The 288,358-nt window shown below is 34.0% G+C and overlaps 9 protein-coding genes, 2 long non-coding RNA genes and 7 pseudogenes across 14 annotated transcripts; 8 read left to right on the forward strand and 10 right to left on the reverse strand.

The window, feature by feature from the left end:
• The first annotated feature begins 14,174 nt into the window (after positions 1-14,174).
• On the forward strand, positions 14,175-16,634 carry LOC120165271 (annotated as a pseudogene).
• A 2,614-nt stretch (positions 16,635-19,248) lies between these two features.
• Positions 19,249-20,052, reverse strand: LOC120165138 (thylakoid lumenal 19 kDa protein, chloroplastic). Its single transcript, XM_039174721.1, has one exon. The coding sequence runs from the start codon at positions 20,013-20,015 to the stop codon at positions 19,311-19,313; it is 705 nt and encodes a 234-aa protein (XP_039030652.1). The 5' UTR covers positions 20,016-20,052; the 3' UTR covers positions 19,249-19,310.
• A 1,294-nt stretch (positions 20,053-21,346) lies between these two features.
• LOC120165226 (chaperone protein dnaJ GFA2, mitochondrial) lies at positions 21,347-30,193 on the reverse strand. The gene is made up of 18 exons (XM_039174787.1): positions 29,955-30,193; positions 29,770-29,833; positions 29,594-29,668; positions 29,410-29,495; positions 29,179-29,262; positions 29,044-29,082; positions 28,694-28,783; positions 27,524-27,577; positions 27,345-27,432; positions 26,995-27,059; positions 26,803-26,877; positions 25,449-25,521; positions 24,868-24,959; positions 22,719-22,790; positions 22,374-22,430; positions 22,211-22,259; positions 21,728-21,794; positions 21,347-21,622 (listed from the first exon to the last, which is right to left on the reverse strand). The coding sequence occupies exons 1-18, from the start codon at positions 30,042-30,044 to the stop codon at positions 21,529-21,531; spliced, it is 1,314 nt and encodes a 437-aa protein (XP_039030718.1). The 5' UTR covers positions 30,045-30,193; the 3' UTR covers positions 21,347-21,528.
• Positions 30,194-35,038: 4,845 nt separating this feature from the next.
• On the forward strand, positions 35,039-38,674 carry LOC120165225 (annotated as a pseudogene).
• Positions 38,675-38,941: 267 nt separating this feature from the next.
• Positions 38,942-42,179, reverse strand: LOC120165227 (annotated as a pseudogene).
• An 11,450-nt stretch (positions 42,180-53,629) lies between these two features.
• LOC120165454 ((R,S)-reticuline 7-O-methyltransferase-like) lies at positions 53,630-54,183 on the forward strand. The gene is made up of 2 exons (XM_039174968.1): positions 53,630-53,893; positions 53,998-54,183. Exons 1-2 carry the CDS (start codon positions 53,630-53,632, stop codon positions 54,181-54,183), a joined length of 450 nt encoding a protein of 149 aa, XP_039030899.1.
• Positions 54,184-59,020: 4,837 nt separating this feature from the next.
• LOC120165455 ((R,S)-reticuline 7-O-methyltransferase-like) lies at positions 59,021-60,052 on the forward strand. Its single transcript, XM_039174969.1, has 3 exons — positions 59,021-59,263; positions 59,358-59,669; positions 59,750-60,052. The coding sequence occupies exons 1-3, from the start codon at positions 59,021-59,023 to the stop codon at positions 60,050-60,052; spliced, it is 858 nt and encodes a 285-aa protein (XP_039030900.1).
• Positions 60,053-75,407: 15,355 nt separating this feature from the next.
• Positions 75,408-79,670, forward strand: LOC120165497 (pre-mRNA splicing factor SR-like 1). Of its 4 annotated transcripts, none has more exons than XR_005519818.1 (6): positions 75,408-75,512; positions 75,938-76,241; positions 76,582-76,662; positions 77,407-77,478; positions 78,333-78,468; positions 78,680-78,822. XR_005519818.1 is itself a non-coding variant. In XM_039175002.1 (6 exons), exons 2-5 carry the CDS (start codon positions 75,954-75,956, stop codon positions 78,384-78,386), a joined length of 495 nt encoding a protein of 164 aa, XP_039030933.1. In that variant the 5' UTR covers positions 75,408-75,512; positions 75,938-75,953; the 3' UTR covers positions 78,387-78,416; positions 78,680-78,818. The 4 variants fall into 4 exon arrangements, 3 of the variants coding, with proteins under 3 accessions (XP_039030933.1, XP_039030932.1, XP_039030931.1); XM_039175002.1 differs by having other exon boundaries at positions 78,333-78,416; positions 78,680-78,818; XM_039175001.1 differs by lacking the exon at positions 78,333-78,468 and adding an exon at positions 79,585-79,637 and having other exon boundaries at positions 75,434-75,512; positions 78,680-79,554.
• A 5,301-nt stretch (positions 79,671-84,971) lies between these two features.
• On the reverse strand, positions 84,972-154,321 carry LOC120165456 (annotated as a pseudogene).
• A 4,968-nt stretch (positions 154,322-159,289) lies between these two features.
• Positions 159,290-159,682, forward strand: LOC120165457. Its single transcript, XM_039174970.1, has one exon. The coding sequence runs from the start codon at positions 159,290-159,292 to the stop codon at positions 159,680-159,682; it is 393 nt and encodes a 130-aa protein (XP_039030901.1).
• A 3,920-nt stretch (positions 159,683-163,602) lies between these two features.
• LOC120165278 lies at positions 163,603-166,058 on the reverse strand. The gene is made up of 3 exons (XR_005519793.1): positions 166,021-166,058; positions 164,426-164,515; positions 163,603-163,642 (listed from the first exon to the last, which is right to left on the reverse strand). It is a non-coding gene; the product is annotated as an uncharacterized LOC120165278 (long non-coding RNA).
• Positions 166,059-169,780: 3,722 nt separating this feature from the next.
• LOC120165359 (glucan endo-1,3-beta-glucosidase 2-like) lies at positions 169,781-171,410 on the reverse strand. The gene is made up of 3 exons (XM_039174900.1): positions 170,119-171,410; positions 170,005-170,032; positions 169,781-169,936 (listed from the first exon to the last, which is right to left on the reverse strand). The coding sequence occupies exons 1-3, from the start codon at positions 171,398-171,400 to the stop codon at positions 169,825-169,827; spliced, it is 1,422 nt and encodes a 473-aa protein (XP_039030831.1). The 5' UTR covers positions 171,401-171,410; the 3' UTR covers positions 169,781-169,824.
• Positions 171,411-195,515: 24,105 nt separating this feature from the next.
• Positions 195,516-196,962, reverse strand: LOC120165178 (annotated as a pseudogene).
• A 3,882-nt stretch (positions 196,963-200,844) lies between these two features.
• LOC120165381 lies at positions 200,845-215,166 on the forward strand. Its single transcript, XR_005519815.1, has 3 exons — positions 200,845-200,857; positions 203,677-203,680; positions 214,179-215,166. It is a non-coding gene; the product is annotated as an uncharacterized LOC120165381 (long non-coding RNA).
• Positions 215,167-216,214: 1,048 nt separating this feature from the next.
• Positions 216,215-218,761, reverse strand: LOC120165489 (annotated as a pseudogene).
• A 2,077-nt stretch (positions 218,762-220,838) lies between these two features.
• On the reverse strand, positions 220,839-221,474 carry LOC120165283 (basic leucine zipper 43-like). The gene has a single exon (XM_039174832.1). The coding sequence runs from the start codon at positions 221,419-221,421 to the stop codon at positions 220,906-220,908; it is 516 nt and encodes a 171-aa protein (XP_039030763.1). The 5' UTR covers positions 221,422-221,474; the 3' UTR covers positions 220,839-220,905.
• A 49,782-nt stretch (positions 221,475-271,256) lies between these two features.
• On the forward strand, positions 271,257-278,403 carry LOC120165160 (solute carrier family 25 member 44-like). The gene is made up of 7 exons (XM_039174741.1): positions 271,257-271,341; positions 271,407-271,496; positions 272,276-272,657; positions 276,899-277,095; positions 277,398-277,539; positions 277,891-278,044; positions 278,157-278,403. Exons 2-7 carry the CDS (start codon positions 271,438-271,440, stop codon positions 278,180-278,182), a joined length of 960 nt encoding a protein of 319 aa, XP_039030672.1. The 5' UTR covers positions 271,257-271,341; positions 271,407-271,437; the 3' UTR covers positions 278,183-278,403.
• Positions 278,404-285,557: 7,154 nt separating this feature from the next.
• On the reverse strand, positions 285,558-287,013 carry LOC120165187 (annotated as a pseudogene).
• Between the last annotated feature and the right edge of the window lie 1,345 nt (positions 287,014-288,358).

Here is a 288,358-nt window from a genome sequence, read left to right on the forward strand (position 1 = left end):
AAAAAATCTTCATCAAACGTTTTCAAAATTTGAAAATAAAATGAAGAGAAACATTTTCAAACAAGACAATCTCTTTGAAGTAGATCTTGGTAGTCAATACATATCTCTCAGACATAGCTCATCTTAGAATCATGCTGGAGCAAGAACTGATGAATGTTGGGGCACTTTTAAAGGCTCGTATCATCCAGAAATAATAAATGTTAGGGCATTTTGAAGACCATATCAGCAAGAAATAATAAATGTTGGGACATTTTTGAAGGCTCGTATCATCTAGAAATAATAAATGTTGGGGATTTTTGAAGGCCCTATCAGCAAGAACTAATAAATGTTGGGACATTTTTTGAAGGCTTATATCATCCACGAATACAATATCATCGAATTGAGCAGACATTTATTTTCAATGAGACATAAAGGTGTAAAAATGAAAATAGTAAAACAGGGATAGTAGAGCTTACTATATATAATGTTAGCAAGCCAAAGCGTCCCACTCATATTCCCATTGAGTTTTGTTCTTCGGTGTCCTTGAAACATCATAGAAAAGCTCTGAACACCATGCAATGACTTCCCTGGTTGAAAAATCTAGGCAAAAGCACATGAAATGAATGAGTTGTCGAATATTTTACGAACCAATAACTATGGTTGAACCATGTTGCGATCATGTGGTGTTTTCAATAATTCTAATTTTACTCGGGATGAAGGTTGTCTTCTACAACCCCAAGGTTAAAAGTGATGAATGGTGAAGATTTTTTCCATGGAATGGGATATGGAATTTTAACAGCAATAAACTAGTGCCAAATAAGATTGAACGATGGGTTGTTGTTTAAATGTCTCGACGCGATGTGATACAAACAATCTTGATCAAGATTTGATTATAAGTGGAGAATGAAAAGAATTAGGATAGACTCTCCCTTTGATGTGTTTCAAGAGTCAAATCAGAATAGACGCTGTTAACCTGTTGATATAGTGTATAAAATATTTGAGGACATCCATCTAAACTTTCTGAGCTCTACAGTTTCTTTTATGTTTTACCTGGTAAGAAAAATTATGATCTTATAGTTTGGTATACACAAGTGTATGGCATACCTTACAAATTTCTTCCAAAAATCAATACAAAGCTTGGATGACTAAGTTCGAGGTTAGCAATTGAGCAACACCTTCAATTCTAATTGTTTCTAAGGTTCTAACCATTATCCTTGGCATGGATGTGTCTCATGGCTCTCGTAGATAGTATGATATTTCATTAATTATTGCGATGGTTAGCTCCATGCAGTGAACTTTGATTTCCCAATAAAGGGTAATAACATACACATTCTCCAAAGTTTGAAATGGTGGATCCTCTTTTCAAATATGAAAGCTCTATTAGATTTCTACACAAGTTTAAGCAGAGAAAGCCAATCTTATCATAGGCAAAATTTGATGGGGTAAGATGAAATTTACATAAGTTAAGAATTGCAATAGTGCAAGTTGGTGCAAACAAAAAGTGAAGACAACTTAATCAAAGGGGAAAGAAGATCACTCTTACAGTTATTCTTACCACAGATCAAGAAACATGCATTTATACATGGATGTGTCATTGCATCATACAAGACAACTTAATCAGAAAGGGAAAGAAGATCACTCTTACAGTTATTCTTACCACAGATCAAGAAAACATGCATTTATACATGGATTGTGTCATTGCATCATACATCATTCCATACATACATATAATTCTTACATATTTTTCAAGAAAAAAAAAGAGAAAGAAAAGTTAGAATTCGAGCCTCAAATGAAGGGAACTGCATTAAGAGTGAAAAAACTCAAGAATTGAGGAGTAATATACACAAAAATCATTATTTTTGAAGTAGGGAATGTTACCCCAGCTAATGTTTTTAGAAACTAAGTCTGATTTTCAGAGGTTTCTTGACATGGTATTTTTTTTAGCTTTCAAAGAAACTAAGTATGTTTTTCAAAGGTTTCTAGACATGGTAGATTTTTTTGAAAAAATAAGCTTGATTTGCAAAAGTTACCAAATTTGGTAAGTCCTTCAGGACATCGGTAAGTCTTTCGAGCATGATGCTTAAATCCTTCGGGCCAACCATAAAACCTTCGAACAGGATGTTTTCACGTGTTTTTTTAAAAAAAATGAGAAAAGTTTCTCATTTAAATCTGAAAATTGAAATTTTCCAAAAAAAAATGAGAAAACAATTTCCAAAGTTTCTCATTTAAGTCTCTCCTAAAAAATGAAATTTTTGAAAAAGTAACCAATTCAGATTTTCATGTTTGGTGGTGGCAAGACAACCTCCAACAAGAGAAATCACTTTCCAAAGATTATCCTTCCAATACTTTCAGGTATGATGTTTTTGAATTCTTAAACACATACTAACAAGGGTTAATGTTTAGTTTTCAGATTTGATATGCTTGAAGACAAAAGAAGCAAATCAAACTCGATTCAATATTCCCTAAGTAACAGTGAAAAAAATCAACGTCCCCAAATCTGATTTTCCCTTAGGATAAAGTGAAATAGATCTATCTCTTTCAGTTTTCATATTCCCTAAGTAACAGCAGAACAAGTCTACCTCGATTCAATCTTCCCTGAGTAAAAAGGGAATGAATCAATATCTCTATATCTGATTTTCCCTCAGGAAGAAGCGGAATAGATCCCTCTCTTTCCAGATTTGATATTCTCTGAGTAAAAGTGGAAAAAGTCTACCTCGATTCAATTTTCCCTAGAGAACAGTGGAATGAATCAAAGTCCTCAGATCTGACTTTCCCTCAAGAAGAAGCGGAATATATCTCTCTTTCAAGATTTGATATTCATTGAGTGAAAGTGGAACAAATCTACCTTGATTCAATCTTCCCTAAAGAATAGTGGATGATTCAACGTTTCTCGATCTGATATACCCTGAAGAAATAGTAGAGTAGATCTCTTATCAGATTTCAAGGCACAGATTCAGTCGATGAAAACTCATTGTATCTTCATCTTTGCCCTATCATTGTTAACACATTAATGGGCAAAGAGGGGCAACTGTTGACACCCATTTTCATTCGGACCGTTATTATTATTATTATTATTATATTTTTATTTTATTTCTTACAAGCCAAAATTACATGCCCAACCAGGCCCATAACTACAACCCAGTCGACCCAATTACAACTAAAGGCCCAACAGTTCAATCCAAGCCACCTAATCTAACCCGGTACAGCTGACCCGAAGCCCAATATCTGACCTGGTTTGGTCACCCACTGCCATACCCTACCACTGCTGCTGTAACCTCGTACCACATTCAAACTGTTACAACTCACCATACCCTGTTGCCCCGTTCACTATGCCCAAGCCATGCCTTGCGCCATGCTCCTTACCAAATCAACAGATTACATACAAAGAATAGAAAAAAAATATATAATGGGTTATAAAAAGAACCCTAAAAAACATATTATAAGGGGAGAACTCCCGATTCGAATCAAACAATGTAAAAGGTCCCCTTTTCGGTTTTTGAAAGAAAAAATGAATAAAAAAAAGTTCAAGCAATATTTTTATTTTTTCTCTCTATTTTGTAACACAAGCAGTGGCTTCCCTTCCTTATTTTCTTTTCTTTCCTACGAAACTAAACAAAACCAAGAATAAATGAGGAAAATGAGAGGGGTTTTACCTTTTGACCGGAATCTCGTCAGTGACTGAGGTCTCCTTTCATAGATCTGAATGGTCAGAATGAGTGCAAGGGCGAGGAGACCAACATACTCTGGAATCGAGGTGATCCAATGACAGAGAAGGTAGATCAGAGCCCGAGAATAATTACTGTTTGGTCCCTATATTTTTATGCTTATTTTGCATTTTGGTCATGTGTAGTGACTGCTTAATTTTTTATAATACTTATGGACTGATATAGTGATATTCTTTTTTGGTTTATTTTTTCCAGGTCCCTCTACTTTACGCGCATTTTTCCATTTCATTCACTGGTTTTCTATTTATTTTATTTCTTTAATTTTGTGCTATAATTTGTTCTTGTTTTAATTTAATCATTTTTATTATTCTAGTTTATTCGAAATTAGTCACTGATGTTTACATTATTTTCATTTTGGCCATTGTTTGGGTTCTATTTATTTATTATGATTTGGATATGATATATTCAATTTATGCATTTTATGCATTTAGTCACCGATTGTGTAATACCCAAACATCGAGTCAGTAATTGAAATATAATGATTTAAAAGTTAATGGTTATATTTTGATAAATTTAAAAGTTCAATGACTAATTTTGGAAAATGTTGTTTAGGACATATTATTAAGGATTGAAGGATTGAGGGCAAAGTGGTCTTTGTCACTGATTTACATTATTTTCATTTTGGCCATTGTTTGGGTTCTATTTATTATTTTATTATGATTTGGATATGATATATTCAATTTATGCATTTTATGCATTTTAGTCACCGATTGTGTAATACCCCAAACATCGAGTCAGTAATTGAAATATAATGATTTAAAAGTTAATGGTTATATTTTGATAAATTTAAAAGTTCAATGACTAATTTTGGAAAATGTTGTTTAGGACATATTATTAAGGATTGAAGGATTGAAGGGCAAAGTGGTCTTTTAACAAGGACTGAATTTAAAATTCATTTCTTAAGGATATATATATATATATATATCACATGTGACAAAAAGAAACGAAGAAAGCAAAGAAATATCTGGATGTTTTTTTTCTCTTCTCCTCTTTCCCGTAAACTTCGTTGTCAATGTGAGTTTCTTGAAAGTTGGTATTCCTTTCATTTTGAGTTGGGTTTTGGTTCATGATTGGTATAGAAGATTAAGGAAACTTATAGATGATGACAAAACTAAGTAATTAAGGAATTATTGATAAATTAGTAAAATGGGTTTTTTAAGGGATTTTATGAGATTGAGTAGTATTTGGATTTCTAATGATATATTTGACTTGTCAAAGGTCTAATTAAGGTGTTTGAAGTGTTAGAAATGATTTAAAACATGTTTGGAAAACTGGTACGATTTTGGTTTCAAGAGTTCTATGGAAGAATTTAGATGATAAATGAGTGTTAATGGATATAAGTTAGTGGGAATAAGTGTAAATGAGTTTGAAAACAGGAATAGAGTTAAGGGTAAGAGATTTAAAAGAAGCTAGGGTAAAATTCGAAGTGAAATAAGTGAAATAAATGAAATTTGGGTAAGGGTATCGGTACTGGAAGAATAGTACTGATACTATAAGGTTAAAATTGAAGGAAATATTATGAATACAATGAATAGTATCCATATTGATTGAAGTAGTATCGATACCAAGGGGAAGGTATCGATACTGTAATTAAAAAGGGAATTCCAGAATGCTAAAATGGTATCGGTACTATAGAAGAAAAGTATCAGTATTGTAAGCAGAGTATCGATACTATTTAGTCAGAAATATTAATTAAGTGTTTCATTTCTCTTAAATAAAATTTAATGGGTTAGATGTTAATTGAGTTTCGGTTTCAATATGGGTCATGCTATGTGTAGATTTGATTGAAAGCAAATATGGAACGAAAGGACGTACCAAGATAAAGTGAAAGAGAGAATGACGTGTTTAAGGCTTGAGTGAGGCAAAGGTGAGTATTATTTACTTATTCTAAATATAATTTGAGGATGGCTTGCGAGGTGCCAACCTCAAATGTTATTAAACTACATGATTGGTATTATTTATGGTTTTAGTTAAATCACATTTTAAAAGAAATGTTTAAATTGTATTGTTATGAGTATAGATATATTCTATGTGAAATATTATAAATATGTGAATACGTATATATGAAATAATATGCTTATATGATCCATATAAATAAATGATAAGTTCATATAGGCTAGTTGAAATGCAATGAGTATATGGTCTCTAGATTTAAATCTAATATTATGTGAAATACTATGTAAATGTTTTCTATGTAAAAAGGTTATGTGAATATGTGCTAAGTGAATATGTTCTATGGATCATAATTGATAAGTGAAAAAATGTTATAAGAACTGCTATGAGTAAATCATGTATGTGGATAAAAGATACTTGAATAATAAATGTGAAAGTATTCTATGTGGATAAAAGACATTTGGAATAAAGTATTGAAAATGAATCATAAAATTAAAGCCCAAAGTATATTTTATGAGAATTAGGGGTATAGTTGGCATGCCAAGAGTCGAGGGTTCTATGTGGTCCTTCGGGACAAATCTATGTGGTCCTTCGGGACAAATCTGTGGCAGTTCGGTGCAAATTATATGAGCAGTGGTGACTGAATTAATGCACAACATCAATGTACTCACATACCTTGTTTTCTCAGCGATATACGTTGGGCTAATAAAACAAACTTGATATAATATGAACGATGAGTAAAAATATTAAAATGTTAATGAAGGTTCTAATGGTTTGATATGAAGTGTTTCAAGGAAATGTATAAGCAAGTGTCAAATGCATATAAATTAATTAATGAGATAGTTCATATATTATAAGTTATGAAGAGTACGATGTTTTAGTAGTTAATAATTCTTTTGGAAATATTAGAATAACTATTTTATTATTTTATTATACTCAGTAATGCCTCACTAAGTCATAGACTTAGCATGTGATTATTTTCACACGTAAGTGTAAAGAGCTTCTAGAGATAAGCTGAGTAAACAAGGGCAGGATAGCATAACTTAGAAGATTACCATATCAGAGAGATTTTGAGTTGTATGTGTTTTATTATTTGAAATGTTGTCGGCATGTACTAAAATTCTTTAAAATGTAGATGCTCGGATATGATATTACATTTACGATTTTCTTTGTCAAATATAAGTAAAAAGTCAAATGTAGCTCCATTTTTTTAAGGGTCAAAGTGATTGAAAAGTCAATGTGACACCTCAGAGTCGTATCCGAGTCGGGTACAGGTTGGGGATGTTACATATTGATTATGATTTGACTATTGTTTTTTTATTTCATCTAAGTCCTTTTATGTAGGGGTGTTCATTCGGTTAAAACGGTGGCCGACCGAACCGAACTACCCTTAACCAAATTAACCGAACTTTTTTTTTCTTTAACCGTTAACCGAACCGAACTTTTTTTCAAACATATTAACCGAACCGAATTAATTTCGGTTAATTTTCGAATTAACCGAATTTTTTTTAAAATTTTCTAATTTATATAAAAATTAAATGTTTTTAATTCAAAAAAAGTTTATAATTAATTTAATAATATATAATTATAAAATAAAAATTTCAGATAAATTTTTTAATTAATTAATATTGATTTAGATTTAAAGTTATTGGATCTTAAATTATAATTGAGTTTTAAATTGTTTGGGCTTAGCCCAAATATTATATATAATATATTTAATATTTTTAATTAAAAAAACAGTTTACAATTAATTTAAATAATATATAATTATAAAATAAAAAATTTATATAATTTTTTTAATTAATTAATATTGATTTAGGTTTAAAAGTTATTTGATCTTAAATTATTAATTGGGTTTTAAATGGTTTGGGCTGAGCCCATATGTTATATATAATATATTTAAAATTTAAAATTTAAAATTTAATTTCGGTTAATTAACCGAATTCGAACCGAATTAACCGTTAACCGAATTCTAAAAATTTTCTTAACCGTTAACCGACCGAACTAATTCGGTAACCGAACCGAATTAACCAAACTAATTCGGTTCGGTCGGTTAACCGAATTAGTTCGGTTATTTGAACACCCCTACTTTTATGCTTGTTATCTTATCTTTATGATTATTTTAATTCGAGTGCCTTACTTTAATAATATCCATTTTGGTCCTGAATGAATGAAGTTGGTTTATTTATGATTGTAGTGCCTAGCTTGTAAAATTTGCAATGGTTGCCTTGATTTCTTGTTGGTTTTATAGTTTAATCCCTAAAATCATCATTTATTATTTGATTCATCATTTACATATTTGTTAATTTCCTGCTAGTTGTAATATTTTCAAATATTATTTTACATGAGGAATTTATATAAACACGCCTCAATTGAAAAGGAGTACGTTTTCAAGAATTATTCGAACAAAATAATACCTTTTATATTCTACTGAACTTGTTTTTTTTATATTTAATATATGTATTTCATCTCAAAGCTAAGGCAATATTATTTTGTACGGAGAATCCCTGGAAATTCTCCTTAACTGACAAGGAATGTATTTTCGAGAATTTTCGTGCAAAATAATACTCCTTATATTTTTCCGAAGAGGATCATAATTTAAATGTATATTTGAATTTGCAAATTTCAATATTTAGATGATGTATAATCGCTTAGGTACCAATTTTAGGCGCTATGGGGTGTTAATCTTTCCCCACGCGTAATCGACTCTCGAACCTTTTTTCAAGACAAATTTCTGGTTAAACACATATCATTTTTTATCTCTTAAAATTATTTTTCTTACAAATATTTTAAAATATATTCTTAGGTATTCGACATACCTAACCCAAAGGTCGATGGCGGCTCCAATTTTGTTTATTTATGCTTTTATTTTAAAACCCAACCTTTTCCAAGATTAAGTTGGATCACTCCCCGAAATAGCCCCAAAAAGCTTAAAGACCGTTCCGACAATTATTTTTTTCAATATATTTTTTAACACTATTTTACAATATATTTGGAAAGTTTGTCTCTTAATCTTTGTTATATTTTAATCCAAATTTTAATTGATAATTAAATTAAATTTTAGTATAATTCTATTTATTGAATATTAATTGGTGATTAAGTTTATTTAGTTATTAATTCTTATGAAATAAGGATTCTCGATAACAAAATATTTGACTCTATAAATAGAAAGTAAATCTTACCCTTTAAAATTAATAAGAGAGAAATATTTTAGATAGATATAATTCTTTTTGTGATTTATGCAACTGTTGGGTTTATATTATAAAGATAAATTTTGTAAGGATATCACAAAAGGGTAATTTGCGATGGATTTTGAAATAGATGTCGAATTTTAGGATAATGAGATCATATGTTTGTATCGTTTGTAATCTCTATGTTTATAGTGTATTATTGTTCATCTCTCACTTGAAGGTAGACAATGTTGAATCATGCTAAATCTCGTATATTGTAATGTCTTATTTTATATTGATATTGATCACAATTGATCTGGAATGATGACAAAAACTATTTCGACCAAGAAGTTTCAAAGAATGTTATCAAGGCATCAGTTTACTTATTATTCCTCTCAATTAAGTCGGGAATGGGATATTTATTAGGTGCATCCCTCCTTATTTGGGGATTAGAGAGATGTATCACATGTTTGGTGGATGTATCAACCCACATTCATGTATGACATTAATTGAAGTTGTATTTTCTAGATACACTCATGTACGATAGATTTGTTTAGAAGCCATTTATGATAATTATTTGATACCTCGTTGTTCTACTATTAATAAGTGACTTTGAGAAGACTTGGATAGAGAGAGAAAGAACATTAGAGAGACAGAAGTGCAAGATAGAGTTGAATTAGAGTATTCTTTCGAGTGAGAGATAAAATAAGTGTGAGCCAACACTGTCGTGGAAAATTTTTCGCGGCAGCCATATTTGTCTTGGCATCTATTGTGCCATTCCATTAAGAGAATTTGTAAATCACCCATATGACATGAAATATTTTTGTAAACTTATTTAATAGTAAAAAGGTAAGTTTGCATTAGACTAACATCCTACGATTTTTCTCGATTTGAATTTTCTACGTCATCAAAATATCTTTTCTTTATTTTTTAATGCCAAGTTGAGATTTTTTTCAAGATTAAGTACTAATTTGGTCATTCTTTCCAAGTCCAGATACCAATTTAAGAGAAAAAAATGTCGAGTTCATGTAGCAATTGTATAATAAGCCTCCAATTAACTATGTTTTTATTTATGTTTTAACATTAAAGGAGAAATTACTAAAACCAACAAACATAAAGGTAAAAGATTTTTTTTATAATCATTAAGTCAATAATTCATGATAATTTTCAATAAAAAATAAGTCAAATTTTTAATTAGAAAATAATATGCAAAATCTAAATTTTAATTTTTAAAAGGGTAGAAAATCCAATATATTTAAATCACTCATAAATTGAAAGAAAATAACGTTTGATGCAGCATTATGCCTTGGCAGGACTGACTTCATTTAATTTTGGATAGCTAAAGTTGCTGCGCCTTTCCATCCTGAGCATGGTTTTTAGAAAACCGGATGATTTCATAATTGTTTAAAAAATTAAATAAAAATATCAAAAAAAATTAATAAAAAATAAAAAAAATTTAGGTTAAACCGGTTCAAGGTCCGGTCCAATTCGAGCGGTTCAAAGCCTATTCGAACGGTTCCTTACGGTTCACTAGAACCGGTTCAACCGGGATAGAATGGATCAGACCAGACAACAGTTCCCGATTGAACCGACTGATCCGGTCTGGTTTTCAAAATATATTGAGGTCGTTTTCTACCACGATTTTTCCTAGTGCTAATGCCTGAAATTTCTGCTAAGTTCAGTGTCCCCAATGCTTGCGACATTTTGGAGTTTATCGGACTATACTACGATATAATATTTTATGTTAAGGGTTAATCAAGAACTACGTAGAATTTTGGAGTTTACGGTATGTATTAAGGTGGGAATTTATAAAATTTCAGGAGGATGAAAATAAATTAACAAAAATATATATAGAAAAAAATTAAAATATATAATAATCTTATATGATAATTTTTAAATTTTTAAAAAAAAAAATAATTTATACAATTATAGAGTAAAAACATGTTATCAATAAAAAATAATTAAAATATATAACAATAATATTTATTATATATTTATTTGTCAGAGCTAAATCTATTATTTAACAATAATATTTATTTGTTATGTCAGCATATAATAAACACTAACTGTCAGTATGTCAACCTTCATACATGAATAGAGAAAGGATATGGAACCCTAATTCGTTCAATCTTTATTATTCATCATCTTTTTTAACCAATGGCGGATCTAAAAATTTAAGAATGAAGATTCAAAATTTAAATTTTCTTTTCTTAAAAATAATGAATATGCAAAAATTGTAATTTTTTTCTTTTTTTCCTTTAACACATTAAGCTAAATTAAACTATTTTTTCAAAATAATGGAGATGCACTTGTCCCCTATAAAACTAACAATTTTAAATTTTTATTCAAATTAAAAGGGATGGGCTTTAGTTTTGTTATTGCTTGAAGGTTGAGCTGTGGTAATGAAACCCATACCATGATCCAAAGATAAGCAGCACATCGCTTCATGGATCCAGGAGAGGAAGTAGCATCCAATAAATTAATATTTTATTTTTATTGAATATAATAAAAAGTAAATAAATAATGACGTCAAATATGGATGTAAACAGTGTGTTCCAATGATTGTCTCAATTGTGTAATCGAGGCCAGGTTCTGAAGTGTCGCCTTCACAGGTATTATTATCTGCTTTAGAAGGTGGCACCAGTCACCATACTTTTATGCCAAACCTACATTATCTTTCTTGTCAAATCTATGGATCAATCATCTAAATCAGAATTATAATCCTTTCTTTCCATAAATTACTACAGTAAGAGAAACCTTTGTCACTTTTGTAATTCATACTCCCTCCCACCCATAAAAAACTATCCATTATTAAAAAAAATTAAATTTTTTAAATTTTGATCATAATTATTTTAAATATTTTAAATAATTAAATTTTATAATATAATTTAAAAATTATTTAGAATGAAGGTTTTTAAAATACATTTTATCAATAATTTTAAAAAATAATTAATCAAATTGAAAAAAATAAAAAAAATCAATAATAGATATATTTTATGAGACATAAAGAGTATTTATTAATGGATCCATTAATAAATAAATGAGCATCATATCAAAATTAACTCTCAACGTTTATGAAAATGATTATTTTGATATTTTTTTAAGTATTTAGGTCATATATTTCATTTTAGAATAAAATGAAAACGTTAGTTAACAAATTGTTAATACCAAAATGACTATTTGATAAAATATTAGAGATTTTTCCCTAAAATGAAACATTAATCGTAAACATTACTCTGAAAATAGAGAACAAAATGATAATTTTGATCAATACAATACGTCATAAAAATATCATCTTTTCTATTAATATTTAAATTTTTTTTTATCGAAATAAGTATAAAGTTATTTTTTTGGTCAAAATAGGTATTTAAAAATATTTTTTTGTCAAAATGTGTACCTAATTATTAAATTCATTTTCATTTAGTTTTAAAAAAGTTGACATGATATTAATTAAAGAATATTTATATATTTAGATGAAAAAATTCAATACTTTCAATAATATATTAAGATAAAAAAAATATTGTAAATAATTAAATGAGAAGATGATATACTTTTAATTACTTATTTGTTATATAAGCCTTTCATAAATTAGTGTTACCACATTAGAGAATCTTTGTCAACTTTTGTAATTGATATTTATAACCTCATGTAGTGGCTTCATTAATAATTAAAAGAATTATTACAATTATTATAGTAACACATGTAATTTTAGTTTAGTCTTAATTTAATTAATACAATTATTTAAAGTAAATATGTGTTTAGTACATAAATTATTATTTTGTTTATTTTGATACTATTTTTAAATTTACCTAATGTTTAGTTTAGATTTATTTTGGTGTCCCGTCGATAAAAAATTAATAGTATATTAACGTGACATCATAAGGTAATGTCACGTCATCATTAAAAAAATACTATGTCAGCAGTTCTGTTAATCTTAACGACAAAATACTAAATTGAATCTTAAACTAATGTTCAGTATAATTTTAAAAATAATAAAATTTAAACATTAAAATAAACAAATATAATAATTTAAATATTAAACGTATAATTTACTTTATTATAATATATATAAGGACATAGATTGTTCAACATGAGATATATTCATTTAAACATATCATCTACAAATACATAGGTTAAATCATCATGAAACATTCTACTAGTTAACTGATTGTTTGACTTATTCAGTTAATAAAATATGTACCAAATATATTAGGATGACTCATGGATGGGGTGAGAGGGACGGATAAAAATAATTTTTCTGAAAATTTAAAATTACAATATATTTTATTTTTTATTAAAATTTATTTTCACCTTCAAAAATTTATAAATTTATTCTTTTTTTAAAAATTTTAAAATTCACTAACGTAACATAAAATATGACCCATATGTGATACAACCACACATGTTGAAAAGGAATCCAAAATAGTATTTCTGAATAGAGAAAGAGGAGGGTGTAACAATAAGCTCCACCGCTTTATTCCTTCTCTATTAATTCTATTTCCATGACTGCCTCTCATTTTTTTTAAAGTCATAGGAGGCATCGAGATGGAACTTGATTGTCTAAATCTCTGACTTATGTCTCCACTCCACCTTTTACTTTATTTCCCTCTCTGCAAGTCATAGCATAGCGAATGGTGTAATTTATTTTCTTCACTCTCACCTCTTCTTTTTTATAATCAGATAAAATATACAAATGATCTTTTAATTATAAGGTATTATTGTTGGATTAGACTATTAAAAGTTATAAAATGATTATTCGACTATAAAATATTATTTTGTTAAGTTCTCTGGATATTAAAGTTATAAAATGGTCACTCGATTGCTCGTATGTTCCAAATCATCATTTTCCGCTAAAAATTAAACGGACGTTTGAGTGGACATTAACATGCTGACTGTGATATGATAAAATTATATTTTAATTATGTTTATTGACACCGTCGTTAATTTAAGATCTAGTTCATCGATACAATGTTCTAGATATTGGTTAGACGACATAATGTAAACGGAAAATCGATCCACAAAATTCAACTCAAAATAAGATCATAATTATCATATATTAGTCAACAATAACATTCAGTTCAGACGACTGTCATTTATAACAAAAAATGACAGAGTTTAAAACATGAATAGTTGTGGTTATTTTATAATTTTTAATAGTTTGGGACTCAACAAAAGAACGCCCAATAATTAGGAGACCATTTGTACTTTTAATAGTTAATAGACTCAACAAATAACATTATATAATTAAGGGACTACTTGTGTACTTTACCCTTTAATTTTACCGTTCACTTTTGTTGGTATTTCCCACCTAGCTAATTACTCTTCCCACGCAATCATTCACATATAAAGGTATGAATGTATATATCCATCTTATCTATGTGGTGTGTATATATATATATGCATGATTGTGTGTTTCATCATTCCAGTTTGCCAAAGTACAATAAATCGCCTCCCCCACTTAATTGCTTTTCTCTTGCAATATTCTTTCAGCCATGACAGATCCTTGCTCCAATCTCTTCACCAGAGGAGACTTCAACTTCGTACCTCTAAATCCCCACTACAGTACTTGTTTCAGTACAACAAATCATCCATTATCGAAGCTCAGAGCTCACCTCCTCGCAAACAAGCTCTTCCTCTCATCAATTATCTGAGCAGTGAGACTGAACCTTCAAGCAGTTCCATGGAAGGTGATAAGCGCCTGTTGTATTCCAACGCTGCTGCTGGTGCTGCCGATGATGAAACTGAAAATGTAACCCTAAACATAGGGCTGCCTAGCCCTATCTCCGATCTGAGAGTTGGGGTTTCCCCCGCTACTCATGTGATGGACAGATTAGGAGGGGATGGCAGTGCAGTTTGCAAGGGAAAGTACTGGATTCCTACCTTACTCAGATTCTCGTTGGTCCTACACAGTTCTCATGTCATGTCTGCTGCAAGACCTTTAACAGATACAACAATCTGCAGGTATGCCCTCATTGCATGAGACATGATCCGCCAAAATTGCTTTATTTCCTCTTTTCTCGCATCGTACTTTCATTTCCATTCATTACCCTTTTCTTCACATCTCATCTTAATTATGTTTGATTATGTACTTGGTTTCAAGTCGCTGGGTTTGAGTCATTAAGGTACTGAAAATGTTGTTGTTGCTTCTTCAGACTTTGAAGAGTGTGCTTAAAGCTAAACCCCAAACCCAGATAATTGCAAATATAGGTTCATATGCTAGAGTGATGAGTGTTTTCATCAGGGTATTTTTCTTTTTGTTCAAGTTTTAGATTGTTCATCAGGTTTTTAACTCGTCTGGGTTCAGATTTCAGGTGGTCTTTACTCTTTACTTTGAATATCTCTTGCCTGCAAAAACAAGCACCCTAGATTTGCATCCCCAACAGACAAAAATGTGTTAGTCTGGCACACCAGAATTGAAATTTGAGACTTAAATAACTTGCTGAACCTTCAAAGATAACCAACAAACATTATCCCTCTCTCTGATCTTCATCCAATTGTTATTTTGCTGTTTATTTCCTTCTTCACTCTTTGGTATCTGATTTGATGCATGTAAACACATTCCCTAGGTCTTGATTGGTCTTGTTTTTTCGATTATTTAAGTTAATAAACGAACATATCGAATAATCCGTAACTTATTCTTCTAACGTTATATCCATTCACACCTCTAATCCTATATCCATTGTGCATTATGTTATATATGTACTTTTTGCTAGTTAACTTAAGGTTACCGACTTCCTTGTCTCGATTGATATATCTGAATACAATTCATGGATAATAATTGTTGGGGTTGCTGCTGCGGTGTCGCAGTTACATATGTTGTGAACGTTATGTAGCGGTGTTCTGGCTTGTGCAGATGCATATGTGGGGGCATGGATCACACTATAGAAAGGGGCCAGATTCCCTAAGAGGAACCAGCCAACGGCTATGCTAAGGCTCCCATGTTACTGCTGTGCACTGGGGTGTAAGCACAACATCGACCACCCGAGAGCAAGGCCGCTCAAACAGGGTGTGAAGCCCTTCGCCTGCCGGAAATGCGACAAGGCGTTCGCGGTGAAAGGGGACTGGAGAACACACGAGAGAACTGTGGGAAGATTGGTATTGCATCTGTGGGTCGGACTTCAAGCACAAGAGGTCTTTGAAAGACCATATCAATGTCTTTGGCCCCGGCCATGTTCCGGTTGGCATCGATTCTTTGGATGAAGATGATGAACCAGTGTCCGAATTTGAGCTTGAATGTGATAGTCCTCATTATCAGCCTTCAAGTGCTCCAACCAGCAGTTGCCACGCCACCACCGTCTCATCGCCGGATCTAGAAGATCTGGGTGCATTTAATGCACCCAGCTAAATCACCAGACACTATACCAACCCTAGAGTGAGTCACCACCATAGCTCCGGTGACTCACCAGGGTTTTCCCTTTTAACCGGTCTATAGAGTGATTCGAAGAACCCTATAAAAGGATCGAACTTGCAAAAGAAGAAAAGGGGGAAAGCAACGAAAAGACGAACACACAACAACCAACCAATGAAAAAAAATCTGAAAAAAAAAAGAGAAAAGTCTGAGAGAATCTTACCCTCGTCGGACCTTTCAAGCGTTGTCGGAGAAGTCGAAACATCGAAGGTAAACGATTAGATTTACTTCGATTGGTTAGTTTTTAGGATAAATGGTTCTCGGTTTCAGATTTAAAGTAAATAAAGGATTGATTTGGTGGCTGTCGGTGCCAACATATGGCGGCCGGCTGGTGGCCGAATTTCCTTCGATATGGGAGTTAGAGAGAAGTCAGAGCTCTCTCAAAAAGGAGAAAATGAGAGGGTGTAAGCCCTTTGGAGCCGGATTTGTAAACTTTATGATTTAGTCACTAAAATTAATTTATAACCACCTTAATTTGGATCTCGAATTTTGTTTTATTTATATTTTATTTACTTTCCTTATTTATATTTTGGGTAAAATATCATATTTAGTCCCTTTTATTTAATATTTATTTTTTAAACCCGAATAGTAATAAAGGATAAATTAGAATGCTAGTACCTAGCTTTTGTGATGTTCGAATTATGGCCATTAATGTTGATGTTTTGCAATTTAATCCCTGAACTTAATATTTTTAATTTTTATTATTATTATTTATTTACAATTTTATTGCCTAAAATATGATTCATTTACAATAGTTACCTTGAACTTTGTAGTTTTATAATTTAATCATTAATTTATTATTTTAATTTCACATATTTGTTAATTTTTAATTATAATATTTTTAAATGTTATTTTATTCGAGAAATTTATAAAAATGCGCCTTAACTAACAAGGAGTGTATTTCTAAGGATTATTCGTATAAAATAATATCATATTTTCATTTTATCATAATTTAAATATTACTTGAATTTGCCAATTTTTAATAATTAAAGATGATGTAATCGTAAGTACCAATTTTGGGCGTTGTGGGGTGTTAATCCTTCTTCACACGTAACCGAATCCCGAACTCTTTCAAAGCAAATCTCTGGTCAATCGTAGATCAATTTTTTATCTTTTAAAATTAAATTATTTTTCTTAAAATTATTTTAAAAGATACTTTGGGTTTTTGACTTACCTAACCCAAAAGTCGATTGGCGACTTCAAGTTTGTATTTATTTAAAATCCGACATGTGTTCTAATATTTAAGTCGGACCGATTCTCGATAAAACCCTAAAAAGCCCGACGGGGGCCATTTCAACAAGTAGTAGGAGATTCATCCTTTTAATTTGGACGAAAAGTCACAATTGATAGTTGTATGAATTGAAGAAGATGATGAACAATAAAGTGGTTAAACCAGCGAGAATAAAGATCTTGAGAGAGAGAAAATCATTTTTTCATTCTCAAATGATTGCTTATATTCTAACCTTTAATGATGGTGTCAAGGTTAGAGTCATTAAGACTATAGTAAGTTAACAACACAAATAAATTTAGCTGTCATATAATAGATTTGGTTTTGACAGATCAGATGAGTATGTCAGTAATCATATCAATAGACTATTAATTGTTCAAACGACGTATAATTTTAGAAGCTTCGAAAAACTATGAAAGCCTCGCTGACAGGGAAAGAATGACAGTGAGAGTGTTACTTTGAGGAGATCCTCCTAGAGATACAATAATATCGTTAGATATTAAGTTAAATTAATATTGACATTCAATTTGGATTAAAGTATAATTTTATTAGTCGAAGATTATATTTAGTCACTAAATTTATTTAATAAATAAATATTTATTACATAAATTATTTTTAAAAAATACTAATCTTTAATGAACAAGTAATAAGTGGATAAATAGATAGTGTTTTTAATGTTAGGTACGAGAGAGAGAATTTATATATGGGTGAGAAGAAATACAATTTTGTTTTGAAGTATTCTTTTATGGATGATATAACATTATTTATACAAAAATTATAAATTTGTATGGTTTTGTTTTCAAGTAATAATATTTGTTTTTGGTTTGTAAAAGTGTCACGTTGTTGTAATAAAATTGCGGTGTATCTAATTTAAACATAGTATTAAATTGGGTAAACTACACGTTTAATATCTAAATTATTATTTTTATTCCATTTTAGTACCTAAACTTTATTTCTTTTTTAAAATCATACCTAATATTTAGTTTATGTTTCAATTTGGTACCTCACCATTAAAAAATTAACAAAACTGTTAACGTGGTATTTTTATATTTTTAATGATGACGTGATATTAACTTGTGGTGACATATCAACGTCAATATTAAGTTTTTAACGGCGGAGTATCAAATTGAAACCTAAATTAAATATCAAATATAGTTTTGAAAAAAATAAAATTTAGGTACTAAAACGCAATAAAAGTGATAGTTTAAATACCAAATGTATAATTACCCTATTAAATTATGATCGTAACGTAATAAATCTAACGGTAATATCGTAATACTTTTTAAGATTATCCATACATATCAATAATTCAAAATATAGTTATTTAAAAAAAATAGATCATACCGTCCACAACATCATTAACCAAGACATTATCCATAACCATGATTTAGTATTAAAAGCCTACATTCTTAGACAACAATTAATATTAAATTACGATTGTGGTTGCCGTCGCGATTGTGGTTGCAATATTGTTATTGTGGCTATTACAAACGCTACAACATGATTTATTTTTAAAGTAATTATTTTTATGTTATAAATACAATTTGATGTTACAGTAATTTTGAAAAAAAACATTATAATTTATACTTTATTACATAGTATAAAATAGCGGTTGCGGATGCTGCAGACGTTACGTAACGTGTTGCAGTTGTCGCGGGAGTGATTTCTTCCTCAAAAATCACAATACTTCTAAAATATTTTATCACCTTCAAAACAATTACGATACGACCGTTACACTACTTTACGACCACAATTTAATACCATGCTTATTACGACCGCAATTCAATGATACGCAAACAAGATTATGAAAGTAGAACTGCTCACTTGCAATATTACAACAACCATGACGAACAACGCCAATGCCTCATACAAACAGAAGGGGAGAGAGAGAGGGAGAGAGAGAGAATTCAAGACGATCCAACAGTCTTGAAAGACTCATGAATGTGCCTTAAAGTCTCCTCGTCGCGTTTCCACTCCGGCGCCGGAGCGTTAACGAAATGAGCATAAAGCTTGTTCTTTGCACAAGTCACCGATATCAAACTATGCTTACCGATTCCATCGATCTCGTACACATAATAAAGCTGTCCATTCTCGTCCTTCTTCTCCTCCGAAACTAAGCTGTCGGCTCCGGCGATCAAATCCTGCAACTCCACGTCTGATAAAGCCAAGTTGTTCAAGATCACGTCTTTTGGAGCCATCTGTCTGAATCCTGCCAAGAATGTTAAGTACTCCTTCTCTTGTTTCTTCTTCGGATTGTAGAACTCGCTGTCTGTCCCATTGGTGCCCTTTTCCACTTTCGAAACTAAACGCTCTTTCCATCCCTCGGGGACGTCGTACACGTACTCGGCGGAGGCTTTCTTGTCGGAGTTTCCACCGTATCCTCCGTAGTTGGCTGCACTGGCGGCGGTGCCGTAGTAGATGCTGTATGTTGAGGAGGCGATAGAGGAGGGAGGGGAGGTTAGGATCAATGTGGAGGTGGCTAAAGCGGTGGTTAGAGCGGTGGCTAGCGGTTTGGGGAAGAAGAGTAGCCGTGGTTTCAGATGTGGGGTTTTAGAATTGGCGGTGGAGGAAGAGAGTACGGATGGAGGAGGAGGGGAAGATAGGGTCGCCATGGGAATTGGAGATATGAGTGGCTCCCTTATAGCTTATACAACATTTTATCTATCTCCCGAGATTTTCCTTATCCGAACTTTTTTTTAATTGGGATAAAGAAATATTTAATCCCTGAATTTGGTGAAATTTTCAATTTGGTCTCTGATTTTCTTTTGTCTACATTAACCTATAAACTTCACAACTTTTTAGAAGCATATCCCTTTTGTCCACATCAGTATACGTACTTGGAAACTTTTCCTTCACTAAATTTTTCCTCCGTCGATGGAACACCTACAATTCATTAACGACTTCTGCTCGATGCATGAACTACGTTGTCGGAAGTATAGCCGACAGCATCATCGTCGTCAGAATAATTCGGAGGTTGTTGCTCCTCATCATCGAACTAGGAAAGATTGTTCATGTTAATATTTTTTTCTGAACAATCCTTTCACCACTCGGACACCAAATAACTTGATATTGTCTTCGTCGCATGCATGGAAGTTGGTGAAGAACCGAATTTCTGACGGTGACGCATGAGCGAACCAACATGATCCAAATCACTTGAACAGGATTTTCCCCCTCTCAAGTTTTATTGTGACGACACCCGAAGTTGTTCTAAAGTGTGATCGAAAAAACAACCACAACTGCAATTTAAATTTCAATTTAAATTAAAATACTTTTAAAAAAAATAAATGAATGGTTATTTCATATAAACACCGAAAGATAATTATATCATTATACCTGCTTTTCATTTACTCTAATGACGTTAATTTATGTAATAAAGTTTTCAAAAACGAATTGATGATTATATAAAATTAAGAACCTTTATACGTGATCACACGCATTTGTTTATTTTTATTTTTAAAGGAAAAATAAACTTTTTAAACCAACTTTATTAATTTAATTATTCTAAATACTTAAACTTTAATTTAATTTCGATCCAACTGTTTATCTTTATTCTCTCATATTTCTTTAAATCATGAATTTTTGACCTAGAAAACTTCCTTTTCTTCCCCTACAACCCCCTTTCCCTTTCCAAGTAAAACTAAAATCATATTTAAAATTTGTCCAAAAAAAAATACATTTTTAACTCTCAAACTTTCAGCTTAGTTTTTATTTTGAATTGATTCAAACATAACGAAATAATAACAATTTTAAACTAACGTCAAATATTTTTATCATTTTCTATTTTCATAGAATTTTTTTTTTACCTAATATGTCATAATACAGCATGGATAGTAACAACTACATTGTCCCAAAAGGCCTAGATTGATGCTATTATTAAAATTCCAGTATACCACTCAATCTGCAACAATACGGCAGTGGCATCGTGTAGGCTACTACTATGTCGTACCAAAATAAAGATCATATACAATTATCACCCATTCGTCTCCAGCTGATGCTTCAATCTCATCTGTGGGTGAAACAAAAAATCCTAAATAAAATCCATTTTTTCCTTCTAAAATCAAAACAACGCCAGTTATTACTCATAATATTCAATTTCATCTTTGTCAGGTGATACCACTCTCCTCTTCAGCCAGATGCACCGGCAGCACGATTAACATCTTCACCTTGCTCTTCTCTAGCAAACTCTTCGATTAATTCGCGCTGTCTTGGGGTCAGATTCCTGTTCGTAAATCAAATTTGCTTTCAACTCCGAATATGATCGAGTACATCAAAAACATGGATCAGATGATGAAACAACTTGAGATATATTGGCATAAACACCTACTTTGGGATGCTAACATTGAAGTGCACATATTGATCCCCAAATGAGTAAGAGTTCCTTGTCTTAATTCCTGTTATCAAACATGCACAAATTGTATCAAAGAGGATGCACATTAAAATCAAAGACACCCAGAGTGCAAAAACTATATATATTTATATAAAACAGGTAGGTGGGTCCTCTTGAAACAAACAAGTTAGAAGATCAATGACATTTTCCTTTCTTTTATATCAACCTATATTATGGGGAAACTATTCGATACTCAGGCCGTGTAAAATTTGGACACCACGAGCATGACAAATTAGAATGTCATCTGACATATTTGAATGACCCTAAACCTTAAATCCAAATAGGACAAATGACATCAATACAACCCCACTTGTGGAACATCTATGAGAAAATAATCCTAATATTATATATGTGTGTGTGTGTCTGTGTGTGTATATAGAGAGAACTATCTATTATCTTATTCCCAGATCTTTTTCCCACCTTTATTCTTAAGAACAACCTTCTGGCCCGGTTGAGTGCCAGGGCGGACCTGCAAATTGGAAGCAACATAGATTCAGCAAAATAAGCATTCACTATAAATTCAAGAAATAATTAAAGGTCATTTTCTATGCGTTTAACCAATCATTCACAAGATCCAACAAACCTTAAGCACAACATCACCGGTAAGAGTTGGGACCTGGATGGTTCCTCCCAAGATTGCCTGCAAAAAGAAAAAGGGAAAAAATCCAAATTAATTCAGCTAAATCAGATAGGACCACCCTCACAAGGAGGACATAAACAAAAGGCATACTCAAGCAAACAGCAGGATATGATCCTAGATTTGTTAAACCATTTGTCATTGCACTGTATGAACATCTAAATCAGAGAAACAATCCATGGAAGACAGACAATTACGTAAACAGTGCTATCAAATATAGGCATTGCTCAAGACCTTAACATCTGAACCACTTCATAGCTTGTTTGAAAAATATTAAAATACCAGTTCTACCTGAACAATACTCAAAACAGCATCTACATGAATATTGGCACCTTCTCTACGAAAAACTGGGTCTTGCCGGACCTGCAAATATAAACATGATCAATGGAGGCAATGATCTTCAAGAAATGAAGAATAAAGACACTAAGCCGTTGCCAACTGCAAAATGGTAAAAGACCAAAAACAGACTCCCAACCAAAAAAACGGTAAGGTATATTTCGCTCTCAAGGGTGAAGAGTTGGACTTGAAATTTTGAAAGAATTCTGCAGACTAGGGTAATGAAGAATGGGGCAAAAGTGCATTGATCTGATCGGCTTAACTTCCCAAGTAGAAATAATGAACAACAGAAATAAAGACCAATAATTTAAACTAATATTTTTTTTTTTTTTGATAGGAATAGGATGCCTCATTAAAAACCTCCCTCTTAGTAGTCCTCAACCGTAAGGCAAGAACTAGCTAGCGGAAGGAGGAAAGAGTACATTAGTTTATTGAAGATAAAGCGATTACATAAAACTTAAAAACACTCCTTCAAAATACATAAGACATAAAAACGCTCCTGTAACATCTTCCCTCTAAGACATACGCACAACCGGAAACAATGAGTACAATCACCCAATCCCTTCCTTTGCTAGCGTGTCAGCCTCACAATTACAACACCTAGGAATCCACCTGACAATAACCTGAATTGCAGTAACATTAGACACAATTTCCTTAACAAAATTTGACAGAAAAACAGGAACTGAAACTTGATCTTTGATCCAATCCACTGCTTGCTTAGAATCACTTTCGATAATGAGCCTACCCTTCGAAACCCATTCTGAAGACACAAAAATGTCAATGCCTTTTTTTATAGCCTTCAGTTCTACCAGAATTGGAGTAGCAGGACCAACACTCTCTGAAAATGAAAAAAGTGTAACCCGATTCCAATCCCTGAGAATACCCCCTATTCCAGCCAACATCCCAACAGTAGTAACAGCCCCATCCACATTCATTTTAAAAAAATCCACAGGAGGAGGACTCCAGCATTAGTCAATACTGTGCAAATCCTTAGAAGTAGTACAATTGTCAGCCAAAAGAGGGATCACCAATTAAAGAATCAACCTGAACTGAGATTAGGGGATACTTTGATAAAAACCATTTTGCTAATCTGATACGAACAGTGAAAAACAATGAGATTCTGTCCAACTTTCCTTTTTCAAAGATGATCTCGTTCCTTATCTTCCAAATTGACCAAAATACTACCCCTGGAATAAACTTCCATATAGTAGAATTTGGCATCAAATCCGCCCACGAACTGAGCAGTTTGGGAGGATCAGGCGGTAGAGCTAACCGAATACCCCAGAACCCTATAAGCTTAGTCCACAGTTCCCATGAAACATGACAAAACAGAAAAAGATGATGAACTGATTCATTCCAATGATTACATAAAGGGCAAAGAATGTTCTCCCCTATATGAACCCCCTTTCTCAACAATTCCACTCTCACAGCAACCTTTTGATGGGATAATTGCCATAGGAAAGTCTCCACTCTAGGAGGAACTAAACAGTAAACCCAACCATACACATTTATTCCACTGAAAAGTATCAACTTGAGAAGAAGAAATAGCTTTCCTACATGCTTTCCTAATATTTTCTATCACAACTATATGAAACGACTTGTGAATGTACCACACATCTTTTACAACCTCCAAATCTTTGAGTACTAACCCCTATTACCACCAATTCCACAACATATCAGCTGCTTCACCACTGTTTCCAGAATTAAAGCATAGCCAGATTCTATCAATGGCATGAACTAAGGGATACCATATGTTGTGTCACATTGGGTTATCATTCTTTTAAGTCTACATTAAAGCCTAATTCTAAATTCGTTGTCCCCACCACTGCTTTCTTTATCAGCACACCATTCATTTTACAAGTATAACTCTGATCACCAATACTACCGTCTTTGCCAGCTTCATTCACCATTTCTGAAATAAGCTAAGGAAAGCACACACCCAAATAAACCAAATATATTCTATACTTCTATTCCATTTCTTAAACAAGCATGTACAGAGATAACGAATATATTGTTTTTAGAAGGATCAAATATTTACAGTTATTTCCTTTCCATGAAAGCTAAGCAAACTGTCAAAATATCAGACAAAACCTAAACTGGTTACCTTTATGGTTACATAAAGATCCCCGGGATGAGTTCTATCAGGATCAGCTCCACCACTTCCATAAATCTTCAATGTTTCATTGTTATCAACTCCTGAAAACAGGACATAACCTTGAGTCAATCATATGATAAAAACAAAACTTGAGAAGATCATGCATTTCAATAATTGATGTGAAAAAGGATCATAGTGACAGTGTGACACCACTTTATTGTTTTTTAGTTCTGAAATTGAAAATGAAAACGTGATGGTCCAATGCACTGTCATAGTCAACAAGCATGAAAAAGATGAAAAAAAGTTATCAGTAACAGCACTCTCTGGTTCCCATAACAAAGGAGAAAAGAAACTTTTTTTAAAACCATCGAAGGCAGCATGTATAAGTTCATAATTTGCTTAACCTACTCATTAGATGCAGTTTCAATGCCTTAAGTTCAGGTCCGCAGAGGAGTTTTTGGCTTTTAAAAACACACACATATCCACATTGCATGGGACTCAACAGAAACCTCCATGAATCGTATAATGGACATGGCAAGTTAAACCATTAACAAAGCAACCACCAATAGACATTTAACTTTGTAAAGTACCTGGCATTATGTCTAACTTGACTGTTTTTGGTCCTTTCACTAATCTAGCTCCATTGCATGACTTGCAAAGCTTCTGTAACCAGCAGTAAGTAAAGTGATCTCAAATGGCAATTTCAAAACAAAAAATCAAACTGGAATAAAGTAAAAATAAAACAAGTTTTTCATGATAAAAGCATGAAATAATAAACAACATTAATTGCTCAGAGGCATTTTATCCAGAAAAAAGAAAAGAACAAGAAATCATAGTAAAATCGGTTTTTCATGCAGATGCTAAAAGATTCCTATTGGCTTGGAATGACTTGAAGACCAACTCTCTTATCTGGCCATTTATTCCTGGAGCTGTTCTATGGACAATTTGGAAGACCAGGAATTTTATTGTGTTTGAAGGAGGGAAGCTTGACCGAACAGAGATTTTCTTTCTAGCTAGGTGCAGGCTTGCTTCATGGTTTCTAGCTAAGGAAACTCAAGTTACTATTTCCAAGGATGATATTATTGCTGACCCGTCCATAGTGGATTCCTACTCATCCCATTCTTATCGGGTTTCAACCGTGTTTCCTTGGTCCCCTCCTCCAAAAGGTTTTGTTAAACTTAATGTGGATGCGGCTACCTCGAGTGATTGGAAGAGGAGTGGCTTAGGTGGTATTTTGAAAGACATGTCTAGTGCGATTCTTGGCTCCTTCAAAGAGCCGGCTGGTCCGGGGCCCCCAACTTTAATGGAATTGAAGGCTATCCTAAAGGGTTTAGATTTTTTTGAATCTATTCGTCATAGGGTTAAAGATAGATTGATTATTGAGAGTGATAGTCAGGTGGCAGTTGGCTGGATTAAGGATGTGGTCTCTTGTCCTGTTGTTTATGTTCAAATAGTTAAAGACATTATTCAAAAGCTTAGTGTTTTTGAAGGTTTTATTAGTTGGGTTAGTAGGACAGCCAATATAGAGGCGGATGTCCTAGCTAAGGAGGGTATTGGTTGAATTATGCTCTGTTAAGGGCTGTTTCTTTTTGGTTTTATATCTCTTGAGGGAGATGGTTTGTATTACTTTGTTTATATTTGAGTTTATTGAATCCTAGGGCACTCCTTTCCTCCTTGTGTGGATTAAGGAACTATTTTAAAGTTCCGTTAACCACCAAGGGGGTTTATTGAGGCCTTTTATTCCTATCAAAAAAATAGTAAAATCTAAATTCATGAGAAAATTAATTACTTCCATTAGCCATGAAGAAAACAATTGCATTGAAAAAAAAACTCAAATAAAAACAGCATAAAGCAACAAAAGCAATTATACCGATACAAAAGCAAACTGATCACAATCAAAACTCGAAGAAACTATAAGTGAGAGAACTTGGATGTATATCATACCGATACAAACTGACCAGTTCCACTACAATGAGGACAAGTAGAACGAATACTCATAAAGCCCCTGTTGATAGATAGCTGAGACAACAGCAAAACCATAAGTTAAAAAGGAGATTAATTAATTCCCTCACATTTGAAATTAGGAGTATCTCAATAATTCTGAGGGCTTGCATGATTCTATTCCAGTAAACTAACCATGCCTGAGCCTCCACAGTGCCGGCATCTTTCAGGTTTCACGCCAGGAGGAACACCTTCTCCACCTGAAAAATGGAGAAAATAACTTGAGACCAAATAAGTTTATCCACATAGGTTTATATATTTGGTTCTTTTATCATTAACTTTTCAAAGTTATTGTTTGCTTCTGCATCCAAGACACTTTTTTCCTTCTAAAAGCAGAAAATAAAAATAAAGATACCAACCATATACAGTCTAGTGAAATAAAAAGGATACAAAGAAACAGTTATGAGAGATTAGAATATTTTGCAAGACAAAAGAGATTACACGAGGGGGGGAAAATATTGTTTCAGAGGCAAGATAAGGCATACCACAAGCTTGACAAAGCACTGGAGCTTGAAATGTCACTGTTTTGGTACATCCTTGAACAGCTTCCATAAATGATAGTTCAATAGCAACCTAAGGTATGGTAAACCGCACATGACAACTCAGAATAACAAAACAGAGTAATAACATAATTATCAACAATGAAATTCGAATTCATGAAAACCTTGATATCTTCACCACCCATTTGATTTCTGAATATATCATGAGCGTTGAATATCTGGTCAAGCATATAAGAATATCGTGTTACTAATTGAAAACAATAAACATGAAAAGCACTATGAAACCTACATATAAGCATGTTCACCCCTCCAGCAACAATATTCTCATGCAAGGAACACAAAACATGCCAACAACAAGAGTGTTGACCACCAGACAAATACAAATACAAGTAACCAAGCATAAAAAATCAACTAAGTACCAGGCACTGACATCTCCAGTATCAATAATATTGTGAGAAAAGTATCACCCTAGGGGTGAGCAAAACTCAACTCAACTTGAAAAACCGATTTTTTCAATTCGGCTCGATTTGAAAAAATTCCGACCCGAATTGACTCAACTCATAATTTTATAAACTCGACCCTACTCGAAAAAATTTCAAATTCGAGTTGAGTTATAAAATAGAACTTGAATAACTCAAAATTTTTAATAATGAGTGGATTGGTATTCAAGTTTGAGTCGAGTCCCTCAACTATCTATGATATATCAAATATGAAAAAATAAGGAATATATAGGTACTGTATATGGTTAGAAATCATTTAAATTGGAATCAAATAGTATAATAATATTATAAATATTTACAATTAAATTTAAACATAAACTTGACTCGAGTCAAAATTTTTTTAAATAAAGTTTGATTTATAAAATATGACTCATCAACTCAAAGACTCGACTTGACTCAATCGAACGCTCACCACTAATCACACCTATGTCTATTTCTCTACTGACCTTGACAGTATCAGATCATCCAATAGCAATGCAGTTCACGAGTCTTTTCATTAGGAAATAATAATAGTACCAAACTTGAACCTCCACCAAACTAAAAAGAAGAAGCTATTTGACTGTTTCACTCTCGTCCTTAAGGGCTCTTGAATTTACATAAAACATTTTTCATCTCTTCTACAACATGGGGCATCACATATCTTAATATCCCACAGTTCAGGAATAAGCTCAAAACTTGCTCTTCCTATAACTGAGCACTATTCCATAAAAGAGCAAGTGAAATTGAATATTATCAATTATAAAACACGAAAAGAAGCTTTAAGTTCACTAATTAGAAAGTACATCCTTGACTAAATGTAACCAAAACCGACCAATAATGTTAAAAGAGACTTACATCATGAAAGTTGGTGAATTTGAATGGATTAAAATCTTCTTCGCTAAAGCCACTATTATTTTGCTGCTGTTCAAATGCGTCATGGCCAACCTATAAAATTTTGCACATAACTAAGCTAAGGTCAGCAGAGCAAAAGAGTACCAAAAAAAGTATTTTTACATAAACCTTCCGGGAAACATTTGAGAAGCTATAAATTCAACAAGGTACATATCAATTGAGCAGGAAAATGACATTTGTCATCTTGCCTTCTCTGCTTAACGTATTGACTAAAACAGTACGGGTATTGAAAACATTTTCCATTTGATAAAAAAATGTTTTATGAGAACAACAAATAAAAAAATTTACCACACCTGATCATACTCAGCACGCTTGTTATCATCTTTTAAAACCTACAATAGAACAAATAAAATTGATTGCTTTCAGGCTTCAGTCCCAAGAGAAATTAACCATGAAAAAGACAAAAATCCCAGGCGAGAAAAACTTACCTCATAGGCCTTGGAAACTTCTTGAAATTTTTTCTCAGCTTCAGGATCATCTTTATTTACATCCGGATGGAGCTTTTTCGCAAGCTATAGAATAGCAAGAAAATGTTGAATCAAGGATAACAAATAATAGAATTCTGAAAAAACACCCAGAGTGCAAACGAACATAAAGACATTCAAATCCACTCTCGCTGACAGAAAGACGATTAGATAGAATATAGAAGAACAATTTACCCCAAAATATGCTTTCTTTATTTCAGATGAAGTAGCATTCTTGTTTACACCAAGTACATCATAATAATCTCTAGCGGAGAGAGGAGCTGAACCCAGAAGATAAATATCAGATATAGAAGAGAGTAAAATAATGCATCCTCGATATATTTATATACGTGGGAAAAAAAGGGAACTTGTAAAGTACCAGTGCCATGAATTGACCGTCTTGCACCCAAGTTCAGATTAAGAACTCCAAAAACCAAGCAGTTTCTAGTTTTAGCTGACATTGACAAGGCATGTAATTCATTACTAGGGGAAAAAGGGGAAATTTACCAAAAACCGAAAGAATCGAAACTGTAAAAGGGTGAGACAGTAAATAACCCAATTGAGGAGTGTGATTTCCAATTGGATTTCCAAGTCCGGCAGTGAAGCTCCTCAAACCCCTCTGTATTTACAATTGAAGAAAGATATTATTAATGGAAAATCCAAACTTTGATTATCGGATCATAAAATAAAAATAGAAGGAACTAAAACAGATAAAAAATTATTAGAATAAAAAAACGTACAGAATTTGGGTGGTGGCAAAGGGTAGAGGAAAGGGAGTGAGAGCGGCGAAGGAAGCAGTGGATAAGCCTAACCCCATTAGACCCAACCATTTGAGACGTATTTCACTCAAATTCCCCTCGTTTTTAGGGCTCTTACCTATATTTGAAATCTCAACCGAGGCGAAACAAGAATTAATTTTAATTTTAGGGAAAAGGGAATGAAAGAGTTGAAACTTTGGTTAAACCCTAACAAACCCTGAATTGGTTTTTGGTAACTAACTGGGAACACCGGAATGTTCTAGGCTTTTGGTGCAGTAGGGCTGTTAATAAGGATCTTATAATCTTGAGAGAAGAACAGAGAACCACTCACCCAGATCCATTATACAGAGAAAACAGCAAGTCTCTTTGTTGGACTGTCCTTTGGGTTTGGGCCTTGAGCTATCAACAGTAAGCTTTATGCGTAAATGACAGCCATGAAAGAAGCGTAAATGGTTCTAGTTCACCAGCTAATACAAAATATCTTTATTTTGCTATAGAATAGGGAAATTCTCTTGTTATACATAAATAGTGGTACTCAATTAATTGAGTAGTTCATGAGTTGTTTTAATTTGTTTTAATTAAAACTTGACTAATGCTCGACCTTAACTAATTGAGTTGAATAATGTTTAACTTAACTCGATAAGTTCACGAACAGTTCGTTAACTTTTTTTAAAAATTTTTAGTAGTTTTCTTCAAAAAGTATTTCACTAAAAACTCTGATTAATAATTAATATTTTACTAATAGATTACTAATTAATAATTAATAGTGATTTTTTAATAAATAACAAGAAAGATAGTAAATTATTAATTAGATTTTATATATTATTAAAAAAATAAGATTTCTTTTTTTTGGTGAATTTAACAAGTAATGAATCTAGTCGAGTTGAGCAACAAGTTTTTTAATGAGCACTAATCGATATCACTTAACGAGTAACAAAATGAGTCGAACAATATTTTTTTAGGGAACACGAATCAAACCAATAGTATAACCCATAGTAAGTTACAAAGTTTTGGGCGTCGTAGAATAATTTAATCTCCAATACTCGTGATTAATTTTTGAATTCAATTTTTACTTCATTTTAAATGTATATTTTTTAATTATCATTTTAAGCATGTTTCCGTGTAATTATAAATAACGATTTTATAGATATTAATATTAATCTAAAATAATATATAACGAATATATTTTTTAAAGATATGTTTTTCGTGAAGAAATGTCCAACTTAAAAAAAAGTTCTGACAATTGTTATACAATATTTGTGAAAATGTAGATTTAATTATATTTAAAAGTATAGTATCTTTTTATTTAAAAATTTAAACAATATGCACGAATCAATCGGTCTTGATGGTAAAAAGATTATTATTATTTCTTAAAATTTCGGATTCAAAATACTATGTATACCCGATATGTGAGTGTGCATTGTACTTACCCGAGTTAATGAACAACTAATATAAAAAATTCAGATTTCAGGATAAGCGTATCTCGGATTAATAAAAATATTAAACAATTTAGATAAACCATAGAAGTTGTATGAAGAAAAATAAAAGGTTGATGACAGACCATGCACTGCCACATTATTTTTTTTTGAAGTGATGCACTGCCACATTAGTTTGAAGAGATAGAGGGGTATATATGACCACACACTCCCGACATACGTGGCCGAGGAAAGGTCTTTGTTATCCCCACGTGGCAGGGATTCGACAAGCAGCGTGAAGTCTCATGTTCAAGGTTTCTTATGATTCTAACACCTCAATTCCTCTTTCATTCATAAATTAATAAATACTTTTAAAAAATAATTAACAGATGCACACTTATAATTAATTATATACATCACTAATAAACTAATGATAACTTTATTTAAAGCGCTATTTATAATCACAAACAATAATTACATGGTTATAATAAATAATCCACACTATAGGTATAATTAAAATGATAATTAAAATATACTTAAATTTTAAATATAAAAATTTAAATTCGAATTCAAAATCTATTTAAAAATAAATATATTTTTTTTATAAATTATATAAATATTTATCATACCTCTTCTGGATCTCTTCCATAAAGGACCAGGACCTTCTCCACATGCTAGACAAGGTTGCACCATTGTTGTTTTCTTCGGAGCTCATCGAAGCCTATGGAGATATTCCTCCATCGGTCGAAGCCTTTAGAATTCTTAGAAGCCTTTGGAATTCCATATCCTTCGATTGGTTGAAATCTCTTGACTTAACCATTGACAGGTCCACGTGATATGTCAAAGTCAAATATATTATATGATAACCATATTTATTCAATATTTCAACCTACAGATAATTATAATGATTTTAAACTTGACATTAATAGTAAGGGTTGATATATAAACTACTATGCAAAACTGAAGAGAGGGACACACTCTCTCTTTCTCTCTCTAAATGGCTCTCTATAAGCTTACTTCTTTATTCATCTCATCTTCATCCCATCAACCACTGACTATGACTCTCTGCCCTAAATCAAAAGGGTTAAATCACCTACGACCGTCATAATCTCAATTTTCTCATCAACAATTAGTGTGGTGAGCATAGACAACCTCCCGACCAAAAAAATAGTCAAAATGAACCCTAACCAATCTTACCTCTCATCTCCTTCCCAAATATCCTATGTAATTCCTCATATTATTCTCTGATGAAAAGTTTGCTATAGTTGCTCTCAAGCTCATAGCATATATGTTTTTTGTTGAGAAAGATAGACTCGACGATGTAAGTTTTTTGATCGATCATTTGACATAAGGCCACGCAGAAAGCAAGTATTTTTTATAAAGAGAAATTTGATTTTATTCTTTTAGTTTTCTAGTGTAAGTTGTTTAGTAAAGAAGTCTGCTCAAATGTTGAGTGCATAAGACTCATCTAGATCAAATTTATTGGTTAGTCATCTATCTTTACTGTAGATTAGATGAGATGAGATTATTTACACTCTTAGATGAGTCTACCAATACTTTAGTCGAGATGAGACGTAGAGTACAACTTAACGACTTCTCGCACAAGTACTAGGTAAAACTTTTTTATATATATATTAGAATTGACCTCTAATGCATGCAAACATCAAAGTTCTATTTCATCCGCTTGCGTTCCAGAAATCTCCAAAGGTATGTCCTCGACCACCCCACCAAGAATATTTTCTTGTTGTCTTTCTATGAGTATCTATATCCTCCATCTATGTAGTCATAACGTTAAGATATCTCTGATCACTCTGTTTTATTTTTTCACGAGCGCCAAGATGCCTCCTCTCTAGCCAAGAGCATTTAGATGCCTCTACAACACTCTAACTGGAAGGATTTCTTCGTTATCTCTTTATTATCCGTCTGAAGAGTTGAGATGCCTTTGTTACGGATAAGTAACATCGAGATACCTCCGCCTACTTTATAGAAGTGTCAAGTTACCTCCGCCCATCTTGTAGTCTCTCTACAAGGGTGAAGAGTTGGCTCCACCTCAACCTTACAACTTATAGAATCTACTTAGGGGTCGAGTTGCCTCCACTCAAACAGTAGGAGTTCATTCATCGTTTTTTAAAGAGCGTCGAGATGTATTTGCCCTGGCAAGCGAAAGTCCTTTATGGTTCTTACCGATGTGAAGATGCATTAGTACAACATGCAGTATTCATTCGGGAGCGTGGAGATGCCTCTGCTCATCATACAGTGTGTCTGGAGCTAAGTTACTTCCTTTACTAGTCGAAAGCTTCAAGATGTCTTTGTTCCCCTCCAACTGAAATTAATCTTCCACTATCTCTCTAACACCAACCAAAAGAGTCAAGATGCCTCAATTCTATCAATATAAGTCTCTTCATTACTACCTAGAAAACGTTGAGATGACTTCACCTTGAAAGTGTTGATATGTCCTTGCACATTACGTAGTAGTTCATTAGAATATAGAGTTACCTCACACTCTTGCTGCCATAACTTAAAAGAATCATCTAAGAAGTGTTGAGATGTTTCATTTTCAGCAATATGAGTCTCCCTATTGCTATCATGAGTGTCAAGGGGAAATCAGAAATTCTTCATTACTTTTACCAAGGCGTAGATATATCTGCCCGTTCATTAGGCTTCTCCAAGGGTGTAGAGTTGTATCATCTTTAGCCAAGAGAATGAAGATGCCTCCATTCCACCCTAACTAAAGGGACTATATTGTAATCTTGTTGGGAACTAACTAAAGAGAGACAAGATGTCTCTACTACAACTATAAGTATTTATCCTTAGCCCCTACAGAGAGTTGATAAACTGTTGTTTTCTCTATTTTCTCATTAGAGTATTGAGAATCCTCCATTGTATATATATTGGCGCGGAAATAAATCTGTCAATTTGTTCCAACAACAAATGCCTTCCTATGTAAAGTCTTGGTTCAAATCACTTTATGACATTCCTTCGACCAAGGGGGGCAAGTTTTATACCTTATTTGAATTTCCCCTACAAAAGGATCTTCTTTTTTTTAAGCCACACCTCCGTTGTTATTCATCCAGAGCTCCACATCCTCCGGAGCCTCTAGAGTTCCATATTCTCCAAATGACTATAATGTCATTGGTAAACTCATATGATATATCAGAGTAAAATCTACTAACTGACAGTCATATCTATTTAACATGTCAATTCCACTATTCGTATTCTTCTTCATCTCACTAATCACCAGCTGCAGCTCTCCATCGAGGTCAAAAGACCACCTACATCCGTCACAATTCCAATTTTCTCATTAACAATATTATTATTCGAATCTAAATAAAATATATGAGTATTATCATATAAATCTAAAAAATCTAAATTTAAAATTTAAAATTTAAAATTATATATCAAATTCAAATCAACTAAAACATTATCAATTTAATTTTGCAACTTCAAGTTAAATTAAGATACTCAAATCCATAATCTGTATATCCTTATTCGGATAATAAATATTTTAATAAATTTATCTATATTAATTTAAAATTGATAATAAATAATAATTTTATACCCGAATCGTGCAATGATGAAAATAGTAGAAACAATCATTCATAGATATAAATCCGAATTGCCATAACTTGAAATTATTTGAGAGTGATTTGTTTATATTATTTTTAGGAATTAGGCAACGCGCAAATACAAAAGGTCGCAAAATCAGATCTTTAAGCAAAAGAAAAACCTCATCTTCTGCTATCTTTGTTCAATTCTAGATCATCTGTTTTCATCAATCAAGTTCCTGGTGGAGTACCTTTACCTCTGATTACCCTAATTAACTGTGCCTGATCTAACCAGGCACATTCTCCATCTTCTTCCTCCTTTGTTTGAACTAAAATCGATCCGGTAATACTTGTTTCATCTTTACACATTACTTGATTTACATATATAGCTGCAAAGTCTCTGTTTTTGCTACCTACGAAATAATGGCATTGATTGAAGATATCTGGGTTTTGGGTCTGGATGAAGATTGAGATCTTGATTGCAATTTGGTTGCTTTGTGCTGCCCCAATATTTAAGTGTATTTGGATCTGCTATTGTTGTATTGATGTTCTGTTTGCATCATTAATCATCGGTTTCTTAGATTAGTTATAATCGTAGCTATCATTTCCAAAATTTTAATTTTCTGCTCTGGTTTTAGATACCTCTCATTAGCATCCTTTTTTTATTTCCATCAACTGTTTTTTTTTTTACTCTTTCCCTTAATGCTTTTGATCATTTCGTGCAGCATCTATTTTCTGCATTCATTCTACTAACTATGTGGAAGTTCAAGCCATTTATGCAAAAAGAACCTGCAGGGCTTGAGGGCAGAACCCTTGACGTTGCCAATCTTAAACTTCATGTTCGCAATGCGATTGCCGAGGGTGGCTTCTCGTGTGTCTACTTAGCTAAGGATGCTCTACATGCTTCAAAGCAGTATGCCTTGAAGCACATCATATGCAACGATCATGAGTCAATGGAGTTGGTCGTCAAGGAGATCTCTGTCATGAAATCACTTAAAGGACACCCAAATGTGGTCACACTTTATGCCCACGCCATCTTGGATATGGGAAGGACCAAGGAAGCCCTTCTTGTCATGGATATTGTGAAAAATCTCTTGTTAATGTCTTAGAGGCCAGAGGAGCGGCCTATTTTGAGGAGAAACAGATTCTTACCATTTTCTTGGATATCTGCAATGCTGTCTTTGCAATGCATTGCCAGTCCCCACCGGTTGCTCACAGGTAATTCGGTCCTAAAGCTCCACAAGGTTTTAGGTTGCTCCCTTTTCTGCGAATAAGAGAAATGAAAATATGTTGAAATGAGAAAAAAATTTCATGATCCCAATTTTATAAGGCCCGAAGTATGTTTTACTTCCTTCCCGGCATTTTGATTTTTGCAGGGACTTGAAAGCTGAGAACATTCTACTGGGTTCTGATGGATTGTGGAAGTTGTGTGATTTTGGAAGCACATCAACCAATCACAAGCGTTTTGAGAGGCCTGAAGAATGGGTATAGAAGAAGACAATATCAGGAAGCACACCACACCTGCCTATAGAGCCCCCGAGGTTGAATGAATGACTATATTTATTTATTTTTAACTTGTATTTTATATGGTGGTTAAAATGTTTGATATATATCTTCATTCTTTTATTGGCATAGATGTGGGATCTGTTCAGGAGAGAACTTATAAATGAAAAGGTGGATATATGGGTAAGTCAACTATACTTTTTATCATGTGAAATCTAGAGACAGATTAGATTAGATATGCCCGGTACAAACTGCAGCTGCTCTGTCATGTTACAGGCCCTTGGGTGTCTTCTCTTTCGAATTTGCTACTTCAAGAATGCATTTGATGGTGAATCAAAGTTACAAATCTTAAACGTGAACTATCGGATTCCAGATTTACCGAAGTACAACTCTTCAATTACTAACCTAATTAAAGACATGCTTCAAGCATCACCTGCTGACAGACCTGACATCACACAGGCAAGCACTTTGCTTGGTTGGTCATTCATCCTTGAATTTAGGTTAGTTTTAGATAATCTATGTCTAAGTTTATCATTGGCAGAGATCTAACATTCTGTTAACTGATCTTGGGATTTTCTCCCCATGATTTCAGGTCTGGTTTCGTGTGAATGAGCAGTTGCCTGCTGCTCAACAGAAGTCTTTACCTGATCAGCCACCTGAAATGCCATCCACTGAAGGTGAAGATTTATACCAATAATTGACAGTTCAGTTCTCCAATTGAAGGTTTAATACTTGAATTGAATTAACCGCATCTTTTTTGGCAGATGCCGGTTTTGTTGGATGAGTTATAGGAGATTATAGATAGGAAAAAAAATTGAATATTGAAGGCTGATAAATTAGTTTTCATTGAATTTTGATAGCTGCTTTGTGCCAATTTCGCAGATGTTCCAAGGTCTACAAATAGGTCACCTCAGATGCCTTCTAGAAGCCCTCCACCCCCACCTCATGGGGAACCAGCTAAGAATACACAACAGCCTGGCTCAAGGCCAAGTGGTGGACAGCTTGGTGCTTTCTGGTCTACTCAGCATGCAAAGGATTCAGTTATTGCCGAAGAGAAGCTCAGACCCAAATATGATGAAGAGCCAACCGGCTATACCTCGGTAAAATATAACAGGAGTCCTATTAGTGGGGAAACTGTACAAACTCATTCTACCTCAAGAAATACGCCTGATAAATTGCACAAGCCTGAAGCTGGCCCTTCTAAAGATATTGAAATTAATTTTTTCGAAGACAAGAATACCACCAATGCTTTTCAAGATGAGGCGTTTAACACGTTTGTTGCTGAATTTGATAGCGATAAGATCAGTTCTGGAATTAGTAATAAAAAAACCGGAACAGAAAAGCATTGGAGGCTGAAATAGGGAAGCTTAAAGAACAGTTAACACAAACCCACTTCGAGAAGGCTGAGATGACCTCCAAATTTGAAAAGTTATCCGCAATTTGTCGATCTCAGAGGCAGGAAATACAGGAGCTCAAGCAAGCTCTAGCTGCTAGAACTCCATCTCCTAATAAAAGTACTTCAAGATATCATAACTCACCTGGAAGTCTGGTACACTTTTCTTCATTTTGTTTCCTATATGTATTATATAACTTTTTTCCATCAAATCTCTACTTGTTAGTTGTGCTCTTGATTGGACCTAATTGTTTCATAGCAGGGAGATAAAGCTGAAGGAACATTCCAGCAAGAAAATGTTACTAATTGGACTACTGCTAGCCCCGAAGCAAAGCCATGGCAGGCATTTTCAGAGGATGCCAAACCACAGCAGCAGCAGCCTCATTCAAGAACAATGTACAATCAGTCAGAACCAGAAACGGGCACTCGAACAAGCATGCTGCTCAAGCAACTTCTGGTTTGGAAACATGGGTTTGATACAGATAACTTTACAGCTGCCCCGGCTGCCGGTTCCCAGAGATTGAAAGCACCTGTAAGTGAGGGAAGTAGTTCCCAACGTTCAGGTGAATCAAAATAAAGGAGAATTATACAGTTTCCCAACCTGCAGGTTGGGCTGGTTTCTGATTTACTTGCTACGTGAAGTTAAATATATGAGTGAATTATCTGTCCTCACGGTCACATTGACAAATTTAATACCCGTGGTTGGGAAAATATGGAGGAAAGAAGAGAGATCGAACAATTACGTGATTTCCCAGGCTTATTTCCAGCTATTGTTTGCTTGTATGTGTGTAGGACATTTGCACATTTCTCTGGGATAAGCAGCAAATACGAAAATGTATACCTTTATTTTGTTCTTTTTTTACTGCAGGCTTGATGTTTGATTGTCCAGTGATTAGTGTTTTCTTTCTGATGATAACATGCAGTGATCTAGCAGAATCAGGATGTAACTTCTTGATGAATATTATTAGATCCGTTTGCGAACTTCGATTCAAATAGAAATATTTGGCAACTTTACATCTGATGGTCTATTATTGTCATAATTTTATAAAAAAAAATACAAATGAAATCTGAACCCCAAATGAAAAGGGTTATAAAGAATGAAGTTGAGAAAGAAAAAAATTACAATCACACTACCCACCAATCTAGTATACTCCTGCTTGATGAATGACGAATCAAATCACAAACAAATACGCTGTTCTGATAAAGGACAAATGGCCTACTTTTTTATAATACATTGCGATTGCTGAACCAAAAGATGAATTTAGAACCAACCCTCTGAACCATGATTTGTAGGTTACTGTCAAATCAATGTAAATCAACACCAATCGGAGAGACTCATGTAAGACTAGATTAGAGTACAATGGTATTTAAGAAGTAATGCATCCTAGTAGGACTAGGAATGCAGAAAAAGCACATGTTTGAGATTTTAATATGATTACAAGGTAATATCCATGTCCGATTTAAAATATGCGTAAACTCATGTAACTCATGTACACTTACAGACAAAACTGTAAGAACTCTAGTCGCCTAGGGAGAACAACAATCTAAATGATGAGTGGTGAGATGAGATGGACGCAGGCTGTACCTCGAGTCAAGATAAGATGACAAGTCCTACATACACTGCTGCACCGAGAAATATGAATGATATCATTCCCCTGCAAGCAGCATTCAAAAAAGAATGTGAGCTGCAAGATGGAAGTAATCATGAAAACAGTTGATGCTCCAAAGTGTCACTTTCTCACCATATAAATCCCCATCCAACTCCATTACAGGGGCAAGGACAGATTTCTGCGAACTTCTCCGCATCGCTGGAGTTGACTCTTCGAGATATTAGATCATCACAGATATCTGTGACATTAATATCAAGTCGCTTCAACTTAGATTCCTAACTCTGATAACAACCAATTGGCATAGCTAAACAAATGAGCGAAAGAAAGAGGTCAGAGGTAGCATAACCACTGAGACATACCAATAGACTGAAAACAGACTGTTCATAACACCTGCAATTTCCAAAACAAGGAATAAGCAACATTTCTTTCAAAGGAAGAGACAAGAGAATGAAATTATTCTTTGGGAACGACGAGAGAGGCTATACTGATGAAGAGAATGACATAGCGGAGAATCCGAACTGTTGTCCTTTCTTGCAAAAGCCAAATTACAGCAATGAAAATAATAAACCCCGAGGAATCCAGTTCATTAATAACAAAATTGTTAGCACTTCAAACTCAACTCATGGTTATATAAGTACAAGTCATCACAAAGTTATGAGGGTACTCACCGATACAAAGTCCCCGAAGTGTCCACTGTTCGATAATCATACACATCACAGATAAAAAGTTTGAAAGTGGTCTTTGAAGAGTATAAAGTATAGAAGGAAACGAAGAATGCAGCATCTGTATATGAATGCCAATTTTTATCAGGAAATAATATCTATTTGACATCTTACATTTTGAGCATAAAAGAGCACAACAACTAGAGCGACGAGAAAACAACCGGCAGCTATTCTAGCAGCGAGGAGATCTGTGGATGCAAGAATTAAAGCCATCCCCCAAAATGATGAGCCGAGATCTGCAAGCAAAAGCAATTGTATATCATAATGCCAGTAAAAGCAATTTGGATGAGTTGAAAGATCAGGTAGATCGAAAAGGATAAAATAATAGTTTGAAATCAATGGTAAACTAATTATAATAGGGAAAAGGTAAAGAAAGCCTGATTCTTCAATGTTTGTACATAAAAGCTTTTAAATCATGAAAATATGCAAGCCTATCACTCCAGATGTGGGTTGTGCTCAGTGAAACATCAGGATATATCAAACACAGGCAGCCAACGACCACACACTTACACTCCGATTAGACATGTCTTGATGCACCTGTATACAGATTACGCACAATAATAAACGAGGAAGAACCATATCTTGTCCTAATAAGACTAAATGGATCTTTCCATAAACGCATAAAACGAAAATGGTTTCGCAACATACTTCTAGAATTTATGTCATGAAACACACCATGAAAACAAGGACGTGTTTTGAGATGAAAACACTTACATCCAGCAGGTAAAATAATCCAATATATATAGCCTCGTGTGTGTTACTCACCTTCATCTGCGTGAACCTTAATCCCTTCTACCTACATCATAAGTAAAAGGACTCTTGATCATTGAGTGGACCGTAATCCAAAGACTAAACATCAGAAAGATGAGTTAACATTAACTCAGACCATCTTAAAAACAAGAACAATTTGCAAGTCCTTTCAAATCAATTTTGGTAGGGCACCAATTACAATTAACATAATACAAAGCATACTTCATAGCTACAAGATACATAAATCCGAGTTCATTAATCAATAGAACTAAAACAAAACTTTCATTCATTTCATAAAGTTTTACTCTTATATGACATGTGATAAAAGGCAAGAGGTTCTTACATGACCACAGGTAAGTTTGCAGGCAACAGCATGACTTGCTTCATGCAAGAATACCGTAATGAGCTTAAACGGCCTCAAGAGAGGTCCTCCATAGCTACAATAATCAGGGGAAAACTACTTCAAATCATAAATTTAAGGCAAACCAGTTCAAATATAAAGAATATCATTTTTTACATGAAACTCAACTGCAATGAATCCTCCATAACTGAAAGAACTCATATTTCCTCCAATGTGCAAACCAAGAAACTATTTAAACTTTTAATCTACTTCAAATCACCATCAATATTTTCAAGAAACTATGCAAACTAACAATCATGGCATAGTCAACTTTACCACAAAATCAAATCCTCTTTCTGACTAGAGTTATCATCATTCAAACAAACATAACTATGGAGCTCCCCCCCCCCAAAACCAGCCCTTATTTTCTAATCGTTTTTATATCGTTTTCTTTGAACAATCAAAAGCAGAGAAGAGTGGAAGATGATATTCGTTGTAAACAAGAAAAAGAAAGAGAAACTTACAAGAAGAATGACAACCATGTGACACCAACTGTGACCAGAAACGTGGTTTGGCTATGATTACAGCAACTTTGTAGCTCCCAGTTCTCCATTTATTCTGCCTTTACTTCAAAATCTAAGAACAACCCTTTTCTTAACTGGTGTCTCTTGTTTGGGGTTTGAGAAAGTGGGAGATGAAAAAAAATGAGACAGAAAGAGAAAAGAAAGAAGGAAAAGGTATGGTATTTCTTTGTTGCGTATAGTTTGAATTTGATTAAAATGTCAAAAGGGAAAAAACCAAACAAATTGCAATTGCGCGTTGGTTACAGAATTTTATTTTGTTTCGTGTTGTGCTTTTCTTCTCCGATGACTTGGCTGCCTTGAGCAGGTGAAGGCTTGGCCATCATCGGTCAAAGGTTTGTCCGACAGGCAAGAAATACGGGTAATGGAGAAGTGAAAAAGTTGAATTTGTTAGGAATTAATATAAAAATAAGTGATTAAATTATATTTTAAAAAATATTCGAGTGTTTAAAGAATTTTTTATTATCTAAAGTTTTTATTAAAATATTTTTAAGTGTTTGGATCATAATTATTGTTAGGGTGACATTATCACGTTTGATAATTTTAAAAATCTATTTAAAAAATTAAAAAAAATTATTATTAGAAAAAAATCAAACAGCTCGTGCCCCCCTTCTTTTTCCCCTTCCCTCTTCCATAGTCGTCAATCGACCGGCCATGACGTCACGCCACCCTCGTCAGCACCGATATCGACCCCCGACCAACATTCATTAGCCTTTTGTCATAAACTGGCATCGTTTCCATGAAGAAGTGTTTAAATGTTCGTCGGATTTTAAGTCATCGTTGATGTTTTTTCGTCGATTTCGGATGATCCTGACGTCCATAAGTCACACTGCCACCACTACCTTCGAACCACCGTGCAATTTCGATAAAAACCCAAGTGTTCTTCGATGATGGTGGCTGAAGATAACCGACGATAATTGGTAATAAGAGTTAAAATGAAATATTTTAGTTTTTAGAGTTTTTTTTTATAATTTCTTAAAATTTTGGTTTTTTAATAAATAATTAACCTTTTTAAATTTTTTAAATAATATTTGTATTATTAAAAAATAGCGACATGCAATTAAAAATGTAACTGATAAAATGCAGAGCACCTACTTTTAGTAAAACTTCTTTAGCACCAAATTATATTTTACGATAAAATTTAAACACTTATTTTTGTAAATCATTTATTATATTAATCCATGTATTATGTTTTTTTAATAGTCTATGATTATTACAATATAATATTTGTACACAAGTTTTTTATTTATTGACGACGCACACACAACGTTCATGCTCGAGTCCAAAATTTATAGGTAAAACATTATATTTTATCACTGAAATCACTTGATGAGTTCAATCTATATCATGTTAAGTTGTGAATTTACTTCATTCCTACCGCATAATTCCTTCATGATCTTATTTCAATAATATAATGTACTTAACATTATTTTTCATGTCATTTATAATATCTTTCACTAATTAATATTGTAATAAATTAATCAAATTATTAAATTAATAATTCGAATTTAATTTGATTTGACTTAAAATATTCGTTGTTCAATCCTTTTAGTGACGAAATAAAATTGGAAGCAAAAACAGAGATTTATGGCTGATGAAAAACCCTCGAGCTAATACAGTATATAAAATAAAGTGGTATATATGAATACATTAAAATTAATTAATTAATTAAATTGAACAATATTAATGAAATGAGAGGTATTAAAAGTTTCTTTTAATGTTTTTATCAATGGAAAACAATTTTTTTATATAAAATTCAAATTATACAAGTATAATGAAAATAAATTGGCATATAAATATTATTTTTGACATAAAATATTTAATTAAATTATAAGTGTTATTTAATAAAAAAATTATAATACATAGTATAAATAATTTTGAAAAAAAATGTACAGTTGCATCATATCTTATCAATCTTATCTTAAAAATAAATTATCATATTAAATATATATTACTTTTAGACATAAAAAAATAATTAATTAAATTACAAGTTCATATTTAATAAAATAATTATAGTATAAAAGTAAATAATTTTAAAAAATTATAACAATTATCATATTTTATTAATCATGTCAATCTTATCAATCTTCTTGATCTTATTATTCATTGAACTTATACATTGAATTTTTTGTCACCTCGCGTTAACTATCTACCAAGTTATGACGTGTATAAATTAAAATTATTTTTTAACCATTAAATTCCATATAAAAAATTACATTAAATTATTTTTTAAGTTTTCTCTTTCCCCTCTTCTTTCTCCTCTTCTTAGGGGTATTCATCGGTTAAGACGGTGGCCGACCAAACCGAATTACCGAATTAACCGAACTTTTTTTCTTTAAAAACTTAACAAAAACCGAACTTTTTTTTTGAAAATAATATCCAACGAATAAATTTTGTTAATTCGGTTCATTTTCGAATTAACCGAATTTTTTATAATTTTTCTATTTAAATAAAAATTGAATATTTTTAATTAAAAAACAATTTACAATTAATTTAATAGTATATAATTACCTTCCAGCTTGAATCCTCAATGCTTATCATTTTCTCTACTTTTAACGCTCATTACTATATCTAACCACAACCTTACTAAATCTAACAAAATCCCAATTTTATCCCATTACTAAATCAAACCATCGTCCCATCAACATCTAACAGAACCTTAATTTAACAGAGAGTGGAGATGGACGAGGCCTGAAGGTTGATAAAGTCGTTGCTGTTGAGGTTGGAGAGTGGGGGGATAAGTGTGGCTGAGATGGATTTTTTGAGGTTATAAAGGGAGATATAAGGATAAAAGAGATGTGTGTTGGATTAAAATAGAGAAAGAAGAAAGTTTTGGCATTGGTGATGGATTTAAGTGAGGTTGAAGAGAGCAATGTTAAAGGAGAAAAATGTTGAATTTTACAGAGAGAATGGGCAAAATTGAGACGTTTTTTCCCCTTAATATTAAATAATATATATATAATATTAATTGGTTAAAAAAAAAAGCCATGTCCATCGTAGAGTTAGGAAAAAAATAATAGAGTGGCCAAAAAATCCAATTGAAAAAATTGAAAGTATATGAGTGAAATAGGAAAAAGAGTAAAGTTTAATTACCAAACATATATTTCCCAAATTATAATACAAAAGCATAAATAATTTTGAAAAATGTAACAGTTGCATCATATTTATCAATTTTATCAGTCTTGTCAGCCTTATCTTAAAAATAATTATCATATTATAGTATTATTTTTAGACATAAACATAATTGATTAAATTACAGGCGATAACACCGAAAAATCACCCCTTTAGAATTTTAATTACCTGGTCAGACATCATTTCATCTTTATTTACCGATCTAACACCTTTGCAGGAAGGCACGCCCCATGCATCACGCCTTACGTTGATCTGACGTCACGTGAGGTAAGACGGGGCCTATGAACCGCGCCTTATCCTGACATGTCGACATGCTGGCTAAGGCGTAGTGCATGGAGTGCGCCTTATGCCACGTAGGGGATAGCGCAGTGCATGGCCGCGCTTTCCACAATTATGACATGCACCAGAATGGCGCGGTGCATGGGTTGTGCCTTGCATAATTTGCATCCGCACTTCTCGGGTTAAAGCATCTCCTCTCCGCTATAAATACCCCTCTCCCCGTAAACTCTCTCACAACTCCCTCTCACCGAGAAACTACTACAATAATCTCTCAACCAGTAAAAACCCGACAATCCTTTTACCTTTGATTCAAAGTTCGTTCGATCTTTCGTTATAAGGTAATTTTTTATAATATTTTTTTATAATTATATATGATTATTTGAAAAAAAATATTGTATTAATTGTTTTTAATTAATTTTTATGGCTTTAAAATTGGAAAGCGGGAGCATACGTCGAAATATTTTTGTCGATACGGTAATAATATAAAATTATATTATTTAAATTATTTACATTTATGTGTAAAATTATTTACGTCTATGTGTAAAAAATTTATTGTGTTATATTTTTAATTCATATATTATTATTTAATTAGGTTTGTTTCAGGTTTTTTTTTTGCATATATAATATTGCCGCACTTTCAAACTCTAAGAATGATGCAATTTCAGCTGTTGTTTTATTATGATGGAGAAATTCGAAAAGATGAACCGTCGTTGTTTTCGTATCAATCATTATGTTAAAATATCCTTCAAAAGAAACTTAACTCTTAAGGAGCTGATAACGAAGATTTCAAGGAAGGTTCATGTTGGAAATACTAAAGAATGTTGTCGCTGCAGTACAGATTTCCAACATCATTGTTAGTACAGATTTCCAACATCATTGTTACCATTAACTTATACAACGTTCGAACTATCGAACAATGATGATGTTGAAATGATGTTGATTCTCAAAGTAATTATTCAGACGCCAATACGGAGATGTATGCAAAGTTTGTTGAAGTGCGTGCTGTTCGGGGTCTGTCATTAAGCTCTCACTATGGGAAGTGACAGCCCAACACAATAATGTGTAATGATTTTAATGCCATAATAGGAAATCTGCATGTGCGTCCCATCAACTTCAAGGGGAGACATTCATCAGAACTCCTTACGACTGTACCGATGTGTGTCCACAAACAATCTGTATGGCAACATCGCACCAGTTTAAGGGGAAGGCATTCATCTGCAAATTTCTTTGACCTTAATATGGAGATGCCCTCGACACAAGAATATGTGCAGTTTCCATTTTACACGATGACTTCAAGCTCCAGGGGGAGGCATTCGACTGCGAGTTTTTTTCGTTCTCAATGTCGATATGCCTTCTAGTTCAAGGGGAAGGCATACAAGTAGTAGGTTCTTCGACCTAAATGTGGAGAGCATGGAGGAACCATCATCTCCACCAGAATAACCGCTTCGTGAGCCAGGTGCGGATGGTGCTGAGACTGAACTATTCATTCTCCCATAATCACCGCAATTTAACTCCGATGATGATGATGATGTAGATGAAGTTCCCTCAAATGTGGCACAAGCTAACCCTCCAGCACACATGTATGAAACTAATTATGGTGCAATGCACGGGCCAGAATTTGCGGATATGCCTAATCTCGGTGACTATGGATTTTACTCATCAATAAATAATGGTGAGTTATCTTTAGGCATGGAGTTTTCAAGAAAAGAAGAAGCGATGATGGCTATAAAAAATTACAATATCCGTAATTCTGTTCAATCTAGAGTCGACCTCTCCACGATAGAAAAATATGTATGACACTGTACCCGACATCAAAACGGATGCAATTAGATGGTTCGCGTATTGAAGAGGAGAGGAAAACAATATATGAGAAATAACAGTATACAACGGTCCTCACACATGTTGTGCTGGAGGGATCAACCAAGATCATCCTATCTTGGACTCTGAAGTGATCTGCGAAGCCATCATGCCCATGGTAAAAACAAGCTCACATATAGCTATTGATGTGTTGATTTTAGCTATACAATCGCATTATGGGTATTCCGTCTCATACAGAAAAGCATGGAAGGCAAAACAGAATGCCATTAAAAAACTTCACGGCAAATGGGATGCATCTTACAACAAACTTCCAAGTTGGTTTAGGCTGGTGCGGAGGTTGAATCCTGAGACAATTGTGGACTTCAAAACCTCCCATGGATACCATAATGATTGAGTTCTTCGCGATCGATGCTAATTCTACCGGGTTTTTAGACTTACCTACAATGCATTAATGTTTTCAAATACTGCAAGTCTGTGGTCCAGATTGATGAGACTTTTGTATGGAAAATACAAGCAAGTTTTACTATTGGTAGTTGCCCAAGATGGTAATCGCAACATTCTTCCAGTTGCTTTTTCTCTTGTTGAAGATACAAATTCTTGGGTCTTTTTCCTCCGAAACTTACATTCACATGTTATCACGAGGGAAAAAAATCTGTTTCATTTCAAATCGCGGGGCTGGGATCAAAGCAACAATGGAGTCTTTGGGTCCATTGTGGCAGCCACCCTTTATCCAACATAGGTATTGTATCCGACACATTGCTGTGAACTACCATGGAAGGTTTAAGAAGAATGATGAGCTCCAATTACTTGTGCGCATGGGTAAGCGAACACCCTTTTTTTTGATCATTTTCATTTTTTAAAGAAACAAAGTTAGTAATTTCTACATTTTATGATCAGGTTACAAACTACTACCTCAAACATTTAAATCCATGCTTTAAGATTTACGGGCAAAGAACGAGGAATGATACGATTACATCAACCTCATCGATAAAGAAATGTGGACAAACGCATATGATGGTGGATATCGATATCGACAATGACGACCAACTTGGCTGAGGCAATCCATTCGACCTTAAAGGGTGCACGTCACTTATCTGTAGCGGCTTTGGTAAAAATTATATATTTTCGTTTAGGGGCACTTTTTGCGAAGCTCGAGGGACAAGCTCAAACCTGGATGCAAGGCGGTCATTTCTATCACCCTAGATTAGTTGCAGATATACAAAAAAAAATTGTTGCATCAAATGGAATATCTGTAACAAGCTTCTCTAGAACACATGAATTGTTTTGTGTCACAGAGTTGTCGCGACCTCTTCAAGGGATTGAAGTTGTGTTGTTAAGAGTAAATCTACGGGACAGATGGTGCGACTGCGGGTTTTTTCAAGCTCTGAAGTATCTATGCTCTCATGTGATAGCAACTTGCTCGCATACTCGTCAAGACTATAATCGTTTTGTGGATCCCGTATACCTACTTTCAGAAGTGTTTAAGGTATTCAAATTTGAGTTCCATCCATAGGTAATGGAAAATACCCTAATAAGGTTCAGAATTAGGTCCTGATTGTACCAGACCCAACTTTATTGAGGGACCGTGGTCGTCCAAAATCCACTCGAATTTATTGTGATATGGATATTCGAGAAAAATCTAGGCATAACAAAAAATGTGGGCATTGTAGAAACTCAGGACACACTAGAAGAACATGTCCACTTCTATTGTCATCAAGTAACCATTGATGAGGATTAAGAAAACGATACAAGAAAACGAGATTCGACGTTGACGTTATATGTGATTATAATAAAAGAGATAATAAGTGACAAACTTAAGAAAATTATCAAACACAATTATTAAATTTTATCAAACTAATAGCAATTTGGTATTTGAATATAATTTTAAATATAACAAACTTACAATAAGTATTAAATGGTAAAAAATAAAAAAATTACAATAACTGTTATTAAATGGTAATAAACAAAATTAACAAACAGTTCAACAAAATTAACAAAATAAATTAAGTGTTAAATGATAAATAAAAAAATTACAATAAAAAAGTCCAATAAACAACTAAATACAAATATAATAAAATATCAAAATCTATCGATGTCTGCGGTGTGAATGTGTTCCGCAGGGCGATGACTATCTATCTCGAGGAGGATTTCTTCGTATAACTGGTTCTGACTCCTCAATGTCATCATCATCACCATCATCGTCGTCGTCGTCATCGTCGTCAAGAGCAGATACATTTTGTTGATGAGGAACTGATGACGATGTAGCACCTCCATAGAATAAGGACCCTCGAGGTGTATAACTAACTATCCCCCCACTCATAGAAAACTGGGAAAACTCAAAACACACAGACATCGATGAGTGTGAAAACTGTACAGAAGGTGTATGTGCGGCAATCATCGGTGATGAGGCTGCACCTGCCAAATAACCAACAATATGAACCCCAAGTTAGATCTACAAACATAGACCCATAATATCCTTCTGGAGGGGTCATATAACTCTATGACGATGGCGGCGGCGACATCTGGTTAGGAAAAGGCGCTGACGACATCAGATATGGTTGCGGGGTGTAGGTCGCTACAGACGGTGGTTTCTATGAAAGTTTCAGTGGTGCAGCTGACGACGAATCGGAAGTACCTGCTCTCTTTCTACGAGTCGGGGGACAATGGGGTTTTGAAGGTGCACGTCTCTGTCGACGTCGATGAATGCTCCATCCTCGTGCATCCTCAGAAAGCAGAAATGGTTTCTCGTTACTATTGAACCACTCATAATAATCATCTGTAACCGTCAAGTGGTCAACATAAATGGGCACTCTATGGGGAAGGCGCCGATGTCGATCCTCCCACATCATGACCCACTCATAATGCTTCACCAACCAATTTATATCTGTCTTGCCAAGTCAATATGAATTATGAAACTGGTCCATATTGCGAGGTGCTTCTGGAATTAGTTGTACAAAACCAAATTGTAGGAGCATGCGATCAGTGGGGTGCCACTCGACAATCGTATAACAGATCAAAGGAACCACCGCCATCCAAACATCTGATGGGCCCCTCAACTCAGGTAGGATGCACATCCTCATATCATCATTAGAATATGAAACCCATTCAAACTAAAAGAAATATATATAATTCTTATCAAAATAATAATCTAATTATATAACTATAATACAAAATCAATTTTTAAACATTAAAATGCATACCCCTGTGCCAGCTTCTGATTGATTAGTAGCCTAATTATTTATAATTCATCAGGTAGATCCCGATGAATTTTCTTGTCAATAGAGCACCTATTCAAGGAAAAAATTATTATACACTAGATAAAATGATTAATATACAAAATCAGTTTAGTAATTACCTTAATAGTAGCGGAAATACGAACGGGTTCTTCACAACAAGACAGAAAAAGGGTAAGTGATACCATGCCCAAGACTGCACCAAAAGGAGACATCCGCCGATAGCATTTTTCCTGTAGTCAGTCGCTCGACACATCTCCCTATACATGAATGTCAAAACTGCCGAGCCCCAACTCAGTAATCCAGCCAATTTGCATCTATTAGCTGCATTATGCATGCCCGTGCATACATTTTAACTTGATCCTCTGAGGCGTCCTCACTCAAATTCCGAAAATTTGCATATAACCAATTTAATGGTATCCGACCACCGTTAAAATTTTGCGGGACACCTCCTAGATAATCCTGGCACAAACTAGTCTAGTTACCATGAACCATCCCTAAAATCACATCTCCATCCACAGGAAGCCCCAAGTGCATAGAAACATCCTCAAGTGTAATCGTGCACTCTCCGCACGGAAGATGAAATGTATGGGTCTCCGACCTCCACCGCTCCAGTAATATAGAAATCAAGTTTGGTTCTATCTTACAATGGCCTTCATATCTAGCTATGTGACCGAATTCAGCCTCGACTAAATACGACCAGACACAGGTAGGTATCGCTAACTTAAGATTCATAATAAAATGATCTAATAAACGCTCGCTCTCCTAAAATATTAATAATTACAAAATTAATTTATAAACTAATAATCATGCATTAAATAAATAATTATTACTAATAATTTAAATTAAATTAAAATGCAAAAATGTTACCGTATCAGCAAAATGTCGAGATATATGATTTCCATTTAAACGAAGTAGATCGCCTTCCATTTTATAACTGCAAAAAAAATATTTAAATAAAATATTAAAAAATTTGAATAGTTAAATAAAATACTAACAAAAATTAAATATAATAAAATATACCTTAAAGAACTATGAGAGAATATAAAAGTATTTGAGAGAGCTTGAGAGGATATGGTGTGATGAAAGTGATTGAGAATGGAGGTATTTATAGGGAGGGAATGAGGGTGTGAACTGGAGGGTGGTTGGGAAATTAAAGCAAAGGCGCGGCCCATGCACCGCGCTATACCCCTACATGGCATAAGGCGCGGCCCATGTACCGCGCCTTAGCCAGCGTGTCTCCATGTCAGCATAAGGCGCGGTTCATGGGACGCGCCTTACCTCACGTGACGCCAGGTCAGCGTAAGGCGCGGTGCATAGGGCGCGCCTTCCTACAAAGGGTGCTAGATCGGTAAATAAAGATAAAATGGTGTCTGACAGGTAATTAAAGTTCTAAAGGGGGATTTTTCGGTGTTACCGCCTAAATTACAAGTGTTATATTTAATAAAATAATTATAATATAAAAGTATAAATAATTTTAAAAAATTAGAACAATTATATCATATCTTATCATTCTTGTTAGTCTTATCAATCTTATCAGTCTTATTAATTTTATCAATCATATATTAAAAATAAATTATCATATTAAATATTTTATTATTTTTAGACATAAAAACAATTAATTAAATTATAAGTGTTATATTTAATAAAAGAATTATAATTCAAAATAACAAACAATTATAAAGAAAGAGGGAGAATGGACCATTATATGATAATAAATATTACGATAAACAACTTGAATGATCTTTTAATTATGTGGTTGGTGTCGATATGACTAATATTTTTAATTTTTTGTCAATATAACTACTTAACTATTTAATTAATTTCAATATAGTTACATGTTGTTAATTGATTTTAATATAGTCACATATTATACATAAAAAATAAAAAAATTCTAATAAATAAATAATTTTTTTATAATTATTTTTAAATGATTAAAAAATTCTAATAATTAAATTAAATTATTTTTATACAATTATTTTTAAATGATTCAGAAATTTTAATAAATAAATTAAATTATTATTTTTTATTGTTTGCATTTATTTTTAAATTATAAATGAATAACAAACATAGTAGAAAAGAAAAATTACTATATAATTTAAACTCATTTAAAAATAATTATAAAAATGAAAAATAATTTAACTTAAAAATATAAAAAGTTTTAACTCATTTTTATTTTTAAACCTTCTATTAACTAATAATATATTTATTAAAATATTATTTAGGTGATCATTCAAATAGTTTTTCTTATAATTTATTTATTGCAATATTATTATTTTTTATGTATAAATTAAAACAATATATGTAAAATGTTTGACAAACTAGTAACAAACATTGAGTTTGCCTCCGTGGTTGAGGCGTGTCCACCCTTAACTTGACATCTTAGGATAAATTCACCTAGGTAACAATATTTTGTTTATGCTTGTTTTTCATTTAAACATGTGGATACACGTGTCACTATTAAAATATGTCACTATAATCGATTGGCACATGGCACATAATGATTGGAGGGTTAATTTTTGAATTAAATTAAAACTAAGACTAAATTGATAGAATATGTAAGCAGTGGGAACCAATTGTATAATTATACCAATTTTATTAACTGTCACGTTATCACTTCCGTTAAATATTAATGACACGTGACTATATTGAAACCAATTAAATAGTTAAGTGGTCATATTGATAAAATTTTGAAATGGTGATCATATCTACACCAACCTCTTAGTGTTGTTGCCTTAAGCACAAATCTGGTTTATCATGCACAGTCCAAACATGTTGATATGGATGTTCATTTTGTACGTGAAAAAGTAGCAACTAAGCATATTCAAGTTAATTATATTCCTGCAACTCATCAAGTGGCAGATGGTCTTACAAAACCATTAACAAAAGGAGCATTTGAGTTGTTTCGAGAGAAGCTGTGTGTTCTACGTTTTTAGTGTAAAAGGAAGAAGACAACGAAGTGGGGGAGAATATTGGAATATGCATTATTAACGTGTGCATGCATTGTTAACGTGGGCATTGAGTGAGCTTTATTGATGCGTGTGTGAGTTGTTATGGTTGTTATGAATAGTGATGTATGGAGTCAGTTATGAATGTTGTTAGATGTTACAAGTAGTTGAGAGATTGAGTGAGCTTGAAGTCATGACTCTTATATAAGCTAGTTGTGTTGTAGTTACAAAATATGCATAATAAACAAATGTTATTCATTTCTTCTTAATCAACTTTTTAACAACGCATAACAGAAGACGGAGCATATGGATTTTCAAGAGCCAATGGTTCAAATGTGTGAGTTCCAATAAAAAAATTCCTGAATACCAAAGGGTTTTTAGCGAAGCAATGGCATGCAACTCTAGGATAGTCATGAGAGTGGTTCTTAAGTATTACAAAGGCGAGTTCAATAATATCGAAACAATCGTTGATGTCGGAGGAGGATGGGGAGCTGTCGTGGTGGAGATCGTCGAGGCACATCTTCATATTAAGGGTTTTAACTTTGATCTTCCAAACATTATGGCTGGTGCACCCGAGTACCCTGATGTCACACATGTTGGAGGTGACATATTTGACACTATTCCCATGAACCCTGATGCAATATTTCTCAAGGTATTATATATATATATTTGATACACTGATAATATATAAATCAAACTTTTCATATTGAATTGATTTTGTGGATATTGCACAATCGGAACGACGAGAAATGTAAGGAGATCCTGAAGAATTGCAGGAAAGCTTCAGAGGAGAGAAATGGACAATTGATAATAGTGGACGTAGTTCTTCGTCCAGAAAGTGAAAACCTTTTCGATGTTGAAGCACAAAGGTACGACTTGAAGATGATGGTTTTTTTCCGAGTGGGAAGGAAAGAAGTGAAGACGAATGAGAGAAGCTATTAAAACGAGGAGGTTTCTCCAATTACACCTTCATCAAAATCCCTTTTTTATCCATTGTCGAAGCCTTCCTTATGAATAAGAACACTACTAGAATTACTTAATTGATGCAAACTAATTATGCATATTGATCACATATTTCCATGTTAACATCACAACTCTTTATGTTCACAAATCGTTCGATGAACTGTTCATAAACTATTCGTATAACGAACATAAACAGAAGTGTAAATGAGCATAGCATTTGATTAACTGTTCGTATAACATTCATTTATTAAGATAAATAAATGAGTTTGATCAAAAAAAATTTGTTCACTTAATAAATGAATAAACACAAACAGAGATTTGTTCAGTTCATTTATGTTAACGAACAAACTTTTTTATTGTATCGTTTATCGACTCGTTTATAAGCTCGCTTATTGGCTTATTTATTGACTCGTTTATAAGCTCGTTTACTCAATTATCCTATTCCTTTTATTTTTTTACATTTTAAATATTTGCAAATGTAGGGACTAAATTGAAGATAAGGTGAACTTTGATGTTCACATTGTGAAGCCTAAGAAAATTAAGGACTAGTGATTTAGTTTCACCATTTTTCATTGATTTGCAAATAAAATGGTAAAAAGAGAGTGTTGGTTGCCGAATATTAAACAAATATGTTCATGAACGTTAAATAAACATGTTCATGAATGTTAGACGAACATGTTCAAAAACATTAAATGAACGTGTTCGTAAACACTAAACGAACGAACACGAAAATAGTACTAAAATTTAACCGAATATAAATTGTACATGAACAACTTTAAAAATAAACAAACGAACACAAACACATATTTGTTCGTTCAAGTCTGGTTAATTTACACCCCCTGCACCTGGATGAAAGTTAGCATATACTATATTCTCTAAACAATTCATGAGTTGTGAGAGTCTTATATATATTTTAGTATAAAATTTGAATTTGAATTCAAAGTTTAATTTTTACACTTATAAATTTTTTTGTTTAAATATGTACCTGATTTTTCTAAAATATTCGAATTGGTACTTATATTTTCTGTCAAAATCGATACCTAAACTCAACTTCTTGCACACATTTTGGAATCTGAACTTGACTTCAATATCAAAATATGGACAAAATTCAAGTTCATATCCTAAAATGTGTGATAGAAATCGAGTTCAAGCATCAATTTAGACAAAAAAAAAAGTATAAATATCAATTTGAGCTATTAGAAAAGCTATTTTAGGATATGAAATTGAATTTTGTCCATATTTTGATATTGAAGTAAAGTTCATATCCTAAAGTGTATTCAATTTAGAAAAAAAAAAGAAAGGTATAAATATCGATTTGAGCTATTAGGAAAGTTATTTTAGGATATGAAATTGAATTTTGTCCATATGTTGATATTGAAGTCAAGTTCATATCCTAAAATGTATTAACCTAACAAAGAAAGGGTTCTACATGTGCACCTATTGCACACCAAGCTCATAGGTTCAATGTTATCTATTAATAAAAAGAGTAAACTAGATCATTCGTTTATAGACTTTAGGGCTTTGGTCATTTAATTATACAAAGTTTAATCATTACAGTCGGATGCATAGTATATTTTGGTGTTGGCATCTAAGTAAAAAATATTTTTATTTTATTTTATGTTGACGTGTATTATTTTCTTTTTTCACCTTATCATCTTCTTCATCAAAATTTACATTCTTTTCACCTATTTTCACTCACAGCTGAAAACTGCCATTCTTTGACATAATTGATGGTCACATTAAATACCGATGAACACGTCTCATCATCTTTTTCCACTCTATTAATTTAGTTTTTTTAATAAAAAAAATCTCTTTAAAACTCGCAAAATTATACATAAAAAATTCATCATTTTGGAGGGTTCATGGCTTTTTCAAATCAGTGAGAAGTTTGGGATGTTCGTTTAAAACTCTAAACAGTGGAAAATATTAGTCCAAAAAGACAAATAACGTACATAAAGACTAGCCCCGTCAAACAAATATTGAAGGAGATTGGAGCATTAGAAGTATGCATAGAAGGACACGTTCTCCCCTCAAAGGATTATTTCAAGTACCTAGGGTCTATGATACATAAGGATGGGGGTGTAGATGATGACGTTACACACCGTATAAAGGAGGGATGGCTAAAGTGGAGAGCTACTACTGGAGTTTTGTGTGACTAGAAGGTGCCTCAAAAACTTAAGGGAAAATTTTATAGAATGCAATAAGACCAGCGCTGCTGTATGAATCAGAATGTTGGGCAATCAAGAAGGATCACGTAAGGAGGCTGGAGGCCGCAGAAATGAGAATGCTTCGATGGCCATGTGGTAGGACTCTGTGGGACATGACACCAAACTCTGCTATTAAGATGTCCTTGGGGGTGGTGCCTGTATCCGAAAAATTGAGGGAGGGAAGACTACGGTGGTTTGGGCATGTCCTTAGGCGACAACCGTCAGATGCAGTTAGGAGGGTAGAGTCGATTACAGTCGACGGTTCCAGAAGGAGATGACAACCAAGGCGGAAGTGGGAAGACTGCTTGAGATCTGATTTGAAGGATTTAGCCCTTACCGAGGACATGACCTCTGATAGGAAAGTATGGAGACTTAAGACCAGGGTAGCCGATTAGTGCGGGTCACATCCATAGAGTGTAACATTTCTGTCTTCTTTTAATGCATTTGTTGTAATTTCTATGACTTCTACTTTTTATACGTTTCTGTCATTGGAATTAATGAAGGCTTAGAGCTAGGGTAGTGGATTAGTGTTGACTTAGTTTAGGTTTTAACCCATTTGACTTTATTCCTTCTCGTAGCTTGCTATCGTTGACTTCTGTGTATCATTCTCTTCATGTTTCCTCTTTTTAATTTTAGTCGGGTCTTACGTTTTTGTCTATATGCAGAGATTATTATGCAGTGATTTATTAACAGTGATTACTTCCCATTACAGAAGCGCATATGAAGACTGTATATGAAGACTGTTCAAATATGTATTTATTTATTTATTTATACATGCATTGCATTTTATCTTTATTTTTAATTTTCTGACTGTCGGAGGTCTTCCACGGAAGCTGCTCTCAACCATGCGTTGGGGGAAGCCTACTACCCTACCTCCCCCTTATCCCATTGCATATGGGAATAGGGTTTTGTTGTTGTTGTAGTATTATTTTAATTTTTTTATAGAAGCTATTAATTTTATTAAAATAGAAGATATTCAAATTAAAATAAATGTTTACAACCACAACCATAACCTAAACATATAATAAAGATATTTTCCTAAACACAAGAAAACTAGCCACTTAAGATCACATAAGGACCATACAAGAAAAATGTTAAAAACCTAACTAAATAAACTCGAACAAAAGATAAATACAATCATATCTTACCGCATCGACAAACAAACACAAATAAGAATCGAGCGACGTGAAAATACTATCCACGAATGCAAATCGCGTATCCAAATCCAATCCGAAGGTCTAAAGCAGGGAAGATCAACATGATAACAAATAAGCGCCGTCTTGATAAGTCGTGACGATGTCAAATTAAACCCTAAAAAAGATAAACAAAAACAATGATCAAATGATTTAAAACGTGTCGTAAAGGCAGAGAATAACGTGTCATAAAGACAAAAAAATACATGCCATAAAGGAAGAATTATTAAAAAAAAACAAAGATACACTATGATAAAGTGAAGGAAAAACAATGAATACCGACAATCGACAACTAGCACTAAAATTTGTGTTGTCGTCGATCACAAAGATAGAAAAAAAAGAGACTAACCACAACCAAGGAAAAATAGAAAAATAATACAAACCCTATTTTATAAAATTTTAACAGTATTATTTTAATTTTAAAATATGAAAATCAGCATGAAAAGATTTTTTTAATGTTTTGATATCTTGCACAAATAGTTATAGATGAAGGCCGAATTGGACACATGTCACTAAATAATTACATGATATAATTAGAACGAATATACAGGCAACAATATATATTGAAACAGTTATGAACCATTTTGAATGAAATTTCTTGTCTTTCTCCTCTATTCCCTTCTTCATTCCTAATTTTCTTCAATTTCAACAATTCACAGTAAAACTGCATCTAATTTTCGTGGTATGTTTCTCGATCATTATTTTGTGTTGCATAGGAAGAGAGCTTGGAATTTTAAAGTGAGATGAGACAAAGAAATGGAGAATAAAGAAAATTTTTGTTTTTTGTTTTTGTTTTTTTTGGTTGTATGCCACATGTATACTATCAGTGATTTAAATAGCGGTCTACGAGCATAATAGCACCCGTGATATAACGGTAGCAGTTCATCCGATACCGCTATTGTATGATCGCGACACCCATAATCACCTCAATAAAGCTCGTTATGTCCGTAATCACTATGAACGCAACACAGTCAAAAACATGATCGCAACTGCTATTTAAATCCCTATATACTACTTCTCTCCCAAATTTAATTCTTTTAAACGTTTGTAACTGTAGTAATCCTGCAGCAAGTAGCTATAACAGGATCATAACTAATGTCTAAAGAAAAACAAGAACATGCATTAATAAACATAACAAAAATTTAACAGATACAATTTCTTTATATGCATTAATAAACCTAACAAAAATAATCCCTAAATTTAAGTTTAATTTTAATATTTATAATGAAGAAATTGATCTGGAAAATAAAATTTACGTGTATAAATGACATGGAAAAATGATTGACCTGGATTTTTTTAATTGGCTAGGATCATTGATAATGTGGTAAAAAGGGTTTACGAAACAATTTATCCTATATAATGAGGTGAAAATGATCTCATCGACAGGCAGGCAGTTCCAATTTACAAATTTAAATCATGGCAGGTGATGGAGAAGAGGCTACCCTGCAAGGGCAAGCTAAAATACTTCAAATCATGGATAACTTCGTCGAAAGCATGGCTCTCAAATGTGTCGTGGAGCTCGGCGTCGCCGACACACTGAACTCCCACCCGATGACTTTGCCCCAGATTGCTGCTCGCATTCCCTTCCCGAACCTCGACATGTACCGTCTTTCACGTGTAATGAGGTTTCTTTCCAGCCGGAATGTTTTCAATGCAACCGTTGATAAAGAAAGTGGGGAGACGATGTACGGCCTCACCGACTCGTCGAAATGGCTTCTTACCGACAACAAGTCGGAAAGTCTGGTGCTTGCAGTGCTTCTCGCAACGCATCCATGAATACAAAAGGGTTTTTGAGGAAGCAATGGCCTGTAACTCAAGGATAGTCATGAAAGCGGTTCTTAAGTATTACCAAGGTGGGTTCGATAATATCGAAACAATCGTTGATGTCGGAGGAGGATGGGGAGCTGCTGTGGCGGAGATCGTCGAGGCACATCCTCATATTAAGGGTTTTAACTTTGATCTTCCGAACGTTGTGGCTGGTGCACCCAAGTACCCCAATGTCATACATGTCGGAGGTGACATGTTTGACACTATTCCCATTAACCCTGATGCAATATTTCTCAAGGTATGTATATGTATAGTAGCGGATTTATATTTGATACACTGATAATATATAAACCGAATTTTCACATCGAATTGATTTAGTGGATATTACACAACTGGAGCGACGAAAAAAGCGAAGAAATCCTAAAGAATTGCAGGAAAGCTGTAGAGGAGAGAAAGGGGAAATTGATAATAGTGGACGGAGTTCTTCGTCCGAAAAGCGAAAACCTTTTAGATGTGGAAGCACAGAGGTATGATTTGAAGATGATGGTTATTTCTCCAAGTGGGAAGGAAAGAAGTGAAGATGAATGGGAGAAGCTACTGAAACGAGGAGGTTTCTCCCGTTACACCGTCATCAAAATCCCTTCTTTTCTATCCATAATCGAAGCTTTCCCTTCTGAATAAGAGCAATATATATATATCGGAAATAACAACTCTGGGAATGGAGTGATAGACCCAGAATTCTTCAGTCTCCTAATTCTCTGCTTGTCTCTCTCATCCATTATCAATGGAAATCCCAGGTACTGATGGTTGTAATAAAGCACCTCATGATTTGTACATGTACTGTATCTGCAAATAGACAGTAAGTTAAAATTATTCACGGCCAAAAATTGGCTCAAACGTCATAAAACTCAACATCGATGTGAACCAATCACAAGGATGGACGAATCAATAGGTCCAAATGCATCATAATGCTAACTCAATGTCGAGCGAAACAACTCCCGTGAGACGGAATGAATCCAGAGGTCTAAATTCACACCAAAGAGAACCAGTCACGTAAGATGGATGTACTCGAAGATCCAAAGGCGCCGTAGTATTAAATCACACCAGACGAAACAATCATTATTGGTGAGCGAATCCAAAGGTCCAAGACACTATATATATAACCCCCCCACAAAAGTTTCCAATTATTTGCTTAATAATAATTTTCCTTTTCTTTCAATATTGAAACGGAGTGGCTTGGCAGTATTGCACAGCAGCAGGTGCATGGCAGTAGGTGCATGGCAGGCAGCAGGTGGTGCAGCAGCCGAGTTTCAATATTATAAAATTTACAAGCTTTTTCATTGTCACGTCGTTTTATCACTGGTCGCATTAATGTGCTCTTCTCCTTGTGTTTTTCGGACCCTCTTGTTGCTTTTAGATGCTGTCGTTTTGTAACGATTGAGGTAGAAAGGATAAAGGAAATAGACGAAGTAGATTGAGAAGAAAATACTCATATATTTCTCATTAAAGGAAAAACAATACATCAGTATATATATATATATATATATATATATATATATATATATATATATATATATATATATATATATATATATATATATATTATATGCATAATACTAATAGAGAAAATAACCTCAGTGACAAAAAACACCTTATAATATACGATTTTAACCAAATTTTTTTAGATTTGCCAAAATGACCAACTAAATCGCAATGCGATTGATAATTCGCAACGCGATCTCCGGTATCGCAAATCAGTTTCCAGATTCGCAACGCGATTTTGACTATCGCATTGCGATTTTCCAAATTCGCGTTGCGATTTTCTTAATTCGTAATGCGAATACGTAAATTGCAACGCGAATTTGGAAAATCGCAATGCGATTACGTAAATCGCAATGCGAATACGTAAATCGCAATGCGAATATGTAAATCGCAACGCGAATCTGACTATCGCAATGCGATTTACATAGCGCCATTCATATCCAACGCGTATTTTTTTTTCAAATTCCAAACACGAATATATTAATATATCGAAACACTGAACCGTCCACAGTATATCCCGTAATCGCAACTCATAACCTAAAACCCTAAATCACAACTCAGTCTCATCTCCATCTCTCACTCTCTAAGGCGACATCCGTCCTCATCTCCGACGAAATCAGTCCCCATCTCCGACGATATCAGTCTCCATCTCCGGCGAAATCATTCACGGTCAGAAATGGAAAATCAACCAAATCAACCACCGATGGTTAGTTTTTTTAATTATTTTTATTTTGAAATTTTTACATTATTATTAGGTTTTTCATATTGAAATTGATGATAAGTTTACTGGTGTTTTCAATAATAGATTAACCATTTCACTTAGATTGCTTATTATATTCATTCGATTACTGCCAATACTGCTAAATTGTTTAGTCTTTAACCCTGTGAAGTTAGTATTTGTCTTTGTTTTGTCTTTTGGTTGAAGTAATGCAATCCATTCAAGTTTCTTTCAATTTCAGTATTTGAAACCGATAATGACTATCGCAATGCGATTCTGTCGTTGCGATTTTCATTTCGCATTGCGATTCTTGCGTTGCGATAGTTTGCGTTGGGATAGTCATTTTCGTGTTGCGATTTTCATTTTCGTGTTGCGATATAAAGTTTCAGAAACTATTCTTCTTCTGCAAATTGAAACTTTAATGAATTGCATTACTTCAACCAAAAAACAAAAACAAATACTAAATTCACAGTGTTGCAAATTTAAGTTTGAAGAATAAACTACTACTCTTTATGTTTATTGTTCTTGTTATATCTTCACAGTGTAGTTTTTGGTATATCTAAATTGGTATGTTTATTGTTTTTGCAGAACTTTTATTCGGCTCAATTGACCTTAAGAAATAAAGTAAGCCTGGCCAAAATAATTGCGTCGAAGCTTTCACCTGCACGAAGAAAAATATTTGAGGATACTTGCTTCGGGCCATGGTTGAAAGTACAACATCCGGGTGGAGATGCTATGTTGACCCATCTGTTTCTTCAAACCATGACTAGCGATCTACTAGAGACTATACAACGTCGTGATGAAGAGATATGGTTTGGTTTTCCACCGGCGTATACGTGTTTTGGGCGGGAGGAGTTTTGCTTAATCACCGGTCTACGTTTCGGACACGATGATGTAGATCGGTATACTAGACATATTACCCACCTATCATGGTTTTCCCGGGTTTTTCCTGAGCTGTCAACGGAGAAGTCGAATTTACACGTGGAAGACTTGACGAGATTATTGAATAAGAAAGATGGTTTTACTCGGATGGATGCCGTCGATGTTGTCCGAGTATGCCTTCTAATACTTTTGCAAGCCGGCTTTTTAGGCAGAGAGGCCCGACAACCTATTCCTAATGATCTAATTAAATTGGTAGAGGACCTAAATGCATGGAACCTGTTTCCGTGGGGTTCGTATCTATGGAGAGCTACATGGAATAAGTTGTCGTCTGCCTTTGATGATCGGAAAAGTTTGCGTGGCGATGGTTCCAAATACACTTTGTCAGGCTTTATTTGGGCCTTTAAGGTAATAATTTTTATATAATGTTTTCAAAATTATAATTAATTCTTTAACAATTACTAATGTTTGTTATTATATTGTTTGTAGATTTGGATATTTGAGGCCTTTCCCGCCATGCAGACATATGCATTAAAAACTTCTAATGATATTCCTAGGGCTATTTCCTGGAAGAGGAAACGGTCCTTGCAGCAATGGGAAGATTTACTACCGTATACTACAATAAATAATGTAAGTTAACACAAATACTACCATATGTTTATAAACAAGTTATTACTAGTACACGTTTAACTTTGTTTGAGCTTTTATATTGTTAGGAGGCCAACACTTCATTACAGAGGCTGACACCCACGGAAGCTGAGCTTGCCACTGATTGGTGGCAAGCTAGTAAGTTTTTTTTTTGATGGCACGGATGATGAGCAGCCACCACTTCGAGAGCCATCACCTCACCCAGAGCCATCACCTGATCGACCCGAATATACACCTCCACAACGAGAGTCATCACCTATTCTGTCACATCATCGAGCCTCTTCTCCACCATCACCTCATGATAGGCGACCGACAAAGATTCCATGACATTTATCTCCATGTTCTCCACCTCCACGTCCACGGGATGAGTTAGGGGAGTTACGTAATGAGGTCAATGCCTTACGTGAGGAGGTCGGTACTTTACGCGATGACAATGGTGCATGGCGTGTTGAGGTGTCTACTTTACGTGGTGAGGTAGCAGCTCTATGTGGGATTGTAGCATCATTGCAGAACGAGGTTCATACTCTACGCAACGAGGTAAGTTTAATATTTTTCATATTTAACTTGATGATAAATTTACTCGTAATTTCACTAGATTGCTTAGTAAATTCATTCGGTTGCTGCCAATACTGTTTAACTATTTATTCTTTAACCCTGTGAAGTTAGTATTTGTTTTTGGTTATCTTTTGGTTGAAGTAATGCAATCCATTCAAGTTTCAATTTGCAGAAGAAGAATAGTTTACTATCGCAATGCGAAAATGACTATCACAACGCGAAAATGACTATCGCAACGAGAGAATCGCAATGCGAAATGAAAATTGCAACGCGAAAATGACTATCGCAATGCGAAAATGACTATCGCAATGCGAATTTGACTATCGCAACGAAAGAATCGCAATGCGAAATGAAAATCGCATTGCGATTCTCTCATTGCGATAGTCAAATTCGCATTGCGATAGTCATTTTCGCGTTGCGATTTTAAGTTTCAGATTCTATTCTTCTTATGCAAATTGAAACTTGAATGAATTGCATTACTTTAACCAAAAGACAAATACTAACTTCACAGTGTTGAAAATTTAAGTTTCAAGAATAAACTACTACTCTTTATGTTGTCATTGAACCTGCACTAAACCTATATGTTGTCGTTTTAAATGTTTATATAAGTGTTTACTTCTGGAATGTTATCTGATGCATTTTGTGAACAATGATATAATAATGACTTGGGTGAATACCGTGCAAGTTTGAAATATATTTGTCTTTGTTTTCACAGTTTAATATCATGTCTGTTTATTTACTGATTTATGTATTAATTTATTTTTAGCGGCCCGCTAAGGTGGATGCTCTACGTCGGGTTTTTCTTGCAAGACGGAGTTCACGCATCAGACGGCGTGCACGTGCATTACGTCTCCGTTCACCCCAATAGTGCGAAGAATCCATAAGAAAAAGCCCGACTCACCTATCATCGTTCAAGAGGCCTCCCCTATCGTTCAAGAGGCCCCTATCATCCCTCAAGAGTCCCCTCCCACCGTTCAAGAGGCCACTTTCATTGTTGAAGAGGTCCCTCCCAACATTCTTGAGCCCAATTCACACGGCGTAATATATCGAATTATTGAGAAACCCCTCATGTGCCGGACATGATGGATGACTGTTGGCTTTCGTATAAGTTACCGGCCAGTACTATTCCGGCAGATGAAGTGGAGAGGAAATAACTACCGGAAACAATTCTGGATAATACCCTTTGGGCTAAGACCGCAGTTGATTTTTATCTACATAAGCGGAGCCAAGGGTGTTATGCTGACATATACAAACTCAACGATGATATGCATTTGTTGATTGAACGGTCTTGGTGGGGTGTATTATTAGGGGTTGAAGACAACGGCTATTTCGATGGGGGGGTAAGTCTTATATTTCTTCTTATATTTCAGTTTGATTAATTTTTTTTAAATTTATGTAATTCACTAATATATGTCTTTTTTGTAAAACAACATATTGATGCATGGGTGACACGTCTTCTGATTGTAAGGAAATTGAAGAAAAATATAAAAAAACGCGATATACAATTATGCCGACGTCTTTTCACGTAGTTCACTTGAAGAATCAACGACAGGAATCATATGTGTTGGCTAATAGACAAGCTAAACTTTATCCTGCATGGTGGGAGGTCGATAAGGTTAATATATTTGTTTAAATATTTTAAAGGTGTTCATAAATAAGTGCGCAATTTGAATTATTACATTTCGATGCAAGTGTTTATCCCTGTTTTGGACCGTACTCATTGGCTTCTCATCGAGCTTCAGCTCCCATCCCTAGAGACAATAGTATATGACAGCATGATAAATTACATATCATTGTCTGATTTGAGAGATATTATTAAGGGATGGAGCTCTCATTTGGCTAAATTCTTGGATGCAATTAATTATTGGACTAATTTTGGAAACAAGAAGCCAAAGAAGTTCAATGTTACAGTTATCAGAGATGAGACCGCGCCACAACAAACGAAGGAAGCCAGAGGGGATTGTGGTCCTCTCGTATGCATGTGCTTGGAGCATTTGATGACAGGAAGTACACAGTTTCTACCTCCCACCGATAGAGATAGAGGTGCAGTAGGCTTGTGGTTTCGGTATTTTATGGCTAGAGCGATATATGCGAGACGCTGCCTACCTGCATCCGCGTTATGAAAGTGTCTATAAACAATTTGTAAGTCAAATGCAAGTGTTGTTAAACATATATACTCTTTTTGGTTTGAAAAATGTTTGGTTAAGTAGCTAGAATTCAATAATTTGTTGTTTGTAGGTTTTAGATGTGTAGAAAGTGTTGTTGATTCAATGTTTGGTTTCTGCAGGTTAATCCTGAAGTGAGCTGCGTGAAATGGATGTATGGGTGCAAAAGTTGATTCAATAATTGATGAGGAAATAATTATTATTATTATTTTTTGATTGTTTAATTGATTTGTAAAAGATGATTTGCAAATGTTGATTTGTTTAATTGATGTGTATTGAAATGTAATAGTTGATTTGTTGATTTCAATCTGCATTATGTTGAATGCAAAACAGACTATCGCAATGCGGAAATGACTATCGCAACGAGAGAATCCCAATGCGAAATGAAAATCGCAACGAGAGAATCGCAATGCGAAAATGAAAATCGCAACGCGAAACTAAATTCGCGTTGCGATTTTCATTTTCGCATTGCGATTCACTCGTTGCGATTTTCATTTCGCATTGCGATTCTCTCGTTGCGATAGTCATTTCCGCGTTGCGATAGTCAATTCCGCGTTGCGATAGTCATTTCTGTGTTGTGATAGTCATATTCGCGTTGCGATTTCCGCGTTGCGATAGTCAAATGAATGTCTAATAAGTGATAACAACTGAACATATCATAGCAATGTTCAAACTCAAGTTACTAATACATGCCTAACTGAAAATGTTAAAAGTTCATACATAATATACACATAATACAACGTTTGCATTTAAAAATCACCTAAATTAACAGCCCCAAAAGGTGAAGCCGGTTGTGATTGGGATTTTGATGAGGATCCATATTTTGGTAGAGGAAAAGATGATTGTGATGGCACTGGTGATCCACATGTCAACCTTGTATGACCACTTTCCTTGCACCGACTACATGTCGATCTCTTCTTCTCTTCACCCTTAGACGGTATACGATCGTGAATTTTTGGTCGACCAGGTAGCCTTCTGTCCATGGCTGGTGGCAAAACTATTTGTAAGTCATCTAGTATGTCCCACTCAGAAGGATGTGGAATAGGGTAGACAATCTCGACAGAAGTATGTCGATATACTTCTGTAGTGTAGCAATCCATAACGTATGTGCTTGAATCATCTTGGTTTAGATTAAGAGCAACTTTTATAACATGGCCACACGGATAACCAGATGTTTTCCATTTCATACAACTACACGTCTTTACATTTAGATCGACAAGCCCATTTAAGTTATTATCCAATACTTCAAACAAAGTGTTTGAACATGGTTCAACTCTCTATGACGTTGACTTCACAACACGTTTCGTTATCTTTTTTCAGTCCATGGTGTAACACGATGTTCCAATGTTACTATAAATTTAAATAAATAATACTTAGTAAAATATATGATAAGTTACGAATTTAAAGAAATAATACCTGCATGGTTTCTTTTCTTGTAGTACCACTGTTGAATAGAGGCTCGAAAAAACTCCATTAACATAGTAATGGGTAATTTATGGGAATGACGACTTAGAGCGTTGATTGATTCTGCACTATTAGACGTCATGAAACCATATCTTGCTCCAAGTTGATGTACTCTTGACCATCTTTCAAACCCGACATCTTCTAGTGTTTGAGCACACTGAGGCAAAACACGTCTTAAACAGTTTATATGCTTATTAAAATCCACTTCCCGATAAGCTTTTACAGCCTTCCAGTATGTCCATTTGTGATTTTTTATACCAGCAGACCTTGATTTTAGATTTCTATACAAATAAACACCATAAAGTCCATTAAAAGCATCTGGGAAACACCTTCTAACAGCGTTGTCAATTGAGTTTGCCCTATCGGATATGATTGTCAGATTGCTAATAGGACCTATACAATCCCTAAGATGCCCCATAAACCATGTCCATGAATCAGAGGTTTCAGATTTGCCAACCCCGTAAGCTATTGGCAGTATCACATTGTTAGCATCCATGGCTACTGCTAATAAGTTTACTCCATGGTATCGACCTTTCAAATGTGCTCCATCAACTATAATAACTGGGCGCATTCAAGTAATAAACGAACGAATCTACAAAATTATATACACAAGAAATATAATCATTTAAATGTGAAATGCATGTAACTAACAAAAATGAGTCAACAAAATTATATTGATTTACTAACCGCAACACCAATGGCGATAAACAGCAACTCAAAGCGTCCATCTCTATCTGTTTTGATATGAGTTACCGACCCAGGATTTTTCAGCTTTAAATTGTGACAATAAGCCGGCAGTTGGGCAAACGATGCTTCTGGCGACCCCCTCAACAATTCCAAGGCATAGCATTTGGCTCTCCAAGCTTGAGAATATGAGATACTAATCTTGAACCGAGCATTCATGTCAGTCATAATTTCATGTCCCCGATATACCCTGCCATTCAAAAACATTAACTCAGCCAGAAAACCACCAAACACCTTTTTGTTTGCCTGTCTATGGTGAGGAAAAACTTGGGTTCTTGAACATGTATGTTTATCAATAAAAGTCCTAACTTGAAACATTTCACAATCTTTTATCCTCTTTGTAATCATACGCCACGTACAATTTTTGTCAATCATACACCTTGTTTTGAAACGATCTTTGCTTGATTTGTTAACTTTTAGTTGATAGACATCTTCCACACATTTCGTGTACAAAGCTACTTCAAGTCTTCCTTTGTATCAAAACAATCATCTTTCTTGATACGAACAATTTTTGTATAATAATCAACTGCTATCTTTACCAACTCTTCTTCCAGTATCTGAAGTAATTCTGGCATATTCCAGTTATACTCCCGTGACATTTTCTTCGGGGACTTTTCTTTGGGGATTTCTTCTTCTTCTTTTTCTTCTTCAGGGTTATATGAGTTACAGAATAGATGTTCAACATGTTCATTTATAGTCGTAACTTCCTCCTCATTATCATCAATAACATCTTCCTCGGCAATGGATATTTCATCATCAAAATTCGGGTATTGACCAATATCAAAATCATTACACGCAGGGTCTGTTTCTTCTTTTGAAAAATCATCAAAATCCGAGTATTGACCAAGATCAAAGTCCGGGTATTGACCAAGATCAAATTTTGAATACTGACTAGTACTCACAATTTTTTCTGTTGGCTCATCATCGTCTAACCGGTCAATACGAAAACCGGAATTTGGTGCTGAAAATTGATTGGGATTTGGATTAGGGAAATGTTGTGGGTTTTGAGATTGTGTTTGGTATTGGAAATGTTGTGAAACAATATTTGCTTGGTGATGAAATTGTGGTAGAACCATTAAATTTTGAGCACCATAAACTGGGTTGAAAAACTTAGTTGATTACTACCCGCTACTGACCCAACTTCACTACTTCTAGGTTCAACAACATACAATGTAACATCATCACTTGAAACACTAATATAAGCAATGAATCGTTCAACATCTTCATTGTGGGTTAACAAATAAACTTTACCATTTCTCTAATAAGATAGCCTAAATCCACTTAGGGGCTCTAAATTCAATTTATTTGCAATACGTAACATTAGAGTTTCATAAGTTAACTTTTTTAATGACAGTTTTAGTTGAAGATTCATGGGTAAAGGCATATATTGTAAAACACCATGAACATTCTCCCAAGACCCTCCAAAACACAAATATATCCAAATATGATCAACATTAGATGATTTCATTATTGTAAATTAATTTACTAAACAAACGAGCTGCGAAACTAAAACCTGTTGCCGGATGGGGAAGGATGTCGTTGGATATAGGAACGGATGTCACCGGAGAGAGTGATAGATGGAGATGGAATGAGTTGCGATTTAGGGATTTAGGTTATGAGTTGTTGCTGCTGCGTAGTTATATACCCAAACATTTGTGTTGTGAAACTAAAACCTGTTGCGAATTCAGAAATCGAGTTGCGAATTTGAAATTCAGTATTGCGATAGTCAGAATCTCGTTGCGATAGTCAGATTCGCGTTGCGATTTACATATTCACATTGCGATTTACGTATTCGTATTACGATTTACGTATTCGCATTGCGATTTATGTATTCGCATTGCAATTTTCCAAATTCGCATTGCGATTTACGTATTCGCATTGCGAATTAGGAAAATCGCAACGCGAATTTGGAAAATCACAATGCGATAGTCAGAATCGCATTGCGAATCTGGAAACTGATTTACGATACCGGAGATCGCGTTGCGAATTATCGATCGCATTGCGATTTAGTTGGTCATTTTGGCAAATCCAAAAAAAGTTGGTTAAAATCGTATATTATAAGGCATTTTTGGTCACTGAGGTTATTTTCTCATACTAATATTGTTATATTGACAGCTGGATAAAAAACTCAGTTGTTAAAGATAACTAAACCTTCACTACCAACAGTTGGATTCTTTAGGTAAGTTTCTAGCCCACTATTTCATGTCATCTGATCCCCCGTTTCACTAACTCCTTACTGTGATAGATCCAGGAATATTTTTCAGGGTGTGTATATGTATATTAATAATATAAATTTTTCGTATGGATAGCATAAACAAAATTTCAGGGTACACCCTTAGTAAAATAAACTACTAATATAAATAAATTCGGATTTCAGTGCCTGAACAAAACCTGCATCTGCCACTGTCCACTTATGTCTTCTTGGTCAATGTGATTTCCACTCTAACCCGTCTCCATAACGTCTTACATTTGGACTATACTTCTGCATCCGATCCACACCCAAAATCATGGCATTGCCTCTGTAACAACCCAATTTAGGGGCTAAATTTTAGAAATTATAAAGTTGTGATTTTAATTGGTATTTTGGAAGAAAATTAAGGATTAAATTGTAAAATCGTAAAGTTGACAGACCATTTTAAGAAGTGCAGAAAGTTCAGTGGCTAAACTCATAGTTTAACAATTTTTCTTTATGAGAGAATTATAAACTCTCTCTCCCGTGTTGCAGATTGTATTTTTCCAGTTTTCCTCTTCCCCTCAACCCCTCTTTGAACTCCGATCTACTCACCGTCTATCGTTCGATCGACGAACCGAAACCACCATCGTGTTCATTATCAACCGATGAACAAAACCCCTCAAACCTTTCGTTATGAATCGTCATCGTTCGCCGTTAATTTTAGTTGGAAGTATCGTCGGTTTTAACTCGATTTCAGTTGGTTTTTCGTCGATTCACGACGATCCGACCATCCGTTTTCGACACCTCCCGCACCATCGTGTTCCTTGTGCTTTTTCGAGTCTGTCGGTGTCCTCATTATCTCCGTCGGCGGTGACACGTGAGGAGGTGAAGCGGTCAAAGTTTCAGATTTGTTGAAATCGAGCTCACCACTATTCAAAATTGTGAACCGAGCTTTGTAAGTGAGTCAAAATCACTTAAAATAATATTTAGGAATTTTTCTATATCGTATCACTGTTCACGCGCCACCCCCCTGAGAGTGGGCATCGTCTCGCCGTAGGGTGTTAATTTTGTAATTAAATTCTGTTTGGGTTCTATTTGTGTAAAAACGCGGGTGTTAGTTTTGTAAATATTTGTAGAAGGTGACTAATTTTGTAATTAATTTCGGTTAGGGTGATATTCGTATAAAACGGTCGATTGTTGACCGTTGACATGCGTTGACCGTTGACCGGCGTTGACCACTGTTAACCAGAACTTTGACCGGCGTTGACCGGGCGTTAAACAAACTTTGACCGAGTATACCAATCCTGACGTTTTTCAACGTTCTGAATCCGATTCGATCCGTTTTTTCAAATTAAGCTTCGTTTTTATGAAATTTCTGTTGATATATATCTGAGGAATTATTGGAAGATGATTTCAAGATCGAGGGCGTTCGAATAGAATTTAATGGTCGATCAGTATTGCACAGAAATTGAGGTAATACATTAATACCTCTTTATGCTCTATAGAACATGTTAGTATTGGTAAATGCATTAATAAAAATGTTTGGTCTCATATGTGTAATTAATGAAGTTATACACTCGATACGAATGCGGTAGAAAGTAGGTAACTGAATATGGCTCAGATGACTATTATAAGAAATTGGAGGACAGTTGGAATTAAATTACAAGTTCTGGAATTAAGTGATAAAGGAATCAGCCATGGATATGTAGATTATAATTTATCTCATTAAAGGTACTTAGATGATAAATTATGAGAATATTTCGATTAGGAAAAATTATGAAATTGCCCTTATGTTAAAAAAATGACAAGAATTGTCTCTGGAAGTTGGTTAATAACTCTGAAAAGACATATTGATCTGATAAAAGTAATGATGTTCATAAGAAATGCTAGTTTTGCTTAGGAAATGCGGATAACCGATTTTTAAACTTAAGAGGGTTTGTGCAAGATACTAGAAGTCTGTTAAGGAATCATTTCAAGATCAGAGAATGTTCGGGAAAGCAATTAATCATAGGATCTCTAAATTATAGTTATTTTTGTAAAGAGTTGCCGAAACTATTTGATTAAGAAATTACGAAAATACCCTTGAAAGGTAAAAATAGTCCGAGTTGACCCGAAATGAGAAAATACTTTGAGGATTTGTACTTAACTCAATAAATTACGGATTTAATTGTTAAGATATTGTCATTGAATAGAAAATTCCTGATAACCTGTTGGTAACTTCCAAGAAGATAATTGACCTAAAAATCTCCGAGCTAAGCATAAATTATTGAGGGTGCTCTTTTTCAGAATTGTTCGAAAAAACTGGAAAAGATACGTTTAAATTAAATAATAAGTTCAGGAGGAAAGAAATGATTGAAATACATTGGATCAGTAAAATGACCAAAATACCCTTGTAATGGAAATAACTGAAGAATATCACCAAGCCCAAGAATAAATGGATATCCTCAAGCTTTGAAATGAATGAAAACATGTTGAGCACCAAAATGCCCTTATGGACTAGATTAAGTGGATGTCTTGGATTAATTAAGGAATCCAAATAAGTATAGGTGTTGGACTACCTTTAAAAGTTATGGAACACAACTTAAGTGAGTCAATCAACCTTAATGATATGTCAACACCTAAACGACATAGATATTACTTGAATGCGTGTTCGTTTTCTCAAGTATGGCTTGATGATAATTTTGGAAGTATTCAGCTCAGCTAAACTCTAGATTGCATTCGATATTAAGAAGTGTATATTCATTAGACAAATCAACTACGACTACCAAATTGAATTGAACAGAAGTATAATATGTATTTGAAATTCAGAAATGTCTGAATTAATATGGAAAACCCCGAAGTAACTGTAAAAGACTTGACTGCTAAATGAACTAAGTAACCTCAAGGACTGATGATTAAGTAAGAGATTGGAATAAGTTTGGAAACTCGGATGAACTTACGTGATGAATCATCCCTATGGATTATGAACCATAAATCAAGTACGTCAACATTTCCTGATATAGTTGAAACATGGAAATGAAATAAAGACCATTAGAATATTTGTTCGTCTCCTTAAGATCTGTTCAGTGATGACTCAGAAGATGATATATGGATAAGAATATTTGGTATTAAAGAGTCAATACCCTGGAAGGTTAATGAATTGACAAGTTGACAAGTATTAGTTCTGGGAGTTATTCATCTGAAGTTGTTTGATAATCCAATCAATCGACATAGATTGTAAAGGTTCTGAATCTTAGTTCTTCATTATCAGCTCAAGTCACATTCTGAATAACTGATGATTCCATCAGTTATTGAACTCTTCCAATAGTGATTTTAAATTCAGACATTTTTATCAGTATACTGAAAATCCGTGTATCTCTGCCTGTTAAGATTATCCTGTACCTCTGAATAATATCTGTAAACTCTGGTGTATTCCCTAATCACATGAATATTTTATCTGATTTCTGATTTGAATTCTGTTATGATACCTGACATGGATTCTGATATGATACTTGATCTGAACTATATTTTGATTTTTGATATATCCGTTTACGGATGGAACATGTTTATTGGGGGTATAGTTGGAGGAAGAATACTTGCAGGTTCCTCGGCTTTGTACTGAGAGCCTTATTGTTCGTGACAGGGTTGAATACTTGCAGGTTCCTCGGCTTTGTGTTGAGAGCCTTACTATTCGTGACGGGGTTGAATACTTGCAGGTTCATTGGCTTTGTGCTCAGGGCCTTACTGTTTGTGACGGGGTTGGATGGTTATGGAGAACTTACACATTTTGTTCGTGATGGATGGGGAAATTACTATGATTTTTTAATTTTAAAAAAAATATGTTTTAAAAAGATCTGTATCTTTTCACTGGTTTTGAGGTAACACATTAGATAGCCTATTCTGATCTCCTGAACTCAGTCATCCGAAATATTTCTCTGAACTAAAAGCTCATTGTCCGTTACCACCTGAAATATCAGTAGGATTTCCACTCATCATAGAAATGTGTAGATATATGAACCGATAAGGAAATACATGTTTTTCTGTATCTGCACGTTCTTCAGCATCATTTGGTAGTTCTGTATTATTGAGCTTTCCGAAGCTCACTCTATTACTCACCATTGCAGGTTAAAAGGATTGAACCAGTGCATCTATTGACATCAGTAAAGGAATTCTTTCGGTGTTGCTTGCAGAGTATGATACATGTGATTAGGGGGCATGTAATTGTATTTTGTTTTAAATATGAGTCTGAAAATCTGTTTTATTTATGCATAATGATAAATGACTTTATAAGTTATATGTTTTAATAAAAGTTTTAAATTTTCCGCTATTTTTATGGTGGGTCGCTCTGGTGGCCCTAATGTGACACTCCAGATCAGATCGGGTTACCCGCATCGGTCTGAGGGCATTACAACCTCACATTTGGAGAACCCTAAAGTCATGTTCAAAGTTATCCTTGCATCACCAACCTCATTTGATTGCTCCTGGTTATACTCGATAGTCTTTCACTATTATCCAAGTGATAACTAAGGGATTGGTCTGCACCACCTTGATCCCTTCCTTAGCCCATCTAGGTGTAATAAAATTGTGGGTACTTGCACTGTCGACCAAGATATACTCGGTGGTTTTCCTTGAATTGAGCCCTGAATTCTGACGGTGCTATAACATGCCTTCTCCGTTAATGCATTGATGAACAATGAATTCGTGCCAAGTGACTTATATTTTTCTACATAATATAATCATCGAACTTGAAAAGTTGATCAACAATGAATTCGTGTTAAGTGACTTTATTTTTGTGCATAATATAATCATCGAACTTGAAAAGATAATTATCATGTCATTACGCCGTTAATGATTTAATGTTCATGTGATGAAAAATCAACTTGAAAAGTTTAATGATAAGATTAGCATTTTTTTTATTGTTGAGTGACCAAAACAAGATATTGCTTAAAGTTTAATGACTAAAAATATTTTATCTTTTACCCCTTCAAATTAATTAGGAAAATTTAGCAAATGATAATAGAGATTATTATATTGATGTTTTAATGTTTATTTTAAATTCAAAATCTGAAAATCAGCATGAAAATAAATTTCTAATGTTTTAAAATTATTTTAATTTAAATGGGCCGGCGTGAAGTTTGAATACATTGGCTATACCCGTGGGTCATGGTTTGGTTTAACTATACAGATATCATCTCTTCGAATTAGGGTTACTGCTTCCATTCAATTGCTTTGATATCTTCCCCAATTCATGATCACTCTCAAGAATTTTTAGTGGTACGTTTCTCATTCCTTCACCTTTCTCTCGATCATATTCTCTTGAATCTATCTACTGCCTCTCTTTACTTTCCTTATTGAATTTCGATTGTTTCGATTCCCTTTTTGTTAACTTAAAATATCTTTTTTAAAGGATTCGCTTTTTCGATTATACTTGCTATCATTTTGAGGTTTAATGAACGATTAATATGCGTAAATACCAATTAATTTTACCATCTCGCTTAATTTTAGTAGATATGGTTGTCGCATCTGGAATAATTGCGTGGTTCCTTTTCATATAATATTAGAAATCATGATGGGCTTTCTGGTTCTTAATCTGATTTTCCTTTTGTGTGCATTCTTTCTTAAAATCTGATGATGTTAATTTTGGACGGAATAGGGTTATGATTTAAGACAGTTTGTGTGGGTTATTCTTGTGTTGACAGTGTGGGGAGTTTCGCTATGGAGATACAGACATGTGGTAAGCCGATTGATTCGTTGTTGGAGAAAGTGCTTTGTATGAATATACTATCCTCTGATTATTTCAAAGAGCTTTACCGTTTAAAGACTTATCATGAAGTCATTGATGAAATTTACAATCAAGTTGATCATGTTGAGCCATGGATGACTGGGAACTGTCGTGGTCCTTCTACTGCATTCTGCCTTCTTTACAAGTTTTTCACCATGAAACTTACTGTCAAGCAAATGCATGGGATACTGAAGCACTCTGATTCTCCTTACATTAGAGCAGTAAGTTGAATCTTTCATGTTTATCTTCTCAAGTTTTTTTCAACCATGTAGAAATCCTTTGTTCTCAGGAAGGATAGATTGCTTTTTCACCGTTATTTTGCATTTCTTCATGTTTTTTGATCGTTGATGTGTAATGTGGCTGAACCTTCCTATTAAACCAGATTCCTTGCTATCTGGTTTCTTGAAATTATTCATGTTATTTTTTTACTTCTTGTTACAGTTTTATTCTTCTCATTTTCCAGTTCTTCTGCAGTTTTAATTTGTATACATCAGTCTATGGTTGAGGTTATGCTTTTAGCACTTAACCATATTAGTCAATGCCTTAAAATTATGGTTGCAGATTGGATTCCTCTACTTGAGGTATGCTGGTGATCCAAAGACTTTATGGACTTGGTTTGAACCATACATTAAAGATGAAGAGGTACTAGATGTTTTGACTGCTAAATTGTTGTGGTACCTTGAATTTGTAGTGTGGTATAATCTTTATGAATACTATATCATTTACTTTTATGGTATGCATTGTATAAATTTTAATTTCTGTACAGGTTAGAAAATCTCTATTTCCCACAATTTTCCCCCAAATACGGCATTAGTATTTTTCTTAATCATCAAATCTTTCTATTAGTATTGGTTGATATTTGATGTTAAGTTACTCTATAAAAGACCTTAGGTCCATTTTGCTCTAGTCTTGCAGATTGTAGTATGCTGAACTATTTTCCTTTATTCATTGGTTTGAGTGCCATCATGTCTTGTAATTTGTTTAATGAGCAGTTTTATGTTAAAGTAAATATTTATCTCATGGCTATCTATTTCCTTGACATTCACGCATTTACTGCAGCAACTGAGAATAGGTTGACTAGTTAATGCAGCTAAGCTCAATGGATAGATTAAACCAAGCCATCTCTAGTTTGTCATCATTTCCTATATCGTAACTCATAAATTCTATACTCTTTATTTTGCAGACACTTGTCTAGAAATATATCTTTCTTCCTTTGCCCCCACCCAATTTTAGCATGAAAACCTTGTTTCAATAAATTGAAGGTTAAAAAGACCATATATAATTTTTTTTACAAATGATTATTCAATTTTGACCCCCCTTTATTTTAACATATGGAACTTTGTTTATGTTATGAGTGCAAGTTGAAATCGTCATATCTTATTTCAGGAATTCTCCCCTGGGTCTAGTGGACGAACGACCACCATGGGGGTATACTTGCGTGATTTGCTTCTTGGACAGGTTAGAGCAAATATTCAATATGCTTTGTTATACAGATAATGTTTTCCCTGCTTTTCACATGTCAACTTGAACCATCTTTTATTGAGAAATGGTCAACCTTTTAATTTTGACTTATTTAAATTTTGTAAGCATATCATTCAAAAAGGAATTTTTTTATGGCTTGTTAAAATATGCGTCTAATTTATGGTAACTTCTCTCCTGGTAAGGACTGGTGCTACACTTTATATTTGTGATCCCCCGTAATAAATCAACCAGATATTTCATTTAATGTTATTCTTCTATCTGCAGGTCTTAAAAATAATAAAAATGTTTTCTTCCCTCTTTCTCAATTCTAAACCTTTTGAAATATACCTGCTTAAGATGATATGCATATCTGAGGAATTCCTTATATATTGTGGATGAGTATGTGCAAGTTTGTCTGGACAGTTTGTTAGTGGCACAAATGGAATGTTATTTATGAGAGTTTGTCAACTTATTAGCTATTGCAGACAGTACAAAGTAGCATTCCATGTTAAATCTACCAAAATTTACGCAAAAAACCATTTGAAGTCTATCTAACATTATAGAAGAAATTTGGGATGATATTTGAAGAAATTCTTCGAAAAGCAGTAGCGCAGAACATGATTAGTCTAATTAGTATTTTCCTGATTGATCCTGTAATGAAGACGTAAATGCAAGATAACCTTTATGCTATTTGCATTCATGATTGGCAAAGAATTTCTGGACAACCAGATTTTTGCTCTTGCTGCTATTGTATGTTCAAAGAAGGTAGTATTTCTCAGTCTGTCCCTCACTGTAACCTTTTATCTGTTGTTTTTTCTTTTTTATTTTCAATGCATTTCATTGGTTTGCAGCGACAGCGCAGGCCGAATGCATGCTTCTTTGACTCTTTCTGGGTTGGAACTTGAAGCACAGCCTAGAACTTCCTTCTGTATAGGGTCTGATACTTAACAGAAAGTCATCATTTAGATCGTTACTAAGTGTACTACTGTAAGCTCGGTATTCTTAGAGTTTGTTTTCCTTGGTTGAGTTGAATGCCAGGTTATTTGTCTGTCTTTTGGTCATTTGTCTTGGATTTTATGTCAAAGATAAACAAGATTTGTAGACTGTTTCTGGACTTCGTTTGGGCTTGTGTGTTTTCTTTTCGTTTTGTTTGTTTTCATAGAGGGAAAAAAAGTTGACCGTGATTTTCTTGTTGCAGTACTACTTTGATACTCTTTTCCCTCGAATCCCTGTTCCTGTGTTGCGTCAGGTTGTATCCAATCTTGAGAAGATGAAGCTGCCTACTAAGACTTCTGGTTCAACAGGGGATAATAGTCGCCATGGATCTGATGACACTGCTCGCCGCCCGCCTTCTGTAAAAGCTGCACTTTCTGTCTCTTTTGGTCAGCGTGCCCCCCATCGGGCAACAACCAGGGACTCTTCTCCTGTGCGTCGCACTCTACCACCACCACCACCTTATGACAGATCCAATGGTGATGATGTAAGAAGATCTCCCAGCCACCGTCACAGCCAAAGCCGTGATAGGGAATATTCTGACAAGGATAGGGAAAGGGAAAGAGAGAGGGGCAGGGAACAAGACCGGGATTGGGATCGTGACCGTGATAGGCAACGAGATAGAAGCAGGGACCGATATCGTGACCGTGATCGTAATAGGGACAGGGACAGGGATAGGGAACAAAGGCATGATTATGATCGAAGGTCAAGGTACATGGATAAACGGGACACTGATGACAGTAGGCGTTACAGGAGCAGAAGCCGAGACATCGATGACGGTAGACGTTACAGGAGCAGAAGCCGAAGTCCCAGCATGAGCGGAAACAGGAGCAGAAGCCAGAGTGAGCAAGGCGGCAACAGTCATTATGATCCACCACAAAAGGAGGGAAGCAAGGCATCCAGTAATTTGGCGAAGCTGAGGGATCTTTACGGTGATACAAGTGATACAAAGGGAGATGGCGGTGGCTATGGAAGGGCAGCAAACAGGGACAGCAGTGGAGAAGAGGTGATTAGACTAGGTGGTTCTTCTTGGAGATAGTGCATTGGCATGTATGTATGTTATTCCATTCATGCAGAGCACCAAACCAATTCAGGCAAGAAAAAGAAAAAGAAAAACACTGGGTGAACATTTTGTTTCTGAACATTGTGCTATGCCCTGGCTAGGATGGATGGATAGATGCAATCATGGTCTCGCCATTATATGACGACTGGCATAACATGTATACTATTGTTTCAGTAATTTGTTAAATTTGAAGCTCAGATAATTCAAACATTAAACTGCAAATTATCTATTCTTGCTTATTTAAATTGAGAACATTCTCTCCTCCTTGGTTTTCAAAAGCGTGCCTAAGACGCCATCTGCAGGTGGGTGTCGGAAAAATCACCAACGTAGGTAGAGGCGCAGCGCAGAATGGCGGGTACAAGTGTATTCTGTTTTAGGGTTATTTCTTTCTATTTGCTTTGCTTTCCTGCACTCTTTATTGAAGCTCAATTGCTGTGCGTTAGCGCATTGCACATAGACAGCGTATAATTATTTTCTTTATTAAAGTCAATAAATGCTAGGTTGACTTTTCCCAAAAAAAAAATATTTAATACATGGTCCCTTATTATGCAGTACAACTGTAGCATATAGTATTCATGTTTTCCCCATCTGTCATTCTTTTGAAATAATTTTATTTTTGTTTATATTATTGATTTTTTTTTATATTTATAGAGTTTTATTTATTTATTTTAAATTTCGATTTGTTCAAAAATGAATGTGGGGTCAGCTTCCACAGGATGTCAAACTCTTTAGATTCAGCAAGAAAATATAAAAAATAAGAACTTACAAATAAGAACAAAATATGTTTTTGAGTACATAATATGTTGTATAATTGATTTACAGATGTCTTAAAATAAAAATGTATCTTGCCTATAAAAGGTGTACATTTTCGTTCAGTGCCTTAGACTCCAAATTTTTTTTCAGTTCATTCATAGGAAAAAAAATCACTTGCATGACCATAGATTCCACAATTATAATATATTGTTAGAAGAGATTCATATTCAACGATCTGAGCATAATTGTTAATTGTTAATTTAGAGACCAGAGGCTTCTTAAGATTGATAGTAATTGTCATATGGGCAAAACGTCCTTGCCGGCCATGATCGATTTAGTAATCTATTTTAACAACGAATTCAGTTCTCACTCCAATTGCTTCGATCATATTATGTTTACACCAAGTGATAGATAGTCCCGAAAGTTGAACTCAAGCCGTAATTCGACTAGGGTGTATCTAGGAAGGGCTAAAATCAGTTGACGATGACTTAACTGTGAGATAATGACCAAAGATTGTCTACGGACCTTGAGAACATCACTATGAGCAGAGAATTTAACCAGGAATTGATCGTTCTCAATATTAACAAGTTTCAAAAGGATGCGAGGGCTTCCAAATACTCATAACAGGGCTATAGAGAGTGTTGTATCCAATTCTTCTTCCAAGAACTTTCACAACCAGAGTTAAATTCATACTCTCAAGAGCCTGCGCTTGGATGCGATCTGGAAAATCGATAAAAGAGACTCCATCGATCTTACCAACGATCACATTATCTTTCATTTATTCTATATCATCATCATCATCATCATCCAATGGAAAGATTTCTTCATGTGGTGTTCTTCCGTAGGAACATCAACAACCTTATCTTTGTAAGATACTAGGATTTTATTTGACTTAAGATCTAACCTGTTTTTTTTTTATGTAAAATTTTACCCTTGATTCGATTCTTACTTTGCTTAAGAAATCTAGTGTCTCATCCTATTAGACTAACTGATTATAAGTATAACCTCTCACTATTTAGTCAATGTGTACATTATGTTTCATAGACTTAATTATGTTATAATTTCATTTTTCATATAAGATTTCATTTCTATCTTTTATTTTTTTAAAAATTGTACGCATATTTTGTTTGTATTAATTATATATATACTTTATAATACAATAAAATTATATGAAATAAATTATATAAGCTAATAAACAAATAACATCTAGTTAATATAATTTTTATTAGATATGTATTATTATCATATTTTTGTTATAATATAACACAATTACTTACATGTTAAATTGTAATATACAATATAGCATTACATAATAAAATAATACACATTAGAATATTGTAATGTATAAAATACTTATAATTAATTATATTACACGTATTTTTCTTTTTCTTTTCTTACATTGCAAGTTTTTCTTTTCTTTTTTTTTTTAAATTTCCAATAAATTTACCTCTATAACACGTTTTCACTTATCTTTATAGCACGTCTCGATTGATCAATATAACACTTCTTTATTGTCCTAATGATTTTTCCTGGATTTGGATATACAATTTATATTCGAAGATGGTTTCTTTATAATGTCCAATTCCAATTTACAATTATCAATAGCCTCTCAATAATTTAATCTCTGTTTTCAATAGTTTTCATCGTACTCTAGTATTTTCACCATGTACGAAATCATATTATTGGGAAAATAACCGAGTAACGAGTAATTTCCCTATGACCAGATTAGTGAGAATGCGAAATAAAAGCGGAAAATGATATCCGAAATTGATAACGGAGTTCAACCAATTATGCCTACGTCTTCGGACTGCTGCAGATCTTTTACTAAAGAGAAAATTTACACGTGTTTACAAAAACACTTGAGAGAGAGCTAGAATGATTTGGGGATGATTTTGAAGCTAAATGTGTAAGGGTATTTATAGTTGAAGCTTAGGGACTAATCTTTGAAAAAACCCTAAAGTGCAATGACTAAAGTGCAATTTACCCATTTCCATTTTCAACACAAAATCTGTCAACTTTAAAATTGTGCATCGAATTGTGCACCATTCGGTGCCAAACTTTGAACATGCACCGAAGGTGCAACTTTATTTGACTAACAATCTCCCACTTGAAGACTGATTTTAATATGTCTTCACACCTCGATCAATGCAACAATATTTTTGCTCTTGTTACTCTAGCATGCCAACTGAAGCTGAACACAACTTCAGTTTGTCCGTAGTCACCGCCCTGTAAACCCACTTGTTATTGGGTTGTTTCTCCATAGTTGCCTTGTCCCTCAACGTCTTGGCTCCCTTCGACTCTTGTCACTAGTCATTGAAGGATTGTTCCTCACTTGAACATCCTCGGCATGCCCCTTCTTCGACCCTTCTCTTAAGATGGTCTCTGAAGCCATGTTCTCTACACGAACATGCTCGGCAAACTCCTTGGACACGGACAACTCGATCTTTGGCTCATCTATCACCTTTGATGACTCGGCTCCCCTCGGGTAATTTGGCAACACTTCGGCATCTTAAGTCTGCGCCCCCTCGTTTGCTCGACTCTTACCCTCGGCTTAACATCTTTGACACTTGAACTTGTGTCAATACTGCATACATCTTCTCCAGACTCACCATCTGGTTTATCATTGAGTGGATTTTCTCTGCCACTCGAGGAACAATACTCCTCATCATTTGACTTGCCTTAATCATGGATTCGCTTGCCACTACCCTTGTCTTTCGGCTTTGTTTTGGAAGTCTTGTTTTTCTTGACTCCAAATTCTTTGATGGACTCAATGGTTGTCAAGGCTTTGGACAACTCCTTGACTTCCCTTCGCTCCAACACTTTCTTTGCCCACGACTTTAATCCGAACATGAAGGTGAAGAACCCATCTTCTTCAGTCAAACTTGGGACTTTGAGCATGAGTCTTCTAAATCGGCTCACATACTCCTTAAGTGTCTCTTTATGCCTGAGACGCCTCAACTTGGACCACGCCTCCATCCTGACATACTGTGAGCGGACTTGCTCACTTTGCACCCTCGGCTTGACGACTTATCTCTTGCTATCGCACCGGGTCCCTTCTTGTGCTTGACTGCTTTGACACCCGCAGTCGCGTCATGTCTCAATCTTGGATTGACTACTTGAGAACTTGTAGTCGCACCATGTCTTGTTCCTTGCTTGGCCGCATTGATCCCCTCAATCGTACCAAGTCTTTTCCCTGACTTGGTAGCTTTAACACTTGCAACAACGTCAATTCCCGCTACTTCTCCTTCTCCCATCCTCTTCATGATGGTTGTGAGACGACGCTTCTCGGGACATCTTCTAATCAAATGAGGACCATCACAGAAGTAGCACTTCAATTTTTCCTTGTTCCCCTTCTTCTTCACACTGGACTTAGCCTTGCCATTTTTTCCCGATGGCTTTCATTGGCTACGAACAGTCGATGGCTCACATTGGCCATTCGAAGAGCTTTCTCCACCATCTCCATGCTGCACCTTTTCCTGGTCTCCACCACTGTTGCCACTATCTCTGGGCATGGGCCTGGACGACACATCGCTACTTGGTTTGTCACTTGCAAGCTCAGTCAGCTTTCGGGTTACAGCTATGCCTCTTAAAGTCTCTGGGCATCACTTTGCTCTCTCCCGAGCATCGCCCCTGGTCTAAGTCCTTCCAATAAGATCTTGAGCGCATCTCATTCACTCATTGCTCCCTTGCATATGAGCAGCTCCCTCTTGAGCTCATCAACTTCGTTTCTCAAAGCATCGCTCCCACTCGAATCTGACTTCTTTGGATCGTTTCTGACAATTCTTGCGAACCACCGTGTATTAAAACACCTCCGTCAACAAATTCGTATCACCGACCAAATTTTACTATTCACGAAATTTACTATTCACAAAATTTACTATTTATGTAAATAGTAACCTCACAAAAAATTGACAAAATTCACAACCAAAAGCTCTAATACCAGTTGTTGGGAAAATAACCTAGTAACGAGTAATTTCCCTATAACCAGATTAATGAGAATGCGAAATAAAAGTTGAAAAATGATACCCGAAATTGATAACGGAGTTCAACCAATTATGCCTACGTCTCCGTACTGCTGTAGATCTTTTACTAAAAAGAAAATTTATACGTGTTTACAAAAACACTTAAGAGAGAGCTAGAATGATTTAGGGATGATTTTGAAGCTAAATAGGTAAGGGTATTTATAGTTGAAGCTTAGGGACTAATCTTTAAAAATACCCTAAAGTGCAATGACGAAAGTACAATTTACCCATTTCCATTTTCAACACAAAATCTGTCAACTTTGAAATTGTGCACCATTCGATGCCAAACTTTGAACATGCACCGAATGGTGCAGCCTTATTTGACTAACAAATTACATGTATCATTTATGATTAATGGTATATATTACGTAATAAAATATTCTATTATAGATTTTACAATTTAACCTTATACGTTATGTTATACTATGAACCTTATTATATATAATACACGAGTAATAAAAATTTATGTTACATTTATTTTATTTAAAATAATAATTTCTATAGTTAATAATATTGTATAATATATTTATTACATATAATTTTTTTTATTGGAAAGCATGTATATATTAATTGCATGGTAAAATGTCTGCAGGAGAAAACATGTATATTATTATCATACTAATTAAAGTGTTAAATCTCTGCCAACTCAACTGCAACTGAAGACAACTAAAGGTTTGTTCTCTTTATTTCCTGCAATCATTTACCTATGTCTATCACATTTTATAATTATATAAATTGATGAATAAATAATTGCTTTAGGCCTCCCGGAATGATTCTCAATGACTTGCGTTCTTCAAACTTATACCTCACAAGTTGGCAGCCACCAATCGAGTGTAGGTAGAAGCCGATGCCACCACCGGTTCTCTCGAGTCTTGCGCAAATTTCGGGTTCCATTGCTTCTTGAAGCATATAAGTATGGTCGCGCGATCCGGTTTACAAGTTGCGACAATCTAAGGTCTTGATCATCCTTCTTTTCCAGATTGCAGTATCCGGGTCGAATCTCAACTCCCATGTAGGTCAGTAGTGCAAATCCTGCTTCAACGTTAGAACTCGAGGCTTCCCGGTCAAATGGACTGTCCTCGCACGAACAAACTCCCCCATGTTCTAGTTCCTGTTCACATAGATAGGGCATTTATTTATTATCCAACTAATCCAAACCCAACAACTAAGAATAAAGAACAGAAAAGAGAGTAAAAAAGAATCCAATTAATCATATCGTCGGGGTTGATTCACCGTCTCAGTTTAAACCCTGCACGATTTGATATAGTTTTCTCGTTCGGTTGCACACAATAAATTGAATAATGTGTTAAAGAAACATTATGCATACAAATTCATAACCAAACTCAATCAAGCCATTGATCTAAAAGCAAGTCATAATTAAACCATGTTCAAAGTCTTAACTCCGAAATGGCAATATTTAGGTGAGAATAAAGAGGTAAAATAAAAATAGCATAACTTGGATGAAATATGCTTCCTATCAAGGTACAAGAACACTCGTATGCCCCCACCATATAAGAGCTTTCCCCATCTCACACATGACAACAAAAAATTCGGGTTTTAAGTTCGACCTTAGAAACTCGATCAGAGTTTATGGAACGAGAGACTGCATACTGTTTAGTTTCAGTTGAAAACTGAAGAGGCCTCCACAAATTACCACCAAAGAGAGATTGAACTTCCGAAAATGCAGCGTAAAATTAAATAAAAATGATAACACAATCCACAAAGAAGGAAAAGAGAAGTAATTAGTGTTACCTTTGTTACATTAACAAAAGCATCTAAATCAGGAGTTGATTTTCCATTAACTTCAACAATCCATTGTAGAGCATATAAGCCATATCTATGAACAGACTGCCGTGACACCACCTGAGAAAAGAACGAATTGTCACAAGAAATACACAAAAGCTAGACTATGTTAAAAGATATCGTCGTCCTTAAAAATATTAAAGGATATATCTGCAGTAAAAAAGCCAGTTATTCACAATAGATGTGTGTTTTTGTGTGTGGGTGTTTAATCTGCCTATACCGAAAAGCAATATTTTACGATATAAAACAAAAGAATTTTACTGGATTTGTAATGTAATGCTTAGAAGATTAGCTCAAATAATACATGGACTGGAGTATTATAAAAGCCCAATACTAGAGAGAATAGGGTCCCTTAATCCTAAATAACTCCAGTGAGGAGATTTATTAAAATAATTCAATGACAATGGAATTACAAGCAAAGTAGGTAAACTAGAAGCTAATTTATCCAACGTAAAAACAAAAATGGAAAGATAAATTTATTAATAATTTTGAATTCTTTCAACGTGCCTTTATGTACTATATTTACTATAGCATAGGGTCCAATTCCATGTGTATTATTTTTTTTATTCTTTTCTAATGCGAATAGCATAGAATGATCTTTGAAATTTGGTTGATACTGGTGCCTATTTACTTATTATCTCATTATCTTAGAACTTTAGAAAAGTGAGATAAATACATACTAATTATTTGTCCAATGCATATACAATAAACTTCAAAGAGCTTCTGAAAATAGTCAAGGAGAGGTTCAACAAATTCCAGAAGCTATTTGGTTGTCACTCCCACAAAATTAGCAGTTATAATACATTCCAGATCCTAACGCCATGAATCCATGAAAACCATAGTTCATAAAAAGCTTCAAAACATTCAAATTCAATTAACCTGATATCTTAAGTTTAAATTCAGGTGCCAATTGCAGCCTTGAACAATCAAACTAGCAAGCATTTATCTACCTTCAGATATGTTCATAAATTAGTTGATGAGGAATTCAAATAGTTGAGTATCAGGGTTATAATGTATTGTTGTGGCTAGAAATGGTTCCACAGCTTTACTACCTCCTACTATGTTCGCATCATTACTTTCGAACTAAAATGAATATGAAAACTTTTCTACTAAGAGGAAAAAAGACCCTTACCGTGCCACATAAACACCATGCCCTTCCTCAGGAAGATATCCACGAGCACGCACAGCTGGATGAGAGTCCTGAACAATACACCCACACCCATTAATAACTCGTGTTGTGCCATTCCCGTCCCTAACATCTGTACCTACAAGAAGATCAATTTCATGTCCCTGGCAAACAAGACAATAAGAAAGGAAATCAGGCAAAATTATCTCCATTTACAAAAGAGAAAATAACCTCAGTGATCGAAAATGCCTTATAATATACGATTTTAACCAATTTTTTTTAGATTTGCGAAAATGACCAACAAATTCGCAACGCGAACTCAATTTCGCAACCCAGTTTCCAAATTCGCAACGCGAATATGTAAATCGCATTGCGATTTTCTAAATTCACAACGCGAATCTGTAAATCGCAACGCGAATTTGTAAATCGCAACACATAAGTCAAATTCGCAATACGGAAGTCAAATTCGCAACACTGAAGACAAATTCGCAACACTGAAGTCAAATTCGCAACACGAATCTGTAAATCGCAACACTGAAGTCAAATTCGCAACACTGAATTTCAAATTCGCAACATAAAAGTCAAATTCGCAACGCGAATAGTCAAATTCGCAACGCGAAAGTCAAATTCACAAAGCGTGTTTGTTTCCGTAACGCGAATTTTATTTTATTTTCGAATTTGAAACACAATATTAATTTCGCAACACAAATGTAAACAGTATTATCGCAAATCATAACCTAAAACCCTAAATCACAACTCAATCTCATCTCCATCTCTTACTCTCTACGGCGACATTCGTCCCCATTTCGACGAAATCCGTCTATCTCATCTCTCAGAGCAACCCTCACAACCATTCACGGTCATAAATGGAAAATCAACCACCAAGGGTTAGTTTTTTTAATCTCTTATTTTTATTTTGAAATTTTTGTATTATTATTAGATTTTTCTTATATTGATGATAAATTTACTGGTAATTTCAATATATATAGATTAACCATTTCACTGAGATTGCTTAGTAAATTCATTCGGTTGCTGCCAATACTGCTAAACTGTTTAGTCTTTAACCCTGTGAAGTTAGTATTTGTCTTTGTTTTTTGGTTGAAGTAATTCAATTTGTAGAATAAGAGTAGTTTCTGAAACTTAAATTCGCAACGCGAACGCGATTTTAGTTTCGCGTTGCGATTTTCTCGTTGTGGTTTTAAGTTTCAGAAACTACTCTTATTATGCAAATTGAAACTTGAATGAATTGCATTACTTCAACAAAAAAACAAAGACAAATACTAACTTCACAGTGTTGCTAATTTAAGTTTCAAGAATAAACTACTACTCTTTATGTTGTCCTTGAACCTGCAGTAAACCTATATGTTGTCCTTTTATGTTTATATAAGTGCTTACTTCTGGAATGTTATCTGATGCATTTTGTGAACTATGATGGAATAATGACTTGGGTGAATACCGTGCTAGTTTGAAACATATTTGGCTTTGTTTTCACTGTTTAATATCATGTTGTTTATAGTGTATAATTTGTAGTTTTTGGTATATCTAACTTTGTATGTTTATTGTTTTTGCAGAAAATTTTTTCGGCTCAATTGACCTTAAGGAATAAATTAAGCCTAGCCACTAAAATTGCGTCGACGCTTACACCTCTACAAAGAAAATTGTTTGAGGATACTTGCTTCGGGCCATGGCTGATGTCGTAACCGGTTTTCACCCGGGCACGAAATATTTACTTGGCGGGAAAAGTGATGTGAATAAATGGTTTTTAAAATAATTTGGGAGTCGCCATCGGTCTTTTGGGTTAGGTAGGTCGAATACCTAAAAATTATCTTTTAAAAGAGTTTTAAGAAAACATCAGTTAAAAGATGAACTGATCTGTGTTTTAACCAAAAATTCGTTCTTTTTAATAATAAAAAGGGATTCGTGGTCGGTTACGTTTAGGGAAGGATTAGCACCCCTACAACGCCCAAAATTGGTACTTTTTAATTATAAATTGTCTCTATTATTAGAAATTTAAAAATTCAAAAATATATTTAATTTATAATCCTATTATTTTAAAATTATAATTATGAGAAAAAAATAATTTATATAAAATATTTATCTAGTTAGAAATATCAGAAAAGAACTTCTAGGTGCCTTAAGACAGTTCTTTTCTTCGATATTAATAAATATTAATATAATAATTTAAATAAAATTAAATTATAAATTTTTTATAATATTTAATTTTAAAATACCAGAATAGGACATCCAGTTGTATTAAGACTGCCCTTTTCTTCGATATTGAAAAATAAATAAATAAATATTAAAATAATTTAAAAAATAAATATAAATTATTATTTATTATATATATTTATATGAATATATAAAATAATATTTAAATATATAAACAAGTAAAATTAAAACAATAAAAATACAATTAGAACTATATATTTAAAAGCAGTAAAATAAATGAAAATATTTAAAATTAGTGATTAAATTATAGTAAAATTAAAATTAAATACCTAATTCATAATTAATCAAAATTATAGGGATTAAACATGCTATTTTCTTATTTATTAATTTAGTGACTAAAATAAAATTATATAAAATTCAGATATTAGATTAAAACAAATTAAAACATACTATTCAGATTAAAATATTAATTATTAAAATTAACGGACTAAATCTGTTATTTACCCTAAATATATTATTTTAATACAAAGGACTAAAATAAATAAAATTAAAATTAAAGAACCGAATTAAAAGGATTATAAATTGATTTAGTGACTAAAATGGAATGTTACAAAATTAAGATGGCTGCGGAAAGGGTTTAGCCAAAAGGAAATTACGGATATACCCTTTCCCCTAAACGACATCGTTTGGGAAGGGGTATATATCCCTCAACCGGCTGGCCCGAAGGGCCAGCATCTTCATTTCTTTAATTTCTCTTCTCTCTCTAACTGAGAGAGAAAAGAATTCTCTCGCCTCTCTCTAGCTTCCCTCATCGGAGGGAAGCCGGTCACCGGGCGGCAGCCGTCTGCCGCTGTGATTCTCACCGCCGGCCACCGCATCCGGTGGCCGGAAAAATTTATTTTTACACCACTATGTAGATCGGACCGTCCTAATGACGGTTCCGGTGCTCTTTTCTCCTAAATAGCTCCCGATCGGAGCAAATCTAAGAAAATACCTTCGGTTTTCGAAGGTTGTTGGTGACGTTTGGAGGCCAGTGGTGACTCCGATCACGGCGTTGTCTTCCCCGGTAAGTTCTCTTCGTTTTCTCCTTGCTTTTTTTTTGTTTGTGGTTGCTGGTTTGCTTGCTTTTTCTTGTTTCTTTTTTTTCTTTTTTCTGTTTGTTGTCTCCTTTACTTTTGCAGGTTGGGTGATGGCTTTATAGCCATCACCGGTGTGGCCATCGGATCGGGTAAAAGAGTACCATTCGGTGAGTCATCGAACCCATAGTGGCGACTCACCCTAGGGCCATAACGTGGACGGCTGGCGTTGGAACTTCTGGAGCCTTCGGTTGGGGCGTGGCAGCGGCTGGAGCGACGTGGAGCGGCGGCAACTAGTGTAGTCCCTAGGGTATCATAACCCTAGGGTTTCATCTGGCGCATCTGTGGACCGTTGAATCTCATCAGATCCAACGGTGGATGGTTGAGGCGGCTAGGGTTAGATCAAACCCTAATCTGTTAGGTTTAGTGGGCCATTTGTAATTGGGCCAGATAATATGGGCTGTTTGTAATTATTATTATTTTTTAATAATAATATATAATAATATAATAATAATTATAATAATAAAATGGGTAAAAAATTTAGTATCTTCAGCTGCCCCTCTTTGCTCATTCTTGTATTAACAAGAATAGGGCAAAGACGAAAAGATAAATTTTTTTTATCCATTTGGCTTCACTTGATTATGATGGAGATGTTGAATAAATTCTTCTCTTTCTTCAGATGAGTTCTTCTCATTATGAACTTTTCGCTGGGGATGATGTTGACATATTTCCTTCTGTGATAGAGTCATTCAAAAGGTTGAATAAGCTCTTCTCATTATGAACTTCTTCTTTCTCCTTCAGATGAGTTCTTCTCATTATGAACTTTCTTTGGAAAAACTGATCCATCAAGTGATGGATTTGAGCAAAAAGTTGAACAAATTCTTCTCATTATGAATTTCTTCTTCCTTCTTCAGATGATGAGTTCTTCTCATTATGAACTCTACCTGGCAATGTTAATCCATCAAATATGAATTTAAACAAAAGGTTGAACAAATTCTTCTCATTATGAACTTCTTTTTCCTTCTTCAGATGAGTTCTTCTCATTATGAACTTCTCTTGAAAAACTGATCCATCAAATGATGAATTCAATCAAAAAGTTGAACAAGTTCTTCTCATTATGAACTTCTTCTTCCTTCTTCAGATGAGTTCTTCTCATTATGAACTCGAACTGGTAACGCTGATCCATTGAATGATGAATTCAATCAAAAATTTGAACAACTTCTTCTCATTATGAACTTCTTCTTCCTTCTTCAGATGAGTTCTTCTCAATATGAACTCGAACTGGTAACGCTGATCTATTGAATGATGAATTCAATCAAAAAGTTGAACAAGTTCTTCTCATTATGAACTTCTTCTTCCTTCTTCAGATGAGTTCTTCTCAATATGAACTCGAACTGGTAACGCTGATCCATTGAATCATGAATTCAAGCAAAAAGTTGAGTAAGTTCTTCTCATTATGAACTTCTTCTTCCTTCTTCAGATGAGTTCTTCTCATTATGAACTCGAACTGGAAATGTTGATCCACCGAGTGATGAATTTAAGCAAAAAGTTAAACAAGTTCTTCTCATTATGAACTTCTTCTTCCTTCTTCAGATGAGTTCTTCTCATTATGAACTCGAACTGGAAATGTTGATCCACCGAGTGATGAATTTAAGCAAAAAGTTGAACAAGTTCTTCTCATTATGAACTTCTTCTTCCTTCTTCAGATGATGAGTTCTTCTCATTATGAACTCAAATTGGAAATGTTGATCCACCGAGTGATGAATTTAAGCAAAAAGTTGAACAAGTTCTTCTCATTATGAACTTCTTCAGATGATGAGCTGATCCATCAAATGATGGATTTGAATCTTTGCTAAAATCTTTGAAATTCCTGTCAAATTTCAACATGGATGAGAATGAATGAAAATGCACCTATTTTTGCAAATGCCTAAATATGATGCATGATTATTAAGTTATTTGATTTCAGATAGGTGAACTGAGTATTTCTTCAGTTGTAGAAACCCAATAAATCTTTCTTCTTCAAATCAGAGAATCTATCATCTTTGACAAATGTAGATGTAGATATAATGTCACAAAACCTCTTGAGAATAAAACTCAATAGTATAGGCTCTTGAAAAGCTTGCATTCATGCAACATGTTGATTCTGATAACAACTCATCTGATTATGAAGTGATCTTTCAAGATGATTTCACAGATATCGATAGTTCTTTTAATACCGAGAAAATCATGAATTCTAATTCTGATGAGGAGAGTAAACTGTTATACTTGAAAAGAAATGGGATTCTCAGATGCTATGTCTTCAATAGTCATAGAGATATAATCCTGATTTATCAATTGCAAAGTTGACAAATTTTATATGTGCTGCTCAAATGGCTAAGGCTGCTGACGCATTTCTTCCGGTAAAAGGTAGGAAGCCATTATGCAATGATCCCAATTACAAGAAATGGCGAAACTTGGGCTATGATTTTTGGGAAAGAAATAAGCAGAAGAAGCTTGAAAAGAAGCTTCTTAATGAAGACGATCATGCAATTCATCTTTTAATTCCAATAATTGGTTTTGTGGTTTCTACCAAACTAGATCAGATAACTCAAAGAACACTTCCAGAAGATGCTATTGGGTCTTCTTATTTCTACTATGAGCACATTCATCTTTCAAATCCAATGATTGGTTTTTGAGGTTCATACCAAACCAGATCAGATAACTCAAAGAACACTTCCAGAAGATGCTATGAGCACATTCATCTTCCAAATTCAATGATTGGTTTTTTGAGGTTCATACCAAACCAGATCAGATAACTCAAAGAACACTTCCAGAAGATGCTATGATCACATTCATCTTACAAATTCAATGATTGGTTTTTTGGGGTTCATACCAAACCAGATCAGATAACTCAAAGAACACTTCCAGAAGATGCTATGAGCACATTCATCTTCCAAATTCAATGATTGGTTTTTAGAGTTCATATCAAACCAAATCAGATAACTCAAAGAACACTTCCAGAAGATGCTATGAGCACATTCATCTTCCAAATTCAATGATTGGTTTTTAGGGTTCATATCAAACCAGATCAGATAACTCAAAAAAACACTTCTAGAAGATGCTATGAGCACATTCATCTTCTAAATTCAATGATTGTTTTTAGGGTTCAAACCAGATCAGATAACTCAAAAAAACACTTCTAGAAGATGCTATTAGGTCTACGACACTTGTTCTACTTGAATCTGATGAGGTGGAAATACTTCTAGGTTTCCCTAAAAACCATATACAAGGATCTGTATAGAAACATGTTCCATGGTGGTATCAATGTCCTGTCTCTTTTCTTTGGGATCAATGATGCAGAGGTTGCCTTTTACTGTCTTGGCATACTTTTGAAAACAATGTGCAAGAACTGAATGATGATCGGTTGGGGCAATTGATGAGTAGTTTTAATGGACTCAACCTTGTTGTCGGTGGCATCCATTGTAACAACCTTACTGGAAGAAATAAACATCATTCATGGGCTTAAAGATTTTTATTGGTGCATTTACTTGCAATGATTGCTACAACAAACTGTCTCTTCTACTGCTCCAATATACCCCATTCTTTTTGAATCATGGAACAGTTTAGTTGACAGTAAAACTTGTCATCTTCAACTTTTGGAATACTGTAACCTATGCTACCCTATATAACCAGAGTGCAAATAATGACTTGTTCATGGCTTTATGATGATGATGATTTTCTTACTTTGTATTCCATGCCTTTAAAAGTATTAACATAAAGTGATATTCAGAAATCTTTAACTTATTTCAAAATTATGTTAATTCATAGAAGAATAAATTGAATTTTCGAAAATAAATTGAATCTCAAATAAATTGAACTTGAAATTTATTAATAAATAGATAGAATTGTATTCAAAGTTATGGCAAGTATAAGATTGATAAAAATTCAAATGACTCAACAAATTATTAGCATAAGTATTTCTAAATTAATCAAATTGACACAATTTAGAGTAATGATGTAAGCTTTTGTCTGAAAGATCTCAAACGTTGTCAAAATGCTTGTAGATGTGAAGTTTCTCCCAAACTGTCAAAATCTTAAGAGGTTCAATTGCCAGATGCCTAATATCAATATGCATTTGAGCCGCCCATTCAGGTTTTCAACTCAATCCTTCATTTGGTTACAAGATGCCCTTTGCGGGTTTTCATCTTGACCCCTTTTTTCTTTTTTCTCTTTTTTTTTCTTTCTTTTTTCTTTTTTTCTCTTCAAGCATAATATTTCTTGACAGAATCCAAGTTTATTGGATTTCTCAGAATTTTTCCATCCATTTCTGCCAAGATCAATGCTCCTCCGGAAAAGGCTTTTTCACAACGTATGACCCTTCCCAATTAGGCATCCATTTCCCACGGAAATCTTTATGTATAGGCAAGATCTTTTTTAGTACTAGATCACTCTCTTGGAATTCTCTTGGATGTACTTTTTTGTCATGAGACTTCATCATCCGTTTCTGATACATCTGTCCATGGCAAATAGCTTTCAATCTTTTCTCCTCAATAAGGTTCAATTGATCAAATCTAGCTTGGATCCATTCAGATTCATCCAATTTTATTTCTCTCAAAATTCGAAGCGATGGAATCTCAACTTCAATTGGTAAGACTGCTTCCATCCCATAGACTAAAGAAAAAGGCGTTGCCCCAGTAGATGTTCGAACAGTAGTTCGGTATGCATATGAGCAAAAGGTAACTTCTCGTGCCAATCTTTGTAAGTTTCAGTGGTCTTTGTAATAATTCTTTTGATGTTCTTATTTGCTGCTTCAACTGCCCCAATCATCTTTGGACGATATGCCACTGAGTTTGCATGTTTGATCTTAAACTGTGCACAAAGTTCGGTCATCATTTTGTTGTTCAGGTTCAGAGCATTATCTGTAATGATCCTTTCTGGTAGGCCATACCGGAAAACTATCTCTTTCTTTATGAATTTGCAGACTGTGGACCTCTTAATATTGACATATGAAGCAGCTTCAACCCATTTGGTAAAATAATCAATTGCCACAAGGATGAAGCAATGTCCATTCGATGCTTTTGGTGTGATTGCACCAATGACATCTATTCCCCACATAGAAAATGGCCAGGGTGCTGTCATTACATGTAGAAGAGATGGGGGTACATGAATCTTGTCTGTATATATCTGGCATTTATGACATTTCCTTGCATAATCAATGCAATCTGTGTGCATGGTAGCCCAATAGTATCCATATCTCATTATTTTTCTGGCCATGGAAAGACCATTTGCATGTGTTCCACATATTCCACTATGTACTTCCTCAATGATGCTTCTGGCTTCGCTGGTATTTAAACATCTCAATAGCATTTGATCATTTCTTCTTCTATACATAATCTCGCCATCAAGAAAATATCCAGCAGCCATTCTTTTCAAGGTTCTTTTATCAATTTCAGATGCATTTTGTGGATAACTTTGATTTTTGATATATTGCAGGATATCATAATACCATGGTTTACCATCTACCTCTTCTTCCACACTATAACAATGTGCAGGAATTTCATATACTTGCATTTTGATTGGAATCATATCAACTTTCTTAGTTGCCTGAAACATAGCAGCTAATGTAGCCAAAGCATCTGCCATTTGATTTTCTTCTCGAGGGAGATAATTGAAGGTGACTTTCTCAAATTCTTTCACTAATTTGAGGGTAAAATTTCGGTATTCCAACAATTTGGGATCTTTTGTTTCCCATTCTCCTCGCAATTGATACACCACTAACGATGAATCTCCATATATCTTGAGACATTTGATTTTCCTTTCTATAGCTGCTTTCAATCCCATGACACAAGCTTCGTATTCCGCCATGTTATTGGTGCAAAAGAACTCCAGTCTACTTGTAAAGGGATAATAAATATTTTCTGGAGAAATTAACACTACCCCGATTCCTCGTCCCAAGGCATTGGATGCTCCGTCAAAGTAAAGCTTCCAAGATGCAGATGCATCATTTGTTCTGACTTCTTCATTCATGGATATGCACAACAAATCTTCATCGGGAAAATTGAAACTCAAAGGCTGATAATCATTTGATACACGACTGGCCAGAAAATCAGCTATGACACTTCCTTTTATCGCTTTTTGGTTGACATATACAATATCAAACTCAGATAATAACATTTGCCATCTAGCCATTCTGCCTGTCAAAGCTGGTGATTCCATTAAGAATTTCAAAGGATCAAGTTTGGATATCAACCAAGTAGTATGATATAACATATATTGTCTGAGTCTTCGAGTGGCCCACACCAAAGCACAACATAATTTTTGTATTGGTGGATATCGAATTTCACAATCAGTAAATTTCTTGCTCAGATAATAAATAGCTTTTTCTTTTCTTCCAGATTCATCATGCTGTCCCAGTACACATCCCATCGAATTTTCAAAGACTGTCAAGTAGAGAATTAACGGTCTATCAGGCATTGGTGATATTAAAATTGGGGCATTGGATAAATATTTCTTAATAATATCCAAAGTTTCTTGACATTCATCATTCCAGACTTCAGGATTGTTCTTTCGAAGTAATTTGAATACTGGATCACATTTTTCAGTTAATTGAGAGATGAACCGAGATATATAATTTAATCTTCCCAAAAAGCCTCGAACTTCTTTTTTATTATTAGGTGGTGGAAGATCTTGAATTGCATTTACTTTATCTGGATCAATCTCGATTCCTTTTTTGCTGACCACAAATCCCAAAAGTTTTCCAGAGGTTACCCCAAAAGTGCATTTAGCGGGGTTGAGCTTTAATTGATACTTCCTCAATCTCTGGAAAAGCTTTCTCATATTTTGAATATGTTCTTCTTTAGTTCGGGATTTGGCAATCATGTCATCTACATATACTTCAATCTCTTTGTGCATCATGTCATGAAACAAAGTTACTATGGCTCTTTGATACGTTGCCCCTGCATTTTTCAATCCAAATGGCATCACTTTATAGCAGAATGTGCCCCACATGGTTACAAATGTTGTTTTTTCCATGTCTTCAGGATTCATTTTTATCTGATTATATCCTGAAAAGCCATCCATAAATGAAAACCATGCGTGTCCTGCAGTATTGTCCACTAAGGTGTCTATGTGGGGTAATGGAAAGCTATCTTTCGGACTAGCTTTGTTGAGATCTCTGTAATCCACACACATTCAAACTTTCCCATTTTTTCTTTGGTACGGGAACAATGTTGGCTACCCATTCTGGGTATTTGGATGCCTGTAGGAAACCTGCATTGATTTGTTTCATCACTTCCTCTTTGATCTGCAACAACATTTCTGGCCTTATTCGCCTGAGTTTTTGTTGGACCGGTTTATATTCTGGATTGATTGGAAGCTTGTGCATTACTATATCTGTACTCAAACCAGGCATATCTTGATAAGATCAGGCGAAGATATCTTTGAATTCTTGAAGAAGATTTATCAATTCTTGTTTTATCTGGATTGTCAGAGTAGTACCAATTTTTACCTCTTTCATTTCTTCATCTGTTCCCAGATTCACAGTCTCAATCTCTTCTTTGTGAGGTAGAATTTGTTTATCTTCTTTTTCTACCAGTCTTAATAATTCAGTAGGAACATCACATTCTAGTTCATCCTCACACCCATTGATTTCTTCCAGACATATGGGCTGCTCTAAATTTATCTCTTGATTAAATTTAGGAATAAACATGCTATTAACATGGTGACACCTGCAAATTTAAGTCGAACATATTTCTGAAAGAATATAGTAAATTTATGAAATAAATAAATGTAAAAATGTAAGAAAATGTAAAGAATGATTGCCATCTGAAAATTTTACAGAAAATTTCTTATATTTAATATTAGGTTAACATAATATCCTTTACAAGATAACAAAAAGTTTTCATACTTTTGAGCTAAACATAAAGATTAGTTCTGAATATTACTCTGTGTTAATATTAAAAACTATAGGAAGGTCTTCAGTGGTCCAATTGTTGAGTGTTTCTCCAGGAAAACATGGGCGAATCCTATCCAAGTATTTGCCAGTCTTGTTGTCATTCATGATCATGTTGATAAATAATCCATTCATAGCTTCTTCAACTATGCTTTGATCTTTCGTCAACTTTTCTTCTTTAAAGGCTTCAACAAGCTGTTGTTCTACATTAATTGTTCCCCCTGATCTGAATGTGGTCTTCAATTGTGGGAAAACATGTGTTTCCAAAAGATTTCTTCTCCTTTCAACCTTGCCTTTCTGTCTTCACATCTTCTTTTCATCTCTTTGTTCTTTTGCTGAAAATTGGGCTTAAATCCAAGCCCAAAACGATCTTTCTTCATCTTTATACTTACAGGAACTGAAATCACTTGAAGATTCTTTCCTAAACCTTTCCCAGCTTTAGCTCTAATGCCTAAAGTTTGTCGTACCGTCATCTTGGTACAATCAGATAATCTAGGATATGGAATTTTGCTTCCTTCTGCAATAAAAGTTGCATTGACAAATTCAAGAGCTCGGAAAGAGCATTCAAGAGCATCATCATTGGTTTCAATATATGGAACATCACTTGTTATGGACGCAATGATTTCTTCTTCAGCTCCTACGCATATTAGTTGTCTATCAACAACAAATTTCAATTTCTAATGTAATGAAGAAGGAACGACTCCTGCTGAATGAATCCATGGCCTCCCTAATAAACAATTATATATAGGGTGGATGTCCATCACCACAAAGTCAATATTGTACACGACTGGTCCGATTAACAACGGTATTTCCATTTTCCCAAGCACATCTTTTTGAGTACCATCAAAAGCTCGTATTACATTCTGATAACTCTTCATGTGTGATTTATCCACAGGAATTCTTTGAAGTGTGACTAGAGGCATCAAGTTGAGAGCGGATCCATTGTCAATCAATAATCCTGGCAAAACATGACCATGACAATGTGTCGTGATATTCAAAGCTTTTACTGACCCCATTCCGCCTTCAGGTATTTCATCATCCGTGAATGTTATGTAATTGTCAGCGGCTATATGTCCCACAATTCTGTCAAGTTTATTGAGGGATATGTCTTCAGGGATAAAGGTTTGATTAAGCATTCTCATCAAAGCATTTCTATGTGCTTCTGAATTCATCAATAGATCAAGAATAGAAATTCTCGCTTGTTGTTTGTGTAGTTGTTCAACCACACTATACTCACTATGTTTCAGGAATTTCAAAAATTCTTGCGCTTGTTTTTCTGTTACAGGCTCATTGAATGCTGGAGGGGATTCATCATCAAATACCTTTTGGGGTATTACCATGGTTTTTCCTTTTGTTTTCACTTGTTCCGAGGCATTGGATGTTTCGGGAGAGTAACATCTCCCACTTCTTGTAAAGAATCCGACTTCACTCACTGCTTCAGATGTCGAACCCAGACTCTGTATTTTCTCTTCTGTTTTTTCTAGAGAAACAGATCCTCCTACCATTGAAACATTGGTAGTATAATTCCAAGGTACTCTGCGGGTATCTTTGTATGGAAATGGTAGAGGAGTGGTGATAACTACTTTCGACTTTATTGGTACATGAATTACTGTAGATGATTTCACATTAATGATCACATGATCATTTGTTATTTGACTAGGTTTAGAATCTTTTGATGAGCAAACATCATCTTCTTTTTTCCCTGGCTCTTCTTCAAAGAATTCTATCTCTCTACTATTCATCAATTTTTGCACCAAATCCCTAAACATAGGACATAATTGAATTTCATGCCCCTTCTCTTGATGATATTCACAATAATTCTTGCCTTCATTATGCTTTGGCCTAAATTGTTGTGGAATTATACCGGCTAAAGTGAGTTGTTGAAATACCCAAACAAAAAGAGATTTAATTTCAGAAATGTCAGTTTTTGCTTTCTTTCTGTTCTCTTCCTGAATTGCATTCACATTTTTATCTCCATGATTTGGCAATGGATGATTTGATGTAGATGGTGAATTGAATTCCAACTTTCCAGTGTTGATCAAATTTTAACCACCCTTTTGAATGCCAAACAGTTTTCAATAGAATGACCCGTAATTCCTTCATGGTAAACACAGTGTGCCTTTACATCATACCATGGAGGAAATGGTGGTTGCATGGGAACCAAAGGATAGGGCCGTATGACATCTGCTTTTAACAGCGAATCATAGATCTCAGCATATGGTACTGGTAAAGGTGTAAAAGACAACATTTCATTTTCCTTTCGAGATCCTCTGGACTCTGCTCGATTAGTGTTTGTTTCTTCTTTCTTAACCCTTGGCTGGGTTATTGTAACACTTTTCGATGAATCCTTGTTGTAAGAGTGTGCATTGTTGACTTCATTCTCTTTTTTCCTATACATAGGTCTTTTGGAACTAGACCCCTCATTTGATTCAATTTTGCCACTTTTCAAGACATTTTCAATGAGTTCTCCAGAAATGACCAAATCTGCAAAATTTCTGGTTGCATTCCCCATTAGATGATTTAAATAAGGAGCTTTCAATGTATGGAAATATTATGTGGCCTTTTTTCTGACAAAGGTGGTTGAACTTGGGCTGCTGTGTCACGCCATCTCTGAGCATACTGTCTGAACGTTTTGTTATTCTTTTTCTCCAAATTTTGGAGAGTCCATCTATCAGGGATCATGTCTGTTACGTGGCGGTACTGCTCTAGGAATGCTTTATCCAGATCTTTCCAAGATCTAATGTTGGCTTTGGTCAATTGAGTATACCATTTTAAGGCTGGTCCTGTCAAACTATCTTGAAAGCAGTGAATTAACAATTTCTCGTCTTTCACATATCCTGCCATTCTGCGACAAAACATAGTAATGTGGGATGAAGGGCATGTGGTACCGTTATATCTATCAAATTCGGGAGCTTTGAACTTGATGGGGAGGATTAGGTCTGGAACCAAACTCAACTCACTAGCGTCAAACCCATAGAATGATTCAGTTATTTCCACGGATTTCATTCATTCTTCTAAGCTCTTGATCTGTCTGGTCAATTCTTCATTTACTTTTTCTTTCTTATTCAGTTCATTCAAATCTGGGATTAGATGCTCAGCATTAAAATCCCCTATTTTCACATCTGATATAAGTGGATTTTTGCTTGAAGATGCAGGATCCACTTGTCGATTTTCATGTGGTTTGGCCTCTTGAAATGCTGATGTGCGGGCATTGATTTGTATAGGTATAGTACCGGAGTGATAAATTGGTTCTGGTGGAAAACCTAAAGGATACATAGGTTCTTGGTCGAAAGATATAGGATTTTCATGCATTTTCCAATGATAGCATGCCTTTTAAACATGTCTTCTATTTTCTGCATCATGCTGTCTTGTGAGTTTGCAATACTGGCTTCAATTTTCTCTACCTTCATTCTCATTTCTGCTTGTTCTTTATTATGCTGTTCCTCAATACGTTGTATTTTATCTTCCATAATTCTCTTAGTAGCTTGTCTAGTACCGTAGTGATGTTGTATTTATCTTTTGGCCAGAATAACTGCGATTGAAAAATCTTTTGATATTATTTTTTCCAAATTTTAATTAATGCATTTTATCTTAATAATAAAGAATTATACATAAAGAAAATCATGAAATGAATAATGAATGTATGCCAAATGTAAGTATGCAAAAAGGTATTGATCCCAAAAAGTTTAACTGTCATAGAACAACTTTCATCGGCATACAAAAGTTTCTTTATAATAGTTCATAACTACAGATAAGGCGTAGCTTTCTTATTAAGCTCTATAATTTCTTTCATTAACCATGACACCTTCTTTCCGAACTTAGAAACTGGATCAACGTGATGCTCAATTATTTTAGCTTCAACAGCTAGTTCCCCAACATATCTAGCAACTTCACTCATTTGTACCATGGCCTCGAATACCATATTACTTCTTTCTTCACTTCTTTCTACATAGAAATCAGTTGACTTTTGCCATTGTTCATTAGTTCCTTCAAGAGTTTGTTCTAACTCAGTGATTCTGACTTGGCAATTGTACAGAGTTTTTTCAAGATCTCTAATACGACTTCGCAGTGAAGCACTTTCCTCATTACTTTCTTTGAGATCATTAGGTCCCAGACGAACCTTTTTTGAAATAATGACTCTTCAAGTTGCAAAATGTAAGCATTAAACTCTGCATTTTTGTTTCTAGACTGATCCAGATCTTCTTCAAGTTTTGTTCGTGCTTCTTGCGTTCTTTGATTAAGCTTCTGGATTTGAACATTCTTGTTTCTGCATCTTTGCATCCAATTGCTAGCCACTTCTTGCTCTACCTCAAGTTTGGTGTTGAAATTATTTCTTTCCAGCTCCCATTTTTCTTTTTCAACATTGAACTCTACAATCCTTTGGCCTCTGACTTCAAGTTCGGCAATCAACTGGTTCATTTCAGATTCAAATCCCTTGAACATGATAGTTTTCTCATCTTCAAATTTATCAAAGATGTCATTATTCATCTTTTCTAAATCTTTGGCTCGATCCCTTTCTCTTTGCATTTCATTCATGATCTCACCGTGTTCAGCTTTGTGTTTCATAATTCGCTCTCTTCTGTCAACCTCAAAATCTTCCATTTTTTGCTTTCCTTTCTCAAGGCTTTTGAGTAGACGGCTATTCTTTCCTTTCAGATCTTCAACTCGACTTTTCTCGATGTTCAATTCTCTGGTCATTTGTACTGTTGATTGGCTTGGTCCTGATGCTTTCCGGGATTTATATAACTCCTGGTAATTTTTCTTTAATGCTCTAAATTCACCATCAACTTTTTCTTTGTTTTCTCTCAACATTGCACATTGTGATGAATGAAAGTCAATGTCAACACCCAACATAGCTTTATCTCATCTCATTTGCTCTAATTCTTTCGACCAGCCTTCTCTTTCTGCTTCAAACTCAGCTCTCAGGATTTCAATCTCTGATGGAACCACCTTAATGCGATCTTCCATAGAGATATCCTCATTTTGATCTGGTAGAGGAATATTTTCATTTTTCCTGACAGATCTCCATTCCTCATAATCAGGAGTTAGCATTTCTTTTTCTTCTTTAGCTCGGATACAAAAAGTTGTTTTCCAAGCTGTAAAGGCTTCCATGATATTTCTTTTATAATTTTTGCTGTGGAATGCGAACTCAGATAAATGTAATCCAGCAGTGACAGGTACAAATTAACGACCTTCATACTGTCTTATGACCAGAAGTGGTGCATATCCAATTCCTCCCCACAATCCGAGCAGTATTATCCAGTTTTAATCACCACATTTGTAAAAGAATTCCCTTTGGATTTGCCACGGGGCTCGCCAAACAATGTCATTGCTTTGTAGATTTCGAAAGCATTAATCCACATATCTTTCTTAATTTCTTTCGGCCATTCTTGCTCCAGAAATTCTTTTAATGGTGAGTAATCCGTATTAAAGCGTCGGTATGAAACCTTTTCTGTCCTCCAGAAATGGCTACGGATCCAAACATATAACAATTGGGTACACCCTGAGAATCGTCCACCTCCTAGCTTTCTACAAGCATTTAACGATCTGAAAGTCTCTGCTAGAATTGTAGAAGCATGATTAATCTTTTTTGGTAGCTGCTCAAACAAATCTACTACTGCAGCTTCAATATATCCCAATACTTTTGGGAAGATGACCATACCATACATACCCAGAGCAAATAGATCGAATCTTACTTTAGTGTCTGGATGAATCTGAATAAGTTCTTTAATGTTGGTCCAAGCAATGCCTTCGCTTTCGCCTTTTTGTTTTGTACGGGATGCCACCTATTCTTCTCGTACTCCGGCAATCTTTGCTAATTTAACTCGAAAGGGTTGAGTTTTAATTGACTTTGAATAAATTCGATTTTCCAAAGCCCCTTCTATATGTAGCAAAGTTGTGTACTCTTCAATAGTAGGGACCAAGTCCTCCTTATTGAGAGTAAAGCAATTGTACCCTGGATTCAAGAATTAAATTAGGGCTTGAAGTAAGTCATCATCAACTTCGACATAGAGCAAATATGGGATGTCTCCGTAAGTCTGATAAAACTGCAACTTTTTGTTTGAGTCCCAACTTTCCCAAATACTTCGCAAATCTTGCTATCATTTCTTTTTAGCAAACTGGAGCATAACTGGCCAATCAGATACATAGTCATCTTGCAGACTGTCTCCTCCTTGTCTTTGTAAGTCCTCAGCCCACTGTCTTACTTCTGAGTTTAGAACTATTTGATTTAAACACTTTTTATCCATGAATAAAGGCTTTCCAATGAGACAATTAACACGAGGATCAATGCCTTTTATCCTGTATGATGCTATGCAAACAGAAGAAATAAAGAACACACAAAAAGAGATGAATTAGTTTACATAATAAAGGAAAATAATTTAATAATAATATCTACCTAAATATCTTTATTTAAACATGCTTTTTCATAATTTAAATAATTTAAATTTACATGTAATTTAATCAGTAAGAAAAAATAAATAAATTAAAAGGAAAGTTAGAATCATTTCTCCTGTGTGTACACCTATTTGGACAAAATTTTGGCATGGCTTCAGATCGGAAGAGTTTCTAGGATTTTATATGCAAGGTTTCAGATCTAAGAATAAAGGTACCCGAACTGTTCTTGTTGATGCCCCCTTGGGCTATCAAACCCTCAATCCTAGTCCATTACAGATTTTAAACGGATCGAGTTCAATTCGAGGGGACACATTTCTCTATGCTTGACACGGAGAATAAATTCTCACAAAGACATAAAGCATATGAACCCCGAAAGTTACTTGCTAGGTCTGACACAGAGAATAAATTCTCACGAAGACGTCGCTTTCACTCCCACTTAACAGGGACAAACTCAATTATAGAGCTTTATGTTATGCAATGCAAGTGTTGTGTGTGAGGAGAAATGTTCAAACCTCTGACAGAAAAATAAATAATGAAATAAAATACTTGCAAATAAAATGAAATTACTAAGAAAATATAAATACTATAAAATAATAATATATAAAAAATTTGAAAAGAAAGAATTATAAAAAATATATGAATTTTAATTTATAATTAATAGAGACAATTTATAATTGATTTTAAAAGTTTGACCAGATCCCCAGCGGAGTCGCCAAGCTGTCGTAAACGGTTTTCGCCCGGGCACGAAATATTTACTTGGCGGGAAAAGTGATGTGAATAAATGGTTTTTAAAATAATTTGGGAGTCGCCATCGGCCTTTTGGGTTAGGTAGGTCGAATACCTAAAAATTATCTTTTAAAAGAGTTTTAAGAAAACATCAATTAAAAGATGACTGATCTGCGTTTTAACCAAAAATTCGTTCTCTTTAATAATAAAAAGGGATTCGTGGTCGGTTACGTTTAGGGAAGGATTAGCACCCCTACACGCACAAAATTGGTACTTTTTAATTATAAATTGTCTCTATTATTAGAATTTAAAAATTCAAAATATATTTAATTTATAATCCTATTATTTTAAAATTATAATTATGAGAAAAAATAATTTATATAAAATATTTATCTAGTTAAATATCAGAAAGGACTTCTAGGTGCCTTAAGACAGTTCTTTTCTTCGATATTAATAATATTAATATAATAATTTAAATAAATTAAATTATAATTTTTTATAATATTAATTTTAAAATACCAGAATAGGACATCCAGTTGTATTAAGACTGCCCTTTTCTTCGATATTGAAAAATAAATAAATAATATTAAAATAATTAAAAAAATATAAATTATTATTATATTAATTTATATGACTATAAAATAATTTAATATATAAACAGTAAAATTAAAACAATAAAAATACAATTAGAACTATATATTTAAAAGCAGTAAAATAATGAAAATATTTAAAATTAGTGACTAAATTATAGTAAAATAAAATTAAATACCTAATTCATAATCAAAATTATAGGGATTAAACATGCTATTTCTATTTATTAATTTAGTGACTAAAATAAAATTATATAAAATTCGGATATTAGATTAAAACAAATTAAACACTATTCAGATTAAAATAATTATTAAAATTAACGACTAAATCTGTTATTTACCCTAAATATATTTTAATACAAAGGACTAAAATAAATAAAATAAAATTAAAGAACCGAATTAAAAGGATTATAAATTGATTTAGTGACTAAAATGGAATGTTACAAAATTAAGATGGCTGCGGAAAAGGTTTAGCCAAAAGGAAATTACGGATATACCCCTCCCCTAAACGACATCGTTTGGGAAAGGGTATATATCCCTCAACCGGCTGGCCCGAAGGGCCAGCATCTTCATTTCTTTCATTTATCTACACCACTATGTAGATCGGACCGTCCTAATGACGGTTCCGGTGCTCTTTTCTCCTAAATAGCTCCCGATCGGAGAAAATCTAAGAAAATACCTTCGGTTTTCGAAGGTGTTGTGACGTTTGGAGGCCAGTGGTGACTCCGATCACGGCGTTGTCTTCCCCGGTAAGTTCTCTTCGTTTTCTCCTTGCTTTTTTTTTTGTTTGTGGTTGCTGGTTTGCTTGCTTTTTCTTGTTTCTTTTTTTTCTTGTTTCTGTTCGTTGTCTCCTTTTCTTTTGCAGGTTGGGTGATGGCTTTATAGCCATCACCGGTGTGGCCATCGGACAGGGTAAAGAGTACCTTCGATGATTTCGAACCCATAGCGGCGACTCACCTAGGGCATAACGTGGACGGCTGGATTTTGGAACTTCTGGAGCCTTCGGTTGGGGCGTGGCAGCGGCTGGAGCGACGTGGAGCGGCGGGCAACTAGTAGTCCCTAGGGTATCATAACCCTAGGGTTTCATCTGGCGCATTTGTGGACCGTTGGATCTCATCAGATCCAATGGTGGATGGTTGAGGCGGCTAGGGTTAGATCAAACCCTAATCTGTTAGGGTTTAGTTGGGCCATTTGTAATTGGGCCAGATAATATGGGCCTGTTTGTAATTATTATTATTTTTTAATAATAAAATATATAATAATTAATAATAATTATAATAATAATAAATAAAAAAATTTAGTATCTTCAGCTGAAAGTACAACATTCGAGAGGAGATGTTATGTTGACACATTTGTTTCTTCAGACCATGACTAACGATCTACCCGAGAAGATACAACGTGGTGATGAAGAGATATGGTTTCATTTTCCTCCGGCGTATACTTGTTTGGGCGGAGGAGTTTGCTTAATCACTGGTCCACGCTTCGGACACGAAGAAGTAACCCGGTACACTAGTCATATCTCCCGCCCATCATGGTTATCTCGGGTTTTTCCTGATCTGGCAAAGTCGAAGCCGAGTTTACACGTCGACGACTTGAAGAGATTAATTGTTAAAGATGGTTTTACTTGGATGGATGACCTGATGTTGTCCGAGTATGCCATTTATTACTTTGCATGCCGACTGTAGACATCAATTTTTTATTTTATTTTAAAATTTATTATTATTATATTATTATTATTATTTTAATATATATTTATTAATATTACAAAACCCAAATCGAGGCCCAATTACAAACTTGGTAGCCCAGATCCAGAAGACCGTAACAAACCTAAACCCAATTTAGGTTTGTATCATCCAGCCGCCTCTTCAACTACCACGCGGCGCCTCCTCTGCTGCCAACACCACTGCCGACGCTCCACCAGTGCCACGCCTCCGATGAAAACTCCAGAAGACTCAGAGCAGCCGCACACGTTGAAGTCTAGAGTGAGTCACCACTATAGTTTGGTGACTCACTAAACTTTGCCCTATTATCCGGTCCGAAGAAGACTCTGTGGTGGCTATAAAAGCCACCACCGAACCTGCAAAAAAAGGAGGAGAGGAAGGACCGAGAGTATTTCTGTAGATCTAGGTAACTACAAGGCTTTTTAGAGAAAAAGGACACCGAATTCGTCTTTAGGAGATTCAGATCTTTATTTTGGGAATTTTGAAATTTTCGGCCACCGGCAGCGGTGGCCGATGGTGATTGCCGACGCCGTAGCACGCTGCCGGGCGGTGGCCTCTCTCTCAGTTTTAGAGAGAGGCGAGAGAATTCTGGTTCTCTCTCAGTATTGAGAGAGAAGGGAGAAAAGAGAAGAGAGCTGGCCCTTCGGGCCAGCCATTTGGGGAATTTATACCCCTTCCCGAACGACGTCGTTTTGGGAAGGGGTATATGCGTAATTTACATGTATGGCTAAACCCTTTCCGTAGCCATCCGAGTTTGTAATCATTCATTTTAGTCACTAAAACTAACTTCTGAATGTTCTAATTCATCTTCGAATTTTTTTTATTTTTAATCCTTACCAGTATTAAATATATTTAGGATAAATATCATATTTAGTCCCTACTGATTTTAATATTTCTATTTTATCACTAATTAAATAAATAAAGGTTAATTACACTACTAGTATTTATATTTTATGATAATTCTAATCATGTCTCTTAAATATTTATATTTTATAATTGATCATTAAATTTTATATAATCTTAATTTTAACCATAAGTTTTATTATTTTTAAATTTTTAAGTTCATATATTTATAAATATGATCCATTAGTTTTAATATTATTACTTTTAATTTTTTAATTTTAATTATTGTTATTTTATTTTATTATTACGTTGATATGTGTTTAAATTATTATCTTCATGATAATTTTATTATTATTATTAATAATTTAATATATTTTATTTATTTATTCTATTGTGTTTATTCAATAAAATCCTATTTATAAATTTAATTTTATAAATTACTTTTAAGAAAAATAACATATTTGATATGTATTTATTATTTAATATCTAAGAAAAGAGCTGTCTTAAAATACCTAGAAGTCCTTTTCTGATATTCTTAAATAAATAAATGTCCTACTTTTATAAATTGTATATATTAATCTATTTTTTAGATAAATGTTTTAATTTATTTATTTTTTAATATCAAAGAAAGGAACTGTCTTAAAACACCTAGAAGCTCTTTTGATATTTCTAAATAAATAAATCTTATTTATATAAATTAATAAATTTACTTAAATTATAGTAATAAATTTAAATTAAATATATTTTTATTTTAATTTTTAATAATAGAGACAATTTATAATTAAAAAGTACCAATTTTGGGCGTTGTAGGGGTGCTAATCCTTCCCTAAACGTAACCGACCACGAATCCCTTTTTATTATTAAAAAGAACGAATTTTTGGTTAAAACGCAGATCAGTTTATCTTTTAATTGATGTTTTCTTTAAAACTCTTTTAAAAGATATTTTTTAGGTATTCGACCTACCTGACCCAAAAGGCCGATGGCGACTCCCAAATTATTTTCAAAACCATTTATTCACATCACTTTTCCCGTCAAGTAAATATTTCGTGCCCGGACGAAAACCGGTTACGACAGCTTGGCGACTCCGCTGGGGAACTGGTCAAACTTTAAAATTAATTATAAATTGTCTCTATTAATTAAAAATTAAAAGTTCATATATTTAATTTTTAATTCTTTCTTTTCAAAATTTTTATATTTACTTATTATTTTCATAATATTTATATGTTTCATTTTAAGTAAATTTTTAACAAGAAACAAATATCGGCATTTTAAATTGTCTCTATTAATTAAAAATTAAATGTTCATATATTTAATTTTTAATTCTTTCTTTTCAAATTTTTTATATTTACTTATTATTTTCATAATATTTATATGTTGAGCAACTTTTAACATCTGTATCAGTTTACTTATTATTTTCATAATATTTATATGTTGAGCAAACTTTTAACATCTGTATCAGCAAATGTTGGGGCATTTTAAAGGTTCCTTCAGACAGATCCATGTGGGCATTTTTAAGGCTCAAATTAACAAGAAACAAATATCGGGGCATGCTGAAAGCCCATTTCAATCAGAATTAGGACTGTTGATGCATTTTTGAACGATCGTATCAGCAATTGTTGGGGCATGCTGAAGGCCCACATCATCATGTGTCAAGATCATTGACTCGAACAAATATTTCCAATGAGATACAAAGATATGAAGAATGAAATGGTGAAACAATAACAGTCAATCTGACTACACATAATTGCTTCGTTCATCAGCAGTTGCATTAGGGTCCTGTTGTTAAACAAATATTTATCAGCAAGTATGGTTTCAATACACATCGCATGAATCAAATACACAATCGCATGAATAAGATGGTTCCCTTTGTAGACCATTCGATCCAAGGATCAGTTTCCTCGAGACCTCGAAATCTGAATTTGGCCTTTTGTGTGTCGGTGATGATTGGAAATATTTCTTTGAGATTCCTAGCAGTTAGTTTCAACCCATAATGTTGAGATTATGAAGCTGTTTTCACATCAGTTTTTTTGCTTACTTGATGACATTGAAAAGGGAGACTCGACTCTCCCTTATATACTGTTATTCCCGTTGTTATGGGATCATCATTGCTAGCCAGGGTGAACTGAGTTTCATCTATTTTGGTTTTATCATGGGTGTTTCATCCCCAGCGGTAAGAATTCCATGAACCTCTTTCTGTACATGGCCCCTATAGCTAATATGTTTTCTAATTCTTACAACGCTCATTACAGAAGAAAACGTGATCAGTATTATATTTGCCTTTGCCCGATATGAAAACGTGATCAGTTGGTATCTCCTATTCAATTCGACACTAGTACATTTTGTGAAATTGACCAACTTTTTGGTCATACTAATATCACACTTGAATCTCCACTGAGTTTTGCTCTCAAATGGTCTTATGACATCATTCAAAAGCTTTGAACACTAGGCAAAGAGCTTCAATGATTAAGAATCTTGGCAGAAGCCACAGAAAAGGATGATGTGTTGTCAACGCTTTATGAACGTCTGAGCAAAAACCACAAAGAAAGGATGAATGTGTTGTCAAATGTTTTACAAACATCTGAGCAGAAGCCACAGAAAGGATGAATGTGTTGTCAAGTGTTTTACATCTCGACAGAAACCACAGGAAAAGATGAATGTATTGTCAAATGTTTTATGAACAGTGATTATGGTGCTGAACTGTTGTGATCATATGGTTCCATTTTTGATCCAAGATGAAGTCTGTCTTCTTCAACCCCAAGATTAGAAGTTGAGATATGATGAGATTTCTTTCCACAGAAGAAGAGCTGAAATTTTAACAACAAGAAACTATTGGAGCCAACTAAGATCAAACAATAGGTTGTTGTTAAACATCTTACATGATATGGTTGAGTTGCTTTGTTCGAGATCCAATAGATGTGGAGACATGAAAGGAATTGGAATAAATCCTCCTTGTGATATGTTTCAAGAGTCAAATCAACAGACTCTACTCTCTTAATTATCCCTGATGAGTCAGGCATATTACATCTACACTCTTCAAAGATGATAGATTCTCTTTTTAAAGATGACGATTCTCTTTCAAAGATGAAAACTTTATGGGATTTCTACACAAGTCCAATTTTGAATTCAAAAAGATGCATAAACATTCATGCATCATATTTAGACATTTGCAAAATAGGAGCTTTTCATTCATTTTATCCATGTTGAATATTTGACAGGAATTTCAAATTTTAGCAAAGATTCAAATCCATCATCTGATGGATCAGCTTCCAGAAAAAGTTCATAATTAGAAGAACTCATCTGAAGAAGGAAGAAATTCATAATGAGAAGAATTTGTTCAACCTTTTGCTCAAATCCATCATCTGATGGATCAGCTTTTTTCCAGAAAAAGTTCATAATGAGAAGAACTCATCTGAAGAAGGAAGAAGACATCATTCATAATGAGAAGAATTTGTTCAACATTTTGCTCAAATCCATCATCTGATGGATCAGTTTTTCCAGAAAGGTTCATAATGAGAAGAACTCATCTGAAGAAGGAAGAAGAAATTCACTGATGATCAGTTTTTCCAGAAAGGTTCATAATGAGAAGAACTCATCTGAAGAAGGAAGAAGAAATTCATTCATCTGATGGATCAGTTTTTCCAGAAAAAGTTCATAATGAGAAGAATCATCTGAAGAAGGGAAGAAGAAATTCATAATGAGAAGAATTTGTTCAACCTTTTGCTCAATCCATCATCTGATGATCAACTTTTCCAGAAAAAGTTCATAATGAGAAGAACTCATCTAAAGAAGGAAGAAGAAATTCATAATGAGAAGAATTTGTTCAACCTTTTGCTCAAATCCATCATCTGATGGATCAGCTTTTCCAGAAAAAGTTCATAATGAGAAGAACTCATCTGAAGAAGGAAGAAGAAATTCATAATGAGAAGAATTTGTTCAACCTTTTGCTCAAATCCATCATCTGATGGATCAGCTTTTCCAGAAAAAGTTCTAATGAGAAGAACTCATCTGAAGAAGGAAGAGAAATTTAAATGAGAAGAATTTGTTCAAACCTTTTGCTCAAATTCATCATTGATGGATCAGCTTTTCCAGAAAAAGTTCATAATGAGAAGAAACTCATCTGAAGGAGAAGAAAAGTTCATAATGAGAAGAGCTTATTCAACCTTTCGCATAATTCTATCACAGAAGCAGATAGATTAGCATCAGCTTTTCCAGAGAAAGTTCATAATGAGAAGAACTCATCTGAAGAAGAAGAAGTTCACAATGAGAAGAGCTTGTTCAACCTTTTGCATAATTCTATTACAGAAAGAGATAGATTAGCATCAACCTTTCCAGAGAAAGTTCATAATGAGAAGAACTCATCTGAAGGGGAAAGAAAAAGTTCATGAAAAGAACTTATTCAACCTTTTGAATGACTCTATCACAGAAGGAAATAGGTCAACATCATTCCCAGCGGAAAAGTTCATAATGAGAAGAGCTAATCCCAAAGAAGAATTATTTCAACATTCCCATCATAATCAAGGGAAGCCAAATGAAAAAAATTATTGTCTTTTTCGTCTTTGCTCTATTCTTGTTAACACAAGGATGAGAAAAGAGGGGCAGCTGTAGACATCAATTTTTTTTATTTTATTTAAAAATTATTATTATTATTATAATTATTATTATTAATATATATTATTTATTATATTACAAAACCCAAATCGAGGCCCAATTACAACTTGGTAGCCCAGATCCAGAAGCCCTAAATAAACCCTAAACCCATTTAGGGTTTGTATCATCCAGCCGCCTCTTCAACTACCACGCGGCGCCTCCTCTACTGCCAACACCTGCCGACGCTCCACCAGTGCCACGCCTCCGATGAAGACTCCAGAAGACTCAGAGCAGCCGAAGTCTAGAGTGAGTCACCACTATAGTTTGGTGACTCACTAACTTTGCCCTATATCCGGTCCGAAGAAGACTCTGTGGTGGCTATAAAAGCCACCACCGAACCTGCAAAAAAGGAGGAGAGGAAGGACCGGAGATAACAAACAACAGCAAGCCAAACAAAACCCATAGCAACAAATCAAAAAGCAAATAGAGAATAGAGTGAGAAACTTACCACCGAGGAAGCTACGCCATAGTCAGAACCTTCGAACGCCGCAAAAGAAATTGAAATACCGAGAGTATTTCTGTAGATCTAGGTAACTACAAGGCTTTTTAGAGAAAAAGGACACCAGATTCGTCTTTAGGACATTCGGATCTTTATTTTGGGAAATTTTGAAATTTTTCGGCCACCGACAGCGGTGGCCGGTGGTGATTGCCGACGCCGTAGCACGGCTGCCGGGCGGTGGCCTCTCTCTCAGTTTTAGAGAGAGGCGAGAGAATTCTGGTTCTCTCTCAGTATTGAGAGAGAAGGGAGAAAAGAGAATGAGAGAGCTGGCCCTTCGGGCCAGCCATTTGGGGAATTTATACCCCTTCCCGAACGACATCGTTTTGGGAAGGGGTATATGCGTAATTTACATGTATGGCTAAACCCTTTCCGTAGCCATCCGAGTTTTGTAATAATTCATTTTAGTCACTAAAACTAACTTCTGAATGTTCTAATTCAGTCTTCGAATTTTATTTTATTATGTTTTAATCCTTACCAGTATTAAATAATATATTTAGGATAAATATCATATTTAGTCCCTATTAATTTTAATATTTCTATTTTAATCACTGATTAAATAAATAAAGGTTAATTACACTACTAGTATTTATATTTTATGATAATTCTAATCATGTCTCTTAAATATTTATATTTATAATTGATCATTAAATTTTATATAATCTTAATTTTAACCATAAGTTTTATTATTTTTAAATTTTTAAGTTCATATTTATAAATAATCCATTAGTTTTTAATATTATTACTTTTAATTTTTTAATTTTAATTATTGTTATTTTATTTATTATTACGTTTGATATATGTTTAAATTATTATCTTCATGATAATTTTATTATTATTATTAAGTTATATAAATATATTTATATAATATTTATTTATTTATTCTATTTGTTTATTCAATAAAAATCCTATTTATAAATTTAATTTTATAAATTACTTTTAAGAAAAATAAACATATTTTGATATGTATTATTATTTAATATCTAAGAAAAGAGCTGTCTTAAAATACCTAGAAGTCATTTTCTGATATTCTTAAATAAATAAATGTCCTACTTTTATAAATTGTATATATTAATCTATTTTTTAGATAAATGTTTTAATATTTATTTATTTTTTAATATCAAAGGAAGGAACTGTCTTAAAACACCTAGAAGCTCTTTTCTGATATTTCTAAATAAATAAATATCTTATTTATATAAATTAATAAATTTACTTAAAATTATAGTAATAAATTTAAATTAAATATATTTTGAATTTTTAATTTTTAATAATAGAGACAATTTATAATTAAAAAGTACCAATTTTGGGCGTTGTAGGGGTGTTAATCATTCTCTAAACCTAACCGACCACGAATCCCTTTTTATTATTAAAAAGAACGAATTTTTGGTTAAAGCGCAGATCAATTTATCTTTTAATTGATGTTTTCTTAAAAACTCTTTAAAAGATATTTTTTAGGTATTCGACCTACCTGACCCAAAAGGCCGATGGCGACTCCCAAATTATTTCAAAACCATTTATTCACATCACTTTTCCCGTCAAGTAAATATTTCGTGCCCGGACGAAAACCGGTTACGACAGCTTGGCGACTCCGCTGGGGAACTGGTCAAACTTTAAAATTAATTATAAATTGTCTATTAATTAAAAATTAAAAGTTCATATATTTAATTTTAATTCTTTCTTTTCAAAATTTTATATTTACTTATTATTTTCATAATATTTATATGTTTCATTTTACTTGTAAGTATTTTATTTCGTTATTTATTTTTCTGTCAAAGGTTTGAACATTTCTCCTCACACACAACACTTGCATTGCATAACATAAAGCTCTATAATTGAGTTTGTCCCTTTTAAGTGGGAGTGAAAGCGACGTCTTCGTGAGAATTTATTCTCCGTGTCAGACCTAGCAAGTAACTTTCGGGGTTCATATGCTCTATGTCTTCGTGAGAATTTATTCTCCGTGTTAGTCATAGAGAAATGTATCCCCTCGAATTGAACTCGGTCCGTTTAAGTCTGTAATGGACTAGGATTGAGGGTTTGATAGCCCAAGGGGGCATCAACAAGGACAGTTCGAGTACCTTTACTCCTAGAACTGAAAACCTGCATATAATAAATCATAGAAACTCTCTCGATCTGAAACCATGCCGAAATTTTGTCAGTAGGTATACACAAAGGAGAAATAAGCTCTAGCTTTTAATTTATTTTATTTCCTTTTCCTGAATAAATGCATGAGAACTAGAAATCGTGCGGTTAAGTTAAATTTTCCAAACAAATCATGGAACTAGAAAACATGAGGTTAAGATTTATACAGTGATAAATAGATTTTTTTAGTTGGTACTAACTATTCTATTTTTTTTCATGCATATTACATTGCTCTAATATGTTCATATTGATTTCTTTTGTTTGCATTACATGATCATGGCATAACCAAAAGGTGTTGGCTTGAAAGACTGTTCATCATATTGGAAAGAAATCGTAAATGGACAAAAAGTTTTATGATCAAACAAAATATGATACGACCAAGGAAAGACATCCTGAAGAAACTACGAGGATCGAGGGAAGTTCTGCACACAGAGAACCGGTTATATTAATACCAAAAGTAATCCATAAAGATTCTGCCAGATTGATAAAAGCAGTCTATGGTAGAGTATCAGTCGGGACATTCAGAGTAGTGGAGATTTTTATGAAGCTCAAGCATGTTATTTGAAGGACTTGAACGACCAAAACAAGAAATTGAGCACAGAAATGAAAACCATGCATGAAGATTTTCAGAAGATCAGTCAAACCTTTCAAAATGTTGGCCTAGGAAGTACCCAGAAGAATGGATAACAGGGGTCACCAAGCTGAAAAAGAACTGCAACATATATGAAGATCTTGTTCAAGAACTTCTTGGACAGAAAAGATCTCTTACAAGGGAAAATGAGCAACTCTGAGAACTGACAGAAAATGAAAGAAAATGTCATGGAAAAGGTTGCAGTCCAGACAAGCAATATGTCCCTTAAGTTGATAGACTAATTTGGCTTTGGAGAAGTTAGGAATGAAATATATCCCTACATGTAAAGTTTTGTTTGATGTACCGAAACTTTTGCGTTCAATGAAATCTGTTCTAAGATGATCACTCTTGAGTAACACCTTTTCATACATGCATTTGTATTTTGCATTTGTACATTTTTACGTTTGTATTTACATTTACATTTTAAATTTACATCATGCATTAAAACATATTTAATTAAATAATAATGTTTATTTATTTTCAATATCAAAGAAAAGGGCAGTCTTAATATAACTGGATGTCCTATTCTGGTATTTTAAATAATTTACATTTACATTTTTACATTTGCATATTTACATTTGTCATCTTTGTATTTGTATTGCACAATTTGTATTCTTGTTATTACATTCACATATTTACATTTGCATTTGGCATCTTTTCATTTTTTATGTCATAATACATTAAAACATTCATTCATTAAAATAAAGATTTCAAACGAAGTGATCTTGGTTTTTCCTTGAAGCAAGAACGCTCAGTACGACACAAGAAAAATGTCTAAAGAAACTGAAGATAGGCTAGCCAAATTTGAGATAAAACAGAAAGAAATACAAGAGAAATTGAGGAGCAAGTTGGCACAAATCGAAGCTAATTCTCAGATCGATCTACTGAACAATATGAAAGAAATGATTGATAAACATTTGACTGCTAGAAAGAGTCTTGTTGAAAACTCCACAAATCCTCTGGGTATTACACCTGTTCATATTCCTGAGTTCACCTTTGTACCCCAGGAAATTCAATCACCGATTTACTTTGCTGTTAAGAACTCACCATATCAAGCTGGAGCATCATTCCCCACTGATTGTCCTACTACTTCTGAGTTGAAGCCTGATGAATTTTGTAATAAGGTCCTTAACCTAAACAAATCGGTTGAGAAGGAAAAATTCACTCAACGACTGGAAAATATAGAATATGTGATAAAATCTATAGAGACAGTTGAGTCATTTTATGGGTTTGATGCCAAAGAACTAAGTTTGGTCCCTGGCCTGGTTATTCCACCAAAGTTCAAGGTTCCAGATTTTGAGAAGTATAATGGGACCACATGCCATTCATATCATATCACTATGTATTGTCGTCGTATGACTGGCTATATAGAGAATGAAAAGTTGTTGATCCACTGTTTCCAAGACAGCTTATCTGGGTCTGCATCCAGATGGTATAATCAGCTAAAACGTACTCAAATACGTTCTTGGAGGGATTTAGCTCAAGCTTTTTTGGGTCAATACAAGCACATGACTGATAAGGCCCCTGATCGAACAATGTTGCAAAGCATGAATATGAAGTGCAATGAAAGCTTTCGACAATATTCACAACGATGGAAAGACGTTGTTTCTCAAGTACATCCACCATTGACTGAAAAAGAGTTCACTACTTTGTTCATCAGCACATTAAAATTTCCTTATGTTAATCACATGATAGGGGTTGTCCCTAATAATTTCTCTGACATCATCATAAGTGGAGAAATCATCGAAATGGCTATCAAGAATGGCAAGATAAGAGGCTCTGACAATACTAAAGTCAAGAAAGAAGCTGGGGTTAATACAATGAGGTCTTATTCAGTTAAACATGGTGCTAAACCTTATAGAGTGATCAAGAAGAAAAAGAATGTGCAGGGATTTCAATTTCCTCCCTTCCACTGTTCGAGTGAAAAATTACATCCAAAAATGCTCTCAGCCAGATCAATTACTCCACAACTTGATCAATCACAATGGCCTCCAAATGAGAATTGGACCTATAAGGAAGTTCCTTGGATAAATCAGACTAGAATTCCAAATTGTTCAGCTAAGGTTCCTGGTAACCTTAAGGGAAATTTCCAAGACCCTTTAGAGCAAGCAATTCAAAAATGCAAGATAAAGAAGGGGTTAAGGTTCAATGTTCAGAAACCATTGTTGCAACAAAAACTAATATAACCAAATCCTACGAAGAATATCAGGCACAAGAAAATGGGAAAAGAAATCAAAAGGCTCACATGGATGTAATTCGAGATTGGCCTATAGGTCTAAGAAAGAATGAGGTAGATATAACCCAGAAGACACCTCAGATACCTATATCAGATTTTCCGAAAACCAGTAAGGCAAGGGGAAACTTAAGGAGTCTGGTTAATACTACCCCAGTTATAGCTGAAATGAGCATTCAGAACCCCCTCAATAACATGAGAGCATTCATTCGTTCAGAACGATCAAAGAAAGTGATAGCCTCGCGAGCAAGAAAAACTCTAAAGGTGTTTCAAGAATCTATCTCAGACCTGTACCCTCATTTTGTTAAAGCTCAATACATTACACCAAGATTGGTGAAGGTGTCACCAAGGCCTTATGCTCATTGCTATGATCAAAATAGCTTCTGTAATTTTCACTTGGGAGTATCTGGACATTCAACAGGGAATTGTTGGTCACTGTTAAAGGAAATAGAGACGCTCGTCGATAAGGGAGTCTTGACACAAGAAATGATCAAGAAATGGGGAGAAAATAAGGATAAAAATCTTGGGCCAAGTACATACCCAACAATAGAGGAGTGATGAGTCATGATAAATAAATAAGTGGAAGTGTTATCTACCACTATAGTACTTTTCTATTTTCAGCATCTTGTTTGAACTTGTTTTTTGTTTCTTTCTCCGCCTTTTGTGCAAAAAATAAATTGTGTTGCTTTTATGGTTATGAGCAAAGAATTAAGTTTTAATCTTGAGATTATTGAGTATCAAGTAGATTAAATATTCTTTTAAATTTGCAAGAGTTATAGATCTATTGGCAAGTGATAAAATTATATCTTCCATATCCCATCCAACACCAATTACTCGACCTTTACCAAAACCAAATCCTGACACTACATTTATCTGAGACTCTGAAGAAATGTCTCTACCTGTTTTTGAGACACAAACTCTAGATGTTTACCTTCTCGGGTAGAGTCGATTGATTGATGATACTACCTTCCACCATATACATGACTTTATAAGTCACACATTTGTCCTTCCAAATACAAAACCATCATAAACCAAAAGACCTCAAAAGAACCAAACTTTCAACTATTCGTGAATTTTACTGCAAGAAGAGACGAGATGAGGCATCATGGACCAACTCATTGATGATAATTTCGAGTGATTAGGGCATACTCAAAGAAGAAGGGGAAAGTGATTGATTGAAATAAATATCATGCATTAATTACATTTTTCATGTGAATAAAGTTAATCTTGAATATTCATCCCCCTGTGGATACCTCTTTTTACAAAGGTTTCTGTGTATGAGATGATGAACGGCATTGTTTCATTTATCCTTTAATATATATATATATATATCCTTTGTTGTCCCCATTTGAGCCTGAATAATTTTTCTTCTAATTCAACCCTAACCAAGGATCACCCTCTACATTGGGGGGCAAGGTAAATGATATTGGCTCACAAGAATAAAGATTGTCAATACAGTTTTATTACGAAGACAAGTTTCCATGAAGTCATGAAAGTTTTGAACTACAAAGTATGTCAAATATAGAGTGCTTGAAGATCAATCCAATCAAGAATAATGGAAAACCTCCAAAATGCAAAAGGAAAAGGAGGTGCTCAAAGCAATTGAAGTATTATACTCATCCAGCAAAGAAAGAAGAAAAAAAAAGGAAAAAAAAAGAAAAAGGAAAATTGAATCAAGATGGGTGATTTATTGAGCCTCAAGTTACAAGGTTGATCAAGTACAAACAAGAAGAGCAAGAAATGCTGGAGATATGAGAAAATGGAAATGAATCCAAAATTTGGCAGTCTAGAGGGATCCAGTTGATGGAAAATTCCCCAGCAAGGCAGATCCAAGTCAAACAAAACAAGATTGATGGCATCAGAATAAATTGATCCTTGGTTTGATGACCCTTAAACACTTATTTGGGCCTTTTTATCCCTTTTTTCATAACCATAAGCCATGGCCTACGTTACGTACCTGAAAAGTCCATTTTAATCGTACATGGATTTCTAAGTAAAAGAGAATATCTTCAGAATTCATTCCGCCTCTCAAGATTGATTTTTATTTGCAAAAATTGGTTTTTAAAATCTTTAATGCATGATATGAAAAATGATAAAAAGAGGGTTCAAGATATAAATTTTAAAAAAAAACATCTTTGAAACCAAATGAGGATTCGAGTTGAAAACCTGAAAAGGCGGCTCGAATATTGAATGGTGCAACAACGACATAAGAGACGATCTTAAGCTCTTAATGAAGCACCACACATCTCAAAAACGTTCCTGAGATTCTGGAATCAAGAAGTATCTCTACAAGATGAGCATAACAACCATTTCTTCAAGTTAGTGGAAGCCCGAAGCGACATACTGAACCAACTTGAAAGAACCTACTTTACCAGAATCCACCTACACCTTAAATCAGTCAATAGTTTAGACACTTGCCATAGGACTATGATTTTTGAATGATTTAAAAGTGTAGTTGATTTATTTGATATTCATTAAACTCATTGTTTATAATTTGATTATATTGTGAACCTGAAAGGGGTAATACTTTGCAAAATTCTTTCATTCTTCAATAAAGAAAGGAGAAAAAACATTTTCAAACCCGACAGTCTCAAATGAAGAAGGTCCTTGAAGCAAGTTGTTGCCTAATCTACCTCTATTGTAGAAAAAGTGATGCCAGAATGATGAAACACTTCACATTTTTGAAGGCAAGTGGTCCAAAAAGCCAGAAAGTCTGGAGAATTGAACTTTTGACACTCTCCTATGACATTATTAGCAACTCATTAAGAAAGATTATCGTTTATCTCATGATGAGGGCGATAAGCATCACCAGACAAATTATTTTCCCCAACCATCAATTTATGTTCTCTAGAAGATTACATTATAGAACCATGAACAAGTCACTACCTGCACTCTGGTTATACCGTGATGCTGGCTCAAGTCTTGATACATCATTGATACTTCTTCTATGCCGATCACTTTCTTTGTCAAGATGATACCCATTATGTCCTTCAGAAGATTGCTGAATTTGAATTTGAGGACTTATGGCACAGAATAAGAGATTGGAACAAATTCTACATTTGTATGCCGTACAGGATTCCAAAAGTTGAGATAACCAGTTTTACCATCAACTAAACCTTTCCATGGTTAGGGAAGAGTGGGATATGACAGTGTGTATTTTGGACCAGCAGAAGAGACAGTCACTGTGGTAGTCATTGCAAGAAAATGCACCAGCAAAAATCTTCTATTTCATCCTGATGATGTTTATTTCTTCCAGTAAGGTTGTTACACTGGATGTCATCGACAACAAGGTCGAAATCGACAAATCTACTCATCAATTGCTCCAACCGATCATCATTCAGTTCTTGTACATCTGTTTTCAAAGGTATGCCAAGACAATAGAAGGCAATCTCTGCATCACTGATTCCAGAGAAAAGAGACAGGACATTGATACCACCATGGAACATGTCTCTATACAGATCCTCGTGTATGGTTTTTAGGGAAACCAAGAAGAATTTTCACCTCATCAGATTCAAGTGGAACAATTTTATTCCTTCCAACCCATACCAGATTCCATTTTCAGCAATCATCAAGAACATAATTTTGGACACTCGAAGGTGGCTCATTGTCATAAGCTTCAAGAGCCTTACAGATCCTTTTTGTCAATTTGGCACTTCCTGTACATGTTTATAAACAGTTCAACTTTGTTCTTGGATCCCAGGAAGGCCATCATTTCTTTGTCAATGGAAAAATATCATGTATAGTGCGTGGAGAAAACAAGATAAGAGGAAATATGTTCTCAATTGGCAGAATTATGAATATAACCCTTTTCAGTGTAGTAGCATGAAAATGCTTCGAATCTACAAATTTTGGCTCTACATCGAATAAGTACTATGATATTCCAGTCCAAACATTAACTGGAGCAAGTGCCATGTGCTCATAGTAGAAATAAGAAGACCCAATAGTATCTTCTGGAAGTGTTCTTTGAGTTATCTGATCTGATTTGGTATGAACCCCAAAACCAATCATTGGATTTGAAAGATGAATTTGCTCATAGTAGAAATAAGGAGACCCAATAGCATCTTCTGGAAGTGTTCTTTGAGTTATCTGATCTGGTTCGATAGGAACCCTAGAACCAATCATTGGAATTAAAAGATGAACTGCATGATCGTCTTCATTAAGAAGCTTCTTTTCAAGCTTTCTCTGCTTCTTTCTTTTCCAAAATCATAGCCCAAGTTTCGTCTTTGCTTGTAATTGGGGTCATTGTATAATGAATTCCTACCGAAGAAGTACGTCAGCAGCCTTAGCCATTTGATCAGCACATATAAAATCTATCAACTCTGCAATTGATGAATCTGGACCACATCTCTCCATGGCTATTAAAGCCTCAGCTTCTGAGAATCCCATTTTTGTCAAGTATAACAGTTTATTCTCCTCATCAGAATCAGAATTTAGGATTTCCTCGATATCAGAAGAACTATCAATATCTGTGAAATCATCCTGAAAGATCGCTTCATAATCAGATGAGTTATTATCAGAATCAACATGTTGCATGAGTGTGGATTTTTCAAGAGCCTGTACCACTGTATATGTAGTCTTGCTATTGCATCAGATTACTGTTTGCATAAATTGGTTTATCTCCCACAGAAAAGTATATTTCAGAGATGACCTTCACTGAAAGATGATAAGCCACTATGTCAACCTGGAATGAATGATTGAATACTTCTTAAGTTTATGACAACATAAAGAGAATTTCTCCAAGTTACTTGACAACATTACTGTTCAGTAACACCAGAATGAGAGTATTCAAGATAAACAGAAATGGGGCATGAATAAAGCCACAAGTACAACAGTGTATTGTCAAAATTGGACCTCGTAGGGATCATTACATTTCAGTCAAATAAACATTGAGAGTGAATCAGACAGATCTAGAGGGATATCTTGAGGGCCCATTTTTAATCAGAACTAGAATATTGGGGCAGTTTGAAGGCTCACAACAATATGAATATTTGGGCATTCTTAGAGGCTCATCTCAACAAGAAGTAATGTTGAGCAAACTTTTAACATCTGTATCAGCAAATGTTGGGGCATTTTAAAGGTTCCTTCAGACAGATCCATGTGGGCATTTTTAAGGCTCAAATTAACAAGAAACAAATATCGGGGTATGCTGAAAGCCCATTTCAATCAGAATTAGGACTGTTGATGCATTTTTGAACGATCGTATCAGCAATTGTTGGGGCATACTGAAGGCCCACATCATCATGTGTCAAGATCATTGACTCGAACAAATATTTCCAATGAGATACAAAGATATGAAGAATGAAAATGGTGAAACAATAACAGTCAATCTGACTACACATAATTGCTTCGTTCATCAGGCAGTTGCATTAGGGTCCTGTTGTTAAACAAATATTTATTCAGCAAGTATGGTTTTAAATACACAATTGCATGAATAAAGATGGTCCCTTTGTAGACCATTCGATCCAAGGATCAGTTCCTCGAGACCTCGAAATCTGAATTTGGCCTTTTGTGTGTCGGTGATGATTGGGAATATTTCTTTGAGATTCCTAGCAGTTAGTTTCAACCATAATGTTGAGATTATGAAGCTGTTTTTCACATCAGTTTTTTTGCTTACTTGATGACATTGAAAAGGGAGACTCGACTCTCCCTTATATTACTGTTATTCCCGTTGTTATTGGGATCATCATTGCTAGCCAGGGTGAACTGAGTTTTCATCTATTTTGGTTTTATCATGGGTGTTTCATCCCCAGCGGTAAGAATTCCATGAACCTCTTCCTGTACATGGCCCCTATAGCTGATATGTTTCTAATTCTTACAACGCTCATTACAGAAGAAAACGTGATCAGTATTATATTTGCCTTTGCCCGATATGAAAACGTGATCAGTTGGTATCTCCTATTCAATTCGACACTAGTACATTTTGTGAAATTGACCAACTTTTTGGTCATACTAATATCACACTTGAATCTCCACTGAGTTTTTCTCTCAAATGGTCTTATGACATCATTCAAAAGCTTTGAACACTAGGCAAAGAGCTTCAATGATTAAGAAATCTTGGCAGAAGCCATAGAAAAGGATGAATGTGTTGTCAAACGCTTTATGAACGTCTGAGCAAAAACCACAAGAAAGGATGAATGTGTTGTCAAATGTTTTACAAACATCTGAGCAGAAGCCACAGAAAAGGATGAATGTGTTGTCAAGTGTTTTACATCTCGAAAGAAACCACAGGAAAAGATGAATGTATTGTCAAATGTTTTATGAACCAGTGATTATGGTGCTGAACCAATGTTGTGATCATATGGTTTCCCTTTTTGATCCAAGATGAAGTCTGTCTTCTTCAACCCCAAGTTTAGAAGTTGAGATATGATGAAGATTTCTTTCCACAGAAGGAGAGCTGAAATTTTAACAACAAGAAACTATTGGAGCCAACTAAGATCAAACAATAGGTTGTTGTTAAACATCTTTACATGATATGGTTTGAGTTGCTTTGTTCGAGATCCAATTAGATGTGGAGACATGAAAGGAATTGGAATAAATCCTCCTTGTGATATGTTTCAAGAGTCAAATCAGAACAGACTCTACTCTCTTAATTAATCCCTGCTGAGTCAGGCATATCTACATCTACACTCTTCAAAGATGATATATTCTCTTTTTAAAGATGACATATTCTCTTTTCAAAGATGAAAACTTTATGGGATTTCTACACAAGTCCAAACAAATAAAGTTGGTTTTATCCAAGACAAAATGGGGCATTAAGGTCATAATTCTGACTACGACAAGAGTTCCACAAATAAAACAATTCTTCTGAGACTTTCATGAAGCAAAGAATACATAAAGATACAAGTTGATCAGATAGTTCTTCAGAAATGCAAGCTTGATAGCATAAGTTGCTACACTGATATCCAGAGGTGACCCTGGCAATAAATGATGAAGTGGAGGAAAACCGAGTTCACCATTTTGAAGTCAAATGAAGATTGCATCAACATTCATGCATCATATTTAGACATTTGCAAAATAGGAGCATTTTCATTCATTTTATCCATGTTGAATATTTGACAGGAATTTCAAAATTTTAGCAAAGATTCAAATCCATCATCTGATGGATCAGCTTTTCCAGAAAAAGTTCATAATTAGAAGAACTCATCTGAAGAAGGAAGAAGAAATTCATAATGAGAAGAATTTGTTCAACCTTTTGCTCAAATCCATCATCTGATGGATCAGCTTTTCCAAAAAAAGTTCATAATGAGAAGAACTCATATGAAGAAGGAAGAAGAAATTCATAATGAGAAGAATTTGTTCAACCTTTTGCTCAAATCCATCATCTGATGGATCAGCTTTTCCAGAAAAAGTTCATAATGAGAAGAACTCATCTGAAGAAGGAAGAAGAAATTCATAATGAGAAGAATTTGTTCAACCTTTTGCTCAATCCATCATCTGATGGATCAACTTTTCCAGAAAAAGTTCATAATGAGAAGAACTCATCTGAAGAATGAAGAAGAAATTCATAATGAGAAGAATTTGTTCAACCTTTTGCTCAAATCCATCATCTGATGGATCAGCTTTTCCAGAAAAAGTTCATAATGAGAAGAACTCATCTAAAGAAGGAAGAAGAAATTCATAATGAGAAGAATTTGTTCAACCTTTTGCTCAAATCCATCATCTGATGGATCAGCTTTTCCAGAAAAAGTTCATAATGAGAAGAACTCATCTGAAGAAGGAAGAAGAAATTCATAATGAGAAGAATTTGTTCAACCTTTTGCTCAAATACATCATCTGATGGATCAGCTTTTCCAGAAAAAGTTCATAATGAGAAGAACTCATCTGAAGAAGGAAGAAGAAATTCATAATGAGAAGAATTTGTTCAACCTTTTGCTCAAATCCATCATCTGATGGATCAGCTTTTCCAGAAAAAGTTCATAATGAGAAGAACTCATCTGAAGGAGAAGAAAAAGTTCACAATGAGAAGAGCTTATTCAACCTTTCGCATAATTCTATCACAGAAGCAGATAGATTAGCATCAGCTTTTCCAGAGAAAGTTCATAATGAGAAGAACTCATCTGAAGAAGAAGAAGTTCACAATGAGAAGAGCTTGTTCAACCTTTTGCATAATTCTATTACAGAAAGAGATAGATTAGCATCAACCTTTCCAGAGAAAGTTCATAATGAGAAGAACTCATCTGAAGGGGAAAGAAAAAGTTCATAATGAAAAGAACTTATTCAACCTTTTGAATGACTCTATCACAGAAGGAAATAGGTCAACATCATCCCCAGCGGAAAAGTTCATAATGAGAAGAGCTAATCCCAAAGAAGAATTATTTCAACATTCCCATCATAATCAAGGGAAGCCAATGAAAAAAGTATTGTCTTTTTCGTCTTTGCTCTATTCTTGTTAACACAAGGATGAGCAAAGAGGGGCAGCTGTAGACATCAATTTTTTTTATTTTATTTTAAAATTTATTATTATTATTATTATTATTATTATTATTATTATTAATATATATTATTTATTAATATTACAAAACCCAAATCGAGGCCCAATTACAAACTTAGTAGCCCAGATCCAGAAGCCCATAATAAACCCTAAACCTAATTTAGGGTTTATATCATCCAACCGCCTCTTCAACTACCACGCGACGCCTCCTCTGCTGCCAACACCACTGCCGATGCTCCACCAGTGCCACGCCTCCGATGAAGACTCCAGAAGACTCAGAGCAGCCGCACACGTTGAAGTCTAGAGTGAGTCACCACTATAGTTTGGTGACTCACTAAACTTTGCCCTATTATCCGGTCCGAAGAAGACTCTGTGGTGGCTATAAAAGCCACCACCGAACCTGCAAAAAAAGGAGGAGAGGAAGGACCGGAGATAACAAACAACAACAAGCCAAACAAAACCCATAGCAACAAATCAAAAAGCAAAGAGAGAATAGAGTGAGAAAACTTACCACCGAGGAAGCTACGCCATAGTCAGAACCTTCGCACGCCGCAAAAGAAATTGAAATACCGAGAGTATTTCTGTAGATCTAGGTAACTACAAGGCTTTTTAGAGAAAAAGGACACCAGATTCGTCTTTAGGACATTCAGATCTTTATTTTGGGAAATTTTGAAATTTTCCGGCCACCGGCAGCAGTGGCCGGTGGTGATTGCCGACGCCGTAGCACGGCTGCCGGGCGGTGGCCTCTCTCTCAGTTTTAGAGAGAGGCGAGAGAATTCTGGTTCTCTCTCAGTATTGAGAGAGAAGGGAGAAAAGAGAATGAGAGAGCTGGCCCTTCGGGCCAGCCATTTGGGGAATTTATACCCCTTCCCGAACGACGTCGTTTTGGGAAGGGGTATATGCGTAATTTACATGTATGGCTAAACCCTTTCCGTAGCCATCCGAGTTTTGTAATAATTCATTTTAGTCACTAAAACTAACTTCTGAATGTTCTAATTCAGTCTTCGAATTTTATTTTATTATGTTTTAATCCTTACCAGTATTAAATAATATATTTAGGATAAATATCATATTTAGTCCCTATTAATTTTAATATTTCTATTTTAATCACTGATTAAATAAATAATGGTTAATTACACTACTAGTATTTATATTTTATGATAATTCTAATCATGTCTCTTAAATATTTATATTTTATAATTTGATCATTAAATTTTATATAATCTTAATTTTAACCATAAGTTTTATTATTTTTAAATTTTTAAGTTCATATATTTATAAATATGATCCATTAGTTTTTAATATTATTACTTTTAATTTTTTTAATTTTAATTATTGTTATTTTATTTTATTATTACGTTTGATATATGTTTAAATTATTATCTTCATGATAATTTTATTATTATTATTAGTTATAAATATATTTATATAATTTTTTTTTATTCTATTTGTTTATTCAATAAAAATCATATTTATAAATTTAATTTTATAAATTACTTTTAAGAAAAATAAACATATTTTGATATGTATTTATTATTTAATATCTAAGAAAAGAGCTGTCTTAAAATACATAGAAGTCCTTTTCTGATATTCTTAAATAAATAAATGTCCTACTTTTATAAATTGTATATATTAATCTATTTTTTAGATAATTGTTTTAATATTTATTTATTTTTTAATATCAAAGGAAGGAACTGTCTTAAAACACCTAGAAGCTCTTTTCTGATATTTCTAAATAAATAAATATCTTATTTATATAAATTAATAAATTTACTTAAAATTATAGTAATAAATTTAAATTAAATATATTTTTGAATTTTTAATTTTTAATAATAGAGACAATTTATAATAAAAAAGTACCAATTTTGGGCGTTGTAGGGGTGCTAATCCTTCCCTAAACGTAACCGACCACGAATCCCTTTTTATTATTAAAAAGAACGAATTTTTGGTTAAAACGCAGATCAGTTTATCTTTTAATTGATGTTTTCTTAAAAACTCTTTTAAAAGATATTTTTTAGGTATTCGACCTACCTGACCCAAAAGGCCGATGGCGACTCCCAAATTATTTTCAAGACCATTTATTCACATCACTTTTCCCGTCAAGTAAATATTTCGTGCCCGGACGAAAACCGGTTACGACACCGACTTTTTAGGCAAAGAGGGCATACAACCTATTTCTGAGGACCTAATATTATTGGTAGAGGACCTAAATGCATGGAACCTGTTTCCGTGGGGTTCATATATATAAAAAGCTACCTGGAAGAAGTTGTCGTCTGCCTTTGAGGATCGAAAAAGTTTGCGGGGCAATGGTTCTAAATATACTTTGGCAGGCTTTATTTGGGCCTTTAAGGTTAGAATTTCTATATAATGTATACAAATTTATAATTAATTATTTAACAATTACTGATGTTTGTGTATTATATTGTTTGTAGATTTGGATATTTGAGGTTTTTCCCAGCATGCGGACATATGCAATAAAAAATTCAAATGATATTCCTAGGGCTATTACCTGGAAGAGGATTCACATGTTGGATTGGGAAGAGTTACTACCATATACGATGATGAATGATGTAAATTAACACACAAATACTACCATATAGTTAAACAAGTTATTACTAGTACACGTTTAACTTTGTTTGAGCTTTTATATTGTTAGGAGGCCAACTATCCATTACAGAGGCTGACACCCACAGATGCCTGAGCTTGCCACTGATTGGTGGCAAGCTAGTAAGCGGTTTTTTGATGGGATGGATGATGAGCACCCCCTACTTCGAGAGCCATTACCTGATCGGGCCGATTCTATAGCCCGACACCCGGAGCCATCACCTGATCGAGCCTCTTCTCCACCTCCACCATCACCTATTCCATCACATCATCGAGCATCTTCTCCACCATCACCTCATGATAGGCGACCGACAAAGAGGCTACGACATTTATCTCCCTGTTCTCCACCTCCACGGGATGAGTTAGTGGAGTTACGTGATGAGGTCGGTGCTTTGCGTCATGAGGTCGGTACTTTACGTGAAGACAATGGTGCATGGCATGATGAGGTACGGTCTTTACGTGGTGAGGTGGATGTTTTACGCGATGACAATGGTGTGCTACGTGATGAGGTAGCCGCTCTACGTGAGATTGTTTCATCGTTGGAAAATGAGGTTCATACTCTACGTAATGAGATAAATTTGTTTAATACTACACTAAAAATGTAAATAACATTTTTTCGGTATTATTTATTTATTTATTTACTGATTTATGTATTAATTTATTTTCAGTGGCCCAATAAGGTAGATGCTTTACGTCGGTTTTTATTGCACGACGGGGTTCATGCATCAGACGTCGTGCACGTGCCATTACGTCTCCTTTCACCCCACTAGTGCCAAGACTCCGTAAGAAGAAGCCCGATTCACCTGTCATCGTTCAAGAGGTGCCTCCTATCATTCAAGAGGCTCCTCTCATCGTTCAATAGGCCCCTCCCACCATTCAAGAGGCCCCTGTCATCGTTCAATGGGTCTCTCCCACCGTTCAAGAGCCCGATTCACAATACGTCATTTGTCGACATATTGATAAACCCCCTCCCGTGCCCGATATGATGGATGTGTGTTGGCTTTCGTATGAGTTACCGGCCAGTACCATTCCTCAGGAGGAGAGGGAAACACTACCGAACACAATTACGGATAATACCCTTTGGGCTAAGACCGCAGTTGATTTTTATCTACATGAGCGGAGCCAGGGGTGTTATTTTGACATATGCAAACTCGACGATGTTATACATTTGTTTCTTGATCAATCTTGGTGGGGTATTTTATTAGGGGTTGAAGATAATGGCTATTTCGAAGGGGGGTAAGTCTTATATTCTTCTTATATTGCATTTTGATTAAATTTTTTTAAATTTATTAATAAATTCACTAATATATGTATTTTTTTAATAAAACAACATATTGATGCATGGGTGTCACGTCTTCTAGTAATAATGAAATTGAAGAAAATAAATACTCGATGGAATATTATGCCGACGTCTTTTCACGTAGCCCACTTGAAGGATCCGAGAGATTCTTCATATACGTTGGGTAATGGAAAAGCTAAACTTTATCCTGCGTGGTGGGAGGTCGATAAGGTTAGTATTTATTTTTTGAATATTTTAAAGGTGTTCATAATTTTTATTTGATGTGCGCAATTATTTATGATTGCAGGTGTTTATCCCTGTTTTGGAACGTCGTCATTAGCTTCTCGTCGAGCTTCAGCTCCCATCCCCGAAGACAATGGTATATGACAGCATGTTGAATTACATACCATTGTCTGATTTGAGAGATATTATTACAAAGGGATGGAGCGCTCATTTGGCTAAATACTTGGCCACAACAAACGCAGGGAGCCAGAGGGGATTGTGGTCCTCTCGTATGCATGTGCTTGGAACGTTTGATGACAGGAAGTAAACAGTTTCTACCTCCCACAGATAGAGATAAAGGTGCAATAGGCTTGTGGTTTAGGCATTTTATGGCTAGATCGATATATGCGAGATGTTGCCTACCTCGAGACGCTGCCTACCTGCATTCGCGTGCTGAAAGTGTGCATAAACAATTGGTAAGTTTGAGCAAGTGTTGTTAACATATATACTCTTTAATTGGTTTGAAAATATTTGGTTAAGTACCTATAATTCAGTAATTTGCTGCTTGTTGGTTTTAGATGTGTAGAAAGTGTTGTTTGAGCAAATGTTTGGTTTCTACAGGTTAATCATGAAGTGAGTTGCTTGAAATTGATGTATTTGTGCATAAACAACAGTCTGAGGTACACTTTTTTGCTTGTTTAATTGAATTTTATATTGAAAGTTGATTTGTTTAATTGATGGGGAAATAAAAATTATTTTCTGCTTGTTTAATTGATTTGTAAAAGTTGATTTGTTTAATTTGATGTATAAATAAGAATTATTTTTTTGCTTGTTTAATTGATTTGTAAAAGTTGATTTGTTGTTTTAAATTCAATCTGGATTATGTTGAAGGTAAAAAAGACCTGTTGAAGGTACAAATTCGCAACACGAAAGTCAAATTCGCATTACGATTTTATCGTTGCGATAGTCAAATTCGCAACGCGAAATAAGCATTGTGATAGTCAAATTCGCAATGCGAAAGTCAAATTCACGTTGCGAATTTCGGTTTGCGATTTCGCGTTGCGAATTTGACTTTCGCGTTGCGAATTCAAGGAAAACACCTTCAAAAAGATAACAGACAACGATCTAATAAGTGATAACAACTGAACATATCATAGCAATGTTCAAACTCAAGTTACTAATGAATGTCTAACTGAAAATGTATGTACTCACACATAAAATACACATAATACAACGTTTGCATTTAAAAATCACCTAAGTTAATAAGTCCCAAAAGGTGAAGCCGGTTGTGATTGGGATTTTGATTTTGATTGCGATTTTGATTTACTTTTGCTTGGCACCATATGTGCTTTGGATTTTGTTGAGGATCCCTATTTTGGTAGAGAAAAAGATGATTGTGATGGCACTGGTGATCTACAGGTCAACATTGTATGACCATTTTCCTTGCACCGACTACATGTCGATATCCTCTTCTCTTCACCCTTAGACGGTATACGATCGTGATTTTTTGGTCGGCCAGGTAGCCTGCTGTCCATGACTGGTGGCAAAACTGTTTATAAGTCATCTGGTATGTCCCACTCAGAAGGATGTGGAATAGGGTAGACAATCTCGGCATAAGTCTGTCGATATACTTCTGTAGTGTAGCAATCCATAGCGTATGGGCTTGAATCATCTTGGTTTAGATGAAGAGCAACTTTTATAACATGGCCACACGGATAACCAGATGTTTTCCATTTCTTACAACTACACGTCTTTGCATTTAGATCGACAAGCCCATTTAAGTTATTATCCAATACTTCAAACAAAGTGTTTGAACATGGTTCAACTCTCCATGACGTTGACTTCACAACACGTTTCGTTATCTTTTTTTCAGTCCATGGTGTAACACGATGTTTCAATGTTCCTGTAAATTAAAATAAATAATACTTAGTAAAATATATTAAATATGATAAGTTCTGAATTTAAAGAAATAATACATGCATGGTTTCTTTTCTTGTAGTACCACTGTTGAATAGAGTCTCAAAAAAACTCCATTAACATAGTAATGGGTAATTTCTGGGAATGAAGACTTAGAGCGTTGATTGATTCTGCACTATTAGACGTCATGAAACTATATCTTGCTCCAAGTTGATGTACTCTTGACCATATTTCAAACCCAATATCTTCTAGTGTTTGAGCACATTGAGGCAAAACATGTGTTAAACAATTTATATGCTTATTAAAATCCACTTCCCGATAAGCTTTTACAGCCTTCCAGTATGTCCATTTGTGATTTTTATACCAGTAGATCTTGATTTTAGATTTCTGTACAAATAAACACCACAAAGTCCATGAAAAACATATGGGAAACACCTTCTAACAGCATTGTCAATTGAGTTTGCCCTATCGGATATGACTGTCAGATTGCTAATAGGACCTATGTAATCCCTAAGATGCCCCATAAACCATGTCCATGAATCAGAGGTTTCAGATTTGCCAACCCCGTAAGCTATTGGCAGTATCACATTGTTAGCATCCATGGCTACTGCTAATAAGTTTACTCCATGGTATCGACCTTTCAAATGTGCTCCGTCAACTATAATAACTGGGCGCATGCAAGTAATAAACGAACGAATCTACAAAATCATATACACAAGAAATATAATCATTTAAATGTGAAATGCATGCAACTAACAAAAATGAGTCAACAAAATTATAATGATTTACTAACCGCAGCACCAATGGTGATAAACAGCAACTCAAAGCGTCCATCTCTATCTGTTTTGATATGAGTTACAGACCCATGATTTTTAGCTTTAAATTGTGACAATAAGCCGACAGTTGGGCAAACGACGCTTTGGCGACCCCCTCAACAATTCCAAGGCATAACATTGGCTCTCCAAGCTTGAGAATATGAGATACTAATCTTGAACCGAGAATTCATGTTAGTCATAATTTCATGTCCCCGATATACCCTTCCATTCAAAAACATTAACTCAGCCAGAAAATCATTCAACACCTTTTTGTTTGCCTGTCTATGGTGAGGAAAAACTTGGGTTCTTGAACATGTATGTTTATCAATAAAAGTCCTAACTTGAAACATTTCGCAATCTTTTATCCTCTTTGCAATCATACGCCACACGTACAGTTTTTGTCAATCATACACTTTGTTTCGAAACGATCTTTGCTTGATTTGTTAACTTTTAGTTGATAGCCATCTTCCACACATTTTGTATACAAAGCTATCTTCAAGTCTTCCTTTTGTATCAAAACAATCATCTTTCTTGATATGAATAACTTTTGTGTAACAATCAACTGCTATCTTTACCAACTCTTCTTCCGGTATCTGAAATAATTCTGGCATATTCCAATTATACTCCCGTGGTATTTTCTTTTTTTTCTTTTCTTTGGGGACTTCTTCTTCTTCTTCTTCTTCTTTAGGGTTATATGAATTACAGAATGGATGTTCAACGTGTTCATTCACAGTCGTAACTTCCTCCTCATTATCATCAACAACATCTTCTTCGGCAGCGACTGTTTCATCATCAAAATTTGGGTATTGACCAATATCAAAATCATTACACGCATGGTCTGTTTCTTCTTTTGAAACATCATCAAAATCCTAGTATTGACCAAGATCAAAGTCCGGGTATTGACCAATATCAAATTTCGAATACTGACTAGTACTCACAATTTTTTCTGTTGGCTCATAATCGTCTAACTGGTCAATACGAAAACCGGAATTTGGTGCTGAAAGTTGATTGGTATTTGGATTAGGAAAAGGTTGTGGGTTTTGAGATTGTGTTTGATATTGTGTTTGGTATTAGAAATGTGGTGAAACAAAATTTTCTTGGTGATGAAATTGTGGTGGAACCATTAAATTTTGAGGTTGATAACAACGTTGTATATTGTGAGCACCATAAACTGGGGTTGAAGAACTTAGTTAATTACTACCCGCTACTGACCCAACTTCACTACTTCTAGGTTCAACAACATACAATGTAACATCATCTTCTTGCGAAACACTAATGTAAGCAATGAATCGTTCAACATCTTCATTGTCGATTAACAAATAAATTTTATCTTTTCTCTGATAAGATAGCCTAAATCCACTTAGAGGCTCTAAATTCAATGTCTTTTCAACACGTAACATTAGAGTTTCATGAGTTAACTTTTTTAATGACAGTTTTAGTTGAAGATTCATGGGTAAAGGCACATATTGTAAAACACTATGAACATTCTCCCATGACCCTCCAAAACACAAATCTATCCAAACATGATCAACATTAGATGATTTCATTCTACAAATTGTAAATTAATTTACTAAACAAACGAGCTATAAACTACATATCATCATTAACTTAGAGAAAAACATACTTTATTAAGTTGATAGTTGATAATTTGGGAGAGAAATTATTGAAAAATTATATAGAAATAAAATTATGTAAAAAACAATTAGAGATGGGGAAGGATGTCGTTGGATATAGGAACGGATGTCGCCGGAGAGAGTGATAGATGGAGATGGAATGAGTTGCGATTTAGGGATTTAGGTTATGAGTTGCTGCTGCTGCGTAGTTATATACCCAAAACATTTATGTTGCGAAACTAAAACCTGTTGCGAAATTAAATTCGTGTTGCGAATTCGAAAATCGAGTTGCGAATTTGAAATTCAGTTGCGAATTTGAAATTCAGTGTTACAAATTTGACTATCGCGTTGCAAATTTGACTTCTGTGTTGCGATTTACAGATTCGCGTTTCGAATTTGTCTTCAGTGTTGCGAATTTGACTATCGCGTTGCGAATTTGACTTCTGTGTTACGAATTTGACTTCTGTGTTGCGATTTACAAATTCGCGTTGCGATTTACATATTCGTGTTGCGAATTTAGAAACTGGGTTACGAAATTGGAGTTCGTTGCAAATTTGAGATCTCATTACGAATTTGTTGGTCATTTTCGTAAATCCAAAAAAAATTAGTTAAAATCATATATTATAAGACATTTTCGGTCACTAAGATTATTTTCTCTTTACAAAATTGTATTAATAAAACTTCAGTAAAAAAACAGAATACATTGGAGAGAGTCCTAGAGCTTATGAAAATTCTTTAGTCAAACTAATAAAGTAATAATTACAATGTGGAAAAAGAAACAGATTATCTTGCCGCCTGTACCTATTTGCTTACCTGACGAAAAATGGTCATGTTAAGGTTCCCATCATTGTTCCCATTGTCCAATGCTTGACAAGCATTTTCTATGTCTCGAAAACAAGTAACAGGCTCTTTATTTACTGCTAAAACCATGTCACCTTATTCCAATAAAGTTTCAGCTTTCGATCCCGCCAAACGACCTTTAACACGTAATACTTGCCGTCGAACTGGGATCTTTCTTAGCAAGAGCCTAAAAAGATAAAATAATGATGTGACCATGTGGAAGGGATACACGTACACAAAGAAAAATGCAAAGAGGCTACTCTCCCTAGCATGATCTGAAGTATTGCCAGAATCTTTTTTCAAAAACAAATTTTGATATTCAAATTTGAAAGAAAAGAAACAAGAAGAATACTAACCCAAAGCTTCTGGCCTTTGAAAGCAGCGTAGTATAAAATTCAACCTCTAAAATCCTAACAAGTGGCATCGGCCTTTTGACGCCATTTATGAGAAGAGGCAGTCCATTCGCACCAGCTATGATCTTGTCAAGAACTTGGCTCATTGCATAAACTGGGATACCCCTCACAAATTGATGATCTTCTGATGTATTACAATCAAATTTCAGCTGAAATCATCGATGGCAAGCATCAGAATATTTGGGCATAATGCAGTTGGTTCAAAATCAATAGAAGAAAACCTTTTTTTCTCCTTTTATATTTTTCAGTCCAAGTGGAAAGTGGAAACCCCTTCCATGCTCATCTGTTAGCAGGCCTGAAAATGTACTACCAAAATCTGCAAAAAGAGAGAATTATTTTGTATATTGAAATCAGCACTAGGGTAGAATTAGATTACTCCTAAAGTAATGACAAGAAAACATACCAGTATCAAGCTCAATTACTTCCATATTTGTTGCTTTGTACCGTGGACATGGATTGGTCACAATTGATTTCCTAGATGTTGCTAGTAAGCTTCTACATAAACCCACATGATAGACTGAATCTCCTCGACATAATGCAGGCTCTGTCTCAAATAGAACACAATATAGAATGTAACCAAATTAGAAGTGTATTTTACTTTGTATTAAAGTTGTATTTTATGATTAGGTTTATTTATTTGGTAGATAAGATAGATATCTATTAAGATAAGAGTTAGATAAGAAGTAACCGAGTAGAACTCCTCTGTAAACAATAATCTAATAGGACTCTAATGTTGTAAACACGGCTTATTTTAATCAGGCTGTTTGTTTACTTATTTTAGGATGAACAGAAAAGAGAAAAACTCTTTTTTTTCTCACAACTTACAGTAAATGCTTGGCAAAATTAGTTTTGCAGTGTTTAATCAACAAAATTACAAGAATCACAAAGGAATTCAATATTAACTTTTCACTCCCAGCTCCTTTTCCATTGCAGAAAAACAACAGACTTCCTTCTAAGTATTACCAAAATCGGTTTCTAACAATGTTAATAAAAAACAGACCGGTGATCAAACTGGTCCAACATCCTGTTACCGGTTCTCAACCAGTTAAACCAGCAGTTCAATCAAAATGTATATTTCGTTTTTTATGCTTTGAGCCTTTATTATTAAATTCTTTGCCCATGTCCAATATTAGCTGTTTAGCCCAAAATTGAAATTAAACCCACACTTATAGGGCATTTTTTCTTTGTTTCTTACCTTGCCATATCAATCTTCATGCTTTCAGCTTTCACGTAATCACAGTTTCAATCTTTCACAATCTCACTCTTCATGAACAAAAAAATCTCACTCGTCTTCACTCTTCAGACTTCACTAAAAAATTTACTCATCTTCAGACTTGTAAAAGTTGAAAGGATGAGGATTTGGATTTACAACTCATCACTCTTCCCATCCATCATTGTGCCCCATCCAAGCATTTCTTCTTTAGGGAACTTTAACTATGTCCGTATCTCATTTTTTTTTTTATATTTGATTCTTGCAGAATCCACATAAGAACCGAGGGTCCTTTTTAGTGAAATGTTTTAGGCGGATATATGGGATTTTTAATGATTTTTTCCAGAATTTACAATATAACTGTTTTTTCACAGTTTTTTCCGGTTCTGGATATAGGTTTTTTTACTTGTTTGAAACAGTTCCATCAACTCTGGTTCGATGAACAGCTGGACCATCCAATTCACCATCGAAACAGCCGGTCTGGTCCAGTTCAACAACATTGGCTTCTAAGAACATAAAACTATGATATTTTTATTCTTTTCTCATCAATTTTCTAACCATATTTTCAAGGACAGAAAGAAGCATACAATATATTTGCAACAAGAAGATAAAACCCAGTTGCATAGGACAAATACGTCAAATAATTGAAAATGTAGAACCTACCAGGAAGTAGTTCTGCAGCACGGTCCACAGAAGCACCAACAGGCCCTAGAGCCAAGGGGTCATATGCAACTAGAGCATAGTTGTGAACAGGGTGAAGAAAAACAACCTGCAGTTAAAAAAAAAAAAAGAAATTCAATAAAATATGCTACAGTTTTCTAATATGTTCAATTTAAATAGCACACCTCTCCAGGAATTTCAATTGGATAAGCAGCAAAGGACAGCATCACATTCGACAAAGAAATTGCAACCGTATTCTTGTCAACAGCAACCAAGCCTATATTACGAGAATGATGAATAATGACAGCAGTCCCAAAAAAATGCTGTGAATGGACACCATCAAGCATGCCTGAAGGTGGCACATGAACCTGCAACCATGAAAGTCGACTTAGGTTGTTCTAATAAAAAGGGGGAGGAGAAACAATAACAGACCATAACAATCTAAACAACAATCATAACAGCAGTAAGAATTCATACAATATAATGATCAAAGAAGAACGATTAATGACTTAAAGAGAATGGTAACATCATCATTTACCATTACAGTTATGTTGTGACCAAAAAACATTAAAAAAAGGAAAAGGTCAAACTGTGTAGTTCACAAGAAATGAACTATGTCAATCGAAAGATATTTGTTACCTCAAACATTACAAGAGTAGGCTCTATTACTCTTTCAGCAATTGAAGCATTAGCTGCTGCAGCTGTTGGGCCTGGACAATCACTTAACAGAGGATTTTCCATGGAAGTTTTATTCTCCAGCTTAAGTTCACCAGTTTCATTTACCAAACCATCAGCAACAGCTCCATCAGATGACATATCCTCTTCTAGTCTTTTCTTTGAACCAATACCAGCTTCATTCTCAGAATGCAATTCTGCAGAAGCATGCTCATAACAGGTTTCCATACTAGAAACACCATCAATCAACTCATGGCGGTTAATTTGATGTCTGTGTTCCAGATGACTGGCTTCACCATTAAGACCAGATGATGGCATCATGGACTCTGGTTGAAAGGTGGGCTTTACTGTCCATAGTCCAGAGCTGTCATCACGAGTGTATATCTGTGGAGGTGCATACCATTCATGGCGATCAACTGAGACCAAGACAGACTGTATCCATCAATAAAATCACAAGATTCAATAAATAGCACAGATAATCTCGACAATTATAAATCATAAGTCCCACCATGTACTTCAAAAGATGGGACAAAAATCAATTTCATAATAAACAACTGCAACTACTATCCTCACTGCATATTTGGTTCAATTTACCTAATATATAACCATTCAAACCAACCAGAAACACTTGTAAAGTGTCACATTATTTGGATCAGTATGATTAAAACTGAATTGATGTTTCACCAGATCCCATGACCCTGATCAAGACTCAACCATGATCTGTGTAAAATTCTAAATGAAAATGGATGTTAAAGCAGATTGGTTTTAGGTCATAGAAATTTAGAATCCCACAGTGAAGTCGAGACATACACCCCAGTGCAACTGGGGGCTACGACACACCAATTTATTAGTGTCTTCAAACCGTCCTCATGAAGTACCTTAACAAAAAAAAAGGGCCCACCTCAACTAAGTTCCATAGTTTTCTTGAAATGCCTTAATTCTTTTTTTCTTATGCATAGTCTTTAAAATTGACAGAAGAAGACAATGCATACGTGCTATCAAGAATAGGAAAAAGCGGTGTTGCCTATTTGTAAATACTTGTAGATGAAGGATAAATACAGCTAGAATTTTGATGGTGGCTTTTAGTAAAACTAAAAAAGTTAAGACAAGGAATGGTGTCAAGTTATCAAAGCATATATAAATTTAAGTTCACTGGGAATAAAAATAGTGACAGTTATTCTGTTCGATAAACATTTATGAATCTTTTTATAATTACCCCCTGCATCGCTAGGGAGAACCTTTTTGTGCTTGGTGTTCAAGCAATAGAGCATCTTGCATCCTTTGATTAAGGGAGGATATAACATCACTCAAGAGCCTAAACGTCATGCTCCAAATGTTTGAAGAACCAGTCTAATCTTTTCTCCAGGCTCCTTCCAAAGGATGCCAACTATTTTAAGAATCCTCAGGCAAATAACTGAAAATCATCATATATTGAAGGTTTCCTTCTAAACTGAACATCCCAAATCCAGCCCATAGAGCTATATTCACCAAATTCAAATAATTTGCCATTCTTGTTTGTGGAAATAGAAAACAATCTAGGGAAAATGACCAAAAGAGGATAATCCATAGCCCAAATATCTTGCCAGAACCGAATAAATTTACCATCACCAACTTGAAAACTACACATGCTTCTAAACTTAAAGCCAATAAAATCTTCTTTGAAATGATTATTCACCACTGATCTCCAAATCCAAGAAACTTTAGGTAGAATCTTACTGTCAAACAGTAACAAGGATGAATCCAGTTTATATTTAGAATAAATAAATTCCCTCCAAACAGACTCCCTGTCATTGGCAAACCTCCAAGACCATTTCCCTAAAATCGATCTATTCATCAAGTTGAGATTCAGAACACCTAAACCCCCTCATTCTTTGATTTGTACACATTAGGCCAACTAACCCAGTGAATCTTGTTTTGATATCTCCTCGCCAGCAAATTTCTTGATGATGGCATGTCGAGGTACAAAAGCTCTAAATAGCATATACCTGCAACATACGAAAATTTAGCTGTCAACAAACCACTCAAAGCCCACAACAATAAAGAAGCAACCTCATGATTTGAAAAAGATTAGAGTACATCTAATTGTTGTATATAAGACTTCAATATTCTCACTTTGGCCAAAAAAGATAATAATAAATGATTTTAGTAGAGAAATGTTTTGTCTTGCTGAAAGCAACATATATATGTCATCTTTCAACCCCCAAAATTGATGATGCAATCTCATGATGTGATGCCAAGGGAAGGAGAAAGTGTTTCTTAAATGATATTATGATAATAATAGAAGTTCATGTTATATTTTGGATTGAAATTAAGTTTGGCAAGTTGGAAATTTCATCTTGGTTGGTGGCCAACTTATTGAAAAATTCATCTTGGTTGGTGGCCAACTTATTGGAAATTTTTTTGGTAGGTGGCCAACTTATTTTTCATGTTAGATCCCTAAAATATTAGGTTATTTATTAGGTTATTTATAAGTTTAGTCCTTAAAACTCAACTATAAATAGGCCTAAGTATTTCATTAGAAATCATCCTAAAAACAAGTTCTCTATTCCTCTTGTTTTCTTCATTTTCTCACTTTGGGAATTCTAAAAAATTCCATTTGTTGTAATATTTCTTGATAGTGAAGTTATCATCCGGTGTGGTGCCCGAGGAGTAGACGATATTCTCGTCGAACCTCGTAAATTTGGTGTATTCTCTCCTTTATTGTTTTTTATTCGATTTTTCCATTGTGTTTCAATATTCAATAGTTTGATGGGTTTATCCACTGTGCAACCTTTAGTGTTTTGATCTTCACATTTTAGGTCAATTTTGAAACTACGTTCGTGTGGGAAATAACCCAGTTTCCGTAATAATTGGTAACAGAGCTTCGGTTGAGGTTATCCTGGTGGTTCCGTTGCTGAAAAGATATAGTTCATGTTATTGAATATTGTTCATTAGAATTTAAATGCCAAAATACGGATCAGTTGAGACATCAAGCTCTTCATCTGGACCGGTGAGGAGGGTGATGTCAAATGCAAATTTCTCGGTGGAGTTATTCCATGGATCCAGTCATTTTGGCATGTGGCAAGGCGATGTGCTAGACGCTTTATTCCAACAAGGTCTAGACATAGCCATTGAGAAGAAAAGCCCGAATATATGGAGGAGAAAGAATGAGAAACAATTAATCGTTTGGCGTATAATACGATTCGATCTTATCTTTTCAGGGAATAGAAGTATGGCTACAAGAACGAGACTTCTGCAAGTAAGATATGGAAAGCATTGGAGGAAAAATTCCTAAAGAAAAGCTCTCAGAATCGTCTCTACATGAAGAAAATATTGTTCAGATTTGATTATCAACTAGGCACCAGTATGAATGAACACATCACTACGTTCAATGAGCTAGTGGTAGACTTATTGGGCATAGATGAAACCTTCGATGATGAAGATTTGGCCTTGATGTTGTTGTCATCTCTTCCAGATGAATTTGAGCACCTTGAGACAACGTTACTTCATGGTAAGGATAATGTTACCCTTAAAGATATAACTGCTGTTTTGTATAGTTATGAGCTTAAAAGAAAACCAAGAAGGAGAGCAAGTACGAAGCAGCGGAGGCCATAGTGGCAAGAGGTCACTCGAAAAGTCAAAAGCCAAAGTAGAGAGAGAGATCAAAGTCGAAGTCCAGACTGAGAAAAGATGAATGTTCCTTTTGTCATGAGAAATGCCATTGGAAGAAAGATTGTCCGAAGTTGAAGAAGAAAGGAAAAACTGCTCCAGATGCATGTGTTGTAGAGCATGATGCAAATGACTCTGACATATCATTGGTTGCTTCATCAACAATATTCCATTCAGATGAGTGGATATTAGATTCGGTTTATACCTATCATATGTCCCCTAATCGGGAGTGATTCTTCGATTTAGTAGAACTAAATGAAAGAGTTATTATATGGGCAATGACAATGCCTGTAAAACTGTTAGGATAGGTTTAATTCAATTGAAGAATCAAGATGGATCAACCAGAGTTTTGACTGATGTCCTATACGTGCCTAGTTTGAAGAAAAATCTCATCTTGTTGGGAGCCTTGGAATCCAAAGGCTCAGTAATCACTATGAGAGATGGAGTTTTAAAAGCCACATCTGGCGCACTTGTGATGATGAAGGGCATTAGGAAAAATAATTTATATTACTACCAAAGTAGTATAATTATTGGAGCAGTTGCAGCAACTTTCAGAGGTGATGATTTGGACGCAACCCAGTTGTGGCATATGCGGTTGGGACATGTTAGAGAGAAATCCTTGCAAATTCTGGCAAATAAAGGATTGTTGAAAGGTGCGAAGGCTTGCAAATTGAACTTTTGCGAGCATTGTGTTATGAGAAAGCAGAAGAGAGTGAAGTTAGGCACCACTATACATAATACAAAAGATATTATGGATTATATTCACTCAGATGTATGGGGTCCTTCAAAGACATCGTCTTTGGGATGAAGCCATTATTTTTTAACTTTTGTAGATGACTTTTCCAGAAGAGTTTGGGTGTATCCGATGAAGTCTAAAGATGAAGTGCTTCGAATTTTCCTGAAATAGAAAAATATGATCGAGAACCATATTGATAGAAAGATCAAACGTCTTAATAAGGACAATGGAGGGGAATATAAAAGTGGCCAATTCTTTGATGTTTATCATGAGTATGGTATTGTTCGACACTTCACTGTTAGAAATACACCACAACAGAATGGGGTGGCAGAGCGTATAAATTGAACACTATTGGAGAAAGTTCGATGTATGATGTCTAATGCTGGGTTAGGCAAGGAATTTTGGGCTGAGGCTGTGACATATGTTGGCCATCTCATCAATCGTCTGCAGTCATCAACGATAGGAGGAAAAACACCATTGGAGGTATGGTCTGGAAAACCTGCTACTGATTATGATTCCTTACTTGTATTTGGATCCACTACTTATTATCATGTGAAGGAATCCAAGCTTGATCCGAGAGCAAAGAATGCTCTCTTTATGAGAATCATCCATGGAGTGAAGGGATTCTGCCTTTGGTGTTTAAACACCAAGAAGATAATTTGTAGCAGAGATGTTACCTTTGATGAATTTGCCCTAGTAAAGAATGTAACAAATGAAGCTGTCCAGACAAGTAGTACTCCGCAGCAAGTGGAGCATACTCCAAAACATGTGGAGTTTCAGCAGATGATGATTCCAGAAGTTGATGCAACTGATTCTTCGACTCCAATAGAAGAATCAAAAGATGAAGAGGTTCAAACCCAAGAACCATTGGAGACACCAGAACCACTTGCAGTTACAAGGCCAAGGAGAGAAATTCATAGACCTGCTTGATTTGTTGATATGGTGGCCTATGCTCTTCTAGTTGTTGATGATGATATCCCTATCACTTACCAAGAAATAATACAAAGCTTGGAAAGTGATAAGTGGAAAAGTGCCATGGATGAATAAATGTAATCTCTCCAAAAGAACAACACTTGGAAACTGGCACAATTATCGAAAGGTAAAAGAGCAATTGGATGCAAGTGGGTATTTGCAAAGAAAGATGGATCTCATAGCAAGAAAGATATTCGCTACAAGGCACAGTTGGTAGCTAAAGGCTACGCTCAAAATGAGGGAATCGACTACAATGAAGTATTTTCCCATGTTGTGAAGCATTCCTCCGTTAGAATATTGTTGGCCTTGGTAGCATAGTTGAATTTGTTGCTAGTTCAACTTGATATAAAGACGGCTTTCTTGCACTGTGATTTAGAAGAATAGATCTATATGACTCAACCAGAAGGATACAAAGATGGTGGTTGTGAGAAATGAGTTTGTAAGCTGAACAAATCGATATATGGATTGAAGCAATCTCCGAGGCAGTGGTACAAGCGATTTGATAGATTTATGAGGAGGAAAAAGTACACTAGAAGCAAATATGATCATTGTGTGTATTTGCAAAATATCAAAGATGGATCTTTCATTTATCTTCTCTTGTACGTTGACGATATGGTGATCGCTTCGAAGAGTCAAAAGGAGATATACAAATTAAAGGCTCAGTTGAATCAAGAGTTTGAGATGAAAGATCTAGGTGAGGCCAAGAAGATTCTTGGTATGGAGATAAGCAGAGATAGACAGAAAGAGAAGCTTTGTTTAACACAGAAACAATATTGAGAAAGATATTACAATGTTTTGGCGTAAATGAAAATACCAAACATGTAAGTATCCCACTGGCTTCTCATTTGAAACTTAGTTCTTAATTATCTCCTAAAACTAACGAAGAACGAGAGTATATGGCAAAAGTTCCATATGCTAGTGCAGTTGGGAGCTTGATGTATGCAATGGTGTGTACGCGTCTTGATATTTCACAAGCAGTTGGAGTTGTGAGCAGGTACATGCATGATCGTGGAGAAGGACATTGGCAAGCTGTGAAATGGATTCTACGGTATCTCCAACAAACCGTGGATGTTGGTTTAGTTTTTGAACAAGATGAAGCACTTGGTCAGTGTGTGGTTAGATATGTTGATTCTGACTATGCTGGTGATTTGGATAAGCGTCAATCAACTACTGGTATTTGTTTACTCTTGTTAAAGCCCCAGTAAGTTGGAAGTCTACTTTGCAATCTACGGTGGCTTGTTCTACTACAGAGGCAGAATACATGGCAGTTTCAGAAGCTGTAAAGGAAGCAATTTGGCTTAACGGGTTGATGGAAGACTTGGGAGTTGTACAAAGTCACATTAGTCTCTATTGTGACAACAAGCACTATTCACTTAGCGAAAAATCAATTATACCATTCAAGGACTAAGCATATCGACATGAGGTATCACTTTGTGTATGAGTTCTTTGAATAAGGAAAGATTATACTTCATAAAATAGCGACATCAGAAAATCCTGCAGATATGATGACCAAGGTGGTAACAATAATCAAGTTCAATCATTGTTTGAACTTGATTAACATCCTTAAAGTTTGAGCACCTTCGGGTGTATGAAACTTGTGAGTGCAATTAGAGGCACTACATTAAAAGAGCTTCATGAAATATAGGGAGTTGAAGAAGTTGAGTAGGCTTGGTAATTTCAAGCCAAGGTGGATATTTGTTATATTTTGGCTTGAAATTAAGTTTGGCAAATTGGAAATTTCATCTTGGTTGGTGGCCAACTTATTAAAAAATTCATCTTGGTTGGTGTCCAACTTATTGGAAAATTCTTTGGTAGGTGGTCAACTTATTTTTCATTTTGATCCCTAAAATATTAGGTTATTTATAAGTTTAGTCCTTAAAACTCAACTATAAATAAACCTAAGTATTTCATTAGAAATCATCCCAAAAACAAGTTCTCTCTTCCTCTTGTTTTCTTCATTCTCTCACTTTGGGAATTCTAAAGAATTCCATTTGTTGTAATATTTGTTGATAGTGAAGTTATCATCCGGTGTGGTGCCCGATGAGTAGACGATATTCTCGTCGAACCTCATAAATTTGGTGTGTTATCTCCTTTATTGTTTTTTATTCGGTTTTCCATTGTGTTTCAATATTCAATAGTTTGATAGGTTTATCCATTGTGGAACCTTTGGTGTTTTGATCTTGACATTTTAGGTCAATTTTGAAACTACGTTCGTGTGGAAAATAACCCAGTTTCCACAACAAATCAAAACTTATTTCATATATTATGGAAAAAAATCAAGTTTTTACTTATTTGATAAAGTAGTAGTAAAAAGTGTTTATAAAGAATGCATTCAATAAAAAAAGTTATTTTTAATACCAATGGGTTGCCCATGAAAGTAGGCACCGTAATATATTGTCCACTATTTGTGAGTACTAATTATGGATGCAGAATTATGTGCAAGTATACACAATCGAACAAGTAATACAGTGAAGAGTGAGTATCGTCTCCACAGGGATTTGAGGAAATTGATAAGTTCTATCAAAGTGCTTTACTATGTCACCTAAGTAAAGTTGTTATTTGCAAATGAAAATGCTGTGGCAAAATGAATGGACGTTGTGGAAATTGTGTGATGGTAATATGGTAGCAAATTGAGATGTTATGGCAAATTTAATTGTGTCGAGTGCAAACAAATGAAAATGTAACGACAAAATAAATTGTAAATACTGGATTTGATTCTAAGGACTTTAGACTCCTCACACGACAAACTACTATAGGAATGAGTGATAGGAGTTACTTAGGAAAATTTAAGTCTACTTCTCAGAATGGTCTTACTTCTATACCTTATCTGCCCGAAAGTGTTTACTAAGGGTGCTCTATGCTATCTCTAGTTAAGGTACTCGACAGGTTGAAGATGCCTTGGTAAAATCGGTTGGTGTTAGCTACTGCAGGGATCATATTGGTCCAGATAACGGGATATGTCTCGGCAATACCTTTTTGCGGTAGCATTAATATCTAACCTATCGCTCATGCACAACTCCTTTTAGTCGAATAAAATCCTAGCCTTATCTCTAAGGTAGATTAGGCCTAGTTACTACCTAGAACCCCTTGCTTATGCAGTTCCTCCATAGTTTCTCTCGAACACTAAGGATGTGCTACCTAGGCATTCTCTCGAACACTAAGTAATCTCCTAAGGAACGACTACTTTCGTAGCTCCTACAACCTTAAGGCAGTAAGCTTCATAAAATAAACAGAATATAAGATAGAAAAATAACCATTCATTAAAGCAAAACATAAATATCCAAAATAAACTCCCACCAAATAGGATTAGTTCATGGTGGGGTTCAAAATAAGCAAGCACAAAGCAAGTTAATCCGTTCCTTACAACCCAAATAATAAATAATGAAAGCAAAGAGCAAAGGGAAGGAGGAAAAGCCTTCGACGTGCACTGGCAAAGCTTCCCTCGGCCACCACGAATTGTCCCAGTGATCTAACTCCTCTCGGACACCTAGTTCGCCACTCCCTCTAGCTTGTGAATGGAGGAATGCCACAGTAAAAATGATTGATGGAAAAAATATATATATTTTTCTCCGAATTTTTAGGCTCTTGGCGGTTGTGTAAAAGTCTCAAAGTCCCTCCAAAAAAGTCTGGCTTCATCTCCTATTTATAGGGGAGAATAAACCTAGGGTTTGTGTTAAAATTACCCTAGTACCCTAAAGTTCATTCCTTTTATATGAGAGTTGGTGTAGAGATGATAATTGGCCCCTCCTTTTATAGCTGATTACAGAAATCACGTATAGTACATGACAACTGGCTCTTACTAAAAATATCTTCTTTGACTTTTTTCTGCCCAGAAATGTCGTCCGAGATGTCGTGGCAATCTCATTTTACTCAGTAGTCTCATCATGTCATGGCAATTTCCTTTTGCTTATCCTTGCTCCCAAATCCTGCACATCATCAAACAAAATACCTTCCCCATAAAGCAACACTGATTACAAAATAAAATGTCGCGACAAACAAAATTTCACCACATGCAACTATATGCTCCTAAATGCATCTATATGATCCTATATGAGCTCTTAGACAGTCAATAACTTAAGTGAAAAGGTCCCAAATATGACATTTTTACGGAGTTATGACACCCCAAACTTAAGCTATTGCTTGTCCTCAAGCAATGGATAGTATTAAGCAAAATAAAAATACAATGGCAAGTTCAGAAATAGAATAGTGGGATAGAATTTCAGCCCTCAGAACATTTGGCTTCAACATGCTAGACTAGTTTGAGAAATCAAGTATTTTCCCCTAAGGTAAGATTCTTTGTGTGGGTGTGTACGTGTTTGTATCCAGTCCATGCTTAACAAACCTAAAAATTTTCTACGCAAGCTTTCTTGTTTTGCCACGATATTTACAAGTTTACTCCCATATTGTTTTCTTTTCCTTTTTCCTTTTTTTCTTTTTAACACTGCTACAAGGGGAGTCAACCCATTACACCTATCATCCCACACTCTAGGTGAAAGGGAGCATACCTTTCACCCCCAAGCTAGTCAGGTAGAGTCATCCTGTGACTACTTTCATTCACTCATATATCATAGTTTCCATTTATTTATTTATAGTTTCTAGGAAATGTCATAGCATAGTGGAGTGTCCTTCTACAGATATGTCGTATCATTTATTCACAACTTTATTTTTTTACAAAGTGGGGTTTTCATCGTTTATGCCAAGACATGCAAGAATTCTCTTATAAAAAATTTCTAAGTTCCTTAAGCATGAAAAACATACAATCGTGTATTCAAGGGTTTCAAAGAAGCAAGTCCTAGAGTTGGTTCTATCATCCTCAACAGTCATGTACATTCAATCCTAGCCATCAATAGTTTACCATCATCGGGCATCCTTAATTTATTCCAGAAAACCAATTCAACCAATTACTAATGTCATGGCATATTCATTCTACTAATATTATCATGCAATGATTTAAGAACCCTACCTCCCCCAAACTTGAGAGAAGCATTATCCTCAATGCTTAAAAACTAAGGAAAATTAAACTACATGTTATGACATGCAATGCAATGCAAGGTACCTTGACTTCATGCTTGTGGTGGTATGGCGGAGGTGCAACATGTGCGCTTTCAAAATTGTGTGGGGCTGGACTGTTCAGAATCTGATGCTGGTACGATTGAAAGTTAGATGGATCCTAACATTGCAAAGAAAAATAAAATAGCCAATTAAAAGGAAACTGAATAAAAATAATAACAAAATAAACATTTATTTATGCACATGAGTAAATCCAAAATGTAACAACATCCTCAAGATGCTTAGCAGATTTCGACATTGCGCAAGAAGAATGCATATTTGTCACGCATAGGCGAAGCTCCTTGATAAGCCTTTAGACGTTGTCCATTGACTTTAAAGATGGACCCATCGTTCATGTTCTTGATATCCATAGTGCCATGAGGGTAAACATGGTGGACTTCGAATAGTCTTGACCATCGTGACTTCAATTTACCAGGAAAGAGCTTGAGCCTCGAGTTAAACAAGAGCACCTGCTGGCCAATATGAAAATGTCGTGCCAAAAGCATTCTGTCATACCACTTCTTGGTTTTTTCTTTGTAGAGCTTGGCATTTTCATATGCTTGCGCTCGAAACTCTTCCATCTCATTCAGGTCGAGCAACATTTTCTCCCCAACTAGTTGCGCGTTAAAGTTCAGCTTCTTGATTGCCCAGTATGCCTTATGTTCTAGCTTAACTGGGAGGTGGCAGGCTTTTCCAAATACCATCTTGAAGGGCGAATTCCCAAATATGTCTTAAATGTCGTCCGGTATGCCCAGAGTTCTTCATCCAGTTTTGGGGACTAATCTTTTCTTTAGGGTTCATCACCTTCTCGAGGATCTGCTTGATTTCACGGTTAGATACTTCCGCTTGCCCATTAGTTTGTGGGTGATATGCTGTGGCAATTTTATGTCACCATACTTTTGTAATGCCTTGGAAATTACCTTGTTATCAAAGTGGGTGCCCTCGTCACTGATGATGGCTCTTGGTACTCCAAATCGAGTAAAAATGTTCTTGTGAAGGAACTTGAGCATCGTCTTAGAGTCATTTCTCGGTGTGACAATCGCTTCAACCCACTTAGATACGTAATCCACCGTGAGTAAGATGTATAAGTCTCCAAAAGAAGAGGGGAATGGTCCCATAAAATCAATGCCCCAAACATCGAAGAGCTCTATCTCTAAAATATTTTATAGTGGCATTTTGTGTCGTCTGAAAATGTTCTCAGTGTGCTGGCATCTGTCGCATACTTCGCAAAATTTGTGGGCATTTTTAAATAGGGATGACCAGTAGAAGCCTGATTGAAGGACCTTGCAGCAGTCCTCGCACCTCCAAATGCCCTCCATAGGGTGCTGTGTGGCAATGGCGTAAGGTATCTTGTTGCTCCTCTTCGGGGACACACTGTCAAATCATTTGATCGGCACATTATTTAAACAAGTACGCCTCATCCCAAAAATAGAACTTGGCATCATGCATAAACTTCTTCTTGCCCTGGCTATTCAATTCATAAGGAAAACACCACTAACAAGAAAATTAACAAGGTCAGCGTACCACGAAATTGCCGTGGCATATACAATTTTCTCATCAGGGAATTCTTCCTTAATATCAAAAATGTCAAGGCATTTTGAAATATTTTCTATTCTAGATAAATGGTCTGCAACCTGGTTTTCAGTACCTTTCCTATCGATTACCTCTAAGTCGAACTCCTACAGCAGTAATATACACCTAATAAGTCTAGGCTTGGCATCTTTCTTGTTCACTAAGTATTTTATAGCTGAGTGATCGGTGTGAACTATGACTTTGGTGCCTATCAAGTATGACCTAAACTTGTCAAATTCAAATACCACGGCAAGTAATTCTTTCTCAGTAGTAGTATAGTTTAATTGTGCCTCATTCAATATACAACAAGCATAGTAAATGACATGGAAAATTTTACCTCCTAGTTACCCAAGCACAACTCCCACAGAAAAATCACTTGCATCACACATCAACTCAAATGGTGATGTCCAATCTGGGGAACCACGATCGATGTAGAGATAAGTTTTTGCTTCAGCTCTTTGAATGCGCCATGGCATTTCTGATCGAACACGAACGACTGGTTCTATTGCAGAAGGGTGCACAAGGGCTTGTATATTGTGGAGAAGTCCTTGATAATCTCCGATAAAATCTAGTATGTCCAAGAAACTCCGAATGCCCTTGACAGAATTTAGTGCGGGTAACTTCTCGATCGCCTCAATCTTTGCTTTGTCCACCTCAATGCCCTTTTGAAGAAATTTTATAGCCAAGAACAATACCCTTGGTCACCATGAAGTGACATTTTTCCTAGTTCAGCACGAGATCAGCCTCCTCACATCGCTTCAGTACCTTTGCCAAATTGCCGAGGCATTTTTGTAAATCATATCCAGAAACAGAAAAATCATCCATAAAATTTTTAGAAAGTCTTCAACCATGTCTGAAAATATGGCTTGCATGCAGCGCTGAAAGGTTGCTGGGGCATTACAGAGTCCAAAAGGCATTCTTTTAAAAGCATACGTGCCATAGGGACACGTGAATGTTGTCTCCTCTTGGTCTTCCAGTGCGATTGCAATCTGATTATACCCCGAGTATCCGTCCAAGAAACAATAAAATGCCTTGCTAGCAAGTCGATCCAGCATTTGATCGATGAACGACAAAGGGAAGTGATCCTTCTTGGTGGCCTTGTTGAGCTTGCGGTAGTCCATGCAAATGCGCCACTCGGTGATAGTGCGTGTAGGTGGCAACTCGTTGTCTTTGCTTGCCACCACGGTTGTGCCTCCCTTCTTTGGCACACATTAGATGGGACTCACCCAAGAACTATCTGAAATGGGGTAAATCACTCCAGTGTCAAGCCATTTGAGAATCTCTTTCATAGCGACTTGCTTCATGATTGGATTTAATCTTCGCTGCGGCTCTATGGATTTGCCATGGCATTCTCCAGTATGATTTTATGCATGCAGATTGTTGGACTTATTCCCTTCAAATCTGCCATTGTCCATCATAACGCTTTCTTATACTGTGACAAAACACTTAACAAACTAGATTCTTGGTTAGGGTAGAGCATATTTAAGATGATGTGGCAAATTCTTAAGTTATAGGGTAGGAGCATGCTGTAATGAGGGCTTGGGAGGAACAAACTCTTCAAAATTCAAAGGTTCAAAACGCGTACCTGGGCTAGCTTTGAGGAAGCTAGCCTGCTATTCCTCGGACGAAAAATCATTAGGCTCTTCGGCCTTTAAGTCTTCCAGTAACCTCTCATCAGTCTCTAGCTGAGTGAAATTGTCATGGCAAAATTGATCTGCTTCTTTTGTAATTACAGATCCACTTCTAAAATACACTGGCATTCTTCAAATTATCCATGTATTTGAGGGATCGGAAGACATTCACAGTGACATGTTGATCGGCCACTCTCATTGTCAGCTCGCCCCTCTCGCAGTCGATGAGAATACGACCGGTAGATAGGAAGGGTCTCCCCAATATGATGGGTGCTGTGGCATCGATCTCATAGTCTAGAATCAGAAAATCGACAGGAAAAATGAACTTGTTAACCCGCATGATGACACCTTCAATTTGCCCTTCAGGACACACATGTGAACGATCGGCTAATTGCAAGATGACAGAAGTGGGTCTCGCATTTCCTATCCCAAGCTTTACAAAGATTGACTTAGGCATGAAGTTCACGCTTGAGCCAAGGTCACATAATGCCTTCCCAACAAATTTGTCTCCTATCGAACATGCGATGATAAAACTGCCTGGATCATGTCTCTTCGGTGGCAGCTTGCTTAAGGATGAGTAAAATTCTTTTGCCATGCAATTGTCTCGTACTACTCAGCCTTTCTTTTCTTGGTCACAATATCCTTGAGGAACTTAGCATATGTAGGCATTTGTTCCATGTCCTCCAAAAAGGAACATTGATTTGAAGTTGACTCAGAATGTCAACGAACTTCTTGAATTGAATATCCTCGTTATGCTTCTCCAGTCTCTGTGGAAAAAGAGGTGGGGGTCTAACTTCTTGTACTGACGGGGTGGGAACAGAATTTGCCTTGGCATTTTTGTTTACCCCCTCAGTTTCTTTACTCAAAGAACCCTTGTCCTTATCATCTTCCACTGGTGCTTCTTCCGGCACTTCCTGCTCAGGTTGCACGGTCTCAGGGGGTGAATTATCCTTTGATGTTCCCCTAAACTTGTCTTCAACATTAATTTGGGTACCACTCCGTAAAGTTAGTACATTGCAGTGTTCTTTTCCATGAGGTTTTGTGACTTTAGTGTCACTCAGCAGATGTCCTGGTCGTCGTTCTTGTAATGCCGCAACAATCTGACCAACCTGACTCTCCAACGCCCTCAGAGATGAACTGTGGCTCTGAAGCAGGGCTCTTTGGTTTTTGATGGAGGTTGCATGGTCTTGCAACATTGTTTTCGTTGTTACTATGAACTCTTGCATTGTGGCCTCCAAAGAACTGGTGTTACATGAAGATGACCCTCAATTGTTGGAATTATGCCATGGTATATTCGATTGAAATCCCTGGGAGTCATTGAAATTCTACTACGAGCTGGTTGATGAGCATTGATGGTTCCTTGATTTCCCTAAGAAAAGTTCAGATGTTGACGCCATCCAGGATTATATGTGTTAGAATAGGGGTTGTTGTTGCCTCGATTGAAGTTGCCTACAAAGTTGATAGATTCCTGATTGGTCGAGCAGTCACTCTCATTGTGATTGTCGTGGCATAATAAACATGATGAATGGGTTGTCTTCACTTCTCTCACCTCGCTTGGTCTTTGCAAATTCTTCAACATGTTGGTGATAGCAGCGAGTTGGGCGGACACCGTATCCTTAGACTCTAGCTCGAAAGTTCCATGTGATTTTAGCACAAGTCCAAGCCTTGTAGATGGAAATTGATAATCGTTGTTGACAATTCTGTTCAGAATGTCAAATGCCTCTTCTGGTGATTTGTTAAGTAATGTCCCATTTGTCGAGGCATCGAGCATCATCCTTGTGGTGCATTAACTCCATTATAGAACATCACCACTTGGATCCAATCTTTAAAACCATGATTTGAACATTTGAGAAGCAATCCCTTATATCGATCCCAGCATTCATACATAGACTCGTCATCAACTTGACGAAAGGAAGCAATGTCGTTCCTCAGTTGGGTGTTCATATTCGGAGCATTACTGCAACAAAGTTTTTTTGCACAGATCAATCCACGACTCCATTGAACCCGCTGGAATGCCACTTAACCAAGCTCTTTCTCGGTCACGCAGAGAATATGTAAATAGCTTTAACTTCAAGACATCTTCGTACACTCCTTGTTGGCGAAAAGAATAGCACACCTCCAAGAAGTTACGAATATGTTGTCTGGCATCTTCATTTGGCATGCCCCCGAATTTCCCTATGAAATTCAGCATATTGAGCATGACAGGTTTGAGCTCGAAGTGGGTTGCCTGAATTTATGGTGACACTATTCCAGGATTTAAGTCATCTAAGATCGGGTTTAAGTGATCACGAATGGCACGAGGTCGGGCTGCATTCCCAGCAATTGGAATTGCCCCGGAATTCAGATCGTCCTCATGGTCAATGCCTTGATTTCCGATTTGATACATATTTGCACGTTGAGCACGCCTTCTTTGCCTAAAAAGCCTCTCGATCTCAGGTTCAACTGGTTCTAATGGCTCGTTCGATTGTCCTTTGGTCATACACCGTAAAAAACCTAAAAGAGATAAGGAAAATAAAAATAAAACTATAAAAAAATAAAAATAAACAAGTAAAATAAAAATGCTTTGACAAAACAAATTAACTTCTAGTTGTCAATCCCTGGCAACGACGCCAAAAACTTTTCAGTTGTTTGTGAGTACTAATTATGGATGCGGAATTATGTGAAAGTATACACAATTGAACAAGTAATACAGTGATGAGTGAGTATCGTCTCCACAGGGATTGGAGGATATTGATAAGTTTGATCAAAGTGCTTTACTATGTCACCTAAGTTAGTGATGTTATTTACAAATAAAAATGTTGTGGCAAAATGAATGGATATTGTGAAATTTTCTGATGTAATATGGTAGCAAATTGAGATGTTATGACAAATTTAATTGTGCCGAGTGCAAACAAATGAAAATGTAACGGCAAAATAAATTGTAAATATTGGATTTGATTCTAAGGACTTTAGACTCCTCACACGACAAGCTACTATGGGAATAAGTGATAGGAGTTACTTAGGAAACTTTAAATCTACTTCTCATAATGGTCTTACTTCTATGCCTTATATGCCCGACAGAGTTTACTAAGGGTGCCCTATGTTATCTCTAGTTAAGGGACTCGGCAGGTTGAAGATTCCTCGGCAAAACTAGTTGGCGTTAGCTACTGCAGGGATCCTATTGGTCCAGATAACAGGATATGTCTCGGCAATACCTTTTTGCGGCAACATTAACATCTAACCTATCGCTTATTCACAACTCCTTTTAGTCGAATGAAATCCTAGTTTTATCTCTAAGGTGGATTAGGCATAGTTACTACCTAGAACCCCTTGTTTATGCGGTTCCTCCCTAGCTTCTCTCGAACACTAAGGATGTGCTACCTAGGCATTCTCTCGAACACTAAGTAATCTCCTAAGGAACGGTTACTCTCGTAGCTCCTACAACCTTAAGGCACTAAGCTTCATAAACAAAACATAATATAACATAGGAAAATAACCATTCATTAAAGCAAAACTTAAATATCCAAAATAAACTCCCACCAAATAGGATTAGTTCATGGTGGGGTTCGAAATAAGCAAGCACAAAGCAAGTTAATTCGTTCCTTACAACCCAAATAATAAATAACGAAAGCAAAGAGCAAAGGGAATGAGGAAAAACCTTCGACGTGCACTGTCGGAGCTTCCCTCGGCCACCACAAACTGTCCCAGCGATCTAGCTCCTATCGGACGCCTAGTTCGCCACTCCCTCTAGCTTGTCAACGGAGGAATGCCACGGCAAAAACGATTGACGGAAAAAAGAGAGATCTTTTTCTCTGAATTTTTAGGCTCTTGGCGGCTGTGTAAAAGTTTCAAAGTCTCTCCAAAAAAGTCTGGCTTCATTTCCTATTTATAGGAGAGTTGGTGTAAAGATGGTAATTGGCCCCTCCTTTATAGCTTATTACAAAAATCACGTACAGTCAATGACAGCTGACTCTTACTAAAAATATATTCTTTGACTTTTTTCTGCCCAGAAATGCCGTCCGAGATGTCGCGGCAATCGCATTTTGCTCAGTAGTCTCATCATGTCATGACAATTTCCTTTTTCTTATCCTTGCTCCCAAATCCTGCACATCATCAAACAAAATACCTTCCCCATAAAGCAACACTGATTACAAAATAAAATTCCGTGACAAACAAAATTTCACCACATGCAACTATATGCTCCTAAATGCATCTATATGATCCTATATGAGCTCTTTGACAGTCAATAACTTAAGTGAAAATGTCCCAAATATGCCCTTTTTACGGAGTTATCATATATGCATGCACAAAGTATTCCCCCCAACCCCACCAGATGCATTTTCCGTACTTAGGTATGACAATATTCATAAATATAAGACAAGGACAGAGACATTATGGTGCACACTGCAATCTTGGTGCAGAACCCTTTCCTAAATAAGAAAAGACCATGTAAGAGCTATACTTTAAAGAGAATGAGAGCAATGGAGAACACAATAATCTTCTCTAATACCCATTCTTTGAGTTAGAAAATAGCAACAACCACAGTTGGAATATGCATAAAAAACAAACAGAATGAACATTCAGATTCTGTAAATGATATCCAGTTCATCATTTACTAGAGATATTTAATAGTGAGTCAGAAACATACACAATCGCTTTCTACATTTTTGAGCATTAATTTGAAAAAGAAAACATGTAACTGGTGATCCTAAATTTTATTATTTACAAGAACTACTTCAGGTTGGATTTGTTACAACCAAATTAGCCAATTACAAAGATAAAAGTAACTTGATCATCAAAATTTACATACACATTCAGACTACTACTAAAAACTATTCCCAAGATTAGGCTAATTAGCAATGGTACATGGGTCGTACTACCATAATCAAAGTCATAATTAACCCAAACTACGTAACATGCAATCTAATTTAAACTAAATGCCTCGAATAATGGTGAGCTAGACATAAATGAGAGAGAGAAGTTTCACCACTAATTGCATACTCAATGGCGTGCCACCTCTTTCAATCTGCAACTCTATCTTGTGCTCAACACTGTCATCAAGTAAAGTTTCCAACTTCAAAAATTGACTAATTACCTGCAATACATTTTCAATAACATATTGAAGCTAATAACATGTTGAGAAAATTCTATTAGAAAAATGAAAGCTGCTACAGCCAGTTTACTCAAAGAAATAAAAAAAGTGATCATAGTAAAAAACCCTTATTGAACAAGTACTATAAAGGGTTTTGTTGGAACCCATAAATAAAAAATCCACCTTAAAATCATTGAAAGCACCAAAGCGCAACACAGATCACCTATTAAAACTAGGTAGGAAGTCTTCTAGAGTTTCATATAAATCATACACATAAACACTAAGTTCCCTTAAGAGAGAGGAAGGAAGTCAATTAGGAATATACGTCATCACACAAAAATAGGTATATGATCAAAATCCATTCATGACTATTCTTGAAGAAGTTCATACATAAATTAATACAAAATATTAATATACATATTGAAATTTAGCCAAACCAGACACAAAGCCGGTCTTCCTCTAAATGCTTAATCATGTTAATATTTAATAACATTCATTGAAAATTGTAACTGTTAGTGGGTTTGAGTGAGTCTTTAGAAATTAGTTATTTAATTGGTAGTGGAGTTAGTGGCTTAGTTGTGATGATAGAGTCGTGGGTGGTTAATACGTTATGATGTAAAGCCTATTTATAGGCTTCTTTTCTTTTATCAATATGAAGAAATATTGAACTTTCCTACACTACACGTTTCAAGTTTTTCCACTTTGTAGCAGTTCTTTTCTTGACTTTTCTCTACTTTATTTCCATCAGTGGTATCAGAGCCAGGTTAAAAGCAAGAGAGAGAGTTTCCAAATAGCATTGATGGCTTCAGACTCAAATTTTGTGCAGACTGCGATCCCACGTTTTGATGGTCACTCTGATCATTGGAGTATGCTAATGGAGAATTTTCTACGGTCCAAAGAGTATTTGCCGATTGTTGAATCTGGAATTCAAGCAACAACACCTAATGCAGTCTTGACAGATACTCAGAAAACAGAGTTGGAAGGGAGAAAACTCAAGGATTTGAAGGCAAAAAACTACCTCTTCCAGGAAATTGATCGTCCCATCTTGGAAATAATTCTTAGCAAAGAAACTTCCAAAGATATTTGGGATTCCATGAAGAAAAAATATGAAGGCTCTGCTAAAATGAAGCGTGCACAGCTTCAAACTTTGAGAAGAGATTTTGAGACTCTACAAATGAAGGATGGAGAATCTGTCACCAGCTACTGTGCCAGGACTATGGAGATTAGCAACAAAATGCGCTTTCATGGTGAGAAGATGGAAGATGTCACCATTGTTGAAAAGATATTGCGTTCTCTGACACCAAAGTTTGATTATGTCGTATGTTCGATTGAAGAATCGAAAGACATAGATACATTTTCTCTTGATGAATTGCAGAGCTCCTTACTGGTCCATGAACAGAAGATGAACCGAAGTTCAATTTCAGAGGAGCAAGCTTTGAAGGCTTCTACCTTTACCTCATTTCTCAAACTCAAGAGGAAGGGGTAAAGGTAGAGGTCGAGGAGGCAGAAACAATAATGAACGTGGGAACCAACAACAAAGTCATCATCAGGAGAGTAAATTTCAAAGAAGAGGCAGAGGACGTGGAGGCCACCACTCGATAACTTATTGATCAAAGTCAGCAGACAAGTCCAATGTTGAATGTTTCAGATGCCATAGGTATGGCCATTATAAATCAGAATGCCAAAGTGATTTGAATAAACAAAGTGGAGATCAAACTAATTTTGCAAAAATGAAGAAGATGTGTCTCTTTTGATGGTGTGTCACGTGAAAGAAGAAACTCAACAACAAATGTGGTTTTTAGACACTGGCTGCAGCAATCACATGTGTGGAGAGAAGATTCATTTTCTGACTTGGATGAATCTTTTCGTAGCTCTGTTAAGTTTGGTGACAACTCCAGAATTTCTGTTATGGGAAAGGAAAAGTAACAATTCAAACCAAAGGAAATTTCACTCACACTATCGCTAATGTTTATTTTGTGCCAGATCTAAAGACCAACTTGCTTAGTGTGGGTCAGTTACAAGAAAAAGGATACGAGATTGCTATCAAAGATAGAGTATGTCAAATTCAAGACACAAAGTTGGAGTTAATTGCTGAAGTTAACATGACGGCGAATCGTTTGTTCCCACTATATCTCCACAATACAACTCATACGTGCTTCTCAACAAAATTAAAAGATGAGGCGTGGCTATGGCACTTTTGCTATGGGCATCTAAATTTTGGCGGATTGAAAACACTACAACAAAAGAACATGGTGACAGGGCTTCCTCAAATTACAGTATCCTTTCAAGTTTGTGAAGAATTTGTTGTTAGCAAACAACACCGTAATCAATTCCCACAAGGAAAATCTTGGAGAGCGAAGAAAGCATTGGAGCTTGTTCATTCCGACATTTGTGGGCCAATAACACCACATTCTAATGGAGGTAAAAGATATATAATTACTTTCATTGATGATTATAGTCGTAAGATATGGGTTTATTTATTTATTTTTTCATTGGTGCGAAGCCTTTTGACAAAAGTGGCATTCCAAAAAGTTTCTGGCCTGAAGCAGTGAATTGGAGCATTCATATATTGAACAAAAGTCCTGTATTTGTTGTTCAAAATATGACACCAAAGGAAGCATGGAGCGGATGGAAACCTGCTGTAGATCATTTTCGGATTTTTGGGTGTATTGCCTATGCCCATATTCCAGATGAGAAGAGGAAGAAACTAGATAATAAGGGAGAAAAATGCATTTTTCTTGGTGTTAGTGATAAGTCAAAAGCTTATAAACTATACAATCCTAGCACCATGAAAATTGTCATTAGCCGTGATGTGGTATTTGATGAAGAAGTCACTTGGTCATGGAATCAAAATGGTGTTAAAGAAAGTATTCCAGCAGATTTTGATGATGAAGAGAAAGGGTAGCAACCTATGGAGGATGGGCAAGAAGTGAAAGTCACTCAAAATATTCCAATAGCTGAACAAAGCCCACTTGCAGCTGAATCACAAAGGTCTCAACGTGTTCGAAGAAGACCAGCATGGATGCATGATTATGAGGTAGCTGGAATTGATCAATCTGAAGACCCACTCACCCACTTTGCCTTGTTTTCAGATTGTGATCCTACTAGTTTTGAAGTGGCTGTCACAGAACCAAAATGGAGAAAGGTTATGGATGCTGAAATTGCAGCCATTGAAATAAATGATACATGGGAGCTATGTGATCTTCCAAATGGGCAGAAGACTATTGGCGTAAAGTGGGTATACAAGACAAAGCTGAAGGAGAATGGTGAGATTGACAAGCACAAGGCACGCTTGGTAGCTAAGGGTTACATGCAGGAGTTTGGTATTGATTATAAAGAAGTTTTTGCTCCGGTTGCAAGGCATGATACAATCAGGTTGGTGATTGCTATGGCAGCTCAAAACTCATGGCCTATCTTTCAGTTGGACGTGAAATCAGCCTTCCTCCATGGAGATTTGAAAGAAGAGGTATTTATCGATCAACCTCCTGGTTATGAAAAAATTGGCAATGAACATAAAGTGTATAAGTTAAAGAAAGCTCTATATGGATTAAAACAAGCTCCACGGGCTTGGTATAATCGTATAAAAACTTATTTTTTGAAGGAAGGATTTCAAAAATGTCCTCATGAATATACACTTTTTATAAAAATTGAAGATGGAGGGAAGATGTTCATTGTTTGCTTATATGTGGATGATCTAATCTATACTGGAAGTAATACAGTCATGTTTGAAAGCTTTAAGAAATCCATGATGGCTGAATTTGAAATGTCTGATCTTGGCATGATGCATTACTTTCTTGGCATAGAAGTGTTGCAATCCTCTGCTGGCATTTTTATTTCTCAAAAGAAGTATGTGGGAGAAATCTTGGACAAGTTTCAGATGAAGGATTGTAATCCTGTGAATACACCATCTGAGTTTGGTTTGAAGCTAAACAAGGATGAGGGAGGAAACAAGGTTAACAGTACACTTTACAAACAGATTGTGGGGAGCTTAATGTATTTGACAACAAGGCCTGATATAATGCATGCTGTAAGTGTCATTAGTAGATACATGGAGTGTCCAATAGAGATTCATCTTTTGGCTGCAAAAAGAATTCTTAGGTACTTGCAAGGTACTAAGGAGTTTGGGCTATTCTTTAAAAAGGGAGAAAAGTCAGATTTCTTTGGCTTTACAGATAGTGATTATACAGGAGATACTGATGATCGAAAAAGCACATCTGGGTATGTTTTCATGTTGGGAACAGGAGCTGTTTCATGGTCATCAAAGAAGCAGCCAATCGTCACATTGTCAACCACTGAAGCTGAATTTGTTGCAGCAACAGCTTGTGCTTGTCAAGCTATTTGGATAAAGAAGATTCTTGAAGAACTGCATTTCAAAGAAGATGGGCCTACTCTTATTTACTGTGATAACAGTTAAGCAATAAAGCTCTCAAAGAATCATGTTCTACATGGTCGAAGCAAGCATATAGATGTGAAGTATCATTTCTTAAGGGATCTCACGAATGATGGAGTTATTAATTTGGTTTACTGCAGAAGTGAAGATCAGATTACTGATATTCTAACAAAACCTCTTAAATTTCCAGCATTTCAAAAGCTCAGGGAGCTACTTGGAGTTTGTTCACGTGCTGCTCTAAAGGAGGATTTTGCAGACGATTAATTCTTCCTTGTTAAACTGATATCTGCAGATTTCAGTTTAAGGGAGGGAGTTAATATTTAATAACATTCATTGAAAGTTGTAACTATTAGTGGGTTTGAGTGAGTCTTTAGAAATTAGTTATTTAATTGGTAGTGGACTTAGTGACTTAGTTGTGATGATAGAGTCGTGGGTGGTTAATATGTTATGATGTAAAGCCTATTTATAGGCTTCTTTTCTTTTATCAATATGAAGAAATATTGAACTTTCCTACACTACACGTTTCAAGTTTTTCCATTTTGTAGCAGTTCTTTTCTTGACTTTTCTCTACTTTATTTCCATCAAATCATATAGGATCATGGAGAAAAAAGAGAAAATCCAAACATTCCAAAATATAAAATAAAACATGCTTCTTCAATGAATGAGTGCATAACAAACCTCCCCATTCACCCCGACAAGCACATCACCCGGCTCCAAGTGATTATGAGCCGGACCACTCGGCACCTACAGGTAGGCTCAGATTCAGAAGATATTAAAACTAAAAGAAAACAGAGCAAATTTAAAGAAGATTTTGACTGACGAAAACTGAAGTTTGCTCACCACAGAGTCAACAACAAGCATTCCAGTTTCACCTTGTGCAGACGCATGGCGTGCAATCTAAATTAAGAAAACGGAAATTAAATGAGGATACACTTCTAATATAAGCCATGGGAAAGCTAGCAAAAAAGTGGACAACAAAGAACTAGAAACCTGCTCTGTATCACTTCGGAGACCAAGCTGGCAGATTTCGTCAAACCCCTTATGGACAAATGTAGTCTATATAAAATAAATCTTGCATTAAATTTGTATTAAAGTGTGTTCTCAAATAATGACAGAAATGCCAAAAAGCAAAAACACAAAGAAAACTATCAGCAACTGTGGCTGTTGGTAAACTATGATGTGTGTGACAGTGATGACTGGAATTAGCAATGTTTTTAGAGCTTGAATGGTCACAGCTCCATCCAAAAATTTTGCTAAGCCTGCGATAAAGGAAGATCAGAAGTTGAGATTAGGATTTATGAATGGTAAGCTATATATAGTTGGCTTTGTGATTTTGTAGGAACTTAGGCATTATAGAATTTGCCGATATATTGACTCTTGCAATTGAATATTCGATCCACTACTTCCTCACTTTTTTCCTGTTATCTTAACTTTTATCCCCTCTAACCCTCAACTCTATGTTTTCTCCATGTTTCTTTGCATCTCCTCCATATTGTCTCTTTCACTCTAGGACAAGAGAGCATTTACTGTTCTATCTGTATGTTAATATTATTGGCATTTCATGTTTGTTAATGAGAGGTAGGTGCAAGAATACCAAGTCCATTTAAAAAAATGCAAAACATCAAGATCCAGAGGAGTCATAACATATCAACTCTATAAGAAATAAACAAATCAACAGATGATGGTTCTGATTTTCAGTTTCATATGATCAATTGAACATAGAGAAATGAATAACAAACTTTCGAATCATCAAACGCAACAATGAACCTTACATATTCAAGGAAGAAAGGGAATAAAGAACAGAAGTGAAGCTCAACAGGTATAAAATAAACAACAAACCTGAAGCGTACCACGAGGAATAGAAATTGCTTCCCACTTACTCATGTACGAATCTCCTCCTTTCTGGAGAAACTTTAACGCCCTTACAACCTGAAAAGCAATTAACAAATTTTTCAATATCTGATTTTTCATTGAAAGTAGTGACTATAAGAATTAAAATTCTTTGTGTTCGGAGACCGATTGAAAAGGCTATTAGTCCAAATAAAACTCTAGAGTATGAGTTTCACACAGCAATATTCAGAAGCACGTATGATACATCAGCAGACTTCGAAAATACATCAGAAAAAGGAAAATGAGCTAGCTCTGACCCCATATTACAAGCAGAGAAACATGGCATGAACAAATAACCTACGAAAAAATCTTGAGCAGCTCAATATGGTTTATAAGGCTACAGAGGTACTGATCTAGTCAACATTGACTTGCTGGGGTAACTTCGAGAATGCTATTCTTGCAATCAAGAAATCTTCTCTATTTTAAAAACATTTATCTGAAAAAAAGAGATAAAAATGATGCACCGAATGCAGAGAGTAAATATATCTATCTAAGTAATATGTTTTGTATTTCAACGCACAGAGCATAACCAGACAAGGACAAACTTTTATGAGCTCCAGATTTGCTGATGCAAATCTCAAGTGAATGCAATTCAATAATACTTACGAGGCATACAACAAAAAATAATAATATATTAATAATACAAATTCTATTAATTTTTTTTATAAGAATAGGGCCTCATTAAAAACCCCCCTTCATAACCATCAAGCTCCTAAAAACTCAATGGCCATTGGAAGGAGGAAAAGAGTTCCCAAAATTTTATTGCTAAACATAAAGATACAACCAGGTACAGATCGTAAAAAATACACAAGAACCTTAATTAAACATCTCCAACAGACATCCACCTAACACAACCAAAGCACCTGACCTTACACTAGCCTATGCCTGTTTTAGTTAAACTATCAGCTTCCTCATTAATACAAATTTTATTAATGATTAGACCTTTCCAAGGGTAACAACAGAAATGGTTTCTGTTACTATCTTGTGATCTTGTATTTCGTGTTAATGATTCAGCTCGTCGGAGGGAGACTGAAACCTCTCAGCTCATCAAAGGGAGACCAAAACTTTTAGGACAAGTTAAAAGAGAGAGAAAGATCTTTTAGGGTTTTTTATAAAAATTCTGACATGTTTTATTCAATTCTCAATTTACCTCTTATATAGAGAGGATACATAGTTCAATTGAAATAAGTACTAAGAAAGTAATTAAAAACAAAGACTTCAACTAAGGAAAGACTTCTAATAGCATAAGATATTCATAAATAATATCTTTAATACTTCCATAATAAAATAATAAATATTTTCCTAAAAATAACTAACCTAACATAACATTACTATTAATTAACCAACCGTAACAGTTTCAAGTGTATAGGTCCAGATCTTTTAGTCACTCCCTAAGGTAGCCAATTCTAAGAAATCATAGAAAGTATGCATTACATGAGCCATGGTGTTTAAATCTTTTAATTGAGTTCATTCCAAAAAAAATTGGATAATACCAGAAGCAGGGCACAAAAGGTCAAGCAGTTAAAATACTACTCAGTACTCACTCGTTCTAGAGGAAGGAAAAAGGCAGATGCACTTGATGTGTAACATCCTCAATACCGGGTTAGTGACCAAATTGTAAAACTTCATAATTAGTGACTAAATTAGATAAATTGAACAGTTCAGGGATTTATATTGTAAACTTGGTGTAGGAATAAATGGAAAAGAAGGAATAATGGAAGGGTAAAAGGGTCATTTGATCAAGAAATAAATTAAAATTTGGTTTATGGTAAGAATATATACATGTGGGATATGTCGAAGAGGAAAAGAAAAGATCCAAAGTTATCTTCATCTTCTTCTTTCTTTCAACCGTGAACCCAAGTTGTTAAGGTGAGTTTTCTTGTTAGCTAATTATTCCTTGAATTTAAGTTTGGGTTATGATCCTTAGGTGATACTTAAGCTTAAGGAAAACTTAAGTTAACTTTAAATATGAAGGAGTTAGGAGAGATTAAAGATAATGAATTTTTAAATGAAATTTTGGAAAAAAGGTAATAAGTAGAATTAGAAACTAAATTTGACTTGTCAATGGTTGAATTAAGAGATATGAAGTGATAAAATTGAAATTAGAATATGTTGAGAATTTGGTTTGATTATTGATTTCCATATGGAAGATGAGATTTTGAGGTTAAGGATGTATTGAATGAATAGAAATTGGTTTAAGTATGTGTATTGAGTTAAAGGTATGAAAGGATTAAAACATGAAGTGTTTGAGCTAGTAAGAGTGAATTTTCGGGTATAAAAGTGAAATATGGGCTTTGGGTATCGGTACTTCTTCATCCAGTACTGATACTTCAAGAGTAAAATAGGAATTGCATTCATGGGGTATCGATACTTGGAAGGTAGTATCGATACCAAGGGTACCGATACCATAAGGACAGTATCGGTACCATACTTGAAACAAAAACATCGAAATGCAAATTGGGTACTGATACCCGGATTGGTATCGATACCATAACTAGGGAAGTATCGATACCCTGTGTGGGGTACCGATACTACTTTAAAAGAAAAATAGAATTAACTTTTTCGTTTAGCTTAAGAAATTAAGGGTTAAATCATGATAATTAGAATGTTGATATGTATATGTATGATTGTCTCGTTTAGCTTAAGAAATTAAGGGTTAAATCATGATAATTAGAATGTTGATATGTATATGTATGATTGTGTTGATATCGAGCACAAGCAAGTTCCGGAACGACCATTGAGTTAGAATTTGATCCAAAGAAAGGAAATCATAGAGGTGGATTTGGAAATTAATTGATATCGAGATGAGTGCATACTATAGATATAGTTTAAAGGAATAAGACTCGTGATAAGTATATTCCTATGTTAGTATTTATTGTACAATAGTTATGAACATCCATACATGATAATCATTAGGAACATATGCATAAGATATATATATATATATATGGTTGTATGATTTAATAAATGATATATGTACATGTGATATGTGATAGAAGAAAAGACCTATGTGATTACAAGAGAAATGACATAAGTACATTATTATATGATGTATAACATTATTGCCCATGTTATATGATGTGAGAGCTATAAGTATAGTTGGCATGTCAAAAATCGAGGGTTTCATAGGTCCTTCGGGACATATTCACATGTCCTTCGGGACATATTCACAGGTCCTTCGTAACAAGCCTAGTAATAGTTGGAAAAAATACCATGCAAAGTTCATAGCCTAATGAAAGGCAATACTCAATCTCAATTCATTACATATTCATTTGCTGTTAGAAATACTGATCGGATCAAAGCACATCTTAACCATTCAGTTTTCTAAAAAAATTCAAATTCATCAATAGCTTATATGCACAATCTTCAACCACCACAGTTTGTATAAACAACAGCATTAGGAGAACCACATAACCAACAAGAAAATACCTTTTTCTGATGACGATCTTGGTAGCTTATATATTCTAGAGGAACCCGAGCACCTCTAGAAAGCTTAAGATAGAACAGAGATTAGATCTTCAAGTTTTGATATCTCCTCGCCAGCAAATTTCTATATGATGGCATGCCGAGGAACAGAAGCTCTAAATAGCATATACCTGCAACATACGGAAATTTAGCTGTCAACAAACCACTCAAAGTCCACAGCAATAAAGAAGCAACCTCATGATTTGAAACAGATAGTACATCTAATTGTTGTATACAGAACCTCAATATTCGCACTTTGGCCAAAAAAGATAACAATCAATGATTTTAGTAGAGAAATGTTTTGTCTTGTTGAAAGCAACATTATGTACATGTCATCTTTCAACCTCCGAGATTGATGATGCAATCTCAGGATGCGATGCCAAGGGAAGGAGAAAGTGTTTCTTAAATGATATTATGATAATAGGTGGTTTAAAACTTATTTCATAAATTATGGCCAAAAATCAAGCTTTTACTTATTTGAAAAATTAGTAGTAAAAAGAGTTTATAAAGAATGCATTCAACAAAAAAAGTGATTTTTATTACCAATGGGTTGCCCATGAAAGTAGGCACCGAAATTATGCATGCACGAAGTATTCTCTCCCCCCCCCCAACCCCACCAGATGCATTTTCTAGCATATGGACAACAGTATACGCACGACGAATTTGTCATAACCGACAATGGCCATGAATGACAGAGGCTTTACGAGCTCAGAGCACGGAAGATACTGTACCATGGACTAGGGCCATTAGGCTGCATTCCTTCTCAGATAGTGAAATCGAAAACGGGGCAATGCTTGAAGAAAGTGAATGAATGGGTGATGGAGTTCAATCCCAAGGTGCTAAAGCTAAAGCCTACACTAAATAAACGCGTCCCGAATGCACAGATGATGTTCACTGATACATAACCGGCCGTTCTGGATTTGATCAACAACCCCAACAGAGGCGGGGCTGGGACATGTACAACTTGAGTGGACCGAACAGGGCTCCGAAACAGTAAGGGCCCAAAAAAAAATAGATTTATTATAATAAAAATCTCATTTTTTTTTTGTTTAACTCCACTTTACGAGAAATGAGCTCATTTTCATGATCTCCATATCCTACACTATTAGGATTTGAATTAGTAATATCACAAATTATTTTATATATACTGCATTCAAGCTTTGCAATTTTTACTAAAGGTCTCTTTTTAAGAATTTACACAGGACCTCCAACGTCCTAGCTCCGGCCCTAAACCCCAAGGCCTATGGTACATATGGATTGTCATGATTTCTCCTTTTGCCTTCTCCATCGCCGTTTTTGATAAGTTAAGAGTATACAAATTGCGATTTTCGTTCCGGTTTTAAGGTTGCGAACATGTCATGTTGCAATGTCGGTACAAGCATTGACGGTTTATGCTTGCTGAACTCCAAGTTGTGCAAGGAAAGCAAGGATTATGTATTTTGGGATGCTTTCCATCCATCAGACGCTGCAAATAAAGTGCTGTCTCAGAAGCTTTTCGACTCCTTATCAGCTTCTGCAATGGCTCCTTCCCTTCCAACAGAGCCACACTAACTAGTTCCGCGAACAATGTTCAGACGAGGCTGCACCATTCCGGAACCAGAACGAAAACATGTTGCACAAAGAATGTACTGTTTTATGAAAAATGTTATGGTAAATTGAAACGTTCAATGAGTGCAACATTCAATTTTTGATCAAATGTAACCGGGACAATCAGCATACTTCGAATTCGGAATAACCCGAATCTGGTTTCTCCGTTTTACTTTGTACACAATTGAATAAGCCACCAACACTACCATCTAAAACTCAGGGGGGAAAACTCTCCAACTCTACTCCCAAAAAACACAGAAGAATATTGCACTCCATAGCATGACTTTGATTAACACTTAAATGCCAGTGAAACCTCCCCTGCCGTAAAAACTCGGACCGGATGAATCGGAAGTAACGGAATTCATCGATGGCGCCGTAATGTTTACCATGGTACCATTCCTGCCAAGGATTTAAGTTGTCAACATAGTTAAATTTATGCAACAAATAAAAACTCTTAAGCAAAGGCAAACTGTTACCTTCCCGGAAAAGTACAAGAACCATGACCTGCAACAAGCAAAGGTTATGTTACTTTTTCTTCCAATGAAAAACTGGTGCATTGACAAAGTAAGCACAAGCTTTCAATTTATTACTTGGATCTGTTGTTGTAATATCTGCAACACCGTTGAAGTCGCACACATCGGAAGTCTTCCCCATTTGGTGATAGTACGTGATGAATGCATATGTTGCATGTGCGATCACGTTATCCGGCTCATAACATGGTTTTCCTTGTAACAACGGCGAGCAATCCACCTTTCCAGGTCCACAAGCCCAATCTAGCGCAGCCTGCAACAGCTTCTGATCAGCACCATCCTTTGCAGTACAATAAGTCTGGTTAGTAGTATCATTTGCTAGCAGCGATCCGGACCCCGTCAAGTGTAATATACAAATAGGGTCACCATTCGCCTCGAACAATCCCCAATTCTTCTCTGAAATTGGCCCTGGTTTCATGTCCTCATTGTAGAGCTCATAGATGTAAGTACTAACAGCAATCCCAGGGTGCGCAGGAGTTCCAGTTTTATTCATCACGTGGCGGATCAAGTTGCTGTTGTAAGTGTTGGCATTCTCCATCGTTGCATCTGGCTCATTCGAATCATCTTTCGATGGCCAGCCGTTTTCAATCACTATAACAGGAATGTTAGCGAAGTTCAGAAAATCCATGGCAAAGTATGTGGCAACAACCATTGCATCAAAGACATTGGTATAGTGGACAAGCGTGTTTGAATCAACAGCTTCCTTGTTCGAAGTAAGAGGCTTGAAAAGCGCATAGTCTAGCGGAATCGCACCATTTGATTGCATATAGTCATAGTAAGGATACATGTTAAGCATGAGAAATGAGCCTGTAGACTGCAAGAAATCGAGCATAGGGACCAAAACCGGATTCCACGAGCGGTTGAAGAAGGCTTGCGAAGGCAGGAATGAATCGAGGATTACGGTGGACAAAAGGGGCGATGAAACTTTGATTTTCTTATCTAAATTCGATGCAACAAGGGCCGAGTGAACAAACTTAATGGCGTTAACCAGGACAGGCCCTGCGTTCGGGAGAGTAGTCAAAACTTCAGAACCAATACAAACTGCTGTAATATCGGTTGCAGGATAATGTGCTACAATGTTCCGGGTGACCCAATTAGCCGCCGTCGAATTCGATTGGCCGTTGCCGAGTAGTTGCTCGTTGGGGATAGAGACCATAACCCGAATGCCGGTGTTGGCAAGAGCAACAAGCATGCCTTGGTCGGCATTGTAGAGCCTAACATGTCGGATTTGCTGCGCTTTAAGAAGAGCAACTACTTGTGTTGGGTGTGGCATGTCTGATAGGTCTGTTCCTATATTCACACCAATGTATGGATCTGCAACAACATCAAAACATCTCCACATTCAAAATTTCAACACATTAATTCTCGTATATTTTTTTATACTATTGTTGTTGTTTCTTTCGCCACTCGTCGTCTCTAATATGATGTCGTCTTTCTTCTACTATTGTTATTCCGTTCTTTTATTGGGTTCCTCAATCACAATGAGCTTTCCTCCGATGCTTCCTTTGCCAAATCATGCATCCTCAACCACTGCGAATTTTGTCATCGCTCTTTCCGTTCGCCGACCAACTTTCTTCTTCCTTGACAATTGGTTATTCGTTAGCCATCTATCTTCCGCTTCGTTGATTTCATATGATGTTACGTCAACAATTGCTTCCTTTGCGATTGATTCAACGTCGATTTTCTTCCATTCGTTATGGATTTTTATCTGGTTGAAGTTTTGTTCCAGATATGATCGAAGGCTTGTTCCATTTTCATTGGCCACTGTCTACTAATTGTTGCTTTATCATCGATATTTTTTTGCTCTTCTCTTGTGATTGCATGTTGCGATTCAATAGATACTGGTGGCTCAGTTCATACTAGCGCTTTTGGTCCTTCTTTGTTTGGAACTGGTTCTTGGAATATTAGAGTACAATGCTTCTTTGGTTAATGGTGAAATCTGAGTTTCTGTTATTGATGGTAGCCTGAGGTCCTGAGCCTAGCAATTGTTGAATTAAGCACTCGGTTATTATTGGTCATTTGTAAGGTTTCCAATTAGTTGTTTGATTCTATATTGATCTTGTTGAGAATTTATTTTAGAGAAGAGGATTTATGATCTGGTGGTGTTTGGTGCAAGGTTGCATTCAAATGGTTGAATATTTTGTTGTGATAAAAAAAATCCTAATTGGTGTTTGTGGGCTAGTTATTAAGATGCTTGATTCTTGGTGAGTATGATTACTATTCTCGGTTAGTAGGGCAAGGTTTGGATGCTGATTTTAAGCATTAATCCTCTATTGGGGCATTTTGAAAGTCTTGAGTTGCTGATCCAAGTTCTTTCACACTGGTCACTGTTGAATCATTGGTTTCAGTGATTGCTGCTAGTTATTGATTTGGGTTTTTCATTTCTTGATTTGCATTTCTTGTTTGTTTGCTCAAATACTCTTTGTTTTAGTTTCTTCATGGTCTATTGCTTCTATCACAAGGTAACATGAGACTTGAAAGCTTCACAGCTAAGTGTTCATGATAGAAAATCTCTGGGGAGGGTTAAGAGTTTAACAGCCTTGCCTTCTTTAACCAGACAAAATAGGGTTTTTTTTTTGGCCCAAGAGAGGCTTCATATTGCACCCAGGAGCTTGTAGTTTAACCACCTTGCTTTCACTAAAAAGAAAGTCCGAATAAGTGAGAAGAAGAACAATTTTTATTCATGAAAAAGTTTCAAATGAAAGAAAGAGAAAGAAAAGAAAGGTGAATAAAATAGAACGAAATGAAACATAGCACTTTCGATTCTCGATGAATCACCTAAGTAAAAGGAAGAGATATTTTAAGGAAATTTAGATGAAAGAGTGAAGAAAGAAAGACAGAATGGTGAATGAAGAGAAAGTCTATTTCTTTATCAAGAACCATCTTTTTTCATTTCTTGGTTGAGAACCAGCAACTCATTGCAACACTTTTTCTGTATCTCTTTTTCAAGAATCAACTACAAAGAAGATCAAGAACTTGAAGAAGCAGGGTGAATGTTAGAGTATAAGATTGAGTCAATTGTAATTAGTTAATTAGTTAGATTTGTTATTAGTTGGTTATGGATTTGGGTTATATAAACCCAATAGTTGTAAGTAGGCTTTAACTCATCTATTGCAATTTCCTTTTTCTTCTTTCAATATTCATCTTAACAAATCCCTAGTAAGCACTCAACTGCTCATCACTTATCACACACTCCAGTCACCGACTGTTCTTTATATTTGGCCACCATGGTTGTTTTTTCACATGGTATCATTCGCCAAAGACCCTGACGCCGTTGCTTCCGTCACAATTATCGTCTCCACCACTTTCTTCATCTACGATTATTGTTATTTCTTTTGCCACTCGTCGTCTCTAATATGATGTTGTATTTCTTCTACTATTGTTGTTCTGTTCTTTTTTAGGTTCCTCAGTCACAACGAGGTTTCCTCCGACGCATCCTCAACCATCGCAAATTTTATCATCGCTCTTTCCGTTCGGCGTCCAACTTCCTTCTTCCTTAACAATTGGTTATTCGTTACCATCTATCTTCTGCTTTGTTGGTTTCATATGTTGTTACGTTAACAATTGTTTTCTTTGCGATTGATTCAACGTCGATTTTCTTTTATTCGTTATGGATTTTGATCTGGTTGAAGTTTTGTTCCAGATATGATCGAAGGCTTATTCCATTTTCATTGGCCACTGTCTATTATCGGTTGCTTCATCATCGGTATTTTTTTCTCTTCTCTTGTGATTGCATATTACGATTCAATGGATACTGGTGGCTCAGTTCATACTAGTGCTAAAAGTTTAACAATGGTGGTGTTGTTGATCTATATTAGATTAGGTTACGTTTGAACAATAGCTTCAACTTTTGGGTCCTTCTTTGTTTGGATCTAGTTCCTAGAATATTAGAGTACAATGCTTATTTTGTAATGGTGAATGCTGAGTTTCTATTATTGTTGGTAGCATGCGGTCTTGCGCCTAGCAATTATTGCATTAAGCACTCGGTTATTATTGGTCATTTGTAAGGTTTCCAATTAGTTGTTTTATTCTATATTGATCTTGTTGAGAATTTATTTTAGAGAAGAGGATTCATGATCTGGTGGTGTTTGGTGCAAGGTTTCATTCAAATGGTTTACTTTTTTGTTGTGATAAAAAATCCTAATTGGTGTTTGTGGGCTGGTTATTGAGATGCTTGATTCTTGGTGAGTATGATTACTATTTTCGGTTAGTAGGGAAAGGTTTGGATGCTAATTTTGAGCTTTAATCCTCCATTGGGGCATTTTGAAAATCTTGAGTTGCTAATCCAAGTTCTTTCACACTGGTCACTGTTGAATCATTGGTTTCAGTGATTGATATTGGTTATTGATTTAGGATTTTTCATTTCTTGGTTTGCATTACTTGTTTGTTTGCTCAAATACTCTTTGTTTTAGTTTCTTCATGGTCTACTGCTTCTATCACAAGGAAACATGAGACTTGAAAGCTTCACAGTCAAGTGTTCATGATAGAAAATCTCTGGGGAGGGTTAAGAGTTTAACAGTCTTGCCTTCCTTAACCAGACAAAATACGGTGTTTTCTTGCCCAAGAGAGGCTTCAGATTGTGATTGCTTGTGAAAGTATATGCTTTTCTGGGGAGCCATTTTATGTGATGGTAAAGTTTCATCAACTCCTAGATAAGCATCTTTCAAATGTGATGGTAAAGTCTTAAGCTCCAATTTTGGTGCATGTTGTGAAGATGACTCTTGAGATTTAACTTCATCATAATCTAAAGGTTCGAATTTTATACCTGACCTCTGAAGAAATCTCAATTGTTCATTTGCCTTTCCTTCGCATCTTGCCTTGGTATTGCTTTCAGGGTGTTCAGTGTGCAGATTTTCGTTGTCGTGGCCATGATTATCATAACCATCTTCTGAAAATATTTCGTCACGGTCAATTTTTTCTGCTTCATGTATTTCGGTTGTAGGTTCATGGTACAAATTGTTGTACTCATCGAGCCTTAGGGATTCACCTCGTCCCTGGATTGCCTTTTCTTTAATCTTATTAATGCATTAACATCCCTCTGGATTGTCTGCGTATTTCATAAAGTTGAATACATTGATCATTACACTTTGCTCGCCAATTCTCATGGTGAATTCTCTCTTTTCACAGTCTATTAGGATTTTGCCTGTGGCTAAGAATGGGCGTCCCAGAATGATTGGTGCATTTTCATCAGCTTCGCAATCCAAAATGAGAAAATCCACTGGAAATATGAATTTATCTACTTTTACTATGTCGTCTTCAATTCTGCCATCGGGTCGCAAATAAGACCGATCAGCCAACTATAGAATGACCGAGGTGGGATGGGCGTGATACCCGTCTAGTTTCATGAATATCGATTTTGGTATCAAGTTTACACTTGATCCCAAGTCAATGAGAGCTTGTCCGATGAAATCATTACCAATGGAACATGGTATTACAAAGCTGCCAGGGTCTTTTTGCTTTGGTGGGAGTTTGTTCACTGCCGAGCAGATTTCTGTTGCCGTGGAGACACGTTCTACCTTCCTTTTCTTTGTAATAATTTCCTTCAGATACTTGGCATAGGAAGGCATTTGTTCAATGGCTTTGAGTAGGGGCACATTGATACACAACTGGTCCAAAACATCAATGAATTTCTTGAACTGGATGTCATCATCATGTTTCTTCAACCGTTGAGGGAACGGTGGTGGAGGTCTCACATCAACTACTGATTGTGCAGGGAAATCGCTGGCCTTGACCATGAATTTCTTTTTATCCGATTGATACTTTTCTGAGCCTTCACTTCTTTCATTCTCTTCATGCGCTTTCTCTTGTTCAACATTCTCAGATTCCTCATTCGGTTGTGTTACGCCTTGGCGAGAATTGTTCAGCTGTTCTCCCTCAAACTTGTTATCTTGATCAACTTGTTTTCCACTCCTTAGCGTAAGTACATTGCATTGCTCCTTCCCATGATGCTTAGTGACTTCAGTATCACTAGGGAGATTTCCATGTGGGCCAGAATGTAATGCCATGGCAATATGTCCCACTTGATTCTCCAATGCTCTGAGAGATGAACTATGGCTTTACAATAGTGTTGTCTGGCTTTGTAACAAATTTCCTTGATTTTTTATTATTGCAGAATGTTCGTGCATCAAGGTTTTTGTAGACGCCATGAAATCTTTTGTCGAGGCCATGAATTCTTGCAATGATAATTCCAAGGAGTTAGTATTGGAATGAGTGTTAGAGGAAGAAGTTATACCTTTGTTGTTCTGCCAGTGCTGCTGATGCTGATTCTGAATATGCTGATGGTCAGAATTATTTTGCTGTGGCCTATAATTTGTGGCTTAATTGTTACTGTTCCCTTGATTATTTCACGAAATATTTGGGTGTTGTCTCCAACCAAGGTTGTATGTGCTCGAATAGGGATTATTGTTATTCCGATTGTAGTTACCCACAAAATTAGTTAACTCATGGTTTTCAAGACATTCAATCTCATGATGGTTGCCTTTACATAATAGGCACGCATTATTGGTCGCCTTGACATAATAGGCACGCATTATTGGTCGCCTTGACTTCTCTTACCTCATTAGGACTTTGAAAATTTTTCAACATATTGGTTATGGCAGAAAGTTGGGCTGCTACCGAATCTTTGCTTTCTAATTCATATACTCCAGAGGTTCTTTTGTCGGTTCCCAATCTTGCGCTTGGAAATTGATAGTCATTATTCGTTATTCTGTCGATGATGTCAAAAGCTTCCTTGGGTGATTTGTCTAGTAGGGTGCCATTTGCTGAAGCATCTAACATCATTCGAGTTGATGCGTTGACTCCATTGTAAAACATCACCACTTGCGTCCAATCATGAAATCCATGATTAACACATTTGTGAATTAAACTTTTATACCTATCCTAACATTCGTACATTGATTCATCATCACCTTGGCAAAAACTCGCAATATCGTTCCGAAGATGTGTGTTCATATTGAGCGGATTATATCGGAGTAGAAAACTCTTGCATAAATCTACCCATAACTCTATTGATCCGGAAGGAACTCTACTGAGCCAAACTCTTGCTTTATCACGTAAGGAGTAAGGAAAAAACTTCAGTTTGAGCACATCTTCATGTACTCCTTGTTGTCTAAATGAATCACATATTTCAAGGAAAACACGCACATGCTGTCTAGCGTCTTTATTGGGTGTACCACCAAATTGGTCGATTAAGCATCAGCTGTTTAAGTTCAAAATGAGTGGCTTGTATCTCAGGTGCCACTATGCCAGGATTGAGGTAATCAAGAATTGGGTTCAAATGATCTCGTATCGCTCTTGGTCTTGCAACTTGATCTCCTAAATCTTCCATGTCATTTTGCATTTGATTCAATTGTCCTCTGGTTCTTTAGGCATGCAACCTTTGTCTGAACGATTGCTCAACTTCGGGGTCAAATGGTTCCAAAGACTTACTAGCAGATCTTAAGGTCATGCAATAATAAAAACCTATAAAAGAAAATAATAAACTATGTTAGACTAAATAATTATAAAGTGACACAAAGAACTTGTTATGGCTAGAAATTTCGTCAGTTGCCAATCCCCCGCAGCCAAAAACTTGATCACTTGTGAAAGTATATGCTAAGGAAAGCTAATCTGTGCAAGTATACACAATCGATGCAAGTAATATAGTAGTGAGTGAGTATCGTCTCCACAGGGATTGGATTAGAAATATCTTTTCACCACAACTAGAACTAATGCCACAATTTAATCCTACTAAGTATTAAAGCTAAGAACTAATATTAAGGAGCTAAGAATAATGATTCAATGAATTCAGACAAATGTGGTTGAGACAAAGAAAATATGCAGATTGATAAAACAAAACAAAACAAGTATTGGATTAAATATGATGCAAACAACCTCATATATTCAGACGTGTCACATAGCACTGATGCTAAACCATTATCTCAGCAACAATTATTTTAAGCCCATAATGAATTATTATGACTCACTAAACTGCCCGACATGATTACTAGGTATTCTTAGATGGTTATTATGGCAATACCTCTCAACATTAACTATAGACGTTGTCTTAACCTACTCTAGCCTTTATTTATTTTAGTCGTTTGAAACTCACTCCTTATCTCTAAGGTAGACAAGTTAGAACTTCACTATCTCGGATTCATTCCTTTGCTCACGTTGATCTCTCTTAATTCTCTCGAATTCAAGAATCACTCTCTAGACAAAAGGCTATCTCTCGATGCTCTTTCAGTGTCCAGACATGTTTTACCGAAACCCCAGGCGATCTTTCGATGCTCTTACAGTGTTAAGACAAAATATTTAAACTATGAGCAAAACAGTCATAAGCAAAATAATTCATCATTCATAAACATAAAATATTGTTCAGGCAAAACAAAGTTTAACACCAAGTAAAGAATTCATGGTGTTATCAAATATCATCCAATATTAGATCGTTTAATACAACCCCAAATAAAATAAGATTTTAAGAACAAAGGAAGAACGACTCCCAAAACCAGGGCTCTGTCGCGACAATCCTGATCAGCACCACGCCTGTCTTGGTGATCACCCTCTCTCGAGGCCTAATCACCGCTCTGCTATTGTCTGGCTATGGAGGACACCAAGGAAGACTAGGAGGTAGACGGAGGGAAAACACTACAGTTGCTTGCTCATGCCTAAGGTAAAGCTCTTCTTTCTTCTTCCTTCCTTGCCTCCCTTTTTTTTGCGGCTACGGCTGGTAATTATAAGGAGAATCTCCTAGGGCTTTGCATGCTTTTGGAGTTTCCTTAATTAGCCGTTATTAATTTCCCAAACTTAAAAAAGGAAAGGCGGCTAGCAGCTGTCAGGATATTCAAGGCTTGCTTGCACGTGAAGTGGGTCATCTAGCTGGCATGTGGCATAGGCGGTTTTACCATATTTACTTCAGACTTCTTCAGATAAATCTTACCTCGACGAGACAAATCTACTCCTCACGTTCTCATCTGCTCCATTGGCCTTTGCAACTTTTCATTGTCACGACTGAAATGTTTTTCCTCTATAGAATTCCTGCACAAACACAACTCAAACAACCCCTTCTCCTCAGCAGCATCAGTTAAGCCAAATAAATCTTGCCTAGGCAAAACTTATCCACCACAACCTATATGTAACTAAATGCAACTAAAAATGCAGTGCATACTTTGTTTATACGAGCAATAACTTAAATGAAAAGACTAGAATTTAAGTCTTTTTACGGAGTTATCACACCCCCAAACTTAAGTTATTGCTTGTCCTCAAGCAATGGATAATAGCTAGAAGAAAATCAAAATTGTCATGGCAAAGCAGTATCAAGAACATCATCAGGTTTGAGATTTCAGCCCTCAGCAAAAATATGTGGCCTCAACATGTTCGACAGTCATGTTAGTCAAGTCCCTTCCCTAGTCAGGATCCTTTACTATTGTGTGTACGTGATTGTAACCAGTCTATGCATAGAGGTAATTAAAAAACTTAAATTAATCACTTCTAGGTTGTCAAGGTAACAAATTATTCATCAGGCTTAGTTTATACTCCTAGTCATTTATCAACTTTTATTCTCTTTATTCACATTTTTTTATAGGGGAGTCAGCTCATCACAACTACCGTTCCACACTCTAGGTAAAATGGAGCATACCTTCTACCCCCAAGCTAGTCGGGCAAAGTCATCTTGTGAATACTTTCATTCACTCATATGCCTTGGCTACTCTTAATTTCTTTTGGAGTTTTTAATATTCATGCCTTTGCACAGAGAAGTGTCCCTTTGTATTTTTCGAGTTTTCAAGTTTTAAACACTATAGAGTTTTTACCTTACCCTTAGAATATTTTTGAAGTCTCGGCAATTAGAAAGTTCTTTCCTAATTTTTTTTTACAGATTACATAGAGCTAAGACAACCTACAATCGTGTTTATAAGTTTCACTAGGGTTGGTTCCCTAATTCATTCTTAACAATAATCCTAACCTGCTTATGCCATGACAACCAAAATTTTCAACCAATTAACATCAATTATTATTTAACAAAGTATGACAGAATGGACAACACTTCCCCCAAACTTAAGGGATGCATTGTTCTCAATGCATGAAAACTACATTAAATGCTAGAATATGCAAATGCAAAAATAAAACTTACTACATGTTTGACTATAAAAACTATAAAAACTTACTGTGGTGGTGTGGCTTGACTGGACACCCTCGTGCGACGTTGTTTGGGAGGTGAAGAGCTATTGGATCCCGAGTCTACTACTTCTTGATGGCCTAAGCTCAGGCTGGAGTGGACAGTTCGGTCGCGGGAGTCGGTTGTGCTGGAACTGGTGGTGGACTAGGAGCTGCTATTGGGGCTGGTGGTGTTGATCAAACTGGGGATGGAATAAGATCCTGCTCAGGCTACTTTGGTGCTGGCGTAAAATCTTCATCAGTGAAGAAGTGGGGCGGAGTATCACTGTTGCTTTCGGTGGTGGAGAATGATGAGGAACTGAGGAACTTCCGTGGCTTTCTTCTAGTACGAGTGAGACATGGGTTGCCAATTATGGCACATCGGTGGGCATCTTTGGTGGAACGTCTGAAGGGACAAAAAATGTCAAGGCATGGAATGTGCTACCGCCCGCATTGTAGTTGAGGATGACACTGGGGAAGGTTGGCAGTCTGATCATTGTGGTTGGGAACAACTCCTTGATGAAGGCGTTGAGTTGCATGCCCCTTGCCTTAGCGTATTCAAAGTAAATTTTCATATGGTCCTCCAAGCGCCCCATCTTTTCATACGTGTCACGCGTGTGAGTGACCACAGCAGTCATTCTAGCCGCGTCAACCGATTTTGCTCCTCGCTCCAAACCCTTCTTTGGGTCATCATCATTGAAACTCATCAACTCGAGGAACTTTTTCTTTGTAATACCCTCCTTAGGTTTGATGAAGTCTTCGAATGGTTCCTCAGGAACCTTTTTCTTTCTGCACAGTGCGGTTATAAGGTTTGAGAATAGTAGGTTACCACTGTTCTTCTTGGCACAGTCATGGATCTGCTCAAAAATGATTTTACCCACATCGATCGTCCTACCGTATATGATCAAGTGCAACAACATCAACTGCTTGAAGAGGACAGTGGTGTTGTGGGACGTTGGTATCAACTTGCCCTTAAGAAAATGGTTCCATAATTTCACGTGTGGTTTGAGGGCTCGACGATCTTCTCGCTTTCTTGTGGGGGCATTCCCTTCGAACTTAGCCCACCCAAAACATAAGTCCTGTAGAACTCCACTGTACATTTCTTGATCTGCCTCGGCTACAAATCTCTTGTGTTGGTCATCCACTTTCCCCAACTTAAAGTATTTGTTAAGTGCAGAAGGGGAAAAGCGAATGAGTTTTCCTTGAACATATACCGTGTGGTTGAAGGTGTTCGCGAGGTGGGCATATAACTCCCTCACCATTGTTGGTGTTACGGCGTTAGGATTACGAGCAAACTTCTCCCAGATATGCTTCTTTATGACGTATATCACCTCAGGGCCAAACTGCTCTTCTCCCTCGGCTGGAAAAATGAATCCATCTTCCAAATAGACTTAGCATTCCTGAATGGTTTTGAAGCGTGCCTCTGCTTCGACTATCTGGAAATGTTTGAAACTCTGTTTGGGGGCTGGGGTCGGTCTCGATCTCACCATTTTTCTTGGCTGATTTTAGTGGTGGCGATGGTGAGTTATTTTGAGAGAAAGAAAATAAATTTTCTGGTTTGTAAAGAAAGAAAGAAACACGATGAAGAAGAAGAAGATTGGGTAGTTTTTCTTAGAAAGTGATGGGTGGTTTCGGGGCATTTTGGTATTTATACGGTGGGGAAAAGATTTCTCATTAAATGATAAATATTTGATAAGACATAAAGGGGAAGAAAATGATTTCTTTCCCTCTTTATTATGCCGCCAAATCACATACCCTAGGGCTTCTTTTCTTTTCTTCATGCATGCTTCAACTCCCCATGCTGCCACGTGTTCCTTGCTCGCCTACAATATAAAAAGAAGAAAATAATAAAATAAAAACGATTAAAGCATAAAATAACTTAACTTATTTATATACAGAATTCAGATTTTTGTTGCATAGGCAACTAATATTTGCTCAATTAAGAAAAGCAAATTCTTGGGCATCATGTGCCAACGATGCCGGTTTGTCGCGCATGACTGGGGCTCCTTTGTACTCCTTGAGTCTATGTCCGTTCACTTTGAAGATGGAACCATCGTTTTGGTTTTGAATTTCAATTACTCCATTGTCATGGAATTGGTGTACGATGAATGGTCATGGCCATCACGATTTTAGCTTGCCTGGGAATAACTTAAGGCATGAATTGTAGAGCAGTACTTGTTGTCCAGAATAAAATTGCCTCGGCAATATTTTTCTGTCATGCCATCGTTTTGTTTTCTGCTTGTAAAGGCGAGTATTCTCGTATGCATGTACTCTAAATTCATCCATCTCGTTTAGTTCCAATAGTCTTCTTTCTCCAGCAAGCTGAGCATCCATGTTTATCTTTTTGATGACCCAATAAGCTTTGTGTTCGAGTTCAACCGATAGATGACATTCCTTTCCATAGACTAGCTTGAACGGGGACATTCCCAGCGGTGTCTTGAATACTGTGCGATAAGCCCATAGTGCTTCATTTAGCTTCGGTGACCAATCTTTTCGACTTGGGTTGATCATTTTTTCGAGGATCTGCTTGATTTATCGGTTAAATACTTCGACTTGTCCATTTGTCTGAGGGTGATATGCCATAGCAATTCCATGTCGTACTCCATATATTTTCAGTGCATTGGAAATCAATTTATTATCAAAATGTATTCTAAAGAAACAAATTCAATTTTTTAAAATATTTGTTGGGATGAATTCTTAGAGATGAATTCTTTGGGATGCAATATAATCAATTGGGATTAGTTCTTTGGGCTGCAATATGGACTGAATGACATATATCCATAATGTTTTAGAATAAATTTGGACAATTGATTTGTGTAGGTTCGGTCCAATAGATTTTTGGACCTAACATAAACATATGTGACGCTTGCATTGTTCCAAACACATTAAGATGACGTTATTAATGACATCTAAACTAACTCAACATGCTGCCTACTTCCGATAATGATTGTGTATAGACACATTAAGTGATTTATTTATTTATTTTCAATAAGAGTGAGCAAAATTTAATTTATTTTTAAAAAAAATTGTTCCCGTTTGAATTTTATATATTCAATTCAATTTTTATTTTTTCAAAAAATAAAATCTAGATAATAAAATATAACTTGTTATCCTTAACTAAAAATTTTTTAACCCGATAATCAAATACCTACTCCTAATTCTTCTTATCCTTAATTATTCTCACATCTTAACTCTATTTTTTTAATCAAATTTGGATCGCATGCTCTTCTATCACTCCGATATATATATATATATATATATATATATATATATATATATCTTTAAATTTATATTTGTAATAAAATAATAAATATTTAAGATTTGAACCATGAATTTCAATACGTCAACACAAAATTTTGACAATAATTATATAAATTAATAAATAAAGGTTTATTTAGTTGGTATAGTAGGACGAAATACTAGATCATTTAAGTAAGATTAATGATTTAAACCCTAACATTTACGAATACATCAAACTAGATTGGGAGAGTCGTCCCCATAATGGATCTATATAAAACTTGATTTGTATTAGTCGATTAATAGATCGAATATCAGTAATTAATTAAAAGAATAATAATTAAAAATAAAAAGATATTAACTAATTGACTTGTCAAAAAAAAAACAGAAAAGAAGCATTTGTTTAAAAAAACATGACACTTGGTTGTTTTCTTAGAAAGCACAAAATTGAATATAGAAAAAGGGCAACATAGTCGCATACAACTAAGCTTGGTCTTAAAATCCATTTTAAAAATTGAAATCAATAAAGTATTGTTAAAAAATTCAAAAAAACTCGAAGGAAAAAACAGTAATAAATAATGTATAAAATGGTGCAAAAAAGAATGATTGATACAGGTAGACCTGCCGGCAAAATAAAATTGATCATACCCAAGACTAAAAGGAAAATGGAGAGGCCAAAGTGTACTCAAAATCATGAATGTGTCATACTCACTCATTCAAGAACAATGTAGATGCTTTTAGTGCATGGCAAAAGATAAGGTTTTTGATTAAAAAGTGATTGGTATACAAGTTTATTTAAATATATGGTGGGTTTCATAAGAATTGAGTGATTTCGGTGATAAAAAAAATTATTTTTATTCTTTGAGGTTTCGGGTTCGAGCACTAGGAATGTTAGGGATACAAGTGTTCAATATCAAATAGTAGAGTTTAATTATCTTTAAACAAATATTGTCTTGTACTTACTCCAAAATAATATATATATATATATATATATATTGCAAAATGTAAACTCATAAGGACATATTTAGAATCAAATATAGAGACTGAGTCAGAATGTTTTATTTTAAAAATTAAAGATTTTATTAAGCATTTAAACTTAAAAGTCAGAGGGTAACACTTAAAGTAAGTACGATTTAAATTAGTAAGGATCAAAATTGTCATTGAAAGGAAGGAAAACGGGCTGCAATTATGATGCATGTAGATAAGTTCTTACAAGTATGTATATTTGAATATCATTTGACATATTTAGATAATCCTAAACTCTTAATCTTGAACTCTAGTATTTCATCCTAAAGCTTAAATATATACCTGAAATCCTAAATCTTAAATATAAAGATAACATTTATATAATTCCATTTATAAAATATATATATTCGTTACCAATATATGAGATAATAATTCCAAGAAAGCAATAGTTAATACTATTGATGTAGTTTTTTCTTTCTAATTTGTAGTATAATCAATATATATATATATATTAATCTAGGGTACTTAGAAGTGATATTATATGTTCTAAAAAACTTTTAATTTTTTAACAATGAACTCTCAAATACCTTGTAGTCATTGGTGCTCAAACCCGAGATCTCTAGGAATAACAACAGTTCCTTTAACTACTGAAGTCGTTTGGTTCGAGCTACTGAATACATATATAAGTTTGGAACTTTCTTAATAAATTAATAATTCATGCACACCCTGCAGATGTAGTTGCTCAAATCCAGTGCCTCTAAAAAGAATAACACTCTCTTTTACCACGTACACCACTTTATGAATTTATATATTAGGGTTAGGATTCACTTACATAATGTAAAACTCTCTTAATTTTACGCAGATTAATGACTATTGGATGAGTGAAAGTAGATGACTGATATTAACTCATTATTTTTTTCTAGTGAATATCTTCTAATTTCTTACTGTTAATCACGATCATCTATTTTCACTCATCTAACAGTCCTAAATTTATGTAAAACTAAAAGTGTTTTATATTGTGTAACATGTTCTTATTCTATATATATATAAAATAAAGAGTTGGTTAACATTTTTCATATATCATTCTAGGGAAAGGGAAGTGATGATAAAAAAGAGGTGAAAAGGTTTCTACCTAAACACTAATTGCATGCCCCTTTTGTGGGGCTCTTTATGACCTGAAAAAAAAATGTTGATACCCTCATATGAATTCCATGATGTGTTGGCAAGCATAAGTTTGAGGAAAAAAGACATGTGTTCATTAATCATATGTTACCTGTTTGCTTATTCCTCTCCATACAAAATCTTAAACCATGTTCACATTTATCCATATAACTTTAATTCCAAGCGTGGACCAAATTTTGTACAACACACACTTATACATTAATACTGTGAGAACAAAAGGATTTGTTTAATGGCAAGCATAAGTTTGAAGGAGACAGCCAATTCAAATGTAATTTGTTTTCATCACAAGAAAGAAAGAAAATGAATGATATATGGTGCATATGATTTTATATATTATTAGTGAACTATATGTTAATTTTTTTAAACATGGTTGATTAATGGGAGTATGATTACATCTTAATTCTTTATGTTATGTTAAGTAGTATAAATTTTAATTATATAGTTATATAAGTTTAAATTTTAAAAATAATATTAATTATAAAATTGAATAATGTAATTACGCGTGTAAGTGTAATTGAAGGTTGTCAAATCACATCTAATTTAACAAGACCCGTAAATTATGATAGTTGACCAAACACATCACAACTGTATAATTACACCCTTATTCAATTATAGGATAATTTTATAAATGCACACTATCAACCAATAAAATGATAAAACAAGATTTAGTATTAAGGTTTCTGATTTTAGAATAGAGGTTTAAGGTTTCGGATTTAAGGTATGTATGTATGTATGTGACGCCCCCACACCATCAATGATTTTAAAGCAAAATAATTTTCGTAACAAAAGTTTAAATGTATAACAATTAGAGTTCTTAGAAAATAGTGATACTTGTAGTCAGGACAAACACATGATTTTATACTAGAATATGTAAACTTTTAAAGTACATGAAAATTTAAAATTTTCAAAAACACGATCGCACCCCCAACATCTTCTTGATCTATCCCTGATTGTACTAGTATGTTAATCTTTCTCTAAATATGCCAAAAATGACAATCTTTTAGTGAGTATGTAATGCTATCATCACTTGTTAAAAACCATGACCCAACAAAAACAAAAGCATTGGGATGGAAAACGATGACATGAGGAGATAACATGGCTAATTTTAAAAATTCAGACACTAGAAATCATTATAATTAAAACGAAAGGGATGGCATAAAATATGATGGGTTTTGAAGTTAGAATGAACCAATAAGCATCATTCATTGGATCATTGATTCAATCTGTCCACAATTATGGACAGCAGATACCTCAAAAAAGCAAGTGGGGAGGCATGAATAGGGTATAAGACAAGGGGTGGGGGGGGGGGGTTCCCAAAATCCACTAGGAAGGGCAACGTTGATCGAGCATGCGTGTGGGACGACCGACCTTTGATTCAGGGACCGCCCCAGTAAACCTGTGGAACAACAAGAGGAAGAAGCCAATTCATAGAGAGAAAGCATAATGGAATGCCCTACAAAAGGTTGATGGTCCTCAACAGATATACCCTTCATCTGCAGGAGCATTGGAAAGGATAAACAAAAGCTGGAAAACAAAAATGGCTGACAAATCATCAATATTTTCTTTTGAAATATTTAAGTGTAATAAATAAATATAGAATATAATGATAAAACACACTGAACTTTCAATGACAGGAACTTACTGAGTGATTGAGCGATAAAGAAAAATATCATTTTTCTCTAAAGAACTCGAATTCAAGTAATTGTATTTTCAGGGTGTATGTATTTTGACAACAAACTAATAAAATTCGAAATAAATATCACCTTGTAATTACCACATACTATTAAAAGTTACTTTTGATGATAAAATTTAGCTTCTAATTTCGGGAGCAAACATTATTAATAATGATAGACACGAACTCATTATAGACAGAGAAAATATTAAAAAATGTAATCTTTCAATTTATTTCAAAATTAATTATTGTTTGTTTAATTATATACCTTTCTTAACTCTTCTAATCTAATAAAAAAATGGGCTTCAATGGTTAAAGGAAATATTATTCTTTCTTAAGATCCTAAGTTCTAGTAGCTATATTTGTTAGATATATATGTGTTGTTAATAATTAAGAAAAATTATGAATATATGTTACTTTAAAATCACTATTTAGAAAATAAAAAAAAATCCTGACGACAAATAACATATATTGTTAAGCATGATGTCATGCAAAGGTTAGCCATTATGGCAGAAGAACTAAAGACATAATGACAAAATGCTTATTTAAATATTAAAATTTCTTTTATATATATATATAATAAGGTTAATGGATAAAACGTGTTCTTTGAATATAAAATTTTCAATATATAAAAAAATTAGGATAAAGTAAATCAGTAGTCACTTAACTACTTTCAAAATAATATATTTGATCATTTAATTTATAAAAATTAAAAAAATAATTAAAAATTTGAATTGTTATAAAATAAATATTAAATTTTATCAAATTATTATAAAATGATCATTAAATTTATTAAAATTTTATAATTATTATAATGCTACAGTAATCATTTGTAACAATTCAACAAATTTTATTATCACTTTATAATTTTATAATTATGATGTTACACTTAAATCTTAATTTATGTTAATACAATAATAAAAAAGAGTTAATTAAATTAAATCAAATTATATTTATAAGATGCAAAATATTAAAAATAAAAATAAGTAGAATGTATGTCGAAATGAATCATTGTGACGTGAGTTGGTAACACTATTTTAGTAACAAGAAAGGTATGATTTCCTACGATCACATCTACTGAAATCACTCCAAAATGTTATTGACTTTATATTCAATCTATTGGTGTGATGCTGACATCTGTCGGGCGTCGTGTCCGTTGCTCCACGCGTTTTTCGACGAGTGGAGAATTTTACAATCCGCATTATGACCTTTGCTTTTTCCATTTAAGTTATTAAAGTCAACTCCACCAAATCACTGTCGCACTCAGACAGTTGTGGTTGGTTGATCCACACGCCTCCATTACGCGCCTCCATCATTGTGAAGGTTTTCTTTCAATTATTTTTGTTATTTTTATAAGCATTTTTTTGGCTAAATTATTAAAATAAAATAAAAATAATAATTTCTTAGAACTGCATTCATTTTTATCACATAAAACGAAGGCGCAATTACGTAATAATATTTTAAGTAAATGTTATTCTTCAAAGAAGAACATTTACTTAAGTGATAAGTCTAAGAAGATGTCAGCGTTGGAAAAATAACCTAGATGACCTATCATGTAAGTAAATATGATATCTTGAAGGAGAGGCTTTTAAAATGCTCTATCACATAAGCATGTCTTCATCCTATGTGACGGAAATGAGTGTCATTTTGAGATTAAAAGATTTTTAGTTATATTTCGATTAGAAAAATTAAAAAGGTATTATTTTATTAATTTTATCTTTTATTTTTTAATTTTTTTGGTAAATAATGAAATTTATTTTTGTACTTTATTGTTCTTATTTATTTTTTTTAGAAAGTTAAAAAGAAAAGTTATGAGATAAAATTATTATAAATAGATCTTTTCAAAAAAAATTATAGAAAATAATAAATAAACACTAATTTATACGCGGTTATGTAAAATATATTATCAAGTAATCAAAGGTTATTTATTTAGTGACTTTTTTCAATCTTTTTTCCTCACTTACATTCTAATGGTTCTAATTTTTTTTAATAATTAAATTATTATTTCTCGTATATAACGGTTTTAAAAATTTAAAATTAGAAGCTTACACTAAAATTTCCATTTTTTTTGAAGAGTTTAATTTAAATAATTTTAAGAAGCTAAATGAGAACACTTAAAAATTTAAAAGGGGATCTAATAAAAATATTTTAAAAAATTAATAATAAGAATTTTGAGGGGTCTAAATTATTTTTAATTAGCTACTATTAATTGGTGTCTTTTTTGTTTATTAATAGTATTCCAAAATAATTAAATAATGGAAAAGTCATTTTAATAATCCGAAAATTAAGATAAGTCATTTTCAAGAAGGTTTTTTTGGATAATGCAACTATTGATTGAACTAATTAACTTTGCACACATATGCCGGTGTTAAGTTGTTGAGCCATTGACCAAATCAAATGAAAAAGAAATAAATGAAACATCAAAATGACAAATTCTCCGCGTGCTTTGACTCTTGTAGTATCAATGTTGGAAACATTGATATTGGAGTGCTCATTAGAACGCCACTTGTCGCATTGTAATAGCGGTATCTGAAATCTTTAAATTTTCTTAAAACATTAATGTGATTCTCGAATTATTTATACACTTAAACTCAAGAAAAAAATCTATATGACCCTTAAACTCCAAAAAAACATGACGTATTTGAGGTCTTGGTAATCATTTTGATATGCATGTTTATGTTTTTTTAGTAGATAAAAGCAATTGGTTTTGTTAAAAGTAGGAAATGTCTATAATTATAATGAAGATTTACAATTATAAGCATAAACTAAACACATAATATGACATTTTCTTATAATCGTTAACACAAGAAACTAGTCACTTAAGATCACACAAGGATCATATAAGGAAAACGTTAAAAAATCTAACCAAATAAACTCAAACGAAAGGTATATATGAATATATATCTTATCATATCGAAAAATGATCCATAAAAGAAGATCAAATTATTGAAAAACCATCGACAAATCGTTAATCAGAGTTGAGTGGCATGAGAAAACTATTGACGAATGCAAATCGCGTATCCAAATTCAATCTAAGAGTCCAAAATAGGGAAGAACACTATGATAACAAAAAAACTTCATCTTGATCATTCAGAGGATGTCAAATTCAACATTGATAAAAAAGATAAACGAGTCAAACAACCTAAAACGTACCATAACGATAGAGTTATTAAAAACTAAAAAATAAAAAATAATCAAATATGTGATATAAAAAAATAAAAGGAAAATAAGAAACACCATGGCGAAAACCAACAGTCAGGTTGTTGTTGCTGTCTATCAACCAAAAATGAAGAAAAGTTACGACTATTAGAGTTTTAGAGAGAAAATTTTATTTTTTTCTTCAAGAAATCACTAATTTTATTCAAAATAGAAAATATCTTAAATTACAATTAAGATTTACAATCATAATTGTAAATTAAGCATATAATTGGCACAATTTCCTATAATCATTGAAACAAAACTAACAACTTAAGTCACATAAAGATCATACAAAGAAAGATTAAAATCTAACCAAGAAAACTCCAACAAATATATATATATAAACAAATTTGATCGCACCGGCAAACTAATCACAAAAAGGGATCAAGCTACTGAAAGACCATCGACAAACTGTAAATCATAGTTGAGCGACGTGAAACGCTATCTACGAACGCATACCAGGTATCCAAATCCAATCCGAGTGTCCAAAGCAGGGAAGATAAACATAAGCGCCATCTTGATTAGTTGTGGCGATGTCTAATCAACTCTTAGAAAAATAAATGAAAACAACGACCAAACAACCGAAAACGTGCCAAAAGACATAAGAAAACGTGTCATAAAGGCATAGGAAAACATGCCATACAGGCAGAGGAAAACGTGCTATACAAGAAGACTTGTTGAAATTAAAAAATAAGAGAAAATAAAAGGACAATAAAGAATACCGACGGTTAGCAATCAACATTAAAGTTAGTGTTATCGTCGTTTAACAAAAAAGAAGAAAAAAAAGAGATGAATGGCTTACCACTGAGGAAAATTAATAGACGGTAGAAAAGATTATTATATGCATGTTTATGTTACATTAAGATCACGTTTGCTATGTTTATGATATGCTAAAGTATGTTAGCTTTATGGTTTGATTCAAAGGTTATAAATCATGATAGTGTGATAGAGTTTGATATGTTCATAGGAAAGTAAATTGAGAAAGACATGAAATGACATGCAATATACATTGATGGTATGTGACAAAGTAGAACATTATGATGTGATAAAGGTATATAAAATAAACATGATGTAGTTAAGCTTGTAAAGTGATAAAAGATGTCAATGGTGTAATATTGAAAGCTTGGTAACTTGTGAACTTGGATATCTATAGCTTATTACATGGTACTGATATATGGAATTAATAGACATTTCCTCTTATTTGAACCTCATTTTGCTATAGATACCCTCATAGGAGTATTGATACCATCGTAACAATACCAAGTGTCGGATCTAGAAATATTTTTTAGGGTGGGAACATATGTATTAATAAAATAATTTTTTTCATATGAAACGAGCACAAATAAAATTTCACGGTGAGCACCATCACTAAAATGGACAACTAACATAAAGAAATTTGTATGATGTAATTTTTAACAGCAGGGTATTAATATGAAATAAAAAGTAAATGTTAAGTATACTTTTGAAACAAATGAAAGTTTAGGTACTAGAATGAAACAAATCGGATAGTTTAGGTACTATCTATGTAGTTTACCCTTAAAAAATTAATTGATATGAAATTATCAAAATATCCTCATTTGTTATATGTATTTTAAAATTAATTATATTTTTCACCATACGTTAAAATATATATTTTAAATCCTCAATCTTTTTTTCAATAATGTCAAACATTTTTTTTTATTAATCTGAGGTAAGTACAATGTAATATATGTTAAAACATAACTCTTAACATTTCGATATTGAACGCTTATGCTCCTAACATCTATGATGCTCGAACCTGGGTCCTCAAGCACTTAGGGGGCGTTTGGATGGGGGAATGTGGGATTCCCCCGGGAATGGAATCCATATTCTCCCGTTGGTTTGGCTGGGAATGTCATTCCCGGTAATGTTTTATTATCAATAGTAGATTTTTTGGAGTATATTACTGAGAATGTCATTACCTCCATTCCTTTAGGTATTGTAACATTACCGGTGTTTCGGACTAAAATGCCCTTAAAAAATTTATTCAAAAATATCATTATTTTTTCATTGAATAATAAAAATTCTACGAAGGTTAAATTACAAATTTATCCTTAAACTATTTTAGATTAACAAAAAAAAATCTAATTAAAATTTTATATGAAGTTCAAAGGTTAAAATAAATTTTTACTCTTTCATTAAACTTTTTTATATTTTTAATTTTGTAAAAAAAATTATATAAATTTTATGAATTTAAATTTTTTAAAGAAAATATATAAATATTTTTCAACTTGTAATATTATACAAATATATAATAAGGACAATTTGGTCAAATATACATTCTAATAATCTTTTATTCCTTTAACCAAACACGGTAATCTTACATTCTTGCTAAACCAACCAAACAAAAAATACAATATTCCTAGTAATCTTATTCCTTGGTAATCTTTTATTCTCACTGGTAATCTTACATTCCGTGAACCAAACGCACTCTTAAATCTATCAAAGGATGCTTTTTTGTAATATTTTTATACAAGTTTTTAAATAGTTTTCTAAAAAAAATTTGGAAGTAACCCAACAACTATGAATAATTATGCTTGAGTACAAGATATTATTGTGAGATTCGATTCTATCACCTTTAATTGAGGTTATTTTTCTTATTAAATAGAAAGGTATTATATTTTTAACATAAATATCGAGATTTGAATATACATAAGATGAAATAATATGAATATTATTTGATTATTCGATCACTTAATCACACACATTTCATCAAAATTCGATCAACATCTTACTAGGAAGTTGAAATCCAGAGGTCAATTCTCCCAAATTACCAACAAAATAATATATATTATTAAATAATTTTATAGAACTAAACTTAGCTAATTCAATTATTCAACTCTAACAGCTGACCAAACCCTTTTTTTTTGTTCCAACCTAATTTTTAAATAGATGATCAACCATCTAGCTTTATTTACTTATATACATGCATTGCCTATTTATAAAAATGTCTTAAATACCTTTTAACACGAGTCTAAGTGATAAAATAAAATATTATTCTTCTTAAAAGATCTAGATTTGAGTAAATATGTCTACAAGGGGATGTCTAAGGTACGATGACCTTAATATACGACTAAAGAAAGACGTTACCAGAAATGTTAATATTTTTTAATATTTTCAGTAAAGAGCTACCTCAAACATTATTTTTTTCTACCGGAAATGTTAATATTGGGCGCTACCTAAAATGTTTAACATTTCCGGTAAAACGCTACCTAAAACATTATTTTTTTCTACCGGAAATATTAATATTGGGCGCTACCTAAAATGTTATTTTTTCTACCTGAAATTAGGTAGCAAAATTAACATTTTCGGTAAAATAATAATAATAATGTTTTAGGTATGGTTTTATCATAAATGTTATAAAAACATTAACATTTTCGGTTAGGTCTTTCCTTAGCTGTATATTAAGGCTAACGTACAACAGAACTATCCGTCTATAAGGTGTGTACATATTATCAATAAATTAAGAAAATTTTAAATAAATATTATGTGTCTCAGACTATTAAAAAATCGTGAACTCTTTCATTCTTTCATGTGTACTCATCTTTTTGAACATCGAAACGATTCAAACTCTGTAAACCTTTTAACACTTATAGATAAAAATAAAAATTAAATCAATTATTTAAGGAACCACAATACATAAATTTCTCTCAGTTTTTTTTTTAAGATTCGCAATGATTATTTTTGTTTAATAAATAAAAATTATAATGATTTTAAGTTCACCAAGCGCCAAACTATGAATGCTGCAGTTTCTGTGATTGTTAGCATCTTCCAGCTTGTTTAGGAGACTTGGAAGTTGCAATTTCTCACGTCAACCATTTTGTTTTGTTTTAAATTAATATTTGATTTTTGAGTAAAGTATATAAATGGTTTCCGACTATATGAAATTATTTTGTTGAGTTTTGTGACTATTAAAAATTACAAAATGATCTCCGACTATAGAACTACATTGTTGAGTTCTTAACTATTAAAAATTATAAAATGGTCACTCAACTATTCATATGTTCCAAACTGTTCCTTTACAGTTAAAAATTGACAACCGTCTGAGTTGAGCGTTAACATACTGACTGAGATATCATAAAATCATATTTTAATGATGTCTACTAGCACCGTCGTTGCTTTCAAGCATTGGCTTGATGACAAAATGTTTCAAGCACTGGCTCGACGACATCATGTAAATTAAGAGTCGATCCACAAAATACAACTTAAACGATTTTGAGATTAGATTTATCATATCACAGTCAACAGGTTAACATACAGCTCAAACGACCGTTAATTTTTTAACAGAAAAGGACGTGTTTGGAATATATGAATAGTGAAGTGATTATTTTGTAACTTTTAATAGCCGGGGACTCAACATAACATCACTCTATAGCGGAGACCATTTCGTAACTTTTAATAGTCATGAGACTCAACAAAACAACACCATTTAGTTAGAGTATATTTTTATACTTTACGCCTTGATTTTTTTTGGTAAAATAAATTAATATTTTGATTAATGGCCTTCTATTTGACCAATTTTTATAGTTAATTGTTATACACTCAATCCTACAAGTTTCCTTTAAATAAGCTTGAAAACTTGTAGGTGAGTTATAAATTATTTGTATATTTTCAGTCATCAACTCCTACCTTTAATAATAATAAAAAAAATATCCTTCAGAGTATCATAAGAGTTTAGATTTTATCCATGGTATATGGTATTTTTTATTGGACCGAACTAATCTTGATTATTATTTAATAACATAAATAAATTTATTTAAATGTAATTATAAAATGTTAATTGACCAAAACCATAATAATATTCAATTATCCATGGTATATACTTTAAAAAATTTACTAATTATTGATCAATTTAACATCTAGTTATTTGACCGATTATTCAAATTAAATTTCGATTCTATTGATTCAATTAAAATAGAATGATAAACACCTCTAATCATAATAACATAAAATATACATAAACTGTTATATAAATTATGACATTAACCTTATTTAAGTATATTGAAAATTTAAATCTTATCCCCTATTCATATTATAAAAAGAAATCAAATTAGACTTACAACACATTGAATTCTTTTCTTCAATTCATCATTTACAAAAAGGAAAAATAAAAGATTTTCTTTCTGGGGAAAATGGACTAGAAAAAGAAGAGCAAGTAAAAACCTGTAATGAAGTTTTCCCACTTATTCTCGACAAACTTATTTTCTTTTCTCTAATACCATAACATCCGATTGTGAAACTACAAACAAAACCCAGATTTTGAAAGAAATGAAAATCATATAAATGTCCAAGAATACTCTTGTCCATCCAAAGCCATTCGAGAAGATAATGAACCATCACCAACAGCTACCTTTGTTCTGTCGCTTAGCAAATCCCCCCCAGTCACTGAAATCATCATTCCACAAGCCGAAGTTCTCGTCATTATCATTACTAGTGTTGCAGTCAGTCGGCCAATCGAAATCAGGGAACTGCAATTCTTCAAGTAACTTGGAAGAATCACAGGAAGAAGACGTCGATGATGGTGCAGAAGAACAAGTAACAGGGACCAAAATCTCATGTGGTTCGATCAACGGAACCTCGTCGGTACAAAAACCATCAATATCGTCCATCGTCATCATCGTCGCCCGGTAGTCGAGTAAAGCGCTTGTCAAGCTCTTTTCTTCCTCCTTTGCTTCAGTTATTGTGGATTGTAAAGATGTTTCAGGCAGCTCATTGGGACTTTTGTCCATCTTTTGTTCCTGCTCCTGCTGGGATTGTTGTTGAAGTGGCTTGTGTGTGAGAGGGTCGATGCCCATTTTCATTAGTTTCTTCTTTATGTGTGTATTCCAATGGTTCTTTATCTCATTATCAGTTCTTCCAGGAAGATGAGAAGCAATCTTAGACCATCTGCAAAAAAATAAAATAAAAAATAAATATAGTGAAAATGTTTGGGGTTTGAATAGTAAAATAATTAGGTAAACATGGATGAAAAATGAACCTGTTGCCAAGTTGAGCATGGAGATCAATGACCATTTGCTCTTCATATTCTGATAAGAGTCCTCTTTTCAGGTCTGGCCTAAGATAATTTGTCCATCTCAGTCTGCAACTTTTCCCACACCTTAACAATCCTGCAAATTCCAATACCACACTGCGTTTAAGTTTGATTTTCGATTGATCGTTAATCAATTAACGAATCATATTTTGCTCGAAAGAGTCAAGAAAATTATTAACCTGCAAGCTTGGGAAGAGCTCTCCAGCAGCATTGGCCATTGGTGAGGATGAAGTTAATAAGCTTCTGATCCTCCTCTGCAGTCCACGGACCTTTCTTCAATCCAACTTTGTCACAACATGGCTGCCTTCCCATCTTTTCTTTTTCAACAATTTCCCAGTAAATTATGAATTTTATTTCAAATTCAACCCAGGCTGATACCAGAGGAAGAGAAGAATGAATCGTATAGATTATAGGGAAAGACAGATGATACACAGAAAGACACACACTTCAAAGTTTTTGATGAATAACAAGGCACAAATACAAGATCCCACATTCATATATAAAAGAAGGGATCAACCCCACAAGCTATCAGCCTCTATTTTATTAAAAAAAAGTCATATTTTCTAGTATTTTTTAAATAATATTACTTATAGTCTGGGTTTATACACGTGTACATAGAACAAGAAACGTGTAGAACACGTGCAGTGTCAGTTTCAGAGAGCTCTACTTGATCAAACCCATTTGTTTTCTTCTTCTTCTTCAGTTTTAAGGGTGAGAAACTACATTTTACATGCAACTTTAGGACAAGGAGAAAGTAAATGTAAAACAAAACCCAACAATGTTCCGTAACCAGTTTGTCCGATTTCGACTAAAGCCGAAGTGTTTTGTCCGATTCTCTAAGGCTGATCTCGTCTCCTTCCTCAAAGACAATACACCATGACAGCCCAAAAACACATTCTTTAGATCATTCCCATATCTTTTAATCGGTCATACCATCATTGTCCTCGGGCCCAGGCCTAGTATAGTATATACTTATATGTACAATATCTCGACTAATAGCTTGAATAACATTGCAAGTAATTTATTTCGTTAGCAATTTTCACTCTATTTGATAGTCTTTAAGTAAAGGGATTTGTTCTTTCAATATTTATGGATGAAGGGAGATTTGGAGTCATTAAAGGGATTGTCTTTTAACATTTTTATCTTGAAGATCAGGTGGATAATCGTGATGAGATTGATCAATTGATTGTAGTTTATATAAGAGGTTTTTTTTTTAATATGAAGAGGGTTCGATTTTGTGATTTGAATTTTATTTCTTTATTTATATGATTCCCCCCCCCTTTTTATGCGGTCTGTTTAGTTTGTTGACGTCGGTGATTAAGGAACTCTTTACTGATAATGAAAGGAATGTTGGATTAAAATTCATAATTGTGGGTATATATATTTTTAATAAATATTGTTATCATAAAATATGATATAAATTAAGTGATCAATTATGTTACACAAGTCATAAGATATTAGAAGTATCATGAAAATAAAAGTATATATACTATTAAAGTTTTATTTGTAATTTGATGAGAGACAAAGCTATAAATACAGTCAATAACTGATTTTTAAATCAGCTATATAAAGAGATAACCTATCTTCTTGGAAGATCTAAACTCTAAAGTAATATTAAAGATCTCAACACTCTAAATAATCTCCAACAATTAATTTAGGTGTGCTTCCACAATTCTTAATGATTTTACATGATTAGATCTTAATTTGATTTTATGTTCAATTATGATTTGGTCCTAACAAGTGATATCATCGTCTCATCATGATGAATTATTGAGAATTAATTTTAAAATTTTGTATTTTTTTCTTCGTGCGCTTAATATATCGATCGATAAATACAGAGAGTTATGTGCGTTAACTTATTATGCGATAACTTACAGTTTAATTTATTCTTACGGTTAAGAATAACATATTGAGAAGCAACTTAGGATTAATTATTCACGCCTAACCCTAAGTTTTTAAGAAGCAATTTGATTGTTTTTGTGTGCGTCGCATTGAGTTTGATTGTAATTTAAATTTTATTTATTTATTTGCGATAGAGGTTTAATGTTTGGGCTTCTTGATTTTATGAATAAAGATTCTAATGGCATGGTAATGGAATATACGTTTTTAAAATATATATGTTGAAAACATTTTGATATTTCGATATAACAAATTAAGTTAAATGAATTTTAAGATTTTCCAAATGATTTTCTAAGTATATTCAATAGAATTATTCGAATATCAAAACATTACTCCAAATCTTTCAAAGATCATTTTTAATCCTTACTCAAAGTGTAAAATTAAGTTTTAATCTTAAAACAATTTCAAAATAATTTTACAAAGTATTTCGAACCATTTCAAAGCCAAAAATTCCAGATTGCTCAGAGGGAACCGAATCCCCCCCATAGGGGGTACCAATTCCCCCCTAAATGGTTTGGCTCCGAGAATTCCAGTATGCTCGGAGGGAACCGATTCCCCCCCAGGGGGTACCGATTCCCCCTTTTATAACGGTCGAAATATTTGAATTTTACACTTAGGGAACCGATTCCCCATAGGGGGTACTGATTCCCCCCACGCTCCAAACTGTTTTATTAATTGTTTTCACATTAAAACGACTATATTATTTTCTCTAATTATCCCCAACGTTCAGAAGTGATTCAAGGTGTATTTAAGCAAGCTTAGAAGCCATTGATCAATAACAAGAAAACATCAAGCAATTTAGAATCAAGAGAGAATCAAAGAGAAAGCATCAAACCTCAAGTTTGAGCATTTCAAGCCTATTTTTCATTCAATATTCATTTTGCTTTCAAGAACACTTATTGTGCTCAATTGTATTTATTCTTGAGTGTTCTTTCTTTGTTCTAGAATTGTGCAAACATATTTGCCTTGTGAGGTTTTTCTTGTAAGTTTGCAAATTTGTATTTCTCTTTGAGAAAAGAGTATTCTCAAGAATTGGGGTATATTCTTGAGGGAGTTGTAAGGTTATCTCTTTGGCCTCAAAAGAAAGAACAAATTAGTGAATTTGTTGGAAAATCCTTAGTGTGGATAGCTAAGGTAGTGGACGTGGACTTTGGTTGATAAAGTCGAACCACTCTAAATCGCTGTGCAATTTCTTTAAATTTTCTGCAAAAGCTTCCACCAAATTTTTTAATTGCCAATTCACCCCCCTCTTGGCCAATTCCGTCAATCGATTGACTCAACAATTGGCATCAGAGCCTAACTCATTTGAAGGTTTAATCGCCTCTTGAGTCGATTCGGGAAAAGTTATATCGATAATCAAAGTCATCAATGGCCTCCGCTTCAAACATCGACTCCGGTCTCGACTCGATGCCCATCAACAAGCCTCCTTTCTTCAATGGAGCTAACTATGCCTATTGGAAGAATAGAATGATGTACTTCATTCAAGCAAGTGACATGGGAGCATGGAATGCTGTAGAAGAAGGATACATCAAACCTCTCACTCATCCAAGGTTGTGGAGTGAAGGAGAGACAAGAATGTTCCAGCTCAACTCCAAAGCCATCCATATCATTTTTTGTGCTCTTGGACCAGATGAATACGGAAAAGTTTCATCGTGTACAACCGCCAAAGAAATATGGGACAAACTTCAAGTCACTCATGAAGGTACCGATGAGGTAAAGAAATCTAAAATTAGTATTCTAATGCATAGCTATGAAAATTTCAGGATGAAACCAAATGAAGATATCAAAGCTATGACGGATAGATTTTCAACGATTGTCAATGGTCTCAAATCATATGGAGAGATCATTTCAAATGAAAAGCTTGTGAGGAAGTTAGTCTACTCCCTCCCAAAATCGTGGCAATCAAAGAAGACGGCAATCATCGAGTTTAAGGACTTAATGTCCTTAACTCTTGAAGAGCTAATTGGGTCACTCCTCACTCATGAAATGATGCTCGAAGATGAGGTGGACCTCGACAAGATTGACGAGACACCAAAGGAAAAGGAGAAGAAGAAAAACATTGGAGTTGCTCTCAAATCCACAAAAGATGAGAGTGATTCGAATAACGATGACGATGACAAGGAAATGGCATTGTTTGCCAAATGGTTCAGAAAAATGATGAGACCTTATCGAGGAAGAAAATTCAAACGAAATGAAGGCCTCAAAAATAAACCGAAAGAGAAGGACTCAATCATTTGCTACGAATGCAAAAAGCCAGGGCATGTTAAATATGATTGCCCACAATTGAAGAAAAAGGGCCAATCAAAGAATAAGCACAAGGCTCATGTGGCTACATGGAGCGATGAAGAGGAACAAGAAGTAGCTAACTTGTGCTTGATGGCATTTGGGGAAGATTCTAAGGTAACCTCTAACTCATCCAATTTTGATGATTTATCCTATGATGAGTTATTAGAGGAATATAATGGGTTGGCTTCGGATTATGAGAAATTATTTTTAAAATATAAAAATGATGTTTCAAAATTGAAAAATGAAAACAAATTCATATCCAAAACCAACAACGATCTTGAAAGTAAAATCAAAGATTTGCAAATCAAACTAGAAGAGTTTGAAAAGAAAAATTTAGATTTGCAAAATTTACTTTCAAAGATCAATGATGATCATCAAAAGAAAATTGATGATCTTAAAACTTCTTTTGATAAAGTTGGAACAAAACATTTTGAAAAAGGTGGAAATTCAAAATCCAACTTTGTTAGAAAAAGTTTTAAAAACTACAATCATAGAGGTCCCCAAAGAACCTCTAATGGAAAAATCGTTAGAAGTATGTGGGTTCCTAAAGAACTCATTACTACTAAACATAAAAGTATCCTACACAAATGGATACCTAAGGGGACTAGGATTTTGGAAACTAATAAATATGGACCCAAAAGAATTTGGGTACCAAAAATCAAAAATTAATCTATGTTTGTAGGGAAAGGAGCATTGCTACAAGGCACGGGAAACAAATTCAAATTCATGGTACCTTGATAGTGGATGCTCAAGACACATGACCGGAGACAAAAACCGGTTCATTGAGCTTAATGCCAAAAATGGAGGAGAAGTGACTTTTGGAGACAATTCAAAAGGTCACATTGAAGGTATTGGTACAATTGGTAATACCTCTTCCATACAAATTAAAAATGTTTTATATGTGAATGGATTAAAGCATAATCTATTGAGTATTAGTTAATTATGCGATAAAGGATTCAATGTCTTATTTGAAATTAATGGTTGTAAAGTCATTAACATTGCATCTAATCGGATTATGCTTGTTGGTCATAGAATAGGGAACATATACATGGTGCATTTAGATTCTTTTGATATGACTAATTTATGCATAGTTGCTAAGGATGAACATGATAGTTGGTTATAGCATAGGAGACTAGGACTTGCTAGTATGAGTGTTTTGCAAAGGTTAATTCAAGGAGGCCTAGTAAGAGGGTTGCCTAAGCTTAAATTTGATAATGATAAAATCTGTGATGCTTGTGCTAAAGGAAAACAAAAGCGAGTTTCTTTTAAATCCATTAATGATGTATCAACTAGTAGAGTTTTACAATTGATCCATTTAGATCTTTTTGGGCCAACTAGAACTACTAGCTTGGGTGGAAAACAATATGCATTTGTCTTGGTAGATGACTATTCTAGATATACTTGGGTTCTATTTTTAAATACTAAAGATGAAGCATTAGAACAATTCATCACATTTTCAAAAGTAATCCAAAATGAAAAAGGTTACTCTATAACTAGTGTTAGGAGTGATCATGGAACTGAATTTGAAAATCTTGGATTTACTGAATTTTGTAACTCTAACGGTATTAGCCATAATTTTTCAGACCTAGAACCCCTCAACAAAATGGAGTTGTTGAGAGGAAAAATTGAACTTTAGAAGAAATGGCTAGAACCATGCTTTGTGAAAATAATTTGCCAAAATATTTTTGGGCGGAAGCCACAAATACCGCTTGTTATGTTGTAAATCGAGTAATGATTAGGACAATTTTAAAGAAAACTCCATATGAAATTTTCAAAAATAAAAAGCCTAACATTAGTTATTTTCATCCTTTTGGATGTAAATGTTTTGTTTTAAACAACGGTAAAAAAAACCTTGGCAAATTTGATGCTAAAAGTGATGAAGGAATTTTTCTGGGTTATTCCTTAAATTCTAAAGCCTATCGTGTATTTAATAAAAGAACTTTAGTTGTAGAAGAGTCTATACATGTTGTTTTCGATGATAATCCCTTCCGAGGAAGGATTCTTGTGTGAATGATGATGTAGGTGTTATAAATACAAATGACGTTAGACATGACGTTGGAGAACCATCATCAAAGGAAGAAACGAAAATGAGGAAACTCATGATCCTCTTGAGAATCCAACCATTGAAGAAAGGGAAGTATCTTATCCAAGAGAGTACAACTATGTCAAGGATGGTGAAATTATAGGTGATCCATCAAAGGGGTACAACTCGATCTTCTCTTAGAAATATTTGTAATTATGTTGCATTTATCTCATGCATAGAGCCTAAGAATATTAAAGAAGCATTAAATGATGAACATTGGATTATGGCTATGCAAGAAGAGTTAAATCAATTTGAGAGAAGAAAAGTATGGACATTAGTTGAAAGGCCTAGTAATAAATCTACTGTAGTGCTAGATGGGTATTTAGGAATAAGATTGATGAGAGTGGTAATATAGTGAGAAACAAGGCTAGACTTGTTGCTCAAGGGTATACTCAAAGAGGGCATAGACTATGATGAAACATACGCTGCCGTAGCTAGGATGGAAGCAATTAGAATGTTATTAGCATTTGCATGTTTCAATGAATTTAAATTATATCAATGGATGTTAAAAGTGCATTTTTAAATGGTTTTATAAAAGAAGAAGTGTATGGGAACAACCTCCAGGTTTTGAAGATTCAAATTTTCCAGATCATGTTTTAAAATTGACAAAAGCACTTTATGGTTTAAAGCAAGCTCCTAGAGCTTGGTATGAAAGATTGTCAATTTTTTTAATTGAAAAAGGTTTTTCAAAAGGGAAGGTTGACACTATATTGTTTTTGAAGCATAAAGGTAAAGATTTATTAGTAGTTCAAATTTATGTTGATGATATAATATTTGGTTCTACTAATGATGTTCTTTGCCAAGAATTTTCTAAGCTAATGCAAAGTGAGTTTGAGATGAGCATGATAGGGGAGCTCTCATTTTTCTTGGGACTCCAAATCAAGCAAAGAAAAGATGGCATCTTCATCAATCAAGCTAAGTACGTCAAAGATATGCTCAAGAAGTTTGGACGGGAAAATGGGAAACCTCATGACACTCCAATGAGCTCTTCAACAAAGCTTGACTTAGATGAAGGAGGTAAATGTGTAGATGTTAAATTATATAGGTCAATGATTGGATCTCTACTTTATCTAACTGCAAGTAGACCGAACATTATGTTTAGTGTTTGCTTATGTGCTAGATTTCAATCATACCCCAAGGAATCACATTTACTAGCTGTTAAGAGAATCTTTAGATACTTTAAGGACACTCTTAGTTTAGGACTTTGGTATCCTAGAGACTCTAGCTTTAGCTTGCATGCTTTTTCTGATGCGGATTATGGAGGATGCAAATTAGATAGGAAAAGCACCTCCGGTACTTGCCATTCCTTGGAAATATGCTAATTTCTTGGTTTTCAAAGAAACAAATTGTGTTGCATTATCTACACTGAAGCCGAATACATTTCAGCTGGTAGTTGTTGTGCACAAGTTTTATGGATGAAACAACAACTTTTTGATTATGAAATTGAAGTAGGTACCATTCCTATCAAGTGTGATAATACTAGTGCTATTTGTCTCACTAAAAATCCCATCCAACACTCTAGAACTAAGCACATTGAAATAAGACATCACTTCATTAGAGATCATGTCACTAAGGAAGATGTAGTTCTAGAATTTGTTGATACTTTGCACCAATTAGCGGATATCTTTACAAAACCTTTAGACAAGGAACGATTTTGGACACTTAGAAGAGAATTAGGTTTGACCAATCTATCTTCACTGAGTGTTTAAAATAATTTTAGCACTTTTAATATAAATGAAAATGCTATAATAGTAATTTTTGATTGCATTCATTGCTATTAGTTAGGGGAGTTTATGATTCTTGATAAAAAATTTTTATGTTCAAATATCGTTTAAAGATTAATTGAATTGTTTGAACATGATTAATTTTCAATATATGAGTTGCCAATACCACTAGAGGAAATTAATTTAGCATTTTGGGTGTTTAAAATCGGATTTTAGCATTTTGGTGCAGAGGGAATCGATCCCCCCTTGAGGGAACCGATTCCCACCATAGGGGAATCGATACCCCCCTGGGGTTCTGGTTTTAACACGGGCAGAACCCAATTTTGCTCAAACATCTCTTATTTTTCTCTCTTCCACCGTTCTCTCTCAACTCTCTCCCTATCTCCATTCTTGCCTCAAATCATCGATTTTAATCAGAATTCACTTCAAATATCATCTCCTAAACTTGCAATCATCATTAAAATCGTGCAAACAACATCAAAATCCACTCAATCTCATCCTTCAAGGTAAAATTTTGTAAACTCCCTATTTTATTGATTTTGAACATAGGACTTGTTTTAATTAGTTCTAGGATGAACTTTAGATCGGGCATTGATTGTTTAGTGATTAGAAACTAGATATTACAACCAATTTCATCAAAAACACAAGAATTTTCCAAATTTTTTAAAATTTTTGAAATTAAAAAAAATGTTAATTTTCAAATTATTGTGTTTTGATTAAATTATGTTGTTGTTATGAAAACTATACATATATTGTTTCTCAAAACCATATTTTTCAAAAGTTTTTCAAAAACTTTGCCCATTAGGATTGATTTAGAGAACCTTGAAATATTGAGGACTCAATTGAGTTTTGGGATTGATTAAATTGCTTACATGTGTTTTCTAAATTGCAGGTTATCAATTCTATTCCGATTTCCTAAACCATGTCCAATCCTAAACGTGCTAGGTCTTCATCTAGTCGTTCACACCGTCAACCAAATCCACCTTCAAATCCTCCACCTATTCCAATTTCTAATCCTAATCCTATTGATCCTAATTTGACTATCCAAAATTCGTGTTTCAACCATTCTGGTCCAAGAAATCATCGTTTTTGGTATTATCAATATTTCGACTCTTACAAATCCGGAAGAACGTATTCCTTCTTGTCAAGCTATGTTAGCTATCAATTTTAAATATCTTCATCTTTTACAAGAGTGGAAATTTGATAAACTCTTTGACTTTGAACCCATCGTTTACTATCAACTTGTTCGTATTTTCTATTCTAATGCCGTTTGTGTTAAAAACCAAACTGAAACCGAAACCATAGGAATTCGTTCCTACCTTCTAGGACAATTCTTATATATTGACTCGACTTACATAGCCAATACATTCGGATTAGATAATGATGAGATTTCAAATGAAAAATAGGTTTTAGGATCTCGTTATAAAAGAAGGGATAGTGCAAGTGTCCTAGACCTTCATGAACGTTTTCTTTATCTAATGATTTCTTGCTGGTTTCGACCATCCGGAGGTCGTTATTCTACTCTTAGAGCCTTAGATCTTTGGTGGTTACATTGTTTCAAAAACAATATTAAAATCAACCTACCTCAGATTATTTTTTTTAAAATTATTGAAACCGTAAATCTTGTTCCTAATAAAAAACTCTGTTCATCTCTTGTTTACGGTTGTATTTTGAGTAATCTGTTTTCCAAAGCTGGGCTTAGAGTCGGTCTAGATGTCGTTTTTCCTCTTAAGAAACAAATTCACCTTCTTTCCTTAATGAGAGCAGGATGGATTAAGGATAAGGAAACCGGGGAATGGGTTCGATCTTCTGCAAATACTCCGGGAGCTAGTTCTTCACAAGCTCCACCCGAAGCTGACGAAGATCTCGAACTTGAGCAATTAATGCGAGACATCGATGAAGCCGAAGATGAACCTGAGCAGCCTGAGGAGCAGCCCGAAGAGCAAGCACAACAAACGCATCCAATGCCTCCATATTTCCAATCCTTTATGGAGACATTCGATTTTCGATACGCTACTATGGATTCGCGCTTTACTTCTATAGAGTCCCATTTATCCACAATGGGAGCTCAACAATTAAAAATTCTTCGGGAAATGCGTGCAAATAATGAAGCAACCAACGCACGTATTAATGACCTCACTAACGAAATGGCCACTATGCGAGCTCGTTTTCCTCCTCTTGATCTGGATATGTGATTAAATGTTTTGCTTTGAACTCCAAACTTGTTGTTTTAACATTTTGAATATTTTAGAATGTTTGAATTTGTGGATTGATTGACTTTGAATTTGTTTGGATTCATGAATGGTTAGAAATTATCTATTTGGTGTGATTAAATTTATTCATTATTGCATCATTTACTTCATGATTAGATATACCAATTTTGCCATTTCACATACATTTTGATATTTCGATATAACAAATTAAGTTAAAATGAATTTTAAGATTTTCCAAATGATTTTCTAAGTATTCAATAGAATTATTCGAATATCAAAACATTACTCCAAATCTTTCAAAGATCATTTTTAATCCTTACTCAAAGTGTAAAATTAAGTTGTAATCTTAAAACAATTTCAAAATAATTTTACAAAGTATTTCGAACCATTTCAAAGCTAAAAATTCCAGATTGCTCAGAGGGAACCGATTCCCCCCATAGGGGGTACCGATTCTCCCCTGAATGGTTTGGCTCCGAGAATTCCAGTATGCTCAGAGGGAACCGATTCCCCCCCAGGGGGTACCGATTCCCCCTTTTATAACGGTCGAAATATTTGAATTTTACACTTAGGGAACCGATTCCCCATAGGGGGTACCGATTCCCCCCACGCTCCAAATTGTTTTATTAATTGTTTTCACACTAAAATGACTATATTATTTTCTCTAATTATCCCCAACATTCAGAAGTGATTCAAGGTGTATTTAAGCAAGCTTAGAAGCCATTGATCAATAATAAGAAAACATCAAGCAATTAGAATCAAGAGAGAATCAAAGAGAAAGCATCAAACCTCAAGTTTGAGCATTTCAAGCCTATTTTTCATTCAATATTCATTTTTCTTTCAAGAACACTTATTGTGCTCAATTGTATTTATTCTTGAGTGTTCTTTCTTTGTTCTAGAATTGTGCAAACATATTTGCCTTGTGAGGTTTTTCTTGTAAGTTTGCAAATTTGTATTTTTCTTTGAGAAAAGAGTGTTCTCAAGAATTGAGGTATATTCTTGAGGGAGTTGTAAGGTTATCTCTTTGGCCTCAAAAGAAAGAACAAATTAGTGAATTTGTTGGAAAATCCTTAGTGTGGATATCTAAGGTAGTGGACGTAGACTTTGGTTGATAAAGTCGAACCACTCTAAATCGATGTGCAATTTCTTTAAATTTTCTGCAAAAGCTTCCACCAAACTTTTTAATTGCCAATTCACCCCCTCTTGGCCAATTCCGTCAATCGATTAACTCAACAATATATTTATTTTGATTTAGTTATAATTTTAGTTTTGATTGTAGGTTATCGAGGAAATTATTATTATGAAATAAATAAATTTTAGTAGATTCGTTGAAACAAAATGTTGTCTAAATCACATCTTTTACGTAGATTAATTTATTTGAAATATCAAGATGATTATGCTTTTTTAATTCATGTGTTTATTAATTAGCCTAAAGGAAAGTTAATATTTAATCAGATTTCAAGTGGTAACCATGGTAATAAATATGTGACAATTATAAGGTATTTTTATGTGAGCATTATATTAGTTCAAAGATTAGTCTTTTATTCGACATAGTTTATTGTCAATGTTTGATTACTACAACAAGAATATCGTTTGTTGTTAGTATAATTTTCCAAAGACTTTGTATTGATGTAGTGTTTGATATCTTGAGATAAAAATTCTCTATTATTTCGGAATTGTTGTTTGCTTATGAATATTAATAAGAGCTTATTATCTATTTTGTTCTATATTCAACTAGTTTTTATGATGTCACAGATTCTACTAATATCCCCATAATAGAGTCTATACTCGAGAGAAATTTATCTTGGAAGATCCCAATCCTAAGGTAATCTTTAAGATCTCAATCTTTTAGATTCAGGAATGTTTTCACAATTCTAATATTTTATTATTGATGATTTTGTATAATTAGATCATAGTTTGATTTATGTTTAATTACATTTTGGTTCTAACAAGGAGCTCCTTACCGATGAGGAAAGATTGTTGTTACAGTTGTTAGTCCCGTGTGACACCACTGTCTGTTGGTGCACAACTGGGGGTTGTTGGATGCATCTTGGGTTTTTTCCTAAAGGGTGTTGATGTGTGCTAGGAGGGGACGATGGCCTTGTGTCAGACTCGGGTGAGGTTTAGGGTGTCGTCAGTTGGCAGTGTTGTCTAGATGGGTGGTTTTGTTGGGTGCTGGTGGCTGCCGACATGATGGGAGGGTTGCTAGGGCCAAAACCGTGAAATCTAGGGACACTAGTTGAGTAATTTAATGTGGAGGCTGAGAGGCCTTAGTTGCAATTGTCTTAGGGTTGATTTAGGTTGAAGGAGCAATGGCTGAGAGGCCCAAAATTCTTAAACTTTACTAAGTATTAATTTATTTAATTTTAGTAAGGGACCGAAATGTACAGTTTTGATAAATTTTGGGTCAAGTTTGAATATCTAGAAAGTTCAGAGACTAGCCCCGTAATTTACCCATAATAAAATAAAATATCAACTTACACCAAAATAAAATAAAGGTGCGGTTGGGAGGCTTGAACTCATAACCTAAGGTATGATCGACCATCACTCTACCAATTGGGCTAGGTCACTGTTGATAATTTTAAATAATAAATACTTATTTTATGTTTCATATTTTTGGTTTTAACATATTTTCTAGACGTCGGGGTGTTCGTGAAATCCTTAGCCCCAAATCGAATTTCATAAAACAAACCCTTTGTCCTCAAGCCTTCGACCACCGATTTGCCCTCCTTGGTCGTCGTTGTGGTGTTCCGACACCACCAGACGAACCGACATCCTCCCAAGACTCGTCCTCAACCGTTAACGACCCGAATCGACCATTGTTTGGTCTGAATTGATAGCAAAGGCTTTCGAAGCCCTCACCGCTCCTCCTCCGTCATCGCTCGTGGGTGATTGACTCCAACCGTCTCAATAGAAGCGCTATTGAAGTCCGACCAAAACCCCTATGGCCAATTTTTGCTAGATGTCTTCGTTCGCCGTGGAGAAACCTATAAAGCTTCGTCGAAACCCCCGTCGTCACTCGGTTTTGATTCGATTTCGGCCACCTTGCTCATTGGTTCGCCTCACTGCCACCACCATTGGACTCATCTTCGCCGTGCGCTCAAAACCCGACCATGTTCGTCATCTGAAACAGTCATGTCACCGTCAACCGAACCTGCTCAATTCGATCTGAACCGGGTCTGTTTGACCCGACTGAGTTAATCCGGTTGAGTCAACACATTGACTTTGACCAAAGTTGAATTTAACTTTGACCATTGATCGTTGAGTTTGACCAAAAAGTCAAATTTTATGAAAAGCCATATTTATGTTTTTTCGACATCTTAAGTCCAAATCTGAAGTTTGTTTTGCCAAATTCAAACTCTGTAAGTCGTTTTTCAGTTTTTATCTTTAGATTCAATTTGGTTTTTCGATTAAGTTCTGTTTCTGACGTAAATTTGTTAGATATGTATCTAAGACTTTATGGTAATGGACTCTGTTTTGAAAACAAGACCAGATCGGTCGGTTCAACCGGTTCAACCGGGAACCGTTGCTTAGTCCGGTTCAATCTAAACCGGTTGAACCGCTATTAGTGAACCTTCCAGAACCGCTGAACCGTTCGAACCGGACCGGCTGAAAATCGGAAAAACTGAAAAAAAATCGGGAAAAACCGGGATTTTTGTTTTTTTAAAAAAAAATTAAACCAAACAACGTCGTTTGTTAAACGAGCCAAGTCGAACTCGAGTATTGCTGAGCTCGACTCGAACTTGAAAACTTTAAAAGTAAGCTCAACTCAACTCAAACTCACAAGCTAAAAATAATCAAGTTCAACTCAAACTCGAAAATAATATTGAAACTTGAACTCAAAAAGGCTTGAACTCAAAAAAAAATTAGAAGCTCGATTGAAGCCTAAAATTCGAGCTTGATTGAAGTGAAAGAATAGTTCACTCAATGCTCACCAAAAGGCTCCATGATTTTGAATGCAAAATTACATCTATTATTTATAGAAGTTAGTTGTGATGCGCTTCTATGTTTCTTAGCAATGTGAGATTGTTTTGTTCTCATATTTTTACTCTTTAGACTTTTTGGATGCTCTTCTATGTTTGTTAGCCATGTGAGATTGTTTTTTTTAAAAAAATTAAACCAAACAATATCATTTTGTTATGATTTTTTAACCCCAAATTTATTTTTTAATTATAGTTATATAATTATATTTATTATTTAATATGTTTTACCTTAAATATTATGTTGTAGTTAATTTGAATCTTTTGTTTCACTTGATTTTATGGTTTTTAACTTATATATGTTATGACTTGCTTAAATATGACTTGTGATATAAAAAATTATTTATTAATATTTTGGTATTTTTATTTAATTTTTTAAATAATTATGACGTCGTCCGGTTTTTCAGACCGGTCGGACCGATTCGACCGGTTGAACCAGTGAACCGGTAGCATGAACGGTTCGCTAACCGGTCCGGTTCTGAAAACCATGGTAATGGACTTAAAGTTTGACGGCGATCGAATGGAGTTTAAATGGTTGATCGGTGTGGCTCGTAAATCGAAGTAATATTTTACTACTCATTGCATGTTGTATGGTATAAGTTAGGTATTGGTTAATGCATAAATAAATATGATTGGGCTGGGAATAAATATTAACTATTCCAAACCTATATTGATCTAGATAAAATGTCAAAAATGCCCTTAGGATACAAATATGATATGATTTACCTCTGATAGTGGAAATGACTTGGAATAAGTGGATGACCTTGGATAAACCCTAAAAATATCTTAAACCTAAGCATTGAACTGCCTCTAAAAGTCTTGGAACATGACCCAAGCTCGTCGGTCCCTTTAGATACTAGTGCAATACTGAAATAAATAATATTATTGGGATATATGTTCGTTTTCTCAAGATTAGTTCTGATGGTGGTATGATGGTGACTAGGTCAACTAGTGTAATTAGTATTGGGAAGTGAATATTTTGAAGGATATCAGTTCGAATGATTAGTGAGTACTGCGGTGTTGAGATATGTTCAACCTTATTTCAGCCACAATCATGATAATTCAATATAAATCTTGAATATGAAAAATTATCATTAAATTATTAAGTATTCTTTCAAAATAAAAATGAAAAAAAACCTATAAAGTAAAATTACAAAAATGCCTTTACATTGCAAAAGACCAAGATTGACCCTAAAAGTGAAAAATAACCCTAAAAAGACATACATAACCAAATTACCAGAAAAAGAACATATGTTTGGATTGATTTTGATCAGAAATACTAAAATGTCCTCGAGCTGCGAAACAACTAAAATAACAACCAATGTTTAAATGACCAAAATACCCTAAACCCTAAAATAACCAAAATACCTTTAATTCTAAGATGATCGAAGTAACATCGACTGTTGAAGCAACTTGTTAACCTAACGACTTAAAATAAGTGGATGTCCTTAGTAAATTTAGAAACACCGATAAACCTAAGTTTTGTATAGCCATTTAAGGTGAATCACGACCCAAGTATGTCCGACGTTCTCGATATTATTGCAATTCATAAATAAATTAAACACCACCAAAATATTTGTTTGTCTTATGAAGATCTATTCGATGTTGATTATAAAGGAGGTTCGTTCAACTAGTGTAATCAGTACTGGGGAGGGAATATCTGTGAAGTATCTTGACCCAAATGATTGGCAAATATCGTAGTGTTGTAATCTGATTAGTGTAACTTGACTCAAGTCTGATGATTCGATATAATCTTGAATATTGCAAACTATCGCCCAACCATTATTAAGTTAAATTACTAAGAACTCTTGAAGAATCAGAGGTCCAAAAATGCCCCTGATTGCCAAAATAATGGAATTACTCTAGTTATATATGAATTTTAAATTATTTTGACGTAAATTTCATGAATACCTTCCTGATATATTTGAATCCTAAATGGTACTGAAGTATCAATTCCTAAATGTCTGGTTAGATCTGTTAGTAATCGAACCCTTTTTATATAGGAACAACGTACTTGAAATCTGATCAATCTATGAAAATTCTACCTTTTCCCTTATGGATAATGATCAAATACCTCCGAAAAATAACTGAATCTTCTTGTGTGTTCCCTACATGCCATATGATTGTTTTATCTGTTTTGAAATGTGATTTACCGAAATTATTGATTTACTGATATACAAGTTGACTGATTATGTAGCATGGCTATATGATATATGTTATATTATTACTTGTTTTTACTAGAAGATATGATTATGGAGATTTGTGGACCATTGAATTCACTGTTTACTATGTGAATCGTTTTATTGAGATATTGTTTTGAGTAGCATACTGGAGTATGCAGGTTTAACTCTTATCAAGCTAGTAATTCCTTACGGATCTAAGGTGACCCTTGGGTAGGCTCATAGCCCCCAAGGTAATCCCTTAGGGTGGCTCATTTGCTTTGCTCTTGGGATAAGCCCTTATGGATGCAATTCTGGGGAACTGCATATGGTGTATGGGTAGAGGGCATTAATGTGATTTAAATTAACTACATAGTCATTTTTACAATATTCTATTGGATCATGATTTTGATATTATAGGGTACTGCTAAATCTGATTTCTACTGGATATTGTATGGGTAGGAGTTTGGAGTACAGAGATTCAGCTCTGATCAAGCTGCTAATTCCTTACGGACCTAATCCCTTGGGTAGACCCATAAGCCCCAAGGTACTCCTTTAGGGTGGCTCCTTTGCTTTGTGCTTAGGGTAAGCCCTTATGGATACAATTCTGGGGGACTGCATATGGAGTATTCGGATGGAGGATATTACAATGATTTTAAAAATTTGTTTTATTGAAATAAAATATTACTATTTATAATCTATGATTTTATTTATTCTGGTTTCGTGGGAATACACTAAACATCCTATTTTGATCTCCTAAACCTGGTCATCTGAATGTTTCGTCTGAATTATAACCTTCCTGTCTTTTACTTGAAGAAATATCAATGGAAGCTTAGCTCCTCACGAAAATCTGTAGACGTCTAAATCAATAAGAAAAATTTATGTTTTCTCATTTAACGGCATGTCCTTCAGCATCACTTGGTAATTCTGAATTACTGAGCTTCCCAAAGCTCACTCCTTTACTCACCATTTAAGGTTAAAAGAATTGATCCAGTGCTACTATCGACATCTATAATGGGAGTTCCTTTGGCATGGGTTAAAGAGTATGGTACAAGTGTAATTAGGGGGAATATAGGTCACATTTGATTTTTATATTGAGGCTGAAACTTGTATGATTTTAATAATGTTTGTAATATATGAATGTTTTTTCTGAACTTATATTTTATTTATAAATTGTTTTATGATCTTACATGTTTTAACAAAAGTTGAAACTTTTTTCTGGATTTTTACTGTGGGTCGCTCTGATGACCCTAATATGACACTTCGGATCGGGTCACCCGTATCGGTATGTGGGTGTTACAGTGTTTGTTTATAAATATAAGTCATTCAAACACAATGGCAAAGGCAAACACATGGCATATAGTTTAATTCGATAGGAAACAAGACACAGGTCAGCTTTCTTAGCGGACAAACAACACCAAACAAAGACGGAACAAAAGCATAAACATCTTAGCTAAACCTCACAAACAAACCGTGCACGTTTAATCCAGGAAACCTCACTTTTGTTTATGTCAAATTAAAAGGAACACATTGACATGAAAGCCAGCCAAAGTGGGGAGTTTGTGGCCTAACATGCTTTCACAACATGCCTTTCTCTTATACTTCATCCAGTTTCCGCTACTTGGTTCATCTGCACCATTGTGACTATACAGACAATTTTTAGTGTAAAGATACACGTGTGTTTTGTGTAAATATAATATATATATACTATTGTTCTCTGTTTCTTCATACACAATAGGCTAGTTTCTTGCCTATATAGCTCTCTCCAGCTTTTAACTTCTTATAATGGACCCTTTCAAACAGTTTGTCGGCAGCGACGAATGTAGCAGCAGTGAATCTGGGTGGACGAGCTACTTGGCTTCTCCGATGGAAGAAGATTACGAATGCAGTGAAGAGAATTATATCACAATATCAGATTTGATGTCTATGATGGTGCTGGAAATAGTGATGATTCGATGGTATCGGATGCTTCTTTGGCCCCGAGCCATCATCAGCAGCATCAGCATAATAAACACAAGGATGGTCAAGGTAATCATGGCAAGTGTAATTCAACTAGCAAGCATTCTTTGGGCAGGGAGGCGAAGAAAAACGAAAAAGAGTTCGGAAAACAGTGGTAAATCCAAAAAGGGACTCGGTGGTCAAGCCAATCCTTGCAAGTAGAGTCCGGTCGAGAGCGTTGAAATGTATTTTTCTTTTTCAGGGTCTCTCTTTCAATAACATATATGTATGATCACAATATGTTGATTTCTTTGTTTCGGTACTGAGACGATACTGTTCTGCAATGTGTTTATGATTCCAAAAGCAAATGTTATATCTTTGATATCAATGCACAAACGAGATTACAACATCCTTAGCATTTTACGCGTTTTGCTAATGAATCGAAACATTGCATTTCGACTCCGGTTATCGTGATCGGTCATGGGGTCATAGCTGCAAACTTTAGAGTGCAGATGTCAGTTCATGTGTCTGTATGTGCAAAGCCATGAACAAAAGGAGTATGATGTGCTGGAAAGAGGGACAAATGCCAACTATGAGGACAAAAGACGACATTTTTAATGACAGACCCATTTCTAACTTACACTATACCAAGAAATGCAAAGTGCAACAGCTAGGCAATAAGTCAAGGTTAAAAGAAACTGAAAACACACAGAATGTTCATCTTATATGAAAATATAAACTTCTATCTTATTGTCATATGAGGCACTATTCTTATTAGAAATGAACCTAAATGGCTTTCACTTTTTGTTCATCTGCATATGAGAAATGATACTTGTTTGTAATGGATTAGATGATTACATACTCACAAACAACACTGCTAATAGATTACAGAAACTAAACAAATAGATTACCAGATTTGTCACTAATCTACGCAACCGAATACGCAAACTCAACAATCCGATGTTAAATAGAATTATTCTTGTAAGATTTTTACGTTGTACCTATTAAGCAAAAATATATAAACTATTTAGACAAGGATCTGGAAACAGCCAAAAATCTGCAGTCAACAGAGACTTACTAGTTTCTATAGAGAAATATGGTATATGGTATATCGGACACATTATTATGCACATTCCACCACAATGATAATTTAATAAGAAAATTCCGGGTTTTATGAGTTTCGAAAGGAATTTGATGGTTCTAGAGTTCAAGAATGAAACAATGCAATGCATACCATATGATATTTTGCAGAAGTATGACCACTTTCCCTTAGCCTAAGAGTGATGTAGGAGAAGGCGTTTGGCGTTTCTGGTCAGTATGTGTAAAAGATGTTGAGATATCTAACAGTGCAAGAAGTTAACCTTCTCCTACAGTGACCCACATCGGGTAAATATCACATTTAAGTAAAAAAAAAAGAAGAAGAAGTCATCGGCTTGATTCATATTCAAATCAGGAAACAGCATAAAGAGCAGTGCCGCATACAACACACTAACTCTAAAGATGGTCTGAATCCGCAGCGTGAAATTAAAATAAATTTTGAAGAAATAACCATAGTCGTAGCTCTGTGTAGCATAAAGTCCAGAGAACATGTTATTAGATGTATTGCAAGTTCCGAAGAAGTACTGCTAGAGTAACCTTAATCTTTTAGCTTTTTGGCGATCTTGAACCATTCAGTATGGAAAGATCCGTCCATATCGACCCTTTCATAAGTATGGGCACCAAAATATAATCTCGTTGAGCTTGAACCAAATTAGCCGGTACTCGTTCCCTTCTATAAGTGTCAAAATAAGCCAGACTGGCTGACATGCCTGGAGTGCTAATACCTGAGTTGATAGCAAGACAAACAACTCTTCTCCAAGCAGATTGCCTGTCAATGATTTCCTTTGCAAACTCGGGATCAACAAGAAGATTTGCAAGTTCAGGATTTCTATCGTACGCCTTCTTGATTCTGTCAAGGAAAATAGCTCGGATAATGCAGCCTCCCTTCCATATCCTAGCCAGTTCCCCCAACTTCAAGTCCCAACCCTTCTCGATGCTTTTTGCACGAATGAGATTCATGCCCTGAGCATAACTGCAAATTTTGGATGCATAAAGTGCTTGCCTTACATCATCAATTAATTTTGCCTTGTCCACAACTTGGTCGGTCAAGATATCGCCAAATCCTCCTGATTTGAAGACTTTGGAAGCTTCAACTCTTTCCTCCTTCAACCCACTAAGGAACCTTGAATCCAAAGAAGCTGCAATTGTTGGAGCTGCGACAGATAAATCAGCAGCTTGTTGTACAGTCCATTTACCAGTACCTTTCATGCCAGTTTTGTCCAAAACCTTATCGACTAAATAACCATCTCCCTTGTCATCCTTAATTCCAAATATATATCAGCAGTGATTTCAATCAAGAAGCTCAAAAGCTCCCCATTGTTCCATTCCCGGAAAACACTATGTAGTTCTTCATTCGATAATTTTCCAACAGATTTTAGCACGTCATAAGCCTCCGCAATCAGCTGCATATCTCCATATTCAATTCCATTATGAACCATCTTGACAAAATTACCGGATCCACCTTTGCCGATGTAAGTCACACATGGACCACTATCCGGAACTTGAGCTGCAACCTTTAGAAGAACATCTTCAATGTATTTGTAAGCCTCAAAGGACCCTCCAGGCATTAAAGAGGGACCATTCCGTGCACCTTCTTCACCACCCGAGACTCCCATCCCAAGGTACAACAAACCCTGTCCCGACATCTCTTCTCGTTGACTGAATGAATGATTCAGGATCATGAAAACCATATACAGGAAGATTTCCTTCCTGTTTAGCTCTTTCGACAGTCTCATCGACTTTAGAGGTAGTTCTGTTATAAACAGAAATGGGGAAGCCTTTCTCAGCAATGTTAAGTGCAAGATTTTGACCCATAACAGCCAAACCAGAAAGCCCTATTCTTGTAGGTGGAGCCATATTTCTTCCTGTTCAATTTCGACATAATTAATGAGACGCAAAAGGAAAAAAGATTCGATAACGAAGAAAAATCTAAAACAAGGAAATAACTTTTTACACATAAATCATCAATGGATAGGTGCAAAACTAAAAGTAATCTTGTCCGCACAGACCATCTGGGACATTCCAGATAAGGTTAACAGGTAAAAGGCGACCAGCATTTTCATGATACAGCCATCGAAATCCTTGACTAAATAAGCAAACCGGCACTTTCTATGAACTCTTACAAGCAAAATGTACCACTTGGGTCACAAATTTAAGATCCATTAGACAAAAAGTCGACTGTTTCGACAAAAGAAAAACCGATTAAATGCGCAAAAAAGATTGTTCTGAAGCCACTTCTAAAGTTAACAGATGCAAAACTAAAATGAAATACAGGAGACTGAATAATACCTTCTTATTGCAGATTCAACTCATGTATGAATTAAAATCTTACTGTAAAACCACAAATTATTTACATTCAGATCAGACAAGATAATTCATCCCCATTAAAATGTTCATGTTTTACAAGCTCATCAACTAACCCTAGTTTAAAAAAATTGAATCTGAGCACATTTAGAACAACCAAATTCTGAACCACATTTAACAACTTAAATCTTGAAATCATTCAAATTGCAAGCACGAACTAACAGGGGGAATATCTAGAAAACGCAGATCAGCTCAATCAAATAAAAAAAACTATTTCATGCAGGAACTGTTGGCTAAAAAGACAGTCATGCAGGATCAAACCAACAGATGAAAAAGCTTCAAACTTTATTGAGATTTCAACATAAGAAAACGAACCCAAACCTTTCAATCTTTCACTGTTCTGATAAAAAAGAAAACCAGGATGAATCAAAGATCTGAACTTCGAAACAAAATAGACAATTGGGTACTCGGAACTCGGGCAGATATGTGTATAAAAGGGAATATATAAAGGAATTAAATGGCAAGAGCCGTTTGGTCAAATTTGACTAATCTCAACTACTAGTGGCAGTAGGTGAAACAACCTGCACAGTGACAATTTACCCTTCGGCTGTTTGGTAGGCCGGGAATCTTATTTCCGGTAATGTTTTATTATTAATAGTAAATTTTTTGGGATATATTACCGGAAATGTCATTATATCCATTTCCTTAGGTATTGTAACGTTACTGACGCTTTGGACTAAAATGCACTTAAATTTTTATTTTTTTTCAAAAATATTCTTATTCTGTCATTGAATAATAAAAATTCTACGAAGGTTAAATTACAAATTTATCCTTAAATTATTTTAAATTTACAAAAAAAATCTATAATTAAAATTTTATATGAAGTTCAGGAGTTAAAAAATATTTGTACCCTTTCATTAAACTTTTTTTATATTTTTAATTTTATAAAAAAATTATATAAATATCATGAATTTGATTTTTTTAAGAAAATATATAAATATTTTATAATTTGTAATATTATACAAATATATAATAAGGACAATTTGATAAAATATACATTCCAATAATATTTTATTCCTTTAACCAAACATGGTAATCTTACATTCATGTTAAACCAACCAAACACAAAATACAACATTCCCAGTAATCATATTCTCTGGTAATCTTTTATTCCTATTGATAATCTTACATTCCGTGAACCAAACGCACCCTTCTTATTTTTTTCACATGGACTCCCACTTAATTTTCAACTAATTGTACTCAAAACTCAAAAACTCCAAAAAAAATTCAATGATCTTCTACATTGTATCAAGTACACAATAAAATTATATGTTTTCTAAAGAAATAAAATAATGGGTGTATTGATGTTTAGGTGAACTATATCAAATATATTGAATTTTAATATTTATATCAATTTTGTCATAAACTTTAAATTAATTAAATTATATTATCAAATTTTAATTTTTTAACTTCAATTATATCATTGGATTGTTAACATGTCATATGGTGTGATAGTTTAATGATAAGTCAAAATTTATTTATTTTTCTTAAATTTCATCTCATCATTTTATTAATCAAAATTAGGATATTTTTATTTATTTTTAATCGTAATAAAAAATAATCATTATTTGATGTCTTTTACGGTCACTTTAAACACCGATGAATTTTTTTTGTTGTCTTCTATCATTTTATCGGTTTAGATTTTATCAAAACCTCTTCACAGCTTATGAAATTAAACACAAGATCTGTTTTTTTTAGGTTTGAAGACTTTTTTTCGAATTTGAAGTTGAGATATTTGTTTAAAAATTCAAAAGATGAGAAACATTCTTTTAAGAAGAACAACATACCTCAAAATTAATCTCATCGAACGATCGTTAAAGGAGATCAAAGTATTAACATTTTGAACCTTTAGATGTATTTTTGTTGATTTTGAATAAATTTCACAGATACTAATCTGAAAAAAATGAACGTTTTAATATTAATATTATTACGATCAACGATTGACCGTCAGCGTATTCCAAATTACCAACCATCTTATATCCTCATGCTGATGATACTTTGGATTATTATTAAATCCAAGACCCAAAATTTGCCTGGATTTGTCCACTGATTTTGTATAACCAGGCCAAGTGGAAGTGTTCCCAAGGGAAACTCCTAGGAATTGATTTAGATTACGATCACATACATATTCTCCTTTGTGTCACATTTATTGTCATTGTGATCAAGATGAATGTCAAAAAATATTCTAGCTCTGTATATTGATGATACATATCGATCACGAAAATTGACGTAAGAGAAAGTCAAAATCATAAAATAATAACCATAACATCAGGATGTAGTATTAAGCAAGAATCTTATAGAAATTTCATTTTATGGTAGTGAGTCTCTGTATGATGAATCAACCCCACCACCTTTCCTTCGTGTCATTTCAGTCCTACTCTTCCCCCACCTGATGCCACTTATGGCTCCTTTTCACAGTACTCCTGACCTCACATATTTATCTCTCTCATATTGTTTATAAAAAAATATAAAAATATGAGTACCTATCAGGCAATTTAAACAGTTATTAGGGACTCAAAAGAAAATGAAATGAAATGATCAAACGTGTTATTCTCATTGCCTTCAAATCTTATACAATCTTAGAAAGCTAGGCAGTGGCAAAGTAAGCACAGAGAGTACTGGTTCACTTACACCAAACGGACTAGATAAAATTTGGGGGATGAAACAGGGTTTACGACTGAGAGTCGTCAGCTAAAGCGTGTTCGAGGTCTCGTAAAGTCGAGTAAGGGCTAGTGAGTGGCATATCGGAGAGTAGCAGACGGAGTTGAGAGGCTTCCTCTTTGAGCTGAGCATTCTCTTGGACGACCTTGTCATGGCTTTCCGAGACATGGTTCAGCTTATCGATGAGCTGGTGGTTCTCATTCCGGAGCAAGACTACCTGCGACCAGAGCTCGTCAAGGTGCCTTTGTTTGCGCATACGCGACCTGCGCGCGGACTCCCGGTTCGATATCATCCTCCTTTGCTTCCTCTCGTTGATGACACATAGTTGTTGCTCGTCGGCCTCGTCGGAGGTCGAGTTGCTGTTGATACATGATGAATGGGGACGAATGAGTTCCTGAAGTTGAGGTGGGGTGTAGAGATTATGCAGGGGATTCAAGAATCGACTCAAATCGAATTCTGGGGCCGAATACGGGGACGGAATCAAAGGTACCATATATTGGAGCCTTGAAATCTCTCTAGGTTGCATGACTTGGGGAGGGAACTGAAGGGAAAACAAGACACTAAATATTGGCAATCAGTGATAATGAAGCACCTAATAAGCTCTTGTTGGAGGAGAAGAGAGTTCTTATAGACACATAAAAAGATAACATGGTCCCACTCTCGCTCTTGCAAAATGTAATACAATAGTAATAGTGCGACAATTTATTTGAATTAACTTACTCAAGACAAACCACGGACCTAAAAATTTAAGAATGAAGTTTAAAATTTTAATATTCTTTTTAAACATATATGTAAATTTTCTTATTTCTTTTCTTCTCTTTAATACAATAAACTAAATTTAGCAATTTTTCCCAAAATAACGAGTATACACGGTGACGTGTCCAAAAATATTTTTAGGGTGAACACATGATTTAGTAACACAAAGCTTTTGTAAGGGATGTGCATAATCAACAAAATGAACAATTAATTGAAGAAAATTTAAATTTCAAATTGAATACGTGTTCTTGAATCAAGGGTGGATCTGCCACTGAAAGTTTTTCCCCTCCAAAACTGCATACACTCGTCCGTGCATGCTGATCATGTCTGTTATGCATGGAGTTATGCACATATAGCCATATAGGGAATGGTACTTATACCATATCTACTCACATGACATGCATGTATGCATGCATGATTGAGGGCTCACATACATGAAACAAGAGATGCAATTTGTGATGTGGATAATCATTTTCAGATGGAATTATGGGTTTATATCAGAAAAGAGAGAGAGTTTACGAGTATATTTTCATCGGGGAAATGTTTTGGCTAAATAAAGCAAAAGGTGAAGGAAAATCAAATCTTTAAAAGTTTTGAAGTGGGGATGTGTTATTTCCAAGCAAAGTTGCATTTTGAATTGAAGTTTTACTCGATTGCTTTTAGGACGATAGACCTTTCTGACGTATGGAATATGTTACTACTTACAATTTAAGAGTTTCATCACTCAATTTTGACCACATTTCTTTTCTGGTCACTAAACTTTAAACAAAAATTAATGATTAAACTTTCGAATAATCCTTTTTTTATCTCTCTGCCATTACCATTATAACAGTGTTATGACTGATATCTATTTTTAAAAAAATCATGAAAAAGACCTCAAAATTTTCTTATTATTATTTTTATATAAAAATCCTAATTTTAGTTTTTCTTCTAATTTTTTTGACTATGAAAATCTTTGATACCAATAGTGGAGAGCTGAAGAAGGAGGAGATGAGCTACATTTTTTATTTCTATGCTGATCGAACAATGGAGATTATAGATTGGAGTTTTTTTCCTCTAAGTTTTACATTGAATTCGTAAGTTTTAAAGAGTTTTGGAAAAATTCAAACTGATAGAATGATAGAGAATGTTAAAACGAGTTAATCGGTCTCTTGTGTGGTCAGAGAATGATGAATCCAATGTTAATGTGACGTAGGAATGAAATTTTAGGAGTTATCTTTACGGGGAAGAAAGAGGAAAGCAAAAAAGAAGAAGAGATACCAACAACCAGTTGGTCTGAGATGAGTCACTAAATCCCTTACGCAAAATCAAGAGTTCAAATTTTGGTTTTTGTGAATGGGGCAAACTAGGTTAGGAGGATTATCTTCGTCTCTACAGTACTCGATTCGGATTAGTCGATTAATAAATCGGATACCAGTGATTATAAAAAAGAAAAATAGATTAAATGGGAGAAAGTGACTTCCATGTTAATAAAAAAATAAAATCCACGTCATTATAAAATCAACAGTCTCACTATATCATTTTTTATTTAACATTCGAATAATCAAAAATAGAGTTCAAATTGAAAATATGGTCAATTTCGAGTGATGCAATTTGTAATTTATCCAAATTTTAATTGGAGTCGATGAATCCGCTTAGTTTAGTGAGTTCATAGTGATCTGTTTTGTACCAAAAAGATTCTTGTTTGTGGGGATTGTCCTATATATGAGGCAACTTTGATATACATGGAAATAGAGATGGACGTATAATTTTATGCTGTGGACAAATTTTTAAAATTTTAGAAAGAGACAAATTTAAAATTTTTTAAAATAATAAAAACAGATTTTTAATAAAATATATATATAAAAAAATTTAAAATATATAATAATTTTAAATTTTCAAAAGAGACTTTATTTGTCTCTGTCCATCCCTGGATGGAAATGTTGAAGACTTGAGTCAATACCTAGCGTCGAAAGATTAATGACTATTTTCTTCAGACAGATAGTCCAAGTGATGCTGGATATTTATTTATTTATTTACAAGTGATAGACGTCTTACACTCCAATTGTCAGCCACTTTTTAATTTTTCCTCTTTCCAAATATTTACACCACTCTTTGGCACAAACAAAACAACCACCAATAAAAGCAAATGCTTCGTGGTGGGAAATTCTTGTAATATAATCTCATCCAAAATTAACAATTATTTACACCTATTTAGACATGAGATGAGATATTATTGATTCAATGTGGGTAGGGACTAGTATTTGATTTAAATTTGTTGAGTTATGATAAAACTTGATTTTTTAAATTAGAATATTCTCTTTCTTAAATATGAGTGGATCAGATTTATTTGAAAGATGATGTTAGATCATGTCGAGTTTAAGTTTAGTACGAAAAGTATCGATTTGACCTGATATAATAATATAAGTATCTCTTAAATATTTAGGGATGATTATAATAATATCTCTATAGTTTTCAATTATGTTCTTATTTTGTTTAATAAAAATGATATATATATATATATATATATATATATATATATATATATATATGCATATTTGTATCGGTTGGAGTTAGGTCAGATACGAGCGTAAATTTTATCCTAAAAATCAGATTGAGTGACAGATGGAGAGGAATATAATACACAAATCAAATTTAATTGAACCAAGAATCCAATCTAACTCAATCCATACTGATCCCTGAAAATGGAAGATAGTACATCTGATAGATCAAGAGTTACTAATTGATTTAAATGATATATATTTAATTTGAAAGTAGAGAGAAAAACCAATTATTTTTTTTGAATTAGTTATTGGTATCTTATATTTTGATCAATTAATCTAAAACAAATTATTATATGTAAATAAATTGTATTTCTACTCTAACGAAATTTAGGGAAATTTTATTAACTAAAGAGACAGATAAAAATTATTAGAGAAGATATATTCTCTCTATATATCTATTCTTTAATGAAATTTAGTTCATTTCGATCAACAAATGATTTAATAATCACACGATGATTATTTTTAAAATTAATTTAAGGTGATTACAAGGTAATATCTATTTAGAACTTTCTTCAATAACTAAAACCCTACATACGTATCTATTCGATCTATAATCTCTAAGGAGAATAACATATACATAATAAAAATAATAATGAAAAGAACATATACATATTCATATTTGACACTCCTAATGACATAATGGAATTCGATCGAACAAAAGTGTAATTAGGGAAGAGGCATTAATCTCCCTTGATCAGAAGTGAGTGGTGACTATTGATCTTTAATCCTTTCGAAATTTTATAATTTTATCTTGATTCCTAAATAAATTTTTAAATTTTAATTTCCCTAAAGGTCCCAAGACCAAAATCCCATGGTGGTGAGTGCGGTTGAGAGGACCATACGGTCAACAATCTCATTAGACAGAGGTAAACCACTCTTTCTTTTCATGTCTCGTGCTTCGCTTTAATTCTCTCTTCTAATTTTTATCTCATTCCCAATAATTTCATAGTGGGGATGTCAGTATAAATTCAATAACGTATTTTATGTCATTGTACTTAACTTTTGTAAATTGTACATTTAGATACGTTGAAAATTTTAGGTTGCCAATGTTGTCCCCAATTAGACCAGATCCTAAGTCATTTGTTGGTATAATATTAAAACTTTAAGTATTTAGTTAGCAAGAACAAAATCAAGATTAGAAAAAAATAGGGTTAAGTTATCTAACTTTGAACACATGACATGTATTATGTTATTTTTAATTGCATATGATATGTGTCACGCCATTATTTTAGATACATGGAACTTATCATGTCACTGACACATATTGAAGGATTAAACATTTTATATCAAACGTTAAGGGACTAAAGTGCTTAAAGAAAAAGTATAGGGACATTTCCCTGGAAAAAAGATTTCGGTTATGCACAGATGTACTTGATTTAACTGGTCCAACAACTTTTATTTTTAGGATCAAAGTCACCCTCTAAAATTATTGCAATAATGATTTTTCTAAGGGTTTTTTGGATGGAGGAATGTGAGATTCTCATGGGAATAGAATCCACATTCCCCCATTTGGTTAGCCCGGGAATCCTATTCCCGGTAATGTAACATTACCAATAGTAGATTTTTTTGGGTATTTTACAGGGAATGTCATTACCTCCCTTTTCTTAGGTATTGTTGGATTACCAGTGTTTTGGACTAAAATGCCCTTAATTTTTTTTTCAAAAATATCATTCTTCTGTCATTGAATAATAAAAATTCTATGAAGGTTAAATTACAAATTTATCCTTAAACTATTTTAGATTTACAAAAAAATCTATAATTAAAATTTTATATGAAGTTCAGGGGTTAAAATAAAATTTTACCCTTTCATTAAACCTTTTTATATTTTCAATTTTGTAAAAAAATTATATAAATTTTATGAATTTAAATTTTTTAAAGAAAATATATAAATATTTTCCAACTTGTTAAAAAAACAAATATATAATAAGGACAATTTGGTCAAATATACATTCCAATAATCTTTTATTCCTTTAACCAAACACGGTAATCTTACATTCCTGCTAAGCCAACAAATACAAAATACAACATTCCCAGTAATCATATTCCCTGTTAATCTTACATTCATATTAGTAATCTTACATTCCTACTGGTAATCTTACATCCCGTGAACCAAACGCACCCTAAGCATTAGGCAAAAATATAAAAATTAAATGAAAATAATGGTAGGCGCATGATAGTCTCAATAGTGGGTCCTTTGTTAACCAACGCGCATGGCTGGTTAGTGCACCTCCCTATAACCCTATTGCTCAGCCTGTCAACTAATCACTCATGCAATTCAAAACCCTAATTTCATTTCGTTTCTAATTTTTCTCTTCTTTTTCTTCAAATGCATTTTTAGGTTCCTCGACACACACCCAACTGTCCCTTTGTAGCTTTCATTTATGCACCCCATTAAGGCAACCTATGACTATTTTTGTATGCCCATATCCAAATTCAAGCATGGCATCTGAACATTTTGGAAATGTTGTTGTTTTGTGTTCGGGGACTTCAGATCTCTCACGTGTTCGATATTATGTTTTTAAAGTGTTTATGTTAGATTTATCTTAAAATTTTGTTTTTTGATCTTAAAAAGAATATTAAGAGCGTTTCTTAAATGAATGATATCTGATAATGATTTATTTGACAGTATACAATGATACAAAAGGTTCACGCAGATATATAGACAATCAAAGGTGTATAATATGAGCATTTGTACGTAGGAAGACTCGACCTTTTAGCCTTGATCCTATAGGTCATTTAATGAGAGACAATTCTCTTTGTAATTCTTCTTTGACATAATGTCAACATTAGTCCCTAATGTTTATTAGAATGATCATTTAGGCATTTATTATTTTATTTAGCATTTTGACCCTTAACATCTCATTTTATGGTAAAAAGGTCTCTAACGTTTGAATAAATAGTCACTTTGACCCTTATTCTTTTATTCTAGAGCATTTTGACCCTCAACATTTCATTTTAGGATAAAAACCCTGTTTTGGAGCTTTAACCATTCGTTAACTAATAATTTTCATCCATGAAGGGGCTTTTTTACCTCAAAATGAAACATTCAGGGTTCAAAAAAATAGGAGCCAAAATGACAATTTTGATAAATGTTAGGGACTATTTTTGGTATTAAGCTTTCTTTATATGGTCTTATGAACTATCCTCCACTCTACATGTGTTAATTTCTCACCTCCTTTTTAGGATCGTACGATAAAATTTTAAAAATAAATGAATATAAATGGTTTTAAAATATACTAAATATGTTGTGGATTCCAAAATTCTTTCAACACTTATTAATTACTTACCTATAAATATAATTATAATAAATACCATTAAAATAATTATTCTGCTTAATTAATTGGTGGGTCGTGTGCGAATTTGATTAAGACTTTTATTAAAACCGAAGGTAATTACAAAGTAATATTGTTTTAAATACTTTCAATCATTTGATAATGAATCACTCAATCACCCATGCAGTTGCTGGTGCTCGAACTCATTACCTCTAAGAATAACAACAATTCTTTTAACCACTAAGGTAAGTTGGTTTGTGCTTATTAACTTCGAGATTAGATGATTTAGTCCCCATCTTCTAGTCTTGGTTCTGTCCGTGATACCACAAAATAATTATTTTAGTATAATTATATAAAATGTATTTATTATCCTAATAATTGCATGTGAGTGTAATTTCAATGAATTATAATTTACTAGATATGTTCGACTTGATATAGTAATTATACACGTTTAAATTTTAAAATAATATTAATTATAAATTTTAATAATATAATTATGGATGTAACTACAACAATTTTCACCATTCACAGGGCTTTCAATTACCCTCAATTTATCAAGATTAACAAATTACAATGGTTGTTCAAACATGTAATGTTTGTGTAATTACACACAATTACACCTAAATCTAATTGATATGTCTTCCTAATCTTTATTAGAGTTTGTGACCTAAATTTTATTTTAGCTAAACTCAAAAATTTTGTAGTGCGATCTATTTAATGAAAAAATAAGTTAAGAGAAAAAAATATAGATATATGGTGGATACAAAATCTCTCCGGCCAAAGGTCCCATTCGGCGGGAGTATGGGGACACAATCCCCATAGTTCAATATAGTTTAATTGAATTAAAGTTTATATTTGTATAACTATATATATATATATATGTGTGTAATTTTGATCCTAGGGTTTGACTTATTACCACATAATCCTCTTGTATTTTCCACGCAACGTAATGAATTTCTTTCATCTCTCCATTTGATTTTTTTTTTTGGTTTAGGATTTTTCATATAAATTTGTGTGTTCTTATCCTTTTTTTCTTATTATTTTTGTGATCATTCACTTGCTATGGATTCATAAGTGGAAAAACAAATCACACAAGACGATCATGAAAATATCATACAAGAAACTAGAATTAGCCTGATTCGACTTTGTTTACCTCAACGAATGAGAAAAACAATGATCCACTATAAATATAGAGATCACAAAGAATATAAATACATGAAATTCTTTAGTTTTTGAAACTCGATATATCTCACAACTCTTACAACATGGATCATAATAGTTGTTACAAAGATCATAAATATTATATCTCCTCAAAATAAATATCATCATAATTTTACAGGTTAAAATCTATCCTATATTTATAGAGGAAACAAATTTGGTCACAAAAAATTATTACTTCATAATACTTCTTACATAAGTAATCTTAATTACCAAGTATTCTTTAACTACTAAAATTATAATAAAATCTAACTTAATTATCAATAAATTTTGATTACATAATACACTTGATGATGCTTTCTTTTTTTTAAATGAATAAGAAGTTAAATAAAACGTATTTATGATAATTAATATTATGGGTTTACATTTGATTCATTAATAAAAATATATTTTTATGTATATATGCAATTAAGAAATGACACGTCATATATAATTTTAAAAATTAAATCCATCCAATTTTATTTTGAATGACATGTTATCATTTTATTTACTAATAATATATAAAGTATATCCCATTAAGTAATTAAATAATAATAATAATAATTTTTTTTAATTTTTTAATTCTTATTTTTATTTCATAAATTTGACATAAATAATTATTATTTTCACCAATAATCAGCTGATCTAATAGATAAGACACTAAATTTCTTTAAATCATGAAGTCTATGAATAACTCAAATTAAGTTAAGAAAGTTGGTTTTATATTAGACCTCTATGGTACTTGATATGGATTAATCAATTAATAAAACACATATGGATATATCGAAAAAAGAAAATAATTACTATTTTTTTGAATTAACTATTGATATCCGATATATTGATCGACTAATTCTAACAGAGTACTAAAGAGGCAAGGGCGACCTTCCCAAGTCAGTTTCCTCTATTCGTAAATGCCATAATTTGAATTTTTAACTTTACTTAAAGAATTTAGTGTTGCATTTCACTAGACCAACCCGATTGTTGGTTAGTTAATATTATTTTCATCAGCAATATTGCAGAGTTTACGGGAAGGCTTAATACCGTATCCCGATTAAAGCGGCGTTTGTCCCTTATCTAGATTCCTTGTTCAATTGTTCACCTCTTCCTTTCCAACTTTTCGAAATAAAATAAATGCAGAATCTACAAATTTACGTAATTACTTTTAAATTAATATCAAATTTATCTTAATTTCCTAATAAATGTCTTAATCATAAAAACCGAATCGTTCGTAATTTAATTCAGTGCATACTTAGTTATTTTGTATTATTTTCGCTTTTGCATCATTATTTTTATGTACTCTTTTATGTATTATTAGAATTATATAGTTAACCAGAATCTGGTAAAAAAGAGTGTTATTCTTTCTAAAGATTTTAAATTTGAATAATTTCACCTGCAAGGTATGTGAGCATTGTCAACGACTAAAAAAGGTTTTGAACAAATATACCTTTTAATCATCACAAACTATTAAAAAAATTCAATTATATTGAATCTAAAACCACCTATGAAAATTTTATCTTCAAAAATAAAATATTTTCAAATTACAATCAAATAGTTTCGACAAATATAAAGTTAACTTTTTTTAACTTTTTGTGTTTGATCATTTAAGTTATGAAAGTTAGACATTTTATTAATTTATGCAATGATGTGAATTCCCCGATATGATATATACCATCATCATGGTTGGATTTGGAGAGTAGTACAAAACAAATGAAATGTACTTATTTTTTTCAACCACGAGTTTGGATTTTACTGTTCGACGTGCACCCTATGTAGAGCTAGCATGTCAATTTCTTGTTTTTTTCCCTTCCGATTTTTAAGGTTTTGTCCTAACTTATATTAATCGATCCGGATTGTACATCTAATTTTAGTGGATGAGTCTTCTAACGAGATTTTTTTTACATATATAAGAACTCTAACTCAATACCTACTTAAGTGATATTAAACTGCTTATTAATTTCTTGTTTTCGTTACTTTATTTTTTTATTTTAGTTTTTGGTCATCAAATCTTGTTGCGGTTCACGATCTAATGTTTGTCGACCTAAGTTTTCATGAGCAACTTGTTTGTCTCATTCCACAAGTAGTGGAACTAACCACTAGGTCAAATTTCTCAATTGATTAACGTTTAACGATATTTTCTTTTAAAATTATCCCATTAGTGAAAATTAAAGAAAATAAAAATAGGGAGGATCCAAATTTAGGTTTAAAGGTATAAATGTGCATTAATGTTATATCTCCTCTGTAAGTCATATTAAGATATCTAGTATCTAATAGTCAAATTTATTTAAATCTGTCAAATGATAAGTAGTCATCATGATCATATATCTGACACCAACACTATAGATCAATACATAAGCCCCTATAAAAATTAGAAAGGGGGTTTCTTCTCCCCCTCATATTCTTCAGTTCTTCAAAACCAAATGATATTGATAGTTTGTAATTTGATCATGGAGCCGATTGTGACTCTCCATTCAAATTAGAATGTGTGAACCTCCAACAACCGTCATAACACTATTAATGCCGCTCAAACATCCTCTGTAAGTCCACAACCGGTTAACATTTTTAAAGTTTACTAATGTCGCTCTCGAGCTTATGGCATTTAATACTTTCAAGCGAGATATCGATGATGATGTCCTCATAAAGACTTTTGTCATATCGAGAACGGATCTCTAACGAGAAAGATTTATTAAGGTAAATTTCTAAATTGAAAACCTGATCTGATACCACGCAGAAAACATGTATTATGGGAAAACTCTCTCTTTGTACAAATTAATGTTGTAACGCTTTTAAGGTGTGCAAATATCAAACTTCTACTTCATTTGCTCGAGTTTTGAAATTCCTCAAAGGCATGCCTTCGACGGTTTCTCAGGTAAGCCCTCATACAAGTACACTAAAAAGTTGTAGTTTATATCATACCTTATGGTGTGGTAAGGACCATCAATTAACAACGCTAAAGTTCTTTTTCCTTCATTTAAAAATTTAAATTGCCCAAAAGGTATGTCCTAATCTCCTATCATTATTAGTTTATGACAAATATTAATATCCCCATCATGTTGCCATGGCGTTGAGTTGTCGTCACTGTGTTGCCATAGTGGGGATACCATTTTCTTGGCAGAATGCATCAAGTTGCCTCTGTATTAACCAACCTAATCAGTTAAGATGCCACTATTATCTAAGGGAAATAGAGATGTCTGTTGGAAAAAAGGTGAATTTATTGATGGATTTAAATATTTAAATTAAATTCATATTCCTTTTAAATATTACAAATTAAAGGATATTCTTTTATTTGAATATTAGTAGGATAATTATTCTTTTAAATATGTCAAATTAATAGGTATTTATTATCTATTTAACTTTGAATATTAAAAGATAATTATATACTTTGAAAATTTAAAACGAAAATAATATCTATTTAAATTTGAATAGTAAAAGAAGTTTAAATCGTTTGAATATTTCAAATTAAAAGATAATATTATCTATTTAAATTTGAATATTAAAAGTATTTAGTTGGACTAAATCTCTCCTGAAAATCCCCAATAAATAGATAATTAATCTTCCAGGTTTTACACATTTCAGAATTCAAGAACTTCACAAATCTTGAAAAAAAAAATTTCTCTCCTTAGTTTTCTGGTGATAGGTAAAGTCAAGAAATAGTTCGTGATCTTGAAAGTTTGTGCTACTGTTCAAATATCATCTAATTGTTGTATCCTGGGAGACAGACGACCAATGATCTCGAGCACCAAAGGAGTGGCCGAAAATGTCTCTTAAGGAAACTGTGTAGCGACTTGCCTTAACTATTTTCGATCGATTAATCTATCAAACATATTATTTTTTCTATATATTTTATTTATTATTTAAGAAATTTAACTTCTTTTTATTTTATTTTCTCAGGTCTGATTTCGTATCAGATTGTTATTTTGGATAACAATCTTAAGACATATTTAAACTCTTTTTTCTACCTTTCTCTAATTCGAGATGATTCAGAAATTGTGGTGAAAACGAGATATCAAATAAATTTGTTTCAGGATTTATCCTGCTATTTAACGAATTTGCTAAAATCTCATAGTGGAAAAATATGTTTAACAAAAATTGTCATGAAAGTAACATTGGTTACTGAATTTGTTTCAAAATATTGATTTTGTTTGATAACAAATCGAAAGTAAACGAGAATCAAATTTCTATTTATTGGAATTAATACTAATTCAGGTTTTGTTTCTTTTACAGAAAAATGGAGACATGAAACTCCACCGGTTTACCCAACTTGGATGCTAAAATAGTGGCGCCGGTTCAAAATCCAAATTTGAATGTGAGTCAACTGACAGTGGCAATTAACCGTAACGAAAAGCCAACAAAATTTTCTGGAGAGAATTTCAAGATGTGGAAACAGAAAATGCTTTTCTGTCTGACCATGATGAATCTTTCTAAGTTCTTGAAGGAAGATCCTCTTATTTCTAAAGAGGAAGAAGGAGAGATAGAAAATATTACCACCTTTAATATTGTTGATGCTTGGAATCATACTAATTATATATGCCGAAAAATAATTTTAAATAGTCTACAAGATTCACTATATCCGGTATATGCTGGTTATGAAACAACTAAGAGGTTATGGGAGGCATTGGACCACAAATATAAAGTTGAAGATGTTGGTGCTAAAAAGTTTTTAGTTGCCAAGTTCTTGAATTTTACTATGGTTAACTCTAAACTAGTAGTAAAACAAGTGGAGGAACTCTAACTGATTGTTAGTGGAATTCTTGTTGAAAGAATGATCATAGGCGAATCTTTTCATGTAGTCCCTTTTATTGAAAAATTACCTTTTGAATGGAGTTACTTCAAGAATTATCTGAATCACAAAAGGAAGGAAATGACCATGGAATAACTAATTGTTAGACTTTAAATAGAATAGGACAATAGGTAAATGCCAAAAAGCTCAACAAAAAAACCTTCAAAGAGGCTAAGGCAAACTTGATGGAATTTAGAGACTTCAAGAAGGGAAAACAAAACAAAAATAGGTAGAATTTGGGACCTAAAGGTGGAATTTCAAAGAAGGAGAAATTGCAAGGAAAATGTTTTAACTTTGGAAAGATGGGGCACAAGTCCACTGAGTGCTGACATCCAAAGAAAGCCAAAGCTCACGAGGCTAATGTTGTGGAAATAATAGCTTAGGATGTGGAGGACATAGATCTATGTGTTGTGATCTCTGAAGTCAACTTGGTTGACACTAATCCAAGAGAATGGTGGCTTGATACTGGAGTCACACGTCATATTTATTGTGACAAGGATTCTTTTTCTGAATTGACACCTTGCGACAATGGGGAGAAACTCTACATGGGCAATTCTACGACTTCCAAAATCAAGGGGAAGGGTATTGTAGTCTTGAAGATGACTTCTAGAAAAGAACTCAAGCTACATAATGTGTTGTATGTACCTGACATACAGAAAAACCTTGTTTTTTGAACACTCATAAGTGTTCACGACTTTAGAATAATATTTGAATCCCAAAAGCTAATTTTATCTAAGGAATGAATGTTTGTAGGTAGAGGATATGTATTGAATGATATGTGGAAACTCAATGTTATCTCTATAAAAGCCAAAAACATGAATAAAAATAATTCTTCTTCTTCTGTTTATATGCTCGAGTCATTTAATTAATGGCATGGTAGGCTTGGACATGTTAATTATGATACTCTGCAGAGATTAATAACTTTGAATACATTCCTTCGTTTCTTATTAATTATAATCATTAATGTGAAACATGTGTTGAGGCAAAATTAACAAGGTCCTCTTTGCAAACTGTTGGAAGAAATACTACACTACTTGATTTAACACACAACAATGTTTTTGACTTGAAATTTGTTCAAACAAGATGAGAGAATAAATATTTTTATTACCTTCATTAACGATATCACAAAATACTGCTATGTGTATTTGCTTAGGAGCAACGATGAAGCTATACAGAAGTTTATACTCTATAAGCATAAAGTTGAAAACCAACTTAATAAAAAGATTAAGATGATAAGAAGTGATTGTGGTGGTGAATATGTTGAACCATTTGGTGAATTTTGTTCACAACATGGTATTATTCACGAAGTAACACCACCATATACTCCTTAATCAAATGGAGTAGCGGAGCGAAAAAATCAAACTTTAAAATAAATTATGAATGCCTTGTTAGGAAGTTTTGGGTTATCACATAACTTGTGGGGGAAGTTATTCTTTCAGAAAATTACCTTTTAAATAATGTAACCCGAAATAAAAAGTACAAGACTCCATACGAATTATGGAAATGTCGAAAACCTTTCTACAAAAATTTGAAAATGTGGGGGTGTCTTGCTAAGGTAAAGACCCCATTACCAAAGCAAATTGAAATAGGTCCTAAGACTATGGATTGCATTTTCATTGGCTATGCAGAACATAGCAATGAGTATCGATTTCTTGTGTATGAATAAAAGAATATTGAGATTCACAAGAACATGATAATGTAGTAAAAAATGCATCATTCTTTGAAAATGTTTTCTCTTATAAATCTAGGGAGGTTGATCAAAGTTCAATAAAATGAACTTTAGAGACTAATAATGAAAATAGTCTAAATGATCAACAAGAGGCTGAAACTGAAATTGAGCAAAGAAGGATAAAACAAGCAAGGGAAGAAAGATTCTTTGGACCAGACTTCCTAACCTTTATGTTGGAGACTGAACCTCAAACGTATAGTAAAGCTATATAATCCTCTAAAGGCACCTTATAGAAGGAAGCCATTAAAAGTAAAATAGATTCCATCATGTAGAACCATACATGGGAATTAGTGGATCTTCCTCCAATTATTAAACCTCTAAATTCTAAATGGATTTTCAAACGAAAAAGAAGGCAGATGGAACAATTGATAAGTACAAGGCTAGATTGGTAATAAAAGGATACCGACAAAAGGAAGCCTTGACTACTTTGATACATACTCTCATGTATCAAGAATAACATCCATAAGAATGATACTCGCAATTGCTGCTTTGCAAAATCTAAAAGTACATCAAGTGGATGTTAAAACAGGTTTCCTAAATGGAGACCTTGACAAAGAAATATACGTGTAATAAACTAAGGGACATGTAGTTCCATGTCAAGAAAGGAAAGTCTGTAGGTTGGTGAAGTCTTTGTATGGACTTAAACAAACACCAAAACAATGGCATGAGAAGTTTGATAGTTTCATGATGGGAAACAACTTTAAGATAAATGAGTGTGACAAGTGTGTATATGTCAAAACTACAAACATTGGATATGTCATTCTATGTTGTATGTCGATGATATACTCATTGTTGGGAGTAAAAATGAGATGGTAAAATGTAGCAAAGACATGTTAAATTCAATATTTGACATGAAAGATATGAGATTGGCTAATACAATTTAGGGTATCCAGATTAAAAGTTCATCTGAAGGCATTGTACTAACTCAGTCACACTATGTGGACAAGATTCTTGAGAAATTTAACAAGGATGATTATGGTATAGCCATAACTCCAATAGAAACTTGTTCATACCTGTCTAAAATCAAGGTGAAAGTGTTCACCAGGTGGAATATGCAAGGGTCATAGGCAACCTAATGTATCTTATGAGTTGTTCTAGACCAGACATCGCTTTCACTGTGAGCAGTCTAATTAGATTCACGAACAATTCAGGGGAAATCACTAGAAAGCAATAACAAGGATAATGAGATATGTTAGATATACTCGAGATTATATGTTGCATTATTCCAGAGATCCTTCTGTCTTAGAAGGATACTCCAATGCTAGTTGGATATCTGATATTCAAGATACCAAAGGTACAAGTGATTATGTATTCATTTTAGGAGGAGGAGTTGTGTCTTGGAAATCCTCAAGACAAATTATTATAACTAAATCTACAATGGAATCTGAATTTGTAGCTCTAGACAAGTCTGGAGAAGAAGCTGAATTCAGAACTTTCTTGAGGATATTCCAGAATGGCCGAATCTTGTGCCCACAGTATGTATATATTGTGAAAACCAAGCAATAATTGCTAGAGCACATAATTTCATGTATAATGGTAAATCGAAACATATGTGTCGTTGACATAATATCATTAGACAACTGATCTCAAATGGAGTTATATCAATTGATTTTGTAAGATCAAGGGATAACATCACAGATTCGCTAACCAAAGGTAAATTGAGATCAAGTTGAGAAAACATCTAAAGGATGAGACTAAAACCAATGAAACTTAAAGGCATTATGTGAAATAAAACCCTACCTAGCTGACTGGAGATCCCAAAATATAGGTTCAAATGAACAACCTAATTGCATAAATCGTGTACGATCACTATAGGGGTCTCTCATCCCAAGCCCAATAAACAGTGATCAAGGTGATATAGGATAAGCAAAGATTTTAATGATCATTGTCTGCTTCAGTGAGCCGAGCAAGATTGTCACCTACGTGAGAGTGAAGTGGGTCACTTCAAGGAGACTATTGGGCATAGTTCTTTCAAACTCTTGCAGAACCAAAAGATATCCATTACTTTAAGGACATACCCATGAGAACTAAATTCTTGTCAGAGGGTTAATTGTGTGAAGTATGTCTTCATTTACACAGACAGTAGAACAGTTGAAAGACATCGCGTCTACTGGTTAGCCAGTAAAGTAAATATACTGTTACAAGGGAAGGTTCAAAAGAGGATATCTAACTATCCTATGCAAGTATCGATTGTAGATTCTATAATCACATCGTGTCAAAATGTTTTGATAAAATCATCAATTTCATTCATGTGGGGGATTGTTGGATAAAGGGTGAATTTATTGATGGATTTAAATAAAATTCATATTCCTTTTAATAAAAGCAAATTAAGAGATATTATTTTATTTGGATATTAGTAGGATAATTACTTTTTTACATATGTCAAATTAATAGGTATTTATTATCTATTTAACTTTGAATATTAAAAAGATAATTATATACTTTGAATATTTCAAATTAAAATAATATCTATTTAAATTTGAATACTAAAAGGAGTTTAAATCTTTCGAATATTTCAAATTAAAAGATAATATTGCCTGTTTAAATTTGAATATTAAAAGATATTTAGTTGGAGTAAATCTCTCCTGAAAAAATCCCCTATAAATAGAGAGCTAATCTTCCACGTTTTACACATCTCAAATTCAAGAACCTCACAAATTTTGAAAAATTATTTTTCTCTCCTTAGTTTTTCGATAATAGGCAAAGTCAAGAAATAGTTTGTGTTCTCGAAAGTTTGTGCTACTGTTCGAAGATCATCTAATTGTTATATCCTGGGAGACAGACAACCAACGATCTCAAGCACCAAAAGAGGGCCGAAAATCTGTCTTAAGGAAACTGTGTAGTGACAGGCCTCAACTGTTTCTGATCGATTAATCTATCGAAAATAGTATTTTACTATATTATTTTATTTATTATTTAAGAAAGTTAACTTCTTTTTATTTTATTTTCTCAGATCCGATTTGGTCTCGGATTGTTATTTTGGATAAAAATGTTTATACTATTAGACACCATCAAGTTGTCTTTGTCGAGGGTCAAGATGTCTCCACCCTAAGCTTACAACTTATGAAAACCACCCAATGGGATGAAGAGCCTCCACTCTACCAATAGGAGTAATTCCATTATTCTTTAACGGCCGTCGAGATACCTTTTGTTGTCGAGATATATTCAAACTCTTCACTTCCACCAAGGTAAAAAAAGCCTTTGTCATACCTGTAAAATTTGAAAAGCGTGGAGTTGCCTTTGTTATACCTATTGTGTGTTGTCATAGACTGAGTTGCTCTATCTAAACTGGCCAAAAGCATTGAGATACCTTTGCTACTTTATGAACTCTTTTTACTACTGGCTGAAGTAGTTAGGATGCCTATGTCCTAGTAATAAGAATTATTCCATTACCACCTCACACGACGTCAAGAAACCTTCACTCGAAAGTGTCAAAACGTCTCTACTTAGTAAATACCGAAAAGGAGTTTCTTTACATTATAGTTCTCAAAGATTTATGGATTCTCCAGAGAGTGTCGAGATGCCTCCGCTCAGCACAAGGAACTACTCTATTACTACTATGATCATCAAGATGCTTTTGTCTTAGCATGAGAAAATAAACACCTCCATTTGCTCCAACCACGACAAAGAAGAAGCCTCTTCTCATCAACCGGAGATACCTCCGAGGGTATCAAGTTGTCTTCTCTACTGGCCTGAAATATTGAATTCTCTCGTCGACCGAAAGGGTTAAGATGCATTAGTGGAAATAGAAACAAATACATTGTCAGATCACATGGCGTAGAGAAGTCTCCACCTAAAAGTATCGAGATACCTCTAACCTAGTAATAAGCCTCCACCCTATATCGAATGCAAACACTTAACATTAACCTATTTTTTTTAATAATCTAAAGTGATTATAAAATAATTTTTGATCAGAATCAAGGATTTGTAGGAAGAACACCACTTCCTTTAATATGTTTTAATAGTTAAATGCAAAGCCTTTAGTAGAAAAAAATATGTGAGTGATGCCATTTCTATGTATAAGATTGAGCTTGCAACAATCTAATAATTGATTAAGATTATTTTTCTGTATCACGATTCGATAATAGATTTATCTTTAGCCAAGTTCCGTAAATGTAAACTAATATCGAACTATAAAAAAATTATGAAATATATTTTGTCGAGAATCCTTATTTAAATTTATAAAATTGTGACATCAACATACAAGGATGGATCAAGGCAACAATTATAATACAATGTCAATTTTGAATTAAAGAATTTTTGCCCCCTTGGCTAAGTTAAAGGTAGCTTTTGCCTTTTATGCTTTTTTACGAAAACTTTGGAGGAGAGGGAAGTCGTAATTGGAATGGAATTTACCTTTTTTTCCGATGAAAATTACATTAAACATTGTAAATAGGAATGTCATTGTCGTTCTATCTTTTCATTTCCTTTGTGATAACATTAATTTTAGAGCCGTAAATGTTGAAAATTGGTTCCTTCTTTTTTCCCCATTTATGACCAATTAGGTGTTGAACTAATACTTAATGTTACATTTAAATTATTAGACCATGGTCCTAGTGACTTTCATCGTCCGATATGACACAATTGAGCAAACTTTGATCCAAATATCAATAATAATTCAATTCATCGAGGTTAGAAAAAATAAAAATATTAAGTGCAATAGTCTATTTTACTTTCACGAAAAGAATTCATATTTAAACTTTGAAGAAGATATTTTTGGAGATGATATTCACAAATAAGAATTGGTCGACTTAGATCAGATTTTTTATTGATTTGACTTGAATATTATATCTCTTCATCCATCACTGTATCCGATTTGGATTTAGGGAGGTTAAACTGATCCGGTTTTATGAGAAAAATCTACACTCGACTCGATTCGACACACACATATATAGAAGGATTTATTTTTATTCGATAAAATAGATACCTAATTGAAAAAAAAACACAAAGAGGGATATTATTGTAATTATCTTTAAATGTTTAAGAGAAAATTCTTGGGTCGGGTTGAAGTTTTTTCAGCATAAAACCAAAGTCTATCGGATCAGACCTTAGCTTTAAAAAACCTCGACCCGAATTAACTCGAACTTTAAAAAACTGACCATATATGGTCGAGTAGGAAGCCATCGGGTCTGGATCTCATACCCGTCCTTAATCATAAACTTTGAACATGAACGGTAAAATAAACGTAAAAATAGAAAAGCTAGGGTCATCCATGGCCATAAACATTGAGGCGAAAAAGTGTTGGACAAAAGTAGGCTAGTTTTGGGGCAAACAAAAATGGGTGGGTAGCAAGGTGCATGTTGAGAACCACAAAGTAACAAAGGATGCTTATATACATGTCTACAAAACGCACTAATATCATGGCACCTGCACCAGGTGCCAACATTTTCTTACTTATAATCTTTCTTTCTTTCTTTTCAAAGCTCAAAATGATTGAAGAAATAATTCACAAGCCCCCATCTTCTTGAACATATATGTGCGTGTGTGTATGTGTATAGCCCTAAATCATATAGGGGACTTGATGCAAATCTTGAACCAAAAGATCATTGGCATTTTGCTAGGGTTGTAGGGGGAATTGAGTGCTTTCTTTTGACTCCCTCCTTAAGGACACTATGAGATCCACCCCGTGGTAGATAGGGACACTATGAGATCCACCCCGTGGTAGATAGGGACACTATGAGATCCCCCCCTCCATTGTAGCTAGTGATGTAACTCCATTATGTACAAATATATATTATGATATGAACAACTAATTAATTAAATCCATCAAGTGCAGTGGAGGAATTTGGTAATAGAATTTGGTGGCAAATTTAATATTTAAAAAATAATTAGAGGTTTAAATTAAAATTTTCAAATTTTTAAAAGGGTCCAATTTTCAAATTTTCAAGAAAATTGGGGTTTAACTAAATTTTTTAAACTTTGAGAGACTCAATGAGAATTTTTAAAAATAATATGAGAGATTTAATTAAGAACATTAAAAAAACTTCAAATTTAATCTGAATTTCGAGAAGTTTAGTAAGGGCTCACCCTAAACCCTAAATAATTTTAAAGGTGTAAATTATAAATTTTCAAGGGGGGCATGGCCCTCACATGTCTCTATTGTGTTCTACCTCTAATCAAGTGGCTTCAATGATTAAAGGGTGTGTTATTCTCTTTAGATCTTATGTTCAAGCAGTTATGTCTACGGATGTGTGTGTTGTTAACAACTAAAATAATTTTGAACATATACTACATTGTAATCACACGTATTATTAAAAAACAACTAATTAATTGATTAAGTAAATTAATTAAAGTAGATGGGGAAAAGTGAGTGGATTGAATCAACTTGACTTGCTTTTGACCGTGATTATTCAAAAGCTCATTTACAGCAAGTCTAGCTAGTTAAACATTTCCCTAATAAGATTTTACGTTAGTTTATATTTGATATAAAGATGGTATATAAAATTATATATTATCAATACAACATGAGAAAAATTTATTTTTCTTTTTATTTATTTTTTTAATTTCAAAATTATGGAAAATCTTAAATTGGTTTGATTTTAGAAAATATAATTTATTTTCATTTCTTAAACAATGAAAAATACCGAAGAAAACTTATTTTGTTAACTTTGTTCGAATCCATAAATATGCAAGAAATTTATTTATTTTATCTATTGTGTTTTTAGTGAAAGAAAATAGATAGTCGTCGTAAAGGTTGATTTTTCAATAAACGAAGCATTCTTCGATCAATTCCAATAGTGAGAAAACGTTGATTGGCTAGAAGATTAACATAGTTCTATTTTAAATTGATCTAACAGTTGACAATGGCTGATTGAAAAGTTTGAGATTTGAGAAGATTTGAATGTTTTTCAATGAGTTTGAACTAAATGAAAGAAGAGAAAAATATGAGTAGTTTGATGATTTTCCATGGGAGAAACCATCGAACGACAACAGAAATGATGGCGAAAGAAGATGATGATCCAATAAAAACTAAAAACTTTTGATTTGCCATTGTTAATTGTCGGATCAACTTGAAACCAAATTATGTTAATCTTAGAACTAAACGAAACATTCCTACTATTGAGATTAATCGACGACAACTCCGTTCATTAGAAAAGCAACCATTATAGGTTGCCAATTTGGAAAATTAGGGGTTTTTTGGGGAAGAGGACTTTAGAGTGCTACATTAGCATTTTTTTTAACGGTAGCTAACAACAGTGACAATAAGAAAATAGAATTAAAAGTTTAATGATTGTAATGCAAGTTATAAAATTTTAGTTGACCAAAGTGAAAGCACCATAAAAGTTCAATGACTACCAACATAGTTTACCCTAGATTTAATATCAACCATGTTTTCCAATTTCTAAAAAGTTTAATGGTAAGATCGATACATTATGAAGTTCAATGCCTAAAATAATGTCGTTTTGGGTATCAATAGTCGTCTTCAAAACGATGTCATTTTTTCCATATCATCACAGTGTTAGAAAGATTTGTCCACATCAGTGTACCGTTAAAATTTAATAGTCCAGTGACATAATTAAAGTAAAAACCAAAATTCAATGTTCTAATTGAAGAAAATAAAAGTTTAATGGTACAAATGATATACCACCTAAAGTTCAATGATATCTGGTGTAGTTTATCCTAAATTTAATGATTAAATAATTATTTTAATACAATTGAGTGATTCCTCAACTTTAATGAAAAAGGACAAGAAATTGGTGAGTGGTAAGAGTCCCTTCCTTTTAGGAAAGCAGGCTGGTCCAACTTGGAAGGGTGTTTAAAATTGCACAAACAACAAAAGTTTTTGACAACAGTACTGCGGACAGTCAAAAAGGGTAAATCCGTAGTCGCCATGCCAAGACAAACCCTCGTAAAGACTGCTTTCTTCTTTTTTTGTATGCACCAATCAATTTGTATATTTGATTCAGAATTTTTTTAATATTTTGTAATGGTTATAAGGTAGTATCCGTTCAGAATTTTTTTTAATTGTTGACAATGCATATATACTTTATAGACATAACTGATCGAACTCAAGACTTTTATGGAGAACAACATTCCTTTTAACTACTGGAGTTACTTGATGAGTTTAGATTCACATTATTTTGTTATGACATAAAAGTTATAAAAATGGTGTTTGAGAGTGGTTATTGTAATGATTCACACCATATATGTTGTGGAGAGTAGGGATTTAAATAGTCATCTATTATCAAAATAACGATTGTTATATAATAGTAATAGTATTGTCTGAAACCTGATTGTAATACCTATAATGTCTGTTTAGTATCTGTTATGCTCGTAATCGTGATAAACAAAACACAATAAAAAATATGATTATAACCACAATTTAAATCTTTGGTGGAGAGTTACTAAAGTCGATCGTTGATAAACACATCGTAGATGATGCAAATTATCATTAGGACTAAACATTTGAGATGGAAAACAATGAAAGTGTAGTCTTAGAGAGTTAAGAGTTAGAGAAGATTAGGTTGAAGGAGATTTCTCGTCTCTTCTTGTCTTCAAATATTTATAGGTTGATGTTGGTTTGGTGAGATCATGATTTCTCATTACTCTATTTCTTAAGAGCAGGTAGTAGAGAAATAGGTCATTACTGTTGAATTTGACATACCATTTACAATTACTAAAATAATATAGTATATGTAAAATTTTACAGATACACATTGGATATCAACTTAAAGGGTAAAGTGTAATTAACAATAGAAAACAGATAAAATCAAAATAAATTAACATTCAAAGGTTTAAATAGGTATTTGTCCTATATATATTTTAGTTATAACAAAATTGAGGGGAGGGGGGCAATGACCGTTGAGATGAAGCATCTGTATAAGTTAAATGCAAAAGTCTAATTGTCGTAACCGGTTTTCGTCCGGATATGAAATTTTTTCTTGGCGAAAAAGTGATGTAAATAAATGGTTTTTTTTAATCGGCCTTTTGGGTTAGGTAGATCGAATACCTTAAAATTATCTTTTAAAAGAGTTTTTAAGAAAACATCAGTTAAAAGATAAACTAGTCTGCCTTTTAACCAAAAATTCATTCTTTTTAATAATAAAAAGGGATTCGTGGTCGATTACGTTTGGGGAAGGATTAACAACCTCACAACGCCCAAAATTGGTACTTATTAATTATAAATTGTCTCTATTATTAGAAATTTAAAAATAAAATGTATTTAATTCATAATTCTATTATTTCAAATTTATTAAGAAAATATATTCATATATATAAGAGATATTTATTTATTTAGAAATATCAAAAAAGGGATTCTAGGTGCTTTAAGACAACTCTTTTTTTAATATTAAAAAATAAATAAATATTAAAACATTTATTAAAAATAGATATAATTTTATAAAAGTAAGATATTTATTTATTTAAAAATATAAGAAAATGGATATCCAGTTGCTTTAAGACTATCCTTTCTTAATATAAATAAATAAATATTAAAATATGATTAAAAATTAATTTATGTAAAATTAAATTAGAATTTAATATATATATATATAATATAAAAATAAGTAAATAAGTATTATTTATTATATATATTTATATAACTATATAATAATAATAACCATAATTAAATATATAAACATGTAAAATATAAATAAACAATTATTAAAATAAATAAAATTATAACTATATATTTAAAATATAAAAAGTAATAAAAATATTTAAAATTAGTGACTAAATTATAATGTATTTAAAATTAAATATCTTAATTAGTAATTTTTTATTTAAAATTACAATGACTAAACATGCAATTTTACCCATTAATTAATTTAGTGACTAAAATATAATTATGTCAAATTCGTATATCAAATTAAAATAAATTAAAACATGCTTTTGAGATTAAAATATTAATTAATAAAGTTATGAGGGCTAAATCGGTTATTTTACCTAAAATATATATTTTATGTTAATGACTAATTTATAAATTAAATAAAATTAAGAGATCAAATTAAAAAGATCATAAATTTGATTCAGTGACTAAAATATAAAATTACAAAGCTGATGGATTGCGGACGAGATTTGACCTTTAATTAATTACACACAGACCCCTCCCCAAAACGGCGTCGTTCGGGGAGGGGTATTTAAGCCTCAATATTACACGGCCTTAAGGCCATTTTTTCCATTTCTTCTTTCCTTCTTTCTCTCTAAAAGCCGAGAGAGAAAAAATTCTCTCTAGCTTCTCTCTAGCTTCCCTCACCGGAGGGAAGCCGATCATCGGCAGGCAGTCGTATACCGCCGCCATCCTCGCCGCCGGACACCGTCACCGTTGCCCGGAAAGTTTCATTTTACATGAAAATAAATGCCTTTTCTTCCTAAGGCCAAATCTGGTCTTAGTTTACCCTAAATCCCCTTAAATTCCTATAGATCTAGGAAAACCGAAGCATTTACCTCGGTTAAAACAGCGTCTCCGGCGACGAACGGACTCTCTTCGTTAGTAAGTCCCTCTTTCTCCCTCTATTTTTCTCGGTTTTTTGTCTTTGTTGCTGTTGTGTGGTTATGTTTGATGGTTTTTGGTTTGTTTTTTTTTTGTATTCTCGGATTCTTCCTCGCTGGTTGCTGTCTTTTCTTTTGCAGGTGAGATGGTTTTTATAACCATCTCCGGTGATGGCTTCAGACCGGGTAAAGAGGTTTCCTTCGGTGAGTCACCGAACTTGTGGTGACTCACTGAAAAATGGGACACGTGTGCGGTTGTTGTTTTAGCAGCAAAGCTTCTGGAGTCTCCTGTTGGCACCGTGGCAGCGGGTGGAGCAGCGTGAAGCGGCTGGAAGCAGAGGCAGCGCCGCATGGCCCTAGGGTTATGATACCCTAGGGTTTTCATCTGGAGGCTTCTGGACCGTTGGATCTTATCAGATCCAACGGTGGATGATTGCTGGCGACTGGGGCTGAGATATGAAACGGCGGCGGCGCTAGGGTTAGAAACCCTAGCAGAAACCTTTAAACGAGTTCAAGGTTTCCGTCTGGTTTGGGTTTTGTATTTGGGTCGGTCCATTTTTGGTTGGGCCTATTTGTTGGGCCATCTGTTTGGACCTGAAATGTAATAATAATTTTTTTTAATAATAATAATACTAATAAATAATAATAATATAAAATAATAATAGTAATAAATAAAATAGTAATAATAACAAATGGATGAAAAATTAGTATCTTCACTAATTGTTGCTACTTTTGAAATAATATGGATTAAAAAAATGCTAATTGATATGAGAATAAATCTAGTAGATGTTCTTAAAATTTAGTATGACAACACCAGTACATTAGCAATAGCAACAAACTTTGTTCTGTATGCAAAAATAAAACATGTGGACCTTAATTTATGTAGGGTATTGTTCTTCTTAAAGGTTATGAGTTCAAGCAGTTGCGTTTGTAAGGTATATGTGTTGTCAATGATTAAGAAAGATTTTGAAAAGATCCAAAACAATTAAAAATAATAATCTATCTCATTTATATGCAAACTTGATCTAAATTCACTTATTTGGTTAATTTACTTCAATTAAGATTTGTTATAAATTAGAATATAATGATTCAAACTCCATTTGAAATTCAAGACAAAATGTATTGAATCAAATTGACTAGAGTTCAATGAGACCAACCAATATTGACCAATATTTTTTTCTCAACAAGGAGTGTTTTATTAATGATAATTGAAATGTAGTTGGATGTCTCGTTAAAAATCTCCTTAACCTAAATGGAGGAAAGAAGTACACCACAACTAGGAGCACGATACAAAACTAAAACTCAAAAACACCAAATCAGCCACAATACACGGAGCAACAGACTATAAACACACCTTAACAACTATGAAACAGTCAAAATTAACTCACTAAATAGCAGGCAAGAAAAACAGAGGGAAAATACATACTACAACCATGCTTTAAAAAGCTCAGTCCTCATCGACTTGCCTTCGTTAAGTAATCTGCCATTGCATTTTGAACTCTTGGCACGTAAACAAATTACACCCTCGAACTATCTCGAACCATTCCATCAATTTAATCAAAGATATTCCACCATTTCCACGGTCTCAGTAATGGGAAAGCGATCCAATTCAGAACAAGTTGGGAACCAGACAACACAAAGAGATTCTTTACCTGTCCATTATGCCTCTTTAAACACTTGCGATGTCGTTTTAACTGTTATTAGTTCTGCACAATTAGGGCCAAGATCCGAAACTGGACCCCAAAAAATAGCTCTCGCATCACCTGTTAACGTTCTTAGCATCCCGTCACACCCAGCAACGCCACGATACGAGTACCCATCAACTTTGAATTTCACAAAACCTGCTGAAGGAGGACACCAATCAACCGAAGCCTTCTTTCATGTGTTGACAGATAGACATTTTAAGGGATTATTCTACCAATCCTCCTCGCTAAGGATTGCACTTGCATTCACCACTATTAACCAAATGAAAGCACACATTTTCGAAGAAAAAATTAGGTCCTTAAGAGAACTTACTTTGACATTAAAAATCCTGTCGTTTTGAGCAATCCAGAGACTTCATAAAGCTGCTACAGCATAGATTAACCAAACTGATCTAACAAAAACCAGACCAAGAAACTTCAAACCATGATTCAAACAACTCATTTATATTAGTGCGTATATTCCATAAAACAGACCAACAGCTACAAAAATCACTCCAAAAACATCTAGTGAACCTGCACTCCACGAAGAGATGAGATCTGCTCTCCAGTCTCGATTCTCACCATGGACACTCAAGCTCCGATCCTTCTAACCTGACACTTCTTCTAAGAAAATACTTAGTGGGAGTCCTAACTTCAACATCCATACAAACGATTTTACCTCTGGGGGGACTTTTAAATTCCAATTTTTATCAAAGTCGAAATTAGAATCACCTATATCAACGTTAACAAGAAGTTCGGAGAGCCTTTTGACCAAAAATCTACATGTTTTATCGTGGAGCCAAAGGACTCTATTAGGGAGATTAGAACAAAATGAATTTTTTAGAAGACATTTTTTAAGGTCCTCCAAAGCAGCAACCTCTCTATCCAATAATGATATAGTATACTGATTCTCCCAATTAATCTCATGAAGGCTTTGGTTTCTAGCAACTGAAGCAACAACAACCCCTTTGCAATTCCACAACCGGTAAAGACGATGAAAGATTTTGCTCAGGGGACCACCACTGCACCAACAGTCTTCCCAAAAAAGAATTGACCTTCCGTCGCCTAATTTCCATCGAAACTCTGATTTGTTCATCCATATGTTTACTTCTTCTGCATATAAGTTTTTGATTATGCCCCTCCAGATAATTAAAGCTTTTCTAGTGCCATCGAGTTCACTGATCCTTTTTTTGTCAATATCCCCATACTTTGCGCATATTACCTTTCTCCACTAGCCTTCTTTTTTCATAGTGAACCTCCACCCCACTTGGCTAACGAAGCTCTATTTTTAACTTTGATATTTACCCCTCCCGCTCCCCCAAACTTCTTAGGCTTGCACATTTCCCCCAAATTGACACAAATCAATTTTTCTTTTCAAATTTAGTTTTTCAAATGCAATCTGAATATAACATCGACTTGATTTTAATCTGATAAGTAATTCGAAGTGAATGGATAATTTATTTTGATTATTTATCTATTTTTAACAATATGATAAATAAAAAAATTGTGTAGGTTTTATTCTCTTTTTGCATTATATTACTAGTTAACAATCACATTTGATAATAGTTTAATAGTCTAATATCATCTTTTCTCTTTTAAAATACTATATTCATATATGATTCGATTATTCCTATTTTTTTAAAAAGTATTTGATCTGAATGATTATAAAATAAAATTAACCAATATTAAAAATTCTAGTTTATGTAATTAATTATAATTGAAATCACTTAGAAAATATGTTATAGTTAACTTTAAAAGAAAATAAATGTTACTTTATTTTTTCAATACAAATTAACATAAAACGCAAGTCTCAAAGAGTTCTCGTTTCACTAATAAAATGTAATTACAAGTCAAATAAAAATTTACATTCAACTACTCCTACATACCAAACTTATTTACATTGAGTTTTTTTTTATTGATGGTGTGAATTTTAAACATTAAACGATTAAGAGTTGAAATTGAATCTAAATGATAATGTTGATAAACAAAAAACATGTTCTTTTATAAGCGTATACCAATAATTATTTATATTTAATTGGACTCATATCCAATTCAACTAGAAATGACTCAAAGTTCCATTGGTTGATCAAACTTGAAAATTGACTAATCTTATATGGACATGATATGATATTGGCTTGAATTGATAATAATCAAATCCGATATTGGATCCAACTCGACTTATCATACACCTTAATTAAATTCAAATCGGACTCAGCTTGATCAAAATCGAATTTAAACCAAATATATTCCAGTCCCAAAATAATTTGACCCGATTTGAATCCGATCCAAACGATTATTCTATAAGTTTCGTTTTTTTAATGTTTTCTGGTATTGTTCTGACATTTATTGTATGAAGTATGAACCGAGTCTTTTGTGATTTGCTCTTTGGTAATTCGTTCCTCTTAAGATAAGCTTGCATTTGGGTATTCATAATGTTTTTTTTATAAGAAAACAACATTGGTTTAAATAATAAAAATTAACCATAGAAAAGGTAGAACGGAATTAGGATGCTAATTGAAGGAGACAAAATATAATTAATTACAAAAAATAAAAGATGTAAATACAAAATAAATTAAAATTAAGAGGTCTAATTTAATATTTATCAATATATATTTTTAATAAATAAAAAATAAAGAACAATAGACCCCAAAATGATATTTCTAACAAGAGAGAGAGGATTGCGGGTGGAATCATCTTCGACCATCATTTTGACTGCATGGGAACTGTCCGTTTGCACAAGGATTCGATTAAAATCTTATTTAACTTTTTTTTTTTTTGACAGATAGAAGTCGTAAATTTTACTAAAAATACAAAATATCTAAAATTATAATCAGGGGCGGATTCAGGGGGTTGCCAGGGGTAGCCCGGGTAACCCCTCAAATTGTGAGGAACATTGATCAAATGATATTATTTTAGTATTTATATATATATATTTTGTGATTTTTAAGTAGAATCCCTATATTTCAGATAAATTCTTATAGAAAAAAAAAATTATACAACAAAATTGTCTACTTAGTGTTAATTTTTTTTATTTTTTTTAATTAATACAAGTGTCACCTTTAATATTGTGCAACCCCTGAATTTTTGTCCTGGGTCCGCCCCTGATTATAATAAAAGTTTATAATCATAACCGTAAACTAAACATATATTAGAAAATTTTCCTATAATCATTAACATCAGAAACTAGTCACTCAATATCACATAAGGAAAATGTTAAAAACCCTAAACCTAATCAAATAAACTTGAACGAAAGGCAAATATGAAAAGATTTGATTGCATCGACAAATGAACAACAAAAGGAGATCAAGCTATTGAAGGACCCCCGAAAAACCAGTAATCAGAGTCAAGCGACATGAGAAAACTATTTACAAACTCAAACTGTGTATCCAAATTCAATCAGATGATCCAAAGCAGATAATGTCATCATGATAATAAATAGATAACATCTTGATCAGTCATGACTACGTCAAATTAAATCTTGTAAAAAATAAAGAAAAAACTATCAAATGATTGAAAACGTGCCAAAAGACAAAAGAAAACGTATCATAAAAATCACATTACTATTAAAAATTGAAAAAACTAAAAAAGAATATCGGTGACACTAACAAGCATTAAGGCCAGTTTCATCACCTATCAATCAAATATGAAAAAAAAGAAGTTAAGAGGCTGGTTTGAGAGATTAGTCACTTATTTATAAATTAAGAAGATTAAACCCTTATTTAATCTAATTATTTTAAAATTTAATTTAGAAATGCCAGTAATCACTATCCAAAACAAGCTGTGTTAATGTACAGAAATCAGCCGCCAAACTAACCCTCGCGGTCAAACAACTTCCAAATCCGTGAAGAAAACTTTAGGACAAATTCTGTAACAGGTCTTTAAATTATGCCTTTTTTATGGATTTATCTTTATATTTTCATCATTTACAACAGTTTACTTTTTAAAATCTCTTAACTTTAGTTTGGAATAGAGATGGGCATGAGTCAGGTTGGGTAGGGTTTTCGGTCAATCCGACCTGATTCGAAAATATATAGCTCTATCTAAAATTCAATCCGATCGTAGTTTAGGGGTGACTTCATCTAACCCGAACTCGACCCATATTTGTGAGATAAAACCCAAACCCGACTCAAAATAAATATATTTATAAAATAAATATTATTTTTATTCAATAAAAATATGGATCCAATTTAATACATAGAGGATTATTATTGCAATTATTCATAAATATATAAGGTAAATTTATATTATTTTTCGGATTGGATCAGGCCAGGTATTTTCACCCTAAACATGAATCCGACTCGATCCGAACATATTCTTTAAAAAATATGACCCGACCTAATTTTAAAAAATTCTGACTTAATTGGATCGGTTTAGGTCAGAACCTGTTAAACTCGGATCCCGTGTCCATCCTTAATTCGGAAGCCAATTTTAGATTAATTTCATTGGATGCAATATATACACATTAATTTTTATATAATTACATAATTTTTTTTGTACATTTTAAAAAGGAAAAAAATGTATAATACAACGTCAAATTATTTTGATAAAATTAACAAAGAAAAATAACTTCTGATATGAAAATACACATTTCATAAATCTGCAAAAAAATATATAGATAGGGATCTCAAAATCTGGGAGCTTCTGCGGTGCGGCGCCTAAAAAACGGCGTGATCGGTTAAACAAGTGATCGGTTAAAATTTAGACCGGTTATGTTATATCATTTAACCGAAAATATTATCAAGTACAATAACATATTAGGTAGCGATTATATAATGTAATAGATAGCGCTTATATTGACCTATTTTCTAAGTATATCGGTATATTTATACCGGTAATATTGAAAATTTACCTATTACATTATAATTATCAGTTTCGATATTTTTTGGATCGATACAATTTTAAGTGTATCGACACTTTATACATGCACCTCGTTGGACATTCATTATGGAAAAAAGTATCGACACAAACTTAAAAAGTGTTGATACATTATTTAGACCTATTTTCTCATAAAACCGATATATTTCTATCGGGTACATTGTAAATTTACCTATCACATTGTAATTATCGGTTTCGATGTTTGTGGGATCGATACTTTTAATAAATGTATCGACACTTTATGTGTGCACCCCGTTTGGCATTCATTATGGACAAAAAGTATCGACACAAATTTAAATGGTGTCGATACTTTATGCTGACCTAATTTCTTATAAAACCGGTATATTTATGTCAGTTACATTGTAAATTTACCTATTACATTACAATTATCAGTTTCGATGTTATTGAGATCGATACTTTTAATAAATGTATTGATACTTTATATTCTGGACAATAAGTATCGACACAAATTAAAAAAGTGTCGATACATTATGTTGACTTGTTTTCTAATTAACCGGTATATTTATACAGGTTACATTGTTAATTTACCTATTACATTATAATTATTGGTTTCGATGTTTTTAGGGTCGATACTTTTAGAAAATGTATCGACACCTATTTAGCTAGTTATTGTACATACCTAAATATGTCCTACGAATTTAATGTTGTACCCACCCTTCAACTACCACTACCAATACCACATCCTATTGAAAGCACGACTGAAACATGTTCAATGAACCTTTACCTTACATCTCCATCAACTCTGGGACCACTGAACTTGCACAACAAAATTTTTGCCATGGATCATACTGATGCAGACAATGTTAAGCCAACCAAGGAATGCCATGAAGTACATAATGTTGATGAATCTGACAGATTGGTTGGTCAGCTCTTCTCTTCACGTGATCAAGCTTGGTACATTTTCAAGGGATTCGCACGGGAACATGGGTTTAGTGCACGTAAGGGAACAACACGGCTTGACGTGGAAGGGAATGTGAAGACACAAGAATTTTGTTGTTCCAAAAAAGGGTTTCGAGTATCAAAAGTCAATATTGTTGATCGTCAACGTGCTCATACGCCAGTCACAAGAACAAGATGCAAGGCTAGAGTCGTAGTTACATCAACAGATACAAACGATCACTAGGTTATAAGTAAGTCTTATCAGAAACATAATCATGCATTGTGCACACCTGCTATAACACCATTCATACGTTCTAATAGAGCTCTAAGTAAGGTTGATATCGATGAGGCAACAACATTGAAAGAGGTCGGTGTTAGCACGTCACAAGTAATGAACTATTTAACGCAGCAGGCATGGGGCTATCATAATATTGGATTTACACATAAAGACCTCTACAATGCACTTCAAAGAGGTAAAGCAAAGGAAATCGTCGATGAGGATGTGAATGCGCTTATTGCTTACTTTGATTATAAGAAACATGATGATCCCGGGTTTTTTATGGCATAATCGGTAGACGAATCAGGGGCATTGCATAATCTTATTTGGTCAGATTCTATTTCGAGATCAGTTTACATATGCTTCGCGGTGATGTAATTGCGTTCGACACAACGTACAAAGATAATTTGTATGGTTGACCAATTATGCCTATTGTCGGTGTCAATCATCACCATAACACAATTGTGTTTGCCACTGCCATAATCACTGACGAGATGTCGCAATCTTTCGAGTGGGTGCTACAGAATATTTTAGAAGCCATTATGAATAAATCGCCTATTTCAGATGTCACCGATGGGGATAGGGCAATGCAGAGGGCTATAAAATCTGTTATCCCTTATGCTAAGCACAGATTATGTTCTTGGCATCTTTCTCGTAATGCACAAGCTAACATTGGTGACCCAAAATTTACAGCAGCATTCTCAAAATGCATGGCTTCCTAGTGGACAACCGAGGAATTTTATATTCAATGGCATTCGGTTGTTTCAGAATTCAACATCAAAAAGAATCCATGGGTGATTGAGAAGGGAAATACTCGACACTTATGGGCACAAGCATATCTAACCAGTCATTTCTTTGCCAATATTCGCTCAGCACAAAGGTGCGAGTCTATGAATGCTTCACTAGCGATTGCACTAAAACACAAGAAGATATATTTAGATGTTGTTCGTGCAATTGAAGATGGAATTAGTAGAATGCATATGAACGAGGTGAAAGCGAATTACTTAAGTTCCCAGACGAAGCCCTTCCAGATCACAAAATCCATGCTGCTGAGATTTTTACCCGCAAATCATTTCGTGCGTTCCAAGATGAACTTCAATGGGATACATTATATCGAATTGAGGAAGAGATTCAGTCCTTATCAGATGAATGTCAACATTATATTTTGAAAAAGTACAAAGAAAAAAATAGGACATTTGAAATTAGTTTTGATTCTCGTACGAAAACCCTAATTTTCTCATGCAAAAAATTCGAGACTGTTGGACTTCCGTATCGCCATCAACTTCACATTTTGAAGCACTTGGATTACACATATTTGCCCAGGACTTTGATTCAAAGAAGGTGGACTAAGGATGCGAAGGCTTCTGCACCTAGTTATGTTGACTTGAATGTGCCTCCAGAAGTGATGCAAATGGCAAGGTTCACAGTTCTACGTTCAACGTCAAGTAGGTTATGCTCCATTGCATCAAAGACAGATGCGTCTTTCAAAACCGCAAGAGATGAGATGAAAAGACTAATAGAAGAATTTGAAAACTCGTTTGGTTTGAATGATTCAGTCAACCAGAGCAATATAGTAAACAACATTCGCGACCCTCAATGAAAACAACGCAAGCGAAAAGAAGTACCGAAGAACAAGGTCGAGAAGAAAATTAGGCGATGTGGGTACTGTAACTGTGAGGGACATAACAAACTAACATGTCCTCAAGTTAAGTTTAGTTTGAATACAAGCACACAGCCTACATCAACTGATTTTTTCGAAGATAGAATGAAATGGCCATTTAGTCCCGCACGTGATGACAATGATCTCCATATATCGTAAGTATCAACATGACTCCATTTGTGTATAAGAAACATGTACAACAACCTATTGTTAACTTTTCTCATCTCATACATAATTACATTCACATACAAAATTATAAATCGTATGTAAAATTATAAATCTTATACAAAATTAACCCTACATTAACAAAATTTCATCTCTTAGTCTATTTTGATTGTGGCTTACGAGACCATTTAATATTTCATCCGCATCATCACATAAATGCCAAACAATCTGTAGACTATAGTCTCCCACAATCATGGCCGGAATCAGTTCTGTAACTGGGATTATGTTGGTTAATCATGTTAACTGCATAGCCAATAAAACTTGGGGGTCCAAATGGTAAACTAAGAATTGGTAAGGCAAGTTTCCTTTGAGGGTTTAAGGTTTAGAGCCCTCTAACGTAAGGAGTGCATGATTGAACATTACGTATAATAGTTGTATTCAGTTGTTGAAAAATTATTCTTAATTTTTTTATATAAGGATAGTTGTTATGATATACGTTCACGTTTCAGGACCAATTAGTTAGATGCGTGCAGTAGCCTATATCCTCGAGGCAGAGCACAAGAAATCTGGCACTTAAATATTTACCAAGAGCGGTAGTTTTTGCTCTGAATGAAGACAGAACCTAGAATCAACTTTGCAATTATGCCTATCATGCTGAAGATAACCTACTGCATAATAGGATTTGCACACAACTGCAAGCATTTTAAACGCTAAACCCAACTCCTCACATGGAAAATTATACAACAGAGATGTTATGATTTCCCATAAAATGATTGACATCTCTGTTACGTAATTTTCCATGTGAGTAGTTGGGTTTAGGGTTTAAAATGCTTACAGTTGTGTGCAAATCCTATTATTCAGCAGATTCTCTTCAGCATGATAGGCATAATTGCAAAGTTGATTCTAGGTTCGGTCTTCATGCACAGTAAAAGCTACCGCTCTTGGTAAATATTTAAGTGTCAGATTTCTTGTGCTCTGCCTCAAGGATATAGGCTACTGCACGCATCTAACTAATTGGTCCCGAAATTTGAACGTATATCATAACAACTATCCTTATATAAAAAAAATTGAGAACAATTCTTCAACAACTGAATACAACTATTATACGTAATGTTCAATCATGCACTCTTTACGTTGGAGGGCTCTAAACCCTAAACCCTCAAAGGATGCTTGCCTTACCAATTCCTAGCTTACCATTTGGACCCTGCAAGGGGTTTTATTGGTTATGTTGTCAACATGATTATTAGCTTCCTTTATCCTTTCGCATTCAGTCAGACTGTAGAGATTTGAATCAATTAAATTGGATTAATTACTTTAATCCAATTATAATTTCAAGAACAATTACATTAATACATTGATACTTACTGGTCGCTTTCGATTTTCTTCAATATTGATACGCTAAGACTCAATTTGAAGGTCATCATCTTCACGAACAAATATTGAACTTTCAACCTATAACCATTCACAAACAGCAAACTTTAAAACCTAACCCCTCTTTTCGAAGACTTTCTAAAAAATTAGGGCTTCGACAACATACCTATCGAACACAAGAAGGGAAAAAAGTGTCCAATATGGAAATCAATATCATAATATCGATAAATTTACATGAATAACTGATCGTAACTGTTATGAACGCTGGTATTCGTTAGAGTGGAAGAGAAGAGAACTGCCTTTAGGGTTTATTGATTTGGGGTTTGTATAGCGTTACATATAAATAACAAAGGAAAAAATCGCATTATTTAAAAATTATCGACACAAATTCAAAAGTGTCGACACATTATGTAGACCTATTCTCACATAAAACCGATATATTTATACCGGTTATATTACAAAATTACCTATTACATTATAATTATGGGTTTCGATGTTTTTGGGATCGATACTTTTTAAAAATGTATCGACACTGTATGCGTGCACCACGTTTGGCATTCATTTTGGACAAAAAGTATCGACACCAAATTCCATAAGTGTCGATACATTATGTATATCTATTTTCTCAAAAACAACCGGTATATTTATACCGGTTTCATTGTAAATTTACCTATTACATTATAATTTTCAATTTCGATGATTTTGGGATCGATACTTTTTAAACATGTATCGACACTTTATGGGAAACTTTAAGTTTGGAAACTTTATATGTCGATACATGTTTGTAAGTTACCAATATTTCTAAGTATGAAAACTTTGTTGTGTAGATTATAGAAAACGATTCTTTAATAATATGTTTCGATACATTTGCTGAAATTTATATTGAAACTCAAACTCAAATTGAAATTGAAATTCAAACTCCAATTACATATGAAATGAATTTAAAATACAGTGTTAAATTGAACATGGAAATTGCATAATTGATTCATACTGTTCGAGTAACATGCGTTATGAACCATCAAGCGGGTAAAAGATAATATTGATTGAGTTCAAACCTGAGTTGTGAGTTGATGGGGTTGTCACATGGTGGGAATAAAGTACTCACATGGAAGAGATAGATAGATTGTTTTGTTATACACAGCCCATCCCATCCGAATGAAGATATACACACAATATAATCAAACCAAAATATATATACACAAGAAATTTATACATAACAATGTTCAAATAATATACCCACAACGAAATTAATTCGATGAAAAAGGGTTATTTCTAACGAAGTCCGGAATATTAGGCGCCTTCAACAAATTTTCCAAATACTCTCGTATGTTACCGCCTTTTTCTGAGGACATATATAAATAATTTCAATTATCAAACTAATGAGGTGCAATTTTACTAACAATAAACTAAATTTGCATAAGCAGAAATAAATTTGTGTCATACCTAGAGCATTGTCGCCCTAATTGGAAGCAGCGTCAAAGGAATGTGGACATATGTAATTGTATTTCTATATAAATAAATTGTTAATCAATAAATGTATGAGCACCTGTTTAACTGGAAAAACATATTGCATAAATGTAACTTACAGGATTATAAATCATTTTTTCCGGTGAATCATCGACCAACAGTGTATTTAGGTCGTTAAAATGAGGAAACGAGTTCCAAACATCATTGAGATCTTTACAGTAGGTAACATTATCGTATGTTTTGCAATTTTCTTGATCATGTTCACAAAGAGTCGAACATAAATATGTAGGAATCATAGACAAATAAAAGTCAGCAAACTGTAATGACATTCATCTTACCCAAGTGAATAGAAAATGGTCAGACAACAAAGGTAGTTTCTTAAGTACAGGGTCGATGTTATGCCTGAGATTGTAATCAAGTTTGAACCTATTCTTGTATATTAACGATTTTGGCTAAAGTAATTCAATTGCTCAACAGTTCTAACCTATTCTTGGAAGACCAAATGGCAACAACAAAATTGTCTACTAAAAATGCATAAATTCATATAATCCTGTTCTGAGGACAATATCTACAACATGAAGAAAATGAGATTAAAGTTCTACGCTTATATGTTTAAATAATGGATACAAAAGAACAGAATTAAAACCTTTTGGCTGTCTTGGGAAGTAGGCAAGGACACCATTGACATAAAAAAAATACAAGTTTTCTTGCAGGCGGCGTTGCAGACACGATATACTTGTTTGGATCATCATAATCATCATCATCATCATCATAATCTTCATCTTCATTGACCTCTTGGTTTTCCACATCTGTTAAAAGAAAATAAAATACATTTCAGGTGTAAATGTTTAGAAACATAAATAATTAATTACCTAACTCATTTGATGTCGTTGACGTAATTCGTCACGCAACTTGGAGACTTCATCGCGCAATGATGAAATATCGGCTCGCATTCCACTCACAAGGGAATCAATATGCTCCCGAAAATTGAATATGTATTCCATCACCGTCTTAATTGTGACATCTTTTCCAATTGGAGCTTCTGGAGCTTCTTCCATCATTGCGTCTCCAATTGGTTGGTCGTCTTCATGGCCAATGGGGTCTATTTCCTCCATCTCTTGATCTAATTTGACATCCTTTACACGCTTCCAACCGAATTTTTCAACAAAATCATATCCAACTTTTTTAATAAATAACATGTCAATCTTGCGAGTTAATCGAACAGGGGCGTCATGCAAAAAATCAACTTCTTTCTTATTCAACAGATAGGTGATGACATATCCTTATGGTAGTGAAGTTGAAATTATTGCTCCCTTTGTGACCATATATACAATTGTATTAAATATCAGTTTAGCAAAGTTTAGAGCCGTTTGGGATTTATACTTTGCTATCCACCAATAATCGTTGTCTCGAAGCGTTGAATGTTTCCCCCCAATAGGCCGGATATACCAAGTGAGCATTTTGTGAAACACTCTCGACTCTACATCTAGGTGAATTGGGCTATTTCTAGCAACTCGTTGTATTGTAGTATCTAATGAATTTTCATATGAATCCCCTTTATTCTCGACACCTAGACCCTCCGCAATAGTATCCGAAGATATATATATCATTCCCCATGACATGGGTATTAATTCCTATTATATTAGTCTTATTACGCTCGTGCTCTAAGGAAGCATTGTTATAGAAGACTCTAACTAGGTTGGGGTAATATTTTGGTTCTACACCAAGGAATTCAAGCCAACCCCAAGATGTAAATATGGATTTAAAACTAAATGTATATTTATCATCGAACAAAAAACCCAAGTCAATGACATGTTTGGGACGAATCTTCCTTACTTTAAAACTCCTCTGCCATCTTTCTTTCTTCATATCGGATCTAAAGTTCAGAGTTTCGAAATACCTGATTTTCTCAGAAGAAGCGATTGTTTGAGAAGAAGGTTGTGGTTGAGAAGAACTGGGTGGAGAATAACTTTGAGAAAGACCGCGCTTCTGACGCTGACGTTTTGGAGCCATTTTAGGTGTGGATGATGTTACATTGGAACACAAACACATTCAGGAAAAAAAACTCCAATCTGGAAATCAATCAAACCCATAAAATATCAATAAATTTACCTAAATATCTGATCGTCACTGTTATGAGAACACTGGTATTCGTCGGAGAGGAAGAGTTCTCTTATGCCTTTAGGTTTAGGGTTTGTCGATTTGGATTTTATATCGATTATAATCTATAAATAATGAAGGGGGAAACACACGATTTTTAAAATGATATCGACACAAATTTAACAATTGTCGATACTTTATACTAACTTATTTTCTCATAAAACCGGTATATTTATATCGGTTACATTGAAAATTTACCAATTACATTATAATTATCAGTTTCGATGTTTTTGGGATCGACACTTTTTAAAAATGTATCGACACTTAATGGGTACACCCTTTTGGCATTCATTCTGGACAAAAAGTATCCAAACAAATTCCATAAGTATCGATACATTTTCTAGACCTATTCTCGCATAAAACTGGTATATTTATACCAGTTATATTGAAAAATTACCTATAACATTACAATCATGGGTTTCAATGTTTCTGGGATCGATACTTTTTATAAATGTATCGACAATTTATGCGTGCACCATTTTTTGGGCATTTATTCCGGACAAAATGTATCGACACATAATTAAAAAAGTGTCGATACATTTTGTAGACATATTCTCACATAAAACCGGTATATTTATACCGGTTACATTACAAAATTACCTATTATATTATAATTATGGGACTCTTTATTTGTGCACCCTTTTGGGCATTCCTTCTGGACAAACAATATTAACACAAATTCCATAAGTGTCGATACATTATGTAGACATATTCTCTCATAAAAACGGTATAGTTTTACCGGTTACGTTGAAAAATTACCTATTACATTATAATTATGGGTTTCGATGTTTCTGGGATCGATACTTTTTATAAATGTATCGACACTTTATGCGTTCACCATTTTGGGATTCATTCTGGACAAAAAGTAACGACACCAATTTCAAAAGTGTCGATACATTATGTAGACCTATTCTCACATAAAACTGGTATATTTATACCGGTTATATTACAAAATTACCTATTACATTATAATTATGGGTTTCAATGTTTTTGGGATCGATATTTTTTATAAATGTATCGACACATCTGCTTACATATTTTTTGGAAACTTTACGTTTGTGAACTTTACGTTTGGGAACCATACTGGACAAAATGTTGGAAACAAATCTCTGTGTTTATTAATTTTGTCATTAAAAAAGTATATTTTTACCACATACATTGTAAATTTACCTTTTACTTGAAAGTTATTGAATTTTGTAGTTATTGTACATACCCTCAATATGGAATAGTCATTCGATGCTGCACATGAAGACAATTATGATGACATTTGGAATAATGAGACAATGATCTTCATATATCGTAAGTATCAACATGACTCTTACTGTGTATAAGAAACATGTACAATAATCTACTGCTAACTTTTCTCATCTCATACATAATTACATTCATATATAGAATTATAAATCGTATACAAAATTATAAATCTTATACAAAATTAACCCTACATTTACATCATCACTTCCTTTTGTTATTTTTGTGTCTCATGGTAGCTTTTGTTATCTCCTCTCTTAGTTGATTTTGATTGTGGCTTACGAGATCGTTTAATATTCGCGATCGATCCCACTGTTCAACAACCTATATTCAAATTGTCAGTACGTTAAGTATTGTAAACCACAACATTCAATCTATGACTTTTAACAATTTAACCACAAACAAATTTTAATTCCACTTACAAAATCACCAGTTGCCCCTGTAGAACCGATCGATTCCATCCGCATCATATCATACATGCCACAATCATATATGTTACAAAATTTGAATACCACACATGTCAATTATGAAACCTGCATAAATTAAGCTTTCTATTTATGATAACATCTCATACCTACTCACTTGCTCATTCATCTTATGCTCCACAAATTTGAAATTTTTCAAGGGGCGGTTTCCTAGAGATCCACATGCTTCTACCCAATTGCGTTTCTTATTATAACTATCTAATATTTTTATCTACATTTAAAAATATAAAGTTATGACCCAAACAAATTATGCACTATAATTAACATAATTTCCTTTCATACATACCAATCTCTCAGCATCATTCACTCTTTGTTTAGCTGCTTCAGATGTAAACAAACTATCATATAATGTTACAACACGATCTACCATATCCAACACTAACAGATACCAATGTGAGTTATGGTAGTTTATTGTGATCATGATATGCAACAAATTTCACACCCAATTTGACAAAATTCAACATTCTATATCCGAAAACATCATTTGCAATTCGTATGGTGTCTTACCTTCTCACAGTCGGTGAATTTCACATAGTTACACAATATGGGACCCCAAATGCTAGCAATATCCTCAACCCTTACTTTGTTATTGACATCCAACACCTGTTGCTACAATTACGCGAAAATCATTATTAATTTACCGTCTATAACACTACTTTTCAACATTTATTAATTTAACTCACCACTAAGTGGTATGTAAGGTAGCCAATCCTCCGGAGTGACTTTTTCGAATCGTAGCATACTGTCCAGGCGAGCAAATCAATAACCTAACAAAATTAATTGCACAATCAGAACATATTCAATAGGTTTTAACATTTTTTACTTTATACTTACCACACCGCCAACCCATTCCGTAGGCTTTAACGTTGCAACATCGGATACACTTGCGAATTGATTTCCCATTGAGATTACAGAATATCTGTATGAATCATTAGGATTAATATTTTTGTCATGAAATATTTAAATATCACTCACAAAGCAATATATTTCACTTACCCCGATTCTAACCTATTATTCCATAAATAATCACAAATTATAGCTTCGATGTCATCAATTTCGCTTGGAATATCCGCTTTTTCAACCTACAATTTTGCATACAAATTTTTGTCACAACAACACGATTAAGATCAAATTAAGTTTTATTTTATTCAAGTTACCTTCTGCTTTTTCTTCTGGGGTACAGGACATTCCGAATCCAAATATGCATCTATAACACTCTTCGGTGTATAGATCACATCGACATCCTTCCTCCTCATTTCCTCCATCTTTTCTTCTTTCTCTATCTTTTCTTCTTTCTCCATCTTTTCTTCTTCTTCCATCTTTTCTTCTTCACATTTTTTCAGTTCATTGTGTTTTTTTCTCTACATAGCTCTTCATCTCTTTTATTTCACCCTTCAATTTTTTTCCTTCATCTAAGTATTCATCATCCACCCCCTTCACCCCTGTAAGTTCACTCCTCAATTCCACAACCTCCTTCACCACTCCATCAATTTTTTTACCCGTCACCATCTTAAGTTCACCCCTCAACACCTCAACTTCTTTCACCACTTCACCCCTCAACACCTCAATTTTTTTCACCAATTCACCCCTCAACACCTCAACTTCTTTCACCACTCTATCTATTTTTCCTTCCACTTCTCCCTTATGCCTCTCAAGTGTCTCTTCGACTCTCTCAAGTCTCTCTCCGACTCTTGATTGTCTTTGCATGATATCAAATTGGATTTTTTTATATCAGCCAATTTAGACATCAAAATGTCGAATTTACTCTGTTTTCCTTTACCGTCATCCCCCAATACAACCATCTATTCTTCCTTCTCCTCTGCCTCCTCTACCTCATTGTCAATAACCTTCAAAATTAAATTACAATATTAAGACATTGATTATATTATTAATATTATTTAATTACATTTATTACCCTTTCTTGCTTCCTCGGTCTATCCAACTTCAACTTCGCCATCACTCTAACCACCTATTCCTTTCCCCATGCATGGATGCGTGCCACTCCGATTCTTTCATAAGCCGGCACTGCCTCATAGTCCGACTAAAAATCGAACAGTGCAACCTGCATTTATAATAAAATTTATAATTTTTATAATAACTATACTATCATTTTATATAAAAAACAAAAACGTTCGTCAACTCATTTACCTCTAAGATTGCTATGCACCCTTTGAGGTATCTCTGGCCGCCCTTTTTAAAGGTGATTATTGATTCAAACAATCTCGAATGGACATATTCAGCCCAATTGGATTCACCTTTCAAGCCTTCATCGTAAATGAGCTTCATATATCCTTGTTCGTTGACGTATCACCCGTTGGACAAAGAAAGATCCCGATAAGGTACAATAGAAATCGGGCCTTCAACTCATCCCCCTCGTAAGATCCACTTTTGATTTCCTCTTCAAGTTCAGCATATGTCACCTTCTGCTTCAAACCATATTTGGAGGCAAGTGCTTTCCAGTTCTTACTCTTAGAGACGTCTACAACACTTTTGCCTTCATTTCTTACCCCCAAGACGGCTGCAGCACATGGGATCTCCAGAAGAAATGAAAAATCACCATATTTAGCAATACATTGTTCGACATCAAATTGCACCATCAAGGATCGACACAATTCCCTCTGAATAGGTCGATCCCTTACTCCTACCAACTATCCAAACTCTATTTCTCCCAGTATATTCAACTGACCCTTCTCCTTAAGGTGTTTAATTAATGAATTCACATTTTTAATGTTGCATCTTGTCGACACTTCCTACATTTTTTAACAATATATAATGTTATAATTTTTATATATTTTGTATTAACGTATTTATGAGTTTAATGAATACCTTCTTTTCATGTGCTTTCCTCCATTCTTTGTATTCTTCACTATCAATTTTTGATTGTACGATGTAAGGTTCCTTATCAGCATCACTCATCGAATTCCATTTCTCCAACACATCATTTCTCACCTAATATTAAGCATAAATATTTCTTAATCAATACATTAACGCTAAATAATACTCAATGTCAATTTTAATTTACATACCAAACCGAAGTGTTCTCCACCTTCCTTCATCTTTTGGCATTCGGTTATACTGTCAACATTTAAAATTTGTAATCAAATTAAAGTTCTTAAATACTTTAATCCAATTACCATTTCAACAATAATAACAAAAAGACATTGATACTTACTAGAAGTACATATATCCACCCTTTGGTTGCTTTCGAGTCTCGGCCTCAATTTCAAAGTCATTTGCGCCACCAACAATTTTTCCACCCATTGACTATTTTCCTTCATATATCAGTTTACGCAAGTCAAATCAAATACTTGTTACATACACTTTATTCAATATACAAATATAGATAACTACTCTTGTGGTAAAACGGTTTTCTTCAAAAGAATTTAAATGGCCACTACAAAATGTGTCGGCACATTTATACAACCTAAAATATAATTTTCTACCTATAATATTATATACATGTATCCATATTTATTTTCTACCTATAATATTATATAATCGGTCTCAAATCCTTCTTGGCTTTGATTCAAAATCCCAAACCAAACCCAAAAACCTAATCCCTATTTCCTTCAAACGAATGGGAACACTCAATACTCCAAGTATTGACACATTTATACAACCTATAATATCATTTTCTACTTATAATATTTAATAAAAGTATCGATATTTATATTTTACCTAGAATATCACTTTCTACCCATAATCGGTCACAAATGCTTCTTTACTCCAAAACCCCAAACAATATATAAAAACCCTATTTCCAATTACTGTAATAATACAAAACTAGGGTTTCGACAACGTACTTTTTGATTCGACTGCAGCAACAAACAAACAAACTTCGCTTTAGAAACGACTTCTGAAATGCAGCAACAATTACGCTTCGATTTCAAAAACTCGTCCGTTCTATCTATTTTTCAGAGGATATTTAACTATGCCCTTTATATTTTCACCGGATATGTTATTTATATTTAATCGATACAACTACAAAAATGTTGATACTTTTATGTCAGGTGTCGATACTTTTGATAGTATAATTACCTATTTCTTTGAAAGTATCGATAATTTATTACGCGTACTTATTAAAGTATTGACACTTTAAATATATCCGGTAGCGCTTTATCGGTTTTGTTATTTCGAGATAGGTTTTGTCATATTTTTACCTGTTATATCATTGTGGATCGATACATTGTTATAAAGTATCGACACTTTATAGGCGCTAAAACTGCTTCTCCTTTAAATTCACAAAGTGTCGATACTTATATTAAATTATCGACAATTTAAATATATTCGGTCGCTCTATACTGATTTTGTCCTTTAGAGACCAGTTTTGTCATATTTTTACCTGTTATATCGTTTTGGATCGATATATTGTTATAAAGTATCAACACTTTATGGGCGCTAAAACTGCTTCTCTTTTAAATTCACAATGTGTCGATACTTATATTAAAGTATCAACAGTTTCAATATATCTGGTCACCTTATACCGGTTTTTTCCTTTAGAGACCGGTTTTGTCATATTTTTATCTGTTATATCGTTGTGGATCAATACATTGTTATAAAGTATCGACACTTTATAGGCGCTAAAACTGTTTCTCTTTTAAATTCACAAAGTGTCGATACTTATATTAAAGTATCGACACTTTCAATATATATGGTCGTTCTATACTGTTTTTGTCATATTTTTACTTGTTATATCGTTGTGGATCGATACATTGTTATAAAGTATCGACACTTTATAGGCTCTGAAACTGCTTCTCTTTTAAATTCACAAAGTGTCGATACTTATATTAAAGTATCTACACTTTCAATATATTCGGTACCGCTTTACCGATTTTGTCTTTTCGAGACCGGTTTTGTCATATTTTTACCTGTTATATTGATGTGGATCGATACAGTTTATAAAGTATCGACATAAACCGCCAAGCTAAGTTTGTCGGTTGCCAATTTTTTTAATATTTCTTCATGATTTAGACCTACATTATTATTACTCAACATTTCTGGTAGCTCTAAACTGAATTTGTTAAATATCTTTTAATGTATCCGGTAATGTCGTATATTAGTCGTATATTAGCCCACCTTTCCTGAGACAATCCCCCAAAAATCCATCACCAAATGTCATAAAGAAAAGGGATAAATTAGTAGGATCATGCAGGCGAGCCGATAAATTAACCCAATAGGGCAACTTGTTTTTTTATTTTGGGATCTATGGTAAAAACTAAAGTGTAGCTGGAACTCGTCACACTGGTGTGACAAATATCATTTTAATATAATTTTTTAGTGGGACTTGGGACGTGGGTCTCAGGGGCTGAATATATTTAATATATTTCACTGGACTCGTCATGTGGGTATGACGAGTATGAATAAAAAATATTTTTCTGAATTTTTTTTAAAAAACATTGTAATATATACATATAACTCGTTAAGTCAGCGTGACGAGTTTCAAAGGGTAAAATTTAAAATTTTGGATTGTTGTCCAATGTTCAAATTTTGTTTAATTCAATGGAACTCGTCACGCCGGTGTAACGAGTTTCAACAGCTATTTTCAATTTGAAAAAACCAGTTGTTTATAGTCGTTGGATAGAGTAGTATAAATAGAAGTTTGGGTTGGATTGATTTTTCACTTGAAATCAAACATTCTATTGAAAGTAAAAAAAATTGTTGAAGATTTTGTGTTGAAATTGCCTCAAGAGAAGAAATGTTACGTTTTGATGATTTTTATATTTCGTCGACCGAGTTGACTGCAGTAAATTTAATTTGTTTTATTTTATTTTACTTTGGAAAAAATATAGTATTAATAATAGTTAATTATATAATTTTATTAATCAATTTATTTTCAAATTGTAGCAAGAAGAACGAGACATTTTTCATCAAGGAATGATGAATAAAGAGTCACATCTGCGGATTGTGATATATCTTCAACAATTTGAATTATATCCAGCGACGTTTCTTCATGGTTTTAAGGTGATGTCGGCACCGATATCGACGTTGATTGAGCGTTGGAAGCCCAAAACACATAAATTGCATTTTCCTTTTGCTGAAGTAATGATAACATTGGAAGATGTGACATATCAACTTGGTGTTTCGATTAATGGTATGTCATTGGTGCTTCGCAACAATTATGCACGAGATACATTTATTTCTGATTTAATGGGAAATAAGGCTCTAACCGATGTCATTGATGGGATGTGGATACATATGACATAGGAGTAAATGGACAATCAACGGAGCAATAGGTAAAATATGCAGCCCGAGCATATCTTATGACGTTGATTGGAGGGATATTGCTACTGGATAAATCGAGTAATTTGGTGCATATCCAATATCTTCTAGCTTTGAACGATTTCCTTGTATGTCGCCAATATAGTTGGGGTTCTGCAACTTTGGCTTTTTTGTATCGTGAACTTTGCAAGACGACCATAGTGGTTAGAGGTAAAAAAAGCGAATGTAGCGGATTGTTTAGTTTTGCTCTAATCATGGGAGTGGTATTGTCTCATGTTTTTTACGCTTATTACATCTGTTCCTATAGAGTTTCCTCTCACCGCAAGGTAAATTCCTATATTTAAAGTTTTGATATTTTATAATATTTATTTAAATATTTTGAAAAAGACAATAAATAATGTAGTTGTTATTTTTTGTTTAGATGGAGACACCGAATAACCGATACAAAGTTATCGGGTGCAACCAAAGTAGATATCCGGATAAGGATCGATATCGCCGGTAGATATGCAGTAAATATTAATATTTTTTGCATTAACATTGAAATTTGTAATATCAATTCTTTAATTATACTAACATAATACTTTTGATAGTTTAATTGATTGTTGTATTGTGCGTTCTGAGATCCAACGGTGTCTACCGCCATTGTTCTGAGCATTTAAGTCAGCAATTGAAGGGTTTCAATTTTGCAAACAAATCATTCAAGTCGATGGGACTTTTTTGTATGGGCTCTACAGGCACGTCTTGATGATAGATGTTGAACAAGATAGAGACAGAAATATTTTCCCCATTGCTTTCACAATTGTTAAAAATGAATCGGAGGAAACTTGAAATTTCTTTCTCTCTAACTTACGTTTCCATGTTGTCACTCAAGATGGGGTTTGCATGATCTCAGATCGATCACCTTGGTTGTTAAGTATAATTTATAGACCGAAGAGTAGATGGACGCCTCCCCACGCATATTCGACATATTATATACGTCATATTGCGTATAATGCTATGAAGATGTTTAAGCAGAAAAAGATAATAAAAAAAGAGATTATCAAAATGGGTAACTATTATGTCATTTCTCATTAATTATTTATGCTTCATTTATGTTCTTTTTTTGTATTTTTCAATAACATTTACTTTACTGCTTTTTAGGTTTGAGAAGATACAGAGATGATGTGTATGAATTCGCTGTTGAAATACCTAGGGAGAGATGGTCACAAGCATATGATGTTGAGGGTCGACATGACGACCATATGACTACTAACCTTGTTGAATGTATCAACTCAGTGCTGAAAGGGACTCGACATCTCCTGATAGCAAGTATTGTTAGGGAAACATACTTTAGGTTGGGAAAAGTATGGGCAAACAAAAGTGCATAAATAGACGCCATGATCAGCGATGAGAGAAATTGGGCTCCAAATTTGGAGAAGACAATGCAAAATAATCAAACACATATGACATCAATGTTTGTCCATAATTTTGCCAGACTTGATTCTGATTTCGTTGTCCAATCACTAGTTCAACCATATGAGTGAGGTAATTCAACAACGTACATTGGTAATCTTAATAAAAGATGGTATGATTGTGGTCGATTTCAAGCTTTTAGATTCTCATACGCTCACGTTGTTGTTGCATGTATGCACATTAATGTTGACATATACTTATATGTTGATGACTGTTATAACTTGCACACTATGTATAACATTTACAGTTGTGACTTTAAGTTCCTCCCAAATGAAGCATACTGGCCTACATCAACAATTTCTGAAGAATGATTGCCAAATCCTTAATTGCGTAGGAAGTTAAGAGGTCGACCTGAATTTAGCTGAATTTATATCGATATAGATGATCCTCAAAGAAAGTCATGTCTACCAAAACTTTGTGGCCACTGCAGAGGTGAAGGGCATAACAGAAAGCATTATCCTCATCTTTCTAAATATCAGACTAGACGCTAAAATAGATTTTAAAAATATTATGTTATCTTTTTTACTTTTACTCTTTTAACTATGTTTTTCACTATGTTTTTAGTTTGTACTCTGACTATATTCTTTTTTAAACTTGTACTCTTCCCCACTATGTTTATGAGTTTTTTTAGTTGAACATCATTACTTCAAACTTTTACTTCAATTTTTATATAATTGCAAACTATTACTAAATAAGTTTACTTAATCCAATAATTACTTAATTAATAAAGACAACTTCATACATAAATTAAAACCATACAAAACAATATTTGTACATATTTCATTTTCTATTTTTTATATCTCTCTTCAATTTGTTCACTACGTCTGATTAAGACACTTTCGTATTTTTTTTCTTCGTCTTCTTCTTCTCAATTTTTATACTAAATTTTTTAATTTTTTCTTATATCTTAACGAGTCGTTTGCTACGTCGCTTCAGTAAATCTGCATACTTCTTTTTCTTCTTCTCTTCTATTTTCATCATCTTCTTCTTATCCTCAACTACGTACTTTATTGTCTCTTTTTCCCACTATTCACATGAAAAAAAGCTTGAATCTAAATTGTCGATCTTCGAGTCGGTGTTATCAAATCCATAAACACCATTCGCCAAATCATATCCAAATTTTTTGATAATCTCAAATTTTTCTCACTTCTTATACATCAAAACATTCACCTTAAACCCCTATTTATACTAAAATCATCTCCCAAATATAGTCGTTGGAACTCATCACACTGGCGTGAGGAATTCCATTGAATTAAAAAAAATTAGCTAATGGCCAATGGTTAAAAATTTTAAAAAATTTTACCCTTTGAAACTCGTTATGCATGTGTGACGAGTTCCATCACCATTAATATATATATATATATATATATGTGTGTGTTTTATAATGTTTTTTAAAATTCTAAAAAAATATTTTTTATTCGAACTCATCATGTTCACGTGACGAGTCCCCATAATGAGTCCCGTGAAATATATTAAATATATTTGACCCCTATGACTCACGTCCCATAAACTATTAAAAAATTATATCCAACAAAATTCATCACGCTGAACTCCAATTATATTATAACTTTTTGCCTAGATGCCAAAATAAAAAATAAATTATCCTATTACACTAATTAATCGACCCGCGTGGGTTATTCCACTAATTTTACCGAGAGAAAAGAGTTTTTAATTAGATTTTACAGATTTTACATTCTAAAGAGATATTTTCCGTCAAGAAATCTGGGAATACAGGCTCTTTGAATAGCAAAAAAATAAACCCAGAAATTAAAAAAGAATATTATTTTAAAGGATTTCTGTTTTGCTGTTTTCTCCAAGGAAAAGAGGTGGATTAATTTGAAGGAGTTTTCTTTTCTTTTCAATTGATTTTAGAATGGATGCTTCGAGTTCGCGAATGCAGACGTTTGGTCAGACGGAGATTAACTGGGATAAGTACGTATCTTCATTTGTTAATCTCTTTAATTAATTTTAAACTTTATTTCTTCCATTTGATCCGATTTTAGTTTGTTCTTATGCTTTGAATGAATAGAATTACTTCCTTTTAATAGAAATTTTGATATTGTAATCAAGTTTTGGGTTTTGTTTGGTTGATTCCAATGGTTTTATTAAGCTTGGGTTTATGCAATTAGGTGGGTTTTAGTTTATTTAATTTTGTGTGCAATGGGTTAAGGGTTAGACACGAGATTTGATTTTACTGAGCTGTTCGAATGATTGAATCATTTCTCTAAGATGTCTTTTTATGGTTTGTTTTAGTTCGAAGAATTCGGATGGATATTTTTGCTGTTAAAGAAACCAGTGATGAGGATAGATTTTAGATGAATAGGGGTGGAAACGGAGTATCCATGTGTTATTTTGGATGAATGCTGCCTCTTCAACCATGTGTTAGTGTTATTCTTAACATTTCTTGGATTTTCTCCCCTTTAACTGCGAGTTTTGTGCGATAAATTGCTCTTCATTTCATCAATTTTTATGGAATTATTAGCCGATGGAACCTCAATCAATTAATGATTAAGAATTTTGAACTGGATAGATTTCTTAGTGAAAATCTCGAGGGCAATCCTTGTAAGATGATCCTGCTTTCCTAATGCCCTTTTGAGTTGTCTTGATTGGTATTCTAATGTGATCTGGATTTGCAAATAGTTTCTTTTTCCTGCTGTAAATCCTTTTATTTGTAACTCTTTCATGCTTATTAGTTTCTTCTGTTGATGCAGACTCGACAAAACTAAATTTTACGTTGTAGGAGCTGGAATCTTTACCGGAGTTACAGTAGCATTGTATCCAGTATCTGTTGTAAAAACTAGGCTTCAGGTTGCTTCAAAGGACACTGTAGACAGAAATGCATTTTCAGTTATCAGAGGCTTACTGAAAACAGATGGAGTCCCTGGTCTATATCGAGGGTTTGGAACGGTCATCACTGGTGCGATTCCTGCCAGGGTGATATTTCTAACCGCTCTGGAAACTACGAAAGTAGCTGCTTTCCGTATGGTTGAACCATTTAAGTTTTCTGAACCCACACAAGCTGCTATAGCAAATGGAATTGCTGGAATGACTGCATCTCTTTTTGCTCAAGGTGTTTTTGTTCCAATCGATGTGGTCAGTAACTCAGTTTCTTACATGATAATTTATCTTAGCTTATTTTATAAGCAAAATTTTATGTTGCAGCCTGTAGAAATCAGAGTAATTCTCTGTAATTTCTTGTTCTTTTCAATAGGACAAATTACATATTTATATACAAATCATCTCTCTAAAGTAGGAAACTCTAAGAAATGAAAGATACTAATCCTAGGAGATATGATCCCTTAAAATAAGAAATTGTAGAATATTTACAGAATCCCTTAATTAAAGGATATTTACAGAATCATATATTTCTATAATTCCTACACTCCCCCTCAAGCTGGAGAATATACATTGTATAATCCCAGCTTGAATAGGAATTTATTGAAAACAGGCTTTGGCAAAGCCTTAGTAAGAATGTCTGCAACTTGTTCTTCTGAAGGAATGTATGAAAGTGTGGCTGCCTTTTTGTTAACTTGATCAGCAATAAAATGTCTATCAATCTCAACATGCTTTGTCTGATCATGTTGAACTGGGTTCTTGACAATTTGAATAGCATATTGATTATCACACAAAACTTCAAAGTGATCCTCTTGATTAGTGACAAGTTCTTTCAGTAGTTTAAGTAGCCAAATTCCTTCGCATATTCCCAATGCTAGTGCTCTGAATTTAGCTTCAGCACTACTTCTTGAAACAACAGATTGTTTCTTACTTCTCCAAGTTGTAAGATTTCCCCAAACAAAGGTGCAGTAGCCACTAGTGGATCTCCTTTCAGTAAGGTCCCCGGCCCAACTAGAATCTGTAAAGATCTTAACAGTTCTGTCTTGTGTCTTCTTAAGCATTAAACCGTGTCTTGGAGTTTTCTTCAAGTACTTGAGAATTCTATTTGCTGCTGCCATATACTCTTCAGTAGGATTAGTCATGTGTTGACTTATCACATTTACAGGAAATGCTATATCTGGCCTTGTCAAGGATAAATAAATTAGTTTCCCAACTAATCTTTGAAATTTCTCTTTGTCTACTAAGGACCCATCTTCTTTGTTAAATTTCAAGCTTGCCTCCATTGGTGTATCATTCGGCTTACAACCAAGAAAACCAGTTTCTTTGAGTAAATCAAGTACATATTTTCTTTAGTTGATCACAAGTCCTTCTTTTGACCTTGCCACCTCCATTCCTAGGAAATACCTTAGCTTTCCCAAGTCCTTAGTTTCGAATTCTTTATTTAACAACTTCTTCAAATTGCAAATCTCTTCTTCATCATCTCCGGTAAGAATTATGTCGTCCACGTACACAATAAGGATAGCTTTCTTATTTGTAGAAGTTACCTTGATGAAAAGAGTATGATCAGCGAGGGACTGCTTGTAGCCGTTTTTTAGGATGACTTTAGTGAACCTCTCGAACCAAGCTCTGGGTGATTGTTTTAACCCGTATAGAGACTTATTGAGCTTGCACACCTTATTACTTCCTTCAACAGACTTTAAGTCAGGTGGCAACTTCATATAGACTTCTTCTTCTAGCTTGCCATTAAGAAAAGCGTTTTTTACATCAAGTTAGTGTAATTTCCAATCGCAATTTACAACCAAACTTAGGAGTACTCGAAAAGTATTCAGCTTCGCCACAGGTGCAAAAGTTTCTGTGAAATCTATCTTATATGTTTGTGTAAAGCATCTGGCTACTAGTCTCGCTTTGTATCATTGGATGCTACCATTGGAGTTATACTTTACAGTAAAGATCCATTTACAACTAACAGCCTTTTTTCCTTGAGGAAGGTCCGTAACGGTCCAAGTAGCATTTTTCTCTAGTGCACAAATTTCCTCTTCAACAGCCCTTCTCCATTTTGAATCCTTTAGAGCTTCAGTTATGCTTGTGGGAGCCTGTTCTTTATCCAAGTTTGTTGTAAATGCTTGAAAAGACGGCATCAATGAATTATAACCAACAAATTTTTAAATAGGATGCTTGGTGAACTGTCTAACCCCTTTTCTAATAGCAATAGGGAAGTCATCTAGAGTAGGAGAAGTGGACTTACTGATTTCTTCTATTTCAGCAGCTGGACCTAAATCCAATTCTCGGCAAACATCAGATTGCAAAACAGCCTCAGGAATATGTTTTCTTTTCCTTGTATAGAAACGGAGCTGTTTGATTGGTGTTGTTTGTGGAATATTTTGAATGGGAGTAGGTGTATTTTCAGGAAGGGTATTTAAAGTGGGTATGGGTGAAGTAGTGATAGGTACTACCGGTGGATCAATGGGAGTAGTTACATGTGAAAAATCTGTAGGTAAGGACAAAATTGGTGGCAATTCTGAAGGTTGAGAATGAAGAATAGGAGGAGATACCTGATGTGGCTGAAAATCTTTCCATGTCTCCCCCCTGAAATTCAGCCTGAGTGAAATAGAGATCCTGCTCATAAAATGTTATATCCATAGTGGTAAAAAATCGTTTTGAAGGAGGATGATAGCATTTATAACCCTTCTTAAGTGAAGAATACCCAACCAATACACACTTTAATGATTTAGGATCTAACTTGGACTTATTAGGAGCAATGTTTTGGATAAAAACAGTACAATTAAATATTTTAAGTGGAAGAATGGAGGAGATAGGTTTAAAATGGGTAAAGTATTGCAAAAATATAGATTGAGGTGTTTGAAATTGTTAAATCTTACTAGGCATTCGATTGATTAAATATGTGGCAGTTAATAAGGCTTCCCCCCACAAATATTTTGGAACATTAGTGGTAAATAGAAGAGAACGAGTAACTTCAAGGAGGTGTCTATTTTTTCTTTCGGCAATACCGTTTTGTTGGGGGGTGTCAACACAAGAACTGATCTGAACTATGCCCTTTTCCCTGAAAAACGCACCCAAAGACTTAGCAAAAAATTCACTGCCATTATCAGATTTAAAGAGTTGAATTTTAGACCCAAATTGAGTGAGAACAATGTTATAAAATTGGGTAAAAACACCAGCAGTTTCAGATTTATCTTTTAGCAAATAAGTCCAAGTTATCCTACTGTGATCATCAATGAAAGTGATAAACCACTTACAATCATCAGCATTCTTCACCCGAGTAGGGCCTCAAATATCACTGTGGATCAAAGCAAAAGGGTGAGAAGGCTTATATTTGGAAGGAGAATAAGTTGATTTAGTATGTTTGGCAAGAGAGCAAACTTTGCAAGAAAAAAAATTTGGCCTTTTATGAATGAATAGAGCAGGAAAAACTTTTGCAAGATAGTGAAAACTAGGATGACCTAAACGATAGTGCCATGACATAACATTATCAACTTTTTCTAAGGCGGTGAAAGATTTCGAGATTTCGGTTTTAGTAGAGGCAAGAAGAATGTAGAGACCATTCTGCAAGCTGGCCTTACCAATCATCTTCTTCGAGTTCAGTGCTTGCAAAGTACAATCAATATCATTAAAAATTGCAGAGCAGTGCAAGTCGGTGGAAAGTTTACTAACGGAAACGAGATTGCAAGCCAGATTTGGTATGAAGAGGACATTTTTAAGTACGATCTGGTCATTGAGAATAACAGTGCCATGTCTTATTTTACACAAAGAACCATCAGCCGTTTTGACAGCTTTACCAAAGTTTGGAAAAAAATTGCAAAACAAATCCTTATTACCAGTCATATGATCCGTAGCACCAGAATCGAGGATCCAATTAGGGGTCGACTGGGAGGAGAAAAAAAACTTTAGCATGAGGTTTACCTTCTGGTTTTTTCATGACCAGATTACCTTCTGATTGAGCAGTAGAACCAGAAAAATTTTCTGGATTCGAAGTGATCTCCGGAGTAGAAGTGGACATCGTCTAGGTTGGAAAGAAATCGTAACCTAAGTTGATATCATGTAGAAATCAGAGTAATTCTCTGTAATTTCTTATTCTTGTGAATAGGACAAATTATATATTTCTATGCAAATCATCTCTCTAAAGTAGGAAACTCTAAGAAAGGAAAGATACTAATCCTAGGAGATATGATCCCTTAAAATAAGGGATTGTAGAATATTTACAGAATCCCTTAATTAAAGGATATTTACATAATCATATATTTCTATAATTCCTACACAGCCTTCACCCCGTTTGACGAAATTGTTCCCTCCACTGTAAAAAATATATATATATGCATTCTCATGGTAGGTGTCTGACTGTCGTCCATTATCCGGACTCTTAAAATGCTTTAATGCAGAATAAATTCCACTCCATTAAAGATGCTGTCCTTCTTATTGCTCTTTATCCTTTTAACTGAAGCTGAAAAAGGTAAATTTTCCTTATCATGAATTATGAACAGATTAGTCAAAAGTTGATGGTACAAGGATACTCCGGCCATGCAAAATACAATGGGGGTCTAGATGTTGCTGGTAAGGTTATAAAGGCTGATGGAATCCGAGGATTATACAGAGGATTTGGTCTGTCTGTCATGACTTACTCTCCATCTAGTGCTGTATGGTGGGCTAGTTATGGTTCAAGCCAACGTGTTATCTGGAGGTTAGTTGTGATTGCTTTCATTGTTATCTTCTCTCTTTTGTTTATGGCTGGGTTAAGTTTTCCTTACGGAAAAGAGTTGAATGTGCTTTTACAGCCGGTAACCATAGGACATGGTGTAACAAGTAATTGACTTTATATCAAAAGGCTAATTATGGCCTAATTCACAGTTATTCTTAGATGAAATGTAGGTTTCCACAGGGTATGGATTTTTCACGATTATGATTTTCAGTGACAGAATTTCTGGCATTTGATGCATTCTTATTGTTTTAGTTGTGACTGAGTATGTACTATCATTTTTGTAGGTTCCTAGATCACGGCACAGATCTGAAGGTTACTCCTAGCACATGGACAATAGTGTCAGTGCAAGCTGCCGGAGGAATCATTGCAGGTGCTACAGCTTCCGGCATCACAACTCCATTGGATACCATTAAGACTCGCTTACAGGTAATTCTTCTGACCTTGTTGACATTAATTCTTCATTATATTTTTTTCCTCTCTATGTTGACATATTTTTCTTTTAACTTTGCATTGTGATTTAGATCATTCCATTATTGAATCTGGAGTCGCATCTTCTTTTGATAATTTATGTGATATTTCCTATTATAAATATTGTGTCTAATTATAGTAAGTAAACCATTTTATTATTTGAAGATTGAAAGACATCTGAAATTAGAACTAGAATGGTTACTGCATTTTCTTTTTCCTTTTCAAGATCTCCATAGTGGTTGTTTGATCAATATACTGCATATTTTCCCGTTAGTTTAGTTTTATTAGTTAGCCGTTTCTGTATTCCAGGTGATGGGGCATGAGAAACGACCTTCTACAAGACAAGTCATAAAGAACTTAATTGCAGATGATGGTTGGAAAGGTTTTTACAGAGGGTTGGGTCCAAGATTCTTCAGTACTTCAGCTTGGGGAACCTCGATGATATTAGCTTATGAATACCTGAGTATGGACCCTCTCGACTCATTTACTTCTTGTGTCTTTAACCTGTGTCTTCTGGTTTCCTTCGTAGTTATAAGCTGAACTCAGTTTGAAAATGTCTTTTGATTCTATTTCAGAGCGGTTATGTGTGAAAGATGACTAAACTTAACCGACAAAGTCGATCAATTTTGCTTTGTGTCACATGAAGAACATAAATTTAGGTCGCCGTTAACTTCATGTCACCGTTAGACTTCAGAAGACAGCTGTGTTGGATTATTATTTTCTTTCGTTGTCCAGATGGCCTGCGATTGTGCAGCAAACTTGGTCATCAATCCTACGAAAACCAATCTAATGACTTAAGATTAGTTACTGATTTTAAGAAACGCATTGTACCTGGGGCTAAGATTCTTTGATGCTTTTGAATATATTTTTTTTTCAATCTGAAAAGTTAGAAACTGAAGCAAGCAGCCATTTGTATATTTCAGAAAAGGCAATAAAAATTGTATCTTTATACAAATGTGATCTGATTTTTGTTTTTAGATATTTAAACTTTGTTACTCTGCCTGAAATGGACTCTTCTTGGAATGAAACTATCATGATTGGTTGGATGATGTGATCTTTTTTTTTTTTTTTTTGAAATAAGGATGATGTGATCTTCAATGAATAGAAATGGGATATTTTTACAATCAAAAGAGAGGTTTACTTATAGAAATTCTGATGACCATGGTGACGGCGGCAAGTACCAATCATTATTTTGCAGCGGCTGCTTCCGATGAGGTCAACATAGGGTTAAACAGCGTTGGATTGGTGGGGTTGGAAACAGTCCAGTTATTTCCCAATGAAGCGAATTTTTTCAAGGGTCACCATTGTTGCATGGCAAATTCAGCTGACTGGGTTTAGAGATGGCAATTGTCTCACGGATTCTGAACTGGTCCTTCTGAACCTCCGTTGTCGGGTCATTGTCTAGACACTTTACAAAGTCAAGTAAAGTTGGCATCCATGGTGCATGAATGACTCTTGTAGCGTTATATTCAAAGTGCATGCATTTACATTGGAATGGTTGACTTGCAAAGGCCACGATACATTGAATTCCACGAGGCGAATTCGGCAACTCCCTGGAAACCAACAGTTTCAACTTTGTTGTACCTCTTCTGGATCTGTTTTAGAAATCGGTTTTTTTCACTGCAATTCATCCGCCTATCGAGTATTGAGGCTTCCGGAGTCCCTTTGAACCTCCGGAGTTACATGTCTTTCAGCATTCATCGAAGCCCCTAGAACTCCATATTCACGAGATAGTTACAATCTATGACTTGACCACTGACAGACTTGCATGATTTGTAATCTACTCGCAGTCAAATCTATTTAGCCTATTAACCTACAAATACAAATATTTATTATCAGCTTAGACATGACACTAAAGTTAATATATAAATCACCGTGTAAAGCTGATGGAAGAGGAAACTTTCTCTCGGCTTCTCTCTTTGGAGCTTTCCCTGTATCTCTCATCTCTTTTAGTTTATTAAACCACCGACTATTCTTCATCCAAATAAAAAAAGACAACCACAACCACCCACTTTTCTCACCAACAAATTTCAACGTATCTTAATCCAAGTTGGTGAAGTTAATTAGTAGAAATTTGCCTATTTTCTCATAGCTATCAACCCATTAGTAAAACCGAATAATGTATAACGAATAAGGTTGCCGATACTGGAAAATGAACAAAGCCACATGCGCTTTCACATATGCTGAATATTCAAAGGCGGCTTTATATATATATATATGCGTGTGTATATTTATATGCACCCTCTTAACACATTACTAAACAACTCACTCAACAAAAATGGGATGTTATTACAATCAAAAGAGAGGTATACTTTTAGCAATTCTGATGACCATGGTAACAGTGGCGATCACCAATCGTTATTTTGCAGCGGCTGCTTCCGAGGAGCTCGAGGTAGGGTTAAACGACGTCAGATTGGTGGAGTCGGAGACAATCCAGTTATTTCCCGACGAAGCAAGTGAAGCGAATTTTTTGGGTGATCAGAATATATTTCAAGTTCGAGCCGTCACAACATGCGGGAGAAATGGTTTACCCCCATGCACGCCACCGCGCAATCAGCCGAGAGTACCTCCAAATTGCAGCGATGGACGCAATCGTGATTGCAAAAAGTGACGCAGTATTTTCCGGCCAATCATCTCTTCAACGGCGATGTTTAATTGCTATTGTTCATGTTGCACTTGCAGGAGTAGTTACAGTTAGGTACTCCTTTTAAGTGTAATCCAAATACTAATGTTATGGTCACAACTAAGACATTCAAGATTGTTTAGAAGATTTTTAAGTAGCGAAAAAGGATATAATAAAGGATATTAAAAAATAGGGTTAAATAGTGATTTGATGATTCACGAAATTAAAAAAAAAATCACAAAAACTCTTAAAATTTATTTTTAAATCACTCGATGGTTAATTTTTTAATATTGGTTTTATACATAAATCCTGAAATTTTCTTGTATATTTATGCATGAATCCCTTGACCCTAAAAGTCTCAAACTCAAATTTTTGTATTCACCGACGTTGAAATACTTTCTTCCAAACTATAATGATAGAGAAACCGAGAAAGAAAAGAAGAATAATACATATCTCTTCCATATCAGTTTCTGTTGAACAACTGCGTCTATGCGTTGTTGGTGACACTTATTGTTGATGGTATTGGTCTAATCCCAATACATCATTAAATTGTGAGAACATTGTTTAGGGACGAAATCAGCATTGAATTGTGGGTGGATTAATGTTCAATTTTAAAATGAATCGTGTCCTAAAGTATAATTAAATCATACAAATTAACAGGGTTAGATCTTAATCTTATTAATGTAAAAATTAAAAGATCTTCAAAAATAATTAAACCTAAAAATATGAAGTCAAAAATTATTTTGATTAATTTTAAAATTGTCAGGATCCAAAAAGTAATTAAACCGAAACTTTTTTTGGAAGGGGTCAGGACTTAATATTAATGATTTGAAAATAATTATAGACTTAAAATGTCATTAAACTATCCAATTTAAGGACCATAACTCCTTCCACCTACAATGGGTTAAATAAGCTAAACATCTTTGTACGATTTCATAATTTAAAATTTATTTTCTTACATGTTAATTTTATAACATTAACTCCACCCACCTGCTTCGATATTTTATTGCACATTTATGGTGTACTCTTTTTCCTCCGTTAAGTGTGGAGAGATTTCTTAACGAAACCTACGTTTCGTGTCGTTTTTTTTTATATTTTATCCTCTTAATAACATGTAAAGTACATCCCTTCCAAAAAAAAGTCTATGTATTATTTTTCATTTTTAAAAAAAATTGATTTTTGATTTTATCTCCAATTTAATTTTACCGCTAAGTGATGACCTAATAACTATAAAGAAGATAAAATAATTTTTTTGTCCTTTATGTTAAACAATTTTATTAATTTGCAAAGAATACAAGGATTGAAAGCATAATTAAACCTCACAATAATTCAAAAGATGGGAAATCATGAATAAAGCACTCGCACTTTCACACACGATGTATAGATACCCTCCTAATTCACTACTCAAATGTTGAAAAGCATGAGAAATTAAGCAATGGGAGATAACAATCAAAGGAGACGTTTATTTTTAGCAATTCTCGTAACGACGGTGGTGGTCATGGTAACGAACGACTATCTGGCGGCCGCTTCATCAGAGAAGACAAAGAGCTCAACCGAACACTGTGTCAGCTCAATTGAGGAAAGCCTTCTTCCTAAGGTAGGTTTAGGGTCCAAAAACGTTGGATTGGCTCAAAATGAATTTCGATTTCAAGTTCTTTCCGGCACCACAACATGCGGGCGAGTTTGTTCCGGCCCGTGCACTCCACCGCCCAATTCGCCGTCACGTAAACCTCAGCCTTGCAATAACAAATCATTCAACCGTAATTGCTGAAAGTGAAGTATCTCATGATTTTCCGGTAAAATCATATCCATTGTGTTCAATTATTTTATTCACATTGCTAATTAAGGAGCCAATCGAGTTATATTTAGTCGGCATTATGGGTGAGGGTATAATAAAAAAAGGGTAAAGTTTTGCAATCAGTTCCTGTATTATTAGTAAGTTTTGAATTTAATCATCATATTCTCTAATTTTATTATTTTAAACTTTTATAATTTTTTTTAATTTTAAAAATTTAGTCATGACTTAGACGTCATCCGTTAAATCTGTTAGGTTAAATTCTGTTATTAGTTTTTACGCGATGTTTAAATTGTAGATTTATTCTCTGTTATCCAATTTGATCGTTTATGTTCCTAGAATTTAACATTCATTATTTGAGTCAAGAATGAAATTTCAAAACTTGAAAAGTACATAAATTAAAATTGAAAATTGAAATACATAGACCAAATCTAAAATTTATGTATAATTAAAACACTAATAACATAATTTGACCTAAAAATGTATCATATTAGCATGCTTCTTTGAATGATAATACAAATTACTTGTAAAAAACAAATAAAAAGGATGTCTATCTGAACAGATATATGTATACAATATTAGAAAAATGTTTTAAACTTGAAATAAAGAAAAGAGGTGAACCCGTTGAGGGACCTCGATAGTTAAAGGAAATGTTATTCTCCTTTGAAGTTCTGAGTTCGAGCAGTTGCGTTTGAAGGGTGTGTACGCGTTGTCAATAGTTAAGAAAACTTATGAACAAATCTATCTTGTAATCATCACAGACTATTAAAAAAGGTAAAAATATTTAAATGGTAAAATTCGAATAAAATATATATTAAATATCTAATTTTAAAATAAATATTTTAAAGATGATTATATTATGATCATGAAATAAACATGAATGATAACAATCGCATGAATGAACTAATAAAGATATTGAGTTCAGACTATACACATATTTTCCCCATGCATTAATTCTTATTTTGTTTCTTAAAGGTGTTAGGTTTCTTTTCTTTTTCTTTAACTTTATTAGTTTAATCATTTTAGCCATTAAAATTTTAGTTCACTCAATTATTAGTCAAATTATAAATAGGTCATATTCTTTATCTAAAAATTATACTTTACTCATTCAATTAAAATATTTTTATAAACAGGTCACTAGACCTTTAAATATTAGACATAATAGTTAAGTGGCATGATACAATAATAGCTTTAGCATTCAAAACTTATACATTTTATCAATTTACTCCTAATTTAAAATAATCAATAAATTTAACCATTCATATTTATAAATGTAAAGGTATTTACCAAAAAACTTTCATCCAAAACAATTACAATTTCTTATGAAAACATGTATATTAAGCTATATGCAAAAATAACCCAAACCACAAGGCAGAAATTTTATACCAATGCCAGAATCTAATAAATAAAAGGAAAAGTGTAGTTATACATCTTCGTTTCTGAAATCAAGGTTCTGACCCTCCAGATTGAGTTTTCATTTAATTTAGTTCTATAAAATTCAGAATTAATTCAATGAAATCTTTTAAACTTGGCATTTCTTCTAATTTGTTCCACTGGAGTTTAATTTCATTTAAACTAGTGAAATTGTTTCTCAAAACTTTTAACCCCGAAATCAAGGTGCAACAACTCTCTTCCTTACAAAAATTTCATCTGCTAGAACCAAATTATAATAGATATGAAAACAATCAGGATATAATCATGCTAAATCATTAAGAATAAAATACTAGATATGGAAGCGAACCTGAATTAATCAGTTGAAATCTTTGAATCTCTCTTGGTTGTGATATTTCAAGAAGATAAAGTTCTCTTGGATATAAATTTTCTTATAAGGATAAGAGAAAATCCGAGTGATCTATTTCTTGGAGGTCATAACCTCTTTATATAGCTGATTTAATAATCAATTATTTTATGTACTTATAAATTTGTCCCTTATCAAATTATAAATACAATTTTAATAGTATATACACTTTTATGACTTTATAACATAATTAGTTACTTAATTTATATAATATTTTATGATAACAATATGCATTAAAATATGTGCCCATAATTATGGATTTTAATCCAACATTATCCTCAAAATTTTATCTTGACTTAATAATGATTTCACAAGTGTACAAGCCTATATTAGATATCAACGGTTCGATTTGTTTAGAAATAACTTTGCAACTAAAAACATTTTTGTTATAACACATAAGTACCATTAAAGGGTCAATAACACAAATGGTTATATTATCTAGTTAAGATCAGCACCAATTCTCAACTTTTACGAACACTTTTTCAAAACAAGATATAAGAAATTTGATGGTAATTGGAGAGAAAGAAGATGCACGAGTGAAAGAGATATAAGAAGAGTTTATTGGGGTCCTTTTTCAGGATAAAGCAACAAAAGTAAGGAAACTTCAAAAAATAAATCTGATAGAAAAGAAGAAAAAGTATGTACATAGTAGAATCAAGACTTTATCGTCTTCATATTCACAATATCATAATAGAAAACAATTTGTAAGGGGAAAAGTGAAACAAACACTTATGCTAGAGAATATTTTGGATCATCGTGCATATAGTGATGTAGAGGATATCATGAATGATTTTTCAACTGTTGTATATTTATACACGATATGGTTGATGTGTTGTCGTGATTATCTTTGTGTTGGATGAATGTTGGGCATGGAGGCTACTGCCTCCTAATTTTTGTGGTTGGGACATTATTAGGTTGTGTTTTTACAATTTTATGATGTGGAAGAGATTGGTACATTAAGGTAAGGTCATTCTTGATTTTGATTCTTTTATTAATGTTAATAGCTGATGAACTTAGCGTTTGATCATGGTTGAGGTAAAAAGGATAGGAGGAATCTGATTTTGACTTTAGGATATTGGAGTGTAAACTTTTTATGTCTCCTTGAGATGTAAACAATCTAATTGTTTCGTTCCCAGAAGCATGTTTCAATGTTGTGAATTTAAGTGATTTTGTTATCTCATTAAACTTGGTGCCTCGCTTGAAAGTGCTCAGCTTTTACTGCCATTACTGCACTTCTTGGGTGTGTTAGTCTGGTGATATTTTCTTTGACGGATTGCTATCGTGATATGAAGTTTGGAAGTTTTTGTTTCTTCTGTGAGGATTGTACATGTTTTCATAGAGACATTTGGTTTGATGAGTCCTTGGTCAATGGCATTACTGATCAACATAGTTTTTCGTGTCTTGCTGAGTTTTTGTTTGTGACTTCCTTGATGGTGTTTTTTGATATTTTCTAAGTTTGTTTCATCTTTACGTGGTTGGTTATTTTCGATGTGTTTGAGAATAGGCTTTGATTGTGGCTAGTTATATCTTCTTGTTTTCAGGTGATTTGTTTTTATTCTAGTCTTTTATGTTTCTTGAGGATACTTCTTATTGGTATACTATAATTTTGTAAGTCATTTCGACTTCATTATTATCAATAAAATTAGGTCAGCTTACCGAGGAAATGCAACTTGATAACATTGAATAGGAATGAAATTAACACATTTATATAAAGTGAATTAGTACATGAGTTAAAAATTCATCGAATACTCGTGCGATTGTTTAAATGGATGGGTTACGGTTTTTCTGGTACTGGGGTAGAACATGCATGTGGATTTTGTTTGCCAATGATTATAGGTTTAACATTTTTACATTCCGATATAGCGGGTCCTTTCGGTCCACCATACGTAATGTCGATGTCGGAAAGTTCCACATTTTCACACGGGAAACCAGCACTGCAAATAATTGTTACAGCTTCTGGAAGCGCAGATGTGCCGCTAATGTTCTTGGAGCTGATGGTCCTTAGTTTAACTGTTGATTCTTCCTGCATGAACAAAATAATTATTACATGATTGATTAACTCTTTTAACTACGTTATGATTTTGATTGGTATGCACATACCTTCAAATCGCATTTATCATGTGGGCAATATTTCTGGTCAACTATAGCAGGGTTGCTGACTTTATTCACGATGATATCCTCAAAATGCGTATCCAATGCAATGCCAGGTAAGAATTTGGCCAAGTCTTGATTCTAACACCGTTCGAAGTACCGCTGATGGTGCAGTTTGAGACTTTAATTCTGATAATTGGTTCTTCATTTTTATACAGTCCAAGACTACCGATATTGATTCCATGTCCTGGTCCACAGTTATTCCCTTAATAACCACATTTTTGGAAACATCCCCAATTGAAACACCATCATCACCAGTTTTTATCTCTGAGTTAATAACATTAACTCCATCTGATCTCCCAATGTGAATCTCATCTGTGTTTCGGCTCTCATCAGATGCAGATACAGTGAAGCGTTCAAAAGTAATGTTTTTGCATCCCAAAACATTCACATGGAATTGTTTGCTACCTTTGGTAGTTATATCTTGTATCATTGCGTTGGTCAAAAAAAAATCAAACCTTATATTCTGTTTAATTTCAGGGTTAATAGAGCCACAGAGAAATATATTAGTTATAATTTAAAATAAAAAATCTTAAGTTCTTGCAAGAGGGAAGAACCCTTACGACGGGGAGGTGGTTACAGCAGTCATTTGTTGCACAACCTTCTATGTGATAAGCAATGGTTCCTTGGCCATCGAAAACTCCTCCACCAGACATTTTGAAATTTTCAACTTTATTAAAGGTAACCCATACAGGCTCCTTGAAAGCTTTATGATCAGCTGGAGCCTTTATAATGCCCTGAACTTGAAGCTCAATAGGAGCCTTGCAAGAACCTTCAAAATTTGCTTGGCTTAATAAATATGTCCCTTTAGGAATTAGAATTGTTGAACCACATGCTTCTTTCCAAACATTCAACAATGGCTAAAAAAAAAAATCTACATGCTCTCGGAGTTGGAGTATTAAAGTGAATTGTGATTTATCTAACCTTACTCAAATCCGTTTTCTTGTCGACCTTTGCGTCAAACTTATCTACGACATTAATAGTACCTGTTTGAGCTTCAACGACTAATATGAATAAAAACAATATTATAGACATGGCCGAGACAACATTAAGTTGTACTGCCATGACTTTATATTGTTTTTATTCGAAGGAAGAATGAGTTTTCCTTTTGTTTTGTTTCAAATATATAGATAATTAGGGGGGGATTATGACCCATCAAAATTTTCAGTTACATCTTTTCTAATTTAATGAATGTGTGAAAATCATATGGCTGAGCTTTAATTTCTTTTATTAATTTTTTTAAATCCACCCGACTTGGCTAGATAATTTTATGGTTAATTTGTTCACAAACTTGAATCATTCAGACCAAATAAAAGGATTTTACTAACAAATGATTTAAAAGAACTATTTTTAAAATATTTATATATAATAATAATACCATTATACAACTATGTTAGTGAATAAAATTAGGCTTAAATATACAAAAGAGACCCAATCTATGCTCAGTTTGGTGCCTAACATTTCATTTCGTTACTCAAAATGGGTCAAATCGTGACGGATTATTAGTTTTCTCCATTAACTGACACATGTCATAATATCGTAATTTTGAAATTTATTTTTAAAAAATATTAAATATATTATTATATTTATAAAAAAACTTATTTCTTTTAAATTACAAAAAAGCCTCAAAATCTCAAATTCTAACACTAACTCGCCGCTGCCTCCTTTTCTGGCCACGATCACCGCCGCCGATGTAGCCCTTGTCATCATCATAGTAATAATTCGTCGTAGTTGCCGTCGATTGGTCATCGAAATCGTTTGGGATTGCGATTTTCATCATAGGTTTCGTGGGTATAAAATATCGATTCGTTGTCGATCGACCGTTGATCAGTCACAATTTCATAGGGGTTTTGGTTACCGGAGAGAGGTCAAGTTGGGCGTCGACAGAAAAGGGCGACTGTCGGCGTGGGTTTAGGGGTTGAAATTAAAGTTTTCAAAGTTTTGGAGTTATTTTGAAATTTATGTGTTTTTTTAAATATATAATTTTATTTTTTAAATTTTATATAAAATTTTTAAAAAAACGAGATTGTGACACATGTCACTTAACAAAGAAAACTATCGCTCCGTCACGGCTTGACCCATTTTGAGTAACAGAATGGAATGTTAGGCACCAAAATGGAACGAAATAAACGTTAGGCACTAAACTGAAAAAACAGTCATAGGTTAAACACTTTTTGTATATTTAAGCCATAAAATTACTTACTATTACATTTTTTAAATCCCATTACTATAAATATAATATTAATTATACTTTTAAAAAAATGTTTGTCAGTAAAATCTGTTGTAATGGTAAATGTAGTGAGAAGATGTTGAGTTAATCGATCGATAAATCGGCCAAGAGAGGGTGAATTGGCAATAAAAATTTTGGTGGAAGCTTTTGCAGAAAAATGAAAATATTTGCACAACGATT

Source organism: Hibiscus syriacus, unplaced genomic scaffold (genome assembly GCF_006381635.1).
Source record: "Hibiscus syriacus cultivar Baekdansim isolate YM2019G1 unplaced genomic scaffold, ASM638163v2 tig00111582_pilon, whole genome shotgun sequence".
Lineage (NCBI taxonomy): Eukaryota > Viridiplantae > Streptophyta > Magnoliopsida > Malvales > Malvaceae > Hibiscus > Hibiscus syriacus.

What these genes read in the sequence shown, in the direction of transcription:
- LOC120165138 (XM_039174721.1), bottom strand. Translation starts at nt 20,015, where the DNA reads ATGGCGACCCTATCTTCCCCTCCTCCTCCATCCGTACTCTCTTCCTCC.
- LOC120165455 (XM_039174969.1), top strand. Translation starts at nt 59,021, where the DNA reads ATGGCAGGTGATGGAGAAGAGGCTACCCTGCAAGGGCAAGCTAAAATA. An exon ending in GGAATGTTTTCAATGCAACC is followed by an intron (nt 59,264 to 59,357) that starts GTTGATAAAGAA and finishes TGGTGCTTGCAG; the next exon opens with TGCTTCTCGCAACGCATCCA. An exon ending in CTGATGCAATATTTCTCAAG is followed by an intron (nt 59,670 to 59,749) that starts GTATGTATATGT and finishes GAATTGATTTAG; the next exon opens with TGGATATTACACAACTGGAG.
- LOC120165497 (XM_039175001.1), top strand. Translation starts at nt 75,954, where the DNA reads ATGGAGATACAGACATGTGGTAAGCCGATTGATTCGTTGTTGGAGAAA. An exon ending in ATTCTCCTTACATTAGAGCA is followed by an intron (nt 76,242 to 76,581) that starts GTAAGTTGAATC and finishes TTATGGTTGCAG; the next exon opens with ATTGGATTCCTCTACTTGAG. An exon ending in GTGATTTGCTTCTTGGACAG is followed by an intron (nt 77,479 to 78,679) that starts GTTAGAGCAAAT and finishes TTCTTGTTGCAG; the next exon opens with TACTACTTTGATACTCTTTT.
- LOC120165454 (XM_039174968.1), top strand. Translation starts at nt 53,630, where the DNA reads ATGGCATGCAACTCTAGGATAGTCATGAGAGTGGTTCTTAAGTATTAC. An exon ending in CTGATGCAATATTTCTCAAG is followed by an intron (nt 53,894 to 53,997) that starts GTATTATATATA and finishes GAGAAATGTAAG; the next exon opens with GAGATCCTGAAGAATTGCAG.
- LOC120165359 (XM_039174900.1), bottom strand. Translation starts at nt 171,400, where the DNA reads ATGTGGAGATGTTTTGATGTTGTTGCAGATCCATACATTGGTGTGAAT. An exon ending in TATTACAACAACAGATCCAA is followed by an intron (nt 170,033 to 170,118) that starts GTAATAAATTGA and finishes TGCTTGTTGCAG; the next exon opens with GTCATGGTTCTTGTACTTTT. An exon ending in TCTTGTACTTTTCCGGGAAG is followed by an intron (nt 169,937 to 170,004) that starts GTAACAGTTTGC and finishes GACAACTTAAAT; the next exon opens with CCTTGGCAGGAATGGTACCA.
- LOC120165226 (XM_039174787.1), bottom strand. Translation starts at nt 30,044, where the DNA reads ATGGTTGGGTCTAATGGGGTTAGGCTTATCCACTGCTTCCTTCGCCGC. An exon ending in TAAAGAAAGCATATTTTGGG is followed by an intron (nt 29,263 to 29,409) that starts GTAAATTGTTCT and finishes GCTATTCTATAG; the next exon opens with CTTGCGAAAAAGCTCCATCC. An exon ending in AGCGTGCTGAGTATGATCAG is followed by an intron (nt 28,784 to 29,043) that starts GTGTGGTAAATT and finishes AAAATTTTATAG; the next exon opens with GTTGGCCATGACGCATTTGA.
- LOC120165283 (XM_039174832.1), bottom strand. Translation starts at nt 221,421, where the DNA reads ATGCAACCTAGAGAGATTTCAAGGCTCCAATATATGGTACCTTTGATT.
- LOC120165160 (XM_039174741.1), top strand. Translation starts at nt 271,438, where the DNA reads ATGGATGCTTCGAGTTCGCGAATGCAGACGTTTGGTCAGACGGAGATT. An exon ending in TTTTTGTTCCAATCGATGTG is followed by an intron (nt 272,658 to 276,898) that starts GTCAGTAACTCA and finishes AATTATGAACAG; the next exon opens with ATTAGTCAAAAGTTGATGGT. An exon ending in ATTAGCTTATGAATACCTGA is followed by an intron (nt 278,045 to 278,156) that starts GTATGGACCCTC and finishes ATTCTATTTCAG; the next exon opens with AGCGGTTATGTGTGAAAGAT.
- LOC120165457 (XM_039174970.1), top strand. Translation starts at nt 159,290, where the DNA reads ATGAAGAAAAAATATGAAGGCTCTGCTAAAATGAAGCGTGCACAGCTT.